Source organism: Schistocerca piceifrons, chromosome X (assembly GCF_021461385.2).
Source record: "Schistocerca piceifrons isolate TAMUIC-IGC-003096 chromosome X, iqSchPice1.1, whole genome shotgun sequence".
In the NCBI taxonomy this organism is placed as follows: domain Eukaryota; kingdom Metazoa; phylum Arthropoda; class Insecta; order Orthoptera; family Acrididae; genus Schistocerca; species Schistocerca piceifrons.
The window spans coordinates 369,250,748-369,539,105 of record NC_060149.1 but is presented as its reverse complement, the minus strand read 5'-3'; the positions used below and the strand labels follow the sequence as shown (position 1 = coordinate 369,539,105).

Here is a 288,358-nt window from a genome sequence, read left to right as displayed (position 1 = left end):
CTGCTAGAGAGACTACATTTTCATACCACACTCGTAGACATAAATTTGATAGCAAAACGCCAAACTGCACATAAAAACTTGTTTAAAAAGTTATGAGAGTCAAAATTTTCATTTGTTGGAACCAAACCTGAGGCAGTTATTGTTAACATTACTTCTCCATTTATATTTGGTGAGGTGTTGCATTCATTCCTTCAAAAACATTAATTATGTAACAGTAATGATGGAGAGCTCAAATATAAGTGGAGTAAAACTTGTTCAGATTGTAGTAAGATATTTCAGTCATAAGGAGGGAATTCAGTTGGCTTTGAATTTTCATCCTTGCAGGTGAAACTTCTCAAATTTTAACTCTGCATCTTTTGCAGATTGTGAAAAAGTACAAACCTGAAAAAAAATTGTTTGTAACACAAACAGTGATTTGGGTAGTGTGAAGGGAGAGGGAATGAAAATGTGTTCAGAAGTGTTAAAGGGGTTTATAGAGACCTATTGTAGGAATTGGGTGCTAAGCCCACATTGTACCATTTCTGAAAAAAAAAAGTCTAGTGAAAAATACAACTGAGTAAAAATAAGTCTTAACAGTGTATTGAAACATTAAACTTGAAAGTAATTTCAAAAGTGGGACAGAGAGCAAGTTACTGTGAACTGTTATTTTCTCAGCAACTGTGGTATGTATGTTAGAATCAAGTTCAGTCATCAGTTGTACAGTTAGGAAATTTCTTTTGCTTTACTGGCTTCAACAGATTAATTGGTCATCTTCAATGGCTTGATATTAGTTGGTTGGTTAGTCAGTTAGTTTCATGTTCCGTGGATCATTTTGCACAATAAATTGTAATGATGTGGAACAACTCATTTTACGTTCATATGGCAAATTAATTTGTACATATGGTTACATTCAGAACATTTCTACGGGTTTTTTATATAGTAGCAGATATAAATATATTCTTCAGAGGCAGAATGCCATGATATGCTGAAAAAATACAAAGTGTATGTGATAATTAAGCAGCAGTCAAATGAAAATGAGACAGATGGAAAAAAGTAAGTAAATTGTTTATTGTTTCAAAAGTAATCACCATAATTGTCAACACATTCTAGACGGTCAGCACTTTCATGGAAAAATGTTTGCAGTTTCTTAAGAACCATGATTGTACCCAGGCATGCACCTCTTTCAAAGCAAGTCAACAGCCATGAAAGTCTTTCTACAGGGCTCCAAAACTATGGAAATGGCATGGAAGAGAGAACAGGGCTGTATAGAGGATGTTTAAGTGATTCACAGCCAAGAATATGCAGTGTAGTTAAAAGCCTGTGCAACATGTGGGAAGAACGACGTATTGCCAAGGTTGTTTAGAGTATGGTGCAGAAGTTTCACTGGGAAGCCCTTACACATCCTCCGTGCAGTGTTTCAGATGAAGTGCACACCTTGGTACAATCATTGTTCTGCAGGCAACTGCAAACATTTTTCCATGAAGGCATTGACCATAGTGTCTAACATCTATTAAAAGTTAAAGAAATTACTTTTGAAATAATAACAGTTTACTTACTTTTTCCATATGTCTCATTTTCATTTGACTGTCTCTTATACATAGTAAAGTATGGACAGAAATTTCAGTCATTCACTGCACACTATCATCTGTGTTTATAATAGTCACATACAGTATGTGCAGTATTCATCACATCATGAAATTATGCTTCTGTAAAGCAGATACTGACATCTGTTAAACCAGTAGTATGTTTCTGAAGATAACAGAGTAATATGCTGAAACTGGTAAAACAAAATAAATTTCCTACTTATGCAACTACGATAATTTTATTCTGAAACAATGGTGCAGTGATAAATGCCAAAGTCAGAAGCAAAATATGAGAAGATAGAGTATATGATATACTGTATGATTGCAAACCACTGATGAAGAGCAACAGGCGGATTCCATATTCCTATATTTCCAAAAAGCGTTTGACATGGTGCCATTCTACAGACTGTTAATGAAGGTATGAGCATATGGAGTAGGTTCCAGATATGTCTGTAGCTCGAAGACTTCTTAACTAACGGAACACAGTATGTTGTCCTTGGCAGTGTGTGTTCATCAGAGTATCATCAGGGGTGCCCAAGGGAAGTATGATAGGGACCGATGTTATTTTCTGTATATACTGTGCAACAAAATTAAAGGATCACTTTTTTGAAATCCTTACACTCGGGCTCAGTGACGCTTTAAACAGCAAGGTGTCAACAAATGTGGCAAAAAAAGCCACAGCTCAGAAGTTCATGTAAGCTTTAAGGTGGGTTAATGGTGTCACAGCGGCACCGAATTGCACCAAAATTCTGCCAAATGCCACAGTGGATGTGTCACACAATAGGTAGGTTGTCACACCCTGTCCTACCCATGTTTCACCCTTCTTTTACTGTCTCTATGATAGAGGTCAGAACCATGACAGCCAGCATCGAATTCATGCAGTTTTTGTATAGGTGGCCGAGGGAAAAATTTCAGACACAACACTGCTCAGAATCGACATGAAAAGGCCTCAGGGGTGGCATAAAGAGCATCAGTGAAACCACCTCTTACCTTGGGGCATTGATTCTCACACATTTTGCTGTCAAAAATGACAGAGTGCAGTGTAATGAGCAACAGGATGACCTTCTTGACAACATTTGACACTGCTTCCACCTCCTCGGCATTTCAGCCCTAATCTGAGGACAGCATAGGGCTGCAACCCCATTGAACATGATCTGATCTCTCTGGAGTGTAATGTGACTGCAATTTTTGCTCTGGTATGGGGTAGAACCACTAGCAACTTTTCAAAAACCATTTTATGAAATTTGAATGTGATCCAAAGAAACAAAGGAATTATATGTGTCAGTGTGAATGGAACAACAAGATTTCTGATATGAAGAAATAGCATACCAGTTGTGCTAAAAAACAATTTTTAACACAACAGTGTGCTATTCATTTCTTCACATTGGCATTCTTCAAGAACAGTCGCTGAAAATGATTAACAAAAATGTAAGTGACAAGACTGGTCTGAAGGTGTAAATCATGATTCTGTCTCAAAAAAGCTTAAACTTAATGAAATCAGTTTATAATGCTTTGGATAACACTCAAGAAACAGCTTGCAGAGAGGTTTCTGAGCAACTCAGACAGTGTTGGAAAGAGAAAAAGTAATTCCTGCATGGGGAGAAATTACGGATGGCGTGCCATAGGGTTCAGTTTTGGATCCTCTCGTATTCCTTATATACGATTGGGATCCCATATTGATTTACATTTTATTTATTCCCACCAACATGGTGCGGCATACATGCTTTCTGTGGAAGGAGGGTGTTAACAGTGGAAGTTCACAGGCAATTGATGGCAGTGTGTGGACAGAGTGCCCTGTCCCGAAAAACTGAGCAGCTGGGTGGATGGATGGAAAAGTGACTGCCCATCAACGGAGAAAGGAATCAGTTCTGGGAGGAAAGAGACTGTGGTAACACCAGTCAACATTTCATGAATGGAAAAGCCTATTCAGTTGAATAAGTGCATCACATTTACAGAACTGGAGTTGGCCACAGGACTTACCAGAAGCACTCAGCACCACATAGTTCACAAACACCTTAATCTTGGGAAGGTGTCTGCCAGGTGGGTGCCTAAATCCCTGAATGCAGCACACACACAACAACGCAAGGACATATGCAGCAATCTCCTTCAACACCATAGCTATGATCTAGTACATTTCATGTCCAAACACGTGACACAATGATACTTGGCTCCGCTACCATGAGGCAGAGACTAAATCCCTATCAGTCTTTTGGGACACAGGTGGAATCCTCCTCATTCACTGGCTGGAACCAGGGACCACTATCACAGCATGACATATGTAGAGACACTTCTGAGGTTGCACCATGCAATTCAAAACAAACATCCAGGAGACTGAGCAAAGGATTGCTGTTGCAGAATGACAGCTGTTGTCCCTATAATATTCAGACAACCACAGCTACTACTGCTTACATGGGGTTCCAGGTATTGCCATCCACTGTATTCTCCTGACTTGGTCGCTTCCAATTACCAACTATATGGGTCTGTAAAAAAAAAAAAAAAAAAAAAAAAAAAACCCTTTGCCCAGACATTTCGCATATGTCCAAGAACCGTGAGCACCTGTCCTGCAGAGAGAGAGAGAGAGAGAGAGAGAGAGAGAGAGAGAGAGAGAGAGAGAGAGAGAGAGAGACTCCAAAATTGTGTGTGCTTTGAGAAGGGCGTACATAAATTACCACATTGGTGGTGCAAGTGTGTGCAGTTTAATGGAGGCTATGTTGAGAAAGAGGATGTGTCTGTCAAGGCATAGGAGTTGTTAGTGAGTGTAAATCAATATGGATTGCCCCTTGCATGTTAATGACCTTTTCACTATGATAAAAGTTTTATAATTGATCCTATTCGAGACAGCAACAAAATGCACTTTCAACGTTTTTCAAAGAATTGAGTGATTTCCACTCTTAATTGGGAAAAATATAGTATAATCAGTTACATACAACAAATACAATAACAGTTGATAAATGTAACACAAGAACATGAATCTGTGAATACAGAAGGCTTCATGAATTTTGTCTGTTTGAAAAAGAGACTGTATCATGGACATACCACTCTGATGCTCAGTAGAGGAGTAGCTGTTTACAGAGATATTGTTGGTATGTGTATTGGGCTGCAATTCCATGGAAAACTAATCTCTACTAGAGAATGTCTAATCTAATACTGAACTTGATAACAACAGTGTTTTAATTGGTTATAAGCCAGTAATTGCTACCATCTGTGAAAGGAATACCTTACACTAGTGACAAAGATGACGATTTAATTCTTCAAGATGGCAGTGCTGGGCTATGCATGGGCCATCTTATGAAGTAAATCTTCAACAACAAACAGTTCAGTACACGGAGTAATAAGTCTGATTCTCTGAGAAGCAGCCTTCCTGCAAGTCTTTTGTACTGATTTCTTTCTGCTCTGTCTTAGGCATTTGGCTGTGCAATATCACTTCATGTTTAACTACAGGAAGCAAGGTGCATGTTAGATAGATCATGCAACTCTGATGAGTCTTCCAAATGGGGGTAAATAACTTCTGACTATCCGCAGGGTTCAACTCTGGGACCATTCTTGTTCTTGCTGTATACAAGTGGCCTATTTTACACTGTTAAATAAGAAATAGTGCCTGTTGCTAGTGACGGAAGCATCATAATTAAGCTTCAGCAACACAACAAGTAATAAACGAAATGTTCAAAAGTATTATTGATTGATCCACAGTAAATGTTTTGTCACTTAATTTAGAAAAAAAACACAGATCATTCAGTTCTGTACAGTGTGGACACAAGTGTCATCTGTTAGTTATACAAATGGGGATTTCGTAGGTCATCTTCACATCTTTCTGTGGTCCTTTCTTGTCGAAATTTAATGTAGGGATAGAATCAGGAATGCTGTCTTCGAAAGAGCTCTCAAGTTAAAGCTATTCCTCAGGAAGCTTGTTAAACATGTCTTTGTTCGAATTGAGGAGTCCTGTGAAGTGATCCTTGTTTGTGAATGATTTTTGCATTTGCTGTTTCACTTCTAGCCCCACATTATCTTCTCATCGATTACAGTTGACACTAAAGAAATTAGAAGAATGGTCTGCTACAGCAGGTTTTAATTTCTCCCCTGAGAAACTGTGTATATTAAAGTTTAATTGTGATCATTCTATTTTTAACTCGCATCTGAAGTTGTAGGGTACTGTTTTATTGACTCGGTGAGGTTGCTGTGTCTCATAGTTGACATAATACTGACTTTGCTCTCAGATTTAAGGGAATTGAAAATAAGAGCCCTTACAGCACTTGGCATCACGAAGTGTTTGGTGCAGACAGATCATCCTTGCTGCAAATTTATGAGTTTCATACACTCTCGTCTAGACATGGTTGCACGCTCTGTGGTGACTCAGTGCAACCATCATATTTAAAAATTCGAGCTAAAGTTGCTTCCGACATCACTGGCTTTTTCTGGAACTATTAATGTGTGTGCAACCTTTAAATTTTACAAAAATCACTGCTATATAAGCAAAGTGGCAATTAATGACTCTAGGTCTATCATGAATAAACATACAGACGCACGACTGTAGCTAAGCACTGCCCTGGATGTTGTTGAAACCCAGTATAATTTTAGACTCGACAAAACTGCAGTAAACTATTCGCTCCCGACTATGTTTCTAAGAACATATTTTTATTACAATTTTAAATGAGCACAATGTAATTTTAAGGTAGTTTATACTGATGTGTCCAAACAGCAGCACACTACTAGTTGTAATGTCATTTCTGCCAATCGTGTCCTGTCCTCAGAATCTCTCAGCCCAGTGAGTTTAATGTACTTCATGCTGAAGTATATGCTACTCTAAAATCTGTGGATTTGATGTGATGTGATCAGGGGTTGAAATCCCTGATCCATTCAAAATCACTCATTGCTCTGTACACCATCCAGCACTGTATCCAGTAGATGGACAGGGTAAGGAGGTGTCATTTCGCTTTATACCTGGTCACCTGGGAACGACTTAGATGATACTGCAGCCAATGGGGCCTGCACCCTACCAAATGTAGTCCAATATCCTATCCCTCTTTGTGCTGTAATGTCACTGCTAAGAAGGTCCATAATGCATCTATGGGAGGAAGAGTGGCAAGGTGCTATGGATAACATGTTGAGATCAACAAAAGGGACTAAAAGGTCATATCACATCTCCTCACAGCCAGTTAGAAGTGATGAAGTCCAATAACATATATTTGAACAGCACACAGCTCTCCCTGATGTGTGGCTTCCTTCTCGGATGTAATGCGTGTGGCATACTGATTACAGTTTGCCACATTTTAACTGAGTGTAGTTTATATCATGAGAAGTACTGAAGCTGGCTTATTGGCAGCCCTCCCTTTAATTTTCAGTGACAATGGGATGAATATGGCACAAGTTTTAAGATTTTTTAATTTGTCTGACCTTCTACCTAAGGCAATATGCAGGATATTTTTGGATTTGCAGAAAATGGTGGTCTCTGTAAGTGATCAGCCAACCACCATTTATGGACTTACTTTACCATGACTTTTCCGGTCTGGTAATAATATTTTAACAGTATTGTCTTGTGATACAGACAGTGTTAACTTTGGACTGTTAAGAATGGCTGTGTCTGCTAATAAATGTGATCTTCTCTGGCTTTTGGTATTTCTGCATTTTATTTACATTGAGGACATTTATCTGATATAGTATTTGGAAGGGCACTGATAACCCTGATGTTAAGTGCACTGAACAATAATAATAATTCTCTACAAGGCAAGATTGATTATGGTAATCATCAATAACAATGTAGCCTGGTGTAAGAAAATATTTAAAACTGTTCAAATTTCCTGGATGTGCATATTAACCAGAACCTGAATTGGAAATCATGTGCTATAAATCTTCTCAAATGTTTGAGTTCAGCAATATTTGCTCTAAGTGTAGTTGCTGATTTTGGTGATAAAAGCATCACAAAATGAGTTTATTTTGCATAATTTCATTTTCTGATGTCATGTGTAATAATAATCTGACTACTAGTAGGAACAAAGTGTTCATTGCAAAGAAGTGTGTTTTAAGTGTTTTGTACTGAAAGACACAAATAGCAGCATGCACACAATGAACCAAAGTTATTCTTTTTCCACATGCAAGTGAACAATAATTGACAACATAGGCACAAACATAGAAACAATCCAGGTACTGGTACAAGCAGTTGCTGACAATAAGTATGAACGTAATATGAGGGTGAGTGCCTGTTGCACTGAGCTTGTAAAGAGGAGGGCTCTGGTAGATGGCGTGGCGGATGCCGTGCCTTGTGCACAAATCATGTGGCCCACTGCAGGTAGCCTCTGTTCGTGGCCAAGCCCGTTGGCACAATATTCAAAGTGTAGAGCACCAGTGTCCTATTACATACAAGGTTATAGCACCCTTTCACCTTGTGGAATGGGTGCTCAGCCAATGTGGGCATTGGGGCGAATGTTGAAACGTTCACAGCATCTGTGGTGAATGCCTCAGACAATGACAATGGAAGCAGAATAATATTCTGGACCAAAACTGATGAGTAGGATGAGAAGTGGGGCGGCCATGGACACACGCGGCGGCTGCTCCCCCGTGTAGTACCGTAATCAGTTACAAAGGCACTGGTAGCATCTTGACGTCTCATTCTTCGACATGATGGAACTGTGCTGATGGTGAAGGCACTGGTGATGGAATAGCCAGCGGCAATGAATCCTCATGGGAAGGTCCAGAAGCAGGCTTCAGTACCTGGACCCAGAAGGAGAGGCAGGAGGTAGTGACATCCACTAGGAGGGCAGGCCCTCCCCTGCAGCAGAGATGCCCTGTGAGGCCAGGGCAGGTGCTGAGGGAGGAGGCACAAGGCAGATCTGCAACCGTAGCCATGGTGCAAGGACACAGATGGTCATGGTGGTGTGCCACTGATCATACAGGGGCAGCAGCTGTGGACTGTGGCCTGAATCCACTTCTGTTGATGGCCAAACCCTCAAACCCAGATTTTGGAACCAACAGCGAACAGCGATGAGGGCTGTGCCATCAGGTGTTGGTGGGGCAGCATGAGCAGGTACAGGAAGGTGCATGGCTGTCTACCAAGGAGCATCTTGGCTGGACTCCAGAAGGGTGCATGGCTGTCGACCAAGGAGCATCTTGGCTGTACTCCAGGAGTGCATGGCTTCGACCAAGGAGCATCTTGGCCAGACTCCAATCCTCCATCAGCGTGAACCTGTAAGAACTCGAGAATTGTGTCGCGGCACCATCCGTGGAGGAGTCTGCGGATGAGACATTCCACCTCACCATTAGATTGGGGGTGTATAGGAGGAGCAGTAACAAGTGTACAAGGCAATCCTTCAATAGAAAAAAATTGAAGGGGGGCTGAATTATAGTTGCACCTGATGTCAAAGGACAGAGAATAGTGTAAGGAAATTTAGAGAAAGTGTTGACTGCCAGCAACCAGGAAGAATTTAGGAAGGGTCCAACAAAATCAACACAGATGGGTACCTTGTGGATGCTGTGGGGTGGGCTGCAGAGAGAGCATCGCCTGCAGCACTGCTGTTGGGCAGCAAACTGAGAGAAGGCTGTGACAAGATGTACACTGTCACCACCAATGCTGGGCTGAAAGACCAATGACATGGTATGTGACACCTTCCCAAATTCCACGATTGAGCTAAAGCACATGGCCAGGATCACAACCCTATGTGACAGCCCATCTGTAGCTAGGAGAACAACGCTGTCAAATACTGAAAGGCAGTGATGGTGGGCAAAATAGTTAAAAAAAAGGATCAGAAGCCCTGCCTGAAGGCCTGTCTGGCCAACCATGCTGAACGAGGTGAACAATGTAACACAAAACTGTATTGGCAGTGACAGCAGCTGCGATCCAGGAGCCTGTAACAGGAAACCCTTCCACTGTATGTTGCATCTATATAACTAAGTGAAAACAATGGATTTCTTCCTGATTAGAAGTAGGATATGGTCCACTCTGAAGCCGAGATTGCACATAAGCATTGGCATGGTGTGCAGTAGGCCGAAAATGTATTTCATAGTTGCAGTGAGGCAGAAATGAGGTCTAACACTGGAGGCGATGTGCTGCTTTATGAGGCAATAAAGCAGGAGGATTAAACAATGAAACCAAGTGCTTGTGGTCAGTAATGAGCTGGAACTTAGACCCATACAAGAACACATGAAACTTTTTGAGAGCGTAGATGATAACAAGCACTTCCTTTTCAACTTTAGAGTAATGCTGCTGAATGGAGTTTAGTATTTTTGATGCATCAGCTATCAGGCATTGGGAACCAGCCCCATATTGATGTGAGAGAATGGCCATGAGTCCATACTGAGAGGTGCCTGTAACCAAAACCAGGTGGTGGCCAGGATGGAAAGCAGCCAAACAAGGGACAGAGTATAACCAGCTTCCACTAAAAAAGAAAGTTCTTGTGGAGCACCTTGTAGATGGGATAGGTCAACGCAGCCACACCCGGAATAAATGTGATAGTAAGCAATTTAACCTCAAAACACTTTGAGTTCTTTGACATTTTAGGGGAGAACTGTGACCACGACAAGATGACATAAAGGCTTACCACCATCCTTAGAAACCTCAAAACCCAAATACACAATGCCTGGCCGAAAAAAGTTGCATTTCAACCTTGCAGTATGTAAGACCGTGAACAATGAGCATAGGTTATGTAAATGCAATTCTGTGGATGCACCCGTCACGATGATGTCATAGAGATGGTTGATAAACCCCTGAACGGACATTGTCGGTTTTTCCAAAAAATGCTGAAAAATCGCCAGGATGCTAGTCACACTAAATGGGAGGCGCTGATACTGGTACAACCCAAAGGGTGTGTTAATCACAAGGAGCCATTTAGTGTTCTCATCCGATGGAACCTGTAAGTAGGCTTCAAATATATCAGTTTTGGAAAAACTTGTCCCCAGAGAGTTTAGCCAATAACTCATCTGGACAGGGCAAAGGGTGGGTGTCAATGATAAATTGAGCGTTTAGACCACTCGCTCGATGCAACATACTGTATAACCTCCAAGAACACCATCCTGCCTGATTCAGATTTCACTTGATCACCCAAAACTATCGGAATAGGGTGCGTATGGAGAAAGCGCAGTTATGCTGTAGGTTTCAGTGTAATGTGGGCCACAAAATTAGTGGCACAACTTAACCCATCTGATAAACTTGGAACACAGAGAATCTAACTGCTGGTTAGGGACCTTGTCAGAAACCAGGTACACTGTATCTGAAATGGAAAAACCAAAAACACTGAAAGTATACAAACTGAACAAATTTATGGTATGAGCATCATCCACTACCGAAAAAGTCAAGGAATGAGCCAGATATTTATACGTAATTGGAGCCACAAACTGCCCCAAAACTGGAGTATGCTGCTTGTTGTAACTCACCAAATGTCAAGTAACCAGAGACAAAACGACATAAATTTTTGAGTTCAGTAGTTACGGTTGCACCTGTATCCACCTTTAGGCTGAGCACATTGTCCATCACTCATACTTCAATAAACGGTTTGGTCTGAGTTATAACCACTGGAGACACACAACTAAGATAGATGTCAATGTCCACAGGAAGGGGCTGGGAATGACTCGGACACAATATGCCCTTTTTTTCTGACCGTTATTTCAAGTCACCCAGTGCTTAAGGGCCTGTGGTTCTGTCATCTCGCACTAAACAGTATGGGCAAGATGAGAGCACAAAGTGCTGCCATTGCTGTGGTTATTGTGGGACACACAGCAGTCCTGCGCAGTGAAGAAGCTATGTTTGCACCACCTGACCACTGACAAATGCTCAATGGCCAGGAACAGGAACCACTGCGGCGATGTTGCATCAAGCCTCAGTCTGATCACCAGCAGCATGAGATACCTCAAAAGATTGAGCAATATTTAACACTTTGGCAAAAGCTGGATTCTCACACTGTAGTATGTGTTGACGCATCTTTTTGTCAGAAGCCAACCGCATGATGGCGCCACAACCATAGAATCAGCATACATATCCCACCTGCAGGTCCGGGGATTAGAATAGGCCCAAGGTATTCCTGCCCTTCGGCAGGAGACATGAACTTAAGTCATGAAGTGCTCTTCGGTCCTATGAGTTTTTTTTACATGTCAAGTTCTGTAGGACCAAACTGAGGAGCAAATCTCCAAGGTCATAGAATATGTCAGTACATGAAATTAAATTACAACATAGAAGTAATAACAGATAAAAATAAATGTTCATGAACCTGGAAAAAGTCAGTCCATAAGTTTAAGTAAACGCTATCTGCAATACAATAACAGTTTAATTTTTCAAGGAACTCTTCGACAGAATAGGAGGAGTGACCCATGAGAAAACTCTTCAGTTTCGATTTGAAAGCACATGGATTACTGTTAAGATTTTTGAATTTGAGAGGCAGCTTATTGAAAATGGATACAGCAGTATACTGCACACCTTTTTGCACAAGAGTTAAGGAAGTCTGATCCAAATGCAGGTTTGATTTTTGCCGAGTATTAACCCAGTGAAAGCTCCTTATTCTTGGCAATAAAATAATATTGGTAACAAGAAATGACAATAAGGAATATACATATTGAGAGGCCAATGTCAAAATACCCAGACTCATGAACAGAGGTCGACAAGAGGTTCGTGAACTCAAACCACTTATTACCTGAACCGCCCATTTCTGAGCCAAAAATATCCTTTTAGAATGGGAAGAGTTACCCCAAAGTACAATACCATATGACATAAGTGAATGAAAATAAGCAAATTAGACTAATTTTCGTCTCGAACGATCACTCACTCCTGATATGGTTTGAATAGTAAAAATTGCAGTATTAAGTCTGAACAAGATCCTGAATGTGGGCTTTCCACAATAGCTTACTATCTATCTGAACACCTAGAAATTTGAACTGTCCAGTTTCACTGATCATATGCCTGTTCTGTGAAATTAAAACATCAGGTTTTGTTGAATTGTGTGTTAGAAACTGTAAAAAAAAATGTCTTACTGTGATTTACCGTTAGTTTATTTTTTACAAGCCATGAACTTAGGTCATGAAGTGCTCTATTTGAAACGGGGCCATTGTTGGACACAACATCCTTTACTACCAAGCTAGTGTCATCAGCAAACAGAAATATTTTAGAGTTACCCGTAATACTAGAGGGCGTATCATTTATATAAATAAGGGACAGGAGTGGCCCCAACACTGATCCCTGGGGCATCCCTCACTTGACAGTACCGCTCTCAGACCCCACATCACAGCCGTTATCAACATTGTGAATAATGACCTTTTGCTGCCTGTTGCTAAAGTAAGAAGTGAACCAATTGTGAGCTACGCCCCGTATTCTGTAATGGTCCAACTTCTGGAGCAATATTTTGTGATCAACACAATCAAATGCCTTAGTTAAATCAAAAAATATGCCACGCATTCGAAACCTTTTGTTTAGCCCATCCAGTACCTCACAGAGAAAAGAGAATATAGCATTTTCAGTTCTTAAATGACTTCTAAAGCCGAACTGTACATTTGATAGCAAATCGTGTGATATAAAACGATCAATTACACTTACATACACAGTCTTTTCAATAACTTTTGCGAACACTGATGGCATACAAATAGGTCTAAAATTGTCTACATTTTCCCTTTCTCCCTTTTTATAAAGCGGCTTTTCTAATGAGTACTTTAATCGTTCAGGAAACTGACCATTCCTAAAGAAAAAATTACAAATATGGCTAAATACATGGTACTTTAATATTCTGCTAAACACTCCATCATTACCATCAGAGTCCTTAGTCTTCAATGATTTAATTATTGACTCAATCTCCCTCTTGTCTGTATCACAGAGGAGTATTTCAGACATTAATCTCGGAAAGGCATTTGCCAAGAAAGTTGTATGATTCCCCATAGAAACTAATTTTTTTTTTAATTCACCAGCAATGCTCAGAAAATGGTTGTTAAATACTGTACATGTATCTGATTTATCAGTAACAGAAAAATTTTTACTGTGAACTGACATTATATTGTCCACCTTGTGCTGCTGACCAGAAACTTGCTTCACAACTGACCATATGGTTTTAATTTTATCCTGTGAATTAGCTATTCTATTTGCATACCACATACTTTTTGCTTCCCTAATAACATTTTAAGCACCTTACAATACTGTAGCTTGATTGTGAGTTCAGGTCCCATTCTATGGTTTGACCTGCCACTTTCAAAATTCTACAGGTCATATGGGTAAGGACACTTTCCCGGATATGACATCTTCTTCTGTTGTCTCCTGTCATCTTTCGCCTCCATGACAATATTGGATCTCTCTGCACCCAATATCAAGCATGGTACCCAGTCCATTGTGGTGGGGCCGTCATGTACCCATTTGGTGGTAGCCCCCTGACAACACAGGGATCACATTACTGATGCCTGAGCTGTAAACTCCCCATATATGCCAAGGAGTACATGACTGTCTTCCTGGGGGATCAGGACTCCCGGCAATGGCCATCATGCCAGTTGGCCTTTGCTGCGGCTGGGTGGCGCCCGTGGGGAGAGCCCCTGATCGGAGTGGGTGGCATCACAGCGGATGCCCCACAGTGAAGCGGACTAAGCCATCTCTTGCTGGTGACTGTACAACACCAGCAGTCTCTAAGGAGGGCAAGATAGAATACAACACTGACAGGTATAACCCTAAATAGTTTCCCTCCCTCGCTGCACCATGGGAGGAATGTAGGACTACAGAATGGAGAGAGCCATATTCGCCTCAGTTTCTATTCTGTAGTAGAACCAATGGGGACCTTTTTTTTACTGATGAAGCCTCAGTTTTTTTGCTGAACATCTTGAGGATAAGTTTGGAGAAGTGACAGCGCTGTCCAAGATGCGAATCAGTGTAGTCTTGATTCAGACAGCATCCCCAGCCCAGTCCCGAGCATTACTCGCCTGTGACAAGCTATGTGATCTTCCTGTTTCTATCACTCCCCATAAAATCCTCAACATGGTCCTGGGATTATTTCCCACCGTGACCTCCTCTTGCAGTCTGACAACAAGCTCTGCACCAATTTAGAACGATGGAGTGTTCATTTCATCCGGCGCATTTACAGGAGACCCAAAGACAACATGGTTGCTACCGGTGCCTTCATCTTGGCCTTTGAGGGTGATTCATTGCCTGAAAATGTCAAGGTGATGGTTTACCACTGTGATGTTAAACCATACGTCCTTCCCCCCAGGCGGTGCTTTAAGTGACGGAAGTTCGGGCACATCTTCCCGCTGCACATCCAGGGCCACATGTCGAGACTGTGGACGTCCATTGCACATAGATACTCCATGTGCACCACCCACACTTGCATCAACTGTAGAGAGGACTACTCCCCCTGCTCGCCAGACTGCCCCGTACTCCAAAAGGAGCGGAAAGTTATGGAATACAAGACCCTGGACTGGTTGACTTACACATAGGATAAACATAAATTCGAAACATTACACCCCATTCAGTCAACGTCAACATATTCTGCAGCTACATTACTGTCGCCATCCCAAGTGCCACTGGTTCCTCACTCTGTGCCATGAACAGTGGACCCTCTGGGCCACCAGAATACATCTGCCCCCTTCGTGGTAGGGGGGCAAATCTTCCTCTATTGCTCCCAAAGCACCTACTTTGGGAGCAAGGCCCTTCCCAAAGGCAGGGGACATCGGTCCTCTCCTCTCCTCCCTACCAGAGAAGCAACGGCCTCCTCCGGCTCCTCTTGTGCAGAAGGGGTCCCTTGGGTCCCGCTCTTCACAGGTATCCACTAATGCCACAGCGGACACTTGCCAGTGGCTCAAGGAGCCAAAAGCTGCTGGACGAAGAGCTTCATGGTCTTCCTCCATGCCTGAAGCTGCTTTGGAGAAATCTTCCCAGCAAGCCTCTAAAGAGAAACGAGAGAGCAAGCAAATTAAGAAGTCTGCTTAGAAAGAGGACCCTCTGGTGGCTCCAACACCACCACTCCCTATCAATTCTGCATCTGAGGAGGCATGGAGATCTTAGCGTCCCTTGTGGATGTGGATCTCACCCATGCCTCATCAGGGTGTATACGGGGACAAGGAAAAAAATTTCCCGGATTTCTCCCGGATATCTCGTTTAAAAAATATGCTTTTTCCCGGGCGAAAATACACTTTTTCTGTGCTAAGTGACCGTAGATTTTCCCTCGGAACTGTAAAACATATCAATCCTTTGAATGGTTAACGTTTTATACAATCGTGTAGAACTTCCCGGAAAAAAAGAAAAGATGGGGCAGAGAAATTTTGGAGAGACTTTTAATTAAAAAAAGGAGAGAAGTTTTGGAAAGACCTTGCGATTTGCAGCAACATATACGCTGCATATTTTCGTATTATGAAAGTATAAATTCGAATTGCACCAAACACTGCGCATTAGTTCCGGAGCGTTGAAACCGAGGTTGTGATGTCTTTCTGTAAGCCAGTCATATCTCAAGCCACGAGATTTCGCCAGCCGATGACAGCAGCTATTCAAAACATAGGACACCTGTTATAGTAAGCCAATAGCAAGATCTCTGGTTACATAGCGCAAACACGCATGAGGAAAAGTTAACGGTTTACATTAATGTACACAGTACCGTACATCTACAACAAAAGCTAAGCTTTCACATATAATTTTGGTCTCTAAGATTATCACGCTACAACAGAAGCTAAGCTTTCACATGTAATATTGATTTTTTTTTGCGCATGTTATACTTTAAGATACATCACACAAATGTGCCAGTAAATTTAAAATTCTGACATATGTGTCTCGGCTCGAAATTCTTGTAAGTGGCTGGTCCTCAAACTGTTCAGTTTCGAACGCTCTGTGATTTAGATATCCATCCCACTTTCTCACACGTAACAAAATTCATGTTGCGTAAAAAGAAATTTTCTTTGAAAGTAACACTTTTATAACCACCGTTCGCAATACTATCCGGAGACTGTTAGAAATAGGTTAGATTTACCAGATGCCAGAGAGCGCCGGGAAACAGACATTATTGTGCGTGTGCAACTGCAGTGGTGTAGGAAGCCCGCATGTTTGTGTGTATAAAGCACTAACAGAGCTTACATTACACCATAAAAGAAACAGGGCATCAGAGGATACTCCAAAGAGCATCAGAATTTCGTAAACCACACTAAAATGCATAATTCGGCTTGAAGTGCAAATTGGCTTTCTCCAGATTCACAATGAAGCAGGTCCCATCTGATATTAAGCTTTTCAGTGTGGTTTTTGGGATGTAAATTTTCTTGGAGTACCAGTACTCTGCGATCTCATTTTAGGTTCTTTGTTATGGCATAATGCCATATATGGAAGAAGATGATAACGTGCACTTGAAATTCAGCGAACAGTTGGAACTAGGCAATACTGTAAAATGAAACACTTCGTTTCAAATAAAATGATTGCCTCAGCGGAAAGATTAATAAAGCCAAATTTCTTTAGCAAACTTGCAAAAATAACTTCACTGTTCTGCAAGGCGATTAATGCTTGACTGCTACTAACTTGGAAATAAAATAAAATCAGAAAACAAATTAATAATATATTTTTACCGTCCATAATTATGTGAATGTATTTTAATTCACTTGATAGCTCCCGGCCACAGAAATCCGTTTGTTTTCACATGACGTGGGAGCTGTACACGAAGAGAAGCAGCGAAATCACTTAACGTACACACGGGTCACGTGGAGGTTAACCCCCTCCCCACTACAACTCAGACAACTCTGTGCAAGCGTGAATCTGGCAGCTAAGGCGCGGGAGAAAAATTTTTCTTGTTTGCATCTGGCTGCTTGCTGCTACTACCGATACAGCTAACAGCCAAACTTCAAGTAGCGGGAGAAGGTACTGCTTATACGCGAGTCAAATGCACATGCGCAACAGACCGCTGGCAATTGGTCAAACGAACCTAACGTGAACAGTTGTGACGTCATGCTCATAGCAAGCAGTTTATTGTTATGAAGAATTAGTCTGCGCCCTACAGCCTTTGAAATATTTTTGCTATTTGCAGACGCTTGTGCGTGCACGGTGTTTTGTTGTTGTAAATTGCACATTTCCTTTGCCACTAAAGTTTTATTTTTTTCCCTCTCGTTTATATTTTATTGCTGCAGTATCATTCTCCAGTAGCAGGTTACAATAACATTCTTTGCTAGAGAATCAATTCTGCGGTCAAAATTGCAAAAATTTAACTGAAAGCTAAAACAATGAAAAATTCCTGGAATTCCGAAAAATTCCCGGGTTTTTCCCGGATTTCCCGGTTGTCTCGTGTCGTATACACCATCCACCACAGAAATGGCTGCAAATACTCAGTTGGAGGCAGCAGGTGATCCTGAAGCATAATCTGCCTCCTTGCGCGCTTCATGCCTTCCCCACCCTCATGATGACGTCATCCTCCAGTTGAATTGCGGCGGTGTTTTCCACCACCTGGCTGAGCTACGGCAACTGTTAAGCTTTACACCTGCTTTCTGCATTGCCATGGTTCCCGACAATGCGGATCCCTGCCCTCTGTGGCTATAAGGGACATTACAGGAACCATAGCGACTATAATAGAGTGTCAGGTGGAGTTTGAGTCTATGTCCTGAACTCACTATGCAGTGAACCTGTGCCCCCCTTCAAACCCCTCTTGAAGCTGTGGCTGTCAGGATAAGGACGACGCAGGAAATAACTGTCTGCAATGTATACCTTCCTCCAGATGGTGCAGTACCCCTGAACGCATTGGCTGCACTGATTGATCAACTCCCTAAACCTTTCCTACTTTTGGGAGATTTTTAATGCTCATAACCCCTTGTGGGGTGACACAGTTCTTACTGGCCAAGGCAGAGATGTCGAAATTATACTGTCACAACTCAACCTCTGCCTCTTAAATACTGGGGCCACCACACATTTCAGTGTGGCACATGGCACATATTCGGCCACTGATCTCTCGGTTTGCAGTCCTGACCTTCTACCATCTATCCACTGTAGAGCACATGATGACCTGTGTGGTAGAGACCACTTCCCCATCTTCCTGTCACTGCCCTGGCGTCAGGCCCACGGACACATGCCCACATGGGCTTTAAACAAGGTGGACTGGGAAACTTTCACCTCTGCCGTCACCACTGAATCTCCCCCCCAAGGTAACATCAATGTGGTGGTTGAGCAGGTAACTACAACAATCGTTTCTGCAGCGAAAACGGGGTCTCTCGTTCTTTAGGGCGCCCCCGGCGAAGTGCCTTGGTGGTTGCCGGAAGTCGTTGAGGCAATTGAGGAGTGTTAGCGAGCTCTACAGCAGCATAAGTGGCACCCTTCTCCGGAGCACCCCATAGCCTTTGAACAGCTCTGAGCCCACGTTCGCCAGGTTATCAAAAGGCGGGAACAGGAGTGTGGGGAGAGGTACGTGTCGACCATTGGGTGCCATATGTCATCTTCCCAAGTCTGGGCAAAAATCAAACGAGTTTTTGGGTACCAAACCCCAACAGGTGTTCCTGGTGTTAACATAAATGACGTGTCACCTACCGACACAAACAGGATTGCTGAGCACTTTTCTGAGAGCTATGCTCGGGCCTGTGCATCGGAAAATAAACCCCCCCCCCCCCCCCAAGCCTTTCACACTCTCAAACAGCAGACGGAAGAGAAAGTCCTCTCGTTCACTACACGCCACAGTGAACCCTATAATGTCCCAATTACAGAGTGGGAGCTCCCCAGTGCCCTTGCACAGTGTCCCGACGCAGCTCCTGGGCCAGACCGGATCCACAGTCAGATGATAAACATCTCTCGTCTGACTACAAGTAACATCTCGTGATCTTCAACCAGATCTGGTGTGATGGCATCTTTCCATCGCACTGACGGGAGAGCACCATCATACCAGTGCTCAAACCTGGCAAAAACCCACTTGATTGGGTAGCTATCGGCCCATCAGACTCATCAATGTTCTTTGGAAGCTGCTGGAAATTATGGTGTGTCGGCGGTTGGGTTGGGTCCTGGAGTCATGTGGCCTACTGTCTCTGTGCCAGGGCGGCTTCCACCTGGGTCACTCTACCACTGATAATCTTATGTCCCTCGAGTCTGCCATCCAAACAGCGTTTTCCAGACACCAACACCTTGTTGCCATCTTTTTTGATTTACGAAAAGCATATGACACCACCTGGCAACCCCCCAGGGGATCCACATCTCTTTTGTGGATACGTGCGTAGCGAGCACGGGGCCCCGAGCTAATGTGGCCTTCCTTCCTTTCCGGGCGGCATACCTTCCCTTTCCGCATCCTTCCCCATCCCCTGTTTTCACCCCCCCCCTCACCTCTTGCTCTTTCCTTTACTTTCTCCCCCTCTGGGAGCATGGTTTGCGCCTACGTCCGGAGACGGACGCTTGTAAATGTACCGCATTCTTCTTCTTCCTTGCTTGTCTGTCTTCTTCCTTCCTTTGTCCTTCTCCTTTCCTTACCTCTTCTCTTTACCCTTTTCTCCGCTGCGGCGTTTGAGACCCCCTCTTCTTTCCTTTCCCTTTCTCTTTCTTCCTCCCTGTGCGTGTCTGAAGGCCGACCCACGCACTTCCATGCGTAGCCGGTGACGGGGTAACGCGTAATTCCCCGCCCCGGGTAGACAGGTAGGACACGTACGTACCCCTGGTAAAGGCCAGGCCCAGGGAGGGGTGATTACCCGAGCTGATACCTTCCGAAAGTGCCGATTGGTCCCTCCGTCCGTATGTCGGGAGGTGTGACCTGAGGTGTGAACAATCACCTAAGGCGGGTGTGCCCTCGGTGAGGGCCCCCACAAGGGAGGAGCGCGCCATCGGAGACGCCGGTAATCATGGGGGATTCTTCCGCAATGGTTTCCTCACCTTCCACTATGTCTGCTCACAAACGTAAGTTCACTGAGTCTCAGCCACAGACGGTTCTTCCATCGTTGCCACAGTTCCTTGTTGTTTCTCGGTCTGACGAAGGTCACGACTTTTCCACGGTCAACCCTTTCATTATTCAGAAAGGTGTCGACGCAATTGCGGGTCCTGTAAAGTCTTGTTCCAGATTACGGAATGGTACCCTGTTGTTAGAAACACACAGTGCCCTCCAGGCTCAAAAATTGCTGCGTACTTCTCTGCTCCACACCTTCCCTGTCCGGGTGGAACCGCACCGTACCTTAAATTCCTCGCGTGGAGTCGTTTATACACGCTCCCTCGATGGATTGTCTGACGAAGAAATTCAGCACTACCTGTCTGACCAGGGCGTCACCGCTGTTCATCGGGTTATGAAAAGGGTTGACTCGAACATCATTCCAACCCGCACTGTCTTCTTGACTTTTGACAAAGTTCAACTCCCATCAAAAATCAAAGCAGGCTATGAGATAATTTCCGTTCGCCCGTATGTCCCAAACCCTACGCGTTGCTATCGATGTCAGCGGTTCAATCACACCAGCCAGTCCTGTTCCAATCCGGCCAAATGTGTTACGTGTGGCAGGGATGCCCATGAGGGTGCTTGTCCACCTCCATCCCCTCGCTGCATCAACTGTATGGGTGACCACGCTGCTTCCTCTCGAGATTGCCCTGTTTTTAAGGACGAAAAGCTGATCCAGGAAATAAGAGTGAAGGAAAAGGTGTCGACCTTTGCTGCTCGAAAGTTACTCGCCAGTCGACAGCCCACCGTGCCTCAGAAAGGAAAATACAGCGCTGTCCTTGCTTCTCCTCGGCCAACAAAGGAGGCGGCCACGCAGACTTGCGACCTCACATTTAGTACCACGGTCATCAGATCGGCCAGCGCAAAGATCGCCCGTTCAACCTCACCTCTTTCGCCTGCCCACTCTATGGCTCACCCTTCGTCGGGTTCTGCTAAATCTCGAGCCCAAAAGTCAGATGCCAAGTCTACAAAAAAAGAGCATTCTCGTGAGGAGTTTTTACGTACTGCAACTTCACAACCATCGGTTCCTCCTTCATCTAAACATCATACCTCCAAGAAGGCTACGAAGAAACACAGTTCCTCTCCTTCTCCGCCAAGGCGTGTCCCATCTACAGCACCACCTGGCGGAAATCGCCCTCGGCCATCTTCCGTGTCGCCGAGGCGCACTGTTGGTGGCCGGTCAACTGGCCGATCGTTGGTGGCAGGAGCTGCTCCTGACCAACCTATGGATCAGGATCTTCTGCCTTCGACTGAATGCCATTCCATGCTGTCGGTCGCAAGCTCTGAGCAGTCGTTGAGTTGACAGCACCCTTGGTGCCGTTCCTCCATTTTCTGTTCACCCTATGTCCATTATCCACTGGAATATCCGCGGCATTCGCGCCAATCGGGAGGAATTGTCGATCCTCTTACGATCCTACTCGCCGGTCATCTTCTGTCTTCAGGAAACAAAGCTGCGTCCCCATGACCGCTTTGTTCTCCCTCATTTTCAGTCCGTCCGATATGACCTCCCCTCAGTTGAAGGCACTCCAGCCCATGGAGGACTCATGATTCTGCTCCATGATACTCTCCATTATCACCCAATCCCCTTAAACACTTCCTTCCAAGCTGTCGCCGTCCGTCTTTCCCTTTCTGGATACACGTTCTCTCTTTGTACGGTATACATTCCATCGTCTACACCAATGGCACGAGCTGATCTCCTTCATCTTCTTGATCAGCTTCCACCCCCCTATTTGCTGGTTGGGGACTTCAATGCCCACCACCCGCTTTGGGGATCTCCACATCCTTGTCCACGTGGCTCACTATTGCTAGACGTCTTCCACCAAGCGGATCTAGTCTGCCTCAACACTGGGGTCCCTACATTTTTGTCTGCCTCCACGGCAAATTTATCCCATTTGGACCTTGCGGTCGGTACTGTTCCGCTAGCTCGGCGCTTCGAATGGTTCGCCCTTGATGATACACACTCGAGTGACCACTTTCCATGTGTTCTTCGACTGCAGCCTCAACTGCCATATATGCGCTCGCGACGCTGGAAGTTTGCCCAAGCCGATTGGACACTTTTTTCGTCTCTAGCGACATTCGATGACCGTCGCTTTCCCAGCGTCGACGATGAGGTCACACATTTTACCGACGTTATTCTCACAGCTGCGGAACGTTCAATACCACGCACCTCCGAATTGCCCCGGCGCCCTCCAGTTCCGTGGTGGAACGAGGCCTGCCGTGACGCAATACGTGAGCGGCGACGTGCTCTTCGCATTTTCCGTCACCATCCAACTTTGTCCAACTGTATCCGATATAAGCAGCTCCGTGCGCGATGCCGTCGCGTCATCCGCGATAGCAAGAAGGCAAGCTGGAAATTCTTTACTAGCTCATTTAACAACTTCACTCCCTCCTCGGAAGTTTGGAGTCGGCTTCGACGGTTCTCAGGCGCGCCTAGTTTCTCCCCGGTCTCTGGGCTCACTGTCGCGCATGATACCTTAGTGGACCCCGTCGCAATTTCTAACTCATTGGGTCAGCACTTTGCTGAGATTTCGAGCTCTTCAAATTACCCGCCAGCGTTTCTCCCGAAGAAACGTGCAGCGGAAGTGCGACATCTTGCTTTCTCCTCTCAAAATCGCGAAAGCTACAATACTGTTTTCTCCATGCGCGAACTCCAACATGCACTCTCTACTTCTCGCTCCTCCGCCCCAGGACCGGATGGTATCCATGTCCAAATGTTGCTGCATTTATCAACCCATAGCCTGCGTCACCTCCTTCGCCTTTATAATCGAATTTGGACCGACAGTACCTTTCCCAGGCGATGGCGGGAAGCTATTGTCGTTCCCGTTCCGAAACCTGGAAAGGACAAACATCTCCCCTCTAGCTATCGCCCCATTTCTCTCACGAGTAGTGTCTGTAAGGTTTTGGAGCGTATGGTGAATTACCGTTTAGCTTGGTGGCTGGAGTCCCGCAGTCTTTTAACACCAGCCCAATGCGGATTCCGAAAGCATCGTTCTGCTGTTGACCATCTTGTTGCTCTCTCCACTTATATCATGAACAATTTTCTCCGGAAACGCCAAACGGTAGCAATATTTTTTGATCTGGAGAGAGCGTACGATACCTGTTGGAGGACAGGCATCCTCCGCACACTGTTCTCTTGGGGCTTTCGAGGCCGGCTGCCCCTTTTTCTTCGCGAATTTATGGCAGAGCGCACATTTAGGGTGCGGGTGAACACTACTCTCTCCCGTACCTTCTCCCAAGAAAACGGGGTACCCCAGGGCTCCGTGCTGAGTGTTGTACTGTTTGCCATCGCCATTAATCCAATTATGGATTGTCTCCTTCCTGATGTCTCGGGCTCCCTCTTTGTGGACGATTTTGCGATCTACTACAGTTCTCAAAGGACCAGCCTTCTTGAAAGACGTCTTCAAGGATGTCTCGATCGCCTCCACTCGTGGAGCATCGAAACCGGCTTCCGTTTCTCACCCAGTAAGACCGTTTGTGTTAATTTTTGGCGACGTAAGGAGTTTCTTCCGCCCTCCTTACATCTAGGTCCTGTCAACCTTCCGTTTTCCGACGTCGTTAAATTCTTGGGTCTTATGTTTGACAGAAAACTGTGCTGGTCCTCCCACGTTTCCTATCTTTCGGCTCGCTGTCTGCGTTCCCTTAACACCCTCCGTGTCCTGAATGGTACCTCTTGGGGAGCGGACCGGGTGGTCCTTCTCTGCCTCTATCGCGCCTTAGTGCGCTCGAAATTGGATTATGGAAGCATAGTCTACTCCTCTGCTCGGCCGTCTATTCTTCGGCGTCTCGACTCTATCCACCACCGTGGATTACGTTTAGTGTCTGGAGCTTTTTACACCAGCCCTGTGGAAAGCCTTTATGCTGAGACTGCTGAACCTCCGCTGTCCAATCGGCGGGCAGTCCTTCTGAGTCGTTATGCTAGCCATCTGTCTTCCATGCCTGCTAATCCAGCCCATAACCTTTTTTTCGACGCCTCCTTTGATGTCGGGTATGCAGGCCGCTCCTCCTCCCTACTACCCCCGGGAGTCCGCTTCCGTCAACTGCTCCATTCTCTTTCCTTCCGCTTTCCTAAAACCTTCTTGACAACTTGGGGTACAGCACCGCCTTGGCACCGTCCCCGGATCGACTTGCTCAGAGACCTATGTCAATTTCCCAAGGATGGTACCCCTACACTTGTTTACCGTCGGGCATTTGCTGCTCTATGTGCACAAATGACGGAAGCCACATTTATTTACACCGATGGCTCGAAAACATCGTTAGGTGTAGGGAGTGCCTATATTGTTGGCGACACCCCAAATCACTTTCGGCTTCCCGACCAGTGTTCGGTTTATACTGCGGAGCTTTACGCTGTTCTCCAGGCTGTCCCCTACATCCGCCGCCATCAGCGGATACAGTACGTAATCTGCTCAGATTCTCTCAGCTCTCTCCTAAGTCTCCAAGCTCTTTACCCTGTGCACCCTCTGGTCCACCGGATTCAGGACTGTCTGCGCTTGCTCCACCTGGGGGGCGTCTCAGTGGCGTTCCTCTGGCTCCCGGGACACGCTGGTATCTGTGGAAATGAGGCGGCCGATATAGCGGCCAAGGCTGCAGTTTCTCTTCCTCGGCCAGCTCTTCAGTCTCTTCCGTTTAGCGATCTACGGAGCGGTTTATGTCGCCAAGTTACTCATTTATGGCATGCGCATTGGTCAACACTTCCCCACAATAAATTGCGGGAAGTGAAAGCCGTTCCTTGCGCTTGGACCTCTTCCTCCCAAACGCGTCGTCGGGAGGAGGTAATTTTAGCTAGACTCCGGATAGGGCACTGTCTTTTTAGTCATCGACATCTTTTAAGCGGTGATCCTCCCCCACTCTGTCCCCACTGCTCTCAGCTGTGGACGGTCAGACACCTTTTAATTGAATGCCCCTATTTTAATCCGTTACGCTCCCGTCTACAGCTATCGCCTGATCTATCGTTGATTTTAGCAGATGACACGCGCTCAGCTGACCGCGTTCTACAGTTTATTAGTGACAGTGAAATGACGTCAGTCATTTGAACCTTTTTTTTTTTGGGGACAACCAACCCCTTTCTATAGTGGACTTTTAAGCATTCCTTATGCCTTTAGTTTCTCAAATTTTCTGACTTTGTTTCCATTGCTGCTGATTTTAAATTTCGTTTTTTTCCTGTTTTCTACGTCACGGGCTGGGCGCTAATGACCATAGAAGTTTTGCGCCCTAAAACCACAAACAAAAAAAAAAAAAAAAAAAAAAAAAAAAAACCACCTGGCAACATCATATCCTTGACACATTATACAAGTGAGCTATCCGAAGCCCGCTCCCGATTTTTATCCAGAATTTCCTGTCGCTTCGTACTTTCCGTGGCCAAGTTGGTGCCTCCCATAGATCACCCCCCCCTCCCCCCCATATCCAGGAGAATGGAGTCCTGCAGGGCTCTGAATTGAGAGTGTATCTCTATTTTTAGTGGCCATTAATGGTCCAGCAGCAGCTGTAGGGCCATCCATTTCACCCTTTCTGCACGCAGACGACTTCTGCATTTCGTACTGCTCCACCAGTACTGGTGTTGCTGAACGGTGCGTACAGGAAGCCATCCACAAGGTGCAGTCATGGGCTTTAGCCCACGGCTTTCGGTTTTCAGCCGTAAAGTTGTGTGTTATGCACTTCTGTCGCTGTCGTACTGTTCATCCAGAACCAGAACTTTACCTTACTGATGATCCCCTCACTGTAGTGGAGACGTAATTGATTTTTAAGACTGGTTTTCGACACCTGATTGACTTGGCTTCCTCACCTTCATCAGCTTAAGCAGAAGTGCTGGCAGCACTTCAATGCCCTCCGCTGCCTGAGCAACACCAAATGGGTTGCTCTACGCTGCTGCAGCTATACAGAGCCCATGTTCAATCCCGCCTTGACTATGGGAGTCTGGTTTATGGTTTGGCGGCACCCTCAGCATTGCGTTTACTCAACCTAGTGCACCACTGTGGCATTCGACTAGTGACGGAAGCTTTTAGGATGAGTCCAGTGACCAGCATCGTTGCGGAGGCTGGAGTTTCTACAGTGCACGTCAGGTGTGCACAACTGCTCGCCAGTTAAGTTGCTCACGTTCGTAGTTCTCCTGCGCGTCCGAATTACTATATCCTTTTCCCACCCACGGTGGTTCATCTCCCGCATCAGTGGTCCACGTCATGGCTTACAATTGCAGTTTGTGGCCGATCCCTTCTATCTGAACTGGAGTCCTTGCCTTTACCACCTATACTTGAGGTACATTCGCGTACACTTCCATAGTGTACACCTAGGGCGCGGCTTCGCTTGGACCTTTCACATGGCCCACAGGACTCAGTTCACCCCCGGATCTCTGCTGCCACTTCAACTTGATTCTTGACAGGTACCGAGGCCATGAAGTGATTTACACTGACTGCTCGATGGCTGATGGTCACGTCAGCTTCATGTATGACCATGGAGGACATACTGAACAGCATTCCTTGCCCGATGGCTGTAGTGATTTCACTGCAGAGCTGGTGCCTGTATCTCGTGCTCTTGAGCACATCCGTTCATGCCCTGGGGAGTCATTTCTTCTGTGTACCGATTCCTTGAGCAGACTACAAGCTATCGACTAGTGCTACCCTCTCATCCTATGCTAGTGACCATCCAGGGGTCCATCTATGCCCTGGAACGGTCCGGTCATTCAGTGGTGTTTGTGTGGACCCCAGGACATGTCGGAATCCCAGGCAATGCACTTGCTGACAGGCTGGCCAAACAGGCTACGTGGAAACTGCTTACGGAGATCGCCATTCCAATAACTGACCTGCATTTATTTTTACATTGCCACGTTTTTCGGCTTTGGGAGATGGAATGGCATAGTCTCAGTACACACAATAAACAGTGTGCTATTAAGGAGACTATGAATGTGTGGCAGTCCTCCATGCGGGCCTCTCGCAGGGACTCTGTGGTTCTCTGCCAGCTCCACATTGGCCACACTTGGGCCACTCACAGCTACATCCTGTGCCATGAAGACCCGCCTCAGTGTCGATGAGGAGCCCAGTTGACAGTGGCCCATATTCTGGTGCACTGTCCCACTTTGACTGCTGTGCAATGAAATCTTCAGTTACCGGACTCATTGTTGCTAATTTTATCTGACATCGCCTCATTGGCTGATTTAGTTTCACGTTTTATTTGTGAGGGTGGTTTTTATCATTTGATCTAAATTTTAGTGCATGTCCTTTGTCCCTCTGTGTCCTCCACCCTAGTGCTTTTAGGGTGGAGGTTTCAACCCTTTAACTGCTCAGGACGTGTTAATGTGTGCGCCTTTGTACCTGTCCGTGTGTGCTCTGAACGTATTTACGCGTGCCACCAGTCGTTCTACCTGGTACTCTGAACGTGTCTATGCATAGAGACGTTCAGAGTACCAGGTAGGATTGGTGGTACGCATAAACACGTTCAGGGCTCACAGGGACAGGTACAAAGGCGCACGCGTTAACACGTCCAGAGCAGTTACAGGGTTAATGTGTTGCAGAGTGGCTGGCTTCTCCTTTTTATTCTCATGGTCAGCCAGCCATGGTAATCTGTTTTGTCATTTTAATCTCTTCTGCAGTAGCCACCAGAAAGATCGCGGGAGGCGCACATCGGCACGGCGCATCACGGACAGTAGTTGCCGCAAGTAAAGTCCCGTCCACCAGAGGGCACGCGAGAATTTGGCCGTGCCCTCTGCTGGCGGAACAACAGCAACTCAGGAAGCACCGGCCGTGCACAGTCAGTTCACATCGGGCATGCCTAGCAGACAGTTCCCGGTCTACACTATGTGAAGTGCGACAGAAAACATGAATCGTGTTCCAACATCTTCTATCTGTTTCGCGCGCGTGTGTGTGTGTGTGTGTGTGTGTGTGTGTGTGTGTGTGTGTGTGTGTGTGTGTGTGTGTGTGTGTGTGTGTGTGTGTGTGTGTGAACTGACAAATATGAGGAGAAATCCAAGAAACAAACAAAGTCTTACACATTTGCTTCAGTGATACCAAAAGCAAGAAGTGTTGCTGAAGTCGCTTCCCATAAGCGTCCCAGTCTTTGACCACATTATTGTAAAGGGGGGAAAGGCAGTAGGTATGCCAATGGTGTGGAAACCTGCCTAGTCAGTGTTTACAACAAATTGGTGATAGCAACTTTAAGACTCTGCTGCTGCTGCTCAAGGAGAGATTGGAGCACTGCCTCCATGGACAGAAGAATTGAAGGAACAAGCAGACTGAGCATGCAAAAGTGAACACCGCACTCGTCACCAGTTCTTTCATACTGTAAGACACAAAAATAGCACTGTCACAATGAACCAAAGTTTATTCTTCTTCAAAACACAAGCAAACAGAAGTTGAGAATACAGAAACAAATGTAGAAACAATCCAGGTACTGACACAAGCAGTTGCTGACAATAAGTGTAAACACAATATAAGGGCAAGTGCCTGTTGCAATGCACTTATAAAGAGGAAGGCTCCAGTAGGCAGCACAGCAGATGCTGTGCTGTGTGTACAAGTCATGTGGCCGGCCCACGCAGATACTGTTGGCGAATATTCAAAGAACGAGTGCCGGCGGCCTGGTGCCATGGCATGTATCCAAGTATTACATAGCAATAATGATAATATCTGGTGTCTGTTCTCATGCTTCATGTAGGCAGCTGTTTAAAGAAATTAGGTGCACTATAAACTGGCCTTATGAATTATTAGGCATTATTTGAAAATAATAATAGCATTCATAAGTATAACACTAAGAACAGAAATAGCTTCAAGGATTCACATTTATTAAAGTTTGTTCTAGATTAAGATTCAAACAAAAAATCCAGTTATGTAAATGGCCAGCATGTAGCCTTGTTTTCACATACAAAATGTATTATATTTGTGACCTTACTGACATGTTCCACATCAGGGTGGGATGTCACAAATATTATCCAGACAGTGCAGAAAAACTAAAATTGTTTGAGATGCTCTTGGGAGGCATGCTATTGCTTGCAGCCCTTTTGCCTAGGTTCTTGCTGTGTGCCAAGTGGATTTGTGGGATAAGTACCTTTCACTTCCTGTGGAGTTTTTCAGCACAATCAGCATACATCATTTTATCTACTGTATTTCTGCTCAGGGTAATAACAATGTCTGTTACTCGTGCTATACCAAAATGGCATGCAAGTTTCATACATTTCAAAGACATTTTATGTCAAAACACAAATTTTTATTTGGGACTGTGATTTCAATGTTTTATTGATGTGATGTGATGTCTAATACTCTTTAGCTATTTTTCATTATTTTCAATTCACCTTTTTGCCAAAATATTAGTGTGATATTTGTTTAATTAACCTAGTGGAAACCAGTGTATTATTCAATGAATAAAATTTGTAACTTAACATGTAAATCAAGTCTGTTTAGTGTTACTGGTCAGTTATTTTCATTTAAACAAGATAAATACAACACAAGTTTATATGTGTGTTTCAGTTGTAAACTCTTGGTGGTGGGTGCAGGATCAGCGGGCTGTGCAACAGCTGCCATGTTTGGCAGATTATTGCCAAAACATAGTGTTGTACTGCTTGATGCTGCCAAAGTAGGTAACATCTGCATACCTTTTGAAAGTATAAACAGTTCTGCATAGTGTAACTTTGGAGAGCCAGCAGGGTTTTGATTAAGGTAGTGTTGGAATGCACTAATAGTTTAGACCAAACACAGGAACACTATTATTAACACTTTTTGTCCGCCCCCGGTAGCTGAGTGGTCAACATGACAGACTGTCAATCCTAACGGCCCGGGTTCGATTCTCGGCTGGGTCGGAGATTTTCTCCGCTCAGGGACTGAGCATTGTGTTGTCCTAATCATCATCATTTCATCCCCATTGACGCACAAGTTGCCGAAGTGGCGTCAAATCGAAATACTTGCACCCGACGGGAGGCCCTTGTCACACGCCATTATTATTATTATTATTATTATTATTATTATTATTATTATTATTATTATAATAACTCAGGCCGATGGAGAATTGTTTCAGACAGCAGCAGATATTTATTGACACTTATCTGTATTAAGATTTAGATCAAAAGGGTAATTGGTTCTCAACATTTAGTGACTTCCTCTTTGTCTGAACTGACCCTTTTTTATTTACTGAACAGTGGTAATATGGCAAGCTACTGGAGACCATACAAACTGTAGTCACTGCATACTAATAATAAAAATTTTGGATTTAATACTGCAGAATACAGGAGGACATTTCTTTCCATCTAGTGATTCATGGCCAAACCAACATTTCATGTGTCTAATATGTCTGATGACAAGAAAGTTGAAATGACAGAAACGAATTGTTCTGTGTAGTCAAAAAATGAAAATATGAAATATTAAGCCATTTATTTAGAAAAAACTATCGATGAGGTCAGGTGGCTGAAGAGGTTGCTGCTCTTGCATTCAGGAGGATGACAGTTCAAATTTGAGTCCAATAATCCAAATTTAGGTTTTCCTCAATTTCCCTAAATCACTCCATGCCAATGTTGGGATTCTTTGAAAGGACCTGGTTGATTTCCTTCCACATCCTTGACCCCTCCAGGAGGCCCACAGGTGTTATGTGGCTACATGTATGGCGCACACACTATTACAGCTTTTCTTCTCCCCTGGGCTGCATTCCCTTTCCCATGTCCCCTCTTTTCCTATCCTAGCTCCCATCCCTCTTGTTGCCCCCTCTTTCTTCCTTGGTGTTTCCTTTAGATGACCCAGCTATTTCCTCGGTTCTGCTACTCCTTTACAGTCTTGTCTCATGTTTCCACTCACCGTTTTTCTTCGTTTTTTTCTGGAGCCCCGTGGGGAAGCATTAGCCCCCCCTGCCCCCACCCTCCCCCCAGAAAGTTCACCAGCACAGCAGCCAGTGCATGTGGCGGGACTGTTATGCACTCATCTGGCTGAGTTCCCTAACAACACAGGGATCACACTTCTGATGCCTGATCTGTCACTGACTTCTGTATGCCTAAGATTGGTTGCTCATCGTTTTGGGGCACCGGGAGTCCTGGCAACAATTACCATGCCAGGCAGCCCTTGCTGCAGCTGGGTAGCACCCACGGGGTGAGTCACTGATTGGAGTGGGTGGTACCACGTCCTGTTTTTGCTTCCTCAGCCTTCCCCTCGATGGCCACCCCCTGGGAGGAGGGCCAAGAACACTGGCTTGGGCGAAAACCCTTGCCTCGTACTTGGTTTGTTCCAAGACAGATGGGGAAACTTTCACAACTACTAAACTGCTCTTTATTTGTAGAACACATTGAAGATAAGAATAGTTAAGTTGACTCCCCTAGTAATATGCAATCTGGTTCCCTTCTGAGTAAAACCTCTTCTGCCAGTCAATCAGCTTCGCTTTGTGCCTGTGAGCTCTTAAGAGAAATGACATCGTGGAGAGTATTAATCCTCACCAGTCCTTTAATATGACACAGGGCATTATTTTCCACAGGGACCACCTCATTCAATCTGATGATGAACTCAGGACTCAACTGGCATGGTGGGGCATTCATTTTGTCTAGCAAGCCCAGAGAGGTCCTAAGGACAATCGTGTTGATACCAGCACTTTCCTCCAGGCTTTTCAGGGGGATAACCTTCCGGAAAAAGTGGATCCCAGAAATTGCTGTGGCTGTTAAAGACCACCATTGTGCCCTCCTGTGCTACAAACAGCATCCATCTTACAACCACTTCCTGGCCTTCAAACGGTTTCATGTCTGTGTCCACTATCTTCTTAAACATCAGAAAAGGATTTGTTGGGAATGAAATGTTGCCACCATAAGGCCGCACACTCCCTCTTCACGCGTATGGACAAAGATGAGGCACATTTCTGGCCATTGTCATCCTACAGGTGCCCCAAGAATTTCACTGAATGGTGTTATCCTCACCACCCCGGACCGCGGAGCATTTTGCTTGGCGGTTCACCCAGGCCTTAGCATCAGTCCACTATCAACTTGCATTGCATCTTCTCAAACACTGTCTGGAGCAATTCCCTTTGTCTTCCATTTCCTGTCACCTGGAGCCTTGTAATGGTCCATTTAGCAAATGGGAAATTCACCAGCACCCATGCTCTCTGTCCCGATACGGCTCCAGAACTGGACTGGGTGCACAATAAAATGCTTAAACATCTATTGGTGGCTAACCAATCCCACAACTTGCCCTTTTTAACTTTCTCTTAAGCGAGGGGGAATTCCCTTCCCAATGGCGAGAAAGTGTCATTATTCCAGTTTTGAAGTTGGGTAAACTGCCTGGCTGATCAGTTTAACCAATGTTCTTTGCAAGTTACTTGAATGCAATGGGAATCAAAGGCTGTATTGGGTCCTCAAATCCTGGGACCTGTTCTCTTCAACACAGGCTGGTTTTCACCAAGGCCACCCAGTATGCTGTCCGAATGACTTTTGCCTGTTGTCAAGACCTTGTTGCAATCTTCTTCAATCTGCATAAATACCACATGGCATCACTACATCCTCACCACCTTATTTGAGTGGGGCCTCGGTGGCCTGCTCTGGATTTTTATCTGGAACTTTATTTCATGTCGCACTTTTCAGGTACACGTTGGCACCTCCAGTAGCAGCTCGATCTGCAGTAGAATGGTGTTCCACAGAGTTCTGTTTTGAGTGTCCCTCTCTTTTGGTGTCTATCAGTGGTCTGGCAGCAGCAGCGGTGGGACTTAAGTTGTCTCCCTCTTAATATGCTGATGACTTTTGCATTTGTTTTTATTCATTCATGATGGGTGTTGCTGAACACCGACTGCAGGGAACAATAAACAGAGCTCAATCTTGGTATCCCTCACATGGCTTCCAGTTATCGGCTGCCAAGACCTTCGTTAGGCATTTCCGTTGTCATCGCACAGTCCATCCCCATCCCAACCTATACCTTAATGGCCAGTCCCTCAATGTGGTGAACTCTCATTTTTTGGGACTGGGCTTTGATGCCTGTTTGACACAGTTTCCCCATCTTAGTCAACTAAAGCAGATATGTGGTCGCATCTCAGTGCTCTGATGCCTCAGCAACACTGATTGGGGCAAGGGCTACTCTACTCTACTCTGCTATGGCTCTACAAGCCATCGGTCCAGTCTTGTCTGTGTTAAGAGTGTCTCTCGTAGGACTTGGCATCACCTTGGATGTTACAGATGTTGGACCCAGTACACAATTGTGGGGTACTAGTTGCAACTTGTGCTGCCTTTCAGACTAGTCCTGTGATCCAGCCTCCTAGCAGAGGCAGGGGTTCCCACCATTGTGGGCTATTCGCCAACAATAGTTGATTGCTTATGTGTTGTGCATGTGCTACTCCCCAGAGCACCCAAACTACCATCTCCTCTTTCCAGATACAGAGATCCACCTTAGGCAATGGCGGTCCAGGTCCAGGGCTACGATTGCCATCCACATCTGGTCCCTTTTCTCAGAACTCCACCTTTCCCCTCTACCGCCTCTTCTCCAGGCACACTTGTATACACCTCCACGTTGCATCCCTCATCTACAGCTCTGTCTTGACCTATCACAAGGTCCGAATGAGTCGGCTCAGCCTGAAGCCTTCCATTGCCAATTCTTCTCCATTCTCCACACGTTTCAGGATTCAGAAGTAGTCTACACTGATGGCCCAATTGTTGCCGATCACACTGGCTTTGCTTACATTCATGCGGGATTTAATGAATTCTGCTCCTTGTTGAATGGCTGCTGTGTTTTCACTGCAGCATTGGTAGCCATCTCTCATGCTTTTTAACATATCTGTTCCTGCACTGGTGAGTCCTCCTTCATATGCAGTGACTCTTTGAGCAGTTAACAAGATCTTGACCAGTGCTACCCATGCCATCCCTTAATCCTGACTATTCAGGATTCCCTTTTTGCCTTCAAACAATGCAGACAGTCAGTGGTCTGTCTGGACCCGGGGTCATGTTGGGATCCCAGGGAATGAACTCACGGACAGGCTGGCCAAATTGCCTACTGGCAAACTGCCTCTTGAGTTTGCTATTCTGGAACCATACCTTTGATCAGTATTGTGCCTTCAAGTTCTAAAGATTTGGAATGGCATATTCCGACTTCACTGAACAAACAACGAGCAATAAAGGAGACCACAAATTTGTGAAAGTCCTTCATGTAGCCCTCTTGCAAGGACTCCATCATTGTTTGCCAACTCTGCATTGACCATACTTGGCTGACTCATGATCATCTCCTCCATTGCTTGGATCTGCCCCACTGTTCTTGTTGTGCCCCTTTGATGGTGGCCCACATTTTACTGGACTGTCCTAACCTAGCTGTCCTGTGGTTGACTCTTAATCTTCCTGACTCACTATCCTCGGTGTTAGCTGACAGTCTCAGCAGCTCACCTGGTTTTATGGTTTATTCATGAAGAGCATTTTTATCACTCTCTCTCTAAAGGAGGGAAACTCAAACTTGTCAGCCCATTGAGGGATTGGCAGGACGCCCTGTTGCCTCCTCTGCATTGACCAAGCAGTGGCTGGGTGGGCTTGGTGGTCTGACCTTTCCCTTGCCCTACCTATTCTTTTGCTTTTCTTCCCCATTTTCATGTGTTCTGTCTGACTTGACGTTCTTCCTCTGTTTCTCTCACCCAGTCCATGTCACTAGTCTGTTCTGGGTATTGTCAAGTGGGGTGCCTCTGGTAAGGGGCTGGTGTATGTCCCCTATCACGCTTTCTGTCTTTGAGGACCTCCAGCTGCTCCCTAGATGGGGCACTTCACGTGCCTTTCTTCCTTTCCCCCCTTTTCTTCTTCCTTGTTCCTTTCTCTAGGCTTTGTTGGCCTTCAGTAGACCTTGGGGTCTTCTTTCCTTGGGTGTCACACACTAGACCCTTCTTTGCTGTGTAGTTTTGTTGACTTGCCTGTTCCTAGGAGAGATGACCGGGTAGTTGGGTCCTTTTGGTCACTAAACCAACCAATCCTCCTTGAAACAATCAGAGTTTGTGCTCCATCTCTAATAACGTCATTGTCAACAGTACATTAAACCCTAATCTTCCTTCTTTACATACTTCCTAAGAGGTTACAGATGGTGGTGAAGGCCTAGTTGTCTTCAGATAATGCTGAAAACTGGAGCGGGACCCTCACTTCAGTGTGTTGTCATTTATTCATCTTGAACATAAGTAAATCAACTGTTTGAATCCAGATATGAAAAGTCTGCTGGTGTGTGCTTGACAGGAAAGATATGACCATAAACTTCCCCCAAAGAAGTGATGAAAAATATTTTCATAATCGCTTTCATTTTCAATTAGTATGAGAACAGGAACAGCAAAAGTTACTTGCATTTAATTTTTACTTGTTTACTTTTATCATATAAGATTTAGTTAACTGAAAATTCTGAAAGAGACCACATTTGGCAGGATAGTTACCAGCTTAGGGGAACTAATAATAATAATAATAATAATAATAATAATAACCAGAACAAGCACAAATAGAACACGAAGTGACACACATGTTAGATATAGAAGAAAAATTTCAGCTGACATATATAGAATACAAAGACACAAATACAGACATTAGACCATTCTTGCATAGACCGCCAAATAACCCACAAGTTGAAACAACAATAAAAACTATCAACACAATCATACACAACAAAATAAATGAAAATACAACTATGGAAGAGTTACAGCTACAGGTTTATATAGGAGGACTCACTACACTAAATATACACACTAGGCAGAGATCAGAACCAACCAACACACAGAAGGAACCCACAAAACCAGCATGGCAACACAGGCTACAGATCAAAATAGAAAAACTAAGAAAAGACATTGGACAGCTAACACAATTTATAAGAAGTGAAATGTCAGAAAAAAACGAAAAAGGTTAGATAAAATCTCACAACAAGTAGCGATAGAGCAATTAGATGAAAAGAAGCAGAAATTACAAGCATTGGCCAAACGACTTAGAAGATACAAAAAAAGTGAAAATAGAAGGAAACAAAACCAAACATTCAACACAAACCAAAAGAAATTTTACCAGACAATAGATAACACACACATTAAAATAGACAATCCACCAAACATAACAGACATGGAACACTTCTGGAGCAACATATGGTCAAACCCGTGCAACATGAAGTCACCCAAGCAATTAATTCTACTCACAATTGGAAAGCCCCTGGAAAAGATAAAATAGCAAATTTCTGGCTAAAGAAATTCACCTCAACATATTCACATCTAACCAAATTATTTAACAGTTACATTGCAGACCCATACACATTCTCTGATACACTTACACATGGAATAACTTATCTGAAACCTAAAGATCAAGCAGACACAGCAAACCCAGCTAAATATCACTCCATAACATGCCTACCAACAATATACAAAATATTAACTTCAGTCACTACACAGAAATTAATGACACATACAACACAGAACAAAATTATAAATGAAGAACAAAAAGGCTGTTGCAAAGGAGCACGAGGATGTAAAGAGCAACTGATAATAGATGCAGAGCTAAAACTAAACAAAGGTCACTACACTATGCATACATTGATTACCAAAAAGCTTTTGATAGTGTACCCCACTCATGGTTACTACAAATATTGGAAATATACAAAGTAGATCCTAAGTTGATACAGTTCCTAAACATAGTAATGAAAAATTGGAAAACCGCACTTAATATCCAAACAAATTCAAATAATATCACATCACAGCCAATACAGATTAAGCGTGGAATATACCAAGGAGACTCATTAAGTCCTTTCTGGTTCTGCCTTGCTCTGAACCCACTATCCAACATGCTAAATAATACAAATTATGGATACAATATTACTGGAACATACCCACACAAAATCACACATTTGCTATGCATGGATGATCTAAAACTACTGGTAGCAACAAATCAACAACTCAACCAATTACTAAAGATAACAGAAGTATTCAGCAATGATATAAATATGGCTTTTGGAACAGACAAATGTAAGAAAAATAGCATAGTCAAGGGAAAACACACTAAACAAGATGATTACATATTGGATAACCACAGCGACTGCATAGAAGCGATGGAAAAAACAGATGCCTATAAATATCTAGGATACAGACAAAAAAATAGGAATAGATAATATAAATATTAAAGAAGAACTAAAAGAAAAATATAGACAAAGACTAACAAAAATACTGAAAACAGAATTGACAGCAAGAAACAAGACAAAAGCTATAAATACTTATGCTATACCAATATTGACCTACACATTTGGAGTAGTGAAATGGAGTAACACAGACCTAGAAGCACTCAATACACTTACACGATCACAAGGCCACAAATATAGAATACATCACATACATTCAGCAGCTGAAAGATTCACATTAAGCAGAAAGGAAGGAGGAAGGGGATTTATTGACATAAAAAACCTACATTATGGACAGATAGACAATTTAAGAAAATTCTTTATAGAACGAGCAGAAACTAGCAAAATACACAAAGCAATCACTCATATAAATACATCGGCTACACCACTGCAATTTCATAACCACTTCTACAACCCTTTAGATCACATAACATCAACAGATACGAAGAAAGTAAATTGGAAAAAGAAAACACTACATGGCAAGCACCCGTATCATCTAACACAGCCACACATCGATCAAGACGCATCCAACACATGGCTAAGAAAAGGCAATATATACAGTGAGACGGAAGGATTCATGATAGCAATACAGGATCAAACAATAAACACCAGATATTACAGCAAGCATATTATTAAAGTTCCCAATACCACAACAGATAAATGCAGACTTTGCAAACAACAAATAGAAACAGTAGATCACATCACAAGTGGATGTACAATACTAGCAAATACAGAATACCCCAGAAGACATGACAATGTAGCAAAAATAATACATCAACAGCTTGCCTTACAACATAAACTTATAAAACAACATGTTCCCACATACAAGTATGCACCACAAAATGTACTGGAGAACGATGAATACAAATTATACTGGAACAGAACCATTATAACAGATAAAACAACACCACATAACAAACCTGACATCATACTTACCAATAAAAAGAAGAAATTAACACAACTAATCCAAATATCCATACCCAATACAACAAATATACAAAATAAAACAGGAGAAAAAATTGAAAAATACATCCAACTGGCTGAGGAAGTCAAGGACATGTGGCATCAGGGTAAAGTTGACATTATACCAATTATGCTATCAACCACAGGAGTCATACCACACAACATCCACCAGTACATCAATGCAATACAGCTACATCCAAACTTATATATACAACTACAGAAATCTGTAATTATTGACACTTGTTCAATTGCCCAAAAGTTCCTAAATGCAATGTAACATATACCGTACAGTTAAAAGGAAGTCACGCTTGATCAAGGTCCGCGTCACCTTCCATTTTTAACCAGACATAACGTCTGAGACAAGAAAGAAATAATAATAATATGGTATGATTGGTTGGAATGCACTTGAAAGGCTCTTCAGCCATCTGGTGCAAGCCTCTCAATTGGACACCACTTTGGTGACTTGCATGCTCCTAACCTGCCCCAGTAATCCAACAGGGAAAGGGGACTTACAGTTTTATGTGGAATCCAAACCATGTGTCATTCCTGGCATATCTTTAGTCATTGAGAGGTGGAGACTAAATGTAAAGGCAGACCAAAACATTTTGAGGTCTGACTGGGAGAGTTTGTATACTAATGAATTTACTGCAAGTTTCAGGCAGCTGTAAAAGCATGCGATTTTGTAAGACATTTGTTATTAAAGTTTGCTATGATTTCTGTGAGCATGATATGTATTCTGTGAAGTTATTAGCCCACAAGAGTTGGTACTCATCCAAAACAGCCACAGGGGGAGGGGAAACTGAACTCAGAAATATAATAGCTTCAAGGAACTGAAGGAGACACTCCAGTATATAACTTCATTGTAGTGCTTGTAGCTTCCTTGATGCTCAGAAAAGTTTCGCATTCATGGGAGAATGAATGGATAAAAGTGAGAGTTAATAAAATAATATATTAAGTAACTCAGTAATGTTGATTTATCTTTGTAAATGCATGACTGACTGGTAAAGTAGTTTATGAACAGGTTTCAGGTAAACCACATAAGCGAATTATTGTACTTGTCGAATCCACTTAATTTCAGCTGTCCAAGTTATCATTTGTGAAGAGCATTATTACCATAGTAAAGTAGAACTATCAATTGTACACTTAGCGTATCATCTTAACAAGTGTATGGTAGTTGATATTGTGTGTCCTATTTCTGCAAAGCAAAGCTCCATATTTTGACACAGATGAGTCAGTCGGAGCCGACCAACCACCATGGCATCTGCTGCTGATGCTGTCAGTGGGTGCAGTACGGAAGGACATGAGATCAGCACACCACTCTCCTGGTTGGTTTTCTTGACCATGGAGCCACTACATCTCAGTTGGAATTTTCATGCACCCTGCTCCAGTCCTTCCACCAAGGAAAAATCCCTTGCAGTGCCAAGAATCAAACCCATGCCCCCCCTTTTTTTACATGCATACAAAATAACAACCTTACCATTCTTTCACAAATTTAAAAGGTGATACTGTATATAGGAAAATTGTTTTAGGGATACATGAAGAGTTACAGAGAATGTTTTACTATTTGAATCCCTGTACTTATCATCATCAGTGCTGCTAACTGTTCTCATTCAGGTGAACAAATGTTGATGTTTGTTGCAGGAGCATTATTACCAACCCATGTTCACTCTCATTGGAGGCGGCCTGAAAAATTTCAATCAGTGTGTAAGACCTATGAATGAAGCAGTTCCTAAAAATGTAACATGGGCTCAAGACAGTGTTGAGTCATTTCATCCTGACAAAGATTGTGTGCGTACTGCACAAGGAGATGAAATATCTTATGATTTCATGGTGGTAGCAGTTGGCATAAGGCCAAATTATGACAAGGTGGGTAGACATTATAACAGAATTATAGAAATGGAATGTTTCATTGTTCACTACTTAGGGAATTTATTGACACAGTTTTTTGAATTATGAACTTGTAACCCAAAAAACACAATTGTTATCATATTTTAAACCGTTGTGCCAGTGAGAATTGAAAGACAGGCTAGAAAATTAATCCCAAGCTCTACTTTTCAGGGATAGTCCTCTACCAGTCGAGATATCTCAGCACGCTTCATAATTCGATCCACTGTTTGCCCGACTTCCCACCTACCACTTTTGTGAAAGGGCTGCAACTTGTTCCTTGTTGTAAATATGGTTCTCAGGTGAGACGTCAGATGTCGTCGTCAAAAATTCCACAATATTTCATCAGTGCAACTGACCCATATCTTCAGGTGCGACGAACATGCTGCTCAGGCTGTGACCGAAGCCTCCTATTTATGACAATCAGAGAAGAAACTGTGCAGCCATGAACACATCAAATTTTGGAGACCAATAGCACAGATATGCAGACTGATAGTGAGAGGGACAACTACACCACCTGTCGCTCGATGATAAATGAGTCAGCATCCCTCATATGAGCCACCGTTTTTTTTTGTGTTCACTGTGATTTTAACATGGCCAGTGCTGGATCCCGTGCTGTGCTAAGTTGGTATCCCATGTCTCTGTCAAGCTGTGAACTTCTACTGCTTCTTTAATAATGCTGTCCCAGTACAAAGATGATGACGAGAGAATTTCAGTGTTTTGTATTCCATACAGTGTCTTGTACTGAGGCAATGCTCAGCCACTGCAGATTTCTCTGGCTGGTCCAGACATGGGTGTCATTGATGTTCGACACACCTATCCTCTATGTTGGAACAAGTTTATCCAATGCATGACATCCTGCAGTTACAAGGAGCCTCATAGACACCAAGCCTTCTTAAACCAAGATCATCTTTTACTGAGCCTAAAAGAGCTCCGAGTTTCGTTGGTGGACAAAAGACGCATTTAACTTTGTTTCTCCAATAATCTTCCTACTTTCGAAGAAACTCCACCGACATATGGCAAAAAGACCTTTCCCCTTTGTTTATCACTTTTTTCTAGCTTGTCATTTTCTCTAACATGTGCCGGAAATAAGGGACGATGAATTTCCTATTCAGAATATCCATTCTCTAAAAATATGGTACAGAGGTGGCGTAGCTCATCAGACAAGCTGTTAGAATTAGATACGGCTTGTGCTGTGTGGACCAACATCCTAAGTCTGTGTGTGTAAGTTTATGGTACACAGTGTGACCCAAGCTACCATCCTCTTTTCTCTGCACCAACATGTCAAGGAACGGTAATTCAGCATTTTCCTCCATCTCAATCATGAACTTGATGTTTGAATGACGAGAATTTTGGTGTTGCAAAAATGAATCTAGCGACGCAGTGCCAAGGGGCCAGATGACAAAGGTGTTATCCATATATCACCAAAAGCATATTGGATTCAACTCCACTGACTGGACTGCTCTTTCCTTGAAATTTTCCATAAAAAGACTGACCACAATGGGTGAGCTTTTGCACTAACTCTAATGACTTAATTGTTGCTGGAAAATGGAGCTTTAAGCTTGCTTCCTTTTTTTCCATATTTTCCAGTCTGTGGGCTATGAAAACAGAGCTTGACTTACAATTATGGTCTCGTAGTGACACTCTGGCATGAAGGTTAACAGTCATGAAAGTTTTACTATGGAATAAGACGTTAATTCATGAATATTAACTTGTTATCTTTCAGGGCTCTAGCCACCAACACACTAATTAAAATATTATTAATCTTAACTTTGTTTTTAGTTTTTTTCTACTGAATTTGTGATATTTGTGGGAGTCACAGCATTACAGTAATAATCAATGTATAGCTAAACTGTTAATAATTTTAGACACTATGAAACATTAGCAAAGCACTGAGAAAAAACCCAAACATTATCGGAATATTATGTAGCCCATGAAGCAGAGGGACGTCGCAGTTGCTCTTGTAAGAAATAGCTATACAAGCATCAATGGGTTCCAGAAAATGTTTTACTGATTCACAGTAGTATTCCATTTCATAGTTCATATACAGGATGTCATTCAAGATTTATTACATTTATGATTTGGTTTCACCCTTGAAATATGTACTGAATTTTTTCTTTTGGTTTTGTAGATTGAAGGACTGAAAGATGCTCTTGACTGCAAGGGAAGTGGGGTGTGCACTATTTATTCTCCTGTGTATGTGCAAAAGACCTTTGAAGAATTAAAGGTATTCAAAGGAGGTAATATGATTTTTACTCAGCCATCAACACCAATTAAATGTGCAGGTGCACCACAGAAAATAATGCATCTTGCAGAAGAACACTTGCGAAAGGTTAGTATGTAACTGTGAATAAGAAAAAAATTGAATTTTGCATTCAGATGAATTTGTATCCACAATATATAGACCTTGTAGGAATTCAAAACTTTGTGCAACACATGGCACATGCTCATGGGGTATTGGATGTGAATCATCATCCTCCTCCTCCTCCTCCACCTTCTCTTCGAAAGAATAATTTCTGAATTAAAAGGGACTCATGCCACACCGTAGCAAGAGGTCACAATTATGATCCATGTAAAATGCAAATATATGTCTATATGTGATGTCTGTTCTTTTGGAAATGTCTGAAAGAACAAACATAACACATATATAATTCAGGCGAGGACGACCAATGATCTCTCCAGTGCGGATACACACCAGGCTTGAACTCTTATGGGAATAGGCGAAATACCACAAATAATGAGAGTAATGGGCAAGGGCACTATATTAGTGGTGTGTAATTAGAAGTGTGTAGATCAGTTGAGAATTTGGTCTGACAGGAGGTGTGCTTGGGTAGTCTGTACAGTTGCAATGACCACTGTGTGCAGATGGCTTAGTCATCACAGCATCTTCCTAGTAAGCAGGAAGCATGGGTTCAAATCACAGTTCGGCACAAATGTCATACTTTCTCCATTGATTTATATCAATGCCCACTTGCAGCCAATGTTGGTAATTCCTTTGCATCTTAAATAAATATGTATTGAAAAATCACTTAGACAAATATTGAGGCTTTGAAATCTCTAAAAACATGTTGTAATTGCACTCCAGTCTGCAATACAGAAGATTGGCAAGCAGCACTGCGTTAATACTTAAGATGAATATCCTGTAGGGATGCATGAATTATTCGAACAGCTCTGATCATATATTGTGGTCATTGGCATCCCCAGAACTTTTACCAAGGGGGAGGGGTGGGGGGTTGGGGCGTACAGGCATTAGCAACCATGTAGAAGGCAGATGAGCTAGTGTTGGTAGGAAAGTGGAGTAGTTGAAACCTGCCATGGAGGGTGCATATATTATGTTGTATGGGCCGACCCATTGACAAAAGTGTTTACTTGAGAGCAACGGTAAGCAGAGCAGGTTGGTGGTCATGCAGAGTTGAACAGTCACGAACCTCGCATTGCAAATTGTGCCAAGTGCTGTCGTGTGCACCCACACCAGCTGTGTGCCAAGTATATTGCCATATGCATATATACTTGGGTTCAGATTCTCTGCTTCCCATAGACCAATTCACATGAAGAGTTCGTTCCTCTCACAGGATCCTGTTCGCAGTTGTTACTGAGCCATTGTCAGCCTGTGAAGTACTGGTGTCTACTATGTTTATTAACAGTGTTTTCACACCTTCTGCACATACTAAACAGAGTTTGTGGCGTTTAGCTCCAGGATCATATTGTTTTGAAGATAATCATGCTACTTTTCGTGTGTTCCAAGTAATGCTTGTAACCCATTTCTTTGCTAATTTTCTGAAGGAATGCAGAGTTTTTGCTTTCACCTTAATACATTTCTTTGATACATTCATTTTTATGTTTACAACTTTGTACATGTCAGGTAGCGTCAATCTGTTTGCTCATCGCTTTTCATGACTTTATTGTCTGCAATTTTTCACTTTTCCCAAATATATACACATGATTTTAAAACACTGGATTTTCAGAATTTACTGCATTAATTCACATACAAAAAAAACACACTTTGAGTAACAGATAGTGACATCAACTTATACTGATGATCAGTGAGGCTATGACTGTTCAACCAATACATGTAGATAACAGTAATTTGAGCTTTTGCGGAGGGTGATTAGTTATACTGTTTTTGCCTTGTGATAAACTTTTAAGATTTAAAATTGATCAGGTAGTTCTAGATAAATCTAGTGGTTATCGATTGTATCCTATTTTATCAGTCTTTCAGCACATTATGCCACTACAAAGAAGCTGTTTGGGACCAACAGTAATTAATTGAATTTTGTAAAATTTTCAGGCAGACAGTATCTGCTGTATTCCTATTTCTGCTCTTATATTTTTCATTATATAAATGACATAGTGTAGAGTTGTAGGTTTGTCATCTCGACTCAGCTTGTTGCTATCAACTCACGGTATACATTATGGTGTATGCTTCCCTAGCTGAGCAGTCAGCATTGCTGAGTGCCATGCAGAGAACCTGGGTCCTACTCCTTTTATAACCAAGGATTTTTCCTTTGTGGGATGTCAATTGATGAGCTACTTGGCTGAGTAGTATCAACTCCACGTTCAAATACCTGACAAGAGCCAGAAGAGCAGTAACTCGTCCATTGATGACTTTGCTGGAGGATGACACGGTTATTTGGTACCGATGGGCCTGCCAAGGATTGTGGATAGGGTTTTCTCTCTCTCTCTCTCTCTCTCTCTCTCTCTCTCTCTCTCTCTCTCTCACACACACACACACACACACACACACACACACACACACACACACACACAAGAAAGCTCCCAGCCATATAGTTCATTTTACTGGAAGACTTCAACTTCTACGGTTTTCTTAAATTTCTTATCACAAATGCTCAGATCATTCCTTTTAAAATGACAAAGTTGATTCATTCACCATCCTTTTATGACTGAAGCTTTTATTCTGTCTTTTACTGATGTCTTTGGTATGACAGCATGATATATCTTAAATCATCTTTTCACATTGTAATCGGATATTCTAACCGGAAACTCTAGTACTGTTACGAGAGTTGCATTACTCTTCACAGAGGGAACATGTATCGTGTCAGTGACTTGCACTTAATAAAGGGGAAAGAAAAATAATGTTTATTATTACAAATGATTCCTTGCTTCTTTGTTGATTAGAAGCCGGTTAATGCATTTTATGATATTATGAGCTTGCTACTGCATCTAATCTGCAACAAATCTCTCAAACCACTTTTCAGTGCATTTTGAATAATGTTTATCAAAAACATATATTCTCATAGTTGTCTGAATCACCAAGCAGTTAACAGATGGAACATCACTGACAAATTACCGATTTCTGTACATAAGAAATATTTGTTAACTTTGTATAAACACTCATCCTAAGGTGTCAGATTCCATGTCTCACTAATAAAAATAAACTAGTATTACAATAAATCAGATTTTTCCTTTATGCACTGTGATATTTAGAACTCTCAGTATAACATGCTGAGACATGTTTTAAATGGATTTTGTGGTGTGCGTACTGTAAGACCTTCGGTACACACACCATCAGATTATTTGACTTGTCGCTCTAACGAAGTAGGCGAGTGTCAGCAATATGTCTCGTGGTCTTATTGTGGCGTGTTTATCTTCTGCCGTTAGGTCAGACGATAGAAATGCCACTTGCATGCTTAGAGTAGCAGATTGACAGTGACCAACTTTAAACAGAACTTGATTAATTTTCACACACATTTATTAAAATAATAAAGATCATAGATATTACGTAACTTGATTCTGGATGCTGTTTACAACTGACAATCTGAAGTTCCTTTGGTCTTGGTACGTTAATCTTGTTCTCACATATCTCTGATACTTGACAAAGTGTCTATTCATTTATCTTCATGGCCATGTACAGGAATATGGTAATCTTATTAGGTGCAGACTGAAACTTGACAATGGACTGGTACAGACAAATGCAGACTGACTAATCGGAGGTCTGTACACTCGTTATAATACCTCGAGTGTTCCGGTATCACTGCGCGAGTGTGATCCGTGAGGAGAAAAGGTTCTACGTTAGCAGCGTCTCACTGGTTGCGTTACATATTAATACGTGGATTGGCGGAAGTAAAATTTGGTCCGTCTCTAAGACAGCGCCATCTCGTAGTGCGGAGACAGACGAGCGCTGTGCTTGCGCTGTTGCGCTAAGCGGGGCGTGCTCTAGTGGGAAAGTTGTGTACACGCTGACTATGCGGAACTATGTACATAACAGATTTAAACTTATGTCAACACTATAGTAGCTAGGAACAGTAGCTTTTTCCCTAGGTAACAGTCAACCATTGCTACAAGCCTGTGTGATTGAGATACATAGAGAAACTTGAAGAGGCTTTGTCAAAGATAAAAGAAGCCAGCAAGATGAAAGAAGTGCATATCTCAAACAATATTAATTGTGCACGAGTTGCGATCAGAAGCAACCTGCATTGCTCAGCTTGCCAGAACAGCACTAAGCTTGGAATTTCCAACAGAATGGGTAGCCAGAGTTTACACATTGATCTACATCATAACTGGTACCGAAAATTCTCGTGATCAAATAAAAAGAAGCTCGGGAAAATGTTTATACTAAAACTTTGAATACCATTGAAAATCATGCTAATTTCTTGGAAAGAGGTGACGACATGCCAGATATTGATTTTTCACTTACCATACAGAAACTAAGTGCCAATCCGTGTGTTCCAAGGACCAAACTCCACTGAGAGTAAAAAAACCTCAAAAGAGCAAATCAAGATTCAAAGCAGTGATGATAGTTTTTTTAATCGATATTTGTGGAATTGTGTATCTTTAATGGGTTCCTGAAGTTCAACTGTTAATCAACATTACTACTTTGAGGTTCTTTCTCAATTCCATGAGGAAAGAAGATAGAAAGACCCAAATTGTGGAAGAAAAAGTTATGGATTTGCATCAAGATGATGCACTGGCTCATACTGCATTGTCTGTTAATAGGTTTCTAGCAAAGTACAGCATCTGAGTGTTGGACCATCCACTTTATTCACCTGACTCAGTACCATGTGATTTTTATCAATTCCCCCATGTCAGATCTGTATTAAAAAGAACAAAATTTCAGTAAATTGAAGAAGTGAAAGAAAAAGTGGTATGCTTCATACTTCCAGCATTGTTTCCATCAATGGAAAATTTGCATGGAGTATTGTAAGAACAGAGGAGGGAATTATATTGATGGTGACCATAACTAAATATGTATGTTTTTGAAATAAATTTTTATGCAGTAGTCACATATTTTATAGCCACACCTCGTATTCTGTGCCATATTTTTAATGCCCCAGTTCAACAAGGCATTGTTCCTGACAGACTCAAGTATTCCACTGCCAAGCCCTTAAAGAAGAAGGGTGATAAACTGAGCTCAATGACTACCACCCTGTTTCATTATTAATAGTTTTCTCTAAAATTTTAGAAAAGCTAATGCATGGTAGAATTACTTACCAACTCACGAGGAACAGTTAGCAGCAGGAGCCTATTTCACTTTCGTAAGGGCAGTTAAACAGATAAAGCAGTATTTTCAATTGCAGATAAAGTCCCTGAGTCTTTAACCCTTTGAGTCACACAAATACTTTTGGACTCGATATGCACTGAAATTTGATCTTATCCTTCTTTATTGCATTACGGGAGCACACTACAAATTTTTAATTTTTTTCAATTTTTATAAAAAAAATATACTTAGGTGGTTTCACTATGAAACCACTGGATGCAAGGGGTTGTTCAATGTCTTTCAAAAATTCACTAATTTTTAATTGTAAATATTTTGTTACACTAATGTTGCTTTTTCTTTCATACATATTTTTCATAAACTGATGACCCATTTTTTTTTTTTTTTTTTTTTTTTGTTTTTTTTTGTTTAATGCAAAATTTCAAAGTATATTACATACAAAACTTGTTTTCTACTTTTCATGATACTCCAAAAAACAGTTTTTTTTATCTGTTAGGCACAATCTGACATCACATACTTTGCATGACCATCTGGTCCTATGAGGCTCCTTTTTTGAACTACAATTTGCACCGCATTTCGATTTGCAATGAACAGGAATATGTGGTTCACTGGATTGTCTTTTGTCCACAGAGACTTTCATTCTAAATGTCTTCATGGCCGGGAAATTGCTTTCCTTTTCCTGCCAGGAGAAATGCTGCCTTGCACAAACAGACCCTCAACCACTAGTATCTTAAAATCTTTTAATTTCAGTGGTAAAATATTCTGTGCCATCACTTCTTGCTTTTCCTGTCTAATTCATAAGTTGATTTGAGCACATCTGCTTTGTCAAACATAACCCATTGAAATATTGTACTCACATATGACTTTTGTGACATTTTATTGTTTCCTGAGAGCCATGTTTTTTTCTTTGGTTCACTGTGGCTTCTTGGTTTGGATTATGGAAGTTTGAGAGAAAAAGTACAGGTCTCTTGTCCATCCATGTAGTGCAGGTTACCCCCTCCCAGTTCCTCCACTCTGATTCCCCACAAGTATAACATTTATCAGATTTAAAATATTTTGGCAAGTATTTCCTGACACTTTTAATTGTGCCACAGGCATATATTTTATCTAATAGAAGGTTTTTGAACAATGGTACTGATGTAAAATAGTTGCCTATGTAGATTTCATAACCCTGACCTACCGGTGATTTCGTCAAATGAGTAACTACTCTCCCACCTAGGTTCTTTTCTACCTGGGTTACATTTTTCCCTGTGTAGATTTGAAACTCACAAATATACCCTGTTTTGTCTGCCCTTGCCCACACTTTGTAAGCCATTTTTATGGGTTTCTGTGGCATATACATTTTCATAAACGATTGCCCTTTGAACTTAATCATTGACTCGTCAATGCTTTGTTTCTTAGATGGATTGTAACAATTTTTGTAGGTTGTGAGGAGAGAATTTAGCAATGGTCATAGCTTATATAGTTTGTCATAATCTGCTGATCCATCTGTGGTTGTTTTTCATTGTCATTTACATGTAAATTAGAAAGGAGCCACACAAATCTATTCAATGGCATTCTTTGGGCAATGTATTCTTCCCGCAATGCTGGGAAAGATGACCAGTAATCCCTAAAACTAGGTTGTGCTTTTACACCCATAAGTAAATTAGTACCTAAAACACTTTCATCTCATCTATATTTGTTGGGTGGGGATTGATGCCACCACCCTTTTGCATAGCATATAAATTTGTCTGATACATTATTTCCTCCAATGTCTGATTCGTTAAAAATTCATGGAAAAAGTCAACTGGGGAAGAAAGGTTATCGAAATTGGGTGAAGACCCAGTTTCGTCTACAAAATTTACATGATCATAATCACCGAACTCACATGCCCACTTTGTTTCTGTAAAGTCTTGGGTGGAAGGAAGAATTTCACTGACATCAGCTGGAGCTTCAGAAACTTCTTTCTCAACTGCTAAAGAAGGAAGGAGCGTGGGGGGAGGGGGAGGGGGGGTACTTCCTGTCCAAGGGCTTGAGTAATACCCTCCAGATTACCATCTTCATCCTCTTCAGATTCTGACAGTTCTGTCAAATCGCTTGGAATATCCTCAAAAAGTAGGTTGTAGACAATAGCCTCAGCTAATTTCGCCAAGGTGTATCTTTTATCTATCTAAATAGAGGTAAAAGTTAAATAACTTACTGTATATAAGAATAGAAGCTTTGTATGGTAAAGGTATCATATTAGCATAGTGGTTTCACAGTGAAACCACCAACATTTGTGCTTCTCATTGTTTCAGATAATGTGGTATATTCAAACTTTAGGCATATTTTCAATCTAGAACATATGTCGTAGTGTGTATAAAAATTTTACATACATTGAATGAAGTACAGCATCTGAATAACACAAAGCAACGTGTCTGAATCACAATATGTCGCACTTGCAAGAAAAACATGCGCTGAATGCTGGTTCCCCGCTTGGACCGTTGCTCTCTCAAGATTTTTTGAGTCAGTTCATTGAAAATCTGCTAGAGTGCACCACAAACAAGGATGAGACGGTGGTTTCAGTGAGTCACCTATGCCGCAAAGGGATACAATGCAGCAAAAAGTGGTTTTGCAGTGGAACCACTGTGACACAAAGGGTTAAAGAAAAAAATGATAGCAACTAGTGTCTTCTATGACTTGCCAAAAGCTTATGTCAGTCACCATATTCTCATGCAGAAAAAAACCCAAAGTAATTGGAATAAGGGGTAATCAAGAAACCCTGCTTATGACTTTAACAGAAACCATTATAGCTCTGAAACAAGAGGAAAAGAAAATCTGCATTATGAAATTAAGAACCTAACAGTGGTGCAAAGAGGTGCAAATGGTCTGCCACCAAAATTTTTTTAACTTTCTCCCAGAAGAAATCAGATGTTATACATGATGTGGCTCTATTTAAAGCTAAATTAAAGAAATATTTATCAGGTATGTCCACGTACTGATGAGAAGAGTTTAATGCATAAAAAGGAGACTTGTATTTAGAAATAACTAAATAATTGCCTATAATAAGTTATTCAACTGTACTACATGATTTACCTTATTTTTTTATCAGATGGTTTTCTTTTATAGATGTGCAATACCTTTAATTTTTGTGCATATGTAGTTTTGCCCTTTCTCACATTATGACATGTAGAATTGTAGTAGTGCTATCTGTTTTTGTAAATATTTATAAGAGGCTTATGGTACATGTAATTTACCTACTGTTTTTTAATTTTTAAAAAACAAAAATCAATAACTATCTTTGTATTTGACTCGTTCCACATCTTCGATGATGTACTCACAATTTGAGATCAATGGAGCGTGAAATAAATAAATAAAATAACCAGGGATCATAGGGTCCTACTTTTTGAAATGCTGTTGGCAGTGCTCTGACAGTCATACCACATAAATATGCAGACATGTTGGACTTCTATGCTGTATTGTTCTTTAAGATAGTGGGAAAAAATCTGATTAACATGGTTCTAAAGCGAGATAACTTTTTCAAAATTGTTCTTTGTTAATCCCTCCCACCCACACTCCCTCTACTCTTCATTTATAGCACATAAATAAATAATTCCACAGTATGCATAGTATTGCTTTGATTATTAGTTTTCTCTTTTTAAGATCTGTGTGGTATATTATTTTCCAGTGCAACATTAGAGACAAAGCAGAAATCAGCTTTATAACTGGCCTTCCAGTCTTATTTTCAGTTAAAAAATATGAGGAGGCATTGAAAGACCTTGCCAGTCAAAAGTCTATACACACAGTATTTGAGAAAGATGTTAAGTCAATAAATCTTGGCACTAAGGAAGTTACTGTGCAAAGTACAAAAAACACTGAAGAAATATCAAAATATAAGGTAAGTTCTCGGAGACCTAATTTTAGATTGTGCATAATTGATGTTGGGGATAGTAATAATAGTAGGCATTGAATATTTCTGTCTGGCTTTGGTTAACTATAATTCTGTATGCTGTGTGGAGATATTTATTTATTTCATTTTTATTCATGTTGACATCTGTATTGGTGACAAAATGTCATAGAATACATTATAACATGCATAGAACTTATTGAAAGAAAACAAAACAAAGTTATTATATTACAGACTCTTCAAAAGTAAAACAGAAAAAAGAATCCTAACAAATACACCATATCCGGGGGTTGAATAGTTTAAGACGTACTTAGTTCTGTAATAGAAGTGAAGCCTGTGAACAACATATTAATAACAATTTCCCAGAAATGACCAAACAAAATGTACATCATAATTAATGCTCACATGCTGATCAATGAAGAAAATAAAACAAACCCAGATAAAATAAATAAGTCATGGAAAGGTGATAGTAAATATAAAATTTCACAAAATTATGTGAAAATTCTTATGGGCAACAGTTAGAGAAAGAGAGAGAGAAAGTCAGGAAAATGATTTGGGGCTTCTCTGCAAACAAATGTAAACTAATAATAAAACTGTAGTGTCTGAACAAGCTAATATCCAAAACTATTAGATGAATTTTCATTAGGTTTTCACATGTAATATGAACACTGTTTGGAGCAACATATAGGCTTTATTTCATAAAAATTGGATCACAGAAAAAAGATAGCATAATTTAAAGTTTTTGCCAAATGTGAAAGTAAGTCTGGTTCGTTTTTCACAACTAACAGATTTTGATGAAATTTGGTATGGAGGCAGCTTGAACTCTGAGGAAGAACACAGGCTATGTTAGGAAGTAAACAAAGAAAAATAACTGACCTGTAAGAGGGTGAAGTTAGGAATAAAACAACTTTATTTACCTCAGTGAAAAACCATGTTAAAAATGTCAATATTTTGTCCATAAAGGACAGCATTATGAGGACTGTGACTGTTTATAAATACTTTAACTCCATATTACAGTATGGGATCATATTCTGGGGGAACTCACCCTGATGCAATCTGAGATGTAATGAATCATGCAGGCAACATTTCAAGAAACTTGGCATTATGACATTGCCATCTGTTTATATTTACAGTACTATATCATTTGTAAAAACTACCTATTTATGCAAAGACAGCCCATTAATATTAAATGAACACATTCATAAATACAAAACAAGACAGCAGTCTGACCTATGAACATTTCAGTCCAGAGCAACTTGTTACCAAAAAAGTGTCCTACATGTTGGGATACAGGTGTATAATAACCTACCAGCTGAAATTAAAGAGAAAAGGCAGAAATACCAAAAGTTTTCACTGATAAATTAAAAAATTCTTTTGGAGCAAAACTTTTCCAAGTAAATGATTTTTTTCAAACAGGTAATAAATGTTAAATTTCTTAATAATCAATCACTTAGGCCTGATTACAGTGCACATTTCCTTCAAATATGCACAAGTGAAAGTACAATGTAATGTCTATTGCCTTCTTGTAATATTGAACAAACTTTCATGAAACAATTAAAATTCTAACAATATAACAGTAAAAATGTATGCTGATTTGTCCAATATAATATGTGCAAATTGTACAATATTTTCTGCATTGATCACTTATTTATTTTTGCCACTACACTTTTCAATGGTTCACACCATCATGTACAAGTGGAGAATTGTTTATTTACATAGCTGGTGTTTGTGAAGACTAGACACCTTTTTACAGTAGCAGACCAAGGTAAATGTGTGTTATGTTACATCACATTGTAGACATAATGTACAGTGGAGACGATATACAACAGGCAGCAGTATGCACACTTTTTATGATCCTGCCACGCCTTAAAAGACACAACATAATCTATATTGCCTTGATTTGCTGCTGTGAAAAGGCATAAGTACTCTTCACCAACACCAGCTATGTAAATAAATGATTCTCCCTCTGAAGATGGTGTGAACCATCAAAATGATTAGTGGCAAAATAAATAAGTGACTGATGCAGAAAGCGGTTTTATTTGAATTTATCTACAGTCTCAGCCCTCATAATGCCGTCCTTTATGGATGAGATATTCCTTTCTATTCCAAGGGAGACAATGAAAGGAGTTAGTGAGAAAATGTGGATAGATATCAAAATTAAAATACGATAGGGAAAGAAAGATTTGCTAGACATATGACAATACAACAGTCATCTAATACTAAACTAAACTCCATCCGAACAGGCCTTGGGTGGCCCAACGGTACTGATCGGCCTCCATGTCATCCTCAGCCCACAGGCATCACTGGATGTGGATATGGAGGGGCATGTGGTCAGCACACCGCTCTCCCGGCCGTATATCAGTTTACGACACCAGAGCAGTCACTGCTCAATCAAGTAGCTCCTCAGTTTGCCTCACAAGGGCTGTGTGCACCCCTCTTGCCAACAGTGCTCAGCAGACCAGATGGTCACCCATCAAAGTGCTACCCCAGCCGGACAGCGCGTAACTTTAGTGATCTGTAGGGAACTGGTGTTACCACTGCAGCAAGGCCGTTGGTGTCATCTAGTACTAGGAAATAAAATACCAAGCTTTGTCTTTTAAAAAAAAAAAAAAAAAAAAAAAAAACACTTATATTTTAGTGGACTGTAAATTTCACTTCTGCTTTCTGAAAGGTCAAAGTATGGACCTCAAAACCATTGCAGTTGTCAGTGAAACATTAAATAGAACAAAATCTAAGGTAAAGTTCAGGGGAGAAGTTTCAGAAAATTGAAGCAGGAGTGAAATAAAGGTGACAGACTCTCTCCATTACTTTTCAAGTGCCTTAAATAAAGTAACCAAAGAGTGACAAAAACTGAAACCTATCAAATCAGAAAGAACATATATTAGGATAGACTGCTTAGCTTTTGCAGACAATCTGGTAATTCAATGTCAGGACAGTAAAACAGCATAAAAACAAATAAATATTTTAAAGAAACAGCAGAAAGATTATAACTCCAAATATCATTTGAAAGAAACAAAAGTATATCAACTACCTGGCACCCAAACTTCTAAAGACTAAATACGTGGAAATTTAGAGTAATATTAATGTGAAACAATTCAGGAAACTGCCATAGAAAAGGTTGGTTAATGCACCCATCATAACTAAATGGAAACAGCATTCAGGCTTACAAAAGACATTTACAACAAAAAATGCATCTCAATATACATCAAACTGAGAACTTACAACATAGTCATCAAACCAGAGTATGTTTATGAGACTGAAACATTCATTTTAAACAAAAGGAGGGACATTGAGGAAATTCAAAAGAGAGAACAAAAAGTAATTGGGAAAATTTTGTGTCCAAATTATACTGAATAAGTAACATACAGACTAAGAGCAAATAAATAAACTGAAAAGTCTACCATCGTGTATTCAGATACGAAAAAATGGAGGCTAAAATTCAATGGGCATATTAAAAGAATGGAGGCAATCAGACTAACTACACAGGTTGTGGAATTCTACAAAACCTGCAGTAAAGCTAAACACAAATGATAAAATAGATTGATGCAGTCCCATCTGCAGATTTTTTTTCCAGGGAGGGGTAAGGCTCAAAAATTGCCATTTTTGATATAAATGAATTATTCAGTTTCAAGACATTTCGTGCCATAAGATCCAAATTTTATAGGTGAACAAAAACTTATATCACAGAGAATCGAAGGTTATCCACTACTGAGCGAATAAAAACTCTGTATTCAAGATTCTGGTGTGTGTGGAGGGGGGTGGGGGATGAGGGTAAGGATAAGGGTTGGCACTACCCTTGGGGATGCTTATGGGTGCTGTCAAAGGAGACCTGAAAGATGCAGGGATAACACAACTTGATACACCAGACAGAAAAAAGGTAGGCTTCCATTCATTTAAAATGACCATTGAATTTTAGCCTCCATTTTTTCATGGCTGAATACCTGATGGTAGACTTTTCAGTTTCTTTATTTGCTCTTGGTCTGTATGTTCCTTATTCAGTATAATTTGGACACAAACAAGAACACACAGTATAGTTGAGAAACTGAGTGGTCAATAGGTACATAAACAAAACTGAACATGTGGCTAAGTGTGCCTGTGTATTGGGCAAAAAAGTGGAATAAACAGATTATATGCTGCATTGTGTAACAGAATATGGCCCAATGGTGAAGAAGTATTGGATTTCTTCTCAACGTTAACCTAAAAATTCAACTGGCTGTTCAGAAAGTGAGTAATGACCAGCTTAATTTCCTGCATGTATTAGTAATCTATCATGTGGGTGGAGCTTAGAGCCATAAGGAGTACAGAAAAGTAACACAGAATGAAACTACCATGAGGAATCCAACCATTGTCCAACACAGAAGAGAGGTATAATTAAAACCTTTGTGAACAGAGCAAATAAAATATGTAAGCTGGTTTATTTAAAAGAGCAGGTCAGTTACATATAGTCTGCTTTTGAGAAAACTAGTTACTCTAATAAGGAGGGGAACAAGCTGTACAGCCAATAAGGAGTATTTCTAGAACTGATGAGGTACAAAAGCCACAAATAGTTACTTTTGCCTCATAAACAAGAATGGCACCCCCCAAAAAAAAGTGCAGAATTGTATGCACTGAAGGTCAAGCATATACTGTAACCATGACAAGAAGTATTTATGCCTGTTTAGGCAAACACAAGAGAGACTACTGCTTTGCAAAGACTGATAAGTAGGCCATAGAGGAACATGCTTTATGGGGTAGAGAAGTAAAATTTCTTGATCAGTGTGTGGGTGCAACACAGTGCCAAATACAGTCATAGAGCTAAGACGTTTGCAGTCCTGTTGGCTTGAATGCAAAATAATGTGAAACTGAAGAGACAAGGATTGCTTTGGTTCAGTCCTAGGCTGTCATGTCAGGTCTACTGGCCAATTTGAGGTTGGTTTTGGGAGATTTCCCACATTCTTCCAGTCGGATCTTGGTCCTGAGTTGTTTGTTCCATCTAGTCTGAAACATGTTACTTTCAAAATGCATTGTATTCAACTTTAAACAATGGAAAGACCAGGCTGGAATAACAGCATATATGAAGTCTTCACGGGTTGTCAGCTGAGTAGCATCGTCGTCTCGTAGCGTGCTACGAGACGACGATGCTACTCAGCTGACAACCTGTGAAGACTTCATATATTAAATTTGCCGAGAAAGCCTGCACTCACATGGAATAACAGCAGTATGGAAAGACAAATGGCTACTAATCGCATAAAGGAGGCAATGAGTTACAGACACGCACAATGAAAAGACTGCTAAACTTTTAAACTTTTGGACAAAAAGGTCCTTCTGAAATTGGGTGTGATTATGTGTTTGTGGTTTCTATTGTTGAAGGACGATTTTTTTGTCTGAAAGCTTAAAACTTCATTCAGTTTTAGTTATGCTAGGCACCATTAGGAATAGGAAACATGAAAGTCATGCAACAAATTCATTAACTTGATCAGATGTTAAGTTTGATAAGCAAAGTGCAATGGAAGTCATCAAAGTTAGATAAGTGTGTTTTGAAAGATTATTTCCTTTTTTTCTTTTTTTTCCCCCACTTCGTGTTTTGTTGATATCTAACAAGATTTTCTCAGCCATTCTGAATTTGTTTATTTCAGATTTTATAATTTCAGCATCAACCCAACACAAATTCAATATAATAGTTTCTGAATATTTTCTACCTATATTTCATAAGTCATTATTTACCCTGGATGTAATCACAGGATATAATGTGGAATATCAAAAGATTGCATACACCATTGAAATATGCAAATCATTTAGGTATCAAAGTAACATTCCTTAAAAATTTGCGAAATTTGCTTTGTGTTGTCACTTCCTGTCAAAATTAGTGCTTAGGGCACAACATGTTTCCAAACTCACCAAATCAGTTATATAAAAAAAATGGCAATTTTAAAATTTGGACCCCCTTTTCTGCAGACACATGTTAAATACCACAATAACTTTATCAGAATTTTACTAAAAAAAATATGAATGCTAACTTTCACAGAGAAGGGAATTCTGATGATAGACTACTTGTAATGGAAAATTATGCCACCTGTTGGAGACAGCTCTATACATATTTGACATCATGTGACAAACAACCATCTCTAGCCTTACAAGGAACCAGCTCGACTAGCAGCACCAATACTTTGTTTCTTTGGAAGTGGACTGACTGTGGTGGGGGTAGTATCAGGTGGGGTGAGTAGAGGGAGAGGGAGGCAAGAGACAAAGAGATGGACTTGGGGGTAGGTGGCTGCGGCTCGGAGGGAGGCAGACAGTTGTCCAGCTAGGAAGTGGGGGTGGCAGGTGTATGGGCTAGGCATGTAATGCACAATTGTAGGGGCTGGTGGGGAGTGGCACCTGCTGAAGGTGATTTATGGATGTGAATTGGGAGGGGTTGACAGGATGGAGCAATGAGAAACAGTTGGTTGGAGGGTGCAGGGACAGTGGGTTACCTGAGATAGAGACCAGGACGATTGTTGGTGTGGAGGATGTGTTGTAAGGATACCTCCCATCTGTGTAGTTCAGAGAAGCTGGTAGCAGAGGGAAGGATCCAGATGACCCAGGTGGTGATGCAGCTTACATATTGTGCCCCCAGGTGGACAACTTTGTTCTTGGCAACAGTTTGGTAGTGGCAATTCATCCTGGTGGATAGCAGGTTGGTTGTCATGCTGACATAAAAGGCTTTGCCGTGTTTGCAGCATAGTTGATATACTACATGACTGCTTTTACACGTGACTCGGCCTATGATGGGATGGAATAAACCTATGACAGGACTGGAATAAGAGGTGCTGAGTGGGTGGATTGGGCAGGTTTCACACCTTTGTCTCCAACAGAGTTACGATCCTTGTGGCAAGAGGTTGGGAGTGGGAGTGGCATAGGAATGGACTAGGATGTTGTGTAAGTTGGGTGGGCAATGGTACACCACTTTAGGAGGGGTGGGAAGGATCTTGGATAGTATATCCCTCATTTCAGGGCCAGATGAGAAGTAATCAAAGCCCTGGCAAAGGATATAGTTCAGTTGTTCCAGCACAGGGTGGCACTGGGTGACAAGGGGAGTGCCCCTTTGTAGATGATTCTTGGGGGGTGGAGGGAGGACTAGGGTTGTGTGAGAATATGGCATGGGAAATGTGTTTGTGGACTAGGTTTGGGGGTACTTTTTGTCTGTGAATGCCTTCACAAGGCCTTCCACATACTGGACAAGGATGTTCTCATCACTGCAAATGCGCCGTCCACGAGTGGCCAGGTTGTATGGAGCCTAGTCCACAAACCAATTTCTCATTTCCACTCCCGAGTCGCCATCAGTGCACGATGCTCCCCACTGGCACCTACCATCGTGCATTACATGTCTAACCCATATACCTGCCATCCTCCCACCCACATTCCTATCCGGCAAACCAACTGCCTGCCTGCAAGCTGCTAGCCATCCATCCCCAGTCCTCCTCCTTGTCTCACACTCCCTCTACTCACCCCACCCCACCTGACACTTATCACCACACAACCAGTCCACCTGCTGAAACACGGGCACTATTAGCCCAGCTGGCACCATGTAGGGGCAGGGTCAGGGGCAGCGGCAGAGGCAGAGGTGTGTGTGTGTGTGTGTGTGTGTGTGTGTGTGTGTGTGTGTGTGTGCAGTATTTTAGATGCATAATGCATTTACTGGCTCTTGTCATGTTGGGCTGCTATTGTATGAATACCTTGCTGCTGGTTAATACATCCCTTTCCATTGAGTAACTTGAGGTATGTATTTTCAGTTTGACTTCTTGCATGTTGTACCACCACACCAGACACCATATGCTTTAAGAGGAAACAAAGAGTTAGCTGATTCTGATGGTTATTTGACTGTTAACAAATACACTCTTCAGCATGACGTCTACAAAAATGTATTTGGAATAGGTGACTGTGCTAATCTTCCTACATCAAAGACAGCTGCAGCTATTGGTAAGTGATTTGAGAAGTAACATCCATATTTGACATTATGTATCAGATGCTCAGGCTATGTAATCAGAGGTTGTGTTGTTAGTTCCACTACTACTACTACTACTACTACTACTGTTTATTTATTTATTTTTTATTATTATTAATCTTTCATCTCAATTTTAAAAACACTAAATATTCATTGCCTTGAAAGAAATGTTGAGGCAGTGGAAAGTAAAATAGAAATTTGTTGAATGAGTATGCAAAGTTATCATACTCGTAATCATTTTTGATAGCATGCTCAAAATCACTCCCTGAATTGAATGAGTGTCATGTATTTTTCATAAGTATTTTATTTCCAATAACTCCAGAAAAGATATTTGAGGCTATTGGTGAAAATGGAAAAAAGTAAGCATATTTCCTGTCAGTGACTTGATATTAGTTTTGCGAGAAAACAATAATTGTGGTTTTATTTTCAATGTAGGAATGTGCAGTTGCTAAAAACTGCAATTGAATATTGTTGTGCAGTAGTCTGTTGGAATTTTGATGGCAGAGAGTCCTAGTAATGACAAGAAAGACTGTTGTGCATACAGCTCGCTTTTATTACCACATAGTCAAATGACTAATACAGTGAAACCCCACTTTTACGCTTTTCAGGGGAGTAAAACACAGGAAAATGTAAAATGTGGGAAATAACATTTTAAGCTGCAAAAGTTATGTATAGGATACCCCCTAGCACTTTAGGTATGATATATGTACATAACAGGCATCGAAAAACTTGTCAGGGGCTTGTTTATTATCTAATAAAGGTTTATTACATAGTAAAAACCACTGATGGAAGTGGAACTGGCAACTTGTCTGGGAAGTAGGAATTTCACTCAATTCCATGCATAATTGACGCTTTTGACAGCCTGCAGCTGTCTTTCATTATTTAAATAATGAAATCCTGCACTAGTTACATATTTTTTCATGCTTAGCATGACGCATTTCGAGAATTTATTCTCATTGTCAAGTGTAAATTTGTGTGGTGTTTGTATATGTTTTATTCTGCGTCATCTGCACTGTAATCATCTTTTTGAGGTTATCAGGTACTGTGCCTCATCAGTTATGTAGAAGACCACACACACACACACACACACACACACACACACACACACACACACACAAATTATCACTCACATTGTTTGTTTGCGTAAATGCATACATAAATACTGCACTTGACAACAAGAATAAATTCTCGAAACACGTTTTGCTCAGCATGAATAAAATAGGTAACCGGCACTGTGTTTAAACAAAAAGTTCAATGAAGGTGTCACAATGATCACAACAATCACGAAACTGTGTTTGCACAGTAGAGACAGTTTGGAAATGGTTGTGATTGGTCATGATATCTTCATGTGAACAAACCTAGTTACTCCTATCAGCCACCACGCCAAGTAGAGCTTGGCCGCAGTGGGAGATACGGCACCAATTGTTCCAACTTGCGTGTTTACCATTTCAAATCCACTGAATAGAGTGCCCTGGTGACAAGAAACTTAACCGTGTAAGATTTGTAAACACTGCTGGACAGCCAACATCATGCCTGCATCATTTTTTCTCCACAAACATTTTTTCGTAATCACAGGAAAATTATAAGTATGTTGATCCAAAATCGGGTGAAAATTAACATTGTGGGCAAAGGAAATTTGATGGGACTGATTAAAAATGTTGTATATGGCAGAAAAACGTTAATTCTGGGAACATAAAAGTGATGTTATACTGTATTAAAGTTCCACTCATATTTCCTTGAAAATAGAGTAGGGAATGCAGACATTCAGTAAAGACTTCAGAGTCAAAGATTTATCCACTGTTGTACTCAATCTCTTTTGTGAAAAGTATTTTCAGTCATTAGACAAACGTTAGATTTCTTGGCAGTAGTCTTTAGCATTTCAAGTCACTGGAAGCAGAAGCAGGAAAAGATAAAAAAGTGATGTTGTAGCGATTGGTGTTGAAAGAAAAGTTAAGAAATTTGGGGAAGTATTTCTATTTAGCAAGTGTGACAGGAAACTGTTTGACAATTACCCACGCCGTCAGTAGCTAACGCTTGCTCACATGTGCAAACAACAAATATGTTCACTACTCTATTTAAAAATTTCAGCATAATGGTAGAACCATACCAATGATATGAAAACTACAGGGATTTCCAACCATGATATGATTTGTGAATGACCGAAGTACAGACCTATTCTACTGCAGGAGAATAACAAACATTTTGTGTCATTTGCCAATACTTGTCGTTGCATCAGGTGACACTGTCAGTGTATAGTGATGAATGATTTCCTAGGAACAAGATAGAGTTTGAAGGGAGTGAATTGATAGCCTTGATTAAGACAGTTTGTATGAGGGTGTAAATGCTACAGCAGTTGTGAGTCTGTAGAAAATGGGACATATGTAGCAAAGGAAGCCAAACAAGTCAAACACTGCAGTCTATCAAGTAGTACAGCAATATCGGTATAGAAAGATTAAACACAATACGCACAGCACAGTGTATACACAGTTATTTATACTGGACAGTCCTGATGACAAATCAGTGTTAGTGTGGGTTCATTGTTATAAACAGTAATGTGCCAGTTGTTTTATTTTTATATTTTATTTGTTACCAGATGTTCTACATGAAACCAACAACTACTATAAGTGAGAAATTTCTGGTGTAGTACCCCTAGTTGAATATTCTTGCATGTACAATAAACACCGTTGAGTGTGTGTGTGTGTGTGGTGTGTGTGTGTGTGTGTGTGTGTGTGTAAAAGGGATAGGGAAACTGCATCAGAACTTCTGACAGTGCCAGTTCTAAGTAGTTACCAAAATCTGTACAAATGTTAGCCTCAGATGACTGTCACTATAAACAGTTAACTGTAATGTTCATTGTTTCTTACCTCAAACTGCAGCAGGTCTGATAAAGCAGCCAAAATTGATCCATCTCCATTCGTAACAGTACATGACAGGCCTCTTTTAAAGATTACCGAGTTCCTTACTCAAAACTGATTAACCATGTACATAACTGAACCAACACTGATTCTACATTTTAAAAATATGTTTGCCAAAAGTAGTAGCTATCCAGTGATTCAGCATGAAGTAACTCAAGTTTCTTGTGAGTATGGATGTACTCAGACGAATGCATTATAACGCAAGATTTGTATTTAACACACCTTTTCTATGTGCTATTAAAGTACTGGTGCTTCTAAGGCTTAACTAAGCAGTTTGACTGTATGCTGGTCAGAATAACAGATTTAGACTTTCCTACTACCATGGAAAGTAAATGAAGATGTTTGAAGTGTGCCCTTACCTGGATAGCACACTCACAGAATTGAAGCATAGTGTTGCAAAGTATGTACAGATACCGATGATTTGGCTATGTCCCTAAGGAGGACATATTTTGAATTGGGAACATCTGCTTTAACTGAGAATGGACACAGCTTATGGAGATATCATGGCACCAACTGATTTTCCATATCTTAAGTACTGGATGATCAGTTTATGGACAGAAATCTGCATTGATGCACTAGGTTTAATAAACATAGACATATCAAAATTTAGCTTTTTCAGTGAGAACCAATCAGCATTACTCTCAATACTGTGTTTGTGTTACTTTTGATGAGTATTTGAAGCATGGTGTATGACAGTTTCATCAGTGCTTGGAACAAAATGTGTGATGTAACTTTTCAAGGTGGGGTGGCTTGCATGCATCAACAATACAGAAAGCAATACTGTAGGTGCAAACACAGGTGGGGGATCTGTGGAGAGACCAAACTAACCCTTTGTGAACAGTGAAAAGGGAGGGTAGGAATATAGTAGAAGACAAATGTGTAGCTTTGAGAGATGCAATAGAGAAGGCAGCAGAGGCTAATATAGGTAAAGGCATAGTGGAAACCCCTGGATAACACACAGAATATTGAATTTAATTGATGAAAATATAAAACATAAGAATGCAGCAAATTAAGTTCAAAATGGCTAAGCATAGGCTTAGCATTTTTTTTCTAACCCAGGACATATTTTTGAAATTACTTAAAAGTTTTAACTGTTTACTGAAATGCTACACTTTGTTTATTCAGTTATATTTTTAACTAGACATGACGTTGGACAAGTTTGTGCTAATCATTGTTGCTGTTGCATGATTGTTTTCTCCAAAGAATGCAACAATGTATCAGATATAAATGACAAAATAATGTAAAGAATAACTGACTCAGTCTTGATTCTAGCAGATGAAAATTTTGGAGTATATATAATTATTTTAATCGGTTTAAGATGTGCAGTCTGATGTTTTAAAACAGATTGTGTGTCTAGCAATGTGGTATGAAAATGTAGCCTTTTTTAATAGCAGACCCCCAGATCACTGTTATTCCCTTCTTTAGCTGTAAAAAATCATCTTATGTTTGATGAAGCAATTGCATTAATACCACTCCTGTGTTAAGCTGTCTTTAATAGCACCCTTTCCTTTATGTGTGCAACAATTCTCCAGTGAATTGTGTGCAATGAACACATTCATTGTTCCTGTCACTACAAACTTTCAAAAATGTGTATTCCTGTTGCAGGTTAACATTATACATACACTTTCTTTTGCCCATAGCTACATGATAACCAAATAAAAAAAACAAATAAAGGTCAAATGATCAAAAAGTGTAGAAAAGTTACGTGAAAAGTTGTGGTGGAACCGGTAGCCACACCTCACCTTCGACATCAGTGCTTGCTTCAAGGTCAGCTGAGAGAGAGACAGCTGTAAGAGAATGTTCAAAAATGCAATATTGAACATATAGGTCTAAAATTTTAAAAAAGTCCTACCCAGTCATAAAATTTTCAAACCCTGGACAGCACTAAAAAAACCACGACTGTCCGGGCTAATCCTGGGTGTATGGTAATGCTAGCTAAGCAGGAATGGCTAGAGGGCAAATGCAAGATGGTAGAAGCATCCATAATTAGGTGCAGTATAGATGCCACCTATTGGAAAATTAGAGGCCTTTGGGGAAAAGGGGCAACTGTATGAATATCAAGAGCTTGGATGGGGCAGTAATAGGCAAAGAATGGATAACTGAAAGGTGGAAGGACATAGAGCAGGCTGTTATAACTTGCATGTCCTCTGGGAGGAGACGGGTGAGCACAGGCACAGGTGAGCATGGATGGACAATTAGCTGATGTGCAGCTGTCTTGTACCCAGGGTTCAGCATAATCAATTGTGCCCCACTGGCTGAATGGCGCAGGCAGGGTTGGCCAAGCAGCTCATATATGTGCAGAATGTGTGCAATACAGCTGACTGGTGGGTAGCCTAAACCCTACACTACATGCGTCTGCCCATAAGCATGATGGGTGAACACAGGCACCTTTGCCCCATGGGGCAGCAATGGAACAGCTTATTAGAGGATCTATATATGGGCAACAAACTTGACAAAAATATTATCGAAAGAGAAAAGGAAGTAGGTGAATATGAAATGGGAGATGTGATAATGCAAGAAGAATTTAATGGAGGATTGAAAGACCATAGTGGAAACAAGGCCACTGGAGTATATGATGTTCCCTCAGAATTACTGAGATCCTTGAGAGCCATGTCAAAATTATTCGACCTGGTGTGCAAAATAAAGGAGACAAGCAAAACACCCCCAGATTTCATGAACAATGTAATTATAACAGTCCGAAAGAAGGCAGGTGCTAACAGTTGAGAATGCTACTGAACCATTAATTTAATAAATCATGGCTACAAAATATTGACACAAATTATTTGCAGAATATTGCAAACTCTGGCAGGAGCTGACCTTGAGGAAGATAAGTTTTGGTTGCGAAGCAATGTTGACCCTACAACTTACCTTAGAAGACAGGCTGAAAAAAGACAAACTACATTTGCAGCATTTATACATTTAGTGAAAGCCTTTAAGAATGTTGACTAGCCTCCGAATGTTGAAAGTATCAGGGATAAAATATAGATAACAAAGGGTCATTTACAACTTTTACTGAAACCAAACTGCAATTGTAAGAGTCAAAGGGCATAAAAGGGAAGCTGTAGTTCAGAAAAGAGTGAGATGGGGTTATAGATTTTCCCCTATGTTACTCAATCTGTATATTGAGCAAGCTGAAGGAAACCAATAAGAAATTTTGAAACGGAATCAAAGTTCAGGGAGAAGAAATAAAAACTTAAAGGTCTGTCACTGACATTTTAGTTCTGATAGACACAGCAAATGGCTTCGTAGAGCAGTGGAACGGATTGATAGTGTCCTGAAAAAGAGATTTTAAGATGAACATTAACAAAAGTTAACGGAGGTAATGGAATATGGTCTAATAGGGTGTAAGATTAGGAACTGACACACTAAAAGTAGTATGTGAGTTTAGCGATTTGGGCAGCATAATAACTGAAGTAGAGAGGCTATAAAATGTAATTGCACTAAAGGTATTTCTGAAAAATAAGACTTTGATAACGTCTAATATAAATTTAAGGGTTGGGAAATATTTTCTAGAGGTACATCTGGAGTGTAGCTTTGTATGGAAATGAAACATGGACATCAAGCAGTGCAGACAAGAAGAAATTAAAAGGTTTTAAAATGGGGTGCAGTAGAGGAATGCAGATTTTTAGATCGGTAGATTGAATGACAAATGAGGTATTGACTCAAACTGAGGAAAAAGGAATTTATGGCACTCTTTGACTAAAAGAAAGGAACAGTTTGTAATGATCCCCTTTACATAACCAGCTTTCGTGAAAATATGCTTGACCGTGTTCGCGTGAGTAAAAATTTGGCAAGACTATCGGAAGGAAAATGTACACACATTAGTGAGCGAGAGATTTACAAGATGTTATCTCTGAGGACAACTTATTCAGCCTATTCTAATTTCAGTTAAATTAGTTCAGCTATCAAAAATTGTGCAGTCATTCAAGTATTTGTTCAAACGAAATGGGGTACCACGAGACTCTGGATATAAAACAATAAACTTTACCAATACTTTTGGAATAAATGGTGATAAAGTCGTCAGTCCAATTGAGCACTAAGTAATTAAAATTGCGAACAGCAACGATAAGGAATAATTTGAATACGTACGGCTACAGAAGGCTACACACCGTTTGCAGAAAAGCCACGAAATAATGAAAAAGAATTTCAGTTGTTGCCACACTCGTTATTAAACGCAATGAAATTAATTAGGAATAAATAAATCGCACTATGCTAAATAGTTACGTAACATCACAGTAGCGTTTACTGACTTTTGCTAGTTTGGAATTGGCAATGAAACTCGAAAGAAAGCTTTACTTTAGAGTCATTCAAATAAAAGAACTACCCCCGAATGTCAGCACAACTGGAACGCCGTAATACGAACCAGGCCAACACGCAAAACAGCATTAGAGGTTCAAGTAAAATTAACAAGTATGAATGATTATTTTCTTTTAATTAAAATCTTTAGTTTTAAGTGCCAGGAAGTAATTTACTTTCGGATAATTGAATCTGCAAGAATAACTCTCTATTTAAACAATATGCATCCATCTCAACAGTGAAGTTTTGATGCGCATTAAAAATACTTTTACTTTTGTTTTCAAAATTATTAAAAAATATTGAAACGGTGGCACTGAAATTAATTTTTTATACATTTCTTTCCGTTCAAACAAACGAGACACTGTTTCAATAATGGGAATGGACACGGGACTTACTTGGTAACAATGATTTGGGGTAATTATTAGGTTACAATTTCTTTTGCAGTAATTATTATTAAAACTAAAAGTTCACCAATATTTCTGGATAATTTCATTGTAGTTCTAAAAAAACTTGAACTAAGTGGAACAGTCTTACGGTTGTTCGTTGTTGAAGAGATGAAATCGTAGCCGTCGTCGACAATGCTGCAGTAGCTGCATACAAAATTTGCGAACGCAGATTTACTTAAGAGTGACCATTTGCGGAGCGAGATCTTCATGTGAATGGAGCTGCATTTTCATCTGCCCACGCTTGTCAATTGCTATCGTGCTGCTAAGAACAACTTTGGCTCACACTGACTTAGCACACAACTCGCTCATTGGATTATTCCGGAGCCCGCGGCTGAGTGCTTGTGCATCGCGCGCGTTCGGACGTCACTCCACTCGCATCCAGAGACGCTCCTAGAACAGCGCGTTTTTACTCTTTGATACATATCCGTAACATTTTCCTAACCAGCATTAACCCAGTATAAATTGCAGTTATCTACATTATTATTTACACGTATCAATAAACATTCTTTACACATACAAATGTCTTTTAGGTTTACAAGAAAATCGAAATATAATAATATACAAAGCGAAAAAAATTAAATGCGTACATCTGCGTTAAGGTGGATTAACAGTTGACGGAACGTCACCGTCACGACAAAAGATTAGCCTCTTCAGTTCAACTTCATCAAATGGTGGCATTCACACACGCCGTCAACATAACGTTATCGACACACGTCAGGGTTTCTCGAGAAGAATGTTTGGACGGGCTATTAACGGAGTCACGTGATATTTCCATGTTGCTGCCGTTAAGTAGCACCTCCATATTTGGTTTGATTAGTTCAGCAAAATGGTCCATGTAGACATACCTTAGGCAAACGATCAGTTTCTGCCGTGGTGATATTTGACGCCGTAATCTTGAACTTTTCTCCGTAATTTTTATTTGTGTCTTGCTTAACAGGTAGTTGTTAAGACATTCTGAAATATTTGAATACCTGTCGGCAAAAACGTTGTAACCCTAAATGGTTCAAATGGCTCTGAGCACTATGGGACTCAACTGCTGAGGTCATTAGTCCCCTAGAACTTAGAACTAGTTAAACCTAACTAACCTAAGGACATCACAAACATCCATGTCCGAGGCAAGATTCGAACCTGCGACCGTAGCGGTCTCGCGGTTCCAGACTGCAGCGCCAGAACCGCGCAGCCACTTCGGCCGGCAAACGTTGTAACTCTCAAAATACAAATTGTACAGGAGGCGCGAAAAACCAGTACCTATGCAACAGGTTTACGGACGGCAGAAATAGCATTCACAATCACTTGAAAAGAGTCCATTACTGATTAATGTGTACAAGTTGTGGCAGTACGTGACCTGAAAAGCAAGATATTACAGATTTTCCTTCGGCCTCCATGCAAAAACGTAACTCTAACGAGAGTAGCACACTTTTGTGGGTTACAACGTTTATACCACAGGTATTATTTAACCTCTAATACTGTTTATTGGTTATATTCCGATTAGGCGTTAATACAATTTGCATTATACAATGTCGGAACTTTTAGGTATTTGACTGAAGGTGGAAATATTCTTACAAAAGAAGGGTTTGCAGTGATAATCGTTCACATTTTCATTTCACAAGAATATAACGAAACAGAATCAATACTGTACATGCAGTTTAAACGAAACGTTATTAATAGTTCCTACTGTGTAACACGATTATTCACGGCACACAAGACGTATTGTTGCAAACGTACGTTTTGCGTGACCGACCATGACACTGTCATTTACTTTAGGTTCTCATAAAAGTCTCGGTATTTTTCAGCAGTAAATCTACACATGTCTAGCAGATTAGCTTTCTTTTCCGCAGAGACAGGCAATGGCTCACCATAAAGACTAGGTAGGCCATTCAAGGTAAACACCACCGGCGGAACTGTAATAGTATTTTTACCCCTGGAGCGTTTTGCTAAGTTTACTGAGAACCAAGGCTGCAAGTAGTTATGGCTCTTGCGGCACTGAAGTACTGTTGGGGAGTCTGAAGATATCTTCATCTAAACATAATCCGTTATTTTGCATTTTGGATCTTTGCGGACGTGCTTTTAAATACCGCTGAAATGAATAAAATCGTCCTGCTCCATGTAACAAACCAGAAACGAGTTATTTGGTTGTGCAGCAGCTATTACCTGAACCCATTCAAATGGTTCATACGCAGAGTAGTTCTTATTTCTCTCAATTAATGCGAAATCCCTGTCACGAGGCAAAAAGCTGTGTCCTGTGATAAACTTTTGCTCCACAGAGGTGAAATATTTTATGTTCAGAAGATATTGATACAAAACAGTAGTTTTCCAGTTATTATTGTGTCCTGTACATCGATCTGACCACACCACTAAAGTCCTTTCTTCACACGGGTTTAGTACTGAAAATGTAGATGTTGCGTACTTCAGAAGGCACGAAGTAATTTCCGCTGATCCCCGCTTAGCAACAGTTTCAAGCCATACATACATCCACACCTTATTGTCACCAACGTTATGTATTGCCTGATTGTAGGTTGACAGCTGACGTTGATAGAAAACCGCAGAATGGGCAAGGGTAGAACAATGTGGCACTTATTGTCTGTGCATATCACAAAATAGGTTTCGTTTGCTTTAGCTTTTTTGCTGTATCCTTCTCCAGCACTGAATACACTGCTTCCGCATGTAAATGGTGCAGTTTGCTTTTTCTTCGCCCGTTTTTTTCTCTCTGTTTCATTTTTACTGTTAAATAACTGCAAGAACAGTCTGTCACAATACCCACATGAATCCGAACGTGGTACTCCAAAGCGAAAATTATATTGTCCCCTGAAAATATCTCTAAGCTCTTTCACTGCACTGTACTGTCGGACTATCGTCTTTAAAGAGTCGGCAAAGTTAAGATATATTCAAATCGGATCTCAGGCAGAGCTTTTCATTCTTATGTCTTGAGTAATGGCTTTCTTGCTTTGGTAGCTCCTCAATGTGGTTTCTTATCACGTCCTTCAAGCTGTCCTGCAGCTTATTTGGACGATTCACATGCTTACCAGTTCTGTCTTCCAACGGCACGCCACATTTCATCTTCCCTTGGAGCATTTGTACACGTCTAGCTGTAATGCTATATACCATGCACAACGTTTTTTGACATACCTGAATTTTTTCTGCTCCTCTTCTTAAAAAGTACGTGAATGTACAGTGTCCGCGCGAAATGGTCTCCTCAGTCTCCCTACGTTTGATGTCTACTGTTTCAATGCGCGACGAAGCCAAATGTCTGGTTTGTGCACTATAATCTAAAGCGTAGAATTCCTGAAACAGCTGTCTGTTGTCCGCCATTTTTCGTGTTTTACAATTGTATCTACATTTGCAGGTAGCAATCTATAAAGAGAGCACGATGTAATGATAAGTATAGTTAACCACATTAATGTCAAAGGTAAAGGCTATGACAGCGCATTACAATATAATGTTTGCGAATGACGTATGGAATCTCCCATTTAACAGAAATATTGTGTTAGATTGGCATACAACGTTTATGCACCCACCTGTTCGGCAGGGATTTTCCCAGGTACTGGTTTGCTATTGTGCGCCAAATATGGTTGCCCCGAATTCCGTTTGTGTTTCTTCGCATTCTTCTTCCATTCACTATACTTAATTTTCCGTTTCCGGCGCCGGCCGAAGTGGCCGTGCGGTTCTGGGCGCTGCAGACTGGAACCGCGAGACCGCTACGGTCGCAGGTTCGAATCCTGCCTCGGGCATGGATATGTGTGATGTCCTTCGGTTAGTTAGGTTTACCTAGTTCTAAGTTCTAGGTTCTAGGGGACTAATGACCTCCGAAGTTGAGTTCCATAGTGCTCAGAGCCATTTGAACCGTTTCCGGCCCCTGTGTATATCTTCGCACATGCTCTGACTTAAAGTCATACAACGTCCCGGCTCCATGTTTACAATGTTTCTGCATCCGAGCGCCTCGCGACGAATAGGAAACAAACGAAAAATGGCGCGTAATGTACATGTTTGCCAACATAACTTCACACACACCTTACTCGTGGCACATACAACGTTTATACGTGACAAACCAGTTTCTTAGAAAAGTGAGGGTTACAACGTTTTTGCCGGCAGGTATTCGTTGAGTCCTCCTCTCAGCTCTTTTTGAAGAGAGTGGAACTGTTATGGACTGACAAAACAGCCAGTCCACAGTGACGGGTAACCGAAAGGCACGCGCTTAAACTCACGCAGGCTGGCGTGAGGTCTGAAACAGGATACGTAATGAATGCTATAAAGAAAAGTACGTAGCTGCTGGAATACTTAACTTTAATCCACAATTGGTGAACATTGGTCTTGTTACTGTACATGCTTCATTAGATACATAGCAAAGGATAAATGGCGCCTTGCTAGGTCGTAGCAATTGACTTAGCTGAAGGCTATGCTAACTATCGTCTCGGCCAATGAGAGCGTAATTCTCAGTGAACCTTTCCTAGCAACGTCGGCTGTACAACTGGGGCGAGTGCCAGTACGTCTCTCTAGACCTGCCGTGTGGCGGCGCTCAGTCTGGATTCACTGATAGTGGCGACACGCGGGTCCGTCGTATACTAGCGGACCGCGGCCGATTTAAAAGGCTACCACCTAGCAAGTGTGGTGCCATCCATAACACAGATTCCTACACCTTTTTCCCCTCTGCCGGTGTGCCCCAAGGCTCCGTCCTCTCCTCCCTTCTGTACCTTTTGTACACGGCGGACATGCCGCCGCCGTCACCCCCCGTCCACCGTCTCCAGTTTGCCGATGACACCGCCTTCCTTGCCCTTGCCCCCACCCTGCAGCGCTCCCAACACCTTCTTCAATCCCATCTTGACCGGTTCACCGCTTGGTGCAACCAGTGGTTGCTCAAGGTCAATCCCTCCAAAACCCAGGCGATCATTGAAGGCAAAATCACCCCTTTCTTCCGCCTCCTTGATTTCTGCATCACCATCCATGGCCGTCCTATCACCCTCACTCCCACCCTTAAGTACCTTGGCGTCACCCTCGACCGTCGCCTCTCCTGGACTCCCCCACCTCCGGACAATCCAAGCCACGGCACGCTCCCGACTCAGTCTCCTCAAGCTCCTCTCCGGCCGTACGTGGGGTCTGGACCCCTCCACCATCCTCCACACCTATAAGTCCCTCATCCGCCCTATCCTTTGTTATGCCCATCCGGCTTGGATCTCCGCCCCCCCCCCCCCTATCTTTTATAACTCCCTCCAAATCCTTGAACGTCATGCTCTCCGCCTTGCCTATCGCATCCATCTCCCCTCCCCCACGCGGATCCTGTACGATCTCATCCCCTTCCCCCCACCTCCTCCTTTTCCTTGAAAGGATACGGATCCTGTACACCTCCCGCAAACTCGATCCTCCTCACCCGCTCGTCTCCCCGATCCTCTCCCACCCCCGCCCGCTGCCGCGCCTGTATTCCCACGTCCCGCCCGGTCTCCATCTCTCCACCCTCCTTACCCTCTCCCAAGGTGGCTTCTGCCAGGTCCCCCTCCCTGATGATGTCCTCCTCCCCTCCATCTACCCCTCCTACCAACTTTAATCCTCCCTCCCTTTTCCTGTATCTGTTCCTTTGGGCACCCTCCATCCCTCCCCTCCCCTTCTCCCCCTGGCCTCCCCTCTCCTGTCCTTCTCCTCCCCTCTCCTCAGCCATTGGCATCTCTGTTCTCCCCTCTCCACCCGCCCTCACCCTTCTTCCCCTCTTGGCAGGTCCCTGGACTCGCACACGCTACATGGACTTTCGCGCGCCGGAGATCATCGCCATCTGTGTCTTGTGTGTGTGACGTCGTTTAGTGTTTTTAGTGTCCGCCGTCACACTTCTCCGTTCACTTGTGCCATCTGATTCATCAGTGTTATGTGCGCCGTGTCAACGTGTTTTCAGTGTCTTTCTCGTCGAGTGTGAACGGCTCTGTGGTTTTTGTGTGACTGTGACCACTATTTTTTGCCCGTCACTCTGTTCTTTTTCATTCTCCATTCTTGTACTGTGATTGTCAACTCTATGGCTGAAGAGCGGCGTAGCATGCCGCTGCCAGCCTCCCTGATTGTTCAGGTGTTAAAATGACAATAAAGTAAAAAAAAAAAACAAGTGTGGTGTCTGGCGGTGACACCACAGGAACCACAGTCTTATGTGGTGGAACTCTCCTTCACAGTCTCGACTTTTGAAATAGCGCCTCTGGTGTGTATTTTATGTACCAGCTGTAACGTAATGTCACGACGTTAATTCGACGTTGAAGTGCCGTGCAGTGTGAATACTTAGGAATTCCTGTGAACGTGGACGCTCAAAAACGTGACGGTGACGTTCCTACAAGTGTGAATCCGCCTTTAACGTTTTACACGTTGATAGGACATACCCTGAGGTATCAAGGAATTTTAAATCAGGTAACGGAATGAAGTGAGGAGGGTAAAATTTGTTGGGCGAAACCAACGCTAAGGTAAGCAGTTTCAAATGGGTGTAGGTTGCAGTGTGTATGGGATAGATTAGCATGAAGGGGTGCATCAAACCTGTCTTTGGACTGAATACTACTACTGCTTTAAAATTGCTTTATAGTTGACGTCTGTCACTTGGCGCTGCTACATTGGCTACCTTTCAGTTAAAGGCGACTTGTAAATGCGACGGATCAGTTCACAAGTGCAGAAATGCTGTTCATGTAACACAGAGGGCTGTTGGATGCTGGTGCCATCAGATATGGCGGGAACGCGACATGTTCTGTCCACAGATGATTTGAAACGACTAATGACTGAAATGCGGCAGATGAAGCGTTTTGTAGCCTTGAATTTACACTCGTGCCCGAACCTAACCACAGCCGTGTGATGTGCAATGTATCCGAGAAAACGGCGGTCAGCAACCTGCGACAAAACTATTAATTATGCTCGCTTTGCTGACGGCGATTAAAGTTGTCCTGTACATGCAAACTCGAGACACAAAAAGTTCAGTTTCAGCGCTAAAAACGAACAGTAACATCTCGCTTTTGCTACACGAGTTGACGCGATACCGACTGATAATCAGTCCTGGTTGGAACTCACTTACCATTTGTAGGCGACGCAGGCAGATTCCAAACTAAAAAAAGGATGACAAGAAGAAAAATAAGAGCAAGTGAATGTCATTACGATGATGAAAATGATACGACAGAAGAGTAAAAATAGGAAAATATATTTGAACCTACAATTGAAAATAATAGTAATATTGATAAAGATTTTTAAAATGTAAAAAAATATATTATTACCCGATGGCATTCGAACCCAGAACCTGCTGCGTCTCCAACACCAACTTTACCACAGCGCTGCAGAAGACCATGTATATTACATCATCATATTTTTTCATCTATAGAACCAGTTGCAATGATGATTTTTCTGCCTTGTTTCACGCCATGTCGTATTAAGTTCGTCTACAGTAAGCCGATCTCTGTGATGATGGTAATTGAATATGTGAAGCCCAATCAAGTCTTGTGGGGAAGAATCCGTTTGTGTTTGGCTAAAGTGCGCGTCATTTATGTTGGCGGCCGAGTTTAGGTTCGTTCTGCACATCTGACGTCACAAAACACAGTCAGCCAATGAACAGAGAACAACGTTGCCACATCTCGACTGCAGGGCAGAGCATGGACGAGTGTCTTCAGTTTTAGAAACGTTCAGTCATAAATCAAGTAATAGAACAAAAGCAATGTCTTGATAGCAGACATTCTTTTATAGAAAGTTTGGAAAAAAGCATTCTTTATACCAATTGCTTCATATTCTATTAATTAATTAAACCAAACAAGCAATAAGACTCCTAATTCAGGCGATAGCAAGGAAAGGTGTTTGTATCCCTCTCACGAACCGCTTTTTCGCAATAAAGAACAGCGGTAATTGTTTATTTCCTATTGTACTTCGACGAAGCGTGAGTAATTCATAGTCATACCAACAGTGTTTGTCAGTATTTTGCGTGACGTTTTATAGTCCTCATGGTGTTATGTAGTCAAACGAGGTGCATTAGCGTAACGGTTAAGGTGTTGCCGGCACGGTAGCTCAGCGTGTTCGGCCAGAGGGTTAGCTGCCCTCTGTAATAAAAAAAACTGAGTTAATGGATTAACGACGAACTGAAACGGGTGTCTTGCGACTTCCGACCCGAACATATGCAACGAGCTACAACGAACAAAAACGAGATAAAAAAAAAAGGGTGTGGGGCTGCTACGCGAAAGATTATGAATTCAAACCTTTCGCGGTGCTTAATATTTTCATTATTGAAAAACAATATCGAAGTGCCTTACTTCACGAATTATATTCATTTGAATGCAATTTTTTGAAATTTCTAGTGCTTTGTCTCTTCATTAACCCTTTCGCTGCTGCAGACATGTGCTCCCCGCATTCCGCGCTGTGCGCGATTCTGTCATCACTGCACTGCTCGCCTGTGCAGACACATGGTGTTCCCACTGCTTTGACGCACTTAGCATTCGATTTCACAAAAACTATTTGGCCCAAAAATTTGATTTTTACACGTCTTCTTGGCTGATACCTTCCCCCCATAAATGACTTAATTTTGTTTCGATGTTCAACGCAGTTATTATGCAGCATTAAATGTAGTAAACCATTGCACGAAATTTTGAAGAGTTTGCAGAGGTAGAAAGTCCATAGCGTATACTTTCCGTATGGTCGATTTTAGTTGCCACAATGTTGAGAATGAAATGTGGACAAGATACCTAAATTTCATAAAATTTACTGTATAACAGTTTTTATGATCTATTTAATACTGCTTTTTCTATTCTACAGTTTTTCTATTATTCAATGAGAGGGCTTTACCATGTTTAAGAATAGCTTCAGTTATGAGGTTTGAAGTGTTTCACATTTTTTTTTTGAGAGAAATCAATTTCAAGTGGTTCTTATTTGCTAAACACATTTCACTAATGAGTACTATCGGAAATACAGAAGCGTCCGATCCCACCCGACTGCTTTGACCCATGACATCACAAATATGGCGGAAAGGACCATAAACCACGATTCCAATATGGCGCATATAAAGTCGTTACGTACATATTATAAACACGAAAACACATCGAAAAACAAACACCACACGTTTCACAAAAAGCCTAATGACACTAACGGGGCAAGCGCGGGAAATTGGGGGTTTTTGGGTGGGAACTTACCAAATATAAACAAATTTAGACACCCACCCCCCCATACAAAACCACGCAAAACGACGAAAAAAACCGACAACACAAAACTCCGCAAATTCCACTAAACATAATATCATCTGGAATCGGACACTTCCCTTGATCTATATAGCTCAACAGGAGCTCCTGATCCCATAAATTGGGATCGAAAACTTCGCTTGACCTATATAGCTCAACAGCAGCTCCTGATCCCATAAATTGGGATCGAAAACTTCCCCTGACCTATATAGCTCAACAGCAGCTCCCGATCCCATAAATTAGGATTGAAAACTTCCCCTGACCTATATAGCTCAACAGCAGCTCCCGATCCCATAAATTGGAATCGAACATTTCTCAAACAGCTGTAAAAACTTTATCAGCTTCAACACGGTATTTCTCATAATTGCTCGCAGACGCACGCTATTAATTTTATCCTTCATATGCATTCCTGAACAGAAACAACAACCGATTAATTTACTTAAATTACCACATGACCTACAGCGAACAACACTAAATTAACCTCCACACAAAACCACTAAATCGTTAACTCACTGAAACGAATTCCACTACAAACACAGCCAACACTTGAACAATTCTGTATAATGAGCAACACCAAACTGAGCCCATTACACCACACAAACGAAAGCCCTGAACATACCACCAGAGGGCACAACAAACCACAAGAGGACGACATCTACAAACACGCCACACTCACAAACCAAACTCCGCGCCGTCATGACGTCACACACCACAACACCCTTACGTCACGGGTCAAAGACGACAGGTGGGATCGGACACTTCTGTCGACCCGCTTATTATTTCACACTCAACTCAGTTTCAAGTATCACTTTAAAAAGTCTTATTACCTATGTCATAAAGCAATTGCAAGAAATAGGGCTAAAGGTAGTTTGTACAGTTTGTGAGCAGGGTGCAATCAACCAGAGAGCACTGAAGAAACTCTGGTGTGAGAAATCTGCTGAGTTCAGTCCATTTCATTTTGTAGTGAGAGATGAACCTATTGAAGTCATTTATGATGTCCCACATCTATTAAAAAATACTAGAAATGCTCTGCTAGGAAATAAAATACAGTTTGGGCTTAAAAAAAAAGAGGCCAGTTTTGAATATATTCACAGGGCTTTTCTTTTGGATCGGCAGAAGATGTTTAAGACATTGCCAAAACTACATAGGAATCATTTTGAATTAAAGGATTCTTTTACTAAAATGAAAGTCAAGGTATCTGCAGCCCAATTTAGTCATACAGTTGCTGCAGTTACTGAAACTTATGTGGCATTTAGTATCTTACCTGCTGAGGCAATATACACTGCAGAATTTGTTGACAAGATGGATTGTTTATTTGATTCACTGAACAGTTCCTATTGTTATCCACAAGATGGCAAGTCTTACAAGTATGTCCTCTCTGCAGAGTCCCCACATATTGAAATGTGGTACAGTCTGTTAAGGGAAATGGAAAATTGGAAAGTGTTGGAGCTAAGCACGGGGAGAGATAAGACAAATACGTTCAGTTTCATAAGTTGATGGCAAACTACAATAAGATCACTGATATTCATTTGGAACAGATTAAAAAAAATGGCTTTAATTTTTTAAGCATGAGGGCTTTCAATCAAGACCCAGTGGAGAATGTATTTTGTTGTGTGAGGCAGCATGGTGTTGGAAACACCAACCCAACTTGCTTTCAGTTCAAAGCAGCATTGAAAACAGTTATAGTCAATAACATGTCCTTACCTACAAAGTCACTAGGTAATTGTGAGGATGATAGATGCATGCCATTAAGCAATTTAAGGCAGCTAGTGATGAAAACTTTCTTGACTCCACAACACACCATTCCATTATAGATCAAAGTGCTTTATATTGTGCCCTTGCTGATAATGAAGCTGCTGCTGGTAGTGGTGGGGCTGATGTAAGAAATGACAGACAAGCACTAGCATATGTAGCTGGTTACATTCTACAAAAGATGGGTGTAACACCTTGGAAACCAACTGTAGTGACTGTAAAACAACTCTGTTCTCACCAACACCCACAGAGCATCATTTATTTACAAGTTTCAAAGAATATGATGCTTTAAACCCAAAATTATTGTATGACAGCTTACTGTCATTTGTAGCAAATGTTCATAGTCAGTTGTATGCATTCTTAGATAAATGTGGACACCAGCAACAATTGGAGAATACATTCTATTCACTGTTTAAATTTCCAGAGGAAATAACATTTTGCAAGGTCCATTTTTCTGAACGGTATATTTTAAGACAATGTGTACCTCTATTGATTTACACGTATATGAAGGAATGGAAACACACCATCAGTAATAAAAGACTTGATATTGTTCAAGACAAATTCAGTAAACGGTTTAAAGCTTTATAACAGTTAAAAGAAAATTTTTCTTGTGTGCTTGAGAAATAAAAAGTGAGTTTTGTTTTCATTCACATTTCCTGCTTTTGGTACTTACAAGGAAACCTCCCCATCGCACCCCCCTCAGATTTAGTTATAAGTTGGCACAGGGATAGGCCTTGAAAAACTGAACACAGATCAATCGAGAAAACAGGAAGAAGTTGTGTGGAACTATGAAAAAAAAAGCAAAATATACAAACTGAGTAGTCCACACGCAAAGTAGCCAACATCTAGGAGAGAGTCAGCTGACGAGCGCCGTGGTCCCGTGAGCAGCTGCGGAACGAGAGGTTTCTGGTTCAAATCTTCTCTCGAGTGAAAAGTTTAATTTTTTATTTTCAGACAATTATTAAAGTTCAGGCACTCACACATAATCAACTTCACTCTCCAAAATCCCAGGACATGTTTAGATTTGCTTGGACATATGCAGGATTTGACGGTCTACACACGGAAACATTTGAAAACGTAAAAAACATATGTTTTGACAGAGCACAGGGAAAACTGTGCGACTGTGAAACTGTTGCATTCATTTGTTGCAGTTTATGTGACAAACTCTTATGTTTTCATCACTTTTTTGGCAGTGATTATCACATCCACAAGAAAACCTAAATCGGGCAAGGTAGAAGAATCTTTTTACCCATTCGCCAAGTGTGCAAGTTAGGTGGGTCGACAACATATTCGTCATGTGACGCACATGCCGTCACCAGTGTCGTATAGAATCGGTTGACCTATGACCTTGCGATCAAATGTTTTCGGTTCCCATTGGAGAGGCACGTCCTTTCGTCTACTAATTGCACGGTTTTGCGGTGCGGTCGCAAAACACAGACACTAAACTTATTACAGTGAACAGAGACGTCAATGAATGAACGGTCAGATCGTAACTTTGCGAAAATAAAGAAAGTAAAATTTTCACTCGAGGGAGGACTCGAACCAAGGACCTCTCGTTCTATATTTGCTCACTCTAACCACGGGACCACGGCGCTCCTCAACCCATATTGTCCTTGATGTTGCATATGTTGCACATGGACTATTCAGTTTGTATATTTTGTTCATTTTTTCATAGTTTCACACAACTTCTTCCTGTTTTCTCGATTGATCTGTGTTCAGTTTTTCAAGGCCTATCCACTGCGTCAATTTATAACTAAATCTGAGGGGGGTGCGATGGGGAGGTTCCCTTGTTAGTATTCATGTTTTCTTTTTTGTGTTGAAGCATTTACAGTAGGCCTAGTAAGATGCAGGAACCTTTTTAAGAAATTAATGGTCAGTAGTGCAAGTTTACTGGGCAGTTACTCAGAACTTATAGTTCTGAAACATAGTTGTAACAAATTTTAGAGTTCTTCATTAATTAATACTGTGATAAATACCACTTTAACTGCTGCTTATTCTCTTAATAATAGGCTTTTTTTCTCCATTGATCCACCAGCTTGTATGACGTAAAAATTATGACATTATTCAGGAATATTTGTAGTTCAGTTTAGCCGCTACAATGTTATTTTTCTTTCGCTTCAATTATTTACACTACAAGCTTGTTTCGACTTACTCTCAGTTTCAAGTGTTGCATCTAGTTCTTATGAGCCATAAAACATGCTGGAGCTTTTACATGTTGATACATAACAATATAATCATGTCAATTTAAAAGTCTATTTTTGACGTTTGCGCCTGTCAGTCGCTGCTCCTACTATGTTCTCTTGTCTGTCAGACGCAAACATCAAAAATAGACTGCAAATATTACTGAATAAGATTCTCTCTGCTGTAGTAAAGTGTGCTATAGCTGTGTTTCAATTATTTTAATACGGAAGCGTCCGATCCCGGCCGTCTGCTTTGACCCATGACGTCACAAAAATGGCAGAAACGACCATAAACCACGATTCCAATATGGCGCATATAAAGTCGATATGTACACATTATGAAGACGAAAATACATCGAAAAACAAACACACTTTCCACAGAAAGCCTAATGACACTAACGGGACAAGCGTGGGAAATGGGGTGTTTTTGGGTGGGGGGCAAACTAAATATAAACAAATTTAGACACCCACCCCCATACAAAACCACACAAAACAACGAAAAAAACCGACATCACAAATCTCCCCAAATACCACTAAACACAATATTTTCTGGAATCGGACACTTCCCTTGACCTATATAGCTCAACAGCAGCTCCCGATCCCATAAATTAGGATCAAACACTTCCCTTGGCCTATATAGCTCACAAATATCTCCTGATACCAATATCAACATACACAGCCACACATTGTAATCGAACACTTCCCTTGACCTGCGCACTGTTAATTTTATCAGTCATATCCATTCCTGAACTAAAACAACAGCCGATTAATTTTACTAAAATTACCACACGATGTACAGCGAACAACACTAAATTAACCTTCACACAAAATCGTTAACTCACTGAAATGAATTCCACTACAAACACAGCCGACACTCGAACAATTCTGGATAATGAGCAAAAGCAAACTGAGCCCATTACATCACACCAAATGAAAACCCAGAACATACCACCAGAGAGCACAACAAACCACAACACGATGACATCTACAAACACGCCACACTCACAAACCAAACTCCGCGCCGTCATGATGTCACACACAACACCCTTACGTCACGGGTCAAAGCCGACGCGTGAGATCGGACGCTTCTGTGACCTGTACTATCTACTATCAAGCATCTGTTAAATGTCACTATTCCTGGTATGTGTCTTAAGGCAACAGTCACCATATGTAATGAGCAGTGCCAACAGTACTCTTAAAGGTTCCTTAAGCTGATAGTGTTAGCCATAAGATGATAACATTAGACATTGATTAATGCTACCCTTTGTACATTGCTCAGAAATCCAGGACGACACACTGGAAACTGACATTTATATAAAGCAAATGCACTTCAGTATTCACAATTAGACAAAAATGTAATCATCTGAATACAAACTCAACTGACTGCTACTTTAGAAAACTATGTTTAAGAGGTGTGTTTCCAGAATGAATATCTTAGTCTGCAGGGGAGTGTGTGCTGTTTTGGAACTACCTGACAAATTAAAACTGTGTGCCAGACTGAGATCCGATTCGAGATCCTTGTCTTTTGTGAACAGTATCTTCCTGAATTTTCTCATGAAAAGGTTTGGGGTTCAGGTCCTGGTGTGGAACACAGTGTTAATCTTTTTGGGGGATTCATGAGGGATGGGTGCTGTTCGTTATAAACAATTATAGTAAAATATTGAGAAAGAGAACTGAGACGTTATATGAAATAGACTGCATTTAGGGTAAAAAACTATCAAAATTTAGTGTATTATTATCTTTAATAATACAGTTCAAGAATTTATGTATGGAAATTTGGAAATCATGTTTCTCACACCTTATTCTTAAATATAGTTGGGAATAATGGGTGATGGTGGGATCAAGTTAATTCTGCTGCAAACACACATCACTTTGTCATTTCAGAATCAGTTAATGTGTTTTCCTACTTGCAGCTGCACAGACAGGAGTGTTGTATAAAAACTTGAAACAAGTTATGGAAGGAAATAAATCAAAATTAGCGGAGTATGATGGGTATACATCATGTCCTCTTGTTACTGGCCAAAGAAAATGTATCCTGGCAGAATTTGATTATGATCGCAATCCATTGGAGACCTTTCCAGTTGACCAAGGAAAAGAAAGGATGTTGTTCTACTGGATGAAAGCACATGTGTTGCCTCCTGTTTATTGGAGCATGATGCTGAGGTAAGTGTATTTTTCAGTTGGTGAGAAACTTATTTGTATCTTAAACTCTCTCTCTCTCTCTCTCTCTCTCTCTCTGTGTTTGTGTGTGTGTGTGTGTGTGTGTGTGTGTGTGTGATCTGCAGAAAGTATTGCTCCCACTTTTCTCATCATGGTGACAGAAGAAAATATTCTGTAACTTTGAACTGAAACTTTTACTAAAGCTTGCATATGAGTCAGATGCTTTGCCTTTTCTTTCTGCATATTTTTTACTAACTGCCCAGCAGCAGATTTTCTATTTGTTGCTGCACAAATACAGGTCAAAACAGGTGTCATATGAAATTGGGGGAGGATTTCTGTGCTTATTCCATAAGGTTTTAGGATTGCAACCAGATGACATCAACATCTTATACTCAATACACCAGGAAAACTTCAGGAATAATGATACCTATGGTATTTATGTACCACTGTTAGTCAAATTTTTACTCATAATTCCTGTGACATGTTATGGCAGCACTTTATCTTCATCCTTCGATAATGCAATCCTCCTATTCTCAATCTCCACAAACTTATGTCCCACACATATCTTGACACCTGTCCACGTTGACCCATTAATCTATAATCACACTTTCCTCTCTCCACCCTGCAGTTTCCCCCCCCCCCCCCCCTTACCCTCCATTTGATCATATATCACAAGCAATTCCCCTGCCAGCATCACAAAATGCTCATCAGTGCCACATTACTATCCACTTTCCTTGCTGCTTCTCTGCCCCATCATTTTCTTCACCTCTTATCTTTCCACCCAACACCACTCCTCAATGCTGGGACAGTGGTAGGGTCTACAACTGCTAGATCAATCATACTTCTATGAACATGCGGGGCTGTAGCTGTCCTGGAGCTGCTGTATATTGTTATTTAAACATATTTACTGTTGGTGCAAATGGAAGATACTTAACAGTAAGATCAGCATTTAATGTCTCAGCTGTGACACAGTCATCAGAAAATGAGCACAAGCTCAGATAGAATAAGGAAAGGAAAAGGAAAACAAATAAGCCATGTCAAGAAGAGAGAGAGAGAGAGAGAGAGAGAGAGAGAGAGAGAGAGAGAGCTTAACTTACCTTTCACATGTGCATTGTTTGTGGGAATCCATAGACAGACAGACAGTGACTGAGTAATTTACTGTGTGTTAAAGAAATGATAGGCACATGGGAATTGTGTTTGGAAGGGCATGGGAAAGGAGAAATTTGATTCAGGATTCAAAGAGGCAACAGAATTTTTGAACAGTGCAGATACTGTTTGAGAAGTATTGTGTGTCAGTCACTGCACTGCATTGCATCAAGTAGTAACAAATTCAAACAAAAAATACAATATTTTACTCAAAGTGTGTGTTTGACTTTTTTGTAAAATCTCTCTATACTGTATGTATTTGTTTTAAAATGTGGTTAGGCTACTGTTCATTTTAAAAAGCAGCAGCATAAATTAGACTTACATTCAGTAATATTATTGTTCATTGTGGTATCAAATAAGAGCTAATTACTGTTTCAATGTGCTTTGGTTATTATTATTATTATATTATTATTACTACTACTTTATGCTCCTTTGCAAGTTACTTTTTTGCAGTGTAGCAACAGTCCTGTGGTTCACACCACTCTCTGAAATGAAGATTCATTTTCATACCTATGTCAGTCTATGCGATTGTATATTGTGGTGAAAAAACATAGCAATGAAGCTGAGCCCTGAAATGAATACTGTGTCTTTTCTTTACATTCATTTGAATGTAAAACATAAAGATATTAATTGTGCTTGAATGTGAGCAGAATCAAAGTATGAGGACTTAGGAAAATAGGCAAGAATCGGCTCATTTGACGCCCTGTCAAAATGTAACTGGAGATTAAACATTGATTATAATGCTGTGTCAAGGGAGTAACAGTTACATCTCTAATGCTATTCCACCAGTTATAAAATTTTGTGGTGACATCAGGGGAAAAGAAAATATGGGTGATATGGAATGCTACAGTACGGCTGGATGCAATACTTGTGTTTAAGTTGCCTTATAGAGGAAGTACACAGCATTGCACTACAGCTTTAGTTATTGATTGTTTTTGAAGATGAGATGAGATGATCTGATGCATCTGGATTGAATATTGCTGAGAAGCAAACTTCGATGGCTGTATGTGCCCTGAATATCACCAGCCACATCAATAATATATAAGAAGTCATTTCTATTGTAATTTTTTTTTCTTGTGGTACATTAAGAAGGGAGATGTAGTAAATGTGAGATTTATGAGAAAATTGCATGAAAGAAATTCCATGTTTGACAATGACAATCTTTTACAGCAAAAATAATTTCAAGGAAGTAGCAGGAGATAATATTGTTGCTAACAAACAAGCACAGAAAATCATTGTCATACGTAGCACAAGGCAGTAATATCATCCTGGTATAGTAGTTCGTAGTTTAGTCACAGTTCAAATATTGGGCTAAAAATCAAAATAAATAAAAGGTGTTATGTTTTATGCCAAACTTGAAAACATTAATAGGTATTTATTGAGTTGGTGTATAAGTTTGTAGTGTTTTTCCACAAGTTAAATAAACACAACAGATACATATAACAGAGACTTGCTTCATTAATAATATGTGATCCTTCAATATTTACAACAGTCTGCCAATGGTGGAGTAACTTCTCGATTCCGTAACTGTTGAAATCATGAGGGTTTTGAGGTGATGAACTCGTCTAGTCATGTTCGGAGTGCATTTTCGTACAGAAAGGAAGTTCCTCGAAGGTTGTTCAATAGTGTGGAAAAAGGGAAATCTGAGGGCACAAGAGCAGGTGAACAAGGTGGATGTTCAATGACTTCTCACCCCAACTCCTGTACAGTGTTTTTTATCAGTCTAATAGAATGTGGGTGGGCATTATTGTAGAGTAGCAGTCTTCTTGATAGTTGTTCTTGGGTTGCATCTGCAAGGCTTCAGCTGTGAGGGTTACATTTTGGGGAAAGCAATTTGTAGTACATCATACCATCACTGTTCCTCCAGAAGCATAATATTACCTTTTGTGGATGCGCGCAGGTCTTTGCACAGAGTGTTGCTGCTTTCTTTGCGCTCGACCATTCCTTTCTTTTCCTTATGTTAGCATAGACACCATTTCTTGTCACCAGTAATGATACAGGATAGGAATGGTCAGTGTTGTTCACAAGCCACTTGAGATGCACATCCACTGATTTTTGTAATTTTGGCTCAGAGCATGTGGTACCCACACACCTGATTTTTGAACCTTCTCCATTGCATGCAAATGTCACACAATGGTGGAATCATCACAGTTTATCACATTTGTCAGTTCTCGAGTACACTGATGTGGATCATTGTGGATTAATGCGTTTAAACGATCTCCATCAAATCCCAAAGGTTTCCCTGAGTGTGGAGTCACTAATTTCAAAACAATCTTTCTTAAAATGAGAAAACCATTTTCTTGCTATGCTGTGTCCAACAGAACAATACCCGTACGTGGTGCAAATTTTTCTGGCTGCCTCAGCTTCTGTCACCTCTCGTTGAACTTGAATAGAAGAGGTCATAAATATTCAGATTACTCCACTTGGCACTCCATTTTCTAGTGCCCACAGCTCCACTAACTAGCTCCAATGACAATATGTAACTCAATAGCAATAGTGAACTAGAAATAAAAAATGACAATAGAAAAATAAACCCATAGTAAACGAAATATCAGCAAAAAAAAAAAAAAAAAAGAAAAAACATCACCTACAAACGTATGAACAAACCTAATAGTTGGTTCTGCAAGGATCACCCAGAACTTAAGTTTGCCTTTACCCTTTTTTTAAAAAAAAAAGTTACATGAAAAACTTTGTTTGCAGCAGGTACAGCAGTGTTTGAACTATTTTTTTGGTGAAGTTACCACCAGAATTGATACACTTGTCATACTGTAGAAGTCGGCTGCCTGGGAATGGACCCAGCTTGTGACAGTCATCTTCAGCTGTTCATTATTTTGAAAATGATGACTGGAGGACAGGGATATCTTGAGGTGCAAGAGAATATGGACGCTGCTGGGAGCTAATTCAGGACTGTATTGTGACTGATCAGACAGCTCCCAGATGAACTCCCAAGAACAGTTTTTGTGACCTCTGGGTTGGAAGTCAATGAGCAGAACACCCTTCATGTTCTAGGACACCACTGCCATACAATACAGGAATACAAAAGTCGCATTTGGGCAGTTCAGAATTGTATTAGAGAAATTTACCCTACAGAGTGAAATTTGTAAATGGTTGCCATGGAATAATGCTTGGATTGCTGTTTGCTAAAATTTTATTTGGAATTGTGCTTTACAGCACAATGTGTTCATGAATATCAGTGTAATCTCTTAAACTGAGAGAAGTGGAAGCTGTTCTATGTTTTATTTCCATAGATAACATATGTCTTATTAACATGTTTATTTTCCACCCTTTCTTCAAAGTTGTGCAAAGATTACTGCATGAATTAAATTGCTGATAAGATAAATCATAAAACATTAAAATGTTATAACTTTTTTCCAGGGGTTATTGGCATGGACCAGCATTACTGAGAAAGATTCTGCACTTGGGCTGAAAGGTTATTTACAAAGTCTCCCTTGATTTTTTAATGGTGGTGAAATGAAACCTACTTACGTATAACTTAACAAGTGTTTCTAAGCATGTAAATAGTGTACATAAACAAATGAGAAATATTTTAAATATGGAGAAATAAAATAAATTTATATTATTCATTATTTGTTTCAAATTGAGAATCAAAGTATAACAATAACCAGTGTTGAAATACAAACTCAGTTCACTCTCCTGTCTGCACCTACAACGATGCATTATTTTTATTCCAACAAAGAAAGCATGTAAAGCCTGTAAAAATTCAAAAAATGTATTGCACTTCTGTTAGATCTTAAGTTTCCCAGCATATGATTATTTTTAAATGTTCAGCCAGGTAGCATCATCCAAGTAGTGTGTTTAATATTGTCACAAACCCTGCCCCCTTGAAAAAAGAAGGAAATCTAACTTTGGTTTCTTTATATATCTTGTGTTTCTATTGGACTTCAATAGATTCGGCTACATTTGGTGGAGCTGTTCTTTACGTACTTAAAATTTTTGTACATACATATTAGCCAGATACCTACACCAAAGTCAGATGGTGCAGGAAAACATTCTCTCCCAGCAGAATCTCAACTATACTGGTACATAGAAATTTTGGCCTTGTTCTTTACACACTTAAAGTAAATGAGCAGAAAATGTAATAGAAAAATATGAGAGAGTCAAGAATTTATTTTGTTTCACAACATATGAGGTCTGTTCAAAAAATTCTGTAACATTCATAATTTCGCGCCAATGGTGTGTTGGAGCGAAATGTGACTGGCATCGCTGCACACGCCTGTCTCCCATGTGTAACTGCCGGAAGTTTCATTGTTGTAGGTCTGTTTGTTAGTTATTGTTCACTGCAGTATTGAGTAGAACATTGTGTCGCACAGTTTGCGAATTTTGAGGTGGCAGAGTTAGAGGAGCAATGCGTCTGCATTAAATTTTGGGTGAAACTCAAGAAAACCTATGATGAAAGATGCCTATGGTGATCAGAGCTTAAGCTGTACTCTGTGTTACAAATGGTTCACACGGTTTAAAAATGGCTGGCAATAAATAAAAGATGACCCTTGTTCAGGACGTCCTTTGATAGTTTTCTTTGACTTTGAAGTATTAGTTCACCATGAATTTCATGCCACAGTGACGAATTGTTAATCAATGGTACTATTGGGAAGTGTTGCGACACCTGCATGAAAATGTGGGAAGGAAACGGCCTAAAATGTGATGAGACAATTTATGGCTCTGCATCATGATAATGCTTCTGCACGTTCATCCTTGTTCGTGTGTGACTATAACACAAAAAATGAAATCACTGTGCTGCCTCATCCTCCGTTCTCCCCGGATCTGGCCCACGTGGACTTTGGAAATAAAAATGTTGCAAACCCCATTAAATGGATGAAGATTTGCAGCGACAGATGAGATAAAAGAAAATTCGCAGACGGTGCTTCGTGCCTCCAGCTAGAGGCGTACCAAGACATCTTCCGTAAGTGGGAACGGCATTGGGAGTGGTGTATCAATTGTGGAGCAAAGTATTTAGGAGACCATGCACAATAAGTAAAAGGTGGGCAAAGTTCTGCAATTTTTTGAACAGACTTCTTATAATGTTGCAAAGAGTGCAGGTCCAAGACCGAGGAATAAGTGGAAATAGAATAACATAGGCAGATTTAGATAATGTACTCGGATGGATTAACAAAAAGAGTACCATGTATGAAGTTACAAATTTATTTGCACTTTTTTAAGTTGTGTCTTGTACTATGAAAAAATTGCACAGGTAACATGGAGAGTTTTGTAATTTATATTCAAATCTTCATTCCTTATTTCTTTACTATCATAACTGAAAGCAGAAAGTGCTCAGAACATTTACCACAATCAAATCAGAATAGGAATTCTCAGAAGGTTGAAAGAAGTAGTTACAAGTGAACTTCTGAATCTTTTAAGGTTGCCCTCACCAAAACGAGCAGAGGGCAAGGAGTCAAATTGAAAAGGGGGAGAAAACCTCCCATTTACAAGAAAGGAAGCAGAGAGAACTGGCTTTAAACCAGCAGGAATCTTATGCGGCCTATTTCACTGTTGGCGAGGGAGACACAAATTTGGATTATCAGACTCATGGTTGAATGCACATCTAAAAGGACAAGTCCAATCTGAAACTTACATGATCATTCAACAGTAAAATAAAAATGACAATGTCCTACACCTCTTTCTTAAATTTCTAATCACTGTCAATATAGGTCCTGCCAATGGACTGCAAAAAAAAAACCTCTCTACTGTTGGAAGCAGACCTGAACACCTTCCACAACTGCCACCAAAACAATTTCCACACTTTACATAATTAGTCATTCATTGCACTAGATTTTGCTTGGCAGTCTGTCCTGATGGGCTGCCACACTTGTGACTACTGGGGAACCCAATGGGCTTGTCAGTTGCCAGGTCAGCCATATAGGTTAATGAATTCAAATGGTTCAAATGGCTCTGAGCACTATGTGATTTAACTTCTGAGGTCATCAGTCGCCTAGAAATTAGAACTAATTAAACCTAACCAACCTAAGGACATCACACACATCCATGCCCGAGGCAGGATTCGAACCTGCGACCATAGCGATCGCTCGGTTCCAGACTGTAACGCCTAGAACCGCACGGCCACTCTGGCCGGCATTAATGAATTAACAGACCATTGACTCTCCAGCACATTATGGGTGGTTTACTAATTGCATTAACCTACTGTTATGCTTCAGTAATGCCCAGCATTTATCTATGATGTGCACTTGTTTTCCAACAAAAAATTTAAGCTATTATATATATCATTTGCAGCAGAAGTAAAAGTTTTTCTTTTTTTGAGTAAAACATCATGTACTTAAAGAAAAAGCCTGCTCTGTTTTACTGACAGCTCTATCTTTGCTGTACATTTTTTTAAAAATTGAGGCAACACTGAATACTATGGGCAGTTCCATAATGGTAACTTTTCTCTTTGGCTTTATTTCATATACTTGTTATTGGAAAAAAACACTTCTAGTGTTCAGAACTGCATTGATGAATCATAAACTTGAATGGCAGTTACAAAATTGAAAGTGCTGTCCATACATTAGCTTTTGACAATTTCACATATTAAGAACAAGTGCCATTTTAGTTATGTTTTATATCTATAAGTTGGAGAAACATTTTTCCATTTTTTTGCTGTAACTGCTCTGTAAATATGTTACCAATTAAGTAAATAATCATTACCATTTAAAAAAAAGTTGCATATATGGTGGTCTAGTGAGGTGTCCCAAAGTGTTGCACTTAAGTTGCTAGATTGACAGATGAAACAGGATGAGACACAACTCTTCATGATGATCTCTCTCACATTGAAAGTTACCATGACTTTGTTTGAATTACAGAAGAAGACGTGTCAAGGTGAACCATATCTGGAGTACAGGTACCTATCACATGAGTGTAATGTCATTATTTATCTATAACGTCAGTTTCTTAGAAAGAATTTCTAATTGTATATGAAGAAAAGAAGACCTTTGAACTGTCTGTACCAAATTTTTCAGTGAAGTCATTTATCTTGCACCACTGCAACAAATAAAATGCTAACAACTGGGTACAGCACAAGCTATCTTGTAGAAACTGTAAAACATGATCATCATACAACACCAAACTGAATGTGGATAATTCACAGATCTCTACATGCAGTGTTGCTATCCGATGCCTGTCCTTTGTCCAGAGAGAAAGAGAAGGTGATAGGTCTTACATTTCTATCATACTTGCCATAATTTGTAAATTGTTAAGTGAGCATGAACAGTTTTCAGGTCATTACAGTAATTTAGAAATTTTTGTCTTTAATTAGATTGTATTTTAATCCATTTTTCACTTATTTTAGAGTTACAGTTTTTGAGAATTTAATTTAAAATGGAATCCTTTGCTTACTGTCTTAAAAATGCGTTACTGGAATGAACCTTTAAAATGAAAATACAAACAAATAGACAAAAGAAAATCTATGTATCATGTGACGGCAAAAATTCAAGAGTTATTTAAAATACAAAGCTACAAAACATAAAAATATTTCTGAAGAGTGAGATATTCATATTGACTTGAGACTCAGGTAGAACACATGTTAGACACTTTTCCAATGTTGTGGAGGTCATTCTCTTGATCTCACACCGATGTCATCATGGCCTCACTGTTTTCAGCAACAATCTTTCCACCCAATTAGTTCTAGATCTATGGTAACACTTGAAAGTTATATGGTATTATATACACTAATGAGCCAAAACATTTAGATCATCTGCTTAATAACATGTTGGTCCACCTTCTGAACAGAATACAAAAGTGATTCTGTGTGGCATGGATTCAACCAGCCCTTGGTAGGTTTCCAGACGCATGTGCACCAGATGTCTATGCACAGGTCACGCAGTTCCTGTAAATAATGGGCTAGCACTTTATGGGCATGTGGAGTGAGCATCTGATACTGTTACAGATGTACTCCATTGGGTTCGGATCAGCCAAATTTGGTGGCAAAGACATCAACATGATTTTATTACCATACACCACAAACCAATGTAGCACAATTCTGGCTTCGTGAAACAGATAGTTATCCTGCTTGGAAGGCCAGCACTGTCGGGGAAAGCATGAAGCATGAGGGGATGCAGGTGGTCTGTAAGAATGATCACATTGTCCACAGATGTTGTGGTGCCTTTATTACTACATGTCCTTTGGATTCCCAGGTGGATGTACCCCATAGTACAATATTGCCACCATCATCTTGCATCTAAGGCAGAATGCATACTTCAAGCAGCAGTTTGCCTGGGTGACCGCATATCCCTACTTGACTATTGACCTGCTGTAACAAGAAACATGATTCTTCCAACCAGGCGACACATTTCCATTCACCCACTGTCTATTCTCAATGATCCTGTGCCCACTTGCAGCTACATGTGGAACATGTAGGGCTCACTTGCTGTGGAGCCTGATGTTTATCAATGTGGACTGATCAGTGTGCTCCAAAGACTTGTGACTGCACCAGCATTGATTCTGTTGTCAATTTGCCAGAAACTGTCATTTATGCTGCTTTACAAAGTGGGAAAGCCTCTGACCTTCACATTCTGTCATGAGGTGTGGCCATCCAACATCTTGTTGTCTATTTGTGGTTTCACTGTTCTTCAACTACTTTCCTCGATCACTCACAACAGCAGCACATGAACAGTTGAGCAGCTTTGCTATTTCAGATGGATATTCATTGGCCTTCAGTCATAACAATCTGCTGTTTACCAAAGTCATTTGTGTCAATGGATTTCCCCATCTGTGGTCTATATTGTCACTAGAATGATTCCATATTCATCTCTGCTCCACTTATATACTTTTGTTACTGCGTCACACATCTGCAATGCCCTCTGGTGGCATTCGACCTTGTGGTGGGCAGTGGTCATAATGTGTTGGCTCTGCAATGTTTAGTTGTTTGATACATGCATCAAAGCTTTATTGCCACTTGCTCTTAATTCAGCCTGTATACAGCTGTTTCAAGTTCTAAATTTTTTGACTCTTCAGGGAACGGTTTATTAACTTCACTGCTGAACTAAAACTGTGTTCAGGACTGGGACTCAAAACCAGCTCCTTAGCTTTCACAGACAGTCCTCCTGGTATAAATCATTATCTGGCCTCACAACTTTAATTTTAACAATAAGCCTCCCTCCCCCAATCTTTCGAAATTTCACAGGAGCTTTCCTGCAGTCCTGCTGGAGAGTGCTCTTGTTGAGTTTGGAAAATCGGAGGAATTCACTGGCAGTATTGAAGCTGTGATAGCACAGTAAGCAAGAGTATTGCTCATGAAAGGCAAAGGCCCAGTTTAAGTCTATGTCCAGCGCACAGTTTTGATCTGTAAAGAACTTTCACAACAGTGCATATTCCAGTGCGGAGTCAAAGGTTCATTCAAGTTCACTATTGTCTGAATGACTGTTGACTTAGATATTTTTCCATCTTTCACAACCACCCAACACACTTTCGTCTGTGTTGTGTCTTAGCAGATGATGTTTCTCCACTTTCCCTGTATGCAGTATACATCTTCGACATGGTGCCTCTTGAAGCACACTTCAGCTACCTTGGTTACAAAAGCACCCACCACATGAGCACAACAATTTGCCCACATTCGAATTCACTTGGCTCCAACAACTACACAGAACACTGTTCTGGCCATGACTGACACTTGCAACAGGTTTCATTCATGATCAAATACGACAGCACCGCTTGCAGGCTTGGCCAGCATCTGCATTTATGTTCAAACAAGCATTTCTGTGGTATTTCCTTAGTTTTGCCCAACCCCTGTATTTCACACTTCTTATTATTTGAAATTAACTTTTGAGCTCAAAAGTGCTTCAATAAAGGCATGACAAATTGTGGCACATAACGCATGTAGTAGGGGAAATGGCAGTGCAGGTATTGAGCAAGAAGATTGCGCAGGAGTCTAATTTGAGGATGTTACAATAGGGGAAAGAAGGTACCATGTTCTAGGTATCACCCCTACTTTATAACTGATACTGTAAGGAAAGTTCTGGCAGAAAGTGAATAGTTTAGGTGTAAAGGAGACAACTCACCAAATAGAAGAATAGTTGAGGCTTTGGTAGGCACAAATAAAAAGGGAAAAAAGTAGTATTTTTGTGTGCCTGTCAACAAATTGACGCTTTTACTATTCAGTGAGTTGTCTGCTTTATTCCTGAATTATCAAATTTATCAATAACTGATCATAATTCGTATCTTTCCAAATGAAGGATATTTCTCTCTCTCTCTCTCTCTCTCTCTCTCTGGTATAGAAGAACCTGGGTTCAGTTCCCAGTACCTCCTCAGATACGGGGGTCTGGAACAGGATATAAACAGTCTTGTGAGGCTGAAAGTGGAGCTTCTTAAGTAGGGAAGCTGCAGCAGCATCATGCTTCGTCTACTGGAAATAACAGAGTGTGAAGTGTACAAATTAGTATTATATTTTTTAATTACTGAACCAGGTAGCACATTGCCTTTGCTCTAAAGTTGAAAAGACATCTCTTAGTTTGAGTGCTCTAAGCCCTCTCTTGTAATCATTATGATCCTACAATAAGTGTGGCAATTTTGCAACAATCCTAAGGCAATGAGACCATGTGCATTCTAAACAGAGGATTACCTAGAGAAATTATGTGGTGCAGACATACCAGTTTTGAAACAGGGTTGGAATGAGTATGCTCCTTGGACACTTATCAGCTTTCAGATTAACTTTAGATATGGCAAGTTATGAAAAGTTCCGCATGTTGCCTAGAATTATTAAACAGGTATTAATGACAGTTAGGCTCAGTACCACAAACACAGATGTGTTTGTCATTGCATGTAAGCAGGGTTACAGACATGGGAGGAGGAGGTCACATACCGATGGGTATTAGTACACAAGAAAATAATGTGAAATGAGACAACTGACAATAATGCAAAAACAGTGTCAGGAAAACATTTCTGCACACTGTAATGTTCCTCCTGAAGGTTGTGTACAATAAGTAATACGTAGGATAATGGTGAACCAAACATTGTGGTCGTTAGAGTTAACAGTTCTGTCATGGCCAACCTCTGTATTTGAGGAAGACAAAGTGTTGAATATCTGCTGTACTTTTGGGTTAATTTTCTGCACCACCTTCAATTTTATATAAAGCTTCTGGCTTGTCAGAAGGCTTTACCTTTATTTGAATTGATGCTAGAATGAGCATAAAATAAATTTCAAGGCAGCTGGTTAATTTTATGTTTTGCATAATCAATTGCTCATGTGTACTATATTAAGACATATCTAGATTTACCCATTTATAATTTGAGCATTATGATACTTGTGAGCCAAATTTATGGGTTTAAGTCATATAAAAATATCCATGTAACACTTTACCAATTGTTTTAGTGTATTTTAACTATGTATGTCCCCATGTAACAAAAATGCACTCATTACTCCAAATCAAGGCTTTATACATCAAGATTCATGTTCTACTTACAGTAAAATAATTTCTTATATCCTGCAAATCAATGCAAAGCACATGACCGGGAATACATTCACTTGTAACATACACTCATGGTTCTTCTGCTTCCATTTTTGAATGTAACGATTGGCACCTCACATTCTCTCTACTAGACTGTTATACCCTTGTTCCTTCTGATTCAACACCTGTCCACCTTTGTTAGACATTATGTTTTTGTTTTTTTAACCTTTTTTGTGCTAGGAATATACATTTGTTGCTCAGTAGAGTACGTGGGTGTCAGAGGCTTGATGTTCAGTGCTCTGTGATTCTGAGTCCATATTAAGCTTACTAGCTACCACCATGTTTTGATAAATTTATCTTCCCAATGGGAAGACTTACGCAGAACAATGGATACTATTTCAATAATACACAAGAGACAGGTTGTATTAATCTACACCCATACCAAGCATAACCATAATTGTAAAACTAAATTACAGCAGTGATTGTAGAGAAACTGAATCATCATACAATGATACAGAAAGAGAAGATGAAGCAAACACACATTAAGACAAGATAACACATACATAATTACAAAATTACGTAATTATGTAGAATAATATTAGAGACAGAAATACTTACAAACACAGCTACATAGAAACTTTCAAATAAAGAAAACGCTGTTCAGAAAAGCGCAATTCTGTGACCCCATTCAGAGATGTGTCTTCCTGGCAAGTCCCATACAGTACTAATGGTAATAACAACTATAATAGTTATAACAACAATAACTAAAATATTACAGGCTGTGAAGATGGTTTTATAACTGTTTTTATTCCAGGAGGGAAGACTTCACATCCAATCTTCAGCTGTATCTCTGTACAGTTTCCACTTCTTAGTGTGGAAGATATATATCTTGGATATCCATTGTAGTGGACTGATGGGAATGCAGCCTTTTATTACAACAACAATAACTAAAAGAGCCTTAGGCTCCATAGATGATTTTGTCATGGTTGATAAGCGACTATGTTCTCACCAATCAACTATTTTATATACCATGCTAAGAAATGGGAACTGTGCACAGGTACATATGAACATGAGACATGAAGACTCGAAATTGATCACGGAATAAAAAGTTATAAAACTGTCTTTTAGCCTGAGGCTATTTTAGTTATTGATGTTATAATAAATGGCTACATTCCCACCAGTCCACTATGACAGATATTCAACACTATAATCATTGTCTTTGAAGTGTATTTCATAACTATCTGTAAACAGTGATGGGCTATTGAGGGCCACTTAAAAAAAGTACTTAATTTAGGAAATCAACCCTTAATATACAAATTATATATAAGACGTGTAATGTCAAGCTGGGGTGGGGGAGATGATATGTGCTTCGAGCAATCTGGAGGCTTTCTCTTACAATCATTGATTGTGGTGGGCAACTATTTTTTAATGCTTTCCTATCCTTCTTTTATTCTCTTCTAAATTACTAATGTTTGTACTTTACACCCTCCATTTCCTTTAACAAATTTGCAATTTCAATTTTGTCTAATTTTCTTTTTAATTAATTATTATTACTTTGATATTTCTTTGCTGAAAACAATACTTGCTTGAATAATGGAAATTTTTGTTGTTGTTTTTGACGAGTTTATAAAGTTCTCTGTAACTGCATTATAAATAAATAAATAAATAAATATAGTTAGAGTTTATTTGATCAAATTAGCCAGGCAATACAAGGAATTACTTATAAATTGCAAAGTTTATTCATTATAACACAACTAGCTGGCAGCCTAATCAAGTGTTCCTTAAAATTCATGAATAAATAATTGAAGAGTTGAATCTTCAATATACAGTAGAAGTCCAATAGTCCAGAATGGTGCCAGATTGCCAAAAATGCTGGACTACTGGTCAGTACTTCTTACAAGCTATACAGTGAAATCAGCTGTAACACGACATTCAGCAGTAAAATGTTGAGTAGCAGAATCACTTGGTTAATAACTTTAGCTCAAAATTAGGCCAGTACCAAATTTGTATTCAACACATTTAGTTTACATACATGTACTGTACAATATTTTAGTGTGACTTATTCAAGATTTTTATACCTCTTTGTTTTAGAGATAATTTCTAATGATGTGTAAATCAATAAGTTGAGAGGCATTATATTCAGCAAAAGCAATGAATTTATTTAGGACGCTATGGCTTCTGCCCATGTGATTCTCTCTTTTTCTTTCACGTCACTCTCTTAAAGTCTGTGTACAGGTTGAGGGTGTACTATACTTTGGATATTGTTCATCAGTTAGCTCCTGCTTGATAACTTCACTGCAATCCACTTGTTGCCACTCCACAACTTCCTTTTCAGATACATTTTCCAAAGAACTGTTGTTGGTTACATTTCTTACCACATCCAAAACTTCAGACACTGATTCAGGATGTTGTTTTTCTTCAGCAGTCTGTGGTGTTAGATGAAATTTAGGATCTGCAGTTGACCAAAGTTTTCTCCAGCACCGTTGTAAAGTAGCTTTTTGTACTTGAGCCCACGACAGTGTGGCAGCATGGATGACATTTTGTACAATCAACTTTTTTTGAAAGGCAGTTACATCACATCCAGTGTTTATCAGTCTGTGAATGAAAGAGCTCCTATAAAAACATTTAAATTTCTAGATTATCCTTTGATCCATTGGTTGAATCGGTAACATAACATTAGGTGGAAGGAGTGTAGCAAATATGTTTCCAGTAACTAACTCAGCTACTGATGGATGTGCTTTACAGTTACCCAAAAGAAGGATGGCAGTGCTGTCTTCTGGTAGACCATGGTTTTTTAAGCTTTCATTGACTTGTGGAACAAAATGATGGAAAAATCACTTTTTGAAAAGTGTTGCGGTCATCCACACATTTCAATGAGTGTCATAATGAACAGGCAAGTACATGACATTGTTAAATGCTTGAGGCTTTCCGCATTAACCAATTACAAAATGAGTTATTCAGTGGCTTGCAGACGCATTAGCACATATCAAAACTGTCAATCTTTCTTTAATTCCTGTAGCTGCCTTTTCACCTCTCTGGATAGAGTAGATGTTAGTAAGCACCGTCACAGTAAGCCTGTTTCGTTGGCATTGTAAATCTGATTTATTTATTTAATTATTTATATACACATCTAGTTCCATAGTACCAGACTGAGGAGCAAATCTCCAAGGTCATGGAACATGTCAGTACATGAAATTACAACATAAAAGTAATAACAGTTAAAAATAAGATGTGTATGAATCCAAAAAAAATCAAGCCATTAGATTATTATCTGTGATTATTTCTTCAAACTTGTCTTTGTATTTTTCTGCTAAGACTTGGTCTGTTGAAACTGTTTCTCCAGTTACATGAAATCCTCGAATCCCATGACGAAACTTAATAAAAGTTTCAGAGCCAACCATCAGCAAAACTGCATTCACTTTCTGCAAAACCTCAATCTTGTCCAAATTTCTCTGCCTTTTTAATAACCATTGGACCTGTTACACACTTTTCTTTGGAGTGTACTGCAATGAACCATTGGTACAATACGCTGTCTAATTATTCGCATTGTTATTGACTGAGAAGCCAGTTTCATTAGTTCATCTTTATAGTTGATGAACCAATATTAAATTCAGCCATCAAAATACTTCTGTTCTCACCTTTCTCCAGTTTCTGGTTGATGGTCAGAGTAATGTGCTTACATTCCTCTCCTGATTTAGAACTTGAAAAAAGTTTGTTTCAAAAACATTTGTCATTGGTTAAATGTCAATAAAACTTCCACAAGTCACTTTGATATCTACATTCAGATACAGATCCCAGTTCACAAGAAAAAATTACGAAAACCGCTTTCAACCAAAACAATGAACTGAACCTGTGTGGTGACAGCCGAGATCAGCTGAAAAGTCTGAACACTTCCAATTGTGTCTAACAGTAGCATACACATAGTGGACACTTCAGAGTGGTTCCAGACCTGGGATGCTGTGGACCATCAGATGTTTTTGACTATTGGCAGTCTACTGTGTACCAACACACTTAAGAGCTGCTCTATGGCTTCACACATGGAATATTTCCAAGTTGCAATGTAAACTGGACTTGCAAAATAATCTGTCATGAAGTTTGTACTACACAACCATTCGCTGCCTAGAAAGCAAGTTAAACACAAATTTTACAATCTCTCATTTTGAAGACCAAGATCTTCATTCTTTAGAGTCTAAACACCCTATCCCTAAAGTTTTTCTTGCCCTGCATCTCGACATCCAAGTCAAGCTTGCTATGCTTCCCCTACTACTTCTTTTAGCTTGCTTTCCTTTGGCTGTCCCTCTCATTTCTTCCCTACTTACTGCTCCTTAATAATAATACAGCTTTTGAATCAATTGGTCACAATTAATAAAAAGAATTTCACAAAAAGTCATGCTCAAATATGAAACACAGTGTATCTAAATGAATTACTTCTCATAAATATACTATTGCTAACCCAATACATAATCAACCAGCACATTTTCAATATTAAGTAAGGAAACGGGAAGTAAGAAATAAAGGGACCAGTTTTGCATACTACGGCATGTGCATCGAACGTTTGTAAATTTGCTTTTGAGGAAATCCCACCTCAGTCTGTAGTAATAAAAGAAGCTCCTGTGTACCAGTGAAGAGAGGCAGATAGTTATGTAGATAGACTCTCCCACATTTGGCTAAGCTCAGCTGCCTACTTGCTCAAGCCGCTAAGTATCTTTTGCACTCTGGTATCCAATTTAGAGCGTATTTTCCAGAATAGCACCCCCTTCTCCATTTTGAGCTGAAAATGCACACAGAAATGTCCCATCCTCCAGTATTTCTAAAGAAAAAGACCATAAAAGTTTTATGAGCCAGTGTGTCAGCTCGAAGCTTAAGTTTGTTCACATCTGGTAGGTCTCCAATGACCATCTGCATGGCTTGGAATGTCTGTCCAAATCAGTCAAACATGTTAACTTCTCAGAGCTGGGGTTCACATCATGTACATGATGATGTGGACATCTTTGACTGTGACATTGTTTATCTGTGCAACCCACTATTGCCATTTCTGCCATATGGCCACTACCAAGTGTTATAACTGTACTTTGGCACATGCCAAAACATAAAAAACACTGGCTATGTCATCGTCACATCTCACTCAAAACGTGGATTTGATGATGTGTACATTTCTGATATTTTTTTGGTATTTGCTAAAGCAAAGTTACACCACTTGGTAATGGCTGAAAGTGCAACAGCAGAGTGTACAAAATAATAATAATTTTATTGTCAAATGTGACCATGATGTCATTTACAAGACTCAGAACATACATAGTTCTCAACAATGAAAGTTTTAGGTCAAGTCAAGCCAGATGCAGGCATACTGTAATCTCTCAAGCTGTGCTAGCAGGAGGCAACTAAACTGAAGCTTCAGAGTGAGGTAGGATCTTACCACAGCCAACTGAATCATTGTTAGTAAAGCACTGTGGTGTTCAAACAAATATTACGATAGGAGCAGCTGTACCTCTACATTCCAGATCTGACCTAATCATCCAACCCTTAGTTTAATTACTTAGATATGAACAACTTGGCAGAATTTAAATGTGACGATTTGCGAAATACAAATTATGCTCGAGTCAAGTACATGAAAAATCCGACATGAATGTGAACTAATACCACAATTTGGTTATATTTATAGAAGAAACCTAACTACTGAGCTAGTACTAACATGTTAATTCATGTACATGCCGTGTTCACAAGAAATGTCGAGTACCTCTTGTGCATAACTAGACTCAATGTAACAAGTCCAAACTGAGTGTGCCAGGCCAGGACTGTAACATGGATTCCAGACTTTTGTGTGCACAGGGCTGCCAAATGTGCTATCTAAGGACATATTACAGGTCGAAAAAGTCTCAACTTGTCACAGGCTTCTCCCCTTTCCTTCCAAACTCTGCAAAGACACTCTTAGAATTTGGAAGCCTATGGTACACTGTAGTCTTAAGTCAGTCCATAAGGCATGCTTGAATGTCATCACTGATAACACAGTTTTAACTTACCATATGCAATAAAAGCAGTGTATACCCTGCACAACGTGTGTTCATTCCCAGTAGATAGTTACAACAACAAATAATTTAATGTTACAAAGATCATTAAGAATTAGGTCAGTATGGTTACTTACTTATTTAGACCCAGTTTCTCTAATGCTAGGAAGCATATCAGACAAGAAGTTTCCTCCAGTGAACTCTTATCAGCCGCCAGGTTTTTAGCTTCCTCCTAGGTCATATTCATCAAATTATGTATTTTATATATGCATATTATTGTATAAAAGTTATTGGAATCTGTGTCAAGCAGGAGGCGGTCGTCATGAGTCATTGGCAGCTATCCTCCTTCACCTGTTCTTCCATCCCCTCAAGTATTTTATTCCTTAGGTGATATACCAGTGTCTCAAATTATTACAATCTTCTTAGTATATGTTACCTGCTTTGAAGTCATTTGAGCCTGACCAAATACCTCCATTTTTTTACACTGGGCACTAATTTATGTCCACTTAGTTCTGCATGCATGTTTCATACAAGATGATCATGAAAAATTAAAATCCCCACAGAATATCTAAGTACATAAAAAATATACATATTATTGGAGCATTCTTGCACTTAGTTCTTTAATACATGCAAAATGATGATTCAAGAGTTTTATTCATATAAAATCTGTTTTTATTCTTGTGCTTTTTCTTACTATTATTCCTATTATATTAAATATAAACAGGAAGTAAAACCAACAGGTTTTATGATAAGGCACACATAGCATGTTTATCCACAATATTATATCAATGAATGATATATAGATATAAAATTGAGAATACTGATGTAATTTTCATACAATCAATGCTTTAAAAAGCATGTACTGAAAATATGAATACTTTAATAATCAGTCTTATTCAACAAGCCATATAAAAATATAATTTTAACTTTATAGAAAATAAATAGTACATTTAGAGTGTTGTTCCATCCTTGATTTAAGTCTTTAAACATTATTACTACAGGTACCAATATATTCAGGTGTGTTTATGAAGCACTCATGATTAAGTAGTTCTTTTGCTGTAGGCCGCAGTTCTGGTTTTATCTGCAGACACTTGTGTGCAACATTTTTAAGTAACATGCCAAGAGTATGAGGAATGAATGGAGGTTCCTTGCTTGAGGCTATCTGTAAATTAGAGAAAATGGGACAAATGTAATGAAAGTTGAAGAGACGGGTGAATTACTAAAACAACTTATTACTTAAGTAGTGCGTGCGTGCGTGCGTGATTCTTTTTATTTAACTGATGACCAGTTTTGTGTATCAGAACTCTTTATTGAATTATCCAAACAGGAAAATTGGTGTATTGTGTGATAGCACACAAACCATGTTAATATTGTACATACTTGAGTCTACATAAAGTTTTCAGTGACAATTGGCATGACAAACATGCAAAGGTCACAACTTAAATAAAAGTAACTGAATTTTGTAACTTTGTTTTCTACATCAAACTGGTTAACACAAGTTGCTCTCCTGTTACTAACCCAGCATGCTGTAAATCCAAGATGAATATCACTGCAGTTACACAGCCAGTTAACTCATCTTCTCAGCATTCATGACGACTCTTGTTTTTTAAAATTAAAAAACCCGATCTTAATGACTGTTACCCAGAAACTAAGGACAGGATTCAATGGATGTTGCAGGTTAATATCACTTCCACACTATTGCATATAGTGCTACTTTCAAGAGTAGAAAATGAAGCACCAGCCTGAGAGATTTATATAAGGGAACCACTTTTATTTGCACTTGAGTTCCCAGTAATACATATGGCAAATAAATAGTTACATATACTGTACCTTTAAAACTTTATTAGTGAATCGACAAAAAAAATGTCACCCCTCTTATAACAACATATTAGTCACTTTGGTATAACTTCTATTCCTTCTAAGCATTCCAAAATGCTATGTGACACACTGTTACTGATGTAAGCCATGGTGTATTTGTGTCAGCTGGTTGTACGGAAACAGTACAGCAAGATGGACTGACATTGGGACATGACAAAATGGCAGAAAGGTTTAATCGTGTTTGGACACAAGCCTGCTAAATGCGTGAATCAAACTGTCCAATTTGTTGGTGTACCACTAAGGACTGTACAGTGTGTTTACGAGCAATGGTGTACCACTCGTAGCCATATTAACACAGTGTAAGAACAGTGGTTGTAAAAAGATTCCATTCGACAGTGATTAGAGATGAGTGTCACACTTTGTCAATGACAACTGGTTTCAAACCCAATACAAATTGTTACTGCCAGTGAATACAAGTGTATCTCAACCAGTTTCCGAGTGAACAATTTGAAGGGAACTTACTGCCTCAATGAATATCTGGAATCAGACACTTCACACAGAGCCAATGATCACCGTGGCACATAAAGCTGTGTGTCTTCAATAGACAAACAACACAGAAAATTAACAACAGCTGACCGGAGATGTGTAGTGTTGACCAGCAAGTTACAATTTTGCCTCTTTTCAAATCATACAAGGTGTCAAGTGCACTGAACGTTCAATAAGATGTTTAACCTGTAGTGTGTGGATGGTGTAGTTCAGGCCGAAGATGGTTCTGTGATGTTCAGGTTACTGTCAACACAAACGAGGATAACTATTTCAACATTCTTGGTGACCAAGTGTTGTACTTTCTTCTACATCTTCACAGTGAATGTGCTGTGGACACTTCTGATCACAGGGCTGTGCGCATACTTTCCCATTTGACGGACACTCGGGCAAGCTGTTGGCCCTCGACTGGCCTGCTAAACCATATCATCTGAATCACAAAGAAAATTTCTGAGGCTATGTGGCACAGTGGATCCATCATAGCAACATCCTCACAAGCTGTTATTCCTACAGGATCTAATCATCTGTGAATGGATCCAGCTGGATGTGACATACCTGAAGAAACTTGAGGACACTCTTCCTTGCTGAGATGAGGCAATTTCCAAGGCTACAGGTAGTGTTACAAAGTACTGTAACGACTCCTGTGCACTGGTGGGTGCGGGTTGTTGACTTTTTTTTATGGTGTGTTTATTTAACCGTATTATTTCAGAGTACAAAATAATAAGTATTAATGCACAGCATAGATTAAAAATTGTTAACTTTAAAATGCTCATTAGGCACTCACAACTATAAATGACATCTACATTGATGACATTTTGTGTTGTCCTCCACTGGAGCTGGTGACTAGATACACGCATCAAAAAAAGTTTTGCATCACCCCGGTTCCCAGAACTCCGGAAGATAGACGTTGACTGTGGATACTGTGTCACAGACACAGTCCCTTTGACTGTTCAGAGACGTCACTAAACCTGCCAAAAGATCTACACAAACATGCATGAGCAGCACCTATTAGACTGGGGGGGAGGGGAGGGGGGGGGGGGGAGGGAGAGGGGGGGGGGAAGGGAGAGGGGGGGGGGGAAGGGAGAGGGGGGGGGGGGAAGGCAACAGCCCATCAGTTCCAGTCATTCCACCAGGAAGGGGATACATGGCTTGTGTTGTCTGTAGTTTAACCATGCCTACACGGTCAATACCGCGGTTCAATCGCATCTGCATTGTTACTTTGTGCAGGAAGGGCTTTCAACAAGAGAAGTGTCCAGGCATCTCTGAGTGAACCAAAGCCGTGTTGTTCGGACATGGAGGAGATACAGAGAGAGAGAGATAGGAACTCTCGCTCGGGCCAACAACATGCCAAATGGACTGCTCAGGATTGGCATCACGTTCTCTTCACCGATGGGTGTCGCATATGCATTTAACCAGACAATTGTCGGAGACATGTTTAGAGAGAACCCGATCAGGCTGAATGCCTCAGATACACTGTGCAGCAAGTGCAGCAAGGTGGAGGCTCGCTGCTGTTTTGGGGTGGCATTATGTGGGGCCGACGTACACCGCTGGTGGTCGTGCAAGGTGCCGTAACAGCTGTACAATACGTGAATGCCATCCTCCGACTGATAGTGACACTTATAGGCACCATATTGGCGAGGCATTAGTCTTCATGGACAATAATTCATGCCCCCATCGTGCACATCTTGTGAATGACTTCCTTCAAGATAACGACATCACTCGACTAGAGTGGCCAGCATGTTCTCCAGACTTGAGCCCCTATCAAACATGCCTGGGATAGATTGAAAAGGGTGGTTTATGGATGAGGTGACCCACCAACCACTCTGAGGGATCTACACCAAATCGCCGTTGAGGAGTGGGACAATCTGGACCAACAGTCCCTTGATGAACGTGTGGATAGTGTGTCACGACAAATACAGGCATGCATCAATGCAAGAGGACGTGCTACTGGGTATTATAGGTACCGGTGTGTACAGCAATCTGAACCACCACCTCTGAAGGTCTCGCTGTATGGTGGTACAACATGCAATGTGTGATTTTCATGAGCAATGAAAAGGGTGGAAATGATGTTTATGTTAGTCTCTATTCCAATTTTCTGTACAGATTCCAGAACTCTTGGAACTGAGGTGATGCAAAACTTTTTTTAATGTGTGTAGTTAAATTATCTGGTGTTTAAAAGGAAAAATGTTGAAAATCAAAACCTCTAATGTCTGAATTCACTGGGTATCTTGACAGTACTTACTTTGTACATAAGAGCAAGGTGGTTGGACATCTGATTTTCTTTCCATGGTGGTTTTGTGGTAACCATTTCAATAATGCAACAACCAACACTCCAAATATCACAGGAGTGTTCATAATTTTCTCCCCTTAGGACTTCTGGAGCCATAAATGCAATAGTTCCAAGAATTTGACCTTGCAATTCTCCTGACACCACTGTCTGAGTTTCTAAATGCACTGCTGCCCCAAAATCACCTATGCATAAATTTCTGCCTGTGCTATCTATTAAGAGATTTGCACCTGTAACAAGTCAGTAAATAACATAATACTTTCATGATTATTCAACTGTTCATAAAATTTTTATTGTAATCACTACAGCAATCAAGACAATTCAAAACATCAGTGTGCTTACCTTTCAGGTCACGGTGCAAAATATGGTTTTTATGCAGATAGTTCAGGCCTTGAAGAGTTTGTTTTGTATAGTTGATGATAACAGACTCACTGAATGGACCATAGCTATCCAGCAGTGTGGCAATAGATCCACCAGCCATCCACTCAACAAATATGTTGAAATGACCATTCTGTTTCGTAGCACCAAGAATATGTAGTACATTGGGATGATGCAATTTTGATAACATAACTATTTCCTTCCATATTTCTGATTCAACTTTTTCCTGCTCTTGTTGTGAATTACGTAAGAAGGACACCTAGAGACAATGTTGTACACACAGAATTATTTCAGCTCACTTAATCATGCCTGTATATAATTATGAGTAGTGTTCCAAGAAGAATGTTAGTAACTGCAATGAGGGTAGTACTACCATATGAATATGCAATTGGTCTACATATATTTTTCCTTCAGAACATTCCTAAATGGTAATGTTTAAAATTAAGTAAACTGCATACATTTCATGTGACACAGATAATATGCCCCCCCCATCTCTCTCTCTCTCTCTCTCTCTCTCTCTCTCTCTCTCTCTCTCTCTCACACACACACACACACACACACACACACACACACACACACACACACACACACACCAAGGTAAATGAGAAGTTGGGGTGAAGTTTTATAATCTTTATTTGAAAACAGTTAGAAAAAGTGCTCAAAATTACGTCCTCCTCCTTGAATGTACACTGTGCAACGACACTGGCATATCCGTCACACTCTTTCAAACACTTTAAGCAAAGTGGAAATTGCATTGGAGGCTATCAGGTCTTCACGTCTCAATGGCTGTTTCAAAGACAATACATTTCAGGTGGCCCCAGAAGAAAAAAATCACTGGGATGAAGTCGGGGAGGAGGGGGACGGGCAGGGGACATGCAGGCCCTGCCACCAGCCCACTGCACCCTATCCAGTTCTCACCAAAGGTTTAATCCAAATGCATTCACACTGCATGTGCAAAGTGCACTTTCGTGTTGGTACCGCATTAGTTGTCGCACAGTGAGTGGAACATGTTCCAACAACTCTGGCAGAGTTTCTTGTAAAAATATTACGTATCTGTTTGCATTCAGTCGCTGGTGGAACATGTATGGACTGACCGGAATAACGCTTACCAAGCTGGCCCAAATATCGATAGTGAAGCAATCTTGGTGACCACATACAGAGGCGTGTGGGGATTTTCCCATGCTCACACAGAAGGGAGGAACAGAAGAAGGAAAGCTGGATTTACTGTCCCGTTGACGTTGAGGTCATTAGAGACAGAGCGCAAGCTCTGATTGTGTCAAGGAGGGGGAAGGAAATCAGTCATGCCCTTTCAATGGAATCATCCTGGCATTTGCCTAGAGCAATTTAGGGAAATCACGAAAAACCAAAATCTGGTTGGCTGAACACGGATTTGAAGAGTTGTCCTCCCAAATGCAAGTCCAATGCACTAATCACTGCGGCTGTGGCTATTTAACACACCCTATCATGTAAATGATGCCTCATATGTAAAAAGTACACAGTTTGGAGAGTCAGGTTGAATGTCACACCTTTGTGAAAACCACTGTCAGAACTCAATTCGACATGGAATATTGCCTGGGTGAAGGGCGTGGTACTTCTTTGAAGCAGGCCTTAAATGCACATGTGCCATTACAAGAATGTGTCAGTGAAAAACATACCTCAAGCGAACCTCTCTCTCTCGTAGGGACCTGTAGATGTCACCGAACGTACAAACGCTGGGCAGCATGAGCATTTCCATTTGTTGCGCTGTAAGCACAATGCATGTCTGCCCTTTCCTCCATTTCCTGTCCACCCCACACAGTAACAAACTCAAGAGTGTCCCCATTTGATGACAAACTAATACAGGATGAAGTAGACTCTGCAGTGTGCACAGGTGCTGCCCTCTATGCAACACGTATCAAACAGTCATTTGCACAGCCCAGTAAGAGGCAGAAAACCCATAGTGTTGTCCCACCTGGAATATCTGCAAATATGTTGACTCCAGTGTTTGCAAATAAAGGTCATAAAACTTCAACCCAACATCTTTTACCTTGATGTCACAAATACATTGAAATTGTTGCCCTTTAGAGTCACTACCACGACGGCTCAGATGGCATGTTGTGTACCTACCCTCTTGGCAGCATGCGACGCTGTTCAACATTGTCTAGCAATGTACGCTGAGGAATGCAGACACAAGTTACTATATGAAATATGCTTGTTACGACCCACTCTACCAGCCCTCTCATTTTCTGCATTCATTTCGTATAATACACTCTTTATGAAGGGATGATGCGAGTGACTAGTATAGAATAAGGCTATAAAGGATGTCATCTGAAATCTCCCACCTGGTCATCCAAGATCAGCGAAGCTCTTTCATAAATGTATACCTGAAGCAATCTTTACACTTTACTGGTAGTTTTAAAATAGTGGTCAAATACTAAATAGGGTAGGCATGCTCTCCCTCTGTCTTACAAGAAAATGTGAGTAACTGGTAACCTGCACTGTCATGCTGTATAGAGCAAAGATACCATGGAAAGGGTATGACAGATACAGCCAGAGAGCAAGATGTTTTCCAAGTGACAAATAAAAAAACATTACAGTGCTTTGGGAGTTGCATTACAGAACATTCATGATATTCCATGGATCCCATGGAAAGAGGTCTCTGGGAAGAAATGAAGGATTTACATATATTTAAGTGCAAGTAAATGAAATGACTTGACATTGTGAAACATTGTAATATTACAATGCTGATATTAATTATAATACAATCTAACACATTTAATTTTGACTCCTTAATGCCCGAATAAATTTCTAGATGAAAAATAAAAATGAAACATTGTGGTGCTTTACAGGCACCAGAAACACTTAGCAGAAGTCTTGGTAGCTTCATGAAGAATGGGCATCTACTGGCACTGGCATCCGAAAACAGTTAACCTTCCAGTTATTAACACAGTATTGGTATGATGTAAATTCTTGACCCTTGGCATTAAGAGATACTGTGAAGATACTCTTCAATGTAGCAGAAGCAATTACCCAAAAGAACATCCTTAATTCAATCATAAACTCCAATGCATTATCTTCAATACATTTAATATGCACTGTTAAGTAGTTGAAGACATATGTACCCATATGTTGGACTCCTTTCTGTGCTAATGTTAAGCCATTGAAGTCTCTGTAGAGGCTGCTGTTGGTTATATTCATGCTTGCATTAGTTTTTGAGACCAGGGAAATATTGGTAATGTAAAAGAACATTAATGCATATTGTCAAGATACCAAGTGTTTTGTAGAGGATGTTCTCAACAAACACCAAATATAATTCTTACAATACACTTTTGCTAGTCTACCAGGTATACCGGTATGAAATGAGCGTTAAGATACAAATGTGTCGATAGGGAACATTTGTTGTGAACGAGCCTTAATTTTTTTTGTTTGGTTGGTATGACATCTGTCAAAGATATTTAGTATTCATCAAGTCAAGGAACAAACAACATCATATGTTTTCATCGTGTTAACAATGTCGGAATTTGTGCCAGAAAGTGATGATTTGCGGAAAGCATTAATTTTTTGTTTTCATTTGAAAAAAAAAAAAGTGCTGCAGTCGCATCGAATGCTTGTCGAGGCATATGGTGATCATGCTCTATCAGAAGCAACATGCAAAAGATGGTTTCAACAGTTCAGAAATAATGATTTTGATGTAAGAAATGAAGAACGTAGAAGACCACCAAAAAAGTTCGAAGACGCCGAATTGCAAGCAATACTGGATGAAGATGATACTTTGAGTCAGAAGCAAATGGCAGCAATGCTAAATGTTGCACAGTAGAGCAAAACAAATACCTTAGAGAATGAAAAAGTTGCCAAAAGATGATTCAGGTTAATAGAGGGAACAATATCTAAAATAAATTATGACAAAATGGGATGGAAATGGTTGCGCATTATCCCAGTTCATTTATGGCCAGCCCTTCTGAAGTATTTTCACAATACTACAACATCAGACCATTTCGGATTTATGAAGGTCCTTGACAAAATCAGAAGCAGGTATCATTGGCCAGATCTCTACTGATCTGTCAGGAATTGTGTAAGCCACTGTAGGGAATGCCCAACAACAGAAGTATGTGACTCAGTCACCTCTCCCCCCCCCCCCCCCCCTCCTTCTCTACCACCACTCAGGTCATCTACCAATTCCTCTTGCTCGGATTGGAATTGGTCTCTTAACGAGGTTTACCACATTGACAAATGGGAACAGTGCACACTGAGTTCTTTTCTGCTCTACTGTCTTCACTGCTGTACAACTGCTGAAGCACCACAGCTCACAGATGCTTTCGAGTGTTCAGTAGAATAGTTGTTTCAATTTTTGCATGGTATTTTTATGATGGACCCAGTCATTTTCATCAGATGCTGCAAGCTGTGTTGTTATGCATATTCACAGCCATATTACAAAAGTATCATTTGTTTCACACTTTCCATGCAACAGAGGGTGGACAATAACATGGAAATACCATAAACACAACACATTACCATGCCTAATATGGTTTAGGGAAACCATTGGCATTTAAAACAGCTTCCAGTAGTGTTGGAGTGGATAAATAAATACAGATCTGGTAAGGTTTTCACGGGAACCTTAAACAATTCTTCCTGCAAAATAGTGGCAATTTCAGGTAACAACGATGGAGGTGGATAGTGATCACGCAACCTTGTTTCTTGCATAGACCACAAAGGCTCCATAACGTTGAGATCCAGTGACTGAGGTGGCCAAGGGAGATGCGATAATTTATCCCTGTGTTCACAAAATGAGTCGTGGATGATGCGAGCTGTGTGATCAGGGGGCCATCGTCTTGGAACACAGCATCACAATTGGGGAACAAACACTGTACCAAGGGATGGACCTGATCAGCCAAAATGGTCACATTTTCATTGGCAGTAATGCCCCCCTGCAGAGTAACCATAAGGCTCACAGTTGCCCACATCATTACTGAACCCCTGACATCTCTCATTCTTGGGGTGTAAACTCTGCCAAAAGTTGGAAACAGCCAACCAAATGATGTTCTTCCATTGCTCCATAGTCCAGGTTTTATGGCTTAGGCACCACACTGTCCTGTTACATGCATTTGCATCACTGATGAGCAGTTTTGGAATTCCAGTATGCTCAGCAATTTCCTGTTTTTGGAGCTTCCTTTGTGTAGTTTTGGGGCTGACACAGTTTGCGAATTCAACATTCATCTCTGCAGTGACTTTTGCAGCTATTGTCCTCTTATTTTTCGCCGCAACCCTCTTCAATGACTTTATGTCAGGATTGCTCGACAGACACTTTCGTCCATGTTGTGACTTAGCGGATAATGTTTTTCCCTTTCCCTGTATGCGGTATAAATCTTCGACATACTGCCTCTTGAAAGACCAAACACTTCAGCCCCCTTGGTTACAGAAGCACCCACCATAAGAGCAACAACTATTTGCCCACATTCGAATTCACTTAACTCTGACATCATGTACTCACAACTACACAGAATACTGTTCTTACGACAACGGGCATTTGCAACATACTAAAGACTTTGCACAAGTGCCATTCATGACTTAATACAACAGTGCAAACTCCAGGCTTGGCTACTGAGTCATTGGTACAAAGTGAGCAGAGTTGTGAATGTACAGTTCGCTCTTACCAACTTATTCACTGAGAATGTATGCAGGTATTCTGTCAGGTTGTTCATAGGTGTGCCAATATTACTAACTATGAATCTTACAGGAACGCATTTCTTGCATATATGATGAAACCCATATAGTTGTGGTAGCACAGCTGCTAACATTGTAAGACAAAACACATTCATCACTGAATATAAACAGATCTCACAACATGACCAGCTATGCCACTACGACTATATGGCCATCATAAGCTACATATGGAAGGCATTCCTCAAAGACCAAAAGGTATATTGACACACCAACATATCACGTGACAAAATACCTAAAACACATTGTCAATGAAAGTGGGGCGGGAGGTAAACATCTACATTCGCAACTCATATCAAGTTCAGTAAAGTGTGGCTACAGGACATGGATATGACCGTCAGTTTCAATGTGGTCTCCTCTGTTATGAGAGTCCTGCTTCCTGAATCCTTGAAACTAGCTGTGGAAAAATTCAGCGAAGATCTCACTGAACTCTTTAGGCACCTTCTCACATCAACTACCACCGTTTGATGAAAGATGTTGTGGAAAAACTGATGGTGTGGTGATGTGTACCGTTATCGTTAGTTGAGGCATACCTATACACGGAATACTATGAAGCAATCATACTAGGATTCCCCAAAGTTCAAACCATAGTGTTTACCAAAGTTCATATTCATTTGTGGATGATAACTGTATGGAATGAGAAACATGAAGCGACCTTTCCTCAGTATGTTAGTTAAGGGAAGAAAGGTCAGACCCCTTAGTCACAGTGCACACAGAAAACCCATGCAAAATGACCTCTGTCTCCACACTCTGAACCATCAACATCCGCCACAAGGAAATTCCTTACTAAAGACTCTCGTTAACAGAGTTTGAAAAGCTATCAGATAAGGCGAGCCTCACCAAAGAACTACAACACCTATGAATAGCGTTCTGAAGGAACTTGTCCTTAGCTCGACAAATTGAGCAGGCAATGCACTCACAACCACCAATGTCTGAGGAAGAGGATGAGACAGAGAAAAAGGCAAGCCAAGAACTGCTCTGCCTTACGCCTGCCAAATCTCTGGAAAGATCTGTAGACTCCTATAGAATTACGGCGTCCAGTGTATTTTGTTCCCATCAACAAATATAAGAAAACTTCTTCATAATGATAAACATCATCTAGGACTCTGAAAGACAGTTGTGTACCACATTCCATGCAAATGTCGTGTGTCCTACGAGGGTCATACTATTGGAATAGTCAAGAAGACATGCAAGGAACATCGGTGATATGCCTGACTAAAACAATCATGCAAGACAAGACATTGCCAAGCACTGTCTTGAGTATTATCATGAAATGAAATACTAAAAGATCAGTTTAATGGTCCAACTGCCCAGTTCCTGGGACAGCATAATGAAGAAGTCCATCGAAACAGAGGCATTGGTAAATTTCATAAATGCGATGCAGCTTTCAATTTAAACAAGGCTTGGGGTCTGGCACTCAGTTTATTAAGATCTCATGAGTCATTGCCATCTTATCCACTGGAGCTAGAAAAAACTGAGGGGGCATGCAGCAAAAACTGAGTGCAGATTGCAGCACCTGAAGAAAACTCGAAATATTGTGCTTAAAAATAGAAACAACAAATCGACTGGAGAGGGGGGGGGGGGGGGAGAAAAAAAATTGCACTAAGAAAATCCGAGAGATTAAATTGCCAGGTTTACTGGAGAAGATGTCAACTTGAAGAACAGAGGACCATATGTGATGAGAGGACCATATGTGATGATCCCAGATTGTGGAAAAGTATTAAAACTGGAGTCATAAGTATTTTCAGGATGCAAAATCATACACTGGATGAGAACTAGCAATGAGGAAAACTGTTCTTCGCCAGGATCGGATCAGAACTGCTCACTTACTGCAATGAAGTAGCTATTATTCATAACTCAACATTCATTATTCATTTACTAAAATAAATGAAATGAAGGTGCATTACCTTTCTAATTCAGATCACTTCAGCCGTATTTTTATCTAATTTGAGCCTGTTTTTGAATGAACACAGAAAGGGGATTAATAATTTTCTCCTATGTTCCTTGTAGTTTGGAAATTTCTGAAAATGTCCTACATTTTATATTTAAAAATATCACAACAAAATTCTAGATATTTTTTATTCTATTTGGTGCACATAATAATAAAATTTACTCTTGTTGCATTTACAAAATTTTATTGAGAAAAAATACAATGTAATATATAGAACAATATTGAAATTAACTTTCTACTTCCTGAAAATATTTGAATTGGTGAGTTGGAAAAGAGGTTATGTCCACTTTTTTTCAGATTACGGAGATAACTTATCTATACATCTGTATGCATTGTTTGGTACAACAAGGCGTCATGTCGCATCAACAGAACTGCTTGTTATATACATAATGAGTTAGAGAGGGGGCCATGTCCAGATAAATAAGCATATGATGGACGTGTTCCAATAAAATAGGAGAAACCAGACAATGTAAAGAAAATTCTACAATACATACCTGACGAGCAGAAACCATTTATACCAGTGGCCATTTAATGATGGACAGGATAAAGATGCAGCATGCCATCATTGTTTGCTTTGCTGTATTGGGATTGTGGCTGTATTTTGGGTAACATGAATAAACCTGTATCCTCATAGCACATTCTTTTATTGCTATAATGAATAATACTAATATAAACTTGCATAACACAATCCTCCTCCTGTAAACAGGACACTACTCGTCTCATCAACATTATCAGGTTTGAAAAAGGTTCAACTCCAGCATATTCAGACTGGATTACTGACCATACTAAATAGATAAAGTATGTTGTAATGGTGAATACTGTTTTGCACTGGTACCAATTACTACACATAAACTCCATGACACCATGCTTAAACCCACTGCGTAATATAACAGTCTTTTGTGTCTCCCGAAAAATTTAATTTCAGAGATATGACCCCCTTTCTAGATCACCGTATGTGTCAGTATGGCACCTCCTTGCACACTGACGACTACAGCTCGAGTGGTTCATGTCACGGCTGACAACATATTCCGACCGCGATGGTACATCAAATGATGTGAAGGAAAAGAAATACTGTACTCAAAGCTTAGTCAAAAGTATGTAATCATTTATTGGGTTTATGAAATTTGAGATTTTCTTTTCAAATCAAGAATAGAAATTTATGGCTCAAAGTGTTTTCTGCGTTACTACAGCAATCTGAAGAACTGACACTTCTTCATTTTCTATTCTTTTCAGGACTGAGAAACATTCCTCACTACAGTAAGGTACATGCACATCTCTGTACAGCTTGGGAAATGTTCTTTATTATAATTGTATATGTCATAGTGATTAATTCAACATGGTGCACGAGACACTGTCCTAGAATCTTAGTTTCACTCACTGACATCACTAGAGAGATATTTCAGATTGGACGAGCTACCGCTCTTTTTTTCTGAGCCACTGCTCACTCATTCTGTAGAAGGAGCTAGCTTTTAGAATGAGTTAGGGTAGATGTTGCTCATCTCTAAAAGCATGCGTCCACTAACAAGTGAACTTCTGCAAGTCACTTACAGATGCAATTTCTGCATGTTCTTTGATGTGGAAACATCTCCAGCAAGTTTTGTTAACTTCCACAAGTGGCTTCCACGAGTTAGTGGAAAGAGGTTTTTTGCATCTTGCTGCAAGTACTTGGTAAACTTTTCAGTTGCCAGAACTTTCTTACAAAGTTGCAGAAGTTTTGAGTGTTCAATAGTGATACAAAAATGTCAGTGCCAAAAAGGAAAATGGTGCAAGGACAGATGGGCCTAAACAAATTAACCTCTAGAACCCCTACTAACGTATAATTGGCTGCCATCAGCCAATGAAGTCAGAAATGAATTTACCAATTACTTTGTTTCACCAGAAGTGGAAGTAGAATGATAGACAGCTTTAAATTGTAGTTGGTTTTTTAATGTTAGTGTAGATGTAGATGAATTACATTTGTGATAAAAATAGTAAATATGGTTTGCAAAAATTGAAGAGTAATTAAAAGGCGATCTCTTGGTGATATAACTCATTACATATTTGTATCTTATTTTCAAATATTTGATTGTGCAATGTACAATTTGATTTTTGAAACTTACATACGACATTCTCAGAAAGTTTTTAATTTGAGCAAAGTTCTCAGATTTTATTTCACTCAATAGTATTTCTTGATAACTTAAATAAGTATGCCTCTGTATCCATTTCTACACCCAAACATTTCTTTTCTTCTTAACAGACTGTTTTTCATTATGATTTTTCTTCAGCAAATACTTGCAGCAAGTTCCTGAAATTAAGTTGCCCAAGATTTAATATCCCCACCAGCACACGAGACTAATAGTGGCTCGAAGTCATTACAGTCAGTGATTGCATGGCACCACCAGAGACATGAGAGACAGGTCACATGGGCCCGATTCCTGGTGGTATGGAGCTAGGCGAGTGGCTGGTAGCCAGCCATATGAGCTCTTACAAATCTGCCTAGCTGCTATTTTGATAATGAGCAGGCTGTAGATTTTGACTTTCTGGTTACCTTTGCTGTCATTCCTTTCATGTTCAGCTCATGACAAGCTTGGCTGTGTTTATGGGTTACTCATTCATATCAGAAGACGATATAAAACAAGCAACTAGCAAAAGTAAACTCGCACATGATTTTTTTTTGTAATGTAAACACACCATCAAGTGCTCACAGAAGTTACTTGCTAGTGGAGAAACAACTTAATTATTACTGCCTATCACCTACAGACAAATGGCCTCATAGGTTATTTTAGAGGATGTCTGTAGATCTGCTCTCAGTGCATGATGATATCAGAGAGGCTCGTATACAATAATGCCTCTCATGGCACTCACATGTAAAACCAAGGCACTGTAGGTTTCACATCATAACTGAGAGATTGAAGCAAGAACTGTCTGCATTTCAACCTGGCAACACTCAGTTTGATTATATTCAACAACTGATAACCAGACAAAAGTGTAGAGATTTCATTCATGTCCTTTGCGTATTATCATAGTCCTTAAGGACAGATCAATGATAGGGCTTCCATTACAGTGAATATGATTGAAAGGAGTATCTCCAGTCAAGTGTCACAGTGACCATTAGGATATGACAACATAGCCAGAACATACACTATGTGATCAAAAGTGTCTGGACACCTGGCTGAAAATGACTTACAAGTTCATGGCACCCTCCATTGGTAATGCTGGAATTCAATATGGTGTTGGCCCACCCTTAGCCCTGATGACAGCTTCCACTCTTGCACGCATACGTTCAACCTGGTGCTGGAAGGTTTCTTGGGAAATGGTGGCCCATTCTTCATGGACTGCTGCACTGAGGTTTGTGAGGCATGGCACAACAGCAGCATTCCAAAACATCCCAAAGATGCCCTATAGAATTCAGGTCAGAACTCTGTGCAGGCCAGTCCATTACAGGGATGTTACTATCGTGTAACCACTCTGCCAAAGGCCATGCATTATTAACAGGTGCTCGATCATGTTGAAAGATGCAGTCGCCATCCATGAATTGCTCTTCAACAGTGGGAAGGAAGAAGATACTTAAAATATCAATGTAGGCCTGTGCTGTGATAGTGCCATGTAAAACAACAAGGGGTGCAAGCCCCCTCCATGAAAAACATGAACACACCATAACACCATCGCCTCCAAATTTTATTGTTGGCAGTACTTACGCTGGCAGATGATGTCCACCGGGCATTCGCCATACCCACACCCTGCCATCAGACCGCCACACTGTGTACCGTGATTTGTCACTCCACAAAACGTTTTTCTCAATCGTCCAATGTTTACGCTCCTTACACCAAGCAAGGCATCGTTTGCCATTTACCATCATGACATGTGGCTTATGAGCAGCCGCTCGACTATGAACTCGAAGTTTTCTCACCTCCTGCCTGTCATAGTACTTGCAGTGGATACTGATGCAGTCTGGAATTCCTGTGTGGTGGTCTGCCTATTACAGATTACGACCCTCTTCAACTGTCAGCAGTCTCTGTCAGTCAGCTGTATGTGTCCCTTCACGTTTCCACTTCACATCGTTCCACTCCACATCGGAAACAGTGGACCTATGGATGTTTAGGAGTGTGGAAGTCTCGCATACAGACATATGACACAAGTGACACCCAATCACCTGACCACATTCAAAGTCCAGGAGTTCCGCAGAATGCCACATTCTGCTCTCTCACAATGTCTACTGACTACTGAGATCGCCGATATGGAGCACCTGGCACTAGGTGGTAGCACAATGCACCTAATACAAAAAACATATGTTTTTGGGGGTGTCCGGATATTTTTGATCACATAGTGTACGAATTGTTTGGTGTGCACAAACAAAGGACCACTGATTACATCCAGAAACATACAGTCCACCCTGAAATAGTGTGTGACTATTTAGCAAGAGAGGGGGGCAATGCCATATGCTGTGCATTGTTTGCCATGATGTAACGGTTATATCCAATTGTTGGCAGTGTACGGGACACTGGTTCAATTCTTGTCTCTGATAATTGTTTATTGTTTAATATATGTGATTTATGGATGGTTTTAGGAGTTACTTATGGAATACTGAATTTGGAACAACATTTCAAATATGCATAAATAAAGCCATTCTCTGCTGAGGCAGATAGTTTGGCTCCATCTGTACAGTCATGTGTGCTCAATACATGTGCTTTGAATGTGAATAGTTAATTCTTGTTGACAGACCTCCTCTGAGTGTTAATAAAAGGAGAAAGACAACACTACTGGAAATACAAACTGAAGATTACTATATAAAAATTGATTTTTTACTCATTTTTTAAATATAATGATTTTGTTTATACTATACATTAAGTGTGAACCTGAAATCTACTGACAAAATTTCATAGGTTATCCTGAGAGTGTTTCTGAGTATTTAGATATAAAGGACCCAGGGTCTGCAGTGGTTCATAAAAGAGCAATAATATAATTACGATTTATTCAGTTTGTTTTTTTGAAAATACCTTCACAACAGTGAAATAGCTTGTGATACAGAATCACCAAAATGTACAACACAAAACACAGATTAATGCAATAACCCCAAGAGCCAGAGGTGATTGGAACTGATACAGAAACAGCTCAACATAATGTTGTTGTGCCACTCTTCTGTAGCATTCAGTTAACCCATACATGACGTGCACATCAGCCAGCTCTCAATCAGGAAGATGTAGATGTAGAACTTGCAGTAGCCAAATTTTGTATGGTTTCATGTGAAAATGTCGATGCAATACATGCCATGGTCATCGAGGGCATGTCGATCTGTCCAGATGTACGGCGAATGGATTTTTTCGGTCTCCTTGTGAAGCTATGGTGGATGTGTTTGATGTTGGGTCAGACACTCGGGGAAGGCCCAGCAATTTGCCCTTACACAAACAACCTGTTTCTGGGAATTGTTCATGCCATCGTCTAATGCTCAGTGCTGTAAGAGGATCCACACCATATCTAGTACGAAAGTCATGGTGAGCAGTTATTACTAACCTGCACTGCACAAAACGCAGAACACAAAACGCTTTTTGTTGGCCCGACATCATTTTTACTAGAACTGAAGTGGGCACACACTGCTGCTACCTAGCGCAAACCATGTAAAACTTGAGTGTTTGATTTTTCCAACAGCACATTGTTAATGCACGTATCTCAAATAACATAATAGTTATGAATTTTTAAAATTGGATGATTCTTTTTTATACACCCTGTATATAAAACAAGCTTGTAATTTTGTCTGTGTAAGAGAACATTCCTATATGCTTTTAAAGTTAATTATGTCAGGTGTTTTAAATCACCAGGTAGTCGATTAAAATTTCTTTTCCCAGCATAAATCACAGCTTTCTTTTTGGCCAAAACCAACATCCATAAAGAATAAGAAAAAACAATCCATACCCTAGTGCTGTATTTATGGATAGTATTACGTCTCTTGAATTGCAATTTATCATTTACAAGAAGTTTAAATATGATGCCTGACAAATAAAGTGAAGCATTCAGAAGACATGGTCGAATGCCAAAGTAACTTCGTACACATGCACATCATCAATGGGTATGTATATGATAAGAATTGCAATTCTCTCTGACAGGTAGGACGACCACTGGAGTGCATGTTTTCTTTGTGTTTAGTGTTGTTACCAAATCTGGTGGCGTATATAAGGGGTGTGAAGAGTGTCAGATGTTGAGGAATCACTGTGGAGGACACAGGGATGCAGTGCACTCATGTGAGTCAGCTTTATCAACATTTGACAGAAATTGAAGGGGCCTCATTGTGGGTCTCCACTTGGCTAGTTGGTTGAATCATGCAATTTGCAATTTCCATATCTGTGGGGCATTCAGATGTGATAATGGCCTGATGTACCGTAGGCGAATGTGAGTGCAGGCATACTCGCCATCAAGATTCCGGCCTAACACGTCTCAACACCAGAGGGGAGGACTGCTGTACTGTGCACCAAGTACATAGTAATGCCCTCATATCAGTGCCTGCCATCAGAGAACAGGTGTATTCTCCCTGCAACATTCCACAACATTGGTTGGAGTCTAGCAGCAGCTAAACTAGGGAATTACTGTGTCATGTTCATGCTGCCGTTAATACCACAACACAAAAAGCTAAACTGGGAGTGGTGCCATGAAAAAGTATGGACTGCTAATGAATGGTTTTGCATGCTGTCCAGTGATGAATCATGATTCTGCACTATCCCAGATGACCATCACAGTTAAGTACAATGGTAAACTCAGGAGAGGTTCCACACTTCCAATGTTCTGGAGAGGCACGAGGGAACTCCAATGGCATAAAAGTAAGTCACAGACATCCTCCATCCTCACATGTTATCTGTCATGTGACAGTATCACAGCACCATTTTTCAAAAGGACAATGGTCAACTATGCATGGCATGTATCTCTATGAACTGTCTGCCTAATGTTGAGGACATCTGTGGCTAGCAATATCCCCACTTCCATCCCTGATGGAACATGAAGGGGGTCAGCTCAGAGGTCAACAGCATCCCAGTAATAGTATTCAGGATGCCAAGCATCAGTCACGACAGTTCTGGGCCAGCTTGGCTCAGGAGACGATACAACAGCTTTAGGTCACCCTTCAAAACCAAATCAGTGCATGTACCAGGCCAGAGGGGGTGCAATGTCTTACTGATATATTGGCTCTTACTGTCAAGGTCTTCGGAAATTTGGTTTGATTTTGTAATCACTGAAATAACATCACATTCCCCCTGAACCCATAACGTCTCATTTCGTTTCCTCCTCCCCTTCTGGTTGTTTCACTTTTTTGGTAGGCTGTGTGTGTGTGTGTGTGTGTGTGTGTGTGTGTGTGTGTGTGTGATGACACAACTCTTCTATTAATCTGTGAGAGGTCTCCTTTACTGTTAAATATTTATGATCTGACACAGCTTTCCTTACCGTAAAAAGATTGTGTGGTTTTTTTGTTTGTTTTTTCGGTAAAAATGTATTTATTATACCATATAGTCCTCTCTTGAGTCACTGTATCAAATTCAACCCTTTCTGTAAAGAGGGAACGCAGATCTCCACAGTGTGGGTCTGGGAGTGATGCAAAATACTCACCTATGCCTGCCGTAACGCCTTCCATCAAACTACAAAATGTTTTCCTGCCACAAATTTCTTTAGCTGTGGGAATAAACGGAAATAAGATCATGTAAAATCTGGTGAATAAAAGGATGCTCCAGCAATTTGCAGTTCAAATTTCCTAATTTTGCGAATTTCAAAGCACTGCTGGGCAGTGGCTTGATGAATGATTTTTACAATTGCAGTCTAGGCCCTTTCTCTTGTATTTTTTTAACTCAGTTAGTCCAGAAGTATTTGTAAGTAAAACCTATTATCCTCCTTTTGTAAGGCAATCAATAAGAAGAATCCCTTTTGCATCCCAGAAAACACTGATCATAACCTTTGCAGCAGAAAAAGTCAACTTTTTCATTTTTGGTTCCCACCCATTGCTATGATAGCCATCTCAATTCTGGTATGTTTCGTAGTGGACCCAAATGTCATCCACAGAAAAGAAAAATTGGTGCACAAAATCAGTTGGTCCTCTCTCTCTCTCTCTCTCTCTCTCACCTCACACAAACACAAACACAAACACACACACACACACACACACACACACACCATCTTCAAAGTCTAAACATTGCCAGCAATTGTTCCATTGGGGAAAAGATAAGGAAAGAAGAACTACTGTACATTACATGTAATATGTATTTCAATTTTTAATTTTGGCTTTTATCAAAACAGCACTTGGATATTTATCCCTAAGTATTATAAAAAATTATAGAAATTAATGTAAAACTTCCCAAAGATTAACTGGTAATATACCGACCTGTTTTACAGCCATTATGCCCCCAGACATTGTATCTCTAGCTTGAAAACAGGTGCTATATGCTCCCGTGCCAAGAGCTGGGCCTCTCTTCCAGTTAATACCTTCTATGTAAGAATGTGTGTTTAAGTGATGCCAGGTTACCTGCAAGTGAAGGAAGAAATTGAAACACATGTCTTGGGTTGACAGCACCGTTTACACCATTTACAGGATGAATACTGATTTTCACAGATCTGGAGTTTGTAGTTTTTCCATTGAAATTTGTTCACAGGCATTTTTCAAATGAACACTAACTTACCTCCTTTTCAAAAGTAGATTTAAATAACATTTTCTCCTACATTATTGTGAAGTCCAGATTCTTTGCCTTATGTTTGTTTACAGGAAACACACAGAAACTCCTGTATTTCTTTTCTGAAAGGGCAATAAGAATATTCATGCCGTACCAGGACAATGAGCGTTTTGGAAGAACAGATAAGGAATTCCTTGACTACTTGGAGAACAACATACAAAGCTGAATGAAGTGCATTCTACAGCATGAGATACAGTATGTACATTATGTCAACAGAAAACGTATCAAATAACACTAGTGCTTCAATAACAGTACAGATTTAATGTGCAAAATCTTTATAATGCTGGACAAAATAGAGACCTATAAATACTGTGGTAAGTATTCGACATTCAAGTGGCAAACAAATATGATAAATGGCACAGTGACACCATATAGTCTACTCAATGTTTTTTGAGGATGTTGCAGATACATAGGACCTTGTACTAACAAAACTGCTGGAGACAATTTGATGCAGTGCTTGGAAGCAAAGAGGAAAACCATGCAGGCCACAATAATTCCTCAAATGATATAGCACAATGCAGAAATATACAGACATTCTACATAAAATGTCCACGTGTTTTAACATGCATGAATTATGTGCATAAATGTGTAACATGAGAAATCGAACAGAACCCCCACATTATTGTATTCCACATAATGCAAACATCAGCTTTGACATTTGTTGAACAGATGATGTGGGTGTTATGAAATGATTGCTGAAGACACTTGAGGGCTTGGGTACTGACTCTCATGAAGGCTGAGTTAGTTCATGAGTCCATGACACACACCTTAAATACATCAAAACTTGTTCACTAGTCTTTTATGCAATTTATTCATTGACTCTTGATTTGATTTTCCTTAAGAGTAGACTGCAACCCAAGCCCACTGGCCACATTATTCTGGGGTACAATGCATAATGAGAGATACTCAAGTTTCAAAGCAGTCACAGCAGTCTGATTTTCTACCTCATCTACTAGTCCTCATTCTCTTTCCACAGCTACATTAAGTGATTTCCATTATCCCTTTGTATGTCTTTCAACACTGGCCTATAGACTATTCACCACCAGTTATTCCTCACTACTGCACAGTCTATACAATTTCTTACAAAATGTATTGGATATAAATTTCATCATGCCTTTCATAAGATTTTATCAGGTTATGATTTAGTGTGTTATAGTACAATACATTTCTATATTACAATATTCCTTACAATACCATCACCTCTGTTTATTCCAGGTCCTACTCCAAGGCACTATGACAAATAGTTTTTGTTAGACACGTGACACATGGTTTCATGCTGCCGTAAACTGTATAAACCTAAACATAAATTCATTAAGATTATATTAAATTGACAGGTTTTTGCTCTTAAGCAATAGTGCTTTCAATATCATTTCCAACTATACATACATTTGTGCAAAGGTAAACACACACACACACACACACACACACACACACACACACACATATTAATTCCTTCTTGACAGCTGTACCAAGCACCAACAACGATGCACTGAATAATAATTTGGAGAAGAATATTTGCGTTACGCTTATATATGTTGTGGTATTGACAGTGTCTTCATCAACCCCACACAGTGCGCCACTCACATCTCAGCTGAACAAAATACATTTAAACAGGCTGTAAATGCGATACTGTGAGTCGCACTCACTCCAGGGCTCGCTGTCTTCCTATGGCTGGTGCTATGAACACCACCAGAAGACACTGTCTTTGCTTCTGCTCAATGCATAGAAATGTACTCATCCATGTGTCTTTTTATGATGCAGCTCTCTGAGTTCTGTCCTGATATTGGAAGACTTGCAGTAAGACAACTACATACTAGCATGACACTACTGATAGTGGTTGAAACTGTTACCATGTGATCATTATTGTACAGGCAATTAAGTGTTTGATATATGAGAACCAGTGTGGAACAGACAACCAAGAAATCTAAAGTATACATAACATACTTTACTTTGTACTCAGTGTACATAAAGTATCAATGTTTTATAAATTTATTAAATGTCTGTAATGTTTTATGTCTCCACATATCAACTACAGACACAACAGACGTTTCTCGAAACTAGGATGAGATGCAAGGCGGTGTCAGCAAACTAACTTAATTTCTTTTATTATTTTGAGTGTGTGTACTTTTCTGTATAAAATGGCAACCATGGGAGAGCCACAACTTATTGAATTCATTCAGTTTCAGAGCCAGCAAATACAAATGTTAAACACTGCTTTTTCTGTCAAGCAGAATGCTGACACTGCTGTAAATCAGGACCCCCACAGCAAGTATGCCAGCAAAAGAATCGTAAACTCTTTTACACATAAATCTAAAACTGAGAAAATTAATATAAGTGTGATATCACATTCTGAATCCTCACCCACCCCTCCTGACAATACTCACAGAATCCGTACGCAACTGCAAAAATCACAGAGCTACACATACAGTGAAAAGTTTTGTTCATTCAAATTAGATATCCCCAAACAGACTAGCAGAAAAACCCTCCATCATTCACAAACAACACGAAGGCAGTCTTCACAATTACATTTAACCACAAACTGTTCATCTCTTTAGATATTTGCAATCAAATTATACTGTTTCAGTTAGACAAAGGTGCTTCAGTTACATTACTTAATCAGAATACATATGAGCAATTGGGACACATCAGGCTTCAGAAATCCCATCTGCACCTCACAAGAGACAAAGATACAACTACATTAGTGCCATTCACCATAGTCCATTCATGCTCAAGCCCCAAAATTTTTGGTATGGATGCATTTGATTTATTAGGTTTGGATATTCAGGACAATACGCATGCTATCTATACTTAAGTTTCTCATGCCATCATTAATCAATTGCGTGAAAAATATGGACATTTATTCAATGTCACATTGGGATGTGCAAAGGATTTCCAAGTGCACATTATGCTCAAGCACAGAGATCAAACAAAGTTCCACTGAGCACGTCCAGTGTCTCATGCCATTCACGGTGAAGTTGTTTCTGAACTCAAGAGACTAGAACAAATCTGTTTTTTCAAATCCATTTTAGTAAGTCAATGGGCATCTCCTCTATCTATCACTTGAAAATCGAATGGGAAAAATCAGACTTTGTGCAGACTTTAAAGTCACAGTTAGCACTCGAACAGTTATTGATTCTTTCCAGCTTGCATGTATAGAGGAGCTTATAGATCACCTACCAGGTGGACAATTCTTTTTCAAAGTTGACTGAGCTTATGTTTATCTTCAACTTCCCCTGGACATGGCAACAACAATCAAAAAGTGTGTGGTGGTCAACAAGCATGACAGTTTGTATTAATATCAGCATGTTCCCTTCAGAAGTGCATCTACTCTGGGACTGTTTCAATGCTTTCTTGAACAAGTGACATCAAAAATGCCATCCTGTTCAAATTATTTAGTTGTCATCATTATTTTGGGACAAGCAGTGGAGCACCCTCTCACAAATTTAGAATCTGTTTCAGGACTTATGCGAAATCTGCAGAAATGTTCATTTCTCAATACCAATCTTGATATCTGGGACACCTCATTGGCATCCATGGCACTTGTCCCTCGACTAAGCATTTGGCGGCCATCCGGAGATTGTCTTCTAAAAATGTATGGGAATGACAATCGGTTCTTGGAAAACTTACTTATTACATTAAATTCATTCCGCATGTAGCACAAATTGTTGCACCCTTGCATCACACCCAAAATATAAATGTTCATTTCCAATCGACCGAAGAATGCGAATGATAATTTAAAAGGTCGAAAAATGCACTGTCTGGTCACCCAGGTCTTATTCATTACGATCCACAGAAAATGGTAGTACTTGCAGTTGATGCATCATCCCACGGAATAGAGGCAGTTTTATCTCACAAGGTTGTAAACTGTCGTAGTGGCCCCATAGCAGATAGAGGGCCCGCACAACAGAGAAGCAAGGTGGGCTGCCGACCTCCCTTCCAGAGCTCAGATCAAAACATTGCCAGTGGATGTAAACACCAACAGACTTTCCGCATAAACATGGAACTACTTCATGAAAAGCCATGTGTCAATGATCCACCAATTGGAACAATCAGCATTATAAGCATGCCAGCAGAGTCAGACCGGCAGTGTGTACCTACAGCTAGGACAGCTCCAGCCAATACCTACGCTGGCTCTAGCATAGTAGACACTCGCCACAGCATTCAGTAGAATGTTGTATCTTTGTAATTGTGTAGAGTAGTAATTTGGTTATTACTTTCTTTTCACTGTCTTGCACTCTTATCTGGTTTTTGCCACCACAAAAATTGTTGTGCTTAATGTTGCTCTTGTTTTGGAAATTAGTGCACACCAAGAAGGCATTTTCAGTTATAATAAAGTGTGATCAAACGTGATTGTTAGTTCTTTTCTGCCGACCACAGGACACTACAGAAACAATGAAAGCCCCATAGCATTTGTGTGCAAGACGCTGAACAAGGGCCACGTCAACTACAGTTGTCTGGAAAAGGAAACCTTAGCCATCATACAGAGCCTCACAAAATTTTATCAACACCTACGTATGGCAGAAATTTTTTTTCTCATGACTGATCATAAGCCATTGATTGCTCATTTTCTATGAAAAATGTGCCTGGTTATAGAGCAAAGAAGTTGCAATGTTGGTCATTAGCTCTTTTGTATTACCAGTATTAAATTCTTTAATGCCTTATGACTCAACATGTAAACACAGACACTCTGTCTGTGTTTACATGTTGAGTCATAAGGCATTAAAGAATTTTAAAATTAGTAATATAAAAGAGCTAATGACCAACATTGCAACTTCTTTATCTATGGGAAATAATTGAGATTTCGACGCATAAGAAATTTCTTCAGATTGTTCATTCTGATTTGCACGCACTGCACGCTGTTCCCACTGTTTCTCGACTGAACAGGATCAATCACTACAATTGCTCAAGTACTACATTCAGATGGGTGGGTCTCATAATCTGAAATCAATTTCATGTGCAGTACAATGAAAATACCATGCTCAATGCAACCGCCTTCCTCTTCAGAATGGAGTAATTTTATTGCATACTCCTAATGAACAAATATAATCCTGATTCCCATATCTCTGAAACAAAATTTTTGGAACTTTTACAAAGAGGACAATGGGGAATCATTAAAACTAAGCAGCTAGCATGCCAGCATTGTATGTGCCTCAGTCTTCATAAGCAGACTGATCAGATGACTGCCCACTGCCACATATGTGCGGACAACCAGGCAGCCTCACAGCACGAATTTTTCAATTGCTTTCGACCTCATGGAACTTGGCAATCCATCTCTACTGATTTTGCTGGTCCGTTTTGGAACACACAGGGCCTAATTTTCATCCATGCATATAGTAGATATCATTTGGTCATTCCAACGAAATCGACAATTGTGTTAGCACTATCAAGCATTTGCTTCTGTCTTTTGTTTAGAAGGTTCACCTCAAACGTTCATTTTGGACAATAGTCTGCAGTTTTCTTTTTTGGAATTTCAACAAATTTTCCAGCACAGTGTGAGTCAACATATTCGAATGGTTCTGTTCTCTCTTCAACCAAAGAGTGAGTCCGAATGTTTCATTCAAACTTTGAAGGCTCAGCTGTCCAAACTTTGTGCTTTGGACTTGAGGGAAAATGCTTTGTTGTTATTTCTCAGCAACTATCACACTCTGCCTTTATAGGGCACTTCACCAGCAGAATTGTTACATGGTCATCTTCACTGCACTTAGTTGCATCTATTTTACCCTTGACATCCTGCTTGAATGCCAACTTCGCAACCAAGTTCCACATGAAAGACAAAGTTTTCTATTGTATCCATTACAAGATTCACAACTGGGAATCCGGCATTGTCACTAAGGCAACATGGCAAAACAGGCACCCATCAAAAGCACCAAAACCAGCTTTGTTTTTATGATTGTTGTGGCCCTGTTGTAGATTTTCGTTTTTCGAAATTGTTACCTGCAAAACAGACAGCTGCCTCTGAGCAGCCTTTGCCAGTGCCTGACATAAAGGCACATGGGTCAACGGATAACTCTGCCATGGAGAGTGACCCCTGCCTGCCTAAATAGCTGCTGCATCAATTGCATCCATTGCTATTCACAGCAATGTCAGTCAGACATCCAGCCTCTATCAGATTCACAGTCTTTGGTGTCCACAGCAGTACCACTACTGTACTAACATGACCATCCTACCTCCAGTTTTTTGGCAGAAGTTCCTGGTGGTTCACAAGGTGAATGTTGAGACATGGGTTGACTGGTGATGTCTGCAATCATGCCACATCCAACTCTATCCGCTGCACCACAGCACAGACCTTACCCATGTCATCACCACACTCACACTATGTGAGGACAGTGTACAGTTTTGAGGGGAAGGAATGTGGTATCAATGGTACCTTTGTTGACCGCATAGTGCGCCATGTGCTACTCGCATCTCCATGGATGAGGGTGCATTTAAACAGGCCACCTGAGTGCTTCCATGAGCCACACTCTCTCTGGGGCTTGTCATTTTCCTATGGGTGGCTCTACAGAAGCAACCCAAAGATGCTGTCTTTGCTTCTACTCACAGCATGGAAATGTATCCATCCACATGTATTTTTAAGATGCCACACTCTGAGCTCCACCAGACCTCGGAGGACTTGTAGTGAGACAACTATGTACTAGCATGATGCTATTGATATGCAGTGATTGAAACTGCTAGCACATGATCAACAATACTATACAGACAATTCAATGATTTATACAGGATGTATAAAAACGACGAACTTAGGGACAGGTTCCTTACACCAAAACAAGAAAAAAAAAGTGTAGTAAACATGGCCTCTAAAATGCATAACTTGAGAGCTAATGAGCACACGTTCAGTGTAAGAGATGTGTTTCACACTAGCAAAGATGAACAAATGCTCATAGCAAGGGTCAGAAAATGTAGCATCTATTTTTGGCAAAATTCGCATCTGTTTTTGTTAAAATTGGGATCTATATTCTTTGTTTGTAAATGATTAAACAGACAAATTAAAAAGGTTGTCACACTACATGAGTGAAGACAAACAAATTATTAGTTCTTTGAAAGTGACTGTGAAAAAAGTGCTGATAGGGAACTGTTTGACTGGAATGCTTGCTTTTGCAAAAACTCCAACCTTTCGTGGGCATTCATAGCCCTGCAACTCATGCTTGACAGTGCTACAGATAGAACTGACAAGGCACTTAGCGTAGAAGTAGAACTGAAGGTATGGCAACTCAATTTTAATGCTAGGGGAAGAATTTCAATGCTCTCGAAGAACATTACAAACTTCGTTTTCCGATCGCTATAGTTCAAAGGGAGGGCACTACAGGTTATAGTCACAGATGGCTATGACCATAAAGAGACTAGAATTTTGACCACCAGAAGGGAAGGAGCAGTGCCAGGAAACATACTCCATCTCCATTTCGCTGGGCAGCTGCCTAAAGCAGAACTGACACATTGTCTCATGGATTGCCGATCTCTTGTTGTGTACTAAGGATCGTAATCGAAATCCATGATGGACCTGGATTAGTCGCTTCACTTATTTCAAAATAAAAAAGGAAAACAATGAGCAATGCACAACACAAAGCAACCACAAAGTTGCTTGTTGAAGTTAGCAGAGATTGTTAACGACGTAGTTCAGGTTCGACCTCTAGCGGTATCTGGTGACATCAGTGCAAACCATCTGCCACCTAATTTGTCACATTAAAACTGTTTGCGTTAAACTATCCTTTGAGCTTTAGCTAACAAAAAAATGTACGAGTTTCTTTCTTATAAAATGCTAGGTCACATGGCTGAGTACTATGTTGTTCCAAATTGGGCTTTGCCACACTGCCAGTAATTGTTTACATTTTCAAAATTGTTTGCAAAGCTATTTCAAACTATCTCTGATAAATAGCTCATCTGGGTACAATTTGTTACGAAACACCGTCTATTAAGTAATTTTGAGTTTTCACATTTTGAGGCAGAATTCACATCTATTTTGCATTTATCACAAAATGCAAATTTTTCTGGACGTTACTCATAGGTCTTAAAGCATGCATTTTAGACCCATGTTAAGTGCACATTTTTTTTATTGGTTTGGTCCACACTACCTCCTCCCAAAATGTGGAAAGCACAGTCTTTGCAGTAGAAGAGATGTATCAAAGATGAGCACATGCTCATAGGTATTTAGGTATGCATTTCAGAGCCCATAGACATTGTTTTCTTGTTTTAGTGTAAGGAACCTGCTTCTATAGCTTGACAGTGTTTTCTTGAGACACCCCATATGAACATACTGAGTACATAACGTACTGATGCTTTATTCATTTATTAAATGTTTGTAATGTTCTACACCACCTTGTATCAACTATGAGCACAACACATGTCAACTACAATAACACTGGAATAAAAGCACAGCTCGTAACATAATATGCTTGGGTTAAAGTCTTATTCACAACATGTTTTTTACTTTTTTTGTACCAGCTTCAGTTCTTGAATCACCTATCTGTCTAACTAACTAATTAACAATGACCTGCTCTGTAGCTAACTTCTCTTATTTATATGATCTCGCTCTACTTTCTGCCTATCTTCCAATTAAAGAATTGCTAAAACTTTAACGAAAATGACCATTTCATGATACCTTCAACAGTATACAGCACTTCCTAATATGACAAACCATGAATTTACTGATCTATACCTCCATATAGTACTGTGCACATCTAATTGACCAATGTAAGATGACAAGCTCATACCTTCCAATATTATAAAACATTAAAATGATGTGCGTGTCACAAATGTCTAAAGCATTATGCAATTATTTATAAAATCACATACACACAAATAATCATCAACACAAACAGAATTTTTTTATCATTATTGTAAAACAACTAACCTCAGATACCAATCTGCAGTAGAAATCAGGTGCTGTGCCTTCTGTTTCTACAGAGTACTGTACATCACTTCCATCACCAGCTGTCCTTGTACTAAACACAGAAGTACAAGGCTTATCCTTATTTGCTTCCACATGACCCAAGTCCTGACAGGAAATATTGAGAGTACAGCTCATATTTTGTGCTGACGACAACAGAGACTCACTTTCACACGTATGTGTAAAAGTTTGTACGTCTGATCCCTGACTAGAATCAGGTACCATGCTAAAGTGTTCCTCATTACAAGTTTCTGTGAAGTTTTGAGAAACTTTATCTTTACTTGTCACATTTTCCTCTTTCTTGTTTATTAAAACCAAATTTGATGCTTTTGAAAGAGAATTCATCCATTTATTTGTGGGTGAAAAGGATGAAACAGGATTTGATTCTGAAAAATGCTTCAAAGACTTACATTTTTTCAAGTTTTTAAGTTCAAGGTCTTGCATCTTAGTTGCAACCATATTGGTTAATTGTTTAGATTCACTTAGAGGAACTGAATTTACTGCTCCTGTTCTATTTCTCATGTTGCTCTGAGCCACATTCCTCAAGTGAATTTGAGTTACAGATTTTGCACTCCCATTCTCATTCTCACAGGAAGCTTGACTGTGAAATTGAGCTACATCCAACAGATGTTTTTTCAATGTTACTTGCAAGCTTATATCCAGGGGTGCTAACATTTCTAAGACATGATTCAGTACACCATTTTCTTTGATACTCAAGCTCGAAGACAACAAAAAAACATCTTTTGCTATTTTTTTCACTGTTCTATGAGGACTGCGTAATGCTTTTACTGAAAAGTCTACAACAGAAATCAGTCTTCTAAATTTATTAAGTCTGTCACCATCATCAGTCCTTTGTCCTAGATGAAACTCATCAGGGAACAGGTGAAACATTGTTTTCAACATCAGCAGCCTTCCACCTAACCACTGCCAGGAGACACTGTCTACAGTGAATGGCTCAAGAATGCAACTGAGAACAACTTCAAGACCCATCAATCTTTGAATGCTAGTGTTTCTCATCTTGAATGGATTTCCTATTTCTCTCTCAGATATTTCCGCCAGAGCTTCAGCACTCAACTGGCTCGCACGCCGATTTCGATCAGCACACTTCTTGAGCATTGTTGTTATTACTGGGTAGATTAGATCAACAAATTCCTTCAGCTGAGTTGCAGTTGAACAGCAAACACTTCTGATCAGAGTACAAAAGCTGTGCTGTAAAAAATATATTTCAGAGCTCATTAGATCATCAGCTGATGTTTTACTATCTTTAGTATTTGACTAAAACTGTGAATTTGAAACATAATGTAATGTATGTGAAAATTACGAAGTGTGAAGATTCTGATGCAGCCAATAGAAATATATAAAAAGTTATACATCAGATAAGTTTGAATTTGGGTGATCACTTGTGAGTCATAAAAAGAAAAGTACAGACAGATGGTGGAAGGAGAGGACAGGAAGTCATGATGAGATCACCCTCATACTTACTGCCTCTGAGTTTCTTGGTGCAGATCTCTGGTGCCTGAAGGATAACTTTAGTTACAATTTGATTTGTATGTACTGAATATATAATGGCCAAACTCTCAGTATATTCATGGTACCACTACCTAGTCCCTTAGACTTTAGTTTCTGAGATAGAATGTTCTCTTACAGAGTGTATTAGAAATCATCTTTCACTGTATATTTATTTAGAAAAAGGATCATGCCTCATACATAAAAAGTGAACTAAAAAATTAATCTACATTCTTAAAGGTCAATTAGAAAATGCTACCTGCTAGTTTTTCCTTTACAATTAGCAAATTAGCAGCCAGATGCGACGAAGGTAGAGATAGAAACTTGATGAGAAGATGACAAAGAGAGGCAACTAATGCATACAGATACTGTCCGGTATTTATATCATCCTCTAATTAGTGGACACACATACCATCAGATAAATTATTACAGTTTCTGTTGGTACAGGAAATGTCTTTTAGAAAGTTATCACTGACATACTGCCACATACAATTGCTGAAGAAGTTATTACATTATTGAACTCAAAAGGCAATGTGGGCATAGATACCCATCATTTTGAAAATTGTCTATTAAACTTGAATTTTCCATCCAAATGACAGATGGAATAAACTTTGGTGCCAGTGTCTAAAAGCCACACCAAACTAAGAATTCAGTGCTACATTTATTGATTTTTTGCCTTTTCTATAAAATGAGGATGTTAGTCATGAAAAGCACAGTTCTTCATGAAAGTTGATCCTAGTTCAGGAAAAAATATCCACACAGCAGCTGCTATGTGCTGCTCTTCAGGATCACTTACAGCATGCATCACACCCTTTGTCCAAATTTACAGATCAGCAAAAGCGACTGAACACCAGCTGTTTAATTATCTCTAGAAAGTGACTAAAACTGTGCATCGCAAAATTTTCCCATTATGTCAAAAGTGAATGTTATACTGAATTTCACATAATCTTTTCCATTCTTTTTGAAGAATTCTATTTGTGGGTCAGTAACTCGTGAAGTATTTGTCTTGGAAAATAGAAGTTCCGCAGCTTTCATTCTGTGTGTGTGTGTGTGTGTGTGTGTGTGTGTGTGTGTGTGTGTGTGTCAGGAGGAAAGGTACACAGTTTGTGAGGTGATAGTAATTCTGCACAAAAAACTTCACATGGACAAATGCCCTATTCCAAATAGTTTCCAAGATGCTACACATTTAATATCACTTCCAGGTTTCCCTCGAATAACTCGAAAAGCTCATCCTCCAGTGAAAACGAGTGGCAGTACAAAATTAAACTACATCAAGTTTCCTACAAAAATATGCTGTTCATTTTTCTCTAGGATTAATAGATTGTGTGAAGAGAGCACGAGAATGTTGACAATCTCGTGTGATGCAAAAGCACTGTAGCATAGGCAGTGTATGTAGGCCAAGTTGAGGTAGTTGATAAGACACAAGTGCCCTGTATTAAATTGTTCACCCAACTTCCTCTATACGACTGTAGTATGCTGTAAAGAATGACAATGTTTGAGTGATACCGAACACAAACAACAGTGTACATTTAATGTGTTCTATCTACAAAACCATTCGGAATAGTGCATATGTCCACACAAAGAATGAAATATAGATACACTGCGAGACAAAAAAAGTTAAACATCCAGGAGACACAGTTGGATGCCACTGTAACTTCATACACGCACACACTATCAGTGGGTATGTAAACTATGAGACTGGCAATTCTCGGTGATAAGTATAACAGCCAACTTAATGTATTGGTGCTGTTAATATTTAGTGTTGTTACCAGGACAGGTAGAGTATATAGGGGGCACTGAACAGTGTCAGATGTTGAGTGGTCACTATGAAGGACACAGAGATGCTTTGTACTTGTGAGAGAAAGCGTTAGCAGCACCAGACAAGAGTTTCACAGGAGCCTCATTGTGGGTCTCCATTTGGCCAGCTGGTCAAATTGTACAACATAATGATTTGTGGGGCATTCCGAAGTGACAGTGGGCCTACGTTGAACTGCACAAGAATGTGAGTGCAGGCATACTCATTGCCAAGGTTCTGGTTGACCATGCCATACCACCAAAGGGGAGGATTGCTGTATTGTGCACCAAGCACATCATAACCCCTTCACATCTGTGCCTGTCATCTGAGAACAAGTAATCTGAGAACAAGTAATAAAGTCCCCACAACATTTTGGCATCCCGCACCATTGGTTGGAGATTAAGTGCATCCAGACTACAGAATTACTGTCTCATGTGTAGGCTGTCATTAACACCACAACAAAAATGGCAGCATTTGGAGTGGTGTCAAGATCAGGATGCATGGACTGCTAACGAATGGCAAAACATTGTGTTCACTAATGAATTTCTGTTCTTCACTACCCCAGATGATGGCAATTACAGCAGTGACCTGGTGAGAGATCTGATTCTTCCAATGTTATGGAGAGGCACAGTGGTGTTACTGCTGGTGGTGTTGTGTGGGGAGCCATTGCATATGACTTCAGGTCACAGCTGTTAGTGATTGAGGGAACTCTGATAGCACAACGGTCTGTTACAGATACCCTGCTTCAAAGTTTTTGGTGGGCGGGCGGTGATGATTTCAGAAGCGGCCGGTAGAGTTTGCACAGCAATAGGACCGTCATTCCATTTCACTGTCAGCTGTGAGTGAGATGGCGACTTTGGAGCACAAGGTTTCTTGTGTTCTTGAGTTCGCGAGAAGTGAGTCACAAATTGTAGTGCACCGGGCATTTCGTTCCAAATTTGGTATTCAACCACCAACTTGCAAAAGCATTGGCCACTGGTTTGAGCAATTTAAACAGACTGGGAGTGTTTGCAGAGGAAAGAGCACCGGTCGACCGCGTGTGTAACAAGATGATGTCTGTCGGATTCAAGAAAGTTTTCTGCGCAGTCCCAGTAAGTCTACCAATAGAGCCAGTCGAGAACTTGGAATACCCCAACCAACAGTATGGAAAGTTCTGAGATGGCGTTTGCTGTACAAGCCCTACCGATTACAACTTGTGCAGGCTCTCAACCCCAATGACAAAGAGAAGTGTCTCGAATTTTGTTGTTATGTACTAGCAAAGATGGAGGATGACACATTTCTACGGTGTGTAATTTCTAGCAATGAAGTGATTTTCCATTTTAGTGGAAAAGTCAACAGTCACAATTGTCGCATATGAGGTTTGGAAAATCCACATTCATCATTGCAACACGAAAGAGACTCGCTGAAGATTAATGTGTTCTGTGACGTATCCTGTACAAAGGTTTGTGGACCATTTTTCTTTGCGGAAAGAACTGTACTGGGAATCACGTACCTGGACATGTTGGCACAATGGCTGCTCCCTCAAGTTATGGAAGATTCCCAGGACTTTAATTCCAACAAAATGGAGCTCCACCCCACTGGCACCATTATGCACAAGGTTTTTGAATGACTCCCTTCCTCAGTGCTGGATCGGTTGCAGGGGACTTCATGACCTGGCTCTGAACTTCTGGCCACCATGATCTCCTGATCTCACACCCTGCAACTATTTCTTATGGGGTCATGTGAAGGAAGCTATTTATTACCCGCCTCTACCAACCACTCTGAATGATATGCGGAACAGAATCTCTACTGCCGCGCACTCAGTAACAGCACATACGCTTTCGCATGTGTTGGACATGTTGGCTGTACAGCCAATGGTGGCCACAATGAATATTTATAACATTTATCACATTTCTAATTATTAAATAATTATTAAAAACTGTTTAATTATAAATTATTAAATTTATTAAATCGATATGAAACATGATGAAATCCATCATTTAGAATAACCCTGTATTTGTAACAAAGTTCCGGCACTTGCTATCCCCCAGTAAAGTTGTTGCGTTCAAATTATTCTCGGACCTGAGAACAGCTGAAACCCAAAGTAGAAAATTCTAAAATATTTAGCGAGGCATGGAAAAAACATCAAAAAGACAGATTAGACACATTACACAGGGGAATGTCCATTGCTGTCAACAAAAATATTTTGTAAATAAATTATACACAACTGCAACCAGTCACTTTTTCATTAATAATGCTTTATTACATTAACCGGTTTTCGAACCCTTTCAGGTTCATCTTCAGATGATTTCGGCAGAATCCGGGAAGTTACATCATTACTGGTAGTAGCATAATGCTGGGTGCTGGTTTGCGACAGTATAGGCGGCTTTTTTCGTATCTATCTGCCTCCATTTTGATGTCCAGAACACTTTCACACGAACTATATTAGTTCACACTTTAACAGTGACACTTTACCAGCATCCAGCATGCGCTTTACAACTGTTGCTCAACAGTTGTAAAGCGCATGCTGGATGCTGGTAAAGTGTCACTGTTAAAGTGTGAACTAATATAGTTCGTGTGAAAGTGTTCTGGACATCAAAATGGAGGCAGATAGATACGAAAAAAGCCGCCTATACTGTCGCAAACCAGCACCCAGCATTATGCTACTACCAGTAATGATGTAACTTCCCGGATTCTGCCGAAATCATCTGAAGATGAACCTGAAAGGGTTCGAAAACCGGTTAATGTAATAAAGCATTATTAATGAAAAAGTGACTGGTTGCAGTTGTGTATAATTTATTTACATTAATATACAGTCACGGTTCTAAAATATCCGTAATGGATAAGCATAAAAATATTTTGTCTATTGAGGTCAAAATTGAGCCTGACTATGATGTTATCTGGACATGAGCAGCAGGCCTAGGTCAACTAAAGTTAATTACTGGGTGTTTTTACTGGCCACCTGATTCCGCCATAACAGTTGCAGAATCATTCAAGGAAAGTCTTTGCCCAACAGTGTGGAAATTCCCAGATCATTAAATATTAGTTGGAGGCGACTTTAATCTACCAAGTATGGACTGGAACATCTATTGGTTCACTGCAGGTTGTACGGACAGACATTCTTGTGAAGTACTTTTGCACACTTTTCCGAAAAACTGAAGAACTAGTTCAACAGCCTACACACAATGGAAATATTTTAGACCTTTTAGCTACAAATAGGCCTGACCTTACTGACATGTATTAATGATCATGGCATCATCATAGTGACAATGGTTACTAAAGTTGATAAATCCATCAAGAAGGTTAGAAGAGTATTTATGCCAGATAAAGCAGATAAGCAGTTGTTAGAATTTGACTTACGTAATGAATGGACATCATTTACTTCCAATATGATGGACAGAGAGGAATTATGGTCAGAGTTTAAACTAACTGTTAATCACACTCTGGAGATGTATGAGCCAAGTAAAGGGATTAATGATGGAAAAGACCCTCCACAGTTTAATAATCAAATTCAGAAAATGCTGAGGAAAGATAGTGTTACACTCTCAGTTAAAAAAGGAATGCACAAATGTTGACAGGCAAATGTTATTAGAAATTTGTGCATCCGTAAGAAGATCAATGTGCGAAGCATACAACTTCTTGCTGAGAACCCAAGAAAATTCTTGTCATACATAAAAGCACTCATCAGTTTGAAAAGCTGCTATGCAATCACTCATCGACCAGTGTGGTGTGGTGACAGAAGACTGCAAAAGAAACGCTGAAGTTTTTAATTTCACATTTAAGAAATCATTCGTGCAAGAGGATCATACAAACATACCATCGTTTGACTGTTGCACAGGTTCCTGCATGGAGGAGATAGAAATAGGCACCCATGGTGTAGAGAAGCAACTGAAACGTTGAAGACAAATAAGTCACCAGGTCCAGATGGAATACCAATTTAGTTTTACAGAGAGTACTCTGCGGCAATGGCCCCTTACTTAGATTCCACTTATCGCGAATCTCTCATCCAGGACAAAGTCTCAAATGACTGGAAAAAAAGTGTAGGTGAAGAAAGATAAAAGAACAGACCCACATAATTACAGACCAATATCATTAACATTAGTCTGTTGCAGAATTCCTGAACACATACCGAGTTTTAATATAATACATTACCTTGAGACAGAAAAGCTTCTGTCAACAAATCAGCATGCATTTAGAAAGCACTGCTCACCCTTTTGTCACATGATATACTGTAAACCATGGACGGAGGGCAACAGGTAGATGTCTTATTTCTAAAAAGAGTTTGACATGGTGCCTCAGTGCAGACTGTTGACGAAGGTCCAAGCACATGGATTGGGTTCCCAGATATATGAGTGGCTCGAAGACTTTTTCAGTAATAGAACCCATTATGTTGTCCTCAATGGCAAGTGTTCATCACAGATAAGGATTTCATCAGGAGTTCCCCAGGAAAGTGTGATAGGACTGCTCCTATACTCTATATACATAAATGATCTCGCAGACTCAGTGAACACCAATTTACAGTTGTTTGCTGACGACACAGCAGTACAGGAATGTGTCATCCTTGAATGACTGTAGTGGGATACAACATGACTTGAGGGGTTTTCTAGCTGGTGTGATGAATGGCAGCTTGCAATAACTGCAGTTATTGCAGATGAGTAGGAAAAACCATCTGTAATGTTCAAGTACAGCAATAGTAATGTGCTGCTTGCACAGTCGAAATGATTAAATATCTACTCGTAATGTTGCAATACGATGTGAAATGGAATGGCGTGTGAGTTTCGTAATCACGAAAGCGAATGCTTGACTTCATTTTATTGGGAGAATTTTGGGAAAGTGTAGCTCATCTATGAAGAAGACGGTGTATAGAATGCTAGTGCAACTCATTCTTGAGTAATGCACAAGTGTTTGGGAGCCCCCCCAGGTTCGACTAAAGGAAGACATTGAATCAATTCAGAGGCGTTTAGCTCGATTTGTTACCAGTAGGTCAGATCAGCATGCAAATATTACAGAAATGCTTCATGAACTCAAATGGGAATCCATGGAGAGAGAAAGACACTCTTTTCTCAAGGCATTGTTGCAGAAATTTAAAGAACTGCCATTTGATGATGCCTGCAGATTAATTCTACTGCTGCCAATGTACATTTTGCGTAAGGACCATGAAGACAAGATAAAGAAATCAGGGCTCATATGGAGGCTCATAGACAGTCATTTTCCCTTGTGTTATATTAGAGTGAAACAGAAAACGAAATGACTTATAATGGTATGTGGTACCCTCCGCCGTGCTTGCAGAGTATGTATGTAGATGTATATGTAGATAAGGAGAGGCTGCAACAGCTTTGTGACACTATTCGAAACCAAATCAGTACATGCATCAGGGCCAGAAGAGGTGTGACATCATACTGATAAGCAAGCTCATATTGCTAAGTTCCTAGTACATTTGACTCGATTTCTTAATCACTAACATCACATACCTTCTCAACTCATCATGTTTCTGTTCATTTCCTCCTCTTCTTATGGCTGCTTCACTTTTTTTGTCAGACAATGTACAGTACATAAGATAAGTAGAATAAAGTGTAGTTGTGGAACTTCTACTTTATAAACAATTGCAATCAGATGTGCTTTTCATTCCAATACATCCATGGTGAGGATATCCTCCAGGATGTAAAATTGCTGTTTAACTCACAAGTGATGGAGAGTCTTGAGTACTGTTCATTTCAGTGTCTTTGATCAAATGTTAATCCAAGTGATAGGAGCAGTTTTAATGTGATTGATTCTATCTTCAACGAAACTATTTAACATATGAAATGGAATAAGGCAAAATTGGAAATCAACATGATTTCTGATCATGTTTGAAGGAAGGACGAGGGCTATGCTGAAAGCTTTTAGCAGAATGTGCGAAAAAAAATTTATTTTCAAAAAAAGTTTACAACTTTTCAAAATACTCTCCATTAGCATGTATTCATTTTTCCATTCTCTGAAACCACTTATAAAATGTGTCAGTCCAAGCTTCTTTTGGGATGTCACTTAGTGCACTCTCATACACTGCAATGGCCTCTTCATCTGATGAAAACCGCTGCCCTCGAATTTTTTCCTTAGTCTTCGGGAACAGAAAGAAGTCACAGGGGGGCCAGGTCAGGTGAACAGGGGGGATGGGGTAACACTCGCACTTTTTCCTTCTCCAGAAAGTCCATCATTCTGGCAGCCCTGTGCGCAGATGCATTGTCGTGATGCAGCAGAAGGTGCCCACTCTTGGACTTTGGCTGCTGTGACTTCCATGTGGCCATGACTTCTGGAAGACAATCTTTCACGTACCATTAAGTATTGACTGTACGACGTGTATCCAAGGTCACAGAGGTGAGATGCCCGATCTTTGTGAAAAAAGTGGGCTGCGCGCGCACGTCCCAAGGTCGAAAAACATCGCTCTTTCGAATGAAAACAACCCCACTGTCCTCTGCCTTATGATTTACGAGCTGCTAAGAACTTTCGACATAGCCCTCGTAAGAACATCTCATTGATGACAAGGTTGTTAGAAACTGAACACGGGCTCACATTAGACAAGTATGTGGAAGAAACCAGATTGTGTCCTCCTCAAGGAATCACCCCAGCATGCAACTTAAATCATTTAAAAAAACTTTAGGAAACATCTGGATGGCTGGATAGCAATCTGAATCCCACTACTACTGAGTTCACATACAAACAGAAATGGTTTTATAAGACTGTCCAAAGATGGGCGTCAACAAAAGGGTTCTATTTCATATTTCTCTATCCATATCTTTCTTTTCATGTTAGGATAATTTTCATTTCTCTCCCCCCTTTACAACTTTTTTCCTTGTTTAGCAAGTTCTATTGTTTTCTTTTCTCTGAAATAATGTTTTCCAGGGACTGTGCGTCATAACAAAAGCTATTTAGTGCATATCTCTGAAATATTCATTCTGATGTGCTTGGACATCACCGATTTTATTGCAGTGGAGAATTATCCATGTCACTGGACCAGATTTCCTGTTCTTCATCAATATCAACATTACAAGTTTTTACAGCCAGCATATATGTGGCTGTGTAATGCTCACTTGACATGAAGTCCTCCTCCTCCTTCTTCTTCTTCTTCTTCTTCTTCTTCTTCTTCTTCTGTTTGTACATTGTTATTATGTGTATGGTTTTACTGGATGACCATTACAGAAAAAAACCACAGGAATTTTCACAGCTTCAATAACTCTCCTAAATACCAATTCTGTATAATTTGTAGCATTTGCACCACTGAGGTTTCTTATTAGCCCAATTCCAACAATCTCTCAAAAATCTTCAAATATGACCTCACACATTTTGTGAAATGGGTTCCACAATTATAAGTGACATAGCCAACAGCTGCTTACAGTGGAGTTTTGTGGACTTTTTACTTTCTTTTTATTTCTCTTTCCCACAGCTGCCTTAAGACTGGAGTGAACCACTCATTGGTTAATGTTTTGTCTAAGGTTATTTTGGGCCATTCCAGAACTGCTATTCCCCAGTTGATTGTAAGTTGTCACAGTGTTGTAACAATAAATGATTGTAGAAGTCTAGTCACATTTTGATACAGAAGTATCAATATTATACACATTTCAGAATGAAGTTTACTCATCTGGTATTTTGGATGGGTACAGTATCCATCTACAAAGAGGTTCACAGGTACACAACTTTCTGCTTTTGAAGAAACACTCTACCAATATACTATCTAATTCATAATTCATTTCAATGTTATTAAATTACCAAATTATAGTATTATGCACTGACATTGCCATAAATTATAAATATAATAGTGACTGACTATCAACGTTTGACAATCTAAGCTAGCAACTGGTAAGCTTGATATCAACCTTTTATTTAAAAAAAAAAAAAAAAAACCAGCATTGATTATTAATTCATAGTGAAGCTGTATACTGCCTAAATCACAGTATATGATAATGAAACAAATTTGCAGTTATTATTACAAAGTGCAAATATTTACAAAATACATACAGAAGTCTTTACAGAAACTGCTCCAAGTTACCAACATGGATATATAGAAGGGCATGAGAGAGATCATAAATAGTGAAGTAATTAGCTTAATCCTGAACTTGAGAAACAGCCTTGTTCAGCAGAGATATCAAATAGCCATAACAGTAACCAGACTGTTCATAGTGGGCAACTACAAATACACAAAACCATAGTAGAGAAGAAATTCCACACATAGCTCAAACACTTATCATGAGAAAGAATGTAAAACAAAGTGTTAATGGCTGTATGAATACCAACCATTTTGTTGTTTATCCAAAATATTTGATGATACCTGGCTAGAATAGCCTATGGATTATCATACAGTTTAATGTATAAACATTTACATGTTTGTGACACATTTTTGTATTAATCTGTAAATGAAAATGTATAAAAATTTTTAATTATTCCTCATCCTTCAGGACTACTCTACTTAGGATTTGAGGAAGGAACATTAGTTCATCAGTTCTTTTGTTTTTCTGATATTTTCCACATCTTTGAGGATCACCTCACTATAGGCCTATGGAATGAACGCTGTACCTAATATATTTCAAGAAGCACAGAGGAGACTGTTTGTCAGAGAAATATATGTTTGTATGATCAAACAAACTGAGGTTTTGGTGCCTTTGAATCAAGTCTGTACTCAGATTTTTCTGCTGTGACTCAGCACCTGTGCCATAAAAGGAAGGAGGAACAGGGTTTAACATCCCATCAACAATAAAATCCTCAGAGATGGAGCACAAGCTTTGATTGGGGAAGGAAATTGGCAATTTCAGTTTGAAGGAACCAATAATATTTGCCATAAGAGAGTTAGAGAAATCACAGAAGTCCTACATCTGGATGGTTGGATGAAAATCTGAACCTTTATTCCCTCAAATATGAGTTTAATGTCTTCCTACTGCGCCACCTCGCTACGTGTCTGTGCCATGACCAAGCACACTCATTCTTATATAGCCCACATATCCTAGCTTAGCTGAACAACTTCCAATTTCTTTCAGGTTAAGAGAAATGTTGCTCTCTAGTATTGATTTTAGAGAGCATAGTTATCTATGGAGTGGAGACTTGGACTACTACTATGAAACATCTAAAAAAACTGCAAGCAGTAGAAATGGACTGGAGAAGATCAGGAATAATTCCTAAAAAAGAGAAAATAAGAAACAATGAAATAATAAAAAGAATGGAAATAAGAAAGACTACATGACATGATGGATGGAAGGAAGTTACAATGGTACAGGCATGTAAGAAGAATGGAGGAAGCCAGAGTACCGAAAATGATCCTGGAATGGGAACCAGAGAACAGGACGCCCTATGACCACCTGGCTCCAAAAATAACAATTGACAATGGAAGAATTGGCACAGAGCAACAAGATCAAAACACCTGGAGAGACATCTTGAGGTGATGAATTAACATCTTATGTAACAGATGCAATAATATCCTGGTGTTTTTTATGTTGGAGAAAAACCTTTGTATAGAAGAAAATCCCAATAAAATAAAAAATAAAAAATAGGAGAAAAGTTTTGACTGATTCAGAGGACTATCTCTTCACAGGTACCTTATTTCAAAAGTGATGTCTGCCAAATGGTGAAGTCACCATCTATAAAACATTTAACAGAACTGCAATGTGATGTGATGACTGATGGGAAACCATGCTGATTAATAGTGGGAACAGATGGGGAGGAAAAATTCGAGTGCAATTCTAGTATGCACATAAATATTAAAAGCATAAAATGTAACTGTGCAAAAAGAACTTGTTCATCCAAATTTTTTAGCCTCATAAATTAAATTTTAACTTTAACAGTAACCATTAGAGATGATTTTTACAAAAATTAAGTAAAGTACATCTGGTCTATGAAATGAACCACTTTTACCCTATAAATATATGTGTTTATGCATCCTTTTTCCTCCTTGTTTGGTAAGTAACTCCCTACTATCAGTATATAGTCAGGGAGCACTCAATGTCTGTGAATTACACCAAGGGAGTTACTCAGTTCCTGTTATTTTTATTATTTGCACAATGACATCCTACAGATTGCTGGATTATTACAGTAACAGTGTATATTCAGTCTTCAAGACAATGTGTGTATCTGCCTGCTTTATTGTCCCAGTATTCATACACTGCAACGTCACATACAGATTTCAAACAATGCTTCTGATGTGTTTCCCAGCAGGAATACGTCAAGAAACACATGGCAGACCTCTATGGGGAGGAGATGGTTTTCTATGTCCAGAAGTTGGACAAGCTACAACTCACCTTGAGAATGGCTGTAAGACCGTCAGCCAAAATATCGAAACAAGAATTAATAATATCCTGGTTGCATGCCCGAAAGGTGATAGAATAGTGCTCTAGATATTTGAAACTTATTATATTAATAAAGTAATTAAGCTAAAATGGGGAAATAAAAAGCAGTTTGGTTGAAACATAACTTATATATTACAATTCTTATTTACATACTCACCACACAAGTAGAATAAACTTTGAAAATAGGATCTCCCACAAGCATAGCTAAGATCTTCGCACAACAGCGAATAACTTTTTGTTGCCATTCTTCATTACTAAGCTGAACTTGTCGATGAAGTTCATCTTGCAACAGCTGCAAGCCACGCTCTCTCTGTTTCCAATCTTGAGAGTACAGTAAAGTTACTAGATCTGAGCCCAGTATCTAAAACAAAAATGTTCCCCGCCACTTTAGTTATACAGCATTTATTTTATGCTAAAGTGTTCAAGACAACTATGACTCTTTTCTTAAAGATGACAAATATATCAATGGTATCAGAAATGACAATGATATTGGTGACAGAAGAGGAATATCAATTTACTTATCAAGTGGAGTAGCACAGTGAATGGCACAAATAAAGGAACGGTAATTGAACTTCTAGCTTACAAAATTTTAAACCAGTTTCTCTGTCAAGACTAGATGTATACAGTATCTGATCAAAAGTATCCAGACATTGCAATGCAAGCGGGATTACACACAAGAGGTGGACCCACCATTATAAAAGAGACGGGGAGTATTGTGTTGTCCACAGAGAAGCACTAACAGCAGAATGGGTCTGTCAGGAAGCTCAGTGACTTCGGACATGGACTAGTCGCTGGATGTCAGCTGGGTATTGCAAACAGTGAGGTATGGAGGTGGTGGCGTAAGCCCCTTTCCACCAAAGTGAACGAAAGTGAATGCACAACAGCGAAGGGGAATTCTTTTTGGCTTTCAAAATGGTAAAGAGCAGTAATCACTTGTCATTTTCGTTCTAGCTTTATTATACCAGATCCAGTCCAGATTTCACTTAATACCAAGCCATTATCAATGCAGTATTTTGGAGTACATATACATGATCTAGTATGTCTACATCTGTTGTTGAGACTCCTGTTACAGTATTGTTAAAAAGCAAAGTAACAGTGGTAATTCACACAGGAGTTCACCTCCACTGTTTGGGATGAGGTTCCGACATCCCATAAAATATCCATTGAAGCATTCCACAGAACATTTGCATAACAACAATAGCCCTATGGCCCTTAGTGTTCAGAGCCATTTGAACCTATGGCCCTGTTGTACAGACTTCTGCCAAATCTTACCAGTAATTGCAAGAGGAACAAGAGCAATGAAGTCAACACATCTGCAATTACCAATTAGTGTGGCATACTAATATAATACTAAAATCATAAAATAAATGAAAAATTACAATAGTGACTTGAAACTACACAACAGATTAAAACATTTTTGAAAGTCTTGCAATTCCCAGGAACAATATCTCGCCAGCATCGATATCGATAAAAGGCAAAAAACCGCCGGGATTCTTAATACTCAGGATAGACATACATAATTAAGTTTGCATATTTCGCCTGTAAGTGATGGCAATATGAGGGATGTGTCTGCTGATAAACACAAATAAAACAGTTTCTGTGACAGTCACTTGATTATTTTGCCACAACATGTTTCAATGGTTTACACCATCGTCTTTAGCTGGTGAACTGTTTATTTATATGTGCTGTAGCCTAAGCTACTAGTAGTGCATGTGAGTGTGAGTGCACTAAGTGTGGTGTCACTGTGTGTGTGCTCTTGAATTGACTGCAAATTGTATCATGTGGGCCGGCTCCTGGAGGCCGCCTGTGGGAGGCATGGGTGCGGCGCAGTCTCCACCGCGCCATCTGTCAGCGACTCATGCCTATATATACGTGCGGAGCAGCGCTGACCGACACTCTCCAGGTTCTTCGAGTTTTCACCGCTCACATCTGTTGTCCTGAACCTTGTTATGTGTGGAGTAGTGAGAGACTTATTTCCTTTATTGTTCTGAGGTTTATGAATAAAGCAGTAGTTGTGTTGCTTGGATCGGTTTCATGTATTGCTTGGTTATTACAACATGGCTGGGTTTGATTAAGAATACAGACACCTTTACACAGTAGCAGTGTAGGTTATTTTGCATCTTTTGCTAATGATAAAAACTCTTTACTTAGAAAAGGCACTTGGAGAGGTTAAAAAACAGGAATTTCTGACAGTGAATTGTACTTACAGGGATGGCAGTCATAAAAAGTCTGCAGACTTTTTGTGAACTTTGGGAAGCCATCTGTTGATGATCCTGTTGAGCTAACACTTGGTGGGAATTGTATCACGTGTGTGTGGCAGACAAAGTAAGAGAAAACCATGTCCACATTGAGTGTTTATCACACCATTCCACGTGTAAAATGCAGTCTCTTGTGTGGAATTCATGGAACCATTTAAAATGCTTTATCCCAAAGAAACAGAAACCTAGTGGACGAATAACCCAGGTCAAGTACTATTCTCATTTTTGATTGCAAGGCTATTCGGAGCAGCCGACTTGATAGCAGTAAGAATGGAAAATGATATAAATGCCCTCTGGAAAATGGGAAACTTCCCATGTAACAGGCACATACTTAGAGACAATGACTTTGCAGTACCCCACGAGTTTGAAATATGAGATGCAAACAACAGAGGAGGTGTGAGTCCAATGGGTATCTGGCCAGCTCCCGAATTCAGCAAGCCAAGTCAAGAGCCACCAGCTCTAGTACTGACAGCACATTCTGAATCTATTCAGTAGCTAACATCATCTCCATACAGGGAATGTTTGAAGCAATTCAAAGTACACTACAGCAGAATCAAAGGAGACAGCCACAAAAGTTTTGTTCTTGGAAAAAAAAAAGGAGAGAGAGAAAAAACACGGGAAGCAATCTTCTAGGCACGGGAAATCTGATACGAATTTAAATGAGAATAATGCTTCAAGTGTGCAGTCTGAAGTAGAAGACAAATGGCTCTGAGCTCTATGGGACTTAACATCTGAGGTCATCAGTCTCCTAGAACTTAGAACTACTTAAACCTAACTAACCTAAGTACATCACACACATCCATGCCCGAGGCAGGATTCAAACCTGCGACCGTAGCGGTCATGCGGTTCCAGACGGTAGCGCCTAGAACCGCTTGGCCACTCCGGCCAGCGAAGCAGAAGACACTGAATGCAAATTCTGCAGTGGTTTCTCTGAAGATTAACTTTGATAAATGGGCATAGTGCATGGAATGCAATCCTTGGGCTCAAGAAAAATGTTAACTTGAAAAAGAGCTTTGGATGCCCTGACTGCACCTTTTTTGCACAACAAATGCAGAAAAAATGTTGGAGAGTCAGTAAGGAAGAAATTTGTTATTATTTGGGGATGTACCTGTTCTTATAGTGGTTGATATGCATTTTTCTGGCTGTCTTTATTAGGACACCATTTCTATTTAGACTCAAATTAGCTTTATGCTTTTTTCAAATTTACATGTCTTAAATGTTAGGTAACATAAATAACAAACATATAGTTATATCTACTATTGTAATATGAAGTCGAGTAAAGGTAATCTCACCACTCTATCTGGTAGCACAGGCATAAGCTAATACGTTTTTGACCCTGTGTGCCGATTGCAGGGGGGGGGATTTAATATCCTCAACCAACCAATATCAATCACAGCTCAGAGGCACTACAGATCTTAGTTGGTGATCACAACCAGAGGTGTCCGTAGGATGTCAAATGGCCACGCTGCCCGCAGCAAAAGTCCTAGTAGGCACTCTTGATTTTAGTCTAGTATAGTCCGCTGCATGAGCTACTATCAATCATGCCATTCTGTTTATTGGATTGGACCCTGCACTGTACCTGGACATTCTTGTATTCAATATATCAGCTTTCATTCAGTGCTCTGCTCTTGACGAACTTGGCTTTGTTTATGGATTATGTGTCCATATCAGAAGTGGAGAGACAAACTTTGGTTTTCCCATGCTTTCTGCAAAAGTATCATATTGTCAACCTGGTGGCTGCTTCAGTTCACTTTGTGTATCATACAGTCTTAACATTGCTGTAGACACAGTAAATGTTGTCTTGTAGTATCCTGATCTAACAGTTAATCTGCAAACTTAGTCCTTTGGTAGATCCTAGTAGAATACATATGGAGAAATTTGTAGTTTGTTGTCGATCTGTTTTTGTATCCATACACATGTAGTGTCCACTCGTCAAAGTTTCTACAATACAGAACTATAATCCACAATCCTACATTGATTGCGTAACTGGTTTGGAGAGACTAAGCTGAGAAGTGATTTCAAATGTGGAGCTGAGGACTGCAGCTAATCACATGTGGTTTCTCTTTCCTGCAATGTAGTCATGCACTTGGCTGCTAATGCTGAGGGCCACCTTCAGGTGCTAAAGGCATTTGATTCTGGATTGGAAGAGGCCCTCATGACAGTTAAGGAGCATTAAGTCACAGCTGCAGCTCAAAACACAATGGTGAATCCAATGGAGCCATACTACTTGAGTTATTCTGTGCTGCATCTAGGCAAAGTCAAGTGATACACTGTCAGTGTCATCTTTGTCTACATCTACAAACAATATCCCTTAAGGAACCTCCAGAAGTGTGCCAGGACGTACTTAAGGTAACTCAATTGCTTCCCACTTTACGTTCTGCATGGGAAGATCAACTGTCCATAAGCCTCAATATGAGCTAGAATTTCTCTGATTTTATGACCAGTCATATATAATATCTTCCTTGCCTTTCCTTGGCACTTGGGTTCTAAGAATGTTAACACTAATCCTCTTCATGATATATGAAACCTCTTTTGCAGTACTTGAAAGAAGAACTGGATGAGCATCTCTGTGGAGCTGTCATACTCAATAATTGAAACTGTGACAAAACATGCAGCTCTTCTTCAGACTGGTTTACCTCCTCTACTAAAGCAACCTTGTAACAACCCAAACTAATAAACAGTTATCAAGAATCAAACGAAAAAGAGTTTTCTGCGCAACAATTTTTGTAGATGATTTACATTTTCTTAAGATTCTCCCAACAAATTGCTGACAATATTTTCTGCTCCGTTAACTACTTTATATTCTTCAGTGTAAGAACATCACATTAAAGGAATAACCCACCTTAATCCAATCTGCTGCCATACTCATATGCTGAAGCGGGATAGGACTCGATGTGTCAGATAATTTTGTGTTCATCGATGATGTTCTAACAGCCTTATTTTTTGACATTTTGGGCCTTTTGGAATTATGATCAGAAGATAACAGTACATTTTCCTGTAAATTGGGAACAGATTTCTCCATCCAAGGATGACGACACAGTGGACAAAGTACTGCTTCACTTTGCTGGACACATTCAGCAGCCCCTGCGAAAAAGAATAACACAAAAATTAGCATTCATAAGGAAATAGAGACCAAACATACTATTTATATAGCTACAACAGCTGCTTTGGCATGTTCACCTGTTTTGGATCCTCAGAATGTGCAGAAGCAATGGTGATTAAGCATGCAGAATGAAAAACAATAAATTATGTTTTATAATGTAACTGTAGAACACTGTTCTCTTATTAACTAAAATTATTTTTTAAATTAAATGTTTGTTTACATTATTTACACAGCTTGATATCCCCTTAAAGAAATGATCCAATATGAATTTCTTTACAGTGAAACAATACGAGTAACACATTTTGGTTTGAAATGTTGCAGGCTACACAATTTTTGCACTTATTCATTGTGTAGTATCTGGCAAATACTATCACCACAGCCTTGAAACAATTTTTGGTATAAGTAAAAGTTCCAAATCAAATTTCAGCACATTCAAGGAAAAATCAAAATACTACAGAATTAGGCTTATTTATACAAGGCTGTGCAAAGGCATTGTGCCAGGGTGGCACAGTGGTTAGCGCGTCTGCCTAGTGAGCAGGTGACACCGTTTCGAATCTCAGCCTTGGTACAAACTTTCATTCGTCTCTTCAGCCTGCATATATACACCATAGATGTTTCAGACTTCAAAAGGTCTCTGGAACCATTTGTTTCATTCGATTCTTCATAAGACTCATTATCTTTAGTCACATGAGGCAACAGTACACCATCCCTTTGACAATATGATGACAAACTTATAAGAAAGTGCGGGTGTGTCCCAGGGAAGTTTGCTGGGACCCTTGCTGTTCATGTTGTATATTAAATGACCTTGCAGACAATATTAATAGCAACCTCATAATTTTTCGCAGATGATGCATTTATCTACAATGAAGTACTGTCTGAAAGAAGTTGCATAAATGTTCAATCTGATCTTGATAAGATTTCAAAGTTGTGCAAAGATTGGCAACTTGCTTTAAGTGTTCATAAATGCAAAACTGTGCACAAAAAAAAAAAAAGAAAAGAAAAAACCATAGTAACCAGTTACAATTGGCCAACTCGTACAAATACTTGGGTGTAACACGTAGTAATATGAAAAGGAATGATCACATAAGCTCAGCTGTGGGTAAAGCAGATGGTAGACTTTGGGTTATTGGTAGAATACTGGGGAAGTGCGATTAGTCTACAAATCACTTGTGTGACCCATTCTAGAATACTGCTCACATGCGTGGGATCTGCAATAAACAAGACTAACAGGGGATACTGAACATATGCAGAGGAGGGAAGCACAAATTGTCACAGCTTTATTTGACCTGTGAGAGAGTGGCACAGAGATAATGAAGAAACTGAGCTGTCAGACTCTTTAAGGTAGACTATCCTGAGAAAGTCTACAAACAAAATTTCAAGAACCTGCTTTAAATGATGACTCTAAGAATATACTACAACTCCTTACATATCACTTACATAGAAATCATGAGGTAAAGATTACAATAATTACAGCACGTGCAGAGACATTCAATCAATCATTCTTCCTGAACTCTGTAAGTGAATGGAACAGGAAGAAACCCTAATAACTGACACTATAGAACATACCCTCTTCCTTCCATTTCACAGTGGTTTGCAGAGTACAGATATAGATGTAGATCTATATGTACTCAGAAGTAAATTTGTGACTTTAAAAGGAGCTCCCCATCTGCATTATTAGCATAAGTTATACAGTAAATGAGGAATATCAAAAGTTTGAAATTTTATCTGAATTTGGGACACAAAGTAGACCACAAACTTCTGATTGAAGAAGTATTCACGAAAGACATAACAGTTATACAGTAAAAGAATTTTTTTTTTTTCTTTCTACTGACTATACTGTAAATTTCTTTTTACAAAATGACAGTCTGTCCAGAAAACCACAACTTGGAATATGTCTGGTAAGACAAAAGAAATTATTCATATTCTTAAGGAAGACGAAAACTTAATGGTGTTGGGAATTTTACAACATGAAAATGAAGAAGATGAGGAAAAATACTGTGGGAGCAGTTACTGAAGTAAAGGAGTGAAAGGGGAAGCACCCCGACAGACTTTTGCACAGAGCACAATTTAACCATTGCTAACACTTGGTTTCAGAAACATAAAATAAGGTTGTATATATGGAAGAGACCTGGAGACATCAAAAGGTTTCCAGGTAGTTTACATAATGGTAAGTTAGATTTTGAACCCAGATTTTAAACTGCACAACATTTCCAGATGCAGATGTGGATTCAGACCATAACTTATTGGTTGTGGACAGGATAAAGAAAGGAAATTAAGGAGGTGTGATCTACATACATGGAAAGAACAACTGGTTGTTGAGAATTTGAAAAGGAGTGATATGCAATGATTGACTGAGGCAGGGGAAAGGAACACAACAGAAGATAAATGGTAGTTCTGAGAGGTGCAATAGTGAAGGCAGCAGAGGATCAAATAGGCAAAAAGGCAACGCACAGTAGAAATCTTTATTTAACATATTATATATTCAATGTGATGGACAAAAGGAGAAAATATGAAAACACAATAAGTGAAGCAGGCCAAAGGGAACACCGTCATCTGCGTGCCAGAAGTAGATGACATTTCCTCAGAATTACTGAGATCTTTGGGAGAGTGTACCACAACAAAAATATTTCACCTGTTATAAAAGATATACAATAGAGGGGAAATACGCTAATGTTTCAAGAAGAATGTAATAATTCCAATTCCAAAGATGGCAGGTAATGACAGGTGAGAGTATTAGAGAACTGTAAGTTTAATAAGTCATGGTTGAAAATTGCTGACATGAATTATTTACAGAAGAATGGAAAGACTGAAGTCAATACTTGGAGGGGGAGGGGGGGGGGGGGAGGTCAGTTTAGATCCAGGAGGAATATATGCACATACTGTGCAATGCAGATCTTATGACTAATATTAGAAGATAAACTGAAGAAATGTAAACCTATATATATATATATATATATATATATATGTCTAAAAAGAAAGATGATGAAACTTACCAAACAAAAGCGCTGGCAGGTCGATAGACACACAAACAAACACAAACATACACACAAAATTCTAGCTTTCGCAACCAATGGTTGCCTCGTCAGGAAAGAGGGAAGGAGAAGGAAAGACAAAAGGATATGGGTTTTAAGGGAGAGGGTAAGGAGTCATTCCAATCCCGGGAGCGGAAAGACTTACCTTAGGGGGAAAAAAGGACAGGTATACACTCGCACACACACACATATCCATCCACACATACACAGATGGATATGTGTGTGTGTGCGAGTGTATACCTGTCCTTTTTTCCCCCTAAGGTAAGTCTTTCCGCTCCCGGGATTGGAATGACTCCTTACCCTCTCCCTTAAAACCCATATCCTTTTGTCTTTCCTTCTCCTTCCCTCTTTCCTGACGAGGCAACCATTGGTTGCGAAAGCTAGAATTTTGTGTGTATGTTTGTGTGTCTATCGACCTGCCAGCGCTTTTGTTTGGTAAGTTTCATCATCTTTCTTTTTAGACATATTTTTCCCACGTGGAATGTTTCCCTCTATTATATATATATATATATATATATATATATATATATATATATATCATTTGTAAATTTAGAGAACACTTTTGACAAATTTGAGTGGAACACACACTTTCAAATTCTGAAGGTAGCAGGGATCTAAAGGTTATCAACAACTTATACAGAAACCATATGGCAGTTGTAACAGACAAGGGAATGAAAGGCAAGCAATAGATGAGAAGGGGGTTAAGACAGGGTTGTAGCCTCTCTTCAATGCCATTCAATTTGTACATTGAGCAAGCTGTGATGGATACCAAGGAGAACTTTAGAAAGAGAATTAAAGTTCAGGTAGAAGGAAGTGAAACTTTGAGGTTTGTTGATAGTACTGTAGTTCTGTCAGAGACACCCAAGGGCTTGGAAGATCCGTTGTACAAAATAGATAGTCTTGCTATAAGGTTGTAAAATGAACATCAAGAAAAGTAAATTGAGGATAGTGCAACATAACTGAGGGAATCACAACTGAAAATGAGGCACTAAAAGCAATTGACAAGTTTCACTATCATGAAAGCAAAATAGCTAATGATGGCCGAAGTGCACAGGATATAAAATGCATATTGGAAATAGCAAGATACATATAGAAACTGAAGCAATTAATTAAAATTTGTGTCACAGCTGGGACTTGAACCTAGGTCTCCTGTTTACTTGGCAGATGTGCTAACCACCGCATTATCACCGTAGCATTGTGGCTACCACAGCTGCAGGGGCTACCCTAGTCCAATGCCCTCCCTAACATAAACTTTAGTTCACACCTTCAGCTCATTTTCCCCTTCTCAAATCGCCAGTACTGCCAAGGCTCTCTTTAACATTGGAATCACACCCCAGATTTTTATATAATGGGGAAATCCTGCCTGTACCTCAGGTGAGTGTGATCTATTGAACTGATGGAATTACATATTACATGTGACATAAGAGTCTTAATTTTATCTTTGATAAGGATAGAAGCTGAAGCAATTTGTACCACAGCCAATACTTGAACCCAGTCTACTGCTTATTAGGCAGATGTACTAACCACTACACCACTGTAGCAGTGTGGCTACCACTGTTGCATGTACTACCCTAGTCCTATGCTCTCCCAAACACACACATCAATTCACACCTGCAGCCCATTTTCCCCTTCTTAAATCGTCAGTATTACTGAGGCTCTCCAACATTGGAGTAACACCCCATCTTTATCACGGTTAAAGATGAGACTTGTGTGTCTACAGTAAAATGTAATTACATCAGATTAACAGCAAGAAAAATGAGCCTTCAGTTTCTCCCAGCTTAGTTTTTGAATGAACTGTCCACAGGTGCATTGCTGGTTCACAGTGCCCATTGGACAATATGAACCAGCAGAACACCCGTGGACTGTTCGATCAGCAAGAAAAGTGGTTCTGTACTTTGGCGTCGTATATGAGTGAAATGTAAATGATAAACAGTTCATAAAAGACGAGAATAGAAGTTTTTGAAATGTCGTGCAACACAGGAATATTGAAGATTAGATGGGTAGATTGGACAACTTAATAATAAGGCACTGGATTAAATTGAGGAGGACAGAAGGGATCAGTTGATAGGACATATCCTGAAGCTTCACGAAATTGTCAATATGGTAATGGAGGGAAGCATGTGTGTGGAGGGTGGCAAAGGCTTAACTACAGTAAGCAAGTTTGAATGGATGTAGGTTGCAGTAGTTATGAGGAGATGAAGAGACTTACGCAGGATCACAGGATAGACTACATACTGAAGTAACTTAATATTCAGTGTGTGAGAGTTAAGCTGAATAAGACCACATTTTTATCATGATTAACTAAGAATAGTGTATATACTCTGTCCGATCAAAAATACCTGGGCACCCATCAGTGGACATTAATAAGGGGTGTAGTCACCCTTTGCCTTTATGATGACTTGAGCTCTGCTGGGGACACACTCATCAATTGGATGCCTGAATGTCTGTAGAGGAATGACAGCCCATTATTTCTCAAAATCCAAAACCAGAGAATGTACTGCTGCCAGATGCAGGGGCCTAGAGAGATGCTGGCATTCTAATTCATTCCAATCATATTCCATCGGGTTCAGGTCAGTACTCTGGGCAGGGCACACCACTCCATTTCAGAAATGATGTTGTCCACAAAACATTGCCTCACAGATGCTGCCTTATGACACGGTGCATTGCCATGACGATACAATCAATCACAATCTCCAAACTGTTCCTCTGCTGTACACAGATTGCAATGCTGTAAAATGTGTCCATATCCTTCCACATTTAGCATTTTCTTAAGTCCAATAAGGGACAATGCCCAACCACAAAAAACAACCTTATACTGTAACATCACCACCTTCGTACTTCACTGTTGGCACTACACATGATGGCAGTTAACATTCTCCACATATTCGCCTTCCATTGGATTGCCACAAGGTGTAGTGTGATTGAGTGACACGCTCAAGCTGGCGTGTACCACCAGTGGCTCATGCTCAACTGTACCAGTTATGGTACCAGTAATACACTGACGTATGATGTATTATGTATTACCTATTAGCCAAGTGACCCTTCAACGAGAGAGCATTCTGAACAAATGTGACATCACACAATTTGTAATTTATTTAGTGTAAAATTATTTTATGTAATCTCTTATTGCTTTAAAAGAATAGACTTGCACCACTTCCTTAATAAAAGGCCACTATATTAAAATAGTATGACCACCAACCCATGGTCAGAATCAGTAAAGTCTAATGCTGGAAAGCAAGAAAATTCACACTGCCCCACAGGAAGAAACAGAATTCTTAGCAATGGTGTGAATGTGTTATTCACCGTAAATCAATCATTTCCCATCATTTAATGTCAAGTGGCATTGCCTTTACACTACTTCAAGCATAATTTAGAATTAACTACACTAAAGGAATGTTAAGAGAGCTTATAACGAGCTGGTCAACGATTGTACCCCATTCTTTTTACCTTCCTATGTGCAGTCATTGTGGTAGCTGCATTGCCAGAAGCACTTCCTACCATTCCTACCATTGATTTAATGTGATTCTTTACAAGTACCCTTTGTAATGCTAGATGTTCCCTATTTGTCAGTACATCAGATCTACCTGGTCTCAGTTCAGCTGAGGTTGATCCTTCGCCTACCCATATCACAACCACATCACCAACAGTCGACTTGGGCAGCTTTAGAAAGGTTTAAATGTCCCTGATGAATTTGTTACTCAGATGACAATCAATGACTAGTCCATATTCAAAGTCACTGAGCTCTCCCGAGCAGCCTATTCTGCTGTTACTACTTCTCTACTGACAACAAAATACTGCCCGCCTCCTTATATAATGGTGAACCCAGCCTGTCATAACATCTGGTGGTCTATTCCACAATTCATTGGGGTGTCCATATACTTTTGATCGGATAGTGTATTGGTCTCCTAGCTTTTCAAATGGTGGTGTGGTTTGGTACATACCAAACTGACGTATTACTCATTTTGTGTTGTACAAGAAAGTATAAAGAATGGCATCAAACGTTAAGCTAAGAATGCTATGCAAACACATTTCTTTGATTTTCATATTCTGGCAGTATTCCACGTATATATGTTCTGAGTAACAGTATTACCGAAGGATAACCCAAATGCTATACACAGGTATAGACAAATACACGTATACAACAAAAAAAGACTTCCCTATCATCAGCAGGTGACTGACACTGACAGGGAGCAATGCTTTGTCAAGGTAGTTTTGTATTATAATTAACAAACTTCAATCCAAAGGAAATAAAGAGAGAAAAAATGAATCATTAAGCACTGACTTATCCAAAAAAAAAAATCCCTATACTACAAAACTGGTGGAAAAACAGATATTTACAAAATTATGCTATGCTGTTAGTGATGTGGAAAAATTATTCCTGACTATACTCTCGTGTCTGATGAGCACTCACCGTCGAGTACAATGTACTGTGTTCTATTACTTGAGAAGCCTTCAAGTCACTCACATGTCTGGAAACCTAATCTGTATGCTCATACCTTTGTTACCAATCTGCGTGTGAGCACCATGTCAAACACTTTCCAGAAATTTATACAGAATCTGCCTCTTGGCCTTCATCTATGGTTCACAGGATATCATGTGAAAAAAGGGCATGCTGAGTTTTGCGTGAGTGATGCTTTCTAAATCTATGCTGACTTGTGGACAGAAGGTTTTCTGTCCCATGGAAATTTATCATATTCAAACTCAGAAGAATTCTGCAGCAAACCAATGTTAAGAATATTGCTCTGTAATTATGTGGATCCATTCTTTTACCTTTCTTATATGCAGAAGTCACCTGCGCTTTTTTCTAGTCACTCGAGACTTTGTGCTGCGCGAGAGAGTTCTGGTAAATGCATACTAAGTAAGGGGCCAATGCCACAGAGTACTCTCTGTAAAATCAAACTGGGATTCCATCTGGACCTGACGACTTATTTGTTTTCAACTCTTTCGTTGCTTCTCTACACTGGGGATCTATTACTATGTCCTCCATATGGGAGTCTGTATGAACAGCAAATGGCAGTATGTTTATACGATCCTCCTGCATGAATGATTTCTTAAACGTGATATTTAAAACTTCAGCTTTCCTTTTGCTATCTTCTATTGGTGCACCAGACTGGTCAGTGAGGGAGTGGATAGAAGCCTTCGACCCACTTAGAAATTTTACACAGGACCAGTGTTTTCTCAGCAGGTTCTCAGCGAGATCTTTTGCTAATGTACAATGGTTGAAGTTGTTTTAGGCTTCACGCATTGATTGTTTTACAGACACACAAATTTCTAACAACCGATGCCTGTTGACATTTGTGCATTTTATTTTATTTTATTTATTTTTTTTTTTTTTTTTGAACCACAAGTGCAACGGTCTCTGCTTATTCAGCATTTTCCAAATTTTGTTATTAAATCATGATGGGTCTTTCTCATCCTTAGTCCATTTACTCAGAACATATCTCTCTACACCACAATTTACAACCAATTTAAACTCTGCACATAATTCCTCTACGTGTGTCATATTGGAACTAAATGATGTCCATTTGTTGTCTGAGTGGGAGGTCAACAACTCCTTATCTATTCTTTCTAGCAAAAATACTCTCCTAGCCTTCTTGATGGCTTTATTAACTCCGGTAAGGATTGCCACTATGATGACATCATCATCACTGACTCCTGTCTCTATGCTGACACTGTCGATAAGGTTAGACCAGTTGGTAGTTACAAGTTCTAAAATATTTCCACTGCATGTGGGCTGTCTAAACAGATACTCAAGACAGTTTTCAGAAAAAATGTAAAAACTATTTCACACAACTCTCTGTCCCCAACACCTGCAATGGATCCATAAATGCCTCAGTCTATACTCAGTAGGTTAAAGTCACCTACACTAATATTGCATGGTCTCAGTATTTCTGCACTACTGACAGTAAGCTTTCTTTAAATTATTCTGAAACTGTCACAGCATAACCACAAACCCAGTAAAAACATCCGATAATTAACTTGAGTTCACCCAGGCCTGTTACGTGTGTGCAGGTAACTTCACAGTTAGATTCAATTTCGACTTCAATAGACACAATATTTTTGTTGACATTTATGGGAATACAGTGTGTTATTACTTGGAAACACACAACTACCCATTAAAAATGCAATATCATCAAGGGATGCAACAAAAATTTTGCATATTGTGCATATACAAAATAATAGGAAGAGTATATAATTAAAACTTTTAGGTGACTTGGGGCTATACAGAAGGTGAAATGTATTACTCAAAGCTGGCATCTCTGCCAGTAACAATGGCACTGACCTAACTAGGCATAAAGTCAAACTGAGCTTGGATGACATATGGGTATGTCATTCCATTCTACTTCAACTCTATGGAGGAATTCATCAATCATGGCGGTTGGCGAGCCAGTCTATCATCAACCCGTGACTAGATATTTCCACTGAGATAAATACCTTGCGAACATCATGGCCAGAACAACTGAACGCCTTCTGTATCGAGGTGTGTCAGGACAACACGTATGACATGCAGTTTTGTGTTATCTTGTCTAAAGTCACGGAGATATCAACAACAGGGAACAGCCACCAATGTTAAAACATCAGAAATGTTTAGAACTGTATTGGCTGCTCTCAGCATTACCAAATTTCCAAATAAAGGTGATTGTGTTGTGTACCCAGAGGCACCTCATACTATCACACCACACGCTTGGCCCATATGTTGATGAATGCAATCTGGCAGCATTTGTTCTCCTCAGAGCCTTCATACACAGATATGTCCATCTTGGTATTGTATGCAAAGCTAGAATTTGTAACAATCTCATGGTGCCATTCCTGTGTCTAGTGTTGTCACTGGGCACAGCATTCTCTATGCTGCCACATCAAGAGAAGCCACAACAATGTCGTCGCATTGCCTGTGTGGATATTGGTCTCACTGCGAAAGAGCCCATTTTTTTTTTACTCAAGGTATGTGATGTGGCTGTACGATCCTGCACAGTGTTGAGTATGGCCCTCCTGAAACCACTTACCCATATTCGTGTGATAGTCGTGAGATCCTGACCACCACTAACTGCAGTTTCAATAGGCCAAAAAAATGCCACTTCCCAATTCTGACACTATGCTGGTAGTCATTTCTTCTTGCATAAGGCATAATAAGATTTTATAAAAAAATAAACAACATCCAAAAGTGATTTCTGAATGAGAAACCTTTCCTTATGTACATAATGTAGATGGCATTACTCCTACCTACTTCACAGTTGTGCTGAAATGTTGATCATTTGCATATCCAAGCACATGTACACTTCACACCAATTTCATATATGTTGCCTGCTACCTTCATGGTGTTACGGTTTAATGGTCTGCAGCGTATATAATTGCTTGACACTATCTGTAAGGGAGCATGGTGTGCTCAATACCACATCCATCATTACCAGTGACAAAAAGTATAAATAATTTTTATCTTTGATTAGTGAGGAGTGGTTCATCAACATGAAATTCCCTATATAATATGGTTCATTGAGCTTATTACTTATCAGAGAGCCTGTTTGACAGTATTTAACAAAAATGTCAAACTGCATCCATTTGATTGGTGGAAACACTATTGGAAGACATTTAGTCAGAGGAACGAGTTACACAACGTATACCCCCGAGAGAACATTGAATGAGTACTATAACCTTCATGCAATTCAGGTCTTGCCTCCTGTGATCAAGAGGTGTTTTCAATCTTAAGGGACTGTTTTGACAAGAGTAGAAGCAGTTCAGAAGGCAGTGTCACAAGATGGGCTTCAGTCTTCCAACATGCCTTGGTAGCCAGTGCTGCTGATGCACACTCTTAAGGTTGTGTTTAATCTGAAACTAGCCAGTTCAAAACCTGGAAGAATTCCTCTACGTGTGTCATATTGGAACTAAATGATGTCTATCTGTTATCTGAGTGGGAGGCTAACAACTCCGTATCTATTCTTTCTAGGAAAACTACTCTCCTAGCCTTCTCGATGGCTTTATTAACTCCAGTAACCATTGTCACCATGATGACATCTCTCAATCATGTCCCATGAAGGGAGAACAAGCAACTCTATTGCTTTCAATCTGTTCAGCAGATTTGGATAAAAAGCTTGGCAACCACTTTGGTGCTCTTTAAGATAGGAGTAAGTTATGTGATAGCACAGAATTCACCTTGCCGTTTCTGTATCATCAGCATCATCATCATCATCATCATCATCATCAGCAGCAGCAGCAGCAGCAGCAGCAGCAGCAGCAACACCACCACCACCACCACCACCACCACCACCAACAACAACAACAACAACACCACCACCACAGATATGGCACTACATTCCACACAAACTCATCACTCAAGTCCACTAAAGTAGTTGTAGTTACAGATCCACCTGGAACAGTTTGTGAAGAAATTGCTAAAGATGACCATGTTGTGATGAACAGAATGTTCTACAACCAGGTGGTCAAGCATACCCTTGGGAACAGTTTGGCAATGGACATTCACAAAAGTGGACAGTTTGTTTATGGTCACATCCATGTGTCTATCTTTCACTGAGTTATGAAATGAAGAATGTCATACCCAAAATTTTTCTAACTTAATCCAAAACAAAGTTATCTTTGTCATTATGTCAGTCCCAGTTCTAATTCTTTGCCACTTGGGTGCCATCTATTTGGGAGCCTCAGGTTCAAGATCTGCCCCCTGTACCCACCCTGCTCATCGTACTTCAGTCCTATAACTCGTGTATTCTATAAAAGCAGGGCCTGCTGTGAAAGCAGACAACTGTTATGTGGGTGTGACCAACCAGCCATCCATATTTGTGAGTGGTTATTCACCAATGAAAATTAAGGATAAGTTTGGCTAATCAGCTGCAAAACACACTGCTCAACATAACACGGTCAACTTCAATGTCTTCTTCAGAACTCATGCTATATGGATCTTCTTGCCAGCCTTGCACAAGCAAGAACGATCCTACCAATACTTTCTATGGTTCTCCAATACTGCAATCCTCCTTGTCTCAATCTCAACAAGCATCCTATTCTTCATCTACTTTCGTATCAGTTTTCTCCCCATTTCTCAACCCCTCTCTCCTCTCTCTACTAGCTATCTGCCCCTCATTACGAATTGTATTAATGTACCCTGCACCACGCAATTTTCACGGCAGCTTTCTTGTGCATTGGGAAATTCTCTCCCTCCCCTCTCCTTTTTCTCCCTTTTCACTTTTTACACAGAAATAAATCTTTGTATGCATCTGCTTGAGCTACATCAGCCCTCATTATCCTAACTTCCTTTCCTATTGGACATCCTTCTCCGTAGCCATCATCTCTCCCAAGGTCACCTAACCCACACTGCACTAGACAAACACTCCTAGTCTATAGTGCAAAGTGAGTGAGTTTGTGTCACGTTGTTTGTCTGTTCTCAAGCAGTATGCAATTTCATAAAAAGTAAGCTACAATGTATTGAACTACTTCTTCGTGCACTTATTTAATCCTCATCTGTTCCTGAACAATGTGAGTGGTTGTCTTTACTTACACTTCATCTACAATCTTCTATTATTGTGCATAATTTTGTTTGTTTCTAACACTTTCCGTGTTTGCACTCTTGACATGCATGTAAAGTTCTGCGTGTTATTATAATTTCTGTTACACATTTTTGTTATTGCATTAAAAATTGATAGTAAGTGCATAAGCTAATGAAACTTACAAACTGCCATGCAGTGATGATGCAGCTTGTTATGGCAGCCACTGTTACATTCCACAAGGCTCTCCCCATCTGTCATCTCCAATAAACATATGGGACACTTTTCATCTTCTCTAGTTCTAGGAATAAATTATATGACATTAAGATTTACTAGATAAAATCATTAAATCAGTTGACAACTAACATCTACTTTGACAATACCTTATATTTAGTGTTTAACATCTTATAACTGTAATGGCACTTATAATAAATTTTATAGAGTACAATAGGTCTTAAAATGTACTTAGCCACTATCTGATTATTTTACAAAACCATGTGCCCCCCCCCCCCCCCCCCCACACACACACACACAGACCTACCTCTTCTGTCTCACCTAATTTACAGGCATTACACATCTGTTACTAACAATAATTCAAACCTTGGAAACACTGTTCTATCACTTTTCATGTAGGTCCTTGTTTAATGTAACTGCTGGGCTACATATGATACATGTTCACTTACAATCGTATTAAAGTAAAAATTTTCTCTTTCTATTTCAAGAGGATGGAAAAGTAGCAGAAGCAAACAGCAGATGCCATTTCTGACAATTATCATTTACTAGCTTCATCATCAGACACTTGATACAGACTGTGGACAAAGGCTCCTCTGTCCACTAGATCTTTTGTGATCTCTTGGGAGTCCTTGGACCATCTACCACCTACCCAATGGGTTACAAGTCCCACCCACCTCAATTTCACTTGCATTACGTTTTCCATTACACACTGTTCCCAACATATAAGTCTTCATCACACTGTTCCCAACATATGAGAGTTCACTGTTCACTGAGAAACACTCATTCTCTGAATGCTTGTCATATTAAAATTTCAGGTGTCACTGATGTAAGTAAAAAACTGATAAGACATACTGAGACCTTTCCATTCTAGAGCTGTCTGAAATTGAATTTTGAAAATTCTCTTCAGTTTACCAGCACTCTATGCCATCTGTATTGTTCTATTTATATCTTTTGCTGTCCATGCAGTCATCCACTTTGAATGTTCTAAACAGAAAAACTAATCAACTGCTTCTTTTACTTCATTGTTAATCTGTACAATTTTCTTTTTATTAGTTTATTATGTATATTACTTTTGTCTTATTTTAATTGCCTTTCAGGCCTATTTCCAAACTTGCTGTATTACGTTTCACAATTAGTAGTCAAAGTTTCCTGCTGATGAGGCAAAGGGTGCAACGTCCTCATAAGAAAAATCAAAGCTGCTGAGGTATGTGCCACTAAATATGTATTCTTTTTTCTTTTTGGCAGTTTAAAGATCTGAAAACTTACTCAAGAGCTTCTAAGAATATGGACTCTCCTTCCCTGAAAACAAAATAGTTCTGATGCTAAATCTCTTATCATGTTATGCTCTCACGATAGTACTGAAACGACAACTGTCATGGAACACAACTAGCAATTATTGTTGAGCGATCCCCTTTGTCTAAGAGCAAACCATGAGATAAAATCAACAGTTCCCCACACTCATCTTACAACATTATTCAAAATTTCTGTTTACCCTTAAAGGTACACAAATTCTTTGTAACTATTGATTTATCCACAGAAAGTCGCCCCTGTCCCTTTGAATCATTAGTGTGAATGCACATTCCTTCCACCTTTGTTTGGAACACATTTCTATCACTCACTGTAACGTTACTTACCCCATACAGTCTATCAGTATAACTCACAGCACTGAATACATAACCAGCAGAAACACGTGAATCACAAATTAGGGGAGAATGTTGTACTTAGAGATAATGTATCTAGGAATAAACAATGTTTCTTATTACACATATTTTTTGTGTATGATAAGTTGGGAATTAGGCACCGTTGGAAAAATTTCTCTAAATATTAAATACAATGTTTTTTTGGTCAGTTCTTCACACTAGGGACTGATTTTAGAATCACATGAAGGAATGCATGCTAGGGACTGTCATAAGCAGTTGCTGTGATTTTCTAATGTTTTTGTTGTTGCTAGACATGAAGTTGTGTTTTGCGCAGCACTTGTAAATACTGTGTGTTCTACACATTTAAGTGCTGTATCATATATTAAAGCTATATGGAATATATTGCTTATTCACCAGGTACAGAATTTTATGCTGAGTAAAAGGCTACATATTTTTAGAATTATTTATATAACATATGGACACTTAAGCCATACTTGGTCGGTCATGCACAGTCTTGTACCTTGAAACAGAAGGAGGTCTTTTACCATGAAACATGTGATACTTGCAAATGAACAGTTTCTTTGATGGCTTAACAATTTTCCCTGCCTTGAAAATGGATGTTTTTCTTCATTTCTAATAGCTTCTATTTCAAAATATATTTAACTTGTAAATGGGTTTTGATACTACTTCAGCTTAATTTTCTTTCACTTACTGATTATAATCAGTACATTATTACTCTACTACACACCAGTAATTATTGGTGCATAATAGAGTAATAATGTAAAAGACAAGACAAATAAATACAGTACTGACAAGATTTTACCAATTGAAATGCTCTTAAATTTCAACTGAATGAGTGTTCCTAGGAACATGACTGTTTTTTACCTTGGAGCACATTTTCACATTTGAAAAAGAACTTAATTTTCAAATTTTTGTAATTTCAGAAACGGACTGCATCATTTAACAATGGAATAAGAAAATATCTTATTCTATTACAGGGCTGGTTGAAGGCAAACGCCTGGAAATGTATACCAAAGTACAACACCCTGCCTTGCATACTGGTTTATGTGAAAATACTGTTTAGAAACAGACTGCATCATTTAACAATGGAATAAGAAAATATCTTATTCTATTACAGGGCTGGTTGAAGGCAAAAGTCTGGAAATGTATACCAAAGTACAACACCCTTCCTTGCATACTGGTTTATGTGAAAATACTGTTCAGCATTTGCACACAGTCCAGTCACAATAATGAGATTGCCGCCTACATTTGACATCAATGTACAACAACCATTCACAGGAGGCAGGTGCCAGTACTAGCAGTGGAGGGTATATAGAGTGCCAGGGGGACACTGAAAACAATGCAGTCATTGTTGTAATACAGAAACGGGGCGATTTATGTGACGTCCAAAAGGGCATGATCATTGGCTTTCATGTTGAGGATGGAAGTATTTCCAAAACAGCTAACTTTGTAAACTGTTTGCATGCCGCTGTGGTTAAAATAACCATGCATGACAAAACTGTCCTATCCAAAACCACCAGCAAGGCAACTGTGGTGCACAACAGGCCACAAATGACACGGGTGAACAATGGCTGCAGATATGTGTACAGACAAATAGACATGCAACTGTTGAGCAACTGACCACCTATATGAACCAAGGGGCTACCAACAGTGTCTCCTCAACAACACTTCAGCAAACACTGCTGTGTATGGATCTCCAAAGCAGGTGCCTGGTTCATGCGCCCATGCTGACTGCTGTTCACTGGTGACGAAGGCAGGAATTTGCATGTTAATATCACAGCTAGATGTCCGGTGAATGGCGACAGTTGGTCTTTTCAGTTGAATCACATTTTATGCTCCATCACAGAGATGGCTGATGGCGTGTATGGCATGAAATGCCTGAAAGCAAAGGGTCCAGGCAGGAGGGAGGAGTGTTACGGTATGGAGAATTTTTTCGTGCCATTCCCTGGTTAATCTCACCATTCTGGAAGGCACAATGGATCAACACAAGTAAGCGTCTATCCTTGGGGGACCATGTCCACACATAAATGCAGTTTGTTTTTTTATTGGCACGATGACATCTATTTGCATGACAGTGCAACATGTTAAATGACTCGCAATGCATGTGTGTTGTTCGAAGAATGCCAGGATGAATTTATCCTACTCCTCTGGCCACCAAATTCCCCAGATTTAAACCCAATCAAGAATATGTGGGACCACTTTGATCAGGTTATCCACACCATGGATCCTCAACCAAGAAACCTAGTGCAGCTGGCCACAGCACTGTATTCGGCGTGGCTCTACATCCCTGACAGTACCTTCCAGAACATCACTTATTTGCTTCCTGCATTTCTTGCAGCGGTGTACACCGCAAAAGGTGGTTATTCAGGCTTCTGACAGGTGGTCACATTAATGTGACTCAACAGCGTACGTGAGCATGACCACTACAATATTATATTCAAGAATCAACAGCAATCAAGTACTTTCTTCTAAATTAAGGATCATTTAGATGATTGCTCAAGTAATACTGCATCGAAGTTGAAGGGTTGTCTCTTGTATGCCACAAATTAAACCACAAATGGCATCCGCATTTAACTCGTCTCACTGATTTCCTCAACTACAAATGAAATTCCATTTCCCTCACTCTTTACGCTCATCTCCCCATAATCCCAGTCCAAGTTTGGATAACCCACTCTTCTCTGCTTTCCGTGGGTCCAGTCCCCCACCCTGTCCTCTTAAATCCCAAATAATTCTTTACCTCTAAAGTTCCAACTATTTTTTTTTTTATTGCCATTTTTAATCTTACTAATTATACTCTAGTGCCATCTATACTGTGCATTTCTTTGTTTAGATGAGAGCTCATTAGCTTCTAAATCATTTTCATTTGAAGTTAATTCTCATTACTTCATTCTATATTTCTGCTTCTCTATTAAACTTGTACACAATTTTCATTCTGCACACAATTTTCTGAAATATGAAGCAAGATAATTTGACCACCATGAAGACACACAAAGTTGTCAGAAACAATATGGACCTCATTACAAATAGACCAGAGTTCACACAAAATTCATACCATGAGAATCAAAATTTTTAAATAGCGTTATGAACACTACATTAATGCATTAACTTAAATACACTTACTTTGTATCAGCTGACAGATGAAAATCAAAGAAATTTTGGACAGCCTCATGTAAGCCTGTCAATGGATACCCACATGCAGCATTAGGCAGTTTATTACTGTTTTCTTGCTTTTTCAAAATTCTCTTATTCTGTTGCTCCTTGTAGTTTTGAAATAAAGACTCCACCTGTTATACAATGTGATATTATAGAGTCTGAAATTCAGTAGAGACAAGGGTAGCTCGCATATATTTACGATTAACTCTAAGGCATTAGGCTGGGCACTGCTATAGATAAAACGAAAATCATGTATTTTTCAGGTCTAAAATTTATAATAAAAAAGGAAAAAAAACAGTTTAAAGAAGTAAAATATCATATCAGATAGCTGTGGCTGGGTGATCACTAGAATCAAAAGGATGAGCCAGCCACTCTGCATCACACTAAAGCCTTCAGCCTATAAGCTTAGGTTGGAGTCCAGTCACTACACAGAAGTTTAAAAGCTTTATTACACTTGCCTCATCATCAACTAAAATAAAGGGCAGATTCCCACCTAAATTTGCTTCCACTCTCTCATCAAAACATAACAGGTAATCAGTTAAATGCCATGTACAGTGATTTGCACACCACATGCATCACACTCTGTGGGGGAGGAAGTATGACACCACAGAGGCTGGTCAGGCTTCACTGACTGTAGTTTACTCTCCCTCACTGCCAGCCACTTCTCCTACAGTTGCATAGCTCTCAACTGAACAGTGAAATAACAGCCAGCAGGGGACTGACAAACTGTGTCATATCATGTTCCTGTTAGGTCTGCTTGCTCGTTTCCTCAGATTCCCACATTCCCTGATGCCCAGTAAAATAATACATGATTTCCCTGCTGCTGATGAAAGAGCAGATTATTCTGAACTGTTCGTATCATTTTCCCTGCTGGGTATATACATTGCAACACTTGTAGGGCATTAAGGAAATTCTTGCTCCAGTGCTTTCAGGACTGCACAGGGCTCTGTGGCAAATACAGTGTATTCACTGGGAAGGCAAATCCTGAAGACTTGGTGGGGGAACACTATTGAACAGTCAAAGAAGTAGTGCTGCTCTGAGCCATAAGTTTACACTACTATAAAACTGTAATACCTATCTAAAATGTTATGAACAAAAAGACAGAGCTAAAATCTGGGCTGCAATCCTACTTAGTATTTGGCAACTTTAAAAGAACTCTGGCCTCTTTAGAAGCCAAGGTAGAACTCTGCTCCAACCTCAGTGTAAGACTTTCAAATCAGCCACATCCATCTCTAAAAGATTATTCTTTGTGCAAATCTCATTGTTAGCTGTTGATTATGAAAAGCATTTCCATTGCTGGGCAAGCAAAGCTGCAGTATGCCAGTGTCTATGGTGAGGATATTGTTTTACAGGCCTGTCAAACAAGCATGAGGAGTTGCCGCCTGATGTTACAAAGTTGCTCACCAGTTTCAACCCAGAGGCTTGGAACAGGGCTGGTTCTAAATGCACCAGTGGTCAGCCAACTTCCTTTATGGTACATCATGTCCAACATTTTTAAATAGAAAGGTCCTTCAGACCCGTACACCACGCACTCAGAAACAAGCCAAAATCACATGAAGGCTCTGTAAACTTGCAAAAGTGAAGTGTGGTCTGCTACCCATGAGCTATGACTAATACATGTAAAAATATTTAGTGCTTTTAGTGACCAAGCTGTCAAGTCCCTAAGGAGTGGTAACCTGGTGAGCTTAAAATTAAATATGGGTTCCTTAAACCCCAGTGTTTCTTTAAAACTGAGAACAGTGTTCCTATCTTCAACTCAGGAAAACTGAATCTGAACCATTAAAAAGGACACACACACACACACACACACACACACACACACACACACACGCACACACAGTCTTATTGACTGAGAAATTAAAGCCCTCTTCTCTGCCCATTCCTCCAAACTTCTGATAGTCAGCAGCACCTGATAAGTTACTGTTGTTAGGCAGGAGGAGGAATGAAAGACAGAATTCGTCTACAAACAAAGAATACTGGGTAGTGCTTTTAACTATCTACATTATATCGTTAATAGCTATGGCAAAGACAGTCACACTTAAAAAAATACCTTGAGGAACACCATTCTCTTGTTCTAAGACGTGAGTGAGGACATCATCAACTTGATATTTAAAATAGTGTAGCACGGGAAAGGACTAAATAAAGATGGGAAGATGTCCTAGAAAGTCACATTTGTGAAGCTGCCCAAGGATATTGTGTCCTAGGTAGTGCAATAGGCAGTATAGGTACCTCCTGAACCAACAATGAAAGCAATCAAGGAGCTGCCTCAATCCTAAGATCCAGACAAGGCAACAGTTGACCATCTGCTCCAAGGTTCCCCATGCACCTAGTGAAGACAACACTAGGATAACTACTCAGGCACATACAGTCCTTACCAGGTTTTAAAACTAGAATTAGAACTGTTCCTATCCATAAGTCGGGAGAGTGCACTGATACCCAAATGAAGTTAAAAAAGGCAAGAAGGACTTATTTACTTCGGCCATTGAGGTGCCATAATACGGAACAGTCGGACCTATTGTGATCTGTTGATGAATCTCGAGCCACAGATAATGCAGACTACAGCTCCCACATGGAGAAGAGGCAGTTGTAGTTTTCATTACAGGTGGAGCTGAACTCCGAACTGTCTCTCTCAGCAGCCACTCTACAGTGTGGAAAAGTGGATCCTGGCGAGTAGTGGCAGTAACACTGGCGAAATATTCCACCATTGTCTGGCCAACATCTCATGGGTTGGTCTGATCTCTCTCATTCAGCATTACAATAGCCACTGGGCACCACCCACCTCTTCCAGAAATCATCCTGATTGTCTCTTCTCAGACAATTGTACATTTTGCAGAATGATTTATGGTGTTCAGGAAATATTACCACGATTTCTTGTTCTCTTGAATAATTTTGTGACATTTTGCACTCACTATCCAAAAAACTGCATGGTTCTCTGCAGACAGCTGGCACTCGAACCTATGCAGAGCTAACTGCCTGGTCCCATTTCCAGCGTGGCATTCATCACTCCACCAAGGGCCACACAGGTTTTTTGGCTGGCATGAGGACTATAGAATGGATGTTCCAGCAGTGTTGTGGTAAATTTGGTAATACGATCCACCCATTCCGGAATGCTGTCACTGTGTTCAAACACAGCATCCAGTTTGCCTTACTGAGCACACCTTCCACAGTATTTTGTATCCAGGCACGGCTCTGTCTGGCAGATGAAAACAGGTTATAAAGTGATCACTTGAGTACAAGTCATCGACCAATTCTCACTGGGCGACTCTGGGAACAACTGACATACATGGCTGGAGAAATGCACCAAGTTATTGGTTCAATGGGAGCTGAACCACATCATCTGCACATTGCCTGACCTTTACATATTATGGCTGTGTGACCAAAGTGTTGACACACAAAGTAGAGCATATGGTTTGGCAAACAGAATTATAGCAGATAAAGCCTGCTGCAGTGTGCTCAGGTAAAATCAATATGTGAAATGTCTGAACAAAACATGGTGTCTTCTCAAACTCATCATAAACTCTTTTCATAAAATTCCTGATTTTGATGACACCTTTGCTTTCCCATTCTTGTTTCAGTCCTTAATCATCATTATTCATGACGTCCTGACAGGTTACAACTCTCTTGCAACAATTTAGCACAGTCTGCAGCTCACTGTTGAAGGCATACTCTCCAACTAATTTGTCATTTAATAGCTTTTGCACTTGTGTAGCCTTCCTTGTCTCGACTGACACATTTCATTTATCCTGCAAGCCCCTATAATACTTCATTCATGTAGAGCAGTGACAGTTTCTCAAATATACCTTCTACACATTTAATGATGATGAAAACATTATTCACCACAGTATGTGGTCTGTTACTGTTGCTAACAGACATCTCAGGTGGACTGGCTACATTAGGTCTCTTTGGGATTTGGGTGTTAATACTGCACAACACCCCACCAGAACCACTGTGAGCGTTGGAAAGAGATGGATATCCCACAAACAGCTAGGGAAAAAAGGGTTCACCTGCACAGAGCCCTGCTTGCCTAGGTAAGCCTTATACAAGTGATGTGCAACATGTTTCTCAGAAGTTGCCCACTAACAACTTTTCCACCGCAACAGACATGCACTGCGGCACACCTTAAGATTTGAGTTTTACTTATAGAGGCTGATAACATCCTCATGCTGCAGGCAGTTAGGCTACAATCCCTACTCCTTGTGACATGCAACATTCCACCACTATGCCACCCCGTGGTGGAAGAAGCATACCAAAGCTTATGGTTACAGAGGACTGGTAATATTCACCAATTCCCAGCTCGGAAAACCTGTGCTCGCTTAACCCATACCCAGCCACCAGAGCTTTCTGAGGTGCTCCCATTTAGAATAACATGGGGTACATGTGTGGCTTTATTGATAACATCACAGCCGCAGTGAACATTACTCCCCGCAAAAACCTCAAAAGGACTAAACATGTCCACAAAAATCACTACAAACTGAGCCGGATAACATTTTCTTAGAAAATTCAAGCTTCTGATGGCATCCTCCATCATCATGATCACGAGCAAACTGTAACTAATGCCAGTTGGAATTTTATACATAAAAGACGAGTGAATTACACAACTGTGACATCGCACAAAGGCAAAGGAACTCCTTGTATTCCTCAGTAAACTCTCAGTATCAAGCAGCCACATCCATGAACCATTAAGAGAATACTCTCGTCATATTAAAGTTGTTGCATAATCTGGTATAAAGAATATCCTGCACCCATATTAAGGCAACGCATTTGCCAAGTTGTGCTATGTTTCAGATTCCATATGAAACTATATGTCTTACTATAACAGCTGGTTGAGTTAGTTCTCATGTCATAGGGAGAGTATAATCTCCAACAAGACCATGTCTAATATTCATACCAAGTTGATGAGTTGATGACTACTTTACATTTTCATGCAGATGAGCCAGAACATTTTAATTTGTAACTGTAATCTGCATGCAGTGGCAAAAGGCATCTCAATTCTTTAACTCACCCAAAAATGAAATGCCACTAGTGCATATTTAAAAAAAGGGGGACCTCATTTGAATGTACTCAGAGATAACTAATGTTGGTAATAGATTAATAACTGTAATGTTACATGGAGTAAATGCTTATTTACAACCGAAAATCTGATAAATGTCTAGACAGCAAGAGGAAATGGAAGTTGATAATGAAAAAAAGAAAGAGGTGGAGGCGGAAAAGATGAGGCAATTGTGGGGGGGGGGGGGGGGGGGGGGGTGAGAGAGAGAGAGAGAGAGAGAGAGAGAGAGAGAGAGAGAGAGAGAGAGACTTCTCACTTAAATTAATATTTTAGAATACCTCAAAATTTTTTAATTCCTTTGCAAAAAGTCTGGGGTCATTTTCTGGAACCTGGAACACCCTACGCATAACGAAAAGAAGATGCAAACAGTGGGGACCTCTGTTGCAGCTGCATGTCTATAAAAGAACAACATTCAAATTAGGTAGTATACATCATAATTTGTTCAAAAACTGGCCTTATTTAACAAAAAAAAAAAAAAACAAAAATGCAACACCTCTATGAAGTAATATACTTGAAGAAATTTCAACAAATAAATAATTTAATCTTTGACAAGTATACTCAATAATGTATCAAAAAAATCAAACATGCAATAAAATTAGCCAGTTTATAGTCTGCATACTTCAATTTTGATATTTGTTGGGTAAGTTACAGTAAAAACAGCAATGTGAAAAGTTCCCAGTCTGAAACAGAGACATCAACAAAACTTCGTTTTTGTTACACTGATATGTGTTGTGCAATAATGTACGTCAAATAAAAGCCTGAACAATTTTACCTGCAAGGAAGATTATACAAAGCACTGTCTCGGATGCAAAAGGGAGTCTTGTTGTTGACTGCCTTGCAAAGGATAAAATAATAACTTAAAAATACTTGCAAACTTCTGCACAAACTGAAAAGAAAAAAAAATGTGAAAAGAACTTGGATTAGAAAAAATGCATCAAGACAATACACACGCCTGTTATGATGCTTTGCAAATAAGAAAAGTGAAATATGTGACTTACTAACAGTTGAAACAGCCTCTTGATCACCAGATCTGGCAGCCTCTAATTTCTACAAATTCCCATATACATGGAAATAATAGGTGAAAAACATTTTGAGTCCAATGGAGAGGTTATTGTAGGTGTATATGAGTGTTTGTTGAGCTTTCATAAAAGCACTGAATGAACTTCATACCCCTAAAATGGGGCTAAGTAAAACAAAAATTACATTCCACCCCCTGAAAAACATAGCCTTTCACTGTCAGTCTGAGAACTTTTCTCCTTGTTCTTATACTGAACCAGATAATAAATAAATATTTATGTTAGATACCTGTGGTCCAATTACAACACGAAACTTATGTTCAGGGGAATCACCACCAACAGAGAAGGTGTTCGGTCCAGGTTGACGTAACAAGTATAAGCGTGCCTTCTGAACACGCCGCACACGGCGTCGAACCATTTCCACGAGAATTGGATCCATATGTCCAGGACTTGCTGGCCGAGATCCATGTGTGTTCTGATTTAGAGGACACTAAAATGAAAAAAGTAACAGAAAGCAAGTTCAGACGATTCATCAGAAGCACCTTAATATCTTCTTGTCAAACTAGTTTCAATTTCATACTTTACAACACTAATGAATTGCTCTATGACACATAAATTTGTGCATCTACCTCTACATCATTACTCTGCAATTTTCAAATAAGTGCTTGGCAGAGGGTTAATCGAACCACCTTCAAGCTACTTCCCTACCGTTTCATTCTCAAACAGTGCACGGGTAAAACAAACACTTCTGTGAGAGCTCTGATTTTCCTTATTTCATTATGATCATCATTCCTCGCTATGTAGGTGGGTGCCATCAAAATATTTTCACTCTCTGAGGAGAAAGTTGGTGACCAAAATTTCATGAGAAGATACTGCTGCAACTAAAAACACCTTTGTTTTAATGATTGCCACCCCAATTCACATATCATATCTGTGGTGCTCTCTCCCCCATTTCATGACAGTACAGAACAAATTCCCTTCTTTGAAATTTTTTGACGTCCTCTGTCTAACCTATCTGATGTGGAGCCCACACTGCACAGCAATGCTCCAGAAGAGGATGTAGAAGTCTAGTGTAGCAGGTTCTTTAGTAGACCTGTTGCACTTTCTCAGTGTTCGTTTGCTTTATCCACAACATTATCTATATGATTGTTTCAACTTATGTTATTCTTCATTGTAATCCATAAATATTTACTTGAATTAACAGTCTTTATATTTGTGTGAGTTATCATGTAACTGAAATTTAGCAAATTCCGTTTGGCCCTCATGTGGATATCTTCACACTTTTCATTATCTAGAGTCAATTGCCACTCTTTGCACAACAGAGATATCTTGTCTATATCGTTTTGCAATCTTTTTTGATCATCTGATGACTTTATAATGACAGCATCATCTGCAAACCAGTGAAGAGTGATACTCAGATTATCCCCAAAATCGTTTATGTAGATCAGGAACAGCAGAGGGGATATAACACTTCATTGGGGAATGGCAGATGTTACTTCTGTTTTACTCAATGACTTTCCATCAATTACTATGAACTGTGACCTTTCCGACAGGAAATCACAAATCCAGTTGCACAACTGAGATGATAGTCCACTGGCATACAATTCGATTAGAAGTGGCTTTTGAGGTACTGTGTCGAAACCCTTCTAGAAATCTAAAACCACGGTATCAATTTGACGTCCCCTGTCAATAGCACTCATTACTTCATGACAATAAAGAGCTAGTTGTGTTTCACCAGAACAATATTTGCTGAATGTGTGTTGGCTGTTTGAACACAGTATATGTTAGAAACTCCTACTGCAAATCAAGATTAGTTATATGGGTCTATAATTTAGGAGATTACTCCTATTTTCATTCTTGGGTATTGGTGTGACTTGTGCAATTTTCCAGTCTTTAGGTATAGATCTTTCAACAAGCAATTGCTAACTATGGAGCTGTTGCATCAGCATACTTTCAGTCGAACCTGGCTGATATACAATGAGGATCAGAGGCCTTGTCTTTATGAAGTGATTTAAGCTGCTTTGCACACCGAGGATATCTACTTCTAAGTTATTCATGTTGGCAGTTGTTCTTAGTTCGAATTCTGGAATATTTACTCTGTCTACTTTGGTAATTCTGCTTTAGTGGCATTGTCATTAGTAACCTCACCACTGTTATTGTGCAGTGAAGGTGTTGTGTAATTTACATACAATCAGAACCTCTTTGGATTTTCTGCAAGATTTTGAGACAAAGTTTCACAGTGGAAAGTATTAAAAGCATCTCGCATTGAAGTTTGTGCTATACTTCGAGCTTCTGTAAAAATTCACCAATTTTGAGGGTTTTGCGTTCTTTTTAATCTGATGTGCTTTTTTTGTTGCTTCTGTAACAGCGTTCTAACCTGTTTAGTGTACCACGTGGGATCAGTAACATCTCTTATTAATTTATTTAGTATGTCTCTCTCAATAGCCGTCGATACTATCTCTTTGATGTAAACCACATCTAGTCTACAATTACATATTGAGATTGGAAGGAGTGGAGACTATTTCTTACGAGGATCTCAAGTGAATTTTTATCTGCTTTGTTCAAGGTGTATACGTGGACAAAGGAAAAAAATTCCCAGATTTCCCAGTCAAAAATACACACTTCCCTGCATGAAAATACACTTTGACCACGTTAAGTGACAGTGTACTTTCCCTTGGAACTGTAAAACTTATCAACTCTTTGAATGATAAAGCTTTATACACTGGCATAGACGTTCCCGGCACTTTGGGAAACGCAATCCAGCAAAAAAACTAATACTTTTTGGGAAGATCTTTGATTTGCAGCAACACATACTCTGCATGGTTTCATATTATGAAAGTATAAATATGAATTCCACCAAACACAGCATGTTAGTTTCTGGAGCGCTGACAGCGAGATTGCGATGTGCTTTTGTAGCCAATCATAGCTCACCAGCAAATGACAGCAGATATTCAGAGTACCGTGATATAGTCAGCCAATAGCAACATTTTGTTTATGGAGTGCAAACACACAAATAGGAAAAGTTCATGGTTTAAATTAATATACATCTAGTACAGCTACAAGAAAAGCCAACCTTTCACATATAACATTGGTCCTTTTTTGCGTGTGTTATCCTTTAAGATGTATCAAACACAAATGTGCCAGTAAAATTTTAAATGACGACATAAATGTCTGGTCTTCTGGACCTGAAATTTTTCTGAGTGGCTGGTCTTCAAAGTGTAAAGTTTTAAATGAGAGACAAATGCTCTGCAATTTAAGAAATTCATCACACATTCTCACACATAACATAATTCATCTTGTTTGACAGGAAATTTACTTTGAAAGTAATGCTTCTTAAACCAATATTTGCAATATTCTCTTGCAACCTGTTAGGAATAGGTTGGTATGAGCAGTTGCCACAGAGCACTAGAAGACAGATATTACTGCACATGTGCAGCTATGGTGACGTAGGAAGCTTGTGCTTGGTGTTTACTCTGCTCATACACCTTTCGTTGCATTTCTGTTTGGAATTCCGCATAGTGAGGCATCATGTGACCATGTGCAAAGTTACTGTACTTACGACAATTGTTTTATCACATCTTATCCAGATAAGGAACATAAAATTAGAGAGCATTCCTTGGCACAGTATTTGTTTCCGAACTAGAATCTACAACTCTATTGGTGACTTTAACATAGACTTTTTTTATTCATACTCAGCAATACTGTTATTTAAAATTTCCAAACAATTTTACATCCACACAGCACTGCAAAAAGCTAGTAAGAAGAAATATTAATTTCGTGGAAAACAGAAGAAAAAGAAGAAGTTATCTGTATATGCCAGAACTAAGAACAATAAGCTTTTCAAGACTTTTTCATACTGTATGTAAATTAACATGGTTACTTGTGAAACCAAGAAATTGTATAATTGGCACTTTATATTCTAATCCAGGAGTAAATAAAAAAGCTGGTGGAGAGTTACAATGATAAAACATGGTGTGCTGCCAGTCTATAATTTAGTGAAGAATGACATGCTGTAACTTTAAGACATAAACAACACAAATTAAGGCATAATATCAGACATACAGTAGGTACCAGATAAGTATTGAAACACGTCTCATGGTACAAAAACATTGTGTTTCATGGAAGGCAGATATATAAAATTCTGCTAAGGCTTTTCAATGTAGTTTTCGGGAAGCCAATTTTCTTGGAGTACCGTTACTGTATTATCTCATGTACTTGAAATTTAGCGAACAGTTAAAACTAGTTAATAGTGTGGAATGAAACACTTCGTTTCAAATAAACTGACTACCTGTGTGGAAAAGATTAATAAAGCAAAATTTCTTTAGCAAAGTGACAAAAATAACTTCATTGTTCTGCAAAGCAATTAATTTTCAACTGCCAATAATGTGGCACTAAAATAAAAAAAACTGAAACTAATAACATATTTTAGTCTTCCATTGTTATGTGAATGTATTTTAATTAATTTGATAGCTTGAAGTCACAGAAATCTATTTTGTTTTCATTTCACATGAGAGCTGTAAGTGAAGAGGGAACAGCAAAATCACAAAACTTGGGTCATGTGGAGACTGCTAACCACTACAACTCTGACTGCCATGTGCATGCGCGAATCTGACAGCTTGGGCGTGCCAGAAAATTTTTTCTGGTTATCACTTGGCTGCTTGCACCTACCGCTTGTAATCTAGCAGCCACACTCCAAATAGTGAAAAGTGGGAGAAGGCGCAGCTCATACGCAACTTCAGCTCTATGCATGCACATGAGCTTGCTGGCAAATGCTCGGACGAACCTAATTTAAATAGTTATGACTTCACGCTCACTGAAAGCAGCTGGCTGTTATGAAGTATTACATAGTCTTCATCTTAAAGCATTTGACGCATTTTGCTGTCGATGGACCGATGTGTGAGCAGTGTGTTTTGCTGTTTTAAATAGCTCATTTTGTTTGCAACTTAAGTTTTATATTGGTGTTTTTCTCTCTTTTTATGTTTTACTGCTGCAGTATTATTCTGCAGTAGCAAACTAAAGTAAAATTCTTCATTAGGGTATCAGCTCCTACCAGTTAAAATTACAAAAATTTAATTGAAAACATAACAATGAAAAATTCCAGGAATTTTAAGAGATTCCTGGGTTTTTCCTAATTTTCTACTGGATGAAAAAAAAATCCCAGATTTTCCCTGGATCTCCTGGTTTTGCCAGGGTTTACACAACCTGTTTTTTAAATAGTTGTATATTGCATTTATTTTTCATGGGTTTGTATGTTACAGTATTCATGTCTTGCTACAACTACCTTGTAGCTACTAATTCCTGTACCCATCATGATGCTCCCTATTTGTTCAGGATTATTCGTTGCTAAGAGGTCAAGCATGTTTTTGCAACCATTTATACTAACTATTTTCTTTTTATTATTATCTGGTTTCACAATATAACATTTTATATTTTTCCATACCCCAAGGTTACACATCAAATTTGATTTTCATCTTCCATTTTTGTCTATCTGTCCATAAATTTTCTTCAATATTTCTTCTCCTGATAGAGGTCCGAATTCTTTGAATCTGTGTGGTCAGCAATCTCCCTCATTTCTTTCTTCCTGGTGACTCCCATTCCATAATTCTCTGTGGTAACCTCTTTTTTTGACATCCTTCATCCTTTTTGTATTTCCATACCATAACAGTTGTTTTACTTCTATAAAATCTGCAATTGCCTTTGTAATGTCCATTTTCTTCCTGATGACTTCATTTCTGTTTCTTTCTTGCCTACATATCACTGCGGACCGCCTCAAAAAGTCCATTCCATTGCCATCAATCTTTTTACTATTTGCGATTTAACTCTCTATGCTTCTGATCCATGTCATAATGCTTCTGATAATTGTGTTTAAGATTTTTCTTTTTGTTTTCTTTCTAATCTGTTCAAAATAATTTTCTGAGAATGCATTCAGAATGGTTTCAAACGACATTTTACACCTACCTATTTTACCTATTTTAAACATGTATTTTCGCCAACATATTGAGAGGTCACTTTCTTCTCTCATCACCACTAGCAAACTGACCAGTTACATTGTATTTTCATTGTTTCCTTCAAACACAGGAACCATATCTATCTCACATGCCAGACTGTGGTCTGGTTGCTCCATATCTCACAACCCACTCTCCATAACCATTTTTATAAAGACCTGCTCCAATACACAAGAACCTCGTTTATCCAAACAAGGAGGGAGCAGATATAATCCGGGTCACCAAAAATCCAGATAATCCAGAAATATGGTACTAAATGCAAAAACTCTAACATGTAATACAACATACAAATCTTTTAATTTGGCACTAACAGAAAAAGCATCACTGTCATTCTCTGGAACTAGGCATCTACCCACAATCATCTACATCCAAACAACTAGGAATTTTTGTTAACACTTGCAGGAATTGAGAGGGGTTGGCAATTTCATATATTCCAGCAGTGGAATCACAAATAACAGGCCATACTGTTTTCCAAAACTTCAGAATCAATAGTTCAGTAACTTGATGCCAAGAAGATGCAACAATAAAAATCACATCTTTGTTGTTTACTGATTTCAATACAGAAATTACATCAAATTCTACCTCTTATTTGATTAGTTTACTTGGTAGCTGTCTTCTGTATACATGACTGATGTTCTCCAGAACTCCTTGATCCATCTGTTGTAGAAGAGCCGTTATGGTAGAAGGGGAGATGCTGGCTGTCTGTGTGTAAGAACAGGTTGGCATGCATCTTCTTACAGTACATGCAGCAGTTCAACATGCTATCAATTCTTCTTTTTAGCAGATTGTCCAGAAAAAGAGAGCATTCCATTCACTTCAACTTACACGTGTCTGGAATGGATACTAGAATCTACCCTTGTTATTCCCCTTAACCACCGCTACGATGCTCCACCCCAGTTTAAGGTACACTCATATTTTGCAGTAAAATAAGTCCTATTACTCTCATATCCAATCCTGTGCACCTTAACCCCTCACACCTGAGTCCTGCGTGTCAGTGACTCACATAGACTCAGTTTGCTAACAGAACCGGAACAGTCTCTGATCTGCATCACAGACAGTATGGATGGTAGGCATCTGCAACCTTCCAGACAGACCACATTAGTTCCTGCAGTAGAAAGCCGAGTGGCTGGCTGACTGACACTGACTAACCATACCAAGGTGACTCTTTGCTGATTTATGTTATGTATGTGAATTTATCATGTGGATTTCAATCTCCAACATTTAGGAGAAATTGGGTGATGGGCTGAAACTGCTGTGAGCTCTGCTATGCTGAACTTTAGCATAGGATATGCATTTTACCAAACTGTCGGGCCTGAAAAGCTACTATACAATGGGTAGGGTTGTTGCTAACACAATGATATATGAAAGTTTGTGAGATATTGAAATCTCAGATTGAGTAAGCATACCGAAAGTAATGGACTCAGGGAACTCAAGAAATGTATGTGTAAAATGGGTCACATCCAGCTGCACCTTGTTACATGAGGTTTGGTTAAAACCACAATATCATGACTCTTAGCACATTATAAGCTACTGAAAGTGTAAATGTAACTAAATAATATCAAGTGGAATATCCTTGGGTTACCATATGTACAAAGAAAGGAAGATAATCAGACAAAGCTGCAGTCAGATAATGTCATTTACTAGGGGGGCAGACACCAAGGTGGGAACTCAGAAAAGGTTTTATAATTAACATGAAAATTACAGATGAAATCGTTGATGTAATTTTGAACAGAACAGCACAAAGAGTATTAAAATAAGTAAAAAATAGCCATTAGAAATATTGTAACTTCATGCCTCAATAACTTTGCACCCTGATGAAACAACTGATCTTTACGAGGTCTTATAAGAACTGTTCAACAAAGGAATTCACACTATAGGATAGTAGTGACTTTAATGCAAAAGTGGCAACAAAGTTGACAAACGTCTCTTCAGTAATGAACTTCAGATTCACTACCAGGAACGGTACAAAAAAAAACAACACACACACACACACACACACACACACACACACACACACACACACACACACACAGTCTCTCTCTCTCTCTCTCTCTCTCTCTCTCTCTACAGGAAGTCACTGAGAAGAACCAAATATACTCAGGTGACCAAAATAAAATAACTGAAGTTGATGTACAATTGCCAAGGAATGGAGGAAAAACAATCAGTAGGTACATGTTGTATAGATACAAAATAATGGTCTAGAAATGTTTCCTTACCTAACTTATATGTTGATTATCAAACAGTAGAGCAAAGCAGGGTAGTCACCGCCCAAAGAACAATGTTCACACATGGTCACGGAACACATTTAATTACCAACTAAGCAAGTACTAAGAAACACATGAAATAGTCACAAAATCCATAAGTTCTGAAAAAAGTCACTCGCTGTGGTGGTTGGGCTTTAGACACAGTGCTGTAGAAAAGGCAGATGCTGTACAAGGTGATACTCTCGTCCGGAAGTTTCACCAGCACAACAATATTCCAACGTACAGCTTGGAATTAATAATCCCCAGCAGAAGACGCAGCACGAAACACCATTTACATGCCCAGCTGTGAAGCTGGGGTAGAGACGGTGCAGCATGGGTGTCTCTCAAAACTTTAAGGTACGTGTTGCAACATGGCATGTCCATAGTAGTGTGAGCGCAGAGCAGGAACTGATATTGATGCTGCGAGGATAAGAAGGAGAGTGGGTGAGGCTAGGTCGGTGGAAGTCTTCCTATGGACTGAGCTATTGTTCTTTACCAGTAGCCAACCACCATATTATGCAGGTATATGGTCACACAGCAGGGTCAACAGCTTGGGACGGAAGTAGCATGTGAAGGGGGAAATTCGCTGCTTTAGCAGATGCCCGGTGCGAACTATGGATGTACAGAACTGCTAAGACAGCTTTGCGGCAAAAGGCCCCCACAACGCCAATTAAACTGCAGGCAGAACCAATAAATTTAGCTGTCACTAAAGTATATACGCCAACATCTGGACATAGTGATGATGAAATAAAAGAAGTGTATGAACAACTTCAGAAGGTTCTGCAATGTGTGGAAGACAGAGAGAATGGGGTGACTGGGATGCTGTGGTATGAGACACATTTGAAGCTGAAGCTGAAACACCAGGAGAGTAAAGACTGTGAACTCCAAATAAATAACTTTTTGACTTTAGCACAAATACATAATTTCAGAATTATCCAAGAAAATATCATACGATTGGAACCAGGGAATACAAGACACTATCAAGCTGACAATATTATGGCCAGAAAGAGACAAAGACACTGAATCAAACAAAGTAAGTTTTATCCTGGAGCTGATGCATGCAATAACTACAACTTAGTTACAATGTACAATAAAATGGAAATTTTAAAAAAAATCTGAGAGGTGGGCAATAGATAAATTAAATACAACATGTAGCAGAGAAAACTTCAGAAATTCAGTGAAGTTGCAGCTGAATGACAATGTAGGTCAAACAACAAACCACTATTGGGCAAATGTGGAAAAGGCAATAATAACTGCAATAAATGCCACAATTGGTCTCTCAGAAAACAAAGCCAAGGAACCATGGGTGAGTGATCACATAATAGCATTAATAGAACAAAGAAAAAATGCAAAGGGGAAAATAAATCTGAAAGCAACAAACTAAGGAACTTGGTTAACAGGGAAAGGAAAGAAAGAAAGAAAGAGAGAAAGAAAACAAAAGAATAGAGCAGAAACACAAAAGGCACATAAACCTGTAAGAACACAGAAACAACACAGTAACTCAGTTCGATCTAAGGAGGGAAGGATTATTATAGAAAATGAGGAAGTAGCTAACAAACAGTAAACTAAATTAAAAAGTTGTGGGGGGGAGCAACAATAAATAAATGAAATAGAAGAATAAAACTTAGAGCACATGGATATGGGGACTGTATGTTTTAACCAATGATCTACATGAAACTGGTATTATCCCAGAAGACTTCAATGAAAGTATCATGACCATCAGTTCATACAGGGGGTTGGCAGAGTTGGTGAAGGCAGAAAGCCTTGCTTGCAGGATGGAATCAGAGCTAAATATTTGTAGTGTCGTTCCCAGAACCGATCGTGGTCCTCTGGTTTGGAGCCGAGTGGAAGGCTTAAACCAGAGGCTCAGATGATTCTGCAGAGATCTGGGGTGCACATTTCTCGACCTCCGCTATCAGGTGGAGAAATGTAGGGTCCCTCTGAATAGGTCAGGCATTCACTACATGCAGGAAGTGGCTACAAAGGTAGCAGAGTACACGTGGAGTGCACATTTGGGTTTTTTAGGTTAGAGAATTCCCTCCCTAGGCCTCCTGAGACGCGACAAGGTAGCAGTAGGCGAAACACTACAGGGAATGAGTGGTAAAAGTAAACTGCAGGAGTGTCTATAGAAAGGTCCCAGAACTGCTCTCATTAATAAACGGTCACAATGCCGACATAATACTAGGGACACAAAGTTGGCTGAAACCAGATGTAAACAGCAATGAAATTCTAAATTCAGATTGGAATGTATACCGCAGAGACAGGCTGGACAATGAAGGGAGGGCATATTTATAGCGCTAAAATGTGCAATAGTATGGAAGGAAATTGATGGAGATCTGAAATGTGACAATTTGGGGGAAGGTAACTGTTAAAGCAGGCTCAAACATGGTAATTGGATGTCTCTATAGGCCCCCTGGCTCAGCAGCTGTCGTGGCAGAACACCTGAAGGAAAATTTGGAAAATATTTCGAGTAGATTTCCCGACCATGTTATAGTTTTGGGTGGAGGTTTTAACTTACCAGATACAGACTGAGAGGCTCAAATGTTTATAACGGGTGGCAGGGACAAAGAATCCAGTGAAATTTTTTTATGTGCATTGTCTGAAAACTACCTTGAGCAGTTAAACAGAGAATCCACTAGTGGCGATAACATATTAGACCTTCTGGTGACAAACAGACCCGAAGTATTTGAAACAGTTAATGCGGAACAGGGAATCAGCGATCATAAAGCGGTTACAGCACTGGTGATTTCAGCCATAAATAGAAATATTAAAAAATGTAGGAAGATTTTTCTGTTTAGCAAAAGTGAAACAAAGCAGATTACAGAGTACTTGACGGCTCAACACAAAAGTTTTATCTCAAGTACAGATAGTGTTGAGGATCAGTGGACAAAGTTCAAAACCATCGTACAATATGCATTAGATGGGTATGTGCCAAGCAAGATCGTAAGAGATGGAAAAGAGCCACTGTGGTACAACAACCGAGTTAGAAAACTGCTACGGAAGCAAAGGGAACTTCACAGCAAACATAAACATAGCGAAAGCTTTGCAGACAAACAAAAATTACACGAAATTAAATGTAGTGTGAGGAGGGCTATGCAAGAGGCGTTCAACGAATTCAAAAGGAAAGTTCTATGTAGTACCTTGGCAGAAAATCCTAAGAAATTTTGGTCTTATGTCAAAGCGGTAGATGGATCACAACAAAATGTCCAGACACTCTGTGACCAAAATGGTACTAAACAGAGGATGACAGACTAAAGGCTGAAATACTAAATGTCTTTTTTCAAAGTTGTTTCACAGAGGAGGACTGCACTGTAGTTCCTTCTCTAGATTGTCGCACAGATGACAAAATGGTAGATATCGAAAGAGATGACAGAGGGATAGAAAAACAATTAAAATCGCTGAAAAGAGGAAAGGCCGCTGGACCTGATGGGATACCAGTTCGATTTTACACAGAGTACGCGAAGGAACTTGCCCCCCCCCCCCCCCCCCCCCCACTCTTTCAGTGGTGCACCGTGTCTCTAGAAGAGCGTAGCGTTTCAAAAGATTGGAAAAGGGCACAGGTCATCCCCATTTTTACAAAGGGACGTTGAACAGATGTGCAGAACTATAGGTCTATATCTCTAACGTCGATCAGTTGTAGAATTTTGGAACATATATTATGTTTGAGTATAATGACTTTTCTGGAGACTAGAAATCTACTCTGTAGGAATCAGCATGGGTTTTGAAAAAGACGATCGTGTGAAACCCAGCTCGCGCTATTCGTCTACGAGACTCAGAGGGCCATAGACACGGGTTCCCAGGAAGATGCCGTGTTTCTTGACTTCCACAAGGCGTTCGATACAGTTCCCCACAGTCGTTTGATGAACAAATGGACTATCAGACCAATTGTGAATTGTGTTATTGGATTGAAGAGTTCCTAGATAACAGAACACAGCATGTCATTCTCAATGGAGAGAAGTCTTCTGAAGTAAGAGCAATTTCAGGTGTGACGCAGGGGAGTGTCGTAGGACCGTTGCTATTCACAATATATATAAATGACCTTGTGGATAACATCGGAAGGTCACTGAGGCTTTTTGCAAATGATGCTGTAATATATCGAGAGATTGTAACAATGGAAAATTGTACTGAAATGCAGGAGGATCTGCAACGAATTGATGCATGGTGCAGGGAATGGCAATTGAATCTCAGTGTAGACAAGTGTAATGTGCTGCGAATACATAGAAAGAAAGATCCTTTATCATTTAGCTACAATATAGCAGGAAGCAGTTAATTCCATAAATTATCCGGGAGTAGGCATTAGGAGTGATTTAAAATGGAATGACATGCCTTCACCGAGGAGTCAAGCAGTATATTGCTCCCTCTTACGTACATCTCAGGAAGAGACCACGAGGATAAAATCAGAGAGATTAGAGTCCACACAGAGGCATACCGACAATCTTTTTTTCCACGAACAATACGAGACTGGAATAGAAAAGAGAACCGATAGAGGTACTCAAGGTACCCTCCGCCACACACCGTCCGGTGGCTTGCGGAGTATGGATGTAGATGTAGATAATGATTCCAAAGAAGAACAAAGCAGCTACAGGTGAAGGCCACAGAACTTTGAACATTTTAAGTCACACTTTGAAAATATTAACAAGAATAATACAGACACATTAAGAATAAAATTGATGCCAATCCAACTGAGGACCAATTTGGCTTCAGTGAAGGCAGGGGCACAAGAGAAGCTATCCTCTGCCTTTGCTGTATAACTGAAGAAATCTTTAGGTTCAAATGGCTCTGAGCACTATGGGACTTAACAGCGAAATCTTTAGGGTCAACAGAAATATAGAAATATATACACAGCTTTCATTAACACTGTCAACTGGAACCAACTAATGGATATGCCAAAAATTGATTAGACTTAGACTATAGAGACAGCAGAATACTTACAGAGCCTTCTCCCCAAACTACCGTAGAGCTCAGAGGTCTAATAATACTGAGATATGGTGACTGTGGCGAAGCGGGGAAATTGTGAAGATTCATCCTCGTGCCCATAAAACCAGTCCTGGACGAGGCAAGCTATCTGAAATCAAATCTTGGAAGACAGCATCAACTCTGGGGAACAACCGTTGTGTATGGAATAGACCTAATTAACCGAAATTGTCACAAATCGTTAGAAGAAATGCGACCTTGCAGAGTAACCATGCGGCTCATGGAATACTACGGTATGGCTGCAGCAATAGTAAAGATAAAAAAAATATCAAAAATAAGGTAGAATTCTAGAAAATGTTAGACAAGGATGCATTCAGTCTACACCCCTATTCAACATCTACATAGAACACGCAATAAATGAGTGCAAAAAATACTGTACAGCTATCAGAATAAAAAGAGAAAGAAAACAAATGTTTAGGTTTACAGATGACATGGCTGTTACAGTTCCAGATGAAAGAAATCTCCACAGAACCGTAGAAGTTATAAATGCACTACTAATGGATGGGTACAAATTGGAACTCAAGAAGACAGAAATACTTGTGTTCTCAAAAGAATTAGTAGAAATAAACATTGAAATTAAAGGGGAAAAAATAAAACAAACAAGAACTCTGTCTGTGGTAGTAATGGGTGGATTTGCTCAAAGGGAGCATTACCCCAGATGGTGACCAATCCATCGTTGTCAAAAACCTCAGTGAGCCAATGGATTCTGGGAACCTCACACCAACATGTGACAGATTGCACAGTAAGTAACTCAATCCTCAAAATTTGAAAATTGAAACACCTTACATATACCCTGTTCAAACAGAAAATCATTATAACAGTGCTACATGAGACGAGAGACATAGATGAAGCAGCATTTGAATCAGAAGGATTTCATATTCTGAAAGAAAAACCTGGAAAGAGAGCACTGAAGAATGAACCTCAACTCAGTGCAGACTTTATAGTTAGTAAAAGAAATCCTGGGAAACATCACGAACTTCAGCTCCAAAAACAGTAGGCTCCCCACACTTACCTTTAGGGGAGTAAATAACATACACACTATGGTCAATGTACATGCTCCCACCAATCAGATTAACAGAAAAGATCCACAGAAAGTAGAAAAATTCCGAGAAGACCTGGGGGCGACATGGATGATTCCAACCATTACGTTATTCTACTTCTTGGAGACTTCAACACTCAACTTGGCAAAGAAAGAAAATTCAGGATCATCATTGGGTACCATCCTGCTCACAACAGCACTAACCAGAAAGGCAAATAACTAGTAGAAATTTGTAAGAGTTTTGATCTCATAACGAAATCAACAGCATTTAAACATCTTCCAAGAAACTCTCGACTAGGAGAGTTCCAGATGTAGCAATAGCGATATATGCAGAGAAGGAAATTCGAAATTTCAAAGTCCTCAAGGGTGCAAACTTAAGATTCAGACCACTTTCTTTCCAAAATTAAGGTCAAAATTTACCAAGAGCCCATCAAACTACAAACATTAGCCATATTGTGAAGTTTCATACAGAAACACTTAGAACTAGCAAAGACTTTAAGATGAGGTTGAATCAGAAGTATCATCAAGGATGAGAACAGTTGAAAGATGCTCTCATTGACAATACAAAGCAAGCAGTTCACCTGGAGAACAGGAAGAAACACGAGTGGTGGTCAGCAGAAGGAGATAAGGCAGTCAAAGAGTGCTGGAAAGCATGGGTTGATTGCTGCTCTCACAAAATGGCAGAAAATCTAAAGAACTTCAGCAAGTAAGAAAAAACACTCCAAAAATTATTTATATCTATATAGATACTCTGCAAGCCACCGTACGGTGCATGGCGGAGGGTACCCGTACCACTACTAGTCATTATCAGCAATGTCAAGAGAAAATATGAGAAAGAAAACTTAACTCAAACACAAGAGCGCTTCCGAAACAACAATACATGAGTCTTCTATAGAACATTCAAGACTAATGAAAGTGGATACAATACCCCAAACCTTAGCTTTAAGAAGAAAGAAGGAAATGCACTGTATGGAGATATGAGGAACAGTCAGATCTTGGACAAGTATTTTGAAGAGCTCCTTAAAAGTGAAGCACTATCGGAGACAAATCCTGAGGCAGAAATACCAACTGTAACAGAGGATAAGAGCATCATACATATCTTGAAGAATAATAACGCTCCTGGGGGAGATGGGATCATTGCAGAACTGTTGAAGTATGCAAATGAGAATATGAAGATTGAACTGACACATATTATAAGTAAAATTAGGGAAAAAGAGCAACCTCCAGAAGGGTGGATGTCGGCACTAATACATCCTATACATAAAAAAGGAGATACATCGGAACCTGGGAGCTGTAAAGGAATAGTGTTAATACCAGTGGCCTTACAGCAGTATTCTTGAAAGCATTGCAGCAAAGAGTGTGTGTGTGTGTGTGTGTGTGTGTGTGTGTGTGTGTGTGTGTGGGAAGGGGGGGGGACTAAATTCCCAAGCTAATGAATACCGAGGAGGCTTCAGAAAAAGAGAGATCATATGCAGGACAAATTTTGACTCTGAAACTGGTATCCGCATATCAAAAAAAAGGGAAACACAAATTTCATGCTTACATTTGCAGTACACAGATGAACACTGTTCAAATTTTAGAGGAGATGAGTTTGAATAGAAAATCCAGTGAACTGACTGAACAGATGTTAAGCAGCACAATGCCCAAGGTCAAGTTCAGAGGAAAGCTTTTGAGAGACAGCCTTTCCCTTTTGCTCTTTAACTGTGGACTTAACAAGGTGATTATGGAAGACTCACAAGAAATGAAAGGAGTGGGTGAAACATGACTGAGGTGCAAGAAGACAAGGAATATGGGTAGACTGCCAAGCATTTACAGATGATATTGTGATATTAGGAATCATTAGAAGAGGTCATTAACCAAACCACACAACTACAGAGACAAGCGACTAGAGCAGGTCTACGTATCTCTATCAAGAAGGTACAGCACATGACAAACATCAAGACCGTTCCTAGATAGCTGACAATAGAAGGAGGGAAAATTCAGAAGGTAGAGAGAGTTAAATATCTGTGAGAATGGATAGAAACTGGGCCAACAGAAAAGGAAGCAATGGGAGCATGAATAAACAAAATGAATTTAGCATAGAAACTAAATATGAACATCTACAAGAAGCAGAATATTTTTATTAATGCAAAACTGAGACATTACCACACAGTGATCTGCCCTGAAGCCAGAAACTCTCAACCTTGTAAGAAAAGAGGTACCTAAAAAGACTAGAATTGGTGGAACAAAAGAGTCTCAGGAGGATATTGGGACCTCGAGGAACAGAAAATGTTCAGTTAAGAAGAAGAGTGAACCAATAACTGTATACCAAGACAGAAATAGTCTTGGATATCATCAGAAAATGAAGGAGTGTCTTCTTCAAACACATCCTTAAACTGGACCAGGAAAGGTTAACATAGCAAATAATACAGTTTCTCTCTGTATGTCCATCTTTTCAGAGATGGCTGCAGGACTTGGCTGTTCGCTACAGGATGTCAAATTAAACACCTTTCAGCCATCTAATTTTCAAACTTGTATTATATGGTTACCAGTTTCAGCAGTTTACTATGCCATCTTCAGGCCCTGTGTACAGACAACAATGGTACCAGTATGAAACAGATAACCAAAAAATGGGGGTGATGCAAGTCTTATATACAGTGGCAATATGTATGAACATAACGATACCAACCAGTATAGGAAATTACACAAAGTTACAGATGAATTAAGGAATAAAATAAGAGAACAGTTGCGCACTGTATTAACTTAAACTAGTGAGCAAAGTATATACGTCATATAATTGTGAAAAAGAAACCTACCTAAACGGAGGTCAATACTTCATGTTATGCACAGATAATAATGTTGTAATGCTAATGCAATGCCCGTGAAACAACTGGAGTAAAGCAATGTAGTCATATATTGATGAGTAGACTGGACATAAAATATTTGATTACATGCTGTCAGGTATTAGTAAAACACATACCACTTACTGGAGGTCAACCCCATAAATATTTGTATCGCTATGTTCCATATACTACTAATAACTAATAAAAGGAGAATATGTAATAAGTCTGCTGGTAAGCAGGCATGTGGCTAGGCAATATACCAAAACATATGCTACAAAGTAAGCCTAAAGAAGAGAAATTCATTACAATCGGAACAACCAAAGGTGTGCATCTCTCAAAGAAAAAAAGATAGTATGTCCTACAACAGAAAAACCACTGGAATGTATGTGCCAGAGTATACAATACAATGAGTAATATGTAAGTTAGTACCTTTGTTATTACATAGTTAATTGAGAATGTGGATATCAAGGAATATACCAGAACCCTGTGCCAGGTATCATCAAGGCAGTAGAGGTTCAGGCGTGCAATTTGAATAAACACCCATGTCAACTAATAAAACTAGTAGTAACGTGAAAACGAGGACACATTATGTAACATGAAAACAATATAAAGAGGGAAGAACTCACAACACTAATGCCATAACGGCAACCAACATAGTGTAGCAACCATTGCTGTTACATGTCAAAAAATGAAGGTAAGCAAGTAAGTAGGTTAAGGCAACGTCACCTAGGACTTGTGAAAAAACTAGGAAGTTGGAAAAGGAAGCTTAACCTTCTGAATATAAGTCCACTGTTTCAAGTACTACACCATCTTGCTTGTACTGACATTGCACATTTCAGAAAATGTACTGCAACTCTAACAAACAAGTGGGAATATTTTGTTTGAACATAAACACATGCAATATACTCTGACATATTATGAACACTGGTACAATGCTCTTACACTATCTGACCAAATTATAGTAATTGTCCCATCAATTTATGCCTGAATTGTGACCTTTTGTACTTGAGCCACTTTTCTCTCCTTAAATTTGTTGTTGGTTTTTAGGTACCGTCTATTACATGTGTGACCCTGAGGTTGGGTATAGCCCCACTTTGATTGTAATTATACTGTCAGAAACTGGAAAACGTTCATAGTGTGTGTGACAATAAGCTTTGACATCCTGCACTGAAGCTACCCATCTGGCACAGATTGAGTGTCAACTGACAGACACCAATATTTCCTTCCAGGTGACAGTCATGGTTACAAAAGTTCTCAATTTTGTCACCAAAAGTTAAATTGTTTACAACAGCACCAAATCAGAGCCCTCCACAAGAGTAACCAATCCATCTACTGAGGCTTAATTAGTTACTATCACCCTGCCACATGATTTCACATTGGTGGGATGACAGACATAATCTATTTCAAATTGTCATTATTTGCTAAACAATACTTACAACATGTAGCAATGTCTGCAACATTTCCTACAATGTTGTAGCACTAATTTGCATCTATTGTAAGCTATTAAATCTTTCAGTGTTCATGCCATCTGATATGAAATGTTATACCATGTTTTCCACAAATCAATAAGAAGAGCTATGGAATCAAATTTCTGATCCACCATGGTCTACTAAATTTTCAATATATCACCTAACTATTAATTCCATGACAGTTATACCATACATGACTATTAGCTGACAACTTCCATGACACAGAGATTACAACAAATGACAGCTGATTTTTAAATACACTCCTGGAAATGGAAAAAAGAACACATTGACACCGGTGTGTCAGACCCACCATACTTGCTCCGGACACTGCGAGAGGGCAGTACAAGCAATGATCACACGCACGGCATAGCGGACACACCAGGAACCGCGGTGTTGGCCGTCGAATGGCGCTAGCTGCGCAGCATTTGTGCACCGCCGCCGTCAGTGTCAGCCAGTTTGCCGTGGCATACGGAGCTCCATCGCAGTCTTTAACACTGGTAGCATGCCGCGACAGCGTGGACGTGAACCGTATGTGCAGTTGACGGACTTTGAGCGAGGGCGTATAGTGGGCATGCGGGAGGCCGGGTGGACATACCGCCGAATTGCTCAACACGTGGGGCGTGAGGTCTCCACAGTACATCGATGTTGTCGCCAGTGGTCGGCGGAAGGTGCACGTGCCCGTCGACCTGGGACCGAACCGCAGCGACACACGGATGCACGCCAAGACCGTAGGATCCTACGCAGTGCCATAGGGGACCGCACCGCCACTTCCCAGCAAATTAGGGACACTGTTGCTCCTGGGGTATCGGCGAGGACCATTCGCAACCGTCTCCATGAAGCTGGGCTACGGTCCCGCACACCGTTAGGCCGTCTTTCGCTCACGCCCCAACATCGTGCAGCCCGCCTCCAGTGGTGTTGCGACAGGCATGAATGGAGGGACGAATGGAGACGTGTCGTCTTCAGCGATGAGAGTCGCTTCTGCCTTGGTGCCAATGATGGTCGTATGCGTGTTTGGCGCCGTGCAGGTGAGCGCCACAATCAGGACTGCATACGACCGAGGCACACAGGGCCAACACCCGGCATCATGGGGTGGGGAGCGATCTCCTACACTGGCCGTACACCACTGGTGATCGTCGAGGGGACACTGAATAGTGCACGGTACATCCAAACCGTCATCGAACCCATCGTTCTACCATTCCTAGACCGGCAAGGGAACTTGCTGTTCCAACAGGACAATGCACGTCCGCATGTATCCCGTGCCACCCAACGTGCTCTAGAAGGTGTAAGTCAACTACCCTGGCCAGCAAGATCTCCGGATCTGTCCCCCATTGAGCATGTTTGGGACTGGATGAAGCGTCGTCTCACGCGGTCTGCACGTCCAGCACGAACGCTGGTCCAACTGAGGTGCCAGGTGGAAATGGCATGGCAAGCCGTTCCACAGGACTACATCCAGCATCTCTACGATCGTCTCCATGGGAGAATAGCAGCCTGCATTGCTGCGAAAGGTGGATATACACTGTACTAGTGCCGACATTGTGCATGCTCTGTTGCCTGTGTCTATGTGCCTGTGGTTCTGTCAGTGTGATCATGTGATGTATCTGACCCCAGGAATGTGTCAATAAAGTTTCCCCTTCCTGGGACAATGAATTCACGGTGTTCTTATTTCAATTTCCAGGAGTGTACAAAGTAACTGGATGAAATGTTCTTCGTTGGTAAAAGATGATCACAGAAAAATACAGAAAAGTTAGCTGTGTTACCATTTTAACAATTACTAGTAAATAACTATATAACAGATGGGTTGTGATGTCTAACCAGTGATGGAAGGCTGGGAGACAGCTGGTGCACAAAGCTCTGTCGCCAGCTCGCAGGTGGAGTTCGGCAGCGCTTAGGTTGTAGTGCTACATGGCCTGGTGCCTGAAACAGCAGATTATATGCTGAATTTAGATTAAAAGAATGAAAGTATTTTCTGTTAGAAAATCAGCCCTCTTTATCAAAAAACACTTCACTTAACTGAAAGCACTTTCATACAAAAGTAACTTTTCATCATCAAACACACAGAAACAAAGCATACCTTAATTAACCTAAAGCAATTTTGATGCAGTAAGAACCTACATAGGTTGCAGGACAACAAGTATTGCTTCAGCATATGGCATACATTCGGGGTTATATTTATTAAACATGGTTGTATACATTCCTCCCAACTGAAAAGTTAAACAGAGACATTTCTTGTAAGATTTCAAGGTCACCATCACACCTAATGGCAGTAACTAAACTTATGGCAATGGACATTGTTACACTACAAACACTATGACCACATGTTACAAACTGATACTCCAGTGTATCCGTGTCTGTAGGACAATGTGATTTAAATTTCATGCTTATGCAAGCTTGTTTTTCATAGATAGAAATGCTATTCCCACAGATGAAAAATGGTTTGAGAACATGATGACTATTGGGTGTGTTTAACCCTTTCACTGCTACAGATGCGCTCTTAGCACTCTGTGCAAAGGTAGCTATTTTTACAGCTGTACTGCTTGCAATTTAACAATCACAAACTCATGAGATGAAACTTATTTAATAACTCATTTATAGTAAGTCAAACTACGAATCTAAGCTAATATACTGCAAAGAATTCCCACTAAGCACTAAGTATTGAAATACATGAAAATGTCCAAACAACGTTATCACTAAACTAATAAGTCTGCTGGTAAGCAGGCATGTGGCTAGCATATCTTGGATGTGATGGGAAGACATGTACTTTCATACCACTTTTATACAGCAGTCCTCATGAACTGACACAGCATGCATTTCAGGCATGGCTAGAAATTCTTAAGATGACATTCGAAGGTTGCTTCCACACCACAGCCTATATAAGAGTATATTCAACAACTCTAACTGATGCTGATGATGGATGTCACTTCCAAATGGAATGAAAGTTCTCCATTCAATAAAGAACTGAATTTCTTTTCATTATCCATCATACTTACTGTGCTGCATCAAATTAAGTAAAACATTACACAAAATTTTAGAGAGTTCGCAGAGTTAAAAACACATTGTGTAAACCTTGTATACAGTTGATTTTAGCTGATACACTGCAGCGAATGAAATGTACGTAAGATATCATGATTTTATTTAAAATTGACAGCCGAAGGATACCTCCTTTTTTTCTCGTGTTACCAGGTTTTATACCCGAAGGATGGTTACGTGCGATGACACCTTTCACATCCTTACACATCGAAAATCATGTGGTCATAACAACTGCCATATCTCACAAACAATTTAAAATATCCAAATGAGGTTTTTGAAAAAGATAGCATGCAATGAGGCACATATGTTGAATGATAAATATTCGAAATTATTTATTCACCGACATATAGAAGCATCTCATCTGCACCAGTTAAAGGTCAGCCAGTGGCTCGAGACACATCCAGATGTCAATAGCACTGTAGGAAAATCCAAGCGGCACATGTATACACATCCCCAACACCTACAGAACAGCACAGCAGGATATGTTTACACGCCCGCAGCAGCAAAAGGGTTAATGTTACTGGAACTTTTCAGATGGAGATCACTACACAGCGTGACCAGTGGATGTGCACATGTGACTTATCACATGTACAATGGGCATGAGAGCATCATATTGACAGATTTAGCAGACAGTTGGCTCTAGTGAAATGATTTCAAGATGAGTAGTGATGAGATGGACTCAGAATAAAAGTATCGCAAGAAGAGTGAGCACCGGTCCTTCCAGAAGGACTCCACCACATGAAGATCACAGGATTGTTCAACTGGCTCTGATGTATACATGGATGACAACAGCAAAAATCAAGCCAATGGTTACAGACTGTGTCACCAAGAACCATTTGGAACAGATTACTAGAAGATGGCTTGTGATTTCACATTGCCATGTGTCATTTACCACTGATATTACAGAACAGAGTCTTGCAAGGTGTAGAACCGGAGTCGACTGGAACACCGAGCGGCATTTTGTGGTGTTCAGCAATGAGTCTCACTTTTGTCCGTGGCAGTCAGATCAACACCGATCTATGCGTAAACAGAGAGCAGCAGCAGCAATTCTCAAAATCCATACCCCTCTAACTCCTGGGAACATTACATGGAGAGCTATTGCAAATGAAAACATGAGTTATTTGATAATTGCAGAAGGGAGGTTGAACACTCAACAAATAGCCCTTTTGTTACACCTTCATGACCAGCTTACCAAATGGCATATTCCAGTAGGATAATACAGGACCCCTCACTGCAGATCACATTACACACTCCTTGGGGAATGGACGGATCCTTGACTGGCCAGCTCAGTCTCTCAATTTGCCACCCACAAAAGCATATCTTGGATGTGATGGGAATACATGTACTTTCATACCACTTTTATACAGCAGTCCTCATGAACTGACACAGCACGCATTTCGCACATGGCTAGAAATTCTTAAGATGACATTCGAAGGCTGCTTCCACACCACAACCTATATAAGAGTATATTCAACAACTCTAACTGATGCTGAAGATGGATATCACTTCCAAATGGAATGAAAGTTCAATTATTTAATACCCACTATGCGATGAATGTCTCCACAAAGTTGGATAAGTATCAGACTGGTCCTTCATAGTGTGACACTTTTGATTTTCGGCACTGCACAGTAAGCACAGTTTCTGGTACTAGAGAACTTGTGGCACTGAGTAGTTCTTACTACAAAAACTGGAAGTTCTCCAAACTTAAATTCAGTTAATGGAGGCTGTGCTCACCTATATCAGACATATTTTTGAAATAAAAATATATTTATAAAACTGCTTCTGCACAGACATGAGTTATTAAGTATCTTTCAGTAGGGTATATCTGTTTTAGTATTTTTATCCATCAATTCTATTTAAACTGTAATTCGTGAGAAATGTGGTCAACACAGTAGAAGCACTGTGATTTCTCACTGTAAAAATAGTATAGCATGAAATGCTAGGGTGTCATCATTCTGAGTGTTAAGCAGAACACATATGATACCCAAGAAATCAGTACTAGTTGCAAAATGCTAAATGAACTATTCATTCAGTCTAAGTAGCTCACGAAATAGAGCCTTCGCCCTCATCTGAATTAAAATGTGGTAAAATTGTTGAATGAAAATAAAATTACTAACTCCTAAACTGCATTCACTGGAATTAACACAAGTAATCTACAAAAATAAATTAATTAAAAAAATTAAAAAAAAGAACTCCCAGGATGTAAATAATATAAAATAATTACAGTGACCACAAAATGTAAACTGTGTTATTTGGACTGGATAATGTCAAATTACGTACAGTATTTATACTCTGAAGTAACATATGTTCAACACTGGCACCTCTAAACAGAGAAAAATGTAGGAAGTATCTATCTGTACTTAAAAAAAATAGCTTGTTGCTACAGCGACTGGAATCTGACAAGACCAGGAACAACTCGAGAACCAGTAGAAACAGGCTGACAAGCTGATGGTGACACAGTGAGTCATCTGAGAGTAAACAGATGGATAACAACAAAGAACAGGCCTACTGTCGGATAACAACAAAGAACAGGCCTACTGTCTGAGGACCTATCAGCAAATCGCCCGAGAGTAAACAGATGGACAACAACAAAAAACAGCGCACAACATGTTTCTCTGTTTCAGAGGGTTAATCTCACATTTTTGTAAGTGTCTAACACAACAGTTGCTCACTGAACAGCCAGCTACGCAGCTCTTTAACACATCTGCATCTACTGGTGACACGTCAGGAGGGTGGCAAGCTGCATGTCTACGATTGCCTGCTTTTATAGTTCACTTCTTCAGTTGGTCTAGCTAGAATGGGTAGGATGTGTGTATGGTGTATGCAGACGCAGGAGGAGCTGGCCTCAGTTCATGAACAGCTGAACATGCTGTTGGCAGTTACCTTCAGGCCGCTGCCTTGGGGTGTACTGATGGCAGAGAATCTAGTGTGTTGCATGTGACACGTCAGGCTCGAATGGTTCAAAAAAATGGTTCAAATGGCTCTGAGCACTATGGGACTTAACATCTATGGTCATCAGCCCCCTAGAACTTAAAACTACTTAAACCTAACTAACCCAAGGACATCACACAACACCCAGTCATCACGAGGCAGAGAAAATCCCTGACCCCGCCGGGAATCGAACCCGGGAACCCGGGTGTGGGAAGCGAAAACGCTACCGCACGACCACGAGCTGCGGACACACGTCAGGCATCACTGATTTTGCCCACGGCTCTCATTCCAAGGCACCTCCTAGTGCACACAATGTGGTGGATCCGTCCTCATAGCAGGTTGAGTGGTGGGTGGTACCCGTTCGCATCGCTCGAGGTGGAAGGCCAATGTGGACACTTGTTGCCTGGCCTCACCCATTCATCCTGTGAGTGGAGTGAACAGGTGGCCACTCCCTCAGCAGGGTCTGCGCAGGCACACGGAGAGGGGTTTACTGGTTACTGCGAGCTCTAATGTTAGTCACGTTATGGAGCCCCTTAGGCAGATAGTGTTCACGGCTGGAAAGAAGGCCAATGTTCACTTGGAATGTGTGCCAGGGGACCTCAATCGAGATGTGGAGGTGGCGGTGCCAGTGGCTATCGAGCGTGCAGGGTTCAATTGTCTGCAAGTTGTGGCTCACGTCGGCACCAACGACGCCTGTCGCATGCATTTGAGACCATTCTCAGTTCGTACAGGCAGTGGTGGAGGTGGTGAAGACTGCTGGCCTCACCTACGGGGTGCAAGCAGAGCTTGCAATTTGCAGCATTGTTCCCAGAGTTGATTGGGGCCCTTTGGTTTAGAGCCGACTGGAGGGTCTAAACCAAAGGCTTTGTCGACTCTGCGATGGTCTTGGCTGCAGATTTCTGGACCTGCGTTACCGTGTGGGGATTTGTAGGACTCCCCTTGATAGGTCAGGTGTGCACTACACAACACAGTAGCAGAATACTCAGGTAGCAGAGCTCTTGTGGAGTGCACAGGAGGGATTTTTAGGCTGGGTGCTATTTTGAGATGCTCTGATGAACACTCGCCAGTCGATTCACAGCAAGGGAAATTAAACGGCGTTCAGAATAAAAACACTCTGACTGTCACAATTTTATCAGCAAACTGTCAAAGTATTCATAACAAAGTTCCTGAATTTACTGCCTTTCAGGCAAGTTCTCGTGCTCAAATTATTCTTGGGACTGAGAGCTGGATGAAACCTGAAGTTGAAAGCTCTGAGATATTTAGCAAGTTGTGGAATGTATATCGGAAAGAGAGATTAGAGGAAACAGGAAGGGGAGTTTTCGTTGCAGGTGACAAAAATACTGTCTCTACTGAGATTGAAGTTGAGTATGACAGTGAAGTCATCTGGTCACATATAACAGATGTAAGTGCAACTATGTAAACTGCTGGGTGTTTTTACTGGCCACCCAATACCACTGTGGCAGTTCTAGAGTCATTCAAAGAAAGTCTATGGTCAAAAGCAAGTAAATACTCAGATCATGCAATAAACCCATGCAATAAACCTGCCGAGTATGTACTGGGATGTCTATGGATTCATTGCGGGAGGTACAGACAGACAGCCATGTGAAATTCTTTTCAACATGTTTTCTGAAAACTGTCTTCAGCAACTAACTCGGCAGCCCACATGCAATGGAAATATCTTAGACCTTGCAGCTACAAATAGGCCAGACCTTACCAACAATGGCAGTATAGAAATGGGGATTAGCGATTATAATGTCATTATAGCAACTACGATCACAAAAGTTAATAAATCAGTCAAGAAGGCTAAGGAGAGTGTTTCTGCTAGATAGAGGAGATAAGCAGTTATTAACATCTTACTTAGACAGTGAATTGCCATTACTTAGTACCAGTAGGATGGATGTAGAGGAATTATGGTCACAGTTTTAGCACATTTTAAACCATGGTCTGGACAGTTACATGCCTAGTAGGTGGATAAAGGATAGAAAAGACCCACCAAGGTTTAATAATGAAATTCGTAAAATGCTAAGGAAGCAGGAGTTGTTGCACTTTAGGTTCAAAAGACGACACACAAACGACAGCAAAATCGTTCACGCAGGAGAACCGTACAAACATACCGTCATTTGACCATTGGATAGACTTCTGTAAGGACAACACAAAAATAAGCATGCCTGGCATAGAGAAGCAACTTAAATATTTGAAAACAAATAAATCACCCGGTCCAGATGGAAACCCAGTTTGATTTTACAAAGAGTCGTCTACAACATTGGCCCCTTACCCAGCTTGCATTTATCGTGAATCTCCTGCCCAGCACAAAGTCCAAAGTCACTGGAAAAAAGCTCAGGTGACACTAGTATACAAGAAAGGTAAAAAGGATGGACCTGCGAAATTACAAACCAATATCCCTAACTTCTGTTTGCTGCAGAATCCTTGAACACATTCTCAGTTCGAATATAATGAACTTTCTTGAGGCCAAGCAGCTTATGTCCACGAATCAGCATGGTTTTATTAAGCATTGCTTGTGCGAAACTCAGCTTGCCCTTTTCTCACCCGATATACTGAAAACCATGAATGAAGGGCTACAGGCAGATTCCATATTTCTAGATTTCCGGAAAGCATTTGACATGGTGCCCCATTGCAGGCTGTTAATGAAGGTACGAGCATATGGACTAAGTTCACAGGTATGTGAGTGGCTCAAAGATTTCTTAAATAATAGAACCCAGTATGTTGTCATCGACGGCGTGTTCATCAGAGACAAGGTTATCATCAGGAGTGACCAGAGAAGTGTGACATGACTGCTGCTGTTCTCTATATACATAAATGATTTGGCAGACAGGGTGGGCAGCAGTCTATGGTTGTTTGCAGATGATGCCATAGTGTACGGTAAGGTATCGAAGTTGAGTGACTGTAGGAAGATACAAGACGACTTAGACAAAATTTCCAATTGGTGTAATAAATGGCAGCTAGCCCTAAATGTAGAAAAATGTAGGTCAATGCGGATGAGTAGGAAGAACAAACCTGTAATGTTCGGATACAGTATTATTAGTGTCATACTTGACACAGTTAAGTAGTTTAAATATCTGGGCATAATGATGCAAAATGATGTGATGTGGAATGAGCACGTGAAAAAGTCATTATACTCCAACATAATACGTGTTCCAAAATTCTACAACTGATCGACGTTAAGAGATATAGACCAATAGTTCTGCACATCTGTTCGACGTCCATTCCTGAAAATGGGCCCTTTTCCAATCTTTTGAAATGCTACGCTCTTCTAGAGACCTACGGTGCACCAGTGCAAGAAAAGGGGGGGGGGCCCAAGTTCCTTCGCGTACTCTGTGTAAAATCGAACTGGTATCCCATCAGGTTCAGCGGCCTTTCCTCTTTTGAGTGATTTTAATTGTTTTTCTATCCCTCTGTCATCTATTTCAATATCTACCATTTTGTTATCTGTGCGACAATCTAGAGAAGGAACTACAGTGCAGTCTTCCTCTGTGAAACAGCTTTGGAAAAAGGTCCGATTGAAGGAAGGCATTTCAGGGGGAGGGCTGCTATATTTGTTACCAGTAGGTTTCAACAAAGCTTAAGCGTTACAGAGATGCTTCGGGAACTCAAACTGGAATCCCCAGACGTGAATGTAGAAGAGGGTATCAGTGATCATAAGTCAGTGGTTGCATCAATGACTACAAGTGTAATAAGAAATGCCAAGAAAGGAAGGAAAATATATTTGCTTAACAAGAGTGATAGGGCACAAATCGCAGAATATCTGAGTGACCACCATCAAACGTTCATTTCTGAGGAAGAGGATGTGGAACAAAAATGGAAAAAATTCAGAAACATCGTCCAGTACGCCTTAGATAAGTTCGTACCGACTAAGGTCCAAAGCGAGGGGAAAGATCCACCGTGGTATAACAATCATGTACGAAAGGTACTACGGAAACAAAGAAAGCTTCATCATAGGTTTAAGAGTAGTCGAATCATAGCTGATAAGGAAAAGCTGAACGAAGCGAAAAAGAGCGTAAAGAGAGCAATGAGAGAAGCATTCAACAAATTCGAACATAAAACATTGGCAAACAATCTAAACAAGAACCCTAAAAAGTTTTGGTCATATGTAAAATCGGTAAGCGGATCTAAATCCCCTATTCAGTCACTCGTTGACCACGATGGCACCGAAACAGAGGACGACCGAAGAAAGGCAGAAATACTGAATTCAGTGTTCCGAAACTGTTTCACTGCGGAAAATCGTAACACGGTCCCTGACTTCAGCCGTCGCACGGACGCCAAAATGGAAAATATTGAAATAAACGATATCGGAATTGAAAAACAACTGCTATCACTTAGTAGCGGAAAAGCATCCGGACCAGACGAGATACCCTTAAGATTCTACAGTGATTATGCTAAAGAACTTGCCCCCTTTCTATCAGCAATTTATCGTAGATCGCTGGAAGAACGTAAAGTACCTAGCGACTGGAAGAAAGCGCAGGTCGTTCCCATTTTCAAGAAGGGTCATAAATCAGATGCGAATAATTATAGGCCTATTTCGCTTACGTCAATCTGTTGTAGAATAATGGAACATGTTTTGTGTTCTCGTATTATGACGTTCTTAGATAATACAAATCTCCTTCATCATAACCAACATGGATTCCGCAAACAGAGATCATGTGAAACTCAGCTCGCCCTATTTGCCCAAGAAATTCACAGTGCCGTAGACACTGGCGAGCAGATTGATGCCGTATTCCTGGACTTCAGGAAGGCATTTGATACGGTTCCGCACTTACGTTTAGTGAAAAAAATACGAGCTTACGGAATATCGGACCAGGTTTGTGATTGGATTCAGGATTTCCTAGAAGAAAGAACACAACATGTCATTCTTAACGGTTCAAAATCTGCAGATGTAGAGGTAATTTCGGGAGTACCGCAGGGAAGCGTGATAGGACCTTTATTGTTTACAATATACATAAATGACTTAGTTGACAACATCGGTAGCTCCGTGAGGCTATTTGCAGATGACACGGTTGTCTACAAGAAAGTAGCAACATCAGAAGACTCGTACGTACTCCAGGAGGACCTGCAGAGGATTAATGCATGGTGCGACAGCTGGCAGCTTTCCCTAAACGTAGATAAATGTAATATAATGCGCATACATAGGGGCAGAAATCCATTCCAGTATGATTATGCCATAGGTGGTAAATCATTGGAAGCGGTAACGACCGTAAAATACTTAGGAGTTACTATCTGGAGCGATCTGAAGTGGAATGATCACATAAAACAAATAGTGGGAAAAGCAGGCGCCAGGTTGAGATTCATAGGAAGAATTCTAAAAAAATGTGACTCATCGACGAAAGAAGTAGCTTACAAAACGCTTGTTCGTCCGATTCTTGAGTATTGCTCATCAGTATGGGACCCTTACCAGGTTGGATTAATAGAAGAGATAGACATGATCCAGCGAAAAGCAGCGCGATTCGTCATGGGGACATTTAGTCAGCGCGAGAGCGTTACGGAGATGCTGAACAAGCTCCAGTGGCGGACACTTCAAGAAAGGCGTTACGCAATACGGAGAGGTTTATTATCGAAATTACGAGAGAGCACATTCCGGGAAGAGATGGGCAACATATTACTACCGCCCACATATATCTCGCGTAATGATCACAACGAAAAGATCCGAGAAATTAGAGCAAATACGGAGACTTACAAGCAGTCGTTCTTCCCACGCACAATTCGTGAATGGAACAGGGAAGGGGGGATCAGATAGTGGTACAATAAGTACCCTCCGCCACACACCGTAAGGTGGCTCGCGGAGTATAGATGTAGATGTAGATGTAGAAGGCAGCGTTCATTTTGGGAAACATTATTGAGAAAATTTAGAGAACGCATTTGAAGCTCACTGCTAAACAATGCTGCTCCCGCCAACATACAATGCACGTAAGTACCACGAAAATAAGACATGAGAAATTAGGGCACATATGGAGGTGTACAGACAGTTGTTTTTCCCTTGCTCTACTTGCGAGAGGTACAGGAGGGGAAATGTCAAGTAATGGTACAGAGTACCCTCCGTCATGCTCCTTACGTTGGCTTGCAGAGCCTCTATGTAGATGTAGATGGCACAGCAGAATAACAAATGCAACAAGTAAGTCAAGATCAAAAACCTAAGATGCAGTGAATTCAGAGCCAAGGCAACAATGTGTATCAAGATCAATACAATTGCGCAGATAGACGACGACTGACGGCAGAGCTGCTGCACTGCTTGCTTTAAAGGGTATCTGCAATTGTTGATAGGCTGGCATGGCAGGCATGTTATCGTGACAGCACTTGCAGTGGCGACACTATTGCCTGCAGATGTAGCAGCTCTTTCTAGTGTCTCTTATCGAGTTCCACGCTTCTGGTAGGTCTTCAAACTTGCCGGGTCGGGGTACGAGATCTCTCCCCCCTGAAATAGGTGCACAGGACTAGAAGCACCCTGGACAATGCCTGAAAAGGTGAGCTGGTGGTACGAGTGGAGTGCTGGCACAGAAACCCACCAGTGGTTGGAAGAAACTGGGGCATATGGCAACATAAAGAGGAAGGGCAGTGTGGGCAATGACAGTGTGGGCAACAATGACCGAGAGGGTAGAGGTTGCACCGAGACCTCCACTTCCATGCTTGCATCCACGGAACCGCCACTGGTGCCCTGGAGTGCAAGTTGTACCGGTGCATTAGGGGATCGAGAAGGGTGGGCATTCCACGTCCCACTAAGCCGTTGAAGGTGGTGCAGTTGGTAGATGGGAACAGAGCTGATTGGTATAATGGCACTCCAAGCCCCTCAGGAGTGTCAACCATCGTAAGGTCCCACCAATGGGTGGAAACCATCATAGCTGGCATTCATGACAGTTTCACCACATATGAATTTGCCAGTGTGCCAGATCCATGTTCCTTGGGCTGTGGGGCTAGGAGATGGAGAAGAGTATGTGGTTGCTGGCCACAGAGGAGCTCTGTTGGGCTACAATCGTGGACAGTGGTGGTCTTGTGGGTGACCGACCGCAACTCCTGGTCTTGCGGTAGCATTCTCGCTTCCCGCGCACGGGGTCCTCGGTTCGATTCCTGGCAGGGTCAGGGATTTTTCCTGCCTCGAGATGACTGGGTGTTGTTGTGTCATTTTCATCATCATCAATAATCCCCATTATGGTCGGAGGAAGGCAATGGCAAACCATCTCCGCTAGGACCTTGCCTAGTATGGCGGTGCAGGTCTCCCGCATTGTATCCTATGCTCCTTGGAGTATGGTACCTCATCATCATGTGGGTGGTCAAAAACACAGTGACTGCAATGGTGCTGGTGGAAGTTCACACCAATTTTAATGTTTGTTGTTTAAACATTAGCACCACAAGCCGTGCTTAGCCATTGGAGGACGAGTGAAATGGGTGCTCGATGTCAATGGAGGTGAAAAACTGTGTGAAAGCTGTCACCAGAGAATTGGGCACCTCTGTCCGTCACAATGGTGCAGGGAAGCTGTTCGATGCTGAGAACCTAGATGTGTGCACTGAGGGTGGTGTCCATGGTGAGGGTCTCTATGCGGACGACATATGGGTAGTTAGAATAAGTGTCCACAACAATGAGCCACACACAACACATAAAGAAGTCAGCAAAGTCCAGATGAATGCGGTCCAAGGCGAGGCGCGAATGGTGGGGTGGAGGGGAGGGGGGGGGGGAGGGGGGGGGGGGAAGTGGGCTGGTGTGTGAAAGACTGGGAAGGAACAGCTTGGTTCCATGCACAATGAGGCAGCTGTGTGCCACGGCTTTCACATCTTTGTTCAGTCCTGGTCAGTAAGCATGTCGCCTTGTAAGGCTTCTCACTTGCGAAATACCCCAATGCTCATGATGGAGGAGTTGCAAAACATGAGGGTGCAGGGTAGATGGGATAACACAGTGTGTATCCACCTCTACGTCAAGCAGGAGAACATCGGAGACAACTGACAAATGGTGGGTGAGATGAGCCCAGGCCTGGAGTTCTAGATTTTTGGACTTTGAAAAGTAAGTGGCCCTTTAAGACAGGGTCGTGCAATGTGGCTGCGGTGATGTGAGTAGCTGTAATGGGAAACCCACCCCAGACATGCTGCTGTTCCATGTCAATATGGAGACAGGAGACTTCCTATTGTTCTAATGCCAGATTGTGTCCTGAGAGTAAATGAGAGAGACATTCACATTTTTGTGTTGCACTGTGGCTTGTATTTGTATTTAATGGTATAATTGTAGGAGCTGAGGAAAAGTGTCCAAAACTGGAGCCATTGCACCATCCACTCTGGACACCAGGAGTGGGATCCAAAGAGTGCTACCAGCCATTTGTGATCGTAATGATGGTAAACTTGGTTACAACTAGTTAAACATTGAACTTCTTAATGACAAAGATAATTGCCAAAGCTTCTTTTTTTTTGTATCTGTGAGCAGTTCTTTTGAGTGGGTGTCAGTGTCTCTGACGCACAGGTAGTTGGTTGCTCAGTACCGTAGTTATTCCTGTGCGACAGCACTGCACCAGTGCCACAGGGAGACGCATAAGTGGCCAAACCCACAGGACGTGATGGATCAAAGGGTTTAAAGTAGGGTGTTAACCACAGCAAATGCTTCAGCTGTGTGAATGCATGCTCACAGGCAGCTGACCACCTGTACTCTAGGCCCTTCTTCTGCAACTGGTTGACCAGATGCATAAATGTGGAGTGCTTGCTGAAGGAACTTAAAATAATAATTCATTTTCCCCAAAAAAGCCTGTGGCTCCTGTCAGATTTGGAGGCAGAGTCAAGGGTTAATACCAGAAATGTTGCTGTCAATGGGCCAGATCCCACCTCTTTTGAGCAAGTGTCTGAGGTATTCCACTTGATCCTGAAAAAATGCATTTGTGAGGGTGATATTTGCGGCCTGCATCACACAATGTGTCAAAGAAGGTACAAATGTTGCACAGGTGGTTCTGACATTTAGCGCCCTTGACAATAATGTAGTCGAGATAGTCGGTACATGCAGGGATGGACATGGTTAACTATTCCACTTATCTCTGTAAGATCGCTGGAGTGGAGAAGGTTCCAAAGTGCATAGGCCAAAGGGAGTGTTAACGATCATAATGTGTTGCAATTCCTCATGCAGTGGGCTCTGCACATATGAGTTGACAAGGTCTACCTTAGAAATATATTTACTGCTGACAAGCATCGTGAAGGGATTCTCTTGACATCAAATGTGGTAGGTTCAACTTGTGGCTGGGCACTATCTGTCGATTCAAAATCCCTGCGAGCCAGAGATAGCCATTGGGCTACCAGTGGTGTGACCTAAGCATTGGTTTTAAAAGGTTCAATCAGCCCAGCTTCGTGGAGGCGATGGAGCTCATGCTTAACGGTCGTTTGCAGGGAGACAAGAAGAGGACGCCCAGCAGAAATGGGGTACAATGTCTGGACGTAAGGAAATATGAGCCTGGAAATCTGTGACACACCACAGGTCTAGTGCCAAGTGTGAATAGAGGAGGAGGCAGCACAGAGATCGTCAGAGTCCCATACATGAACCACATCTGTGACCACCTGAATGTCATCTGTGATGGAGAATCCAAACAAGGTGAAAGCATCCGGACCAAAATTGTTGTCAGCCAAGTGACTATTGAAACAAACAGAGTTATCAGTTCAGCAGGTAAACCAAGACTGAAAACCTCAGGTATAGTGAATTCAAAACTGAGACAATGATGTGTAAAGAGATCAACACCAGCTGGAGCAGTAGCTTCTGTCAATACAGATTGCTGGAATGAAGAAGTCTATTACTCTCGATCAATTTTTTCAAAAAACTGATGAATATTCCAGGTATCTCTGTAAGATCACTGGAGCGGAGAAGGTTCCAAAGTGCATAAGCCAAAGGGAGTGTTAATGACCATAATGTGTTGCAATTCTTCTTGGTCCACAGTACAATTTGTGAGTATGTGTGAAGATTTTCGTTTTTCTCTTTGTGTATGTGGTGGTACTGCAGCTCGTATCCTGGTCTAGTGAGTCTGAAGGCCCGCCAGAAGCTATGGAACTCAATGACAGCTGGTAGACAGTGGTGCTATGTCGTCAAGTAATGGTGCCACCACTGCAAGCACCGCTGTGAGGACACGCCCACTGTGCTGGCCTATCAATGCCCCTGGCCGCCCTTTAAAGCCAGCGGCACAGTAGCCCTGTAGTCAGTCATCATTTCTCTGCGCTACAGTATTGATCTCACTACACATTGTTGTCAGAATTCTGAATTATATATACATGGGCCAGTCAAATTAATGTGACCACCATGTATGTTCAACGTCAATGTGCAATAAGCACTCACAAGTGGAAGGTGGCAACAGTACCAGTGAAAGGTATATACAGAGTGTTGGTGGGATGTGGAAAACAGTGTAGCCATTGTCGTAATGCAGGAATGGAGCAATTTATCTGATATCCAAAAGGGTATGATCCTTGTCTTCTGAGCCAAGGGTGGAAGCAAATGGCTAAGTTTGTAAACTGTTCGGATGCTACCATAGTTAAAGTATACTGTGCACAGTAAAATGGCATTATGCAAAACTGGCACCAAGGCAACTGTGGTTCACCACAGGCCATAGATCACAGGGGTGAATGAGGGCTGCTGAGATGAGTACAGGCAATTATAAGTACCAGTGTTGAGCGACTGTTTGACCAGATAAACCAAGGGGCTACCAACAATGTCTCCTTAATGACTAGCGAACGTTGCTGTGTATGGACCACAAGATAACTACTTTCCAACAATCTCTGGGGATCTAAACACTTTGTCCAGAAATTAAATTTCTCCTTAAATAGGGGTTTAGTTCAGTTATGTTTGGAGAGTGTCCCAATGTCTGAAATGGGACTTTTTATATCATATTTGAACACGTGTAAACACAAGCTTATCACGCCGAAGAGTAAAACATAGTTTAGCATGAACTCAACACTTTTGAGTAACAAGTAAAATTATCAATTGGAGTCTTGATTTAAAGGAAGCACCCAGGAATAATTAAGAAGTCAGTTTTTATTCAAATGTTTTTACTGAACTAATGATACAGTATGAACATGATAGCAAAGGAAGTGGCAACAAGTGTTTAAATCTTATCCTTAGGTTTTGAAGATTCTTCTTTCCATCATTTGAAAGGTGGCATCACTTCAGCTGATTCATGTTAAAAAGAACTGAAATGTGAGGAAAAATGTTAACGCTATCAGGTCATACTGCAGAGGGGGAAATGCAGACGTGATATTTTCTCTATTTCATTATTTTCACCGCTGCCAGTACTGTTATCTACATAAGCCTGTTCCTTCATAAGAGCATCAAACAGTTCGCTTAATAACCATGAGGTGTGAAGAAATCAGGATACCAGTATAAGAAACTCCTAAATTGTTTCATGTGCTGAAACATCTGTGTGCACTTTCATTTCTTTTTTACAAAAATCATTATTTTTCTGCAGCTACTGATGTTCTACCACAGCCAGCATTTCTACCATCTGTAAATTCACAGAATTTCATGCAGAAAAAGGCTAGTGCATAGTCTACAAAATGTCAATTTTCATTTCTCCCTTTCTCCTGAGGGATATTTGTATCTCTGCATAACAGCCACTCGCTATTTTGCTTTCAGAGAGTAGAGATGCTGGTGATATGTGCTGTTTGTAAGAGAACCATACCAAAAAATTCCTAACTGGAATATATTTAATGTGAAGGGGATCTGTCTGCTCCAGCCTTGGCATATAAACTACTAAGCAACTTTATAAAGATTTTTGCAGTTATCCACACACTGCTACTGGAGTTGTATGTGAAAGATGGCTTACTTTAAGTTCCTAAAACACCTGGATTTAAGGTTTACATTTATGAATGCTGGCAACTTTTACTTTCAGCACTATTAACACACAATATTGTCAGTTTTGATTTACCTTTTCCCTTATCACATATTTCTCTTAAAACAGTGTAGATTTCTGCAAGTAGTAAAAAACATAGTTATATTACAACAGATAATGTAGATTTCTGAAGGTAGTAAAAAACATAGTTTCATTACAACAGAAAATGTTTTTGGACTTATATCCTTGTCTGTGTTGTGGCAAATGAATGTCCAAATATTCACAGCCTCATTTTCCACGTAAATTTACGGTGTTTCTAGAAATGAATTAGCTCAACTTTTAGCGTATTGAATTTTCAGTCACAATCTGCAGCATATCTCAAGTCTTTTGTGACAGTACATTTCCACCTTCAGAATGTTTCCACTCATCATTCCATGGAACCATTTTACGGGGACAGTTCTCCCTGAATGACAACATACAAACATTTCTCATTTTCAATTAATAGGAACCAACACCATCACCATTTAGAAAAGCTGAAGTCTTTTTTCAGCACGATGCACCACATAAATATGATGCTAAATTATCTTTCTTTGCTGTGTTCCTGAGTTGTTACAAATGTTTTGGACATTACAAACAATCATCCACTTCTGTTGAATAGTAAGTTTTTTCCCTGTCATAATTTTGACCATTTGATAAAAAAGAGAATTTAATGATTGTTGCTGTTTCAACATCAAAATATTTGCACCTGTTACTAATAATTGTTGTTCACTATATCTTATACACAGTACATTTCTGAAAATAATTCTTATTTTTAAGTGCACTTTTTACTGTATAATGATGAGTTAAATAGGATGACCGCTGTGAGTGAACTGCTATATTGTTATGGAAATTTTGGTACAACGCAAACACCTGAAAATGTATTATTACTGAAATTTCTTGTCACACAGGTACTGGGAAATGTGAAGAAATTTTATTCTACAGTATTTACAAAACAAGATACATGAGGCATCAGAAACAACAATTTTTCATGTTTCTGCCTATGATGCAGCAGATTACAGGTAACAAGCATCACATTCAACTTGTCACAATGGAAATAAAATAAGAATAAAAAATTTAAAAAGCATCAGAAAATGGGCATTAACTTCCAAAACACATCACATGCAAGATAACTGAAATAAAATTTGCATCTTTTGATGTTAAAAATGAAACCACTGTCTGTAAAACTGGAAGTTTTACCAACCATTTTATAAAGCATAAAGAACAAGATAAATAAAGAAAAGATAAACAAAATGAATGTGATTAGTAAGCACACTTGAATTTCACAGTACTCTCTGTGAAATTAAATCATATAACCTGAAAATGTGTAAGATATCTTCTCAAATACAAGCCAATCCTCACACAATCTACCTGCTTTATAGCAGCTTTATGTCACGGCATATGTGCTGCTCCAGTTCCCTCTCTCTATGAGAACACCCTTCCACTACACTTCTGTAGCTCTATGAGCTACTGCTTGAGAAACCATTGTAATATATGAATCTTAGCAATAATTAAGAATCTAACTAAAGAAAATGTTGTGTCCTATTCATGAAAAGGTCGATCACATCTAGAGATCTTGGAATTATTGGTGAACTCAGTGGAATGGAGTTAGAAACTTGAGATTTAAAATATTGATCAATGTATTGACCAGAAGAAATGAATGTAATCACTGCTATTTAGTCTATCAGCATTTTGGCATTTTCTGTACAAAAATGTGGAATTACAGCAAACTCACAAGCGTGTTAGGAATTTAATCAATAATGTTTTTTTAATATACATGTTAGTTCATAGACACATCAACAGCAGAGTGAATGATTCGTTCTGATATGAACAACTAATTTACATGAAATATAATTCAATGATAGGAGCATAGCCAATTGGTAAAAAATGAACAGATGTAAAATTTCTGATAAATAACAATCTTTTGTTTAGCCTTCTTTTAAAAAATAATAATAGACAAATGGGTTGTAATGACTTACCTGTGACGGAAGACTGGGAGACTGTTCATGCAGAGAAGTTTGTTGCCAACTTGCAGGTGGCGGATGACAATGCTTTGGTTGGGGTGTTACAAGATCTGGGGTCTGAAACAGTAGGTTATACGTAAAATTCACATTTAAAGAATGAAATGTATTTCCTGTCAGAAAAGCAGTGATGTTAATAATTAAACACTTAACTTGTGTGAGGAAAAGTATCTTGTACACAAAAATAACTTTTGTTCTCAAGATACAAAGAAACAAACCAGGTCTCTCTGACACTAGTCTGCATGCCTGAATTAGCCTAAACCTACTGGAGTGTAGTAAAATCCCCAGTGCGTTTCGCCTCAACATACATTTACCACCCAACATGTTACAAACATTGATGGTTAAATTTTTTAACATAGTTTTTCACCCTCCTCATAATTCTCACCAGTAAGCACAATTCACTACTTCCTGTAACCATTCACGGCCATTGTCATGCCTAATGGGGTGCCCAAAATGTGCCCAGTACATTTGGTATAAAAGGACTCATGGTTCTAGAACTTTCCTACCTCAGAGTTGCATATTTGCTAAATTTAATATCAGTTAATATTAAATGGCCTACACAATGCAATGCATCTTACTGAAATAAAGACAATATACAAAAAATAGCACAATTAATTCTGCACAGATAATTTTTATCTTCTAACCACAAAATTTTTCAGTGAATAATTAGGCAGCAGCTTCCCCATGAAATGTGGATCTTGCTGTCGTGGGGTTGCTTGCATGCCTCAATGATACAGACAACCGTACTGTAGATACAATCACAACAACAGAGTATCTGTTGAGAGGTCTGACAAACATGTGGTTCCTGAAGAGCAGTCATTACAGTAGTTTCAGAGCCAACAGTCTGGATGATTGACTGATTTGGCCTTGAAACAACAACCAACACGGCCCTTCTGTGCTGGCTGAAAGCAAGGGGAAATTATAGCCGCTCTTTTTCCCAAGGGTATGCAGGTCTAGTGTATGGTTAAATGGCGATGGCATCCTCTTGGGTAAAATATTCAAGAGGGAAAATAGTTCCCCATTTGGATCTCAAGGCAGGAATTACTCAGGAGGATGTCATCAGGGAAAACAAAACTGGCTTTCTATGGGTCAGAATCTGGAATTTTAGATCAATTAATTGGGTTAGGCAGGTTAGAAAATTTTAAAAAGGAGATGGCTAGGTTGAGGTTAGATATAGTGGTATTTACTGAAGTTCAGTGGCAAGAGGAACAGAACTTCCGGTCAGATGGGTACAGGCCTATACATACAAAATCATGTAGGGGTAATGCAGGAGTAGATTTAATAATGAACAAGAAAATAGTAATGAGGGTAAGCTACTATGAACAGCATAGCAAACACATTATTGTAACCAAGATAGACACAAAGCCAACACTCACCACAGTAGAACTATTCCATATGTCGCCTAGCTCCACAGATGATGAAGAGATTAAAAATGTATAATGAGATAAAAGAAATTATTGAGATTGTTAAGGGAGAGGAAAATTTAATTGTGTTGAGGGACTGGAATTCAATAGTGGGAAACGAAAAAACAGTAGGTTAACATAGACTGGGGGAGAGGAATGAAAGAGGAAGCCTCCTACTAGCATTTTGCACAGAGGATAATTTAATTATCACCAATACTTGGTTTAAGGATCATGAAAGAAGGTTTTATACGGCAAAAAGACTTTCGAGACACCAGAAGGTTTCAGACTGATTATATGCACATCAAAAAAAGTTTTGCATCACCTCAGTTCCAAGAGTTCCATAACCTGTACAGAAAATTGGAATAGAGAGTAACATAAACATTTCCGCCCTTTTTATTGCTCATGAAAACCACACATTGCATGTTGTACCACCCTACAGCGAGACCTTCAGAGGTGGTGGTCCAGATTGCTGTACACACCGGTACCTCTAATAGCCTGTAGCACGTCTTCTTGCACTGATGCCACGACAAATACAGGCATCTTGCATTGATGCATGCCTGTATTCGTCATGGCATGCTATCCACAAGTTCATCAAGGCTATGTTGTTCCACTCCTCAATGGCGATTCGGCGTAAATCCCTCAGAGTGGTTGGTAGGTCACGTCGTCCATAAACAGCCCTTTTCAATCTATCCCAGGCATGTTCGATAGGGTTCATGTCTGGAAAAGATGCTGGCCACTCTATTCAAGTAATGTCGTTATCCCAGAGGAAGTCATTCACAAGATGTGCATGATGGGGGTGCGAATTGTCATCCATGAAGACAAATGCTTCGCCAATAGGCTGTCGATATGGTTGCACTATCGGTCGGAGGATGGCATTCACGTATCACACAGCCATTACGGCGCCTTCCACGACCACCAGCGGCGTACGTCGGCCCCACATAATGCCTGACCAGGTTGCCTCCAATGTACCGCACTGCATGGTGTTGTGGTTGCAAAGATAGACCTCGACACGGACGTCAGGAGTGAAGTTGCACATCATGCGGCCTATTGCACACAGTTTGAGTCATAACACAATGTCCTGTGGCTGCACGAAAAGCATTATTTAACATGGTGGCATTGCTGTCAGGATCCCTCCGAGCCATAATCCGTAGGTAGCGGTCATCCACTGCAATAGCAGCCTCTGGGCGGCCTGAGTGAGGCATGTCATCGACAGTTCCTCTGTCTCTCTCTCTCTCTCTCTCTGTATCTCCTCCATGTCTGAACAACGTCGCTTTGGTTTGCTCCACAATGCCTGGACACTTCCCTTGTTGAGAGCCCTTCCTGGCACAAAGTGATAATGCGGACACGATCGAACCGCGGTACTGACCGTCTAGGCATGGTTGAACTACAGATAACACGAGCCATGTACCTCCTTTCTGGTGGAATGACTGGAACGATCAGCTGTCGGACACCCTCCGTCTAATAGGCGCTCCTCATGCATGGTTGTTTACAACTTTGGACAGGTTTGTGTCTGTGATACAATATCCACAGTCAACGTCTATCTTCAGGAGTTCTGGGAACCGGGATGATGCAAAAAAATTTTGATGTATGTAAAATGGTAAGATACAGATTTTGGAACCAGATTCTAAACCGTAAAACATTTCCAGGGGCAGATGAGGACTCTGACCACAATTTATTGGTTATGAACTGTAGACTAAAACTGAAGAAACTGCAAAATGGTTGGAAATTAAGGAGATGGCTACTGAATAAATTGAAAGAACCAGAGGTTTTGAGAATTTCAGAAGCAGCACTAGGCAACGATTCACTGAGACAGAGGAAAGGAATAAGTAGAAGAAAAATGGATAGGTTAGAGGCATGGATCAAATATGTAAAGGGACAAGGCCTAATAGAATCACATTAAATACTGAATTTAAAAGATGAAAGGAGGCAGTAGCAGGAACCCAACCCTGGAATGACCTCCCACATTATATTAAAGTAATGAATAACATCTCCAGCTTCAGAAGACCATCAATGACACATCTACTAAAGCAACAATAATGATGATAACTGCTGTCTTTGAACGCACTTGTTACCCTTGTACACCCTTCTAACCCATCTGATCTTCCTCATTTCCCAGTAGTCTTAGTCAATGCAATCTCCTTAAATTTCATTTCCCCAGAACTCGCTATATCAGAAAACATCTATCTTGTTCACCCATAAATTCTTCTTATATCTGCAACTATCATTATTGTTATTATTGCCATTACTACTACTACTACTACTACTACTACCACCACCACCACCACCACCACCTTCTTCACTACTAGAGGCAGCAGCTGCAGCAGTGCAAGTACTACCAGTAATAACTATATTAGTTCATAGTCAGTTTTAATTTACTCACACTGCCTCTTGAGAAACTCAAATCATTTTAATACTAATTATATTAAAATTGTCATTCCTAGGTAACTATGATGTGAAATAGTTACTGTATGTGTGAGACCTCGGTTCAATGTAAAAGAAGGCTTGATGACCCTACTCAGATCAGGTTAAATAAATAAATGTGTAGATCGTGTAACTAAGGACGACGTACTGAACAGAACTGGTAAGAAAAGAAATTTATGGCACAACTTGACTACATGAAAGTATCGGTTGATAGGACACATTCTAAGACATCAAGGTATCACCAATTTACTATTGGAGGAAAGTGAGGGAGGGGGGGGGGGGGGGGAAGGAAATCATAAGAGGAAGACTTATGAGATAAGTACAGTAAGCATGTTCAAAAGGGTGTAGGTTGAAGTAGTTATTCGGAGATGAAGAGGCTTGCACAGGATAGAGTAGCATGGGAAACTGCTTCAAACCAGTCTTTGGACTAAAGACCAGAACATTAGTTGACAGGAGGTCACAACTGTTTTATGCGTTAATCTATGAGTGTTTATAAGTAAAGCTGAAATTCACCACTGTCAACATTTCAGAAAAATAGTGATTTCTCATAATAAAAGCAATACAAGATAATTTTCATAACACGATACGCTATAATTTCAACTACACACAAGGTGATTCAAAAGTCATATCCCATATAACAAATAGGGCGAAACGCACCCATCAACAAACTTTCAGATCTGATAGTATGGACGAAAACGAGAAAAAAATGTCTAGTAAACATTGGCTCTAAAATGCATACCTTAAGAGCTATGAGTACTTCTCATCTTCAATGCTTTGAAACAATCTCTTCCACAGCAAGCTCTTTGATTTCCATGTTTTGAGAGGTGCTAGTATTGAGCAAAACAAGGAAAAATGTCCAAAAGCAAGGGCTCTAACATGGATACCTTAAGAGCTACAAGCATTTGGTCAGCAGCGGAGATGCGTTTCAGAGTGTCAAAGACAAACAAGGACTCATCGCTCGTAAGGTATGTATTTTAGAGCCCATGTTTACTAGATATTTTTTTCTTGCTTTGGTCCATATTACCACCTCCAAAAGTTTGTTAGTGGAGATTTGCTTCACCCTATTTGTCCTATGGTGCATGACTTTCGAATAATCCTGTACAACAAAGAGGACGAGCTACATCCTTAGAACCAATATGCATTCTGCAATTGTCATTTGTTTATGAAATTGTGGTTCTACACCCTTGAAGGGAAGTTTTTAAATACAGTATCTGTGGTTAAAATTGTTGAACGAGAGAAAACAGCCAACTTATCTGTTGTATACATAGGACTTTTGCACACCCAAGTAACAACAAAAATTAAACACACGGTGTTGCAAAAGTACAGCAATAGCTATTAAACATACGTTGACAGCAGCTTCTCCAACAGGTAACAACGTGTTCAAATCAAGAGCGATACAGCAGACAATATTTTTTTGCCAATAAACTGCCTCACATTATTCTTTTTTAAGTAAGGTATTTTAAACTATGAGAAATCTATTATATTCTGTTTTCTTTTGGAAGAAAGTACAATAGGTTTGACTTACACCAAGCGTTTCCGAGGGATGCTTTGCTTTTGGTGATGGTTGCTTCATCATCTAAAATAAAGAACAGTTTCTTTTACCAACCATAAAATACAAGCACTATGCTTATCACTCTAGTGTCATTTTCACTGTACCTCAGTCAGTGAAAAGTAAATGAATTTATGTTTGGTCAAACACATTTACAACAGGATGACTGTAGGCTTTAATGTACCAATTGTCAATAAACATAACAACATAAAAAAGACACCAGGACAGCTTGTAATAACATAAGTTTCTATGAGTGCAGGGACACAGAATGGCATCATCTGAATTCAAAACACAATGTTACATTTCTTTCCAAAGGTCTCACTAAAATCCAACCATGTTGGACTGATCATGGATCTACTATCCTTGAACCGGTCCCTAGAGTTGAAATATTTTTTTGCCAGCAATCCTTCTGACAACAACAAAGCAAAAGCTAATGTGAAACCTTGATTCTCCCGGTTCATACATTCATAAAACTGTAAATCCCCCATCCTGATGTCTACCCTGTGGCTACTTTCCAGGAATCCATTATTTTTAACCTGGCCTCATCTTCCTTTCATAGGCCCCTTCACAAACACACAAACCTCTTAATGGAAGAAAGGGCAGCCAACCACAATGCTAAAAAGTACCATGATTTGATCATCTACCCTGTGAACAAAGACTCCGTAGCTGTCATGGTGAATTACAGTGATTACCTGACAGATGATACCTGCCAACTGTCTATCTGTTCAACATCAAGCCCTGCAACAGTGGACCAATCCCAGAAATCCATCACAATCTCCAACACCTTCTCAAATTTCTAGGTCCACCCAGCACCTGTTCCCCAAATCTCTTCCTCCTTATCCTACTTTCCCACAGAATCACCTTCGATATGCTTCTAACCTAATTATCCTGGACACTACACTGTAGCTATTAACTGTGTTCCCACAGAAAAAAATTTCAGTTCTAGTTGACAAACATTTGAAACTTATTACCTGAATTCTAACTTAAAATTTTAAGGACATTAACCACTTCCTTCATCATCTCTCTACCACCTCCAACTCATCACCATCTGCATCCCTGGTTGTCACTGTCGATGCCACCTGCCTCGCTGCCACCTCTTCGAATGTCCTCGCCACTCCAAACCCACCACTTCATTCCTTATACAGCTGATCAACTATGTCATTTTCCATTATTACTTCTCCTTTGAGATGAAGATATTTAAACAAATTCACAGCACAGCAATGGGTACCTGCATGGTGCTCTCATACACCAACCTGTCTGTAAGATACACACAGGAAACCTTTCATATCAACTAAGATTCTACACCCTTTATCTGGTTCAGGTTCACTGTAATATCTTCAATATCTGGACTCAGGGACAAGACACTATCATCATTCCTCCATAATCTCAATATCTCTACTCTCAATTTCACCCTGCCTTCTTCAGCTCAGCACGCCACCTTGTTTGACACTGGCCTACACTCCTCTGGTGGCTCCATAAAAATCTCCATCCACATAAAGCTCACCATCAACAGTACCTCTACTGTGATAGTTGTCCTCCCTTCCACACTAAAAAGTGTCTTCCATATAATACACTCCTGGAAATGGAAAAAAGAACACATTGACACCGGTGTGTCAGACCCACCATACTTGCTCCGGACACTGCGAGAGGGCTGTACAAGCAATGATCACACGCACGGCACAGCGGACACATCAGGAACCGCGGTGTTGGCCGTCGAATGGCGCTAGCTGCGCAACATTTGTGCACCGCCGCCGTCAGTGTCAGCCAGTTTGCCGTGGCATACGGAGCTCCATCACAGTCTTTAACACTGGTAGCATGCCGCGACGGCGTGGACGTGAACCGTATGTGCAGTTGACGGACTTTGAGCGAGGGCGTATAGTGGGAATGCGGGAGGCCGGGTGGACGTACCGCCGAATTGCTCAACACGTGGGGCGTGAGGTCTCCACAGTACATCGATGTTGTCGCCAGTGGTCGGCAGAAGGTGCACGTGCCCGTCGACCTGGGACTGGACCGCAGCGACGCATGGATGCACGCCAAGACCGTAGGATCCTACGCAGTGCCGTAGGGGACAGCACCGCCACTTCCCAGCAAATTAGGGACACTGTTGCTCCTGGGGTATCGGCGAGGACCATTCGCAACCGTCTCCATGAAGCTGGGCTACGGTCCTGCACACCGTTAGGCCGTCTTCCGCTCACGCCCCAACATCGTGCAGCCCGCCTCCAGTGGTGTCGCGACAGGCGTGAATGGAGGGACGAATGGAGACGTGTCGTCTTCAGTGATGAGAGTCGCTTCTGCCTTGGTGCCAATGATGGTCGTATGCGTGTTTGGCGCCGTGCAGGTGACACCACAATGAGGACTGCATACGACCGAGGCACACAGGGCCAACACCCGGCATCATGGTGTGGGGAGCGATCTCCTACACTGGCCGTACACCACTGGTGATCGTCGAGGGGACACTGAATAGTGCACGGTACATCCAAACCGTCATCGAACCCATCGTTCTACCATTCCTAGACCGGCAAGGGAACTTGCTGTTCCAACAGGACAATGCACGTCCGCATGTATCCCGTGCCACCCAACGTGCTCTAGAAGGTGTAAGTCAACTACCCTGGCCAGCAAGATCTCCGGATCTGTCCCCCATTGAGCATGTTTGGGACTGGATGAAGCGTCGTCTCGCGCGGTCTGCACGTCCAGCACGAACGCTGGTCCAACTGAGGCGCCAGGTCGAAATGGCATGGCAAGCCGTTCCACAGGACTACATCCAGCATCTCTACGATCATCTCCATGGGAGAATAGCAGCCTGCATTGCTGCGAAAGGTGGATATACACTGTACTAGTGCCGACATTGTGCATGCTCTGTTGCCTGTGTCTATGTGCCTGTGGTTCTGTCAGTGTGATCATGTGATGTATCTGACCCCAGGAATGTGTCAATAAAGTTTCCCCTTCCTGGGACAATGAATTCACGGTGTTCTTATTTCAATTTCCAGGCGTATATATACATCCACGAAATGCATAGAGACAAACAATCCTTTGCCCAATATGTCAGAGGGACAGGAAAAAAATTGTTTCATTTTATGGTCAAATTCTGTGATATTTTTAGTCAGTTCCAGTGCTATTTTTGCCAATTTTACTATTTCTTGTCAATTTTGGTGCTTTTTCCACATTTTTGTGATTTTTCCCAATTTTGTTGCTATTTTTTGCAGATTTTGGTGTTTTTTTTCCGTCAGTGGTTTTTTGTCAATTTTGGTACTATTATTTGACAGATTTGGTGTTTTTTTCCAATTTTGGTGTTTTTTCTCAATTTCATTGTTTTTTCAAGTTTTGGTACTTGTTTTTTTCCAATTTTTGTGCTATTTTTTGCCAATTTTGGTGCTATTTTTGTCACCACATTGTAGCCAGTTATGGAGGAAATGAACTGTTACTTTAAGATTATACACAAACCTCAGTCTTGATGAAATAGGAAGTTAAAAAGAAATTTCAACATCCATTAACTATCAGCACATATACTGGCAAACTGCCATCCTCAGACTCATAACATTTTTATATGAGAAATTGACAAATTTCATGATACTTTATAAAAATTACCGATTTTGCAATATTTTGTAAAAACAGTAGTAAAAACCATCAATTTCACGTTATCGTTTTCACGAAATTTTCCTGTCTTTACTTATAGATCTTGCTAAGGACTTCACAGTCAATAACTATCATGAAATCCTAGTACACCAACAGATCGCCAATGCCACAACCATGCAAGCTGCTGACTCTCCAACCACCTTCACCACCATCCCTTCCTTACCCAGAATGACCACAGACTGAACAACTTTAGATGGTTCTTTGTTCCAATTTTGACCAGTACTAATTATGGAACACATTTTTAAAGACTCTATATATTACCACTGCGAATAAAATTGTGTACCAGATTTTTAAGAAATTAATAAAAAATATTAATCTAAGCATGGAATGCAGTTTTTAATTCACTATATCTCTTTTAATTTCATCATATCACTCCATGTGAATTGGTATGGGTGGAGGCTATACTTAACAGCCGAACTAAGTTAATAATTGGCTCCTTCTACCGACCCCCAGACTCCGATAATATAGTTGCGGAACAATTCAGAGAAAATTTGAGTCTCGTAACAAATAAATACCCCACTCATACGGTTATAGTTGGTGGGGACTTCAACCTTCCCTCGATATGTTGGCAAAAATACTTGCTCAAAACCGGTGGTAGGCAGAAAACATCTTCAGAGATTGTCCTAAATGCTTTCTCCGAAAATTATTTCGAGCAGTTAGTCCACGAACCCAACAAATTGTAAATGGTTGCGAAAACACACTTGACCTCTTAGCCACAAACAATCCAGAGCTGATAGAGAGCATCATGACTGATACAGGGATTAGTGATCACAAGGTCGTTGTAGCTAGGCTCAATACCGTTTCTTCCAAATCCACCAGAAACAAACGCAAAATAATTTTATTTAAAAAAGCGGATAAAGTGTCACTAGAAGCCTTCCTAAGAGACAATCTCCATTCCTTCCGAACTGACTATGCAAATGTAGACGAGATGTGGCTCAAATTCAAAGATATAGTGGCAACAGCAATTGAGAGATTCATATCTCATAAATTGGTAAGAGATGGAACTGATCCCCCATGGTTCACAAAACAGGTCCGAACTCTGTTGCAGAGGCAACGGAAAAAGAATGCGAAGTTCAGAAGAACGTGAAATCCCGAAGATTGGCTAAAATTTACAGACGCGCAAAATTTGACACGGACTTCAATGCGAGATGCCTTTAATAGGTTCCACAACGAAACATTGTCTCGAAATTTGGTAGAAAATCCGAAGAAATTCTGGTCGTATGTAAAGTATACAAGCGGCAAGACACAGTCAATACCTTCGCTGCGCAGAGCCGATGGTACTGTTACCGACGATTGTGCCGCTAAAGCGGAGTTATTGCATGCAGTTTTCCGAAATTCCTTCACCAGGGAAGATGAATGGAATATTCCAGAATTTGAAACACGAACAGCTGCTAGCAAGAGTTTCTTAGAAGTAGATACCTTAGGGGTTGCAAAGCAACTCAAATCGCTTGATAAGGGCAAGTCTTCAGGTCCAGATTGTATACCGATTAGGTTCCTTTCAGATTACGCTGATACAATAGCTCCCTGCTTAGCACTCGTATACAACCGCTCGCTCACCGATAGATCTGTACCTACAGATTGGAAAATTGCGCAGGTCGCACCAGTGTTTAAGAAGGGTAGTAGGAGTAATCCATCTAACTACAGACCTATATCATTGACGCCGGTTTGCAGTAGGGTTTTGGAGCATATATTGTATTCAAACATTATGAATCACCTCGAAGGGAACGATCTATTTATACGTAATCAGCATGGTTTCAGAAATCATCGTTCTTGTGCAATGCAGCTAGCTCTTTATTCGCACGAAGTAATGGCCGCTATCGACAGGGGATCTCAAGTTGATTCCGTATTTCTAGATTTCCGGAAAGCTTTTGACACCGTTCCTCACAAGCGACTTCTAATCAAGCTGAGGGCCTATGGGGTATCGTCTCAGTTGTGTGACTGGATTCGTGATTTCCTGTCAGGAAGGTCGCAGTTCGTAGCAATAGACGGCAAATCATCGGGTAAAACTGAAGTGATATCAGGTGTTCCCCAGGGAAGCGTCCTGAAACCTCTGCTGTTCCTGATCTATATAAATGAACTGGGTGACAATCTGAGCAGTTATCTTAGGTTGTTTGCAGATGATGCTGTAATTTACCGTCTAGTAAGGTCATCCGAAGACCAGTATCAGTTGCAAAGCGATTTAGAAAAGATTGCTGTATGGTGTGGCAGGTGGCAGTTGACGCTAAATAACGAAAAGTGTGAGGTGATCCACATGAGTTCCAAAAGAAATCCGTTGGAATTCGATTACTCAATAAATAGTACAATTCTCAAGGCTGTCAATTCTACTAAGTACCTGGGTGTTAAAATTACGAACAACTTCAGTTGGAAAGACCACATAGATAATATTGTGGGGAAGGCGAGCCAAAGGTTGCGTTTCATTGGCAGGACACTTAGAAGATGCAACAAGTCCACTAAAGAGACAGCTTACACTACACTCGTTCGTCCTCTGTTAGAATATTGCTGCGCGGTGTGGGATCCTTACCAGGTGGGATTGACGGAGGACATCGAAAGGGTGCAAAAAAGGGCAGCTCGTTTTGTATTATCACGTAGTAGGGGAGAGAGTGTGGCAGATATGATACACGAATTGGGATGGAAGTCATTACAGCGAAGAGGTTTTTCGTCGCGGCGAGATCTATTTACAAAATTTCAGTCACCAACTTTCTCTTCCGAATGTGAAAATATTTTGTTTAGCCCAACCTACATAGGTAGGAATGATCATCAAAATAAAATAAGAGAAATCAGAGCTCGAACAGAAAGGTTTAGGTGTTCGTTTTTCCCGCACGCTGTTCGGGAGTGGAATGGTAGAGAGATAGTATGATCGTGGTTCGACGAACCCTCTGCCAAGCACTTAAATGTGAATTGCAGAGTAGTCATGTAGATGTAGAAATGTCGGTATCCAGTAACTGGAAAACTAATTGTTGTTAACTAATATGGCTACTAAGTAATAACTTCCATTGTTTCAGAAACATAACAAATACTCTATCAATTTACACACAATCTAACTATTGACTGAGGAAAGAGTTCTTAGTTGGTAAAAGTTGAATGCACTGTGAAATTCTGGCGAGTTATATTATTGTATTCAGCCATTTTAACAATTACTAAAGGTCTCTTTGTGATCACAGACCGGTGCTCGAAGACTCGGAGACAGCTGGTGGAGAGAACTGTATCGCCACCTCACAGGTGGAGTTTGATAGTGCTTTGATTCTGCTGCTGTAGGGCCTGGGATCTGAAACGATATACTGCGTGTTAAATTCACATCAGAAAAATGAAACAAATGTCCTGTTTAAAACACACACACACACACACACACACACACACACACACACACACACACACACACACAGAGAGAGAGAGAGAGAGAGAGAGAGAGAGAGAGAGAGAGAGAGAGATATTCTCCAATTCAACATAAAACACTTAACTTTAACTTATCTGAAATATTATGAAAAGGGTAGATTGCTATTCACCAGCACAATGAAAAGACCATTACAAATAAGCTTTCAGCCACAGCTTTCTTCAGAAAAGAGAAATGTACACACATTCACACAAGCAAGCACACACACACACACACACACACACACACACACACAAACACACACACACACACACACACGTGACTAATACCTCCAGCCACTCCGGCCAGACTGCAACAGAAATGCATTGAATAGGAGCAACAATCTGGGGCAGGACAGGAAAGGGGAAAGTATGGCAGTGTACAGATGCAGGAAGAGGAATTGGCACTGCAGGGTAGAGCATGCAGGAATTAGAGGTGGCAGGACAGAGCTGACCGACACAGCATCGGAAGGCTGTAGGGGAGGGAGATGAGGGAGAAAAAAACAGGGAGCAGGAAGGAGAGGAGTAGAGAACGGGAAAAGACCAGTGGATACACCAGCAGAGACCAGTGCAGAATGAGGGTGAAGGGAGGCGAATCATGAGGAGATGATAGAACAGAGGCGGCAGAAACATTTGGATGGAGGGTGTTGGGGCAGTAGGTTACCATAGGCTGAGCTTGGGGTGATTTAGGGAGCTGAGAATGTGTTGTAAGGAAAACTCCCAGCTGTGCAGTTCAGCAAAAGTCGGTGGTGGAGGTGAGGCTCCATCCAGCCACCTCTAGTCCCCAACACTCTGCCAGGCAGCACTCATTCCTCTTCCCTCACCCATACCCTACTAACCCTTCCCCTTCCCTGGTCCAATTCAGACTGTTACTCCTGCTCAATGCAATTCTGTTGTGGATTGGCTGGAAGTAGCGGTCGTGTGTGTGAGGTGTGCTTCCTTGTGTGAATGTGTGTGCACTTCTCTTTTCTGAAGAAGGCTTTGGCTGAAAGTTTATTTGTAACAATCTTTTCATCATGCCTGCCTGCAGTTCAACATGTCATTTTTACAGTAAGTAGCAATCCATCCCTTTCATAGTATTGTTGACATTCCAACCTGAACTTTCCATTGTTTAACTTATCTGAAAGCATTTCAGCTTTCACACAATAATAACTTTTCTTATGCAAATGCACTGAAACAAAGTACAACCTGTCACTCTGACACTACCCTGCATATATATATTACATGTGTATGTCGTCCAATTTCAGTATACAAAACTGAACATGTTAGACCTTGAAACTTCCTGGCAGATTAAAACTGTGTGCCGGGCCGAGACTTGAACTCAGGACCTTTGCCTTTAGCAGGCAAGTGCTCTACCAACTGAGCAACCCAAGCACGACTCACGCTCCGTCCTAACAGCTTTACTTCTGCCAGTACCTCGTTTCCTACCTTCCAAACTTTACAGAAGCTCTCCTTAGACCTTGTCACTAACATTAAAAGTAAAAAACATGTCTAATGACAAAGTAAACACACTATTAGTATACATCAGTGTTCAATTAAACATTCAACTATGGAATAGGTTTTGTCCAGAATAAGTGATTTCATATAACATTTAAAATTTCCTTAGTTATCTGTCAGACATTTTATATTGTTGGGAAAATGATCAAAAACTTTTGAGAGTGCTCAGTAAGCTCCTTTCTGGTCCACTGCAACCTTTAGAAATGAGGAATGAAGTTTTTTTTTAATATGTGGTTTTTGTACAGTCATGTTCAGATCTTACACTGATGACTGCTAGTGATTTTTCTGATGTTTCAACTGAGTGAGTGGCTAGCATTGTAAAAGATTCACAATTCAATTCTGTTCATGGCAAGCCTAGCCACTTGTGTTTATGATATATTAGAAAATCCACTAAATAACCACTGGTCGAAGAACTCAAGATGAGCCACAAACTGTGGAACCCTCAGCTGAACTGTACTTAAGTAAATTGTTAATAAAGTGTGACAACACTCGTGAGTATACTACTTTCTCAGATAGGTTAGAGAAAGTTTGTCACCTATGAAACTGGACAATAATTATTACTTTTCCTGTCACCCAACTCCTAAAAAAGGTTAACACTGGCATATTTTTATCTGCCTGGAAAATTTTTCTGCACCACATGCATTACATCATTACAGAAACAACACATCTTCAGAATGTTGTTCAAAATTTCATCAGCACCATCTACATCAAGCTCATACTCTGCAAGCCACCTAATGGTGTTTGGCAGAGGGTACTTTTGGTACCACTATCTTTTCCCTTCAACTCTGTTCCACTCGCGAACAGTGTGTGGGAAGAATGATTATCGGTAAGCCTCTGTATTGACTCTAATTTCTTGAATTTTCTCCTCACGGTCAATGCGCAAGATGCATGTGGGAGGAAGTAATATGTTGTCTGACTCCTCCTGAAAAGTGCTGTCCCAAAATTTCAATAGTAAATCTCTCCGTGATGCACAACGCCTCTCTTGCAACGTTTGCCAGTGGAGTTTGTTTAGCATCTCCTTTATGCCCTCTCGCCAGCTAAGCAATCCCGTGACAAAACGTGCCGCTCTTTGTTGGATCTTCTGTATCTCCTCTATCAGTCCTACCTGATAGGGATCCCAGACAGATGAATAGTACTCAAGGATCAGGTGAACAAGTGCCTTATAAGCCACTTCTTTCGTGGATGAGTTACAGTTCCTTAAGATTCTTCTGATGGACCTGAGTCTGGTGTCTGCTTTTCCCACTATCTGTTTTATATGGACATTCCACTTAAGGTCACTCTGGATAGTTACGCCTACATATTTTATGTCAGACGCTGTCTCCAGCTGTTTGTCATCAATAGTGCAGCTGCAGAGTAGTGGATTTCTTTTCCTATGTATGCGCAATATATTACATTTATTTACGTTCAGGGTCAACTGCCAGGGCATGCACCAATCATCAATTCTCTGCAGGTTGTTCTGCAAATTCTTACTATCTTTGCTACTTCGGTATAGACAACTGCATCAGCTACGAATAGCCTTAAAGAGCATCCGACACATTCTACTAGTTCATTTATATATTGTAAACAGCAATGGTCCTATCATACTTCCCTCTGGTACTCCGGATATTACCTTTATATCTGTCAGTTTAGTTCTGTTAAGAGCAACGTGTTGAGTTCTATCTGCAAGAAAGTCTTGAATCCAATCACAGGTCTGCTCTGATACTCCGTAAGCTCATACTTTTTTCATTAAACGGCAATGCGGGATGGTGTCAAATGCCTTACTGAAATCAAGGAACATGGCATCAACCTGACCGCTGTTGTCCACTGTGCTGTGGATCTCATGGAAGAACAGAGCGAGCTGAGTTTCGCAGGATCTCTGTTTGTGGAATCCATGTTGATTTTTATAGAGGAGATGTTCATTTTCCAACAACGTCATCATTTTTTAGCATAAAACATGTACCATAATTCTGCAACAGATTGACGTCAATGTTACAGGTCTATAGTTGTCATACAGCCTTTCTTGAAAACAGGAATGACCTGCGCTTTTTTCCTAGTCATTATGTACCTTTCGTTGCTCAAGTGATCTACGGTAAATTACTGCTAGAAGGGGAGCGAGTTCTTTTGCTTAATCTTTATAGAATCTTATAGGTATCTCAACTGGTCCTGAAGCCTTTCCACTACTGAGCGATTGTAGCTGCTTTTCAATTCCGCGATCAGTTATCTCAATATCTGCCATTTCGATGTTTGTACAACAATTGAAAGAAGGGACAATGTTATGATCTTCTGCAGTGAAACAACTTCACAAGACTGAATTCAGTATTTCGACCCTCTCTCTGTTATCTTCCGTTTTGGTGCCAGTGTGGTCGCTGAGAGAATGAACCATATGAGTTTTCAAGAACTTTTATAGCTGCATTAATTTCAGTAAAGGAGGTTAGTGCTACTGTAAGTGGATTAAATTTCTGCAGAATGAACTTCAATCCCCTTGCTTCTTCAAGTGAACTATCTGACATGATTTCTGCCACTTCGTGAATCATGTCGTAGTATAGTCCTTCAGTTTCACTGTGGTATTATTTTGTGCACTGGCTGTGTTATGTCCTAGCCAGTAATGCCAACTGAGCCCGCTGCCAAAAGGTTGGCAGCATCAAAGTACGGACGCCGTCCGCATAAGCAGCGCCAGCGATACAGGAAATCGCCGCAAGTCTGCGCGCGCCACCGCTGGCTTCTGGCTTCTTAAGCGCTGGAGTCGCGAGCGCTAGGACAGTTCTGTATTCGCCGCTCAGTTGTATACTCGCCACCGAATTGTGTACTTGCTAGTCAGTTGTGTGTTCATCGCAGCAGAGTAGTTGTTTGTCGTCAGCCGACGCTGACCTAGCCGCTCCGACTCGAACTAGACAGATCTCTGTAGACACGGAGTTCACTATCGTGTTTCTGTATCTTCATCAATAAAGATAAGTACCGACTTTTATTTAATGAGAGTGTTTGGGTTTTCATCTTTCTGTTCTCTGTTCCAGCGGACCGGTCGCCCGGACGAGCTGATGGATAAGTTAGGGGAAGCTCGTTTCTTTTCCAAAATTGATCTCCGTGAAGCATATTTGCAATTGCCCCTCGACGAGCAATCACAACAGTATTTTGTCATAAACACGTCGTTGGGGTTGTTCCGTTTTCTGCGTTTGCCTTTTGGTTGTGCGTCAGCTCCAGCTGTTTTTCAGCATTTTTTGTCTCAACTTCTGGCTAATGTGCCATCGTGTTGCAACTATTTAGACGATATTGTTGTGTCTGGTCGGACGCCTGCTGAACATTTACGTAATTTGGAGTGTTTGTTTAAAGTGTTGTCCCAGGCAGGCCTCCGTTGCAACATCGATAAATGTTCATTTTCCTTACGGAGCTGGAGTATCTAGGACATGTTATTAATGCTCAAGGCATTCATCCCTCCCAGTCACATTTAGCAGCTATTCGTGATTTGCCCGCCCCTCGCAATCTGCATGAATTGCAAGCAGTTCTTGGCAAATTGACCTATTATATTAGGTTTATACCTAATGCTTCACAGATCGCTGCACCGTTGCATCGTCTCCGCCGTAAGAATGTTCCGTTTGTGTGGTCAGCTGATTGCCAATCAGCATTTCAGCAGCTTAAAGAGGCTTTATTGAATGATCGTTGTCTGGTCCATTACGACCCTACCAAGCCTCTGGTGTTAGCTTGTGATGCCTCTTCTTTCGGCCTCGGTGCTGTGTTGTCTCACCGAGTCGGTACCACCGAACGTCCTATTGCGTTCGCATCTAAATTGCTAAACAAAACTCAGTGTAATTATAGCCAATTGGACAAGGAAGCGTTGGCTATTGTGTTCGGTGTCACAAAATTCCATCACTACCTCTATGGTAGACCATTCTATTTAGTAACAGATCACAAGCCCCTGACGTCACTGTTTCATCCGTCTAAACCAGTTCCTCAGCGGATAGCTCAGAGACTACAACGTTGGGCTCTTTTGTTATCACAATACCAGTATGAGATACTGTATCGCCCTACAGCTCAGCATGCAAACGCTGACGCGCTTTCTAGATTGCCGATTGCTGCGGATGATGTCTTCGATTCCTCCGAAGACTCTTGCCATCAGATTGACGCCGATGAGCATCAATCCCTCCGGGATTTTCCGATTGATTATCGTCAGGTGGCGCGTGAGACAGCTACGGATCCTCATCTGAGTTTACTATTACGTTTTGTTCAACGTGGTTGGCCGTCCAAGGCAAAGGACATATCGGATCCTGTGGTTCGTCGCTATTATCCGCAACGTCATCTGTTGTCTGTTTCGCACGGAGTTTTGCTGTTACGCACCGAGAATGACCAGCTTCGTGTAGTGGTTGCCCAAGTGCTCCAATCAAAGGTCCTCGACTTGTTGCATCAAGGTCATTGGGGAGTGGTCCGCACCAAGCAGCTTGCCCGCCGTCATTGTACATGGATCGGCATTGATAAGCAGATTACGCAGATGTCTACAGATTGTTCGACGTGTGCCGAACACCAAGCTGCTCCGCCTCAACGCTATTTTGAGTGGGCACACCCTGCCGGTCCCTGACAGCGAGTACATATTGATTTCGCTGGCCCATATTGGAATTCTTGTTGGCTCATCGTGATAGATGCATTTAGTAATTTTCCGTTTGTTGTGCCCATGCAGTCTACAACGTCTGCACACACTATACAGGCGTTGACTTCAATTTTTTGTATTGAGGGTCTTCCAGAAGTTTTAGTGTCTGACAATGGTCCACAATTTACCTCTGCTGAATTTGAAAGTTTTTGTTCTGCCAATGGCATTCGCCATCTTCTTACTCCGCCGTTCCACCCTCAATCGAATGGTGCAGCGGAACGTTTTGTATGCACATTCAAGGATCATATGGACCGCCTTCGTGCTACGCACTCTCGTCAGCAGGCCCTCATCACGTTCCTGTCATCGTACCGGACCACGCCACGCGACGGCCCTTCGCCTGCGGAGCTTCTCCACGGCCGTCGTCATCGCACCCTACTACGGTTGTTGCACCCCCCGGATCGACCCGCCGCTTCTGAGCATCGCACGCGTTTTCAGCGCAACGACGCCGTTTTTTTCAGAGTTTATCACGGTCGCCGTCGTTGGGAACGTGGTACCATGATACGTGTCCAGGGTCGCGGTTTTTATACTGTTCAAGGTGCTACTGGGGTGCACAGGAGGCATCAGAACCAGTTGCGCCGCGCTAGCCGCCCGGATTCTGCCGCTCGTTCTTTGTCCACAGATTTGGTCCGCGGCGGGTTCCAGCCGCGCCTTCCGACTTCGCTGCCGCCCCCAGGGCAGCAGCAGCAGCAGCAGCCGTCGCCGCTACCACGCCGACAGCCCGTCCCGTTGATGCCTCCCGCGCAGCTTCATTCGGGAGCGCCCCAGGTGGTCGCTCCGGCGCCTGCGGTCCCTCTTCAGTCGCCACCGCCTTCGGAGCTGATGGACGTCGACCCCTCAGTCGGGCCGCCTTCCCAAGCGGTGGCTGTGCAGCCTGTCCTGCAGCCGCTTTCCTTGGGCACCCCCAAGGAGTCTGACACCGCAGCGCCTTGTCCGGCGCCCACTCAGCGGCCGTCGACGCAGCGTCAGGAGACGCTGCCTCTCTTCATGGGTCCCGACGCCCCGTCGCGTCCAGTACCAGAAGCTGCGCCCGTGGTCACAGGCGTGCGCCCTGACCTCGGTTTTCAGTCAGTGTTCCCCGAGGCCCCTCGCAGCCAATGCTGGGGTGCGGACCGGGGACTGCCACCGACAACAGTCTCCGCCCCGGTCTCTTCTGCTACGCCTGCGGCCAGACCCCTCCCCCGCCGTCGACGCTCGCCACGTCATTATTCAACGACGGTGCGGCGATTTGGGGGGGAGGAGTGTTATGTCCTAGCCAGTAATGCCAACCGAGCCCGCTGCCAAAAGGTTGGCAGCATCAAAGTACGGACGCCGTCCGCATAAGCAGCGCCAGCGATACAGGAAATCGCCGCAAGTCTGCGCGCGCCACCGCTGGCTTCTGGCTTCTTAAGCGCTGGAGTCGCGAGCGCTAGGACAATTCTGTATTCGCCGCTCAGTTGTATACTCGCCACCGAATTGTGTACTTGCTAGTCAGTTGTGTGTTCATCGCAGCAGAGTTGTTGTTTGTCGTCAGCCGACGCTGACCTAGCCGCTCCGACTCGAACTAGACAGATTTCTGTAGACACCGAGTTCACTACTGTGTTACTGTATCTTCATTAATAAAAGATAAGTACCGACCTTTATTTAATATGAGTGTTTGGGTTTTCATCTTTCTGTTCACTGTTCCAGCGGACCGGTCGGCCCGCTATTAAAAGTGTGGCGGTGACTTCGTAAGCCATTTCTACAGCCAAGTGTTTGTCGCTACGAACACCGCCACAAAAGGCTGGTCATCTTATCTTTTTAACATTGGTGTCTCAACTGACAACTGTAAGAAATATATTTCTTTACTGAAAAAATAGCTAGCCACAGTATCAAGAAAGACACAAAACATGTACAAATGTATGCATGTTTGTCTCCACACACACACACACACACACACACACACACACACACACATTGTGAATATAGTTTTATTATGTCTTCATTTCAATGAGAATGTATAACAGATTCCACTTACATCAGTATGTGGCAGTGTTTCTGGAGACAACTTCACTTTTGATGAGGAATGCTTTGTTACCTGAAATGAAACATATTTTCTTTTACCATTTGCAAAATACAATTTTTACACACACACACACACACACACACACACACACACACACACACACACAGTTTAATAACATGTTTCGACAAACGCAGAGACTTAGAGTGACATCACCTGAATTTAAAAAGGAAATTACTCCCAGCAACACATAACTTCTACATTTTAATTTCAAGTAGTTGTCACAATTATCTACACAAAACAGACATAAAAGTCACATATTATTGTCAGAAATACACTCTCTTGCTAAACCATCTACTCTGAATTATACAATTTCTATTCTGCATATTTAAGTAAGTGGGCTTATTTCACCTGAAGTAGAGACAAGAATGACGTGAGCCTTCATGGAAAAAGTATGAAATATTAGATATTAGGGTTCAACACCACATCAATAACAAGGTCATTAGAGATGGATCAAAAACTTGAAATGGGGAAGAGATGGAGAACTAAATCAGCGATTTCAATGGAAACATTCCAGCATCTGCTTCAAGAAACTTATGGAAGCAACACAAAACCTAAATCAGGATGTCCAGATGGAGATTTGAACTGCTGTCCTCTTGTATAAATTCCAATGCTTAACCACCACACCACTACACTGTTTCACTGATAAGGGTGTAGAAAGAAAAAATAATGTCAGTTGACCCTTGTACTTCACCAGAGTCTCTAAATTAGAGCACAAAGTCAATCTAAGCCCAGCCCATTACGATCCCTTGTAAGTAAATAATTGGCACAGTATGGAACACAATGACTATTCATTCACTCAGAATATTCTGCTCAGTAACAGCAGCAAATAAATAAATTATAACATTAGGATTATGCTGGAATCCACAGAGTCACTGATTTACAAAACACAACTCATGATTGTGTTTGTGCCACTCGACAACATCTTATACATGATGAGTTCAGAGTTTTGAATGCACTCCATAGAGCTTTATATCATTTGGTGAATTTTGTTACCAAAGTAGTACACGAAACACTCTGGACACTGTCCTGCTCTGAAGGCAAAATATTGTAGATAATATCTTAACTTACAAACAGAGTATGTTTTGTACGGTTTCCTTCTTCCAAATGAAAAAATAAAGTTTAAATATAAAACTTTTTAATCTATACGAGGGGCACTATTTTTGTAAAAATACAGTTTTCATTCTGCATTTGTGAAAGTTTTACAGTGTGTAGATGCATCCTTCTTCAAACTTAGTTCAACCTGTTCTCGTGAGTGGGGCTGTCACAGCATGTCTTCAAGACAGCTGCTACACTTTACGTTCATCAGAAGCAGCTTGTTCTCATAGAATTCCAGTGCTGTGAAAATGAGACAGTGGGAAACATTCACAAGAGGCTGAGAAAGGTGTATGAAGATGCTGCTGTCGATCGCAGTACAGTTAGTCGGTGGGCAAGCAGGTTACGTGAGGAAAGCGGGCACGACAATATTGAGGATTGTCCTCGCAGCGGGTATACAGGCACTGGTTCCAAGATGGCGTAAGGCAGTTGAGAGGAATGGAAATTGTATGGAGAAAAGAAAATATTGTTCCTAAGGGATGTACCTACACACTGTAAAACTTTCGAACATGTAGAATAAAAGATGGATTTAAAAAAAAAAAAATAGTGTGCATTTCTTTTGGAGTGACCCTCGTATACATCCACCAGTTTCGTCAAAAACTCAACAAACAGATAATTTCACTCCGTTGACTGATTTACACAACCCAGAGTTTTGGGTTCTTACCAAATTGGATAATTAGGACTAATCACAGAGGGACTTTTTTTGGCACTTTCTTTTGGCTGGATTCCCTTACTGATATATTTTCTGATATAAATATGATAACAAAAGTTCTGGCAGAATGAAAATAATTTAGCAGTAAAGGAGGCAACTCATCAAACAGTGGAAGTGTTGAGTTGTCAACAGGCACACAAAAAGGAATGAAAGCTTTGCTAACTTTCACATGAATCTTTCACTGAGTGCGCGCATACATGCACAAGTGCATGCATGTGCGAACCCCCCCCCCCCCCCCCCCAACACACACACACACACACACACACACACACACACACACACACTCTCTCTCTCTCTCTCTCTCTCTCTCTCTCTCTCTCTCTGTACAGGCTGAACACTGAACACACAAAGCCAGAACTGCAATTCCGCAAGCAGACTGGGGTGACGGGTTGTTTTGTATTGTCTTGGGTTGTGTGAGTAGAGGGAGAAAGGAGGTATGAGGCAGGAGGGAGAGTTGCGTAAGGTTGGCTGATACACAGTGGCGGCAGGTATGCAGGATAGAAATGCAGGAGGGAGAGTCAGCAGACGCACAGGATAGGAATGCAACACACAGGAACTGGAGTCAGTACGCTTGTGAAGGACTGGATTGGGAAGCGGTACAGTAGAGTGTCAGGGGAGACTGTTGGGTAGAGAATGAAATCAGTTAGCAGAGACTGAGGTCAAGAGGATTATAGGAATGAAGGATGTGTTCTTTCTAAAGACAACTCCCATCTACATAGTTCAGAAACTCTGGTGTTGGGGGAAAGGATCCACATGGCATGGGTTCTAAAGCACCTATTGAACTCTAGCATGTTGCAGCAGCTGGTTTCATCACTGGGTGGTCAACTCTGCTCTTGACCACAGTTTGGCAGTGGCTATTCATTCTGGTGGACAGTTGGTTGGTGGTCATGCCTACATAAAATACTGTGAAGCAACTGAAGCAGAACTAGTGTATGACATGGCTGTTTTCACAGATAGCCGTGCCTCTGATGAGATAGGGTAAGTGTGTGACAGGACTAGAGTAGGATGTGTTGGGTTGATGAATCCACACCAGCACCTACATGTATACCGTATTGTGTGTGGCGCACGGTACTTTGTACCACTACTAGTCATTTCCTCTCCTGTTCTACTTGCAAATAGACTGAGGGAAAAATGACTGTCTATATGCCTCTGTACAAGCCCTAATCTCTCTTATCTTATCTTTGTGGACCTATGCGAAACATACGTTGGGAGCAGTAGAATCGTTCTGCAGTCAGTCTCAAATGCTGGTTCCCTAAATTTTCTCAATAGTGCTCCTCGAAAAGAATGTTGCCTTACCTCCAGTGATTCCAATTTGAGTTCCCAAAGTATCATAGGGGGGTCACTGAAGGGTGTGTGTGCGTAATGGGGGGGGGGGGGGTGAATTCAGGGGCAAAATTCTGGGATGGGCCTATGGATCTGAGTAGGACTTATGTTGGACTTTGGATGGGAAAACTATGGCAGATATACACTCCTGGAAATGGAAAAAAAGAACACATTGACACCGGTGTGTCAGACCCACCATACTTGCTCCGGACACTGCGAGAGGGCTGTACAAGCAATGATCACACGCACGGCACAGCGGACACACCAGGAACCGCGGTGTTGGCCGTCGAATGGCGCTAGCTGCGCAGCATTTGTGCACCGCCGCCGTCAGTGTCAGCCAGTTTGCCGTGGCATACGGAGCTCCATCGCAGTCTTTAACACTGGTAGCATGCCGCGACAGCGTGGACGTGAACCGTATGTGCAGTTGACGGACTTTGAGCGAGGTCGTATAGTGGGGCATGCGGGAGAGGCCGGGTGGTACGTACCGCCCAAATTGCTCAACACATGGGGCGTGAGGTCTCCACAGTACATCGATGTTGTCGCCAGTGGGTCGGCAGAAGGTGCACGTGCCCGTCGACCTGGGGACCGGGACTGCAGCGACGCACGGATGCACGCCAAGACCGTAGGATCCTACGCAGTGCCGTAGGGGACTGCACCGCCACTTCCCAGCAAATTAGGGACACTGTTGCTCCTGGGGTATCGGCGAGGACCATTCGCAACCCGTCTCCATGAAGCTGGGCTACGGCCCCGCACACCGTTAGGCCGTCTTCCGCTCACGCCCCAACATCGTGCAGCCCGCCTCCAGTGGTGTCAGCGACAGGCGTGAATGGAGGGACGAATGGAGGACGTGTCGTCTTCAGCGATGAGAGTCGCTTCTGCCTTGGTGCCAATGATGGTCGTATGCGTGTTTGGCGCTGTGCAGGTGAGCGCCACAATCAGGACTGCATACGACCGAGGCACACTGGGCCAACACCCGGCATCATGGTGTGGGGAGCGATCTCCCTACACTGGCCGTACACCACTGGTGATCGTCGAGGGGGACACTGAATAGTGCACGGTACATCCAAACCGTCATTGAACCCATCGTTCTACCATTCCTAGACCGGCAAGGGAACTTGCTGTTCCAACAGGACAATGCACGTCCGCATGTATCCCGTGCCACCCAATGTGCTCTAGAAGGTGTAAGTCAACTACCCTGGCCAGCAAGATGTCCGGATCTGTCCCCCATTGAGCATATTTGGGGGACTGGATGAAGCGTCGTCTCACGCGGTCTGCACGTCCAGCACGAACGCTGGTCCAACTGAGGCGCCAGGTGGAAATGGCATGGCAAGCCGTTCCACAGGACTACATCCAGCATCTCCACGATCGTCTCCATGGGAGAATAGAGCCTGCATTGCTGCGAAAGGTGGATATACACTGTACTAGTGCCGACATTGTGCATGCTCTGTAGCCTGTGTCTATGTGCCTGTGGTTCTGTCAGTGTGATCATGTGATGTATCTGACCCCAGGAATGTGTCAATAAAGTTTCCCTTCTGGGACAATGAATTCACGGTGTTCTTATTTCAATTTCCAGGAGTGTAGTATGAGTCAGACAGGGAGGATGATTTAATCAGGGTCTGTCTTGAGGTTGCAGATGGCTTTTCTTTCTTCTGTTTGGAGGTTCCTGTTCTTGAGAAGGGACCTGGGAAAGAATGGTGAGGCCAAGTTGGAGGTAAGGTACTGTAGGATTGTAACCAGGAAGATCCCTAGGTGATAGAAGGGGAGTGTCTTGGTTGGCTGGTGGTACGAACTCAGAGGTGCAAGGTTCAGAGCAAGGAAGTGTATCCACTGTATGGATGGGAAGAGGAAGAGTAGGTCTCTGATAAGTCCAGCATGGGTGAACTTGGGTGTAGGACTGAACGTGAGCCCTTTGGATAGTACTGAAACTACTGTGTGATGTAGGTTTTTGGTAGATAATTTGATAACACTGTTTCGAGTTTCAATGGAATGTTAGAACGGAAGTTCTATAGGATGTGCCAGATGGGAAAAGTCAGCAGTGTAGGACCCAGGTGCTATACGGGGTTGATGAATAGATTTACTGGGGGTTAAGATAGCTGTTGACGGGTATTGATGCTCAGAGGTGGGAGTAGGATATTAATAAATTGGATGATTTTTGGAGGGTGGTGTCTGGACTGCTCTTCCATGTGTTGGAGGTGCTGGAGTTTTGATTTGGGAAATATGGTTATGAAGTTGGGATTGCACGAGTAACAGTATCTCATGGAGGGAGCAGACGTGGTTCAGGGATTCCTATACCACAAAGATTTGTTTTCTGTACTACCAGGTTTGTAAGGAATAGGGACTGGCAGAATCTGAAAATTTCCAGGTTGTTGTGAAAGAAGGAACGAGAGCCAGAGAAGGAGATTTTTATGTTTAGGTCATCAGGGGGGGGGGGGGGGGGGAGGATTTTCTTTGGCTCAGGCAGCATTTAAGAAACAGATTATGGGACTAAGTTGGCTAAGTATAAGGATAGTTTTCGGAACCGATGGCCTTTCTGAACTCCCCACCTCTTCTCTCGCTATACCCACACCACCCGACACAACCCTGTCACCAGTCTACCTGCTAAATTGCAGCCACCAGCACAATGTAATTGCAAAGGTGAGAAGAAAGGGGTGGGGGGAAGACATTTACGCACAAATATGTACATGTTATCTAGCTCATTAAAGGTGCCATTCTAAAGCTAGCAAAGTCTTCATTCCTTTTTGTGTGTCTGTCGACAACTTAGTGCTTCCACTTTGAGCAAGTTGCCTCCTTTACTTCTACAATTATTTGTAATACCTTTTTCTATTTTTTGTTTCCCATAATTTCTTCAAAATAGTTGCACTATTACAGTTTAATGCTCATCCAGTATTTTATTTACACCAACAGTATGGCATCATATGGTGACAGGAAGGCATCTGGCCACCTATTAAATTAACATGCCACATTCGATTAACAGCAGACCCCGCAAATCGGGATTAATGCTTGGAAAGAGAGAGAGAGAGAGTATGGCATCATTCAACTTTGATCTCAGTATAAGTAGCTATAAAAAACTCAGGTCTAACAAAATATATCTAAATCTAGAAAGTGGAATGCACATATTCTGTGCATAATAACAATGCACCTCTACTTTCTGAGTGTGACTACTGTAGATAATACGACAGTATACCCAAAGCATCATGAGAATCTGATGAGAGCAGATTGCTCAATCTGGGCTGCTAAGCAGTGGATCATCAAAAGTGAACTGACAACACAAAACAACAAGGAAAGAGGCAAGTGTAGACAGGATGGCTGATAAATTGATAAACAAAGACCAACAAGCAACCCAAAGAGAGAAAACCAGAAATGTAGAGAAGCCTAGATCAATAACCAGCAGTGTACTACCACAATAAGATGATAGCGAAGTGAATGCACAGTTTCCCTCTGTGTCATATAGCAGTCATACTTATACCACCCATGTGAGTGCTGGGTGGCTGGTGTTGTGGCCCATGATGCCATCGCAGGTGACACCTAGCACTTGATAGCTATTGCTGCTCCATCTAGCAGCCAAGTCCAGCTCCGCGTTTTCGGAAGGGCTTTCAAAATCAACAGGTTGGGATGATCTGAAAAGAGCATCTTTGGTCACAAGTGGCCTGGATGGTGTTTTGGTAGGTGTGCTGGGAGTGTATTTAGTGTCTCGGTACTTAAGCTCGCTGGCTGGACGGTGGAACTGCGAATGTTTGATGATGTGCTGGGTAGTGGTACGTGGGCATTGTTGGCCAAGACTGCAGAGGCTGCATGGACATCCCAATCTCCTTATCTGTGGCTGGTGATATTCCTGCTGGTTGTCTTGGGCACAGGTTGTACAGGTCGTATCTGTGGAATTGTGGGACTGGTAATTGGGGGTTGCGGGGGAAAAGGGGGGGGGGGGGGGGGGGAATGGAACATTCTGGTTCTTGGTGTAACACTGGTGGTGGTGTCAGAATGAATGGATAGAACTGGTTTGTATGGCGGTGCTCCAACCACTTTGATGTGTCAACTGAGGTGATATATCATCCACGGGTGTCAACCACTACTTCTGGTGTCCATGTGTCTTTTGTTAATTAGGAACGTGCCCAAAATTGCTGTTGTTGATGAGTATCACCCAGAGTTCTGAGCCTGGGGTTCCTGGAGTTGCGGGATGAGGAGATAGAGGAGCTCTGCTGCGCTAAGGTCCTAGATAGATGCGGTCCTATATGTGCTTGGGAAAACTGTGAACTCTGTTGTTACTGCTGTTGTTGTTAGTGGTTGTCCCATTGCTTTCAACATTTGCAGCTTCCTTGAACCCCGCTTTGACATTGGAAGATGAATAGAATGGGAGGCTAACAACTTGCTTTATTCTGTTTGAAGTGCTGAATTATTTGAAAGCAATTGCCATGAACTGGGACTCATTGTCAGACACTATAGTTCGGGGAAGCCCTCTAATCACCAGAATCTGGAGTAGTGTGATTACTGTGGCTTCGGTTGTGATGGATATCACACTTACCACTTTGGAGTAAGAATCCCCCAATGGCAGCCATATACAGCCAAGAAATGTGCCTACAAAGTTCAGACAGATGCCTTCCCAAAGTTGGCACGGTTGTGGACCAGGAGACAAAAGATTTTGGTGCCAGTAAGCATGTTATCACACAAGAGCTTTCACCCATGACATTCCTAAGTGCCCACAACAAAAGTAATCGTGGAACCCGTGGTCTTAATGTGGGCAGCATGACAACACTGTGCATACCTTCCACTGTGTCTGTTATTGGGACATCATTAATGATTGCTAGACAGGGGTAGATGTGAGGCAAGGTTTGGATTTTTGTTCTTGAAAATGCATATGGGCCACCTGCGGAGCATGTAGCACATGACTTATCACAGGATCAAGTTCTGGTGTATGTCTGCAATGATTCAAGCTGCTTCTATGGGAAATTCTTTCAAGGTCTGTCTCTTTTCAACATGTATGTGGAAACATAAGACTTCCTGCTGGTCAACGGCCAGGTCTTTGCCTCCGGGAAGGCACAATAGAGCATTTCCATTGGTGTATTCAAGCATACTTAATTGTATGAGTGTAAGAGCTTAGGGAAATGCCCAACATTGGAGGCATTGTGCTGTTCATTCTATAAGACTGGAGTCTGACCTTAATAATGCCTTAATAAAGAAAGCAGTTTATCGTCCCTGATTAATGTGAACTTTGTCCCAAATAGGAATACATGGAACTTCTTAAATGTTAACACAATTGCTAATGTATCTTTCCTCATTTGAGAGTAGTTCTTCTGGCTGAGCATCAGCATTTTTAAAGCACAAGCATTGGGTTGTTCGGTAATGCCATCATTTCTATGTGCCAGCACAGCACCAACGTCATATGGAGGCGATTTTGTGGCTGGAACCAGTGGGTTGTTGTTGTTGTTGTGGTCTTCAGTCCTGAGACTGGTTTGATGCAGCTCTCCATGCTACTCTATCCTGTGCAAGCTTCTTCATCTCCCAGTACCTACTGCAACCTAAATCCTTCTGAATCTGTTTGGTGTATTCATCTCTTGGTCTCCCTCTACGATTTTTACCCTCCACGCTGCCCTCCAATACTACCATTAGTTATATGATCTACCCATCTAATCTTCAGCATTCTTCTGTAGCACCACATTTCGAAAGCTTCTATTCTCTTCTTGTCCAAACTAGTTATCGTCCATGTTTCACTTCCATACATGGCTACACTCCATACAAATACTTTCAGAAACGACTTCCTGACACTTAAATCTATACTCGATGTTAACAAATTTCTCTTCTTCAGAAACGCTTTCCTTGCCATTGCCAGTCTACATTTGATATCTTCTCTACTTCGACCATCATCAGTTATTTTGCTCCCCAAATAGCAAAACTCCTTTACTACTTAAAGTGCCTCATTTCCTAATCTAATTCCCTCGGCATCACCCGACTTAATTCGACTACATTCCATTATCCTCGTTTTGCTTTTGTTGATGTTCATCTTATACCCTCCTTTCAAGACACTGCCCATTCCGTTCAACTGCTCTTCCAAGTCCTTTGCTGTCTCTGACAGAATTACAATGTCATCGGCGAACCTCAAAGTTTTTATTTCTTCTCCATGGATTTTAATACCTACTCCGAATTTTTCTTTTGTTTCCTTCACTGCTTGCTCAGTATACAGATTGAATAACATCGGGGATAGGCTACAACCCAGTCTCACTCCCTTCCCAACCACTGCTTCCCTTTCATGCCCCTCGACTCTTATAACTGCCATCTGGTTTCTGTACAAATTGTAAATAGCCTTTCGCTCCCTGTATTTTACCCATGCCACCTTCAGAATTTGAAAGAGAGTATTCCAGTCAACATTGTCAAAAGCTTTCTCTAAGTCTACAAATGCTAGAAACGTAGGTTTGCCTTTCCTTAATCTAGCTTCTAAGATAAGTCGTAGGGTCAGTATTGCCTCACGTGTTCCAATATTTCTACGGAATCCAAAATGATCTTCCCCGAGGTCGGCTTCTACCAGTTTTTCCATTCGTCTGTAAAGAATTCGTGTTAGTATTTTGCATCCGTGACTTATTAAACTGATAGTTCGATAATCTTCACATCTGTCAGCACCTGCTTTCTTTGGGATTGGAATTATTATATTCTTCTTGAAGTCTGAGGGTATTTTGCCTGTCTCATACATCTTGCTCACCAGATGGTAGAGTTTTGTCAGGACTGGCTCTCCCAATGCCGCCAGTAGTTCTAATGGAATGTTGTCTACTCCCGGGGCCTTTTCGACTCAGGTCTTTCAGTGCTCTGTCAAACTCTTCACGCAGTATCATATCTCCCATTTCATCTTCATCTACATCCTCTTCCATTTCCATAATATTGTCCTCAAGTACATTGCCCTTGTATAGACCCTCTATGTACTCCTTCCACCTTTCTGCTTTCCCTTCTTTGCTTAGAACTGGGTTTCCATCTGAGCTCTTGATATTCATACAAGTCGTTCTCTTTTCTCCAAAGGTATCTTTAATTTTCCTGTAGGCAGTATCTATCTTACCCCTAGTGAGATAAGCCTCTACATCCTTACATTTGTCCTCTGGCCATCCCTGCTTAGCTATTTTGCACTTCCTGTCGATCTCATTTTTGAGACGTTTGTATTTCTTTTTGCCTGCTTCATTTACTGCATTTTTACATTTTCTCCTTTCATCAATTAAATTCAATATTTCTTCTGTTACCCAAGGATTTCTACTAGCCCTCATCTTTTTACCTACTAGATCCTCTGCTGCCTTCACTACTTCATCTCTCAAAGCTGCCCATTCTTCTTCTACTGTATTTCTTTCCCCCATTCCTGTCAATTGTTCCCTTATGCTCTCCCTGAAACTCTCTACAACCTCTGGTTTAGTCAGTTTATCCAGGTCCCATCTCCTTCAATTCCCACCTTTTTGCAGTTTCTTCAGTTTTAATCTACAGTTCATAACCAATATATTGTGGTCAGAGTCCACATCTGCCCCTGGAAATGTCTTACAATTTAAAACCTGGTTCCTAAATCTCCGTCTTACCATTATATAATCTATCTGAAACCTGTCAGTATCTCCAGGCTTCTTCCATGTATACAACCTTCTTTTATGATTCTTGAACCAAGTGTTAGCTATGATTAAGTTGTGCTCTGTGCAAAATTCTATCAGGCGGCTTCCTCTTTCATTTCTTAGCCCCAATCCATATTCACATATTACATTTCCTTCTCTTCCTTTTCCTACTACCGAATTCCAGTCACCCATGACTATTAAATTTTCGTCTTCCTTCACTATCTGAATAATTTCTTTTATTTCATCATACATTTCTTCAATTTCTTTGTCATCTGCAGAGCTAGTTGGCATATAAACTTGTACTACTGTAGTAGGCGTGGGCTTCGTGTCGATCTTGGCCACAATAATGCGTTCACTATGCTGTTTGTTGTAGCTTACCCGCACTCCTATTTTTTTTTATTCATTATTAAACCAACTGCTGCATTACCCCTATTTGATTTTGTATTTATAACCCTGTATTCACCTGACCAAAAGTCTTGTTCCTCCTGCCACCGAACTTCACTAACTCCCACTATATCTAACTTCAACCTATCCATTTCCCTTTTTAAATTTTCTAACCTACCTGCCCGATTAAGGGATCTGACATTCCACGCTCCGATCCGTAGAACGCCAGTTTTCTTCCTCCTGATAACAACGTCCTCCTGAGTAGTCCCCGCCCGAAGATCCGAATGGGGGACTATTTTACCTCCGGAATATTTTACCCAAGAGGACGCCATCATCATTTAACCATCATGCATGCCCTCGGGAAAAATTACGGCTGTAGTTTCCCCTTGCTTTCAGCCATGTGAAAATGGCGTAAGGCAGGGCACTGAATGCAGCATATGCTTAAACTGCACGAAAGTGCACACACAGGCTAGTTGTTCACTGGTACTGCACACCCTTTTTTTGCAGCTGGTTCACTGGCTGGGTGACATGGGCCACTTGTGGGATAAACTTTGAATCAGTTTCCTGTTTCTTGTCTAGCAGGGCAGTGCGATTATGCATGTTTCTTGAGTTAGTTATATTAGTTACCAATATCTTTCTATTCATACATTTAGCGACGTAATGTGGTACATGAGCTTACATCATAAGATAAGTGTGCTTAACACAAAGAGAGATTATTTACAGAGTAGAGAGTTTGGTCATTTCTGACGTGATTATTGGTCACATTAAAAACATAGCACAAGAGGAAGTTTTAGGTAACACTGCAAGTTCCTATCAAAAAGCTGCACGATCTATACAAAAGTCAACTTTGCTACAATAGGATGCTCAGAAAGTAATGTCAAAATAAACTACATGGTTTGTTGGAATGCCAAGGACTAAAGCTAAGAACTGTGCCCAAAAACTCATTGTTATAGATAGGTTTGATTAATTGTTAATTGAACAAATGGAGGAGGACATTTATTTTAATTAAGAAATAATGCCAACATTATAGAAACTGCTTGTTGCTGTAATACAAAAAATTCGCTTTCCTTGGTAGAAAGATGTTTTGCACAAGATACTGGATAAAATGAGGTTTTGCTGAAAGAAACCTGAAAGCAAACAAGAGATTCTGATAGAGTGAATGAATATATAATTGACTTGCGATAAAGTTACTTGAGGTATATCAGTTCTCTCTAAATGACTCCTCTCTATAATCTTATGATTTGAAAGAAGGCAATCACATTCTGTACTCCATACAGTGCCAACCCATTTATAAGGGGGGGAAAAAACACACACACTGCCTGGAAGTGTCTGTACACTACATTGACACTGAGTTAAAAGGCCAGTATAATCTTGTGAAACAGCCTGTAGGTGCTCCTCGTGACGTAGCTGGGAGACAGCGTGGGGAGTCACCTGCTCACTATTCAGTTTGCTGAAAGTTACACAGGATATTTGGCAGTGCTTGTTAAATGATATTCACTAATTATTTTTTTCTCATACTGATAACACTTATTTCTTGACTAATGTGTTTACAGCAATGGTGTCCACATTTGGATGAATACCTGGGTGTGGTTGTAACTTTGATTAAATTTGGCATGGCATTTTTACACAATTTAATACAATTACTTAATATGCTTTTTCAATGATTGTGTGTTACATGTGACCATTTTAGAATTTTATGCTCTAGTGATCTATTGCTTACATTATTTTGAGTTTTGGTACAGTAATTTATTTTGATAGTTTTAAATCCTTTTGAGGTTGTTTGTTTCCAGGTATTTACACATTTCCCTTAATAATGTCTTTGAATTTAAAATCACAAGCACTTCAGAAATAAAAGCAACAACACAAATTTGTTTCGTTGCTTATTTAGTTTTGCGACACACAACTACTGCACATTTACGAATGGGAACCTAGCACTGTCAGTTCTCACTGTGTTCCCACTTCTGTTGCACTGTCTAAAGCATCACACCAGCCTGTCCTCAGTGAGACAGTGGAGTACTAGATTTGGGAGACTTTTAGCTTTGTACACCTTACAACGTGTGATGAAACTAGTCAAAAGAGGGGTAGAAAACAGCTGCACACTCCTAGGAAACTTAGAAAAAGTGTGATGTGGCAATATTATCCACAGTCAGTCGCAAGAATTCACGCGTTCCTCGATGGAATATTTTGAGACAGAGAGGGATGTAGGAGTGTCTCTTGTTCCTTTGGATAAAGTGGTGAAGTAGTGACTCTAGAAATCAGTGAACGATCATTTTGACACCAATTTGCAATGACAACTTCGTGAAAGAAGAATCACCTAAGTCATCTAAATTGGTGACACCTGGGAAGAAGAGATGCTTCAAGAAGAGGGTCATAAAACTTGACTCTTTTTCAGGAAAAGAGGAAAATGAACCCTCCATTAAATGTTGCATTTGCAAATTTATTTCAGTCATTTCTCATTCATGTTGTGAGACTAAGGAATATTGTTCAGCCAGCTCCTATCATCTCCTTGTCATAAGTTAGACTGCATTTTAAATATATTTCTTTTTGTGCAGACACTCAGATATTATTTCAACGTGTGTAAAACACGGTTTTCAGAGGGTTATATATAGGAAACTAAATGCAATATGAAAATTTTAAAGGATTCATTGCAGATCAAGGTATTTTAGAAATAAAAAAAGTAAATAAACAAAATAAAATAAAAAATAAACAAAATAAAATAAAAAAATAAAAAAGTACTGCTATGAGAGCAATAGTTCTTGAGTTATGACATGGTAAGTCTTAAGCTGTTTAGAACCAGGAAAACTTAATACGTTTGAAAAAAGTAATGGAACTCTTGCCCTAATTAAAATTTAAATTACAAACAGTTTTTTGACATGCTGAGGGACACTATAGAGATATTACATCATATGTGAATTTGAGATTTTTTTACTGGGGTTTTGTCAGGGACAGACTTCAAAGTGAATTTCTATCGCTGGAGAGAGTGATGCACTGTGGTCACTGCCTGCAGACAGTACTTGATGTAACAATGCTGCAACTTTAGATCTTAAATGTCAGGTGCCAAGTAATTTAAAGCAGACTATGCAATATCTGCCTTTACCCGGTTTAACTCTAATTTTTAGTCTTTGTATCTGAAAATGTACCTCAGCATATAACTGCATGGTTTCTTAATTTAGCAGTATTATAGACATTACTGACTTCTTTTGCTTTTTCTATCAAACTGAGATTTATTAATGCTTCAGATTTATCATTTCAACAGCTGCTCATTTTCACAAATGGGCTCATTCTAGAAGCAACCATATAATAGCTTATAACTACACTGCTTTCATTTACCTTTGGTATCTTTTGTGTTGTAGACCAGACTTAACACAAGGTCTACTTTACAAAATGTCTTACCTTCTTTCTATACCACCGTAATTTACTTAATAAAGTCACATGATATGAACCTAGGCACTGTGTAATATAGAAATATATACCAAACACAGATTTTCAACCAACAGTAACTGCTGAGGTGTGTGTAAGTGATCTCTGCGAAAACCACACAACTACTCATTGCTCCTTCATGTAACGTTAATTTTTTTCTATAAATCTTTCTTCTGCTATTTAAGAATAATTTCATTTGTTACTGAAAAGTGCGTAAAATATTATTTCTCAGCCTCAAGTGATAAGTGTTTGGAAGAGCTGTTATCTAATAGGATTTTATGGGCAGGTACTACTGTGAGCGAGAATATAACTAAATTTCACAATTTTTAGATTATTTTTGTAGGAGATACACACTTTAAAACTTGCTATGAGTTAAATATAGACACAATTACACAGAAACAGGGTATTCATCAGGTTATATATAGGAAACGAAATGCTATGAGAGCTATGAGAACATAGTTTTTTTGGCCCAATAGGCAGCTGTGCCATGGAAATGTGATGCAAGAGTCAGTGTCTTGGGGAATTTCCACAAGCCCATTGGCTAGATGGGTTGGTTTTTGTTAGTGTGACTGAACTTAATTGGAGAGGATACTTACAACACAAACTGAATGTTGTGGTCCAAACGTGCTAGCCTCTTTTGCACATTAGAGATTTTTCTTTATTAATACTGTTTCAAAAGTGTAGCAGTGCCAAGTAGTGACAAGGGTCTGCTAACAAACATCTGTGCAAGATTTTGCAAAATTTATCTTGCATACTGCACATCAATGGGAGCGTGGATATTCCAGCAATGGCCATGAGTTAAACTTTGTACGATGCCATAGCATCTCTGGGGAGGAATTAAGGCAACATTTGGTACGCCAGGTTTGACTCTGATGGTGGGTTTATTTTCATTTTAATTTTATTTTTGCAGCCAAAATTACGCTAAAACCACATAACAAGGGTCGTCCACAAAGTAAGTGCTGTTTCTATTTCTATCAGCGGCAGCACTACGATCGCAGTTCTGAGCATGTGTGGCAGTTACTCTGACTCAAGGAGAAAACATGTATGCCATTTTCAGATCGCTGCTGCCAACATGTGCTTTGTAGTGATTCTTTATAATGTCAGCCGTAATTGAAAATGTCGCCGTGTGTGAAATCAGATCTGATTCATTTTCTAAATGCAAAGAAAGTTAAACCAAAGGAAATTCATCGGAAAATCTGTGAGGTTTACGAACAAAATGCTATGAGTGATTCAATGGTTAGAAGATGGGTCAGACTGTTCAATGAACGACATGATCATGTGCATGATGAAGAACGAAGTGAACGCCCGTCTGTGCTCATGTTGGATACCCAAAATTATTACTGAACAACACAATAAACAACAGATGGTCAGTACACTTCAGTTTTTGATACACTACAATGAAGAAGGCGATGGTTTTCTTTCTTGGATAGTCACGGGGGATGAAAGCTGGGTATCATACAATACCACCCGAAACAAAATGGCAAGCAATGGAATGGAGGCACATTTCATCCCCAACGAAGGTTAAGCCTAAGCAAATCTTGACACTTCAAAAAGTCATGTGCAACGTTTTTTGGGACAGAAAATGCATTTTGCTGATTGATTTCTTACCACGAGCCCAAACAATCAATGCACATGGTTACTGTCCGACCATTAAGAAATTGCGCTGCGCAATACAGAACAAGCACCGAGGATTACTATCAAAAGGTGTTTTTTTTTTTTTTTCTCCCCACAATAATGCCCGACCTCACACAGCAAATGTGACCAAACAACTCTTACGGGAATTTCACTGGGAAGCATTTGATCATCCTCCATACAGCCTGGACCTCGCTCCTAGCAACTTTCATCTCTTCTTACACCTAAAATCTGTCCTTGGTGGTCAACACTTCAACGATGATGACGAGCTGAAAGAACATGTTACTGAATGGTTGTACACACAGTCGGCAACCTTCTATGAAGAAGGCATACAAAAACTTGTGCCACGCTATGACAAGTGCCTACAAAATTTCAGAAGCTATGTAGAAAAGTAGTTTAACAGTTGTAGATTTTTGTACAATAAATATTTTTTCTGTATCTGTACACGTTTGTTTTATATAACCAAACGGAACTTAATTTGTGGACATACCTCGTATATGACAATAAGTATTGATAACTCCATAACCCAGGGAATAAAACACATGAACGGCTAATTTATTTGCAATATAATCAGATACTGGAACCATACTCAACTGATGCACACAATGAAAAATGTTGGTGGGTTATGTTACTTTATCTATCCATTTTAACAATTCTTAGAAAAAGTTAAACAACACATGGGTTGTAATCACAGACCAGTGCTGGAAGACTAGGAGACAGCCGGTGCAGATGACTCTGTCGGCACCTTGCAGTTGGGGTTTGGCAGTGCTTTAGTTGTGCTGCTGTAGGGCCTGGGGCCTGAAACTAATGTTATATGGAAAATTCACATCAAGAGAAAAAACATACTTCTTGTCAGAAATGCTTTTTTTTTAAATTATCTGAGATAACTACATCTTTCACACAAAATAACTTTTCTCTTCTAGACACACAGAAACAAAATGTAATCTGTCACTCTGACACTACTCTGTATGCCTGAATGCAATAACTTCCTCTGGTGTTGCATAACTGAATAATTAAAATTAACTAAATAATTTAAAAAAGAACTGACAACATGCTTTGTTCAAATGAGGCACAACACACAAAGTTCTTTGACAACACTAAAGCCTCTTGTTTCTTTCTCCTAACAGAAGTATTTCAAGCTATGAGAACACAGTTTTATAATCAGTTTCAATTCTGTAAATAATACAACATGTTTCACTTACATCAACACATGGCAGTGTTTCTGGGGCAGGCTTCACTCTTTGCAAGACATGCTTCGCCACCTATGATGAAAAACAGTGTCTGGTACAATCTGTAACATATAACTGCTATACTAATTAAATTAGAATCAATTTCCACTGAAATCCAGTCAACAATGGAACACATTACAGGCATTGTACTGATGAAAGGATAATGTATTCTTTGGCTGTTCATGACTTGCAAAAACAATATGTATTAAAATTAGTACACGAGGTGCTGAGCATCAGACAGGCACACAGAAAACAGGGAAAATAACTCCTCTTTCAAATGAAGTCCATCTTTAAAGCTAGGCATCCAGAAGTGGTGTGAATTTGATAACTGGCCCATCGGACAGCAGCTTTGCTAGGGATAAAAAAAAAAAAAAAAAAAAAAAAAAAAAAAAAAAAAAAAAAAAAAAAAAAAAAAAAAAAAAAAAAAAACAGCGCCCCCCCCCCCTTCTCCCCCCCCCCAAACACTCAAAAAGAGCATCAATTTTCACCACTTCTTTATGCCTTTGTGCTACTCTGTAACTCTTCTACTTTGTGAGTGATGATCTATCCCCTGATACACAATATAATCCATCTTGCACACTCCATCAGAACTAAATGTTTTTATTTCATTGTACTCTTGTTTTTCTTAATGCACTTGGTAATTCAAAAGTAATGGAAATAGTGCAAATACACATATTTTATGCTGTCTGTTCCAAAATGTGAGTCCAATGTTTAATGACTGTATCAAACCACTCTTTTCTGAAGGGTTATTTGACAAAAAGGTGCAATATGTTCTTCTTAAAGGTGGTGTCACATGCATGTGGTTAAAAGCAAATAGTATTGGCACACACTGTACAGCATCCGCCATGGTGTAGTCGTTATAGCTGCTGCTTGGTAATATGCTGGTCACTGGTTTAGTCCCACCTGCTTCATTTATTTATCATTTAATATTTATGTTTTCTAGAAGATTCTGAGACTGACTTATTTATGGAATATTGGAATTTGCTACAACATTTTATTTATGTACAAACAGGAGCACACCCTGCTGAGGCAAACAATTCAACAACTGTGCTTTCAGTGTCAAATGTTATTACTTTTCGACAACACTGTTCTTGTAATTAGAACTTGCTTCCAGATTCTATGTGACATATTTGATGGCAACAGGTATCTCGGACTTTGGCATTGCCACGGTTCCAATAAAGCTTTGCAAAAGCAATTGCCTTCACACACAAGAGCCTGAACACAAACAGCACATTCTGCCTATGATCTGCAATGTGAACTAATCGATACAAAAACAACAGTCATATGCATATCCAGCTTCACTGAAGTATATCAGCAACTGCTGGTTGTTTTCCATCACTTTTCAGTCCCATTCACGTTGAGAGTGGAGCCAACCCAGACCATACAACCCAGTCTTTAACACTTTAACAACAAAGGGGATCTCCTCCTCATGAAGCAGCATTCATATATGATACATGATTCACAATGAAATGTGACGATGTGAAACAATATTCAACTCTCAGAGCATCCTTGGTTCTACTCTGTGATCCTTGTGGAGAAGGAAGATGGTTCATGGTATTTCTGGGACAATTACTGATGGCTCAAAGCTTTCCTCCAAAATAGATATACATACTGGCTATTCACAAGAGACAGCTTTTATAACAACTGATGGCCTCTATTAGTTCAAAAATATCTAAACGGGTTAACAACTGTGCTCCTCCACCGAACCACAGGTGCTCCCAAGCCCTTATCTGTGACGTCACGCGCAGACGGAGGAATTTTTGGTGACCACTTCTTGCAGACAGCCAAACACACATAACAGAGACTTAGACATCGTCTTGCCCCAGGCCGGCCCCTCTAGTGTTACTGGGGCCCGGCTGGGCTATAATTCCTCCATCTGCGCGTGACGTCGCAGATAATGGCTCAGTGGAAGGGGAGCGATAAGCGTCACACTTCTGGTCTGCCGGGCGTCAGCTGTGCCGCAGCACGGAGCGTTATTCGCTCTGCAAAGGACGCAGAGTGCGGAAGCTTAGCTCTGGGTGTTCACTGGGTGTTGGCCTGCTATGTTCACTGTGTGTTATCGTGCCTCTGCAATGCCTTTGCGACACGGATATCGTCGGCACTGGTGGCGCAGTGATCCTGAGTATAAGTCATTGAAAGCAATAGAAATTGACTTGGATGGACAATTTAATAAGCAACAGCTTATGGGTGGTCCAAATGTTTCTCGTGGACTACGAGTGCAATTCACGTGTGATGTTTCTGCTGTGTTTGGAGGCAGTACATGGCTGACCTCGGCTGTTGTGTGGGGGAACCATGCAGATTATTGTGGCCTTGAAGCATTCCCTGATGCAAACATCTTGGCTTGGAAGACATGGAGTATAGCTGAGAGTACAGGTCTACTCGCTAAAGTTCCCTATGGTACTTTGGTGCCAGACAAGCCATTTACTTTGTCCACAAGAAGAAAGAAGAAGCTGAATGCAGGTGAGTATCTTTTTATATGGGCTAAAGTAGGGAATAATAATTGTAAAATAAAGATTACTGGCAACTGTATGTTCTATTATAGACAGTAAAAAATCCTTATCTCCTTTCCTTATCTCTCCCATTTTTTTAAATTCATTTATATACTCTGTTAGCATATGGTTACACGCTAGGCGTAGCGTGACCTTGAGCCGGAATTAGGCTCTGTGGCTCGCGCAGCCTGCTGTGCGGGTTGCTGGCCCATCTTGTCCCAGGCCGGGAGACAGCCTTAGTAGCCTCCAACAAGGCCTTTGTGTTGGGTGAAAAAAATTGATGTTACGTTTCTGGAGAATTATTCCTATTTTTTTTTTTGGGGGGGGGGGGGGGGTTTCCAGATGAGAGGATAAATGCTGTCACAATAGGTTTATCTTCTTGCTGTGCAAGATGTAGCCTAAACTTTTTTGGTTTCATAGCACAGTTGGTCTGGCAGTGGTGGACGTAAGTGCACTTTCAGAAAGCTGCCTGTATGTGCTCTCTTGGTCAGAGATTTCACGAGCCTTGTGCACTATTGTGTTGAGGATGCCTTCTCACTGTAAAAGGGCAAGGCAGCTTGAAGCATTTAAGTAAAAATCCGCATGTACTGGTTTAAAGTAATTGCTGTGTCCTTGTGCATCATCTGGTCTTCACTTGACTACCATATCCACGAAAGTAAGTTGGTTGTCGTCTTCTATCTACATTTTGTGTCTGATGATTTTGCACAGTGAGTTCAGATGTCTTGCAGATTCTGAGATCTGTGCTACCAGATCACGAATGTATCATTTATATATTGGAAAAATCAAAGTACTGCACCATCTGGATGATGCTACATGGCTAAATACTCAAGAACATTTCAAAATGAAAAAAATGGGGTCCATCCTGATCCAGAAAGAGTAGGAGCCATAACAGATTACCAATGCAATAGATAGCAATTTTTCTTACAGTATGGAGCATGGGAATATCTGTATCCTCAAGAAGGAGCTTACATCTTCATCAGTTTGGACACTTTTGGATGAGAATTCAGAGACAGAACTACACACTAATCGTAGGTTCAAATGGTGGTTCAAATGGCTCTGAGCACCATGGGACTTAACATCTGTGGTCATCAGGCCCCTAGAACTTAGAACTACTTAAAACTAACTAACCTAAGGACATCACACACATCCATGCCCGAGGCAGGATTCGAACCTGCGACCATAGCAGTCGCGTGGTTCCGGACTGAGCGCCTAGAACCGCTAGACCACTGCGGCCGGCACTAATCGCAGAGGCTACATGGTAGATGTCGTTCTATTGTAAATAGTGGAAGATGCCTCCAGAGTACTCTTCATGTCTTAGAAGAATTTCTCTCTGAAAGAGACAGAGTGCTTTGCAGTTTTGGGAAATCTTAAATTCTGACCCTATTTATATGGCAGACCATTCATTGTTGAGAATGATCACCATTATTTATGCTGGCTGTCACACATTTGTATACAAAAATGGATGTAAACACAAAGATGTCAAATGTCTTCTGTGGAATCAAATGGAGGAACATTACAATACCGATCATCACTGCTCTAATGAACACTGTAGCTGGACAGTGGGAAGATACAGGATTATTGAAGACAACAGAAGCCTTTAAGTTGGAAGAAGCTGACAACAAAAAATTTAATTCACTGTATAGAATCTTGTAGAAGTGAAATTACAAATGGAATATTGACAAAAAGGGATGGGAATTATTGCTCATCATCCCAGCTCATTTATGACCAGACACTGAAGTATTTTTGCGATACTAGACACAATGAAGTATTGTCATAATACTCTGGCTTCAGATCTTTGGAGATTTGTGAAGACTCTTCATAAAATCAGAGGCAGATATCATTGCTCATGTCTCTCCTGCTCCATCAGACATGTTGGAAGCCAATGTGGGGAATCCCAGTGATGGAAATATGTGCCTCAGTTACCCCAGGACAAATTTCTCCACAGGCTAATATGTAGTTAGGGTGTACCATGGCTCTTCTATTGTGTGTTACTGTTGGCAGTGAATTATGTTGTTCACAGCCAGTCAGGTGATAGTACACAGTAGCCAATGAGAATTGACTTGTTTTGGGAGAAGATAGGAATTGATTACTTTTCTTTTTGACATGGAGAACATGAGACCGATGATTATTAATCTGTCTATTATGGATTATAAGGTTAGTTACTGGTTTTCATATTTATTTTTTGCACTGTATGTTTCTCAGAATAAAATGGGATTTCTTGGTATATGGTTTCATATTCAAATGTTATAGTTTAGTTGTTGAGTTGGAGAAGCCAACAAAATATGACTGGAAGGAAACTGGCTGCAGTGACACACTGCTCTGTACCATAGCCCAATAGCTGTTTAAAAAAATTTGTGGGGTATTTTCAGAATGTCCCAATTTTCAAGATAGTGGTTAGGTAAAAACCTAAGAGTATAGTTTAAATTTTACAGACTACATGATAGCATTGTGCACAATATATTTCACTATGCCACTATGAAATTTCATACACCTAACATCATGACAACATTTATCAAACGTTATTTTCTCTTTGGTTCCACCATCTTCTCTAATCATTTGAGTCACGATTCTTGGCATTCATTTTGCATCATTCACTGCATAAATAGTTACCGAGTACAGCACACAATGAAAACGACACAGTACACTATAAAGGCACTTTTACCCATCCTGTAGTTATTCCACTTCACCAGACTGCCACTGGCTTCTTGGAAGGTTTCCCAAGTCAATAAACGGGGGGTAGGGGGGTGGGGTGTAATGGATAACAGTGTTCACTGATGCATCGCCTACTACCCTATCTCCAAGGCAGTACCGATGTTAATGTTTTGGAAATCGCCCGGTTTCTTGTGAATACATATTTTGAATCATGGGGTGTTATGTTTAATTATCTCTGATCATGGAAAAATGTCTCTACCTCGACTGGTGTCGGGCAGTATCATTGACGGGAAGACAACAGCCTACTATCCACAGACAAATGGCCGCATCAAATGTTTCAATAGATGTTATCAGATATGCTCCTGATGTATGTTGACATCAAACAGAGTGCCTGGGATAGAATAGTGCTTCCTCTGACATATGCATAAACACAGCAGTGCAAGACATGGCAGGTTTTATGCTGTTTGCTCAGATCTATGGTCGCAAGACTGAAACAACACTGGATACTTTGTTCATGTTAAATCTGACAATGCTGAGGAAGAGTACACCAAACAGCTCAAACACCAGAAATCAAGAAATAAGACAGTTAGCACACATTTGAACCTCGGATGCTCAGAGTATGGATCAAGACATGAACAGTGATCTGTAAGTTACAACCAGTTATGGATTTTTACACCTGTATGAAAGGTCACACTGTCAGGCAAATTATTAACACATTACTCTGGCCGGTACCAAATTCTACATTGATTCTCATGTGACAACATGAAATCAAGGATGATGATTCTACATCGCAGGTACAAGAATGAGGAGCTTTCATCCATGTCCTCCTCATGCAGTTGTATCTTATCCTGAGGATCAGTTCAACGATAAGTGGCTTCTGACACCAGAAACATGAAGATCTGCCTGATAATCACAATGCCTCAACAGAAGTAACTCTGTTTAGACACTGCTATAACAAGAAGAAGAAGAAGAAGATGATGATGATGATGAGGTGGAGGAGCAATATCTCTGTGTCATTCACTATGGAGTAGTGGTGACATGCTGGTTCAGTTAGCAACTCCTGTAATTATTTATTATTCAACATTTAAGATTTCTGGTGGGTTCCAAGACTGACTTATTTATCAACTAATTGAATTTACTACAACATACTATATATTGTACCGAAGCTTAACACCTGCAATGTCAGCAACCAGCATCAAATCAGTGCTTCAAAGATGCCTAACCACGGGAATAATTTTCCGGAAGGCAGAAGAGAGATGGCCATGCTTCGACTGTCCACCAGGAAGCAACTCAAGCACTGATAACGGCTGCAGGCCACATGGATCAATTCGCTTCCTTAAGACACATGATTGCAAATAGGCCCAGCTGTATCCTAGTGCCACGTGGTATTTAGGTTAGCGCTTGGGCTAGTCCAGGCCAGTTCACTCCGGTTGACTTTTCCTGGGCCAGGCTCCAATTCCACAAGGATTCCATCTATCAGGATTCTCACTTGAGAGTCGCCTCCACGACATCACTGCCATTCGCATCTGACTTTGCAACCCCAATAGCTGCCAACTGTGGACATAAAGTGTGTTCGTGACCTCCTCACCGAAGAATATTGGGACTTTGTCATTGTGGCTGTCTTGCAGACTTGTAAATTCATTCATGTTTAACTTTCAAATTGCTACATGCTGGACTTGGACAATTTTGCTCCCTATGAGACTCTGACTTTTACAAAGCGTGTGTTTAATGAACTTAGACTCAGTATCAATCCAACCAGCCTTCAGAAGTATTAATGTTCTGTTTCAAGGAATTTTGATTCAGTTCACTTCAGAGTAAACATGCTATTAATCTCTGATAAATAAACTCGTTCAATCATTGCTACCTGGATATCTTTTGTGCTGCTGTTGGTAGAACATATGAGTCGGCAACAAGGTTTTGTGTTCCTGTCATGCTTGCGTGTGGTCTGATCCGTGTTGTCAGTGCTTGTGTGTGTCTTCCACTTGACAGTACGCTCATTACAATGTTGCTTATAGCATGACGGTATCAGTGGATCACTCTTCCTGGATGTTGATGCTCCTCCAGCAGATTCGGCGCAACCACAAACTCCTGATTTAGTGTCTGGCAGCCATCTCGACATCTTTTCTGGAAATCTCCTCCCTTGGCAGGAAGACTAACCGTGGGCAAATTACACTGCGTGCACGGAGCAGCATTTCCAGGCTCACAGCATCTCAGGCTAAGAGCAGTGGCATGCTTTCTTTTTGGCATACATAGGCCTGGACATTTATTGCCTATTACAACAACTAAATCCAGAACTGGAGCCCAATGCTCTTCCTTATGATAAGTTGAAGACCAATGTACTCAAATACTTTGACTCTCAAGTGCATGTGATGGTGGCCCACCGCAAGTATTTTAGCTGAAAAACTCCAAGAATTGTCGCACAGATAACAGATTGCTCAACTACAAGGTTTACCTCGCCAACTGCCATTTTCAGTGCAGTAACCCCAAGTGCAAGCAATCGCATGCTGCTTCCCTGGTTAGAGATATGATTTTAGAGCACAATCCAGGTGACTGTCTTGGATCTGATCTCTTGAAACTCAAAAACCCATCTCTAGAAACTGTTACAATGTCAAGTTGAACACTTATAATTCAAAAGACAACACAATACATGTAAGTCACAGAGTGAGTAGACCACGTAAAGCATGTGTACACAGTAACAGTCAAATCTGCACCGAGTCCAAGTCTAGCGGACACTGGCCGGCTGGCCACTTAGGTGGCATGGCTGCTGCATGGCTGGCAGACAGCGCCACATGTAGAGGACGCGCGTAATTGTGCGGCGGCAATTTGAATGATTGGCGCGTCACAACACTTTTCCCCCCCTTGAAATTTTTTCACTGGTCTTGATGGAGGTGGCCTGTAGATGGCTAACGTCCATAGGCGTTGTTTGACTGGACGTGAATTCTCGAGGAGGAGGCTTCCCGTACGGACGAAAGTGTCCCTGATGATAACGGGTCAAGGTGACAGGAGACGTAGGGGTCGAATCTGCTGGGGCCCCGTGCACCAACCTGCCTGTTGCGGCAAGTCCAGTTGATATAACAGGAGACATGGGCAATGTGTTGGCGTCCGTAGGAGAAGGAGGCAAGTAGAGTTGCTCCGACAGATGATGGTCATCTGGTTCATGCATGGGTACGTCTCCTGGTGGCGTCCGTTCTTGTGCTGGCACCGAGACAACGATGAGAGGGCTACGTTGTGAGTAATGAGAGATGCCAAGATCCTGAGTGTCAGGTAGAGCCGAAGGCGGTGTAGGGGCATCCAGAACAGGTGTTGCCTGCTCCCGAGGCCAAAGCTGGTCCGAATGACGCACTGCAACACCCGTGTCCATCTGGATTTCACACAGGCATCGGCCACGGTGTCGTAAGATGCGGCCAGGACTCCATTTTGGCCGCCTGCCATATCCCTCTACCCATACAAGGTCGCCGGCGCTGAACTGGCCAAGCGAAGGCACCCACAGCCGTGAGGTGGAAGGCCACAGAAGATGAAGTAGCGTGCGGGGCTGTCGGCCATGTAAGAGCTCAGCCGGGCTGTGGTCGCCCATGGGGGTGAAACGGTAAGAAGCCATAAATTGGAGAAGCGCATCATCAGCAGAAGAAGTCAGGAGTTTCCTCATCTGAGCCTTAAACGTGCGGACCAGTCGTTCAGCCTCACCGTTAGATTGCGGATGGAACGGAGAGGCCGCAACATGCATGACACCATGACAAGCACAAAAATCCGCAGTCTGAAGAGGCAAATTGCAGACTATTATCTGTAACAAGAGTAGAGGGAAGGCCTTCCAAAGAAAAATGCAGGCGAGAGCATTGGTGGTTGCCGCAGTGGTAGGCGACGTGCAACGGACAATGAAACGAAAGTTAGAGTAGGCGTCAATAACGAGTAGCCAATAAGTACCTAAAAAAGGTCCCGCAAAGTCAGCATGAATGCGCTCCCAGGGCTTCTCAGGCGAAGGCCACGGTGACAAAGATGCCTTCGGGGCGGTGGCCTGTGACGCACAAGGGCCGCAGACGGCGCGCCAGAGATTTTGTCCGAGAGACACCCCAGTGCCCTTGGTGAAGGAGGCGCAAGATCAAAACACGCCAAGACGCAGGTACCACAACATGCGGCGATGCATTTTCGGTGGAAAGGAGGATAACACCATCCCTAGCAGTGAGGCGGTACGCAAAGCGTAGTAGTTCTGCAACAGATCAGTAGTCTTAGCGGACGGACGATCTGGCCAACCCTTCTGAATACAGCGTAAAACCCGGGAGAGGGTAGGGTCAGAGCCCGTAGCAGCCGCCAGACAGTCCCCGGTGATGGGGAATCCGTCCACAACCCACTGCTCGGCAACATCCAGGTGGAAACACAAACGTTCATCCCTATCGAATGCCAGATAAGGACCCATGGGAAGGTGAGACAGTGCATCAGCATTTGCAATTTGAACCGTCGGCCGGAAATGAATCTCATAATTGAAACGAGACAAGTAAAGAGCCCTACGCTGGAGGCGGTATGCAGCCTTGTCGAGAAGTGACGTTGATGGATGAAACAAGGAAACAAGAGGTTTGTGGTCCATAACAAGATGAAATTTGGATCCATAAAGAAAAACACCAAACTTATGAAGAGCATAAATAATGGCCAAAGCTTCTTTTTCAATTTGAGAATATTTTCGTTGGGCATCCATGAGCATTTTGGAGGCGTAAGGAATGGGTTGTTCAGAACCGTCAGAGAAATGGTGTGCAAGGACTGCACCAATCCCATATTGAGAGGTGTCCATGGCAAGAAGGGGATGTTGGCCAGGTCGATAAGTAGCCAGGCACGGGGCCTGTTTCAGCATAGTCTTCAATTTCTGAAAAGCCGCATCACATGACACGGACCAGTGAAAAGGCACGTTTTTATGCAACAGGCGATGCAACGGCTGAGACACCGAACTTGCAGATGGTAAAAATCTGTGATAATATGCTATTTTCCCCTAGGAAGGCCTGTAGTTCCTTAACAGATGTACAGCGAGGAAGGGCATCGATCGTGGCGACTGTTTGCTGAAGCGGACAAATACCATACTGAGAGAGTTGGAACCCCAAGTATGTGATAGATGCCTGAAAAAATTTTGATTTCTGAAGATTATACTTAAGACCGGCAGTTTGTAAGACATGAAAAAGTGTGCGGAGATTCTGAAGATGTTCTTCAGTGGCGGAGCCAGTGACAACAATGGCGTCCATGTAATTGATACACCCAGGGACTGTGAGCAATAATTGTTCCAAGAAACGCTGAAAGAGAGCAGGGGCTCTAGCAACCCCGAATGGCAATCGATGGTACTGATAAAGGCCGAAATGCGTGTTAAGGACAAGAAACTGCCGGGAAGCAGCATCGAGAGGAAGCTGATGATAAGCTTCTGACAGGTCAATTTTAGAAAAATACTGGCCTCCAGCAAGTTTAGTGAACAATTCTTCAGGTCGAGGCATAGGGTAAGTGTCGATAAGGCATTGAGCATTTACAGTGGCTTTGAAATCGTCACAGAGACGAATATCACGGTTTGGCTTAGCACTGACAACGACAGGAGAGGACTACTCACTGGAAGTGACAGGAAGCAAGACCCCTGAAGCAGTGAGATGATCCAGCTCCCATTTGACCTGATCACGAAGGGCCACAGGAATCGGCCAAGCCCGAAAAAACTTAGGCCGAGTGGTGGGTGTGAGCGTGATGTGAGCTTCAAAATTGTTTGCACGGCCTAACCTGGGAGAAAAAAGGGACGAAAATGTCGTCGACAAGGGATCCAATTGAGCATAAGGAATAACATCAGAGACGATATTGACAGAGTCATTATGGAGAACCCAAAAAACCGAAAGGCATCGAAACCAAAAAGATTATCCGAGTTACTATGGTCGACCACAAATATGGGAACAGTGCGAACGACGGATTTGTAAGATACCTCAGCATCAAATTGTCCCAAGAGAGAAATCTTCTGTTTATTGTAAGTCCTTAATTGCCTAGTGACAGGTAATAGGGTTGGAGAACCCAACTGAAGATACGTCTGAGAATTGATGATAGTGGTGGCAGAACCAGTATCCACCTACCTGCATGCGAACATCTCGACCAAGTATTTGGACCGTGAGGAATAACTTCCCTGAAAGGGAAGAAGTACAATTGACAGACAACACAGAATCAGAATCAGCGTCATGTTCATGAACATCATGTATGTGGTCGGATTTGCGAACGGATGACACATGACCCTTCATTTTGCAGTTGTGACACGCGACCCAACATTGGGGACAATCGTCCCGTTAATGTTTCGTAAAACACCGCGGACATGAAGGAAGTTGCCGGAGGTTTTGCTGCAGTTTCTTAGAGGTTTGTTTACGGTTAGGCCGAGGTTGCACTCGGGAGCGTACTGCGGCCACGTCGGCCAGTGGGGACACGCCACACGCTTCGTCAACAGCACACAGAGGTTGTATTTCCCCGACGTCACCCCACACCTCTATTTGCGCCCCAGTGGCGCGAGAAACTTCAAAAGACTGCGCGATGGATAGAACTTCATTGAGAGTCAGATTTGCCAACTGAAGGGCACGTTGCCTCACTTCTTTGTCGGGCGCCAACTGGATAATAGCATCCCGTATCATGGAATCGGCGTAGGATTCTTTGTGAACTTCAGTAACAAATTGACACTTTCTACTGAGGCCGTGAAGTTCAGCAGCCCAAGCGCGATAGGATTGATTCGGTTTGAGGCGAAATCAATGAAAGGAACAGAGACTTACATGTTTGTTCATCCGTGACATGAAATGCCAAGAAGTGCTGTCGAAGACGTTTTTCGTAATCAGACCAGTCTTCCGCCGTCTCGTCGTAAGGAGGAAAAGGAGGTATAGACAACGACGAGAAACGCCCCGCATTGGATGCCGCGACGAAATCACGAATCGCCGACGTGAGAAGCGTTTGCTGTTCAATGAGATCTTGCAATAGTTGCTCTAAAGTAGCCATGGAAACTTGTGGGTCAATGATGAAAAGGGAAAATCCACTACCACGTCGCCATTTGTTATAACGTCAAGTTGAACACTTACATTTCAAAAGACGGCACAATACATGTAAGTCACAGTGCGAGTAGACCACGTAAGGCATGTGTAGACAGTAATGGTCAAATCTGCACTGAGTCCAAGTCTAGCGGACGCTGGCTGGCTGGCCGCTTAGGTGGTGCGACTGCTGCATTTCTGGCAGACAGCGCCACATGTAGAGGACGCGCATAACTGCGCGGACGCACTTTGAATGATCGGCGCATCACAACAGAAACTTGTCTTCCCATCATCAGGACATTTGAACAACATCTTTGTTTCTCAGCTATCCTACAGTACCCCTCACAAATGTTTGCAACTTGGACATTGAGTCGTTCTCAAACTCAGTTCAGGACCCAGCCCAATTAGAGCAGTTCAGGCAAAGACACAGCATTCCAGTGCCGTTTCCAATACTTTCCTTGCTGCAGTCAGTGTTTTATCAGTCATCAACAACAACAATTCCCTTGAAGTGAACAAAGTGCACCTCTTGTGGGAAATACGAAAATGGGGCCAAAGTGTGTCAGTCAGATTTGAAGATGCTGTGCCCGCATGGACCCCTCAGACATGGGCGCAGACAACACGGATGAACTGTACCCAGATACAGCACATGTTCAATCAGTGTTCCCACACACTACAGAAAGTCTCTCATTAACTGTCAAAATTGGACCCATCTCCTTTCAGACAGATTAGGGGTCGGCCGCAACCATTTGACTGGGTATCATATTATAGCATTGGGTTCCCTCCCCTCTAACCCTCTGGTACCTCAATGTGAAGTTATTGCAATAACCTTATAAAAATCAATGGATAACTTAAAAAGGTAGCAATTGTACAACATTATGGTGAGCAGTTTGGTGGTAGATGCCCCAAGAACTGTCAGTCTCTTACACATGGACCTTCTTAATGCACTTGGACTACAAATTCAAGACTCTGGCCCCACAATCAACTCCCTGGGTACAAACTCTTACCTAAAAATTAGTTCACCCCCAACCCCCTTCCCGTGGGGCAAAATAAATAAATAAATAAAATAAAATCAGCTCCATATCTTCACAACCCTCTTTGGGTGTTAAGAGACTTAGAAGCTCATGTGGCCCTCCTTCCATTGGCAATGCCACAGATTTTTAAAGCTAGAAATGTTCTTATTGAGTTCAGGGATAAGCTTTAGAGGAATTACAGTGGCTGGCAAGATGAGGGCAGCCTCCCTCCAGTCTCCAGTCCCCAAGATCCCATGGTCCATGACCCCTGTCACTGTTGAAAAACCATTTGTGGAGATTTCAAGATGGCCATAAATGCCCAGTCAGTTATTGTTATTCTAATTGTGTGTACTCAATACTTAAGGTAGACGACATCATGGTCCATCTAGCTGACAGAAAAGTGGTTGCAAAATATGACCTGAGGGACGCATACCTCCAGCTGCCATTGGACGAAGAAACCCAACGTATCTTAGCCACCAACATTCCCTTCGGGTTGTTTCAGTACAACAGACTTTCCACTGGTATAGCTAGCACTCTGGTGATATTTTAACAATATCTGGAACATCTCACTTTAGATATACCGAAAATGGCAAATTACTTACACAACATTCTTTTCACAGGCAAAGACACAAGGGACCTGACCAACAATGTGCACGCTCTGTTCACGGCCTCCAACACACCAGTCTAAATTGTAACAAGGACAAGTGCAATTTCTTTGTTCATCAAGTTGAATATCTCTAACACATTTTTAGTGCTTCCAGCATTGGCCCTGTGCCTCAGTGCATCGATACAATATACAAACTTCTGGCTCCTACAAATACTAGCTAGTTGAAATCAGTATTGAGACAATTAAATTACTATTGAAAGTTTATTGCCCATGCAGCCACTATTGCCAAACCATTATAGCATCTACTGTGGAAAAGGCCCATTGGCAATGGACTCTGGCATGTGCAAAGCTTTCATAGACTTGAGACGAAACCTTCTCCGCCCCTTGTGCCTGAGAAGCCTGGGAGCGTATTCATGCTGACTTTGCGGGACCTTTTTTAGGTACTTATTGGCTTCTCATTATTGACGCCTACTCTAACTTTCCTTTCATTGTCCGTTGCACATTGCCTACCACCGCAGCAACCATCAATGCTCTAGCTCGCATTTTCTATTTGGAAGGCCTTCCCTCTACTCTTGTTACTAATAATGGTCCGCAATTTGTGTCTTCCAATTTTGCGGATTTTTGTACCCGTCACGGCGTCACGCACATCACGGCCCCTCCATTCCATCCACAGTCAAACGGTGAGGCTGAGCAACTGGTCTGCACATTTAAGGCTCAGATGAGGAAACTCCTGACTTCTTCTTCTGCTAATGATGCGCTTCTCCAATTTATGACTTCTTACCGTTTCACCCCCATGGGCGACCACAGCCCGGCTGAGCTCTTACATGGCCGACAGCCCCGCACGCTACTTCATCTTCTGCGGCCTTCCACCTAACGGCCGCGGGTGCCTTTGCTTGGCCGGTTCACCGCCGACGACCTTGTATGGGTATGGGGATATGGCAGGTGGCCAAAATGGAGTCCTGGCCACATTTTACGACACCGTAGACAACGCCTGTATGAAATCCAAACACACACGGGTGTTGCAGTGCATCATTCGGACCAGCTTCGGCCTCGTGTGCCGGCAATGCCTGTTCTGGATGCCACTACACCACCTTCGGCTCTACCTGGCCCTCGGTATACTGGAATCTCTCATTACTCACAACACAGTCCTCTCACCATCATATCGGTGCCAGCACAAGAACTGACGCCACCAAGAGACGTGCTCATGCAGGAACCAGATGACCATCATCTGTCGGAGCATCTCTATTCACCTCCTTCTCCTATGGACATGGACACATCGCCCATGTCTCCTGTTATAACAACCGGACTTGCCGCAATGGGCAGATTGGTGCACAGGGCCCCAGCAAATTCGACCCATACGTCTCCTGTCATCTTGACCCGTTATCATCGGGGACACGTCCGTCCTTACGGAAAGCCTCCTCCTCGAGACTTTATGGCCAGTCAAACAACACGTTTGAATGTTAGCAATCTACAGGCCACCTCCATCAAGACCTGTGCAAAAACTTCAAAGGGGGGAAAAGTGTTGTGACTCGCCGATCTTTCAAAATGCCGCCACGCAGTTACGCGCGTCCTCTACATGTGGCGCTGTCTGCCAGCCATGCAGCAGCAGTGCCACCTAAGTGGCCAGCCAGCCAGCAGCTGCTAGACTCGAACTCAGTTATGATTTGACTGTTAAAGTGCACACACGTCTTACTCTGTTTACTTTATCTGTGACTTTCATGTATTGCGTCTTCCTTGAAATATATTTGTTCAACTTGAAGTTGTAACATAAACCATATCTGACAAGTTTTCCAGGATTATATGTCCGGAAACAAAGCCGACCTCTCCATGATATCATTCCTTCGTCAAGAGAAAGCTCCTGTTCTGGTTTGTATACAGTCAAAAATTCATCTAGGATGCACTTTAACACAGGTTCAGTTTTGTAGAGACTGTTTTCCTGGCCGCTCTGTGAGGAACTGATACTGAAATGCCGTGATTTCCATATCAGCTCAAATCGATGTCTACTCATTAGCTTGCCAAAAATCAGTGTCTCGATTAGAGAATCTGTTGACCAGTAGTCCTGTAGATAATCTTTTTTATTTTCTCTATCAAGATAATCGCACCCAAAAAATTTTTCAGTTCAACAGCACTAATATTTGTAAATTTGGGAGACTTGGGTGATTCTTTATAATGGTTTTTGTTTTTCTGGTAACTCAAGTTTGATTGTGTCGACATCTGATAGAACAATTCATCACCTAGAACTAATTTCACAGTGCTTATAATGATATTGATCTCACTGGGAAGGGTTCTTACTCCTGGAATTCCTCTAAATATTTACAAAATAATGGTCTCATCCTTCTTTAAACAACTTTCACTGTCAGAACTTCGTCATCAAAAATGTTAACAAGTATCTCATTTTGTTTGATTATAACCGTCTTGTTTTCTTCTTCACTTCCACGACCGCTATCAATAACATCATCTGACTCACTTGGAACATCAGAAAAATTGTCCGCAGACAGTTCAGTAAGAATCTCGCATTCCATAAACTGTTTTTGCGCCATACCACACAAGGCAACAACTGCAGTACTGACTATTTTGTGGTACTGATTGTTGCCAGTAAAATGAAAGACGAAAATAAGTTCATATTCATGTTCACTGCTCTGAACCCTCCAATTCATGTATAAACATTTTATTAAATTGATATAGTTGCTAGCATGAACAACAGGTCTCAGAAAACACACGCAGAATGAAAAACATACATTTACATGATGCATCCACAACAGTTGGATGTGGAAGCACGTAAATCTACATGAGCTGTACGCAATGTGTTAATAGCATGTCTACTCTGAGGTGTAGTGAAACAAACCATAAAATAAGTCACTTCTTGAAATAGAACAATAGTGCTTCTGGTGGCTGAGTGGTTAGATCGTCACTGAGTCTGCGTTCATTAAACACACACTTTATCAGAGCCAAAGTCCCATAGTGAGCAAAATTGTCTAAGCCCAGCATGTAGCCATTTTAGAGTCAAACAGGAATGAATTCATAAGTCTGCCATGATGACAGACTCCTCATCTTCTTCAGCGAGGGGGCTATGAATGCTCGGAAAGCCATAGCTGGCAGCTCCTGGAGTCACAAAGTCAGATGAGAATGGCAATGACTTCGTGAAGATGACTTTCTAGTGAGAATCCTGATTGATGGAATCTGTGCAGAATTGGCACCCAACCAAGGAAAACACACTCAGAGAGAAATGGTCTGGTCGGGCCCAAATGCTGCCCTAATACCACTCAATACTAGGATACAACTGGGCATATTTCTGATCACATGTCTTGTGGAAGAGAACAGGTCCATGTGGCCCATGGCCTCTAGCAATGCTTGGGTCGCTTCCTGGTGGATGGTTGGAGCATGGCTGTCTTCTGGAAAAATTTTCCCTATGTGCTAGGCATCTGCTATGCAATGATTTGATGTTGGTAGCTGACACTGCAGGCTTTAAATCTCAATCCCTCCTCCCTCTGCCCTCCCCGCACTGGGGAGTAGATTGGAGAAGATCATCTCATTATCCTTGGATTAGGCATATTCCAAGGTTTGGTGGGTGATGGGCACATCCATTGGTGTTGGTTCTGATGTGGCATGTGAAGTTGTTGAATGCCCCTCCAATGAGCTGCCCACCAGCTGCGGATGAGATAGCCTGGTGGTGTATGGGTGGAGACGGCAGGTGACTTCATCTTTGGAACAAAAGAAAGTTGTAGTTTCTCAGGACGACGACCACAATGCGGTCGTAATTGATTGACATCATTGGCAGCACAGTGTGGCATTCTGAATTGGGGGTGAAGGGGGGCGGGGTTGCTGTACTGAGGCTTAACACCTCCAGTGTCATCATTCAAGCTGTCAACATCAGATCAGTGCTACAAGGTGCCTAACACACAGGGGACAATCCCAGAAGACAGGCAGCTATGCTCCGACTGTCCATTGGGAGGCGAACCATGTCGATTTGGAGGTGATCTGAGCATCACTAGAGGCTGCGGGCCACATGGACCTGTTGTTTCTTGCAAGACGTGATCAAAAATAGGCCCTGTCTAGTAATTTGGAAATTATGGTGGGAAACCAATTTTGACATCCTTTAGTAAAAACAAGGGCCCACGCTGGGTCTTTAATTGAAAAATTGTGGCCGCTAGACCACCGAGTAGGGTGTTGGGAAGGGGGGGGGGGGGGGTTGAGAACTGTGGGGTGAAGGATAGAAAGTTGGGACCAATGAGATCAAAGAAAGAGTGAGAGCCTCATCCAGAGGATTATGACGGTGTAATTTAGACATTTGGGTTTTAAAAGTGCATACAGAATGTTCTATTAGTCCTTTTGAGGCAGGGTGGAAAGGTGCTGTGTGAACAAGGGTGATGCCAATTTTGTCACAGAAAGTGGAGAATTCTGCAGATGCACAGTAGAAGCTATTGTCTGTGACAATGGTGTTGGGAAGTCCTTCAGTGGAAAAAATGCGAGACAAGGTTTGAATAGTGTAACAAGTTTATGTGGGAGATATGCGGGAAACATAGGGGAATCCACTGCCTGCATCTATTGCAATGAACCAAGTGATGCCTAAGAAATATCACACGGAATCCAAATGAAGCCAGGACCAAGGACCGTAAGTCTCTGGCCAAGGGGAGAAACTTCATGGAAGGGCAGCCTGCTTGCACTGGCAGGTGGTGTGAGAAGATATAATTTGAATAATGGCACTGTCCATGCCACGCCAGGAGACATGGTAGAGGGTCATACAGTTAGTGAGCACCATGTCCCAGTGCCTGATGTGCCGAAGCGACAAAACGCACTACTTGAGAGATTCACAGATGACCACCTGGTTGTGGCTGCTTTCCCCTTGGAGCAGTAGCACGGCATTCAGGGTTGAGAGCTCACTTGATGGTGCCAACAGGCGTGGACGTCCAGCTACTGGACATGTTTGCAATCTGGCAGCCAACTGTGGCCTACCAGATGGACGATGATGCTGTGGGTTGTGTCCTCTATAGTGTGATGAGCTTGGTATCCAGCAGAAGGTTGGCCATGGCTTCTTTGCAGCGATGTCCAGCTGAAAACATACTTCAGAATCTTTGTCGAACACCAGGTCCTGGCCCAGGGGTAGGTAGAAAAGGAGATAAAAACATGCATATTGTGTGGTAGAGCGATACTGGATATCATAAGTATAACTTGACAAAGACGGGACCCACTGCTAAAGGTGGCATGCAGTTTTGGTCAGAATTTTGGAGGAAGCAAAGGTTTATGGTTGGTGAATGATGTGAAATGCTTACCATACACATGATCATATAACTTTATAAGGCCAAAAATGATACTAACCCATGGGAAGGCAAGACAGTGCATCAGCATTAGTATGTTGAGCCGTCGGCCGGAAATGAATCTCATAATTGTAACGAGACAAGTAAAGAGCCCAATGCTGGAGGCGGTGTGCAGCTTTGTCGGGAAGTGACGTTGATGGATGAAACAAGGAAACAAGTGGTTTGTGATCCGTAAGAAAATGAAATTTGGATCCATAGAGAAAAACACCAAACTTATGAAGAGCATAAATAATGGCCAAAGCTTCTTTATCAATTTGAGAATACTTTTGTTGGGCATCCGTGAGCGTTTTGGAGGCATAAGCAACGGGTTGTTCAGAACCATCAGAAAAACGGTGCGCAAGGACTGCACCAACCCCCAACTGAGAGGTGTCTGTGGCAAGCACAAGATGTTGGCCAGGTCGATAAGTAGCCAGGCACGGGGCCTGTTTCAGCATAGTCTTCAATTTCTGGAAAGCCGTATCGCATGACGTGGACCTATGGAAAGGCACGTTTTTATGCAACAGGCGATGCAATGGCTGAGACACCGAAGCAACAGACAATAAAAACTTGTGATAGTATGCTATTTTCCCCAAGAAGGCCTGCAGTTCCTTAACAGATGTAGGGCAAGAAAGGGCATCGATCGCAGCGACAGTTTGCTGAAGCGGAGGAATACCATCCCAAGAGAGTTGAAACCCCAAGTGCATGATAGACGCCTGAAAAAATTTTGATTTCTGAAGATTACACATAAGACCAGCAGTCTGTAAGACATGAAAAAGTGTGCGGAGATTTTGAAGATGTTCGTCAGTGGTGGAGCCAGTGCCAACAATGTCGTCCTGGTAATTTATACACCCAGGGACAGTGAGCAATAATTGTTCCAAGAATCGCTGAAAGAGAACAGGGGCGCTGGCAACCCCGAATGGCAATCACTGGTATAGATAGAGGCCGAAAGGCATGTTAAGGACAAGAAACTCCCGGGAAGCAGCGTCGAGAGGAAGATGATGATAAGCTTCTGACAGGTCAAGTTTAGAAAATAACTGGCCTCCAGCAAGTTTAGTGAACAATTCTTCAGGTCGAGGCGTAGGGTAAGTGTCGATAAGGCAATGAGCATTTACAGTGGCTTTGAAATCGTCACAGAGACGAATATCACGGTTTGGCTTAGCACTGACAATGACAGGAGAGGACCACTCACTGGAAGCGACAGGAAGCAAGACCCCTGAAGCAGTGAGATGATCCAGCTCCCATTTGACCTGATCATGAAGGGCCACAGGAATCGGCCGAGCCCGAAAAAACTTAGGCCGAGCAGTGGGTTTGAGCGTGATGTGAGCTTCAAAGTCGTTTGCACGGCCTAACCCAGGAGAAAAAAGGGATGAAAAAGTCGTCGACAAGGAATCCAATTGAGCATAAGGAATAGCATCAGAGACGATACTGACAGAATCACCTATGGAGAACCCAAAAATGCGAAAGGCATTGAAACCAAAAAGATTATCCGAGTTACTATGGTCGACCACAAATATGGGAACAGTGCGAACGACGGATTTGTAAGATACCTCAGCATCAAATTGTCCCAAGAGAGAAATCTTCTGTTTATTGTAAGTCTGTAATTGCCTAGTGACAGGTGATAGGGTTGGAGAACCCAACGGAAGATACGTCTGAGAACTGATGATAGTGGCAGCAGAACCAGTATCCACCCACATGCGAACATCTCGACCAAGTATTTGGACAGTGAGGAATCATTTCCCTGAAAGGGAAGAAGTACAATTGACAGACAACACAGAATCAGAATCAGCGTCATGTTCATGAAAATCATGTATGCGGTCGGATTTGCAAACAGATGACACATGACCTTTTGTTTTTGCATTTGACACACATGGCCCAAAGTTGTGGACAATCTTCTCGTGAATGTTTTGTAAAACACGGCGGACAAGAAAGAAGTTGCCGTGGGTTTTGCTGCAGTTTCTTAGAGGTTTGTTTACGGTTAGGCCGAGGCTGCGCTTGGGAGCATACTGCAGCCACTTCGGCCGGCGGGGACACACCACACACTTCGTCAACATCGCACAGAGGTTGTATTTCCCCGACATCGCCCCATGCCTCTATTTGCGCTCCAGCGGCGCGAGAAATTTCAAAAGACTGAGCGATGGATAGCACTTCATCTAGAGTCGGATTTGCCAACTGAAGGGCATGTTGCCTAACTTCTTTGTTGGGCGCCGATTGGATAATAGCATCCCATACCATGGAATCGGCGAGTTCAGCAGCCCAAGCGCAATAGGATTGATTCGGTTGTTTTTGACAATGATAAAAGGCAACACGAAAGGCTACCACATGCGTTTGCTTTTGAAAATAGACGGACACAAGTGAGCACATTTCAGCAAAGGACAAAGACGCAGGATCTTTCAATGGAGCCAATTGCGACAACAACCGATACATTTGAGGTGAAATCCATGAAAGGAACAGAGACTTACATGTTTGTTTGTCCGCGAGATGAAATGCCAAGAAGTGCTGTCGAAGACGTTTTTCGTAATCAGACCAGTCTTCCGCCGTCTCGTCGTAAGGAGCAAAAGGAGGTAGAGACAACGACGAGAGACGCCCCGCATCTGATGCCGTGACGAAATCACGAATCGCATTTGTGAGAAGCGTTTGCTGTTCTATGAGACCTCGCAATAGTTGCTCTTAAGTAGCCATGGAAACATGTGGGTCAACAATGGAAGAGAAAAATCCCATCCTCGTTGCCAGTTGTTATAACTTCAAGTTGAACAAATATATTTCAAGGAAGACGCAATACATACAGATCAAGTAAACAGAGTAAGACGTGTGTACACTTCAACAGTCAAATCATAACTGAGTCCGAGTCTAGCGGCCGCTGTCTGGCTGGCCGCTTAGGTGGTGCTGTTGCTGCATGGCTGGCAGACAGCGCCGCATGTAGAGGACGCGCATAACTGTGCAGCGGCACTTTGAAAGATCGGCGAGTCACAACAGTTTGTTTCTGTTGCTTGCGAAAGGTTAAGTGGATATATCTCCAACCTTGAAATATACACTGGGGAAGGAAAAAGCTTTGAGACACTATTATCCCTGCACTTTCATCTCACCTTGGCATGTGGCAGCATGTTTATCAAGACTATTATTGTAACAGCACAGCTATTGCCAAAATACTTCAAGAAAGGAAAACAAAGAGTTTGTGATATGATAGGAATCAGCAGAGGTCTCCGTCAGGGTCTACAAACAGAAGCCAAATTTCTAAAGAACATTGACACTACATTTCAAAGACAATGTGACATTTCACTGCAGGTATGAAAAGATAAAAGGGAGTTGAGAATGATAACAACAATCCACGATGCATCCATGCTTACGACAGGGAAAAAGAACACGACCTTGGGAAATCATACAGAAACCAAAATGTATTGTGATGTACAGTAAATTTATGAAAGGCATGGACAGAGCTGATTAATGTCTTTCGTATCGTGAGATAACGTGGGAAACCAATAAATGGAAAAAGAAATTGTTTCTAACAAATTGTGCTTTGTTTAGTGCATACAAAGTGTACAGAAACCCAAATTTTATTTAAAAACAGATACGTTATTGTTCCTAAAAGAAGTTGCAGGAGCCTGAGCAAGTGATCAACAAGTTGGCACAGCAACTGTGGAGGAAACTGAAGCCCTCCAACCTACCAAAAGAGCACTGCTAAAGATCCACCTGGTTGATTGTCAGGGAACACAAAAGAATATACTATTCGGCTACTGTGGGAAATGAAAAAAAGAAATAACCAGCCCAATGTTGCAGAGTCTGTGCATTGTAAAAGAAGTGAAACAAGGTACTACTGCCAGTTTTATGAAGTACCGTTACACAATGGCATGTGGTTCCAAAGATATTACCCTTTCAAGAATATTAGAACATCATACAAAAATGTCTGCCACGTTTCATCAGCATCAGACATCGGTAAGTGCAGCAACGTGCACATAAGGAAGATGCACTCACTTCGCACGCATCTTACAAAAATTGCCAGGAACTGCAACAATAACCGCAGCGCAGCAGCTGGTACGCAATGTGTTACTCTCTGATAAACAAACTTCAGTCATTGTTATCTGGATACTTTTTGTGCTGCCATCGGCAGACGTACCACTGATGCAATCAGTTCAGCTCCATATGTGCTTTCAGTGTGAAGTGTTAGTCTTTTTTGATAAACCTGCTCTTGCAAATGGCACTCCATTCTAAATTGTATGTGGAAACTTAAGTGGCTGCAGATTAAAACACAGGGAACAAGAGGTAAGGGATGGCATCCAAATGGCTGACAGCCAAAATCAGTTGAACGTAGCATACAATAACAATGATTTTATACCAGCCAGGGTGAAAAATGGAATTGCCATTGAAAAAAATTATTGGTGGTAACAAACATTTAAATTAAACCTATGCAATAAATACCACAGTTCATATCATTTTATATAGGTTCATTCATGAAGAGACATGGGGTTGGAAAGATAAGTTTCATGTAAAATGGTATTGAGATTTAAGACACAAATTATGCTGGATCGTAATGGATCATTAGAGATGCAACAATATTATCATAGTGAGGAAAAAATTCAGTTAACATTAATTACAAATAACAGCAAGATGTAAAAAAAAAGAGGTAGGAAATAGATGTTAACTTACAACTGGACCACGCACTTCTTCCAATGCAGCATTTCTACGAAGTTGTGCTCGGTAATGATCCAGCTGATTAGCTCCACTCGAGTCACCTGCTCTCAGACCCTGCATCAGCTCTGCCATCACTGGGTAACCTGCATCAAAACAATATGTCTAATAAACACTCACAAATGACTTAAAATTTCACACTTGGTAACAAGACTATAGTCATAAAATTGTAAACATACAGCTATGTTGTGTATGTGTGAGGGGCTGAGTGGGGGGGGGGGGGGGGGGGGATAGGTTTTTTCTGACTTTTTGTAGTTAAATTTGCACAGGTAATGCTAAAAAAGAAACTTTTCCTATTTCATTATGTTCAAAATCAAAACACATGTGACAATTCTGGAATACTGTATATGGATTCTGCTATATCCATCAGTGACCCCCACAGCAATTTCAGAGACATGGTTTGCCGGATCACATCACTGGAGGATGCCCTATTCTGCATACCTGTAGTGATCTCCAGCAGATTTGTGTGTTTGCATTACTGATGTTCAACAACTATGATATGGCCACTACTCCAACAACTATTGCTAGGTCAAAGGACTTGCTTAGGGTTTCTGCATGGACTGGATTCTCAGTTGCTGGTCACTGATGACTATGTCTGGACTTTGTACTGTGCACTGGACTTTTATTTAAGTAAACTGTTTATGTGCGTTGTATTCAATAAAAGACACTCGCACATGCTCTACAGCTTTGAAGAGCCTACGTCTTCAGTCTCGTTTATATGCTTACTGACTCAGTGCCTCAAATTTTCAGTAAGTTGTTACCTTTACTCCTTAAGTTATTTAAAGTCTGGGGTTTATATGACCTTTTTTTTTAGGTCTGTAGGAACATTATTAGAAATGGAACTTACAGAATAGTTCATACATTTATGTTCAATAGTTAAGGAAGTGTTATCTCAGCCCAAACCAATTTTCTGTCAAGATTTCACTGAGTACATGCTGCAGTCTCTCTGTTAAAAGTAAGGTACAATTATCATCAGGACAATGATTGATTTTAATGTAGTACTGGTTTGCAAGGCACTGAGCTATTTGAGTTGGTATGTCATTGCCTCCTTCCAGCAAGTTATAGGAAGATGTCAAGTTTGATATGAACTCCACGCCACACTGACATTTGGAATTTTTCACATTAAAAAGTTATTGGCTGGGTTGAATGAAGCGATAACTGAGAGCAGAAAAATTTGGAGCAACAGGGGATTGAACAATGGAGGATGGGACACTGAACTGCCAAGCCACACAGTTCCTCTAGAATGTCTATATTATTAACCACAAATCTCATGAGGAGGTATACATACCAGGATAACAGAGTTATAATTTTGAGATGTGAGACAACCAGCCAGAACAAAGTTCACAAACTGTAACCACTGATCATTGAGACTACCCTTTTTATTTATTGTATGCTTTTTGACACATTTAAGAAAAAGAATACATAGTAGTCACCAGCAGGAAGTCTCCTGGTCTACCATTGTGTGATCTTGTGGGGCATTCTTCTGTGATGTGTCTGACGGTCTGTGGTAATCACAAAGTGGGGATGGTTGCTTATCTCATTTGGGTAAAAAATATGCACATTTGCCAAGATGGATTCTAATTCTGTTAAGCACTGACCACGTTTTGCATGTAAAGTCAAATCCCTGTGGTTTTTGCACGATACACAGCATATTATTATTTTGTTGTCCACTCCATTCTTGAGACCATGTATCAGTAAGATTGAACTCCTCTTCCACGTTGATCCTAGCTGTTATTGATGGTGGTCATCTAGAGCACGGTCAGCTCTTTTTTGAACCATCAATATATTGATGGACTGAGAGATTTTTACTATCCATTATCTTTCAGTACTTGTCAGTGAGGGGGCATTTATGTGTTGCTGTTGAGAGGGTGGAATGTGGCTTAGTACTGGTTGTCATTTTGAAAGTGTTCATTTAATACAACAAGCAATCATTCTGATGGTGTTATTTTGTTGGGCAGTTAACTTTTGATTTTGGATCAAACTTGTATAAATGATAGAGGATAATAAAGAGGGTATTTTGAGAAAATGTACCAATGATCAGGAATTAATACTGCAGGGGATATAATGTCTTGAATGAGCTATGTGAGTAAGACACATGACTGTCAAACACGCACGCAATCTGACTGACATTACCAGTGCTATTTTGTGGCAGATGGGCTGGCTGTGGCAGGGTTAGTGTCTTGTGGGGTGAGTACAGGGAGAGGAAGGTGGGAGGTAAGGAGAGAGATGGAGTTTATGGCTAGCAGTTTGGAGGGAGGCCAGTTTTCCACCTAGGAATGCAGGAGGAAGGGGTGGCAGGTATGGCTGAAACGGCCATTGGAAAGTGGGATGTGCTGAAGGTTATGTGGGGAGATGAATTGGGAGTGGGTGACACAATGGAGTGGGTTACCTGAGACTGGGGCCACGATGATTACAGAATCGGAGGATGTATTGTAAGGATAACTCCCATCTGCATAGTTCAGAGAAGACATTGGTGTAGGGAAGGATGCAGATGGCTCCGGTTGTGAAACAGCCACTGAAATTGAGCATGTTGTACTCAACTACATGTTGTGTCACCAAGTGGTCAACTTCGTTCTTGACAACAGTATGGCAGTGGCCATTCGTCATGGTGCACAGATCATATCCTTGTGGCAGACCAAGGTACAAGACCTGCCCAATCCACCCACCCACAACCTCCTACGCCAGTCCCTTCACAGGCTTGTCTTACCCCACAGAGGCTGGGCCACATGTGAAAGCAGCCATGTCATATACCAACTCTGCTGCAAACACTGCACAACCTTTTATATCAGCATGACTACCAACTAACAGTGCACCAGGATATATGGCCACCAACAAACTGTTGTCAAGAATAAAATTGACCACCCAGTGGCACAAAATGTAGCTAAGCACAACATGCTCAGTTTCCATGGGTACTTCACAACCTGAGCCATATGGAACCTGCCCTCTACCACCTGCTTCTCTTGAGTTATGCAGATGGGGGTTATCCTTACAACACATCCTCCACACCCATAGTCATCCTGGTCTCAATTTCAGGCAACCACTGTTCCCACACCCTCCACCCAATAGTTTCCCCCTCCTCCATGCTGTCACCCCCTCACAATTCATGTCCCCATGTAGCTTTCAGCGTGCACTGCTTCCCACTGTCATTACAACTATACCTGCCACCCCCCGCTCCGCATTCGTAGATGTCAAACTGGCCTCCCTCCGAACTGCTGGCCATCCACCCCCAGTCCCTCTCCTTACCTCCCACCTCATCTCCATTTACCCATCACATCTAACACTAACCCCACCACAACCAGCCTACCCGCCACAAAACAGCATTGGCACTGTCAGTCTAGCCAGCACCATGTAGGAGCACAGGCATGTGTGGCAAAATTTACAAAACCGGCATCTGAAGCTGACTTCTGAACAACTCTACTGCCGCCAACATAATTTGCACGTAAGGACCACGAAGATATAAGAAATTAGGCCTCATACACAGACATATAGTTATCTTTTCCCTCGCTCTATTTTCATGTGGAACAGGAATGGAAATGACAAGTACTGGTACAGGTACCCTCCGCCATGCACTGTATGGTGGCTTGTAGAGTATCTATGTACACGTGTGTGTGTGTGTGTGTGTGTGTGTGTGTGTGTGTGTGTGTGTGTGTACACTCTAGCTCGCCAAAGGATAAGTCTGAAAGCTAGCCTGTTTTCCTTCTTATATGTGCCCTGCGCTTCGGTGAATGATCTCCTTTAGTTTAATCCAAAGTATTTACATTCTACAAGAACTCTTCTACAACAAATGCCTGCCACTCTGAGACTGGTGGCACTACATAGAAAAACAATACACAATTGTCTATGATTTTTTCCAGTCCACTGTGAATTTCAACACAGTTTACAATTTATGGCTGGTTGTCAAGCGCGATATATTACTTGTTACAGAACATGTGCCTAATATATAGTGGAGCAGGATGCATACTGGAGAAAGCTAAACACACATACAGGAAAAAGTTACGGAACAACTGCCATCCAAATAGAAGAGAGTTAGTGCTGCTGATTGAGACTTGCAAGAAACTGGGTTGTTCAAGTGACAGAGAACTTGCCAAAGGTCTTAACAAACAATTGTCTACATGGTATAATTTGAGGAGATGGCGTTGGAGCATGCAAGACAAGATACTTCACTTAACACCCATCAATTTTCCTTCGAAATACAGACTTTGAAAAATATTATTGATAAAGCTAGTGCAGGTGCAGATTCAAATCTGTTTGAAGTTTGGTAACACTTGAGAACAAACTTCTGTTTCTGATTTGCTGGTTATAAAATGAAGCATTACTAGCTTTTCTGCAATTCTACAATGTTACAGTGTACACAAAAACGTAGCACATGACCCAATCAATCAACTGCTTTCTTTAGACCAAAGAATAAAACTACTGCCTTCAAATCGTTATTTAAGCCCAAGGTGTGTTACTATAGTATTCCCTGATACATAGCCTTCTCAGAAATATTTGAAACCCCCCGACGGGAGGGGGGGGGGGGGGGGGGGGGGAGGGGGTGGAATTAGCCTGAAACTGTCTTCATTATCCATTTTTCCCTTTAAAACAGGTTTTTTTTTATCTTTGTGGAATCTGATCACACCTGAAAATCACATCATTCTTTAGTAATTTCTTTCTTGCTTGTTTCCTAGGGCTGCATGTGACATAACTGTCTAGGACCCTATCTTTTTGCCCACTTGACTGTACCAATAAAACTTTTATGTAATCCTACCACCCTTCACAGATAGCAGCACGATTCAGACACAGGTGCAGTCTGCCATCAGCCGGAGACAGTAACACTGTGTGTGTCTGTGTGTTTTCTATTTTGAATGAAGGACCTTTTTTTATGGAAGCTTAATGGTTTAGCATCTTTTCATTATGCCTGTCTGCAAATCAGCCCCTCCTCCATGTGGTGGGAAGTAATCTATCCTTTTCCTATTGTTTTTATGTAACTTCATCACTGATGGCAGTTTGTCGTGTACCAACTACGAGTTACTGTCAAAATCACAGTTAATTATTTTGTACATTGTCGTTTCACCATCAAAGCAAAGTTCAGAACCCAGTCATTGTTCAAGTTACGTGGGTTGTCTTTTGGGAAAGATAAAATTGTATCTTTCAAAGTCTCCTTGAAACTGTCCAAACCCCCCAGCTGTGAAAAATGAGTCGTGGTGCTATTAAAGATTGAGAGAAAGTTTTTAGAGCAAACTCAAAACAAAATTGTGTCATATTGATATGGAAACTGTGTAGTATACTGGTCAATCTTAAGTGGCCAGCATACAAACCAGACTTCTGTCTGAAGTCAACGATGGGTGAATTCGATTATCATGAACACACACAGGTTCTTCCTCATTACAGAAGATACAGCCTAGAAATAAAAGTATGTTAGGCCCTATATTTATTATTTATTCAGCATAAAACACTGAATAAAGCAATGTTAGTACACAGCTACAGGTTTCAAGAATCATGCTCTCACTAATCAGACACTGGCAAAGTGACAACTAGGTCTAAGCAGCAGTTTCTTCTTCTTTTTTCACTCAGATTAAAATGTTGTTAGGTATCTTGTAGTGTTGCTTTTCATGGAAATGAATGGGAAGTGTTAATTCTGGATTCCTTCTCTTTGGTAAGAGACATTTATGATTTCCATGATAAATAAAATCACACATTATACTGTGAGGCAATACGAATTTTTTGTTTATGCAGCCTCTGCTGAAGTACATATCAAAACCTTGAATCACATTACATGTGAGAATTTGTTGCAGATTACACAGCTAAATAATAGATTACAATTAAAGACATCTTAGGTGCTATACTGAAAGTCAACCAGTGTCCATGATTAAAGCTCGTCAGAGGACATAAAGTTGTTCCCAATGGCATGGTCACTGTTGCAAACAAAATTCCTGTAGCGTAGTCACAACAACTTACAAGATAATCAAATAAATTTCAAGGTGACGGTAATGAAGCGTGTGTATTTTATTTGAATAGTTACTAGTGCAGTATGCAAGCTATTCCTGTGTTTTAGAAACACGTCACAAATTTAGGTACTTTCTAGCATCGTGGATAACGGTATAGTAGCCATAAAAAACATATTTTATAAGTATTTCAAACAATTAATTCACAGACACATATGTCTACTGTTGTTTACGATGTCTTGTCCATTGCCACATATTTTGACCGTGAACACATTAGCTGTTGGGCGGTCAGGTAAACACCATCTACAGGTATCGAAATACGAATGGTGCAAAATGTTCCTTACCTTAACACTAAACCATTTTCTGTTTATCCAGCGTCGAAGTGTTGTCAAAAGACTAATATGTAGCATTATCAAAACAACATACCTTATTTACGTCCACGAAAAGCCATATCTCCCGCAACAAATGCCACTGACAGGCAAGAGTCATCAGCACCGGACAACAGAAGACAACGACACACTATGCACTAAGCAATACTACAACAAATCAAGCAATCAGCACTGTTTGCAAACACGAACACTCGTATACGGGGCGGGAACTAGTATTATGGCGCCATGTTTGAAGCGTCCTACACGAGAGTAGCTTTCAGTGCCCTCTGTACAAGAGGAATGGAGTTGGCTTTTTTGAGGGACACATTTCTCGAGGTCAACAAAAAATAAACTTGCTTTTTACTCATACAGAAGTATTATTCAGGCAGACTATGTATTTATATACATAATGTGCAAACAACCGTATAACGCATGGAGGGAGGCACGAAGTACTATAAATGTCATTTTCTTGCCTTAGTATTCAGTTTCAGTCACTGAATTACAGTGCACGGACAGGAAAAAAGGAGCCGTTGTGTAACACCCTGAATTCTCAAACTTCGAATTTTTTTCATTATGATTTAACCGAGGTACACAATCGAATCTTCAAAAAGGGGAAATGCAATTGGTCCCACGAAACACGACGGCTGTTTGTTGATTTCTTCCTTCTATAAACCATTTAGGCCTACTTACGTGCTAAACAATATCGTCAAGCATCGGTGAAGCTGATATTTGGATTTTTTTAGTATTTTATGTCATTATGAAGCGGAAAGATAAAAAAGCAGGGCCGTCCCAGGGGGTGGCGAGATAGGCTCTAGCCATGGACGCAGGCAGAAAGAGGGAGCAAAAACTGTCAGAAAAAAACAGAAAACAAAAAAAGAAATGCGGTCTAAGAACTAACCGGGAGAGGTACGAGAGTTCTTCTACCCCTTGTGTTCGTATCTTCCGCCTACGAGCAGGAGCCCTTTCCTCGGCTCGCTGCTGTAAACCCACGCATTTGTCACAGTGTTATTTCTAGCCCCTGCCATTTCCCAGAAGTAGCATAATAAAGAACCGATTTCTACATAACATATGTCTATCGCTGACATTGTTAATGTGACAGCAGTTGGCTCGTCCCAAGTTTCCGTTGCTCCGATCTGTCTTGTAAATTCAAAAGAATTATAGGATGAAAAAGTTATGCTCTGCCATTGTTCATAAGCTGTATAGCTGAAGCATTTAGTAGGTACTAATTATGTACAATGGCAACTGCAAGGTGGAGGTACGAGGGGGAACTGAAAACATAAGAGAGGTCCCATCACCAGTGGTAAAATACTTGTGACTATAAGTGTCAGAAGTATAAGCATTTTTGGGCTAAATACCTCACTCAAACAGGCTGCTTTAGAGTTCCACACCAATCAAATATTGCACACAAAAGAATTTTGTTTGAATAAACTCACTGTGGTACATCAGAAATGTAAACAACAAAAGGACATTGTAAAATCCTATATCGTATCTTGAAAACCAAACATCCGAAATGTGTGGAACTTAAAATTCAGCATAACAACCAACTTGTTGAAACAATCAGATTCCTTGGACTAAATGGGAACAAGAAGTTAAGCCAGAATATGAATATTACTTAATATAAATTTAAGAGTTTTGTATTTGCAATGTAAGAACTAGCAAATGCTATTAATGTGGGCACACAAAAATAGCGTGTCATAGTTGGAACCTGTCACTAGGTATAGTATAGTTTTCTGGGAAAGTCTTAACAGCATATCTCGAACACAGAGATTGCTGAAGAAAGTTGTCAGATACATATGTATGGCACAGATAAAAAAAATCTTGTCAGCCATTACTTCAGAAATTACAAATCCTAACTGTTCTCTTCCTATGCATTTACAAAATTTTAATGTTCTTACACTGCCGATAAAAATTGTTTCAGGAGAATCATTTTAGCCACATATATGCAACATGAGAAACCAAGACAATTGTATGCTTCCCACACACTAATTAAAATTGTATGCACAGATTGCATAGCACATTGGAATGAAAATATACAAAAAATTAATTGGCAAAAATATGCTTAATATGGAGCCAGATACCCTAAAAGTGAGGCTGCAGCAGATCCTTGGTGGAAATGCTACTATTTGGTAGAAGAATCATGGAGGATGAAATGATAATTTGAGCAAGTAGTTGCTTAGTATTATTAGTATTAGTACACCATAAGCAGAAAGCAGAGTAATGGTCAGAAGAGATAGAGATAGTAATGTAAGAAAAAAGGAATTCATTCATTCAGAGGCTGAATGATTAATCGGAAGAAACAAGGACAATATATAAGGAAAAAAAAGAATGAAGTTGAAAACTATAAGGATAGCAAAGAATGAAGAATGGGAAAGAACATATGCAAATGTCAATAGTAACCTGGGATTTTGGAGAGCAAAAGAAGTGTGGTCAGCAGTAAAAGGAACTTGACAAGAGACGGAACGCAAAGCCAATCTACAGTTGATAACAAAAAGAATGGGAGGAATATTAAAACAAAAAAGAGTATTAAGAACACATAAGAATGGTGAATCACTTGGACCAGGTGTTATTAATCTGGTGTTTTTGAAACATGGTGGTAACAAAGTTGTGAAATTAATGACGCAGTTAATCAACAAAATATTACATGCAAACATAATACCTAAGGAAATGAAGCTAGGTTATATTACTAGTATATTTCAGAAGGAGATCACAAATTTGTTTGAACTATCAAGGAATCTGTCTTAGAAACTCATTAATAAGAATTTTAAAGAATATAACAAAAACATAGTGGAAACTTATTTTAGGATCCAAGGAGAACAATGTGGTTTTTCACAGCTGGCAGATGACATATACACCATATTTTCACATTATGGCAGATTTTGGAAAAATGTATGGAACAATAAAAAGCACTGGAATTGTTTTTATAGGTTTAGAAAAGGCAAATGATACAATTCCAGGGAAAATTGAAGATCAAAGATGAACAAGTGCTCATAGCATTTTAGAGCCCATGTTTATTCGACTTTCTTTCTTGATTTGGTCCATACTACTGCCTCTGAAAGTTGCCTATCATACAGTCTTAGCAGCAACAGTACCCATACACATACTTCACTGTCAGAGGTATCAGAATGCTTTTCACTTATAACTTTTGAGTCAGCTGTTTCCAGACCAGGTCCTTTACCTTAAATTAATACATTTAACCTTTTCTATCACCCTTAAAGTTTGTAACATCATCACAGATTCAACCTGTAGATATTATTCTCAGGAATCGGTCTCATAAATGTAAGAGAATGGGGTTGGCGATTGCAGATGGAACCGTTCTGCACCATTTACTATTTTATGATGACAATGATGCATTGTTGAATGGTACCAGTTTCAATTGTTGCTTTCATTATTGGCAATCCTCACAGTGTCAGTCTTCTGTGCAGTGTTATCTTGAGTGTTGACAGTATACGATCATAGTGTTGAATGCAGAGTGTTTGAGTCATCAATACTCATTGTTTTAACTGAAGGTAAGGACTATTATATATACATTTTTATCCACAAACAATAACAAATATGTTACAAGTAAATTACAAAAACGGTGAGACTTCAATTGTATGATTCAAAAATGAATCACCATGTGTAATAGCATCTTACATTATGGCACAACCAGGCTATTTATGAGGTTTCAGAATTGTGAAAACTTTAATGAGATACTAGAAATAATGCCTATCTGTCTAATCTAGAACTGTTTTCATTTATAAGAAGTCATCTAATTTTTCGTGAGAGATTTTTTTTGTTTTTTTATTTTGAAGTCTAATACTTTTTATTAGAATTCATAAGCATTGTGTGTTTACATGATGAATAAGAAAGTGCCAAATTGCATACATATTATACATTCTTTTTTTCATTTCACACAGATGATACAGAATAAAAAAAGGTTACAACCCTTGTGCCAGTATTCCTAGTGAAAGTGAAGATGATATGGACAAAAACAGTGATAGTGATAGTAATAAAAACAATTGGAATCTTCCTAGATGTATATATACATGGCAATGAATCAGAGCTTTGTTTCTCTTTTCTGGATGCTTTTACATATGTTTTACCTACACAGTGAGAATACCTTCATAATTTGCTTCATGACAATGCTACTGTTGATCTGCTCATTGACAGCTTACCACCTGAACTACAAGATGTGGTAGAAGCTTGTACTGAAATAGCCAGTGAGAAGGCCACTTCAGAAGGACAGATTTTGCAAGCATCACAGAGCAGCAGTACAAATGAATCTCAGCTCTCTGAAAATAACTTAAATCACAAGCAATCTACTACAGGTAAGTGATGTACAGCCAAGAAAAGAAACACTTGGAAAAGAAACATGTGACCATTCCACAACAACAAAAAATATATTCTGACACTACCGAAAGCCCAGTATTTTTACAGGAGTTGGAAACACCATTTCAATTCTTCAAGTATTTTCTTGGGAAAGAACTTGCACAGAAAATACTATTTGAGTCTACTGAGCATAGTATTTCCAAACATCCAAATAAATCTTTTGATCTCACTAAATATAATTTGCACAGGTTCATTTGGATACTTACTTTTTCATCTGTTTGCAAGTATTTCAACATCAGACTTTATTGGAATAATTTGGTTGGTACAGAAATGGTACAGAAAGCAATATGTCTGAACAAATTTGAGAAAATAAGAGCAACACTACATTTGAGTGGTAGTGCACACAGTATGTACCTCATAAACCCCATAAAGAGGGGTATAAGTTGTTTGTACTCTGTGGTGTACCTGGCTTTGCTTGTTGTTGTTGTTGTGGTCTTCAGTCCTGAGACTGGTTTGGTGCAGCTCTCCATGCTACTCTATCCTGTGCAAGCTTTTTCATCTCCCAGTACCTACTGCAACCTACATCCTTCTGAATCTGCTTAGTGTATTCATCTCTTGGTCTCCCTCTACGATTTTTACCCTCCACGCTGCCCTCCAATACTAAATTGGTGATCCCTTGATGTCTCAGAACATGTCCTACCAACCGATCCCTTCTTCTGGTCAAGTTGTGCCACAAACTTCTCTTCTCCCCAATCCTATTCAATACTTCCTCATTAGTTATGTGATCTACCCATCTAATCTTCAGCATTCTTCTGTAGCACCACATTTCGAAAGCTTCTATTCTCTTCTTGTCCAAACTATTTATCGTCCATGTTTCACTTCCATACATGGCTACACTCCATACGAATACTTTCAGAAATGACTTCCTGACACTTAAATCAATACTGGATGTTAACAAATTTCTCTTCTTCAGAAACGCTTTCCTTGCCATTGCCAGCCTACATTTTATATCCTCTCTACTTCAACCATCATCAGTTATTTTGCTCCCCAAATAGCAAAACTCCTTTACTACTTTAAGTGCCTCATTTCCTAATCTAATTCCCTCAGCATCACCCGACTTAATTAGACTACATTCCATTATCCCTGTTTTGCTTTTGTTGATGTTCATCTTATATCCTCCTTTCAAGACACTGTCCATTCCATTCAACTGCTCTTCCAAGTCCTTTGCTGTCTCTGACAGAATTACAATGTCATCGGCGAACCTCAAAGTTTTTATTTCTTCTCCATGAATTTTAATACCTACTTTGCTTATAAATTTGAAATATACACTGGGATAGAGACTGAGACTTAAAGATGAGCCAGATTTTGGAGCAAGTTGCAATGTGGTGGTTAGGCTGTGCAGAGACATTCCAAAAAGAGTGAACCACAAATTATATTTTGATAATTACTACTCGGGCTTGACTCTTGTGTGAGTAGTGCAAACCCAAGAACATCATGTCGAAACCTATTCAAAGAATTGGGCATATTAACCACACCTTCTCAATATATTTATTCCTTAATGAAGTTTGTTGTAAATAATACATCTCTTTTTCCAAATAACTGCTTAGTACACAGTATCAATACTAGGAATAAGAACAATAAACATAAATATTTAAAATCACTTACTCTTGCCCAGAAAGGAGTCCAGTATTCAGCAACACATATTTTCAATAAGTTACCAGCAACCATTAAGAGTTTAGTTTCAGACAAGGCACAATTTAAACATAATTTAAAAGAATTTTTGGTGGCCAACTCCTTCTATTCCATCCATGAGGTTCTCAACAAGTGCAGTAGACCAGTTTAATGAAAATTTATTAAACTTTAATTTTTGACAATACTTGGTTGTAGCAGCCAAGTAACTACCTAGTGCGCGAATGATGGATGTATGGAAAGCAGATGTAAGTCTTTAAGTCTGTAAATAGTGGAAGTTTAATTTTAAATCTTGTACATAATCTGACTGTTTTTAACTGAGGATCACTGAAATGAATAATTTACTTTAATTATTGACAATACTTGGTTGTAATAGCCAATAAACTAGCAAATGTCTGAATGATGGATTTAATGAAAGCAGATGTAAGTATTAAACCTGTAAATATTAGAAATTTAAATTTAATTCATGTACATAATTTTACTGTTTATTGACTGAGGATCATTAAAATTAATGAAACTCAAGCTTAAATATTTATTAGTCTTTTCTTTGTGCATGGCAGTGACTCATGCCTATATATGGTGAGTAGCAATCTATCCTTTTCATGATATTGTTGTTATTCCATCCTGGACTTCCCATTATTTAAGTTACTTCTCTTAACACTAAAAGATAAATGCATACATTGATATAAATAGTGAAGATCAGAAATTATGGAAAGGATAGTTGCTACTGACCATATAGTGGAGATAGTTGTCTATTTCTGATGAAGGCCTTGTTGGCTGAAAGCTCACTTTCTGATAGTCTTTTTTTTGTGCCTATCTGTGACTCATCACCTCAGCTATATGGTGAGTAACAACTATCCTTTTCACAATATTGTTATATTCCATCCTGGATTTTCCATTGTTTCAAGATCATAAATTATCAGTTTTCTGTTACAAAAACAAGCTTTTGGTTATAAACACTAACAGCTTTACAAGATTACAGTACAATTTGAACAGCATTCCTCTATTAATAAGAGCTTCATTTTATTCTTTAACGTATTTAAACAAATCGTCTTAAAATTGGGTGGTAGTCTGTTGCAAAAAAACATTCCTGTGGTGTGTGGATTTGTTAGTATTAAGCATACTGCTTTCATCTGCCAATAGTTTTTGGTCTTTGCCTTTGGAAATGATAAAATTTGCCTTTGATTGATAGTTGCTGGTACATTTAATGAGCTATAACAGAAATATTTTGCTCCACATCTGCCTTCAATATTTTATCCCCTCATTGGGAAGAAAAGACCTACAGCAATGTTTCAAACATAGTAACTGATTCCGAAGACAATACAAATGTTGAATCCATATCACTTAAGCTGGAAGTACCTAACATGAGAGAGATACAAGCTCCATCAGGTTTTTCTGATGAACATACAAATTCCATACAAATAAATAAAGATCCTGATTCCAGTGCCACAAATTTATGTAAGAGAAAGAAGATGAGTGCCAAGGACAAGATGTATCTGCTGCTCGCAAATAAACAGATTGAAAAGGGAGAAAGCATTCCCATAATGCAATATAAATTATATAGAGGCAACTGAGAAGGAAGATGATGTAGAGTGCTCCTATGGAACATGGGTATGACTATGAGAACATTCCACCCAACTATTTCAGCTGAGTAAAAAAGTAGCTAGGCATTTCAATAAATACTGCTTATATTATATTCTTTATCTCTGTGTGACTATGAACTCAATGATAGTGGGAGAGTAAATAAGGATTTTTATCCCAATGATTCAGTATAAGGTTGAAAAAATTTTTTTAGAACTGCTCTGGTGTAGTGCTAAAAGGTTATGCTCATAAGGTATACAGCGGCCAGTGTCTTCTTTTTCTTCCCTCGGATACAGAAACCATCGAGTGGCAGGAATTTCCAGAATGATAACAAAGTGATTTTCGAGGAGTAATGTTTCCTGAAACTCCAAAATACAAACTTCTACAATCAAGGTCTCCATAAAGTGATCCATAACTGGAAAAAAATGTCATGTTGAAGGCTGAGTGCATAGAGAAGGACTAACACAGCACTTGATTTTTTTTTGAGGCGATAATTAAAACTTTATGACCACCCCTAGTACAGGACCCTGCGAGATATGCCATTGCTTAAGCTACTTCTTGAAAGTCTCTCCTGTCAACACTCAGTTCACTTCTTAGTGAATGATGACTCTTTGCTCCTTGGAAAAAAGGATCTTTTTTGTCTACGCCTATCTTCTACTGATCATGTGAAAAATCTGTGCTTTGTATTATGATTCTGAACTTGGAAGTTCCTACTCTGTATAAATAACTAGACAATATAAATAAGTAACATA

At 40.7% G+C, this 288,358-nt stretch overlaps 2 protein-coding genes across 4 annotated transcripts in view; one reads left to right on the top strand and one right to left on the bottom strand.

Moving 5' to 3' along the window:
* The window catches only part of LOC124723139 (sulfide:quinone oxidoreductase, mitochondrial), an 89,826-nt gene extending 2,687 nt beyond the window's left edge, over nt 1–87,139 (top strand). The window contains exons 2-8 of one of the 2 annotated variants that reach the window (XM_047248327.1): nt 29,800–29,905; nt 39,982–40,206; nt 42,356–42,556; nt 51,324–51,533; nt 59,294–59,480; nt 82,163–82,412; nt 86,931–87,139. In XM_047248327.1, coding sequence (XP_047104283.1) covers nt 29,800–29,905; nt 39,982–40,206; nt 42,356–42,556; nt 51,324–51,533; nt 59,294–59,480; nt 82,163–82,412; nt 86,931–86,982 — 1,231 coding nt within the window. In that variant the 3' untranslated portion in view covers nt 86,983–87,139. The remainder of the gene's footprint in view (nt 1–29,799; nt 29,906–39,981; nt 40,207–42,355; nt 42,557–51,323; nt 51,534–59,293; nt 59,481–82,162; nt 82,413–86,930) is intronic. The other variant, XM_047248328.1, reaches the window with a different exon arrangement.
* Nucleotides 87,140–101,760: 14,621 nt separating this feature from the next.
* Nucleotides 101,761–280,282, bottom strand: LOC124721814 (mitogen-activated protein kinase kinase kinase 1-like). 2 transcript variants are annotated; one of them, XM_047246934.1, is made up of 20 exons: nt 280,087–280,282; nt 273,695–273,822; nt 249,971–250,030; nt 249,465–249,572; nt 232,593–232,652; nt 224,282–224,383; nt 217,462–217,512; nt 212,071–212,172; nt 194,130–194,231; nt 174,055–174,255; nt 173,028–173,144; nt 167,667–167,830; nt 162,837–162,952; nt 149,871–150,112; nt 144,928–145,131; nt 131,148–132,392; nt 121,957–122,097; nt 105,941–106,235; nt 105,554–105,828; nt 101,762–102,112 (listed from the first exon to the last, which is right to left on the bottom strand). In XM_047246934.1, the coding sequence occupies exons 2-20, from the start codon at nt 273,809–273,811 to the stop codon at nt 101,933–101,935; spliced, it is 3,882 nt and encodes a 1,293-aa protein (XP_047102890.1). In that variant the 5' UTR covers nt 273,812–273,822; nt 280,087–280,282; the 3' UTR covers nt 101,762–101,932. The 2 variants fall into 2 exon arrangements, with proteins under 2 accessions (XP_047102891.1, XP_047102890.1); XM_047246935.1 differs by lacking the exon at nt 249,465–249,572 and having other exon boundaries at nt 101,761–102,112.
* Nucleotides 280,283–288,358: the final 8,076 nt, after the last annotated feature.

What these genes read in the sequence shown, in the direction of transcription:
- LOC124721814 (XM_047246934.1), bottom strand. Translation starts at nt 273,811, where the DNA reads ATGGCAGAGCTGATGCAGGGTCTGAGAGCAGGTGACTCGAGTGGAGCT. An exon ending in AAGAAGTGCGTGGTCCAGTT is followed by an intron (nt 250,031 to 273,694) that starts GTAAGTTAACAT and finishes TTTTCATCATAG; the next exon opens with GTGGCGAAGCATGTCTTGCA. An exon ending in CTCCCAGTCTTCCGTCACAG is followed by an intron (nt 194,232 to 212,070) that starts GTAAGTCATTAC and finishes CTGCTGTTTCAG; the next exon opens with GCACCAGGCCATGTAGCACT.